General features: G+C 38.2%; 12 protein-coding genes, 1 long non-coding RNA gene and 1 other non-coding gene across 17 annotated transcripts; 9 read left to right on the top strand and 5 right to left on the bottom strand.

Annotated features, from left to right (window-relative positions):
* The first annotated feature begins 3,014 nt into the window (after positions 1-3,014).
* LOC117301250 (AP-4 complex subunit mu-1-like) lies at positions 3,015-12,564 on the top strand. Its single transcript, XM_033785124.1, has 13 exons — positions 3,015-3,106; positions 5,481-5,566; positions 6,930-7,036; positions 7,419-7,515; positions 7,687-7,809; positions 8,704-8,775; positions 8,947-9,018; positions 9,172-9,238; positions 10,202-10,362; positions 10,937-11,028; positions 11,192-11,290; positions 11,613-11,730; positions 12,266-12,564. Exons 1-13 carry the CDS (start codon positions 3,049-3,051, stop codon positions 12,461-12,463), a joined length of 1,350 nt encoding a protein of 449 aa, XP_033641015.1. The 5' UTR covers positions 3,015-3,048; the 3' UTR covers positions 12,464-12,564.
* A 1,219-nt stretch (positions 12,565-13,783) lies between these two features.
* Positions 13,784-17,563, bottom strand: LOC117301404 (cytochrome c oxidase assembly protein COX20, mitochondrial-like). The gene is made up of 4 exons (XM_033785372.1): positions 17,330-17,563; positions 16,522-16,636; positions 15,521-15,584; positions 13,784-15,023 (listed from the first exon to the last, which is right to left on the bottom strand). Exons 1-4 carry the CDS (start codon positions 17,351-17,353, stop codon positions 14,900-14,902), a joined length of 327 nt encoding a protein of 108 aa, XP_033641263.1. The 5' UTR covers positions 17,354-17,563; the 3' UTR covers positions 13,784-14,899.
* A 194-nt stretch (positions 17,564-17,757) lies between these two features.
* LOC117291883 (malate dehydrogenase, cytoplasmic-like) lies at positions 17,758-26,463 on the top strand. The gene is made up of 8 exons (XM_033773871.1): positions 17,758-17,832; positions 18,882-18,974; positions 19,973-20,069; positions 20,506-20,681; positions 21,100-21,222; positions 22,177-22,350; positions 22,910-23,023; positions 23,845-26,463. The coding sequence occupies exons 1-8, from the start codon at positions 17,830-17,832 to the stop codon at positions 24,052-24,054; spliced, it is 990 nt and encodes a 329-aa protein (XP_033629762.1). The 5' UTR covers positions 17,758-17,829; the 3' UTR covers positions 24,055-26,463.
* A 5,615-nt stretch (positions 26,464-32,078) lies between these two features.
* Positions 32,079-58,578, top strand: LOC117290106 (UTP--glucose-1-phosphate uridylyltransferase-like). Of its 2 annotated transcripts, none has more exons than XM_033771372.1 (15): positions 32,079-32,299; positions 37,215-37,337; positions 39,433-39,540; positions 39,712-39,894; positions 46,316-46,449; positions 47,480-47,554; positions 48,311-48,444; positions 49,996-50,075; positions 51,960-52,028; positions 53,046-53,077; positions 53,244-53,340; positions 53,900-53,978; positions 54,432-54,595; positions 55,307-55,411; positions 56,015-58,578. In XM_033771372.1, exons 1-15 carry the CDS (start codon positions 32,261-32,263, stop codon positions 56,120-56,122), a joined length of 1,530 nt encoding a protein of 509 aa, XP_033627263.1. In that variant the 5' UTR covers positions 32,079-32,260; the 3' UTR covers positions 56,123-58,578. The 2 variants fall into 2 exon arrangements, with proteins under 2 accessions (XP_033627263.1, XP_033627254.1); XM_033771363.1 differs by lacking the exon at positions 32,079-32,299 and adding an exon at positions 33,406-33,531.
* A 1,409-nt stretch (positions 58,579-59,987) lies between these two features.
* LOC117295803 (ATP synthase subunit s, mitochondrial-like) lies at positions 59,988-65,644 on the top strand. The gene is made up of 5 exons (XM_033778568.1): positions 59,988-60,040; positions 60,721-60,824; positions 61,893-62,101; positions 62,610-62,772; positions 63,589-65,644. Exons 2-5 carry the CDS (start codon positions 60,760-60,762, stop codon positions 63,752-63,754), a joined length of 603 nt encoding a protein of 200 aa, XP_033634459.1. The 5' UTR covers positions 59,988-60,040; positions 60,721-60,759; the 3' UTR covers positions 63,755-65,644.
* A 1,399-nt stretch (positions 65,645-67,043) lies between these two features.
* Positions 67,044-69,081, bottom strand: LOC117293609 (protein yippee-like 5). Its single transcript, XM_033775969.1, has 2 exons — positions 68,978-69,081; positions 67,044-68,061 (listed from the first exon to the last, which is right to left on the bottom strand). The coding sequence occupies exon 2, from the start codon at positions 68,023-68,025 to the stop codon at positions 67,660-67,662; it is 366 nt and encodes a 121-aa protein (XP_033631860.1). The 5' UTR covers positions 68,026-68,061; positions 68,978-69,081; the 3' UTR covers positions 67,044-67,659.
* Positions 69,082-70,113: 1,032 nt separating this feature from the next.
* LOC117292536 lies at positions 70,114-72,598 on the top strand. The gene is made up of 3 exons (XM_033774625.1): positions 70,114-70,269; positions 70,813-71,006; positions 71,695-72,598. Exons 2-3 carry the CDS (start codon positions 70,868-70,870, stop codon positions 72,060-72,062), a joined length of 507 nt encoding a protein of 168 aa, XP_033630516.1. The 5' UTR covers positions 70,114-70,269; positions 70,813-70,867; the 3' UTR covers positions 72,063-72,598.
* A 16,472-nt stretch (positions 72,599-89,070) lies between these two features.
* LOC117292543 lies at positions 89,071-101,623 on the top strand. Of its 2 annotated transcripts, XM_033774637.1 has the most exons (14): positions 89,071-89,227; positions 89,949-90,094; positions 90,396-90,664; positions 91,426-91,550; positions 93,021-93,093; positions 94,547-94,676; positions 95,307-95,445; positions 95,897-96,004; positions 96,449-96,544; positions 97,033-97,184; positions 97,569-97,694; positions 98,396-99,415; positions 100,406-100,417; positions 100,975-101,623. In XM_033774637.1, the coding sequence occupies exons 1-14, from the start codon at positions 89,084-89,086 to the stop codon at positions 101,102-101,104; spliced, it is 2,670 nt and encodes an 889-aa protein (XP_033630528.1). In that variant the 5' UTR covers positions 89,071-89,083; the 3' UTR covers positions 101,105-101,623. The 2 variants fall into 2 exon arrangements, with proteins under 2 accessions (XP_033630528.1, XP_033630537.1); XM_033774646.1 differs by lacking the exon at positions 100,406-100,417.
* Positions 101,624-102,610: 987 nt separating this feature from the next.
* Positions 102,611-114,123, bottom strand: LOC117293659 (serologically defined colon cancer antigen 8 homolog). 2 transcript variants are annotated; one of them, XM_033776061.1, is made up of 16 exons: positions 113,964-114,123; positions 112,716-113,008; positions 112,208-112,363; positions 111,580-111,696; positions 110,826-110,936; positions 110,282-110,346; positions 109,220-109,414; positions 108,289-108,427; positions 107,661-107,813; positions 107,335-107,469; positions 106,095-106,211; positions 105,545-105,673; positions 105,123-105,255; positions 104,433-104,550; positions 103,778-103,952; positions 102,611-103,164 (listed from the first exon to the last, which is right to left on the bottom strand). In XM_033776061.1, the coding sequence occupies exons 1-16, from the start codon at positions 114,028-114,030 to the stop codon at positions 102,970-102,972; spliced, it is 2,298 nt and encodes a 765-aa protein (XP_033631952.1). In that variant the 5' UTR covers positions 114,031-114,123; the 3' UTR covers positions 102,611-102,969. The 2 variants fall into 2 exon arrangements, with proteins under 2 accessions (XP_033631952.1, XP_033631944.1); XM_033776053.1 differs by having other exon boundaries at positions 112,208-112,366.
* A 112-nt stretch (positions 114,124-114,235) lies between these two features.
* On the top strand, positions 114,236-134,827 carry LOC117292980 (proto-oncogene c-Rel-like). The gene is made up of 11 exons (XM_033775171.1): positions 114,236-114,397; positions 120,577-120,735; positions 123,415-123,575; positions 124,759-124,910; positions 125,626-125,891; positions 126,593-126,688; positions 127,707-127,783; positions 128,793-128,931; positions 129,825-129,905; positions 131,048-131,206; positions 132,079-134,827. The coding sequence occupies exons 1-11, from the start codon at positions 114,382-114,384 to the stop codon at positions 132,690-132,692; spliced, it is 1,920 nt and encodes a 639-aa protein (XP_033631062.1). The 5' UTR covers positions 114,236-114,381; the 3' UTR covers positions 132,693-134,827.
* Trnac-aca lies at positions 123,843-123,915 on the bottom strand. The gene has a single exon. It is a non-coding gene; the product is annotated as a tRNA-Cys (tRNA).
* A 4,038-nt stretch (positions 134,828-138,865) lies between the features above and the next one.
* Positions 138,866-217,436, top strand: LOC117305674 (fermitin family homolog 2-like). Its single transcript, XM_033790859.1, has 12 exons — positions 138,866-139,185; positions 143,853-144,221; positions 166,184-166,423; positions 168,536-168,944; positions 194,251-194,461; positions 197,159-197,290; positions 197,582-197,631; positions 205,085-205,209; positions 206,117-206,223; positions 208,186-208,407; positions 210,253-210,399; positions 210,976-217,436. The coding sequence occupies exons 2-12, from the start codon at positions 144,065-144,067 to the stop codon at positions 211,264-211,266; spliced, it is 2,091 nt and encodes a 696-aa protein (XP_033646750.1). The 5' UTR covers positions 138,866-139,185; positions 143,853-144,064; the 3' UTR covers positions 211,267-217,436.
* LOC117306752 lies at positions 186,870-190,529 on the bottom strand. The gene is made up of 3 exons (XM_033791276.1): positions 190,445-190,529; positions 189,318-189,564; positions 186,870-187,945 (listed from the first exon to the last, which is right to left on the bottom strand). Exons 1-3 carry the CDS (start codon positions 190,460-190,462, stop codon positions 187,728-187,730), a joined length of 483 nt encoding a protein of 160 aa, XP_033647167.1. The 5' UTR covers positions 190,463-190,529; the 3' UTR covers positions 186,870-187,727.
* Positions 217,437-218,974: 1,538 nt separating the features above from the next.
* LOC117307098 lies at positions 218,975-222,580 on the top strand. The gene is made up of 3 exons (XR_004521027.1): positions 218,975-219,104; positions 220,160-220,262; positions 222,549-222,580. It is a non-coding gene; the product is annotated as an uncharacterized LOC117307098 (long non-coding RNA).
* Positions 222,581-229,468: the final 6,888 nt, after the last annotated feature.

A 229,468-nucleotide genomic window follows, 5' to 3' on the forward strand; every position in this document is an offset into this window, starting at 1 on the left:
TTGAGATCAGTGGTATTATATGCCCCTATTTACCGGTTTGTGATCTGTGATATCCCCTCAGCGTCACTGGACAAGATTTTACACGGGACACTAAATACAATTGTTGTCTTTTCACACGAGGTAGGTCTACAGTTCGTACAAATTTAAACAACCTTGCTACAATTTTAGCATTGGACCCTTGCTAAATTTATACTCTAGTGTGAAAGGGTTAGGCGTAGGGGTGGGGTGTAGAAATATTATTAATCTTACGGAGATGTTCTGCATCCGTGGCGTGGCAGTTCAACAGATGAGCCATCTCGTCCGCATCTTCGGTCATGACCAGCCTGTTGAAATATAACGGCCTGCTGTGACCGTTGTGCGGCCCAGCAGCGATCATATTGACACCCCCAAGTCGTATTTTTGTGCAGCTACACGGTTCGCTCTCCCTCAGGACAAATCTCATTCTTCCAGTCTGGTCTGGCTCGTTGCCTATTAAGCACACCTTGGCAACAACCTCACTACACATCCACAGCCCTGTGTGACAGAAACAGAGTGGCCCTTTCACGTTCTTTCCGAGTGGTGTCACTTTCACTCTTTTGAGATTGAAAGTTAATCTGTGTCACTATTTTTGTAAGTGAACTTCTCTCCAAATTGAGTTGAAAGTGGGCCTACCCGTCTTTCACTCTGTGCGTCATATGGCTCTTTGCAAAAGTGTTATGGTGGACAAAACTAGTGGTTTTCACTCTTTTTACAAGAGATTGACAGAGAAGTATTTAAATGTATACATTTGGTTTCTTATAGCCCCATAAGGGCCCAATTTCGCAGAAAATATTGCTTAAAAGTTTCGTGCTCAGCAAAAATAGTCAGGTCACCAGTCTCAAATAGTACATATGCCATAGTACTTTAGCTGGTAATCTTATTCTGGTAAGTATCACTTGGTATCGCTAAGGCTATTTTGCAGACCTAAAAAATTGTACATCTACTTTCTAGTGCTTCTCCCAAAGTCCCAAAATCGACTACATATCCATATGCGGTATATAGAAAGAAGTCTTCCGAAATCCGAAAAAGAAATAAAAAGCAAGAAAAGTTCTCCAAAGAACATAATCTACCCAGCAAGTAGATACACATAATGGTGACCGCTACGCCAAACAGATATTGATATCAACCTTCCGTGCAATGCATCAAATCCATAGGTCAAGATTTCAATATTGGTTTTGATTTTAGTCTTAGAATGTGCATTGAATTCCTTTTTTAAACACGAAAATGTATCAAAATAACTAAAATTGAAAGAAACTGGAACTACAGAAAGTCACATACCAATTGCAGTGAAATAAAGCACGATAAACTGTCCATGGCGTGTGTTGTTCAAGCTATTCGTCATGGTTCCATTGCAATCTCTCAGCATTATTCCTCCGTTATAAATGCCGTTCACAATAAATCAGTCATTAGGCGCGAAAAAACTTCAAATTTTGAGGTGAATCTTCGCATTGCAGACTCACTTCCAAACAGTGGTGAAAAAACCCTCTGCTTTCACAAACCAAGATAACTGTGCTGGTTTATTATTATGCGTTGTATGATTCTGATTGGAAGTACCTAGGCCGTTTATCATAAGTTGCCAAAACCACATCATTATTTTTTGGTATATAATGCGCATTTGAAATCGTCCAGGCGAACAGCTCACGCGTGTGAATTAATTTAGAAAGCAATACCAGGCGTTTTTTTTATTATTAAGCCATGCGAAATCAATAATTCAGTATTTAGCAAAGCATAGGGCCTACGCCATGCTTGACGTCACCATTCTAACCCAAAATAAAGCCATCGGCGCAGCCATTTTGTAGGAGGATCGAGTGGCTGGTAGCCCCCCCCCCCTTACTGGTGGTGGCGTGACGTGCGCCGATGGCCTCATTTTGGGTTAGAATGGTGACGTCATGCATGAAGGGAGCCGATTTGCCAAATATAATGTGAGTCTTTGACAGATTGGTCACTTTGGCGAACCAGCCACGGTATTTTGACCTGCCTTGATAACAATCTGCGTTTCGTCGCAGGCAATCAGCATCGGCCTCGAAGGAAAATTGTATACGCATGATGTTTTAACGAAGTGCACGTTACAGCAACACGACGAGGAAGAGGAGATTAGGGCTCAATATATAGACCTGTCGATCAAGGTATATTACCATGGCCAATTGATTTTACCAATAGCTCTGTGTCCGTGTGACCGTTTGACGATAGACCCTTTTTAATGCATCCAGGCCTACTTATAGTTCAGAGCAGCTTACTCGATTTTAATATAGGTCACTTTAAAAAATAGTGTTTATATTACTCGTATATCTAAGAAGCGCATCAGATTGGGAGGAGGGGGGGGGTCAGTATGGGTCACGGAATGAAACGCATAGACAATAATATTTATCAATGCATGACATCCACTTGCTGTTGGCAAATAATTTATTATACAAGCACTGTAGGCTACAGAGTAGATAAAAACACATGTGAAGAACGAACAATTTGGGTCGGAGTGCGTGACCATATATTCGAAATCGTAAGTTTGTTAGAGGAAAGTCTGTTCCATTTAGGCAGGGGGATTGGAAAATGGGTCTGATATGATGCCTGCCTCAAGCATACATTTTATAATGAGAGTCAGACTAAGTTCATCGACGTTAAGAAATGATGAACACAAAATATTGGATAAGAATAATTCAATCATTTCCCAGATCAAGCCTTTTGTATAGACGATTATAAAGGTCAACACACGGGGGAGTTATAAGCATCATCTTATAATGCGCGAATTTGGAAAATAGAGCAGATGGACCAATGAGAACCGATTGTGTTTAATCTTTTCAGATATAGATACTCATAACAAAACAGTAAGTTATTGAAAAAAAACAAATTGTATTTTTTTCTTCTTCTGGTAAGTGGATCAAAGCCATTAACTTTTGGCCAATGGGATCGAGTGTATGGAGTCCACAATCCTCACATAAAGCAATCGGGGTGAACACTTGAGGGCGCTGTGTTTAAAAACATTAAACCACTTTTGGGCAGCAGCCAACCGACCAAGACACACGGCACGAAATCATGTTGTCACAATTCTTCATTATTTCTTCAAGAGGCGATGTTCTTATCAACAAGGACTGTATCCTTTACTTGTCATCTAGACATAGTGCAGTGTATATCATATTTTAATTGAAGGGGGTACATATCAAAAGTTAGAACTGGTTCGGCTGTGACGTGATTTTGTTACATTAATTTTTTAATGTTGAGGCACACAACACACACGCAGCCTATGTGTTAGTTGCGATAATCGTAACCCTCCATCCTCCAGACGGTCGGAGACCGGAGGGTTACGACACAAGACTGATATTATCGGTGTAACTAGCAGTTTTGACCAGTTTTTGCCAGACTCGTGATCAGATTCGTCCTTTTTTTCCACTTTCCAAAATCATGACAGACATTGATCTTTATTGTATGACAACGTCATCTGGAACCCTTAAAACAACATCATGAAAATATTTGGCAGAAAAAACGACAAAAACTTACCAAAAGACTGACCGAATATATCCATATTCCATAGCGGGGCCAACTAGTGATTTTGAACGTCGCACTTGCTTGGCAACAACCAATCAGCGTGACCCAACCAAACACGCATCTGGACGAGCCATGGCTGTCGTATGCGTATCGGCCATTCCAGCTTGCAAACTCACCGCCTGTGTGTGTAAGCACCGATCCCCCGCACCGAGTGCGCAGCATGCAGGCATACATGTACATGTACATGTACTGTATGAACATCGTGCGTGCACAAACTATACAGCTCGTAAGTACCGTGTGCTGGTTGGGTCACGCTGATTTGTTGCCAAGCAAGTGCGACGTTCAAAATCACTAGTTGGCCCCGCTATGGATTATGGATATATTCGGTCAGTCTTTTGGTAAGTTTTTGTCGTTTTTTCTGCCAAATATTTTCATGATGTTGTTTTAAGGGTTCCAGATGACGTTGTCATACAATAAAGATCAACTCCATGTGTTGTTTAGAATGTCTGTCATGATTTTGGAAAGTGGAAAAAAAGGACGAATCTGATCACGAGTCTGGCAAAAACTGGTCAAAACTGCTAGTTACACCGATAATATCAGTCTTGTGTCGTAACCCTCCGGTCTCCGACCGTCGGGAGGATGGAGGGTTACGATTATCGCAACTACCTATGTGTAGTGAGTTCATGTTTTCAAATTGCCGGTCAATAACCGCGACCCTGGAATTTAGGGCTGACAAATTTATACTGAACTGAAAAGGGAAAAGGCCCAAATGAATAGTTTTGAATAATTTTCCGTATCCTGCCACCAATTGTTCACAAATGTTTACAAAAAGGGATTCTCATTTGTTTTTGAATGATTGAGTTGAGGTAAATTAGATTTGATATTATTTTGATACTGAATATGCTGAATGAAAAAGTGGTGACGTGATACAGAAACTTTTCCATAATTTCTGTAGCTTGTCACCACTTTTTCATTCAGTATCAAAATAATGAGTAGTCCTTTTCAGGGCTGTGTGCTTCGTTTTTGAAAGGGCAAGGGCACCAAGGCATTTTCTTCTTGGTGAAGGGCACCCTATGATGAAATTGCAAAATTGTACTTGAGCATTTCAAGGGCACCAAGGCAATGACCAGGGGACACGGAGGCAATCGCCTTCGTTGCCTCCATGAAGTATCAGGCCTGCCTTTTTTTGTGTAAAAATGTGTGCAAAATTGGTGGCAGGATACGGATATCTCTCCAGGCCTGACTATCGTGGGTGATGCCAGTGATTTAAACATCAAACCAGATTACCTTCTACTTTAATTGGTACTTGGCATAGTCCTTCAGTCAGGATGTAAACGCCAAGGACAGCTGCTTATGTGCGGTGCCAAGTGTTGCAGGTGCATTTTATTGGAATGTACAAGGTGCAAGTAAAAAGTTGGGAGGTTGATATTTGCTCCAACCGTCCCCGATGGATGGAGCTCGAGGATCTGGCTGGGGAGGGCAATCCACCTTAAGACTGGTTGTGGGAAAAATGATATATTTGTAGAGCTTGATACGTGCTGGGATGACTTGGTATTTACATTTGTGGTAGGATTGAGTACTGCTTGGAACCATGGGTACGAGGTATTGAGTTGGATTTATTGTTATAGCGGATCTTGTACATCAAGGAGAGACTAGCAGCCTGCCTGCGTTTTTCACTTACTGTGTAAAAATGGAATTACTTAAAAAATCTCAATGTTTAGTAAACATCTTATACTTAATTTGGTTGAGTATTGAAGCTTTTCTTAGTGCAAAAACTGAAACATTTTAATGGTATACACATTAAATTTTCTTGAAAGTTCTTCTGCATATTTAGATTAAAAATATTTGTAAAATATATTCCGGTCCAGTTATTTGAGCCACAAGCACTGTGATCTTGTGAATTGCCCCCCTAAAGTTTGAGTCCTGACAAGTACGGACAGGTTAATCATACTTTTGTGAGGCAAACTTTAACAACCGACCAGATCATGGGAACGGTGCTCCAAGTGCAGCAGAGATCTTCCTGAACAGACTCAAACAGAGCAAAGGAGAAGAGCTAGACCCAGCCATGGTATGTAGGCCCTAGTCCACCTTGATGGGCTGTTATGGATTTCTTTTAAAGGGAAGGTACACGTTTGGTAATTACTCAAAACAAATATTAACTTAAAAACTGACTTGGTAACGAGCGTTGGAGAGCTTCTTCTTCTTCTTCCGTGAAAGTACAGTCCACCATCTGGTGTATTGCGTACTGTTGGTAGTATAAACATTGTGGGAAACGACTCCATCTGAAGTAACGTAGTTTTTGAGAAAGAGGTAATTTCTCACTAAAATAATAAAAAACTTCTAGCTAGAAGTCTTTTATTCCTATCTGAAAGCACACAAGTTCATCCAACAAGGGTGTTTTTTCTTTCATCATTTTCTGGCAATTTCAATGACCAATTGAGCCCAAATTTGCACAGGCTTGTTATTTTATGCTTTTGTTAGGATACACCAAGTGGGGACACTGGTCTTTGACAATTACCAAACGTGTACAGTGCCTTTAACATCGGTCTAAATATCCTAGACCAATATTAAGAAGAGAGCCATAACAGCCCGACAAGGTGGGCCAGTTAGGTAAAATTTCCTTTAGAAATTCGGCATTTTATCTACAGTTTTGACTTACAAATGTATCTTAATTTCAATTTTGTTTCACTAGGTACACCCCGACTGGATTTATAAAAAAAAAAAATATGTAAATATGTGACAGTTTATCTACAGAAGACCCACCCCTTTCTCTACTTTCTGATCAATCAGTATCATCCACTGTTACTTTTGAAAGAAAGATAAACTATGCGAGCCTGCAATATGATATCATATGATATGTGGCAAGGCCTTGAACTGCTCCCAAAGGAGCACATCAATTTGCCTCTGGTAAGGGGCACTTCTGTATGGGGAAAATGTAAATTTGTATTGAAACCTTGCAAAAGGCACCACTGCAAAAGCACAGGGCACTGAAGGCAATTGCTGTGGGTGTCGTGGCTTAAAATCAAAGCCTGATGTGGTAATTGCATATATCAACAAAGTACCCAGACTTCCACAGCCATGTTTGTCATGCGGGTAAATCAAGGAGTTCTCTTTGTTTTCTCATTGTTTGGCCTTAATTTATTTCAGCAACATCCCTTATAGGTTTTGTCCACGGATGTCAGGATCCCTTTCCGTTACAAGTTATCATTTGCAATGGGCGTAGGTACTACTCCTTGAACTATGATGTTCATTCTGCTATTTATCCAGGTTCGCGGAGACGATAGCTAATTGAATCTAGTCATAGTTCAAAGAGCACATGTAGTTAGGTAGGGCTACTTCCTCCATCTCCAACATGTGCAGTTTGAAAAATTCAGTAAACTCAATGGGAAATGTTACAAATAATTGAAGACTTCTCTATTTATTTTCAATAGGAATTGGATGGCAGATATTTTCTTCATGTAAAACGCAACAGCCTATACTTTGTCTGCACAAGCTGTAAAGAACTGCCGCCATTTGCAACTATTGAATTACTTTCCAGGTAAGTTTCGTTTGTCACAAGAAAAGAAAACTCAAAGTTGGGTAACAAAAACCAACCATTCAGGTTTGAGACTTTTGTGTTAGCATAGCTTTGACTCTCACCCCAGGAGTGCTTAGTTGTTTATCTCTCATCTCCCTAGGGAGTATGGGACCCTGAGCTGCCATGGCGCTTCAAGGCTTTTTTGATAAAACACAATATCAACCTCTACCCTCACAAGTATCTTGCTCAAGGACACAAATGTCAAGATCTGGACTCAAATCCACATCCCGATGACTTAACCACAAGAACTTGAATTTGATGCTCTAAAACCGCTAGGCCATAACACTCTATCTCTTGAAGTGCTTCTTGATGATCCTGGTTTTGATTTGTTGCTTTTATCCAGAGTGAGTGGTTTGGTGAAGGACTACTGCGGTGTGTTGACAGAGGAGGGAATCCGACTCAATCTTGCCCTGGTCTATGAACTGTTAGATGAAGTCATTGTAAGTCATATCCAGACCTGTGTCATGGTCTCAACTATCTTGTTAATATAACTATCTTCTTAAACAGCTCTATGAAATTGGGCCCGGTATTTCTGCTGCTTCTAGCGTCTTAGAGAATCCAATTTGAAGATGTGAAAAAGTGTATTGATAAAGGTCTATATTTGCCTACAGGATTATGGCTATGTCCAGACGACGTCTACCAAGTCGCTCAAGCCATACATCCGCAGTGATACAGAGGCAGTGAAAACAGACCGCTTTGCTGATGTAGGATTCCTAACACTGGGACCCGGCCTGGTAAATATCCTTCAGACTAGCTTGATGCAGGTGTACCAGGGAAATCTGTCCCCATAGATTATGTCCACCATATGGGAAATTAACATGGGCTTGAGGGGGATGATTCAAAAGAGGGCGCTATTAGTAGAAGTTTGTACACAGTTTGTCGTACGGAGGGCAGAATCTCCTGTCACACAGGCTTGTGATTTTGTCAAGATTGTTTTTCCGGTTTTAGGATTTATTCGTAGATCATCCCTCTGCCTTAAGAAATTTCCTTCAAAGGTGTGACTCTATCCCTAAGATGAGAAACCCATTGGATCTTCTCTAGTTTGACATAAGTGGTGATGTAGAGGAAGGCACTAAATACCTACCCCTGTAGTGGTTCAGACATTCTCGAGTGGGCTCAGAACTTTTCAAGCACTTACATGTGGTTTGGCCCTACACTTGTGTATATACATAAGTAGAACTTTTCAGAACTGAGAGGTCTCCCGAACCTCCGATTATCTACTCCGCGGCAGTAGAATAAAGCAAGACAGTTCTCTAAGAACAAACTCTACCTGGCAAGTAGATACACACATGATGTTACCGCAAACCAAATATACATATATACATGTAAATACCATAGGCTCAGTGCTATGAGAAGTACTCAACAATCTGTGACTTTCAAGCTGCTGGACAAAAAGTGCATAGTGTAGGGCAAAACCAAATCATAGTACTCTTTATTTCTCTCCAATAACATAAATGAAATGAGCTGTACGTTGAGTTCAAATGACAGCAGAGAGTTTGTAATTCCACACTGACCCTTTAGTCTGCATGAATTCAGCTTGAACAACCTCTTCCTGCTGTCTTGACTGTTTTGTTCTGTGCTCTTTTTCTGAACTGTTTCCCTTTTTCTCCCCCTCTTTTTATTTGCAGTTTGGCACTGAATTCCGTTTTGCACCTAGCCACGCAGCAGACAAGCCAATCCCCATGAATCCATCCTCACAGGTACCTCGTAGTGAATAGAATAAAATAAAAATGATGTATAGAAAATCTTAGACACCAGTTTACAATTTGTTTACGCTTGCCCTAATTATTTTGTGCAGTAACTGTGCCATTGAACATAGGGTGAGCCTGTTAGCATTATTCACAACGGGACTATTGTGCGGTTCCTTGCAGGGGGGTAGTGGCTCAAGGAATGAAGTCTATGTTGATGTCATTGAGAGAATGACCGTTCTTCTGGCTGCAAATGTAAGTATTTTCACCTTTTACTAAATGCATAGTTGACTATGTTGAAGGAACCCTTTTTTCAAATGTTTTGAGACAAACATGTTGAGAGAGGACATATTAACAAAAAGTTCATAAAGTAACTGAAGAGGCAAATATTTCTTGTGTATGTGACAGGGTTCAGTGGTCAGGAGTGAAGTGAACGGAAGTCTACAAATGAAGAGTTTTGTGGTGGGCAACCCTGGTGAGTTATTACTTGATAAGATAAATATTTTTTACTCTTTATATATCAGTAAGTTTGTTGTAGTGTGTAGTGGCAGAATGGGACTGCATAAAAAGACTCAAGTCCTGGTGCCAAAGTCCTCAGTGTGTAGGTTCGAATCCAGGGCCCAATTTCATAGAGCTGCTAAGCACAAAAATTTGCTTAGCATGACATTTCTTCCTTGATAAAAACAGGTTTACGAACCAAATTTCCATGTGAATTTCAGGATAAGCAAACAAAAGCTGAATACAAGAAGCAAGCACTATGCAACAAATGGAAATTTGGCTGGTAATCCTGTTTTTATCGGGGAAGAAATTTCATGCTTAGCAAATGTGTGTGCTTAGCAACTCTATGAAATTGGGCCCTGGTTATGACACGTGTCTTTGACCTGTGTGCCTAACGTGCCTACTTGTTTACAGGTACTGCATACTCCTAAGGAGTTGAATTGTTTTGATGCAAACAGAATAACTACATGTTGGCCAGGTACTCGGCTTTAACCAGCTTTTTTTCCCAAGGGCTAAACATCATGCTTTAAAGACAGTGGACACTATTGGTAATTGTCAAAGACTAGCCTTCACAGTTGGTGTATCTCAACATATGCATAAAATAACAAATCTGTGAAAATTTGAGCTCAGTCAGTCATCGAACTTGTGAGATAAAAATGAAAGAAGAAAAAAACACCCTTGTCACACGAAGTTGTGTGCGTTTAGATGGTTGATTTCGAGACCTCAAGTTCTAAACCTGAGGTCTCGAAATCAAATTCGTGAAAAATTACTTCTTTTTCGAAAACTATGGCACTTCAGAGGGAGCCTTTTCTCACAATGTTTTATACCATCAACCTCTCCCCATAACTCGTCCCCAAGAAGGGTTTTATGCTAATAAATATTTTGAGTAGTTACCAATAGTGTCCACTGCCTTTAATTTGAGGAATGTTTACCATTTCAGAGCTGAAACTTGGGTTGAGTGAAGATCTTATAATTGGTAAGACCAGCGAGGTAGGCTACGGCACAGCAGTGCGGTTAGACCAAGCACAGTTCCATCCGAGCATAGACCTGTCTGACTTTGAACACAAGAGGGCAATGACCATCCATCCATCTGAAGGGGAGGTAAGTATTAGGACTATAAAATTCTTCCTACTTCTTGCCCTTAGAAAAATCAGGAAAATTGTGATTATATTAGTTGCTATAGACCCCTTGCATATGACTTCACCACTCTCGAAAAGTGCCATATCCCCGAGGCCAAAAGGAGGCAGATCATTGGACAATAGCTGTTCTATGTGCATAAAAACATGCATGTGACCTCAGCGTTCCTGTAGCATTTCACATTACGCAAGGGGGTCTATTTGGGACCTCTTGGACTCGAATCCTACTGGGGGCACTGCGGATTGGGTTTTCAGTCCCTACCTGACTGCATGGGTTTTCCCTAGAATGATTCTCTGGGGTTTTCCTCCCACATCTAACACTGAAACTTCCCTCCTTACTGTAGCTTCTCTCCATTGGGTTCTTGGCTAGTGCAATGATTAAGTTTTTTTCCCCTGAGAATTATTGGCTTCACAACCAGTAATAAAAAATAAATGTGCATTACTTGAAATTGAGCTAATAAGATTTGTCTTCTAAATCAGTTCTGTCAGGTTGGTAATAATGATCCTACTGGTTTTTTTTACTTCATTCATATCTTCAGTGCACAATCATGAGATACAGTATCACAGGAGAGCTTCCAAGTCGTCTACCATTCCAAATATCTGCTACTACTACAGAGTTAGAGGACAAGCAGTAAGTTGATTTTGTATACATCCTGTATCAAAGACTGCATTCTGTTCCTCGATTGTTTTTCACTAATTTTTTCCAGAACCAACACTATCTCAAAATGCACATGGTGCTACCGCAAACCTCACCTAATCTAATTGATAAGTTGATTATAATATTTCATTTTTAGATGTCTTGAGGTGTTTCTGGAGATCCAATGTGACCTTCCAGCATCTAGTCATGCCGTTGATGTAGAACTACACCTCCCAGTTCCCAAGGCGACCACAGAGTGAGTAGCTGAAGCAAGGACGATGAAATTAATTGAATACTTTTTACCATAGGTTGCAGCAGACATGCCTGCTAAGTTTTATTGTTTCTTTTAACTCTGGCCATGCAAACATTGGCTTAGTTTGTGACACCTTGGTTCTTTTTTGTTGTAATCTTGATTGTACTTTTGCGATTACATTTTCAAGTTAAGTGATTAGAATATTTATGTGACAAGGTCATTTCACCTTCCTTGCAGTTGAGAAATATGTAACTTAATTGAGTTTCTTTGTTCATTGTTGTACCCCATTTATACCCCCATTCTTTCATCCCATTGCCTCACCAAGTGTGATAGGGAGTCTCTGTGCAGTCGGACAGGCAGCTGAATACAAATCTGCAGAGAAACTATTCATATGGACAATCAAGAAGTTCCAAGGAGCTTCTCAGCTCAAGTCAAGAATCAGAGTGAGTCAATTTGGAAAGGCTATTGTGAAACTTGAGGGTTTGTTTTAAATTGAGTTGTTCAATGAGGGGAAAGGTTTTAGTCCGAGCCAGTAATCTCAAACCCCTTGCTTCTGATTGGTTAACAATCATGGGATATCCCATTTGGAAATCCGTAATTTGCACAGGGAGTCTCCCTTATCTATTAAACTGTTGATATATGATTCAAACTGCCTCTAGCTACCAGGCAACCTTGGTGGTCCAGTTGGTAAAACATCTTGTCTAGAATAGCAAATTTTATGTTGCAAAATCCTGGCTGGGTTAGTATAGACTTGGGAAAGTATGGAGTATACAGTGCTTTGCACACATTGGTGTAAGGGTAATAAAACCCCAAAATATTCACAGGTTTGTTATTTCATGTGCAATCACACATAACATGAACACTGTCTATTTTGTCAAATGTAGCCATGTGTACTACACACAGTTGACAGGGCAGCTTGATTTGAGACAAATAAAGAACTTTAACTCATTCATAGGTTGCCACTTTCTCTTTGAACAGATCCAACTTTCTCAGCTTCACCGTGCGACTGTCATGGAGCTTGGACCAGTCAGTCTACAATTTGAAATCAAGAACTTTGTCAGTTCACAGTTGCAAGTTAAATATCTCAAGTTGTTCGACCGTCAGCATTCGTATGTTCCGTATCGGTGGGTGCGCTATGTCACACTGAGTGATTCCTACACCATAAGACTAAGGTGACAACAGTCATTTCCATTCCAGTGTTTATATCTCTTAAAGGCAGTGGGCACTATTGGTAATTACTCAAAATATTTATTAGCATAAAACCTTTCTTGGTGACGAGTAATTGGGAGAGGTTGATGGTATAAAACATTGTGAGAAACGGCTCCCTCTGAAGTGCCATAGTTTTTCGAGAAAGAAGTAATTTTCCACGAATTTGATTTGGAGACCTCAGGTTTAGAACTTGAAGTCTCGAAATCAACCATCTAAACGAACACAACTTTGTGTGACAAGGGTGGTTTTTTCTGTCATTATTATCTCGCAAGTTCGATGACCGATTGAGCTCAAATTTTCACAGGTTTGTTATTTTATGCATTTGTTGAGATACACCGACTGTGAAAGCTAGTCTTTGACAATTACCAACAGTGTCCACTGCCTTTAAAGATGGGAGTGTGGTGGCCGAGCGATTAAGAGAGCAGATTTCAAGCTCTGGTATATCAGATCAGCAGAGTGTGGGTTCAAGTCTCAGTCGTGACACTTGTGTTCTTAAGAAGAACCATTGCTTCATCCTTTGGATGGGACGTAAATCTGTAGGTCCTGTGTGTTGTTATGCAAACTATCAACGCATGTAAAAGACCCCAGTACACACTCATCGCAAATAGAAGGTGGTTTGCACCCGTGTGTCTGGCAGTGCGTTTATCTTTAATCATGACCTGCTTCTACCCAACAGAAAAGGTCAAAGTAAAGGTCATGTTCTGAATCAACATTTTCCAATACTAATCATGGTTAGGTATTGCCCACTTTTCTAAATTTGAAACCATAAAAATTTTCCAGAAATTTTGACCGGAAATGTTGGCTAAAAAAAACCAAGTGGCCAAATGATAGTTTGATACATTAAATAGCGCCCCTCTCAAGTTATGTATTCTGCCTCCCCCTCATGTTAAAGAAAGTGTCTGGTTACGATAACGACACTGTTTGCAGTTGATATTGAGGACCAATACTTCATGCAGGCTACAGATTCAATTACTTCTATGTGTTGGTGCTTCTTGAATCCCCCACAGCTACCTTTACAAACAAGGTACCTAACCCCTAGAAGAAGGCCTGTCAATTGTCCGACAGGGGATTTCTGAAAATAATTTATATTGTGCAATGTTATCAATTCAAGTTTTTGTATTTCTTTTTTTTATATTATTAATGAATAGACGATGTGACCTCCGACGTCACACAAAAACCATAACATAATTTGCGTGCATACCGTTGGGCAAAACCTTTGTGTTTTGGCAGCCAGCTAGAAAGTGTATGCAATCTTACCATGACTACGTGTCGTTTTGCCTGGCGAAACATGACGTATACAGTGTTTTTCCAATAGAGGGCGGTTTAAATGTAAACACAGGTCACATCGTCTATATGTATGTCTGGTGAGCTTTCCATATGATATTTCAGGAGATAGAAGATCAAGACTTGTGGGGACCCCTTGCACAACGCGGAAGCACCTCCTAAGAATGTGCGTCTATCATTTCCATCATTTGTGCACAGTTTTAACTCTCAAATTAACTCCCACAATAGCGGACAGGATGGGCACATGTTAGTGCGCTAAGGGTTGTGCAAGGGTTCTATACCAAGTATTTATTCACTGTGGTTTGTAGTTAAAATACAAACTCGATAGATTTGTTAAGAAGCAATGTTGCTTCAAACTCAATTAATGAGTAGGTTTACAGGAAAATTCAGCAAAATAATGACAACATTAAGTTTTCTTTTCATAGACTGAAAAAAGCTTTACAATTATGTACATGTACTGCATTATTCATTGTTGATATGTTAACACCCATATAGGCCTAACTAGGAAACCATTGCTTTGGCTTGATTGTTTACAGTTTGTATGCTTATCCATAAGTCAATCAAACTTTATCACAGAAAGTTGACAAAAGATATTTCATTTGTTTTCACTTTCATTCAGCTTTAATAAATATTTTCTTTCATAAACTCTGCATAGTTTTAAAGTATAAACAAATGTATCTTAGATCTATACAACTACACAAGATGCAAACTTGGCAATCTTCATACAAATCCATGTGGAGTGAACACCAACTGTCGACGGTCATATAATTCCATGTACTTTGGGCGATTAACTTTCGTTTTGTATGGCAAAAAATCTAACAATGAAAAACTGTAGGCTGGGACTTGTATCATGTGACCTTCAATTAGAATTCCTCTTCTTTTCCTTGTGAGTAGGCCAACATATTTGTTGATTCCTTAATTGCTGTTAGCAAGAAAGTTTGTTACACAGACGTTATTTATCGCTGGTACAACCTAATGCCTACAGACATGTTTTATCGCTGGTTGAACCTATAGCCCACTAGACAGTTCAAACACAAACAACCAAGACTTCCTGCATCCGGGAACTTCAGTTAAGTCAAACACTATTCGTTTAATCACACTCGTCTGTGTCCATGATATTCACTTGAGGTCACCTGGCCCTCTATAAGACACCTCAGTCAAGTCAATGGGGTCTACTACATGGAGCTCTTCATAGCGTCTCTGTATCAAGCGCAACTTGGCTCTGTTGTATCGACAATAACCACTGAAAAGGAAAATAATATAATAACAGTAAATAAGAAAGAAATACAGTCTTTCTTAGAAATGTTGAGTTTTTTCCTCTTCAAACTTCACATGTTGAATTTGTCAATACCTTTTCAATCTTGCGATGGAATAACTTGGTTTCTCAGCAGACCTTTCCTGCAGTGTGTGTGTGCTGATACAGCAGTATTGAGACTCATAGTTTTAGCAAAACTTTGGTGAAAGGGTGTTCAAGATTGCTGGAAATTTAAAAACTGGGGGTCCAAATCGTTCACTTATTAAACCAAAATGGCAGATAAAACAAAGTGTCCAAATTCAAAACAGGGTATCCGAAGACCACCCAGACACCCCTCTGGCTAATACTATGCCGAGACTGAACAATCACTTCTTTGATGCTCAAGGCTTTGATTGAGACAACAAGAAGCTCAGAAAAGTTCGCTGAACAGTTTGTTGTGACATTAAAAGGCTTTCTCATACTAGCAAAGATGACATCAAACTTACAAAGTAACTAGTGTCGTTAGTGTGAATGCTGCCACTCCAATATCTGCCGACCTCTTCACACGACCTGCGAGTATACAGAAAAATTGAAACTGAATTATTAGATCGTTCTATATTTTTTTCCTAATTCTAAGGTTTATTTTGTTGACCAAAAAAAGAACAGGGCATGGAAACAAATAAGTTTTAAATGAGCAGAACAAACAGCAGAGTCATGGCTGACAAGTGATCCCAAACTAGGAACAGAATGTTAATAAGAGATACTATGGTGAAAGTTAAAGATTTCAAGGAAACAGTATCCGCAGGACTCGAAACGATGATCAACATGCAAGATTTCTACATAGCTCATTAAAATAACTCCTTTTTTCACAAGGTAGACATTTAAAAGTGTGAATTTACTAATACTAATTGTGGCTTCTTTATATAGCGCACATGTCCGTCACCCAGTGACGCTCCTGGCGCTGTAACATACAGTATTTCCTGCCAGATGTGGGACTACGTTTGAATTATGAGACCTAGTTCTGATAGCACCATGTAATGCTTTACAAGGTGCTGTGGCGCAATTTGCTGCCGATCGGACCAGGAACACTGGGGCGAAACCCTTCTCTTTTCGATAAGTGCACTGGGTTCTTTTACATGCATTACATATAAAACACATAAAAATGAAATTTCTCATACCGTATTTTGTTGTTGTCGAGTAGATTTACTTTCCTTTACTAGCACTTAAAACACAAATACAAATGGAAACTGATTCCCCAAGATGTTGAATGCCTAAGGGTACATCTTTATTGAAAACTTGGAAATTCACTGTTGTACCCGCCCCCTCAAGCCAACCTTGTTGGTCTCTCATATGGCTCTCTTTTAAAATCTGTCTTATCATTATCATAGTCATCCTAATAGTCGATGTTAGAGCCATGTTACGATAACAGCACTACATTGACAAGGTGGGTTACACTACAAGGGTCCAGTTTTTAATTCATTAGTCCTACAGTATATTATCCCCTTACTGGTGAGAAGAAAGTTTGTTAATCCCGCTCCAAAGCCGCCTAGGATGCCAAACATAAAAGCATTTCTTGAGCAGGGCACAGACTTGAACATTGATGATACTCTGGAGAACGAGGTCTGTAATAGAACAAAATCATTTAGTTGGTCAGAAAGGAACAACTCTCTGCATCTTTAAAGTAAGGTTTAAAGGTGTCCAGTGTAAAAGATTATTCAATGTCAATTGAGTTAGTTCCAAAAGCACTACATTCACTTCCCTGTCCGTGATGTGTACTTTAAACGTTAAGCCAAGGAAGTCCACATTTTTGTTCTTTTTAATATGACACAGAATAAATCTTCCATCTTGACTCTTCGTTATGATTATCGCAATACTCCCTTACACAAAATGAGGCTTTTCTCTCAGAAATATTTATGTATCGGTCATCACCTTCTGAATCTGACCTTTTCACTAAATGTTAACAAACAGACGAAATATCACATCTGAGTAAGTTAGAATGATACTATAGTAATTTATTTTATAACAAATGAAAAAGTGTTGGCAGGATACAGAAATGTCTCAAATATAATTATAATAATATTAATAACATCCAATTTTACAATGACATGAAGTAGTAATTGCTTTCCAGTGTTAAAAACCAAAACTCCATCTAAAAACTTGTTCTTCATAATTCTGATAGTGAGTGAAATTCAGACAATTTACAAAAATGTGGGGAAATAGTCTAAGTAAACAAATGGCAATGAAAATATCATATTCATCATATTAACATAAAACATTGTAAAACAAGTTGAGTTCAAAAATACAGATGTTCCAACCTTTTCGCTGTCATTTTCGTCCATTGTTCTGTTGATGTTCTTTGCATTTAACAATTTAATACTTCATGCATACAGGACAGGCCAACAACGATGTCACTGTCAGAGATTGTTGCTGATCATTTAATAATAAACAAGTCACACTTCAGCATTCTCCAGTAGTTAATAACAAAACAGTTATAAGCAAGATTTTTAAACAGTTATACACAAATTACACGAACTGCTCGATATAAATTCACGTTATGTAAACTCAATGAACACGTGGTTCATGGGTGCACAAAATAAATTTAGTCTGGTCCCTAGTAAGTACAACGTGACAACATAATCCGATGCGCTTGGATGTGATTTCGAAGTGTTGAACTTTGACCTCACATGATAAAAAACGTACGTGTGATATGTGCAACGGAGTGGAAAATTTGCCGGTACCATTGCATTCTTCTCAGATCATCAGGGAGGACTCTTGGAATCTTCAACTGCAGAATCTTCAGTATAAATAACGAAACATGGTTGGTATTTATACATTCATTTAATAAAAATAGAAAGTATGAACTCTTTGTTTTGTTTGTCTAAGTATCGCACCGAGTTCAAGTGAAAGCTGAAAACAACAAACGAAAAACAAAGCAGCCGCCTCATCCCATGAACTACAAAAATAATGCCGATTTTCTTTTTATAGTTTGTCGTTAGTGTAGTCATGCAGTTGATTGAAGAGACAAGTCGACCTTTAAAGAATACATTTTGGTTGTTGGAATTGCTCTGGAAACATGATATTTATTTCAGCAATTGAAGTATAATATATAAATAAAAATAAGAAGTGAAAAAAAGGCCTCAAAAGTAAAAACTTCTTTACTTTAAAATGAAATAATTTTTTTTTAAATAAAATTCAGTTCAAAATTCCAGATTAAAAAAAAAACCTGCTGGCACCCTGACCTTGACCACACATAGCGACCCCTATGGTTGATTGTGTATATACAAACTATTTGATACAGATGCAGTATTTATTTTTTTCAAAATAAGGAAAAGTTTCCCTATGGCGCCACCACTTTTTCATTCGAAATGAAATAATATTGTATCTAATTTACCTCAATGAGATATCCCTTTTATTTAGTAAAAATGAGTGAAAAAGTGGTGGCGCCATACGGAAAGTTATCCCAAAATAATAATAGTTTGAATATTCTAATTCATGTTCAACATTTCAACAGATCATATTCGTAGAAACAACCATCGCAATTTTGTTGTATATTTACAACAAAGCAATAGGATAATTTATGTAATTTGCTCCATGCTTTAATGCAGTTAAGGAGGTTGAGTTTGATTGCCAAAGTTCCATGTCGAGTACAATCAAAAGAAAATTAAACAAAAGTAAACTTGAAGAAAGTTTTGGAAATAAGAATAAAGTAAAGATGACGGACTAGTGAAATGGCAAGCTAACTGGCCCTGTTGGCTAGTCACAGGTAAAAACAAAAAAAATGTTATTGCCATTTATTCTTGAGATGCAATTCTTGCCTAAGTTTACCTGCCCACTTACTTCCATTGCTCTTTTTGTCTTTTCCCTCAGGCTCTTCGTGTGTGTGTTACTGGTGCTGCTGGTCAGATCGCCTATTCCCTGCTGTACTCCATCGCCAAAGGGGATGTGTTCGGAGCTGACCAGGTACAGCATTTTAGGTCTAATATCGAAATGCCTACATGAGGCTGACCACCTTGCTACTAATAAATGCATTTATAAGCCCTGGTCTGATAACTCACAGAAGCATTAAATGCAATTAATAATAATAAATAATAATAATAATAATAAGACTTGTAATGCGCACATATCCACCCTGCTGGGTGTTCAAGGCGCAGTAAAACCAAAAACAAAACAAAAACAAAACACAACACAAAGAAAAACAGACACAACAAAATTAGTCATTGAAAACCTGTGACATAAGATAAGTTTTGAGAAGAGACTTGAATTTTGCAGTACAAAGACAAGATCGAAGATTAAGTGGTAGAGAGTTCCAGATGCGTGGCACGGCTGAAGAAAAAGACCTGTCACCCCATGAGTGTCGAGACTTGGGTTCAATGAGGAGAAGCATAGAACTTGATCGAAGATTCCTTGATGGAGTGTAAACTTGAAGCAGTTCAGAAATATAGTGGGGAGCCTTGCCATTAAGAGCTTTGTCTCAATGTCCCTGGTCATGGATGGTCTTGGTGCTCCATTACAAATCTATCTTTTCCTCATTGAAGTGCCCTTTTACAAAGGAGAAATTGCCTCAAGTGCCCTTTGAATAGTAAGGCATCAGGCCTGCATGTATATTAAGGCAACGCCTCTATGGGCCTTTTCACACCAGGGAACTTTTTTTCATAACCAACTGCAGTACATGCTACAGGACCCACTTTGGTAGCACATGAGTAGTTTTTCAAACGAGGTCTTACGTTTCTCAAGAAAATTATGTGAACATTCAAATGTGAGTGGTGGTCTCTTCTTGGAGACTGCCTGGAACTGGATGCCTGTACATTGCCTTGTGTGTTATGTACCTAAGACTGATACAGTACTTCTACTCTTGCTTTTGACACCTTTGTGATGATTTTTAATAGTGGAATCAGTAGCATAGTTGACCTTGGACTGAGGACTGCAAGGATAATTGAATGTATTTTTTTATTCCTTAGCAACTGGAGCTTTTGCTGTTGGATATCCCTCCAATGATGGCAGTGGTTGAGGGCGTGAAGATGGAGCTCAGTGATTGCTCACTTCCACTCCTCAAAGGTAAGACAAAGTGTTGAAATCAGCCGTTAAGATGTTCATAGTTTGATCTTATCTTGAAGTTCATGTAGGTGGAGTAAGCTGCCCTAAAAAAAACTCAAAACTTTGCATAGTCCTTGTGTAGAAACTCCACCCCTTACAAGTTATCACATATACTCTGTTGTACCTGGTCCCAATTTTATAGAGCTACTTTAGAACAAAAAGAAGCTAAGCATGTACATATTACGGTTGCAAGAATACGGTTGTCGGCAAAAATACCACTTAGATGCACCATGTGTGACTGGTACCCTGCTCATAATATGCTTTGCAAAAAAAATTTCAGCAATATTTTCTGCTTTAATAAGCAGCTTTATGAAATTAGGCCCTGTAGAGTTTGTTGTTTTCATTTCCCATGGTTTGATGAATGTATAATAAACCAAACATGTTGCCTGTTTGACAGATGTTGTAGCAACTGCTGACTACAAGGAAGCTTTCCTAAATGCAGATGTGGCCATCTTGGTCGGTGCCATGCCAAGGAGGGAAGGGATGGAACGCAAAGACCTCCTTAAGGCCAATGCTAAGATCTTTGAGGGTCAAGGCAAGGCTATAAACGACTATGCCAAGAAAACCATCAAGGTATTGCACTCGCCACAAGTTGTCAAATTTTACCTATTAACCCTAAATTGGCCCACTAAATTTAGTTTTTTCCCGGATGCTTGGTGTAAGAAATTTGGTAACCAGGTGACAAGATGGTAACAAGGTACTGGCAAGGAATTAATTTGTTTCTGTAAAAAAAAGTTGTAGTGCTGAAAAGAACCAGTATTTTAGGTTTGTCTCGTTGCCGATCCTTTATCAAATTGACATTTTTAAAATTTTATTTTGTACACCTCATGTCTGCCATAATGATCAGTGCAAATAAATTCAAATGCCGCTTGTTCTGAAGTGCATGTTCTACAGTCTTATGCCATTCTTTAAAGATGGGTGACAAAATGTGGAAGTTTCCCATTAACATTCCTGTAAAACCAAAAGAATGACTCGTCATTTCTTCATTCAGGTCCTTGTTGTAGGCAACCCAGCCAACACTAACTGTCTGATCACCAAGACATGTGCACCATCAATCCCTGCCGCCAACTTCTCCTGCCTCACTCGCCTGGACCAAAACAGGGCTCAATATCAGGTAAGTTAGTTTACATGTTGCACAGGAGATGATGTTTAGTATGGTTTAGAGGGGTGTTTGTTTAACCCTTTAGACACTATGACCCTTTTCGAAACCACAGCTTCAGTTTTGGATTCGACTTCAGGATCCAACCTCTCGTCTGAAGCCCTGAGCACGTACGCAAAGCACACGCAGTTGTCAAAACGACCGCCTATAATGGCAGGAAATGGGTTGTACCAAAATGCCCATAGAAAAGTTGGGAAGGAAGTGCATTTTGCTCTACTAGCAAGGATGATAGTGGATGATATCCATACTTATACCCTTACAGACTGTTAAGTGGGTAACCCCGTTTCAGCCCCAGGAGTACTAGGCAACGTGCCCCTTTGGGCAGTTGGTTTGGTTTGATACAAAATCGGTTAGAAGTGTAGCCCTCACCATGATGTGGCTGTCTGGTCTTGTGATGTTAGATGATCTCTCAAAATAATTCTTTTTTTAAATGGCTGGAAGATTTGCGAAAGTAGTTTAGGGTATCATCGTAAGAACACGTGTGGGAAAAGTGGATGGAAAGAAAGATAACATCCTTTTATAAACCCTTACCCTCACAAATCCTACAACATACCTCTTTGCCAAAATGAAGGATTCAGAAGGACTTGGGGCTTTTTGCTTAAATAACAAATTTCTTATCACTGAGTTGGGCATTCCAATCTTATCCAAGTCCAAAATTTTTAGTGTTGTGACACGGAAGAGGAGAATTTTTGAGGACTTGGGTCGCCTGTAGGCAAGTGGGCATAGGGAGTTAGGGTTGATCTGCAATTACCAAAACTTTGGCTTTTTGCTGTTGGTAACTTTGTTCAATCATCTGGATTACTCTTTAAATGCCCTTTTCTATTGAAGGACATTGAACCAAAAACATTGCTTGTGTATTCGCCATGTCCATATGACAATTTAAACCTTTGTCGCTTTTTCCCCCTGAAGGTGGCCAACAGGGTTGGTGTTCCCTGTGACAAGGTGCGCAACGTCATCATCTGGGGTAACCACTCCGCTACGCAGTTCCCCGATGTCAGCCAAGCTGTAGTGGTCACCAACGAGCGAACACCAGTCTATGCTGCCGTTAAGGACGATGCCTGGCTCAAGGGAGACTTCATCTCTGTAAGTTCTTATCTAAAAAGCACAGACTACTTATCTGTAAAATTATTATGTGTACGCCCATTCTAAACAAATAAAATCAATTTAGTGGTACACATTATGTTGGAGAGTGAACCAATTTAGTTGTCACAGCAGAGGTGATAATGGAATATAAGTCTTCATTTCAACTATCATCCCTGCAACTTTAATGATGGACTTTTGGGATGCTAGGTGGCAGCAGACTTACCAAATCGATAGATGTTCGCAAATACTTAGTATGTGCACATTAGGCGTGTTATGAGGTGCATGCTGGTCTAGCAAGCGTTCAAGTTTTTATCTCTAGGTAGCTAGACCAGCATGCACCTCATTCAACAGTTAGCGCTTGCGCAATGGGTATTTGCGAAAAGGTATGTTCGAAAGTCTCCCATTGAGTTGAAATGCCTTCTTTTTTAAAACCTTGCTACATTTTCTCCCCAAGTTGCTGACAAAATTTTTTTCATTGACCAACGCATTTCTATTTGTCTGCTGAGGACAGCGTGCTTAAAACTGTTGCTATCATTATGTTGTTCATTTATTTCAACAGACCATACAAACTCGTGGTGCTGCTGTGATTGCTGCTAGGAAGCTGTCCAGTGCAATGTCCGCAGCCAAGGCCATCGGAGATCACATGCGCGATTGGTGGTTCGGCACCCAGCCGGTGAGTTCAATGGGTTCAACCAGAGGAGTGGGTGGACACCCCATATTGAATTTGTACACCCTTCTTTATCTCTCGTTAACTTGTCCAAGCAATGGACACCTTGCATTATGACATCACAAGCTCAAATGCAACCTCTTTCCCATTGATGTATGATCTTTTCATGCCTCCCCCAGCATAACTTTCTTTTTGATTATAATCCTCTGGGGTGGGTTTTTATGGTAGTTACCAATTTTTCCCCCGATTGAATTGGCCACTGTTTAATCACTGGCCACTGATCAAAACAAATATTGGGTACAGCTTTGAAAACGCACTCCTGAATTATTGCTAAATAAGCAAATAAATGGCGGTGTTGAACAAGGCCTTTGATAATTGATAGTTGTTGGCTATTATGCAAGATTCAAGCTCATTGGCATAAAACCAACAGTTGATATGTATAATTTGTGACTACTGGGTTCACTTGCTATTGTTATGCACATATTTTTGCTTTGGTCCCATAAGATTAAGGCAATGACTCCCTTCTTTTTGGATAGAAATTTCAAGACATATGGAACAATAATAAGTCCAATATTTTTTATTTGTTTTTACATTGTAGGATTTGAAATTTGATTAGTCTGCATTGTGTTGAACTAATTAGCGTTTTGAGGTATGGTGGGCACTATAGGAGTGCATTGTTTGGTTTGGATGTATACAGACAAATTTAACCAAACCACGTAGTGTCATTGTAAACTGTGTCCACCATATCTTAAAATGGCCTATAACGTGGTATGAAAAAACATGTATCGCCGTCCCTTTTATCATTGCACGATATTTGCCCATTACAGGATGAGTGGGTTTCAATGGGTGTATTCAGCGACGGCTCATACGGAATCCCAGAAGGTCTCATCTACAGCTACCCAGTCAAGATCAGCGGCAAAGAGTGGTCTATCGTCCAGGGTATGGAGATCAGCGACTTTGCCCGGGAGAAAATGGACGCCACGGCTAAGGAGCTGATGGAGGAGAAAGAGGCTGCATTGTCTTTCCTCGGCCAATGACTCCAACAATCACAACTGTGAAGAAAACACTGCGTACTACTTGTTTAATTCCCTATCCCTTCCCCCTCCCCCCTTCTCAGATGATTTGGAAATTGCGGTCTGCCTCCACATAAGCTGGAAAGAGCTAGATATATTTTCATTCTTTGATTGCAGAAACAACTCTTTCCTTCTGAAATTAGAAAAAAGCATAAAGAGGATTTCTCACTCTCATTTGTGGGGGCATCCTGCACTTTGATTGTAAATTTGAGGATAGATTACTTGTGTACTAAAGAAACATTTTGAATGATAAAATGATTGACAGTTTATAATCTAAAAGCATGATATTCTTCCTACTGTAGTCTGATTACCGATTTAGCTCAAATATAGCTGAACATAAATTGGCAATAACCATGATATAAACAAAGATTTAGTGGAAGATAAAGATAGTATTTTTTAGAGATAGTACTTGTTGATTCTGCTTGAAGTGGTGTTAGGTCAACTCTTGAGAGAAAATGTTTATTGCTTTTCATGGCCAGGCATTCAATCCAATTCAAAGTAGCATTTAGTTTCATGAAGAAGACACATTGTGTTTGATAATGCAGTTTAAAAAATCAGGGGTATGTTAAGAAGCAGCCTGTATACAGAACAACAAGAACTAACGACGAAAACCCAGCAAAACAAAGTTAACCAACCAAACTAAACTGACGCTGGGAATAACATAGTTCAGATACCTGCACAAAGAAAATCACTTCCCTCATAATCTGTGTGATGAGTGTAAACTATTGACACAAAAAATAAACTTGATATTTCCGTTCCGATGAAGGTGCTGGTATGCTTGTCTTCATAATATCAATTGATGTGTATTTTAATGTATATCAAATGACCTGGTTTATATTTTGCACAGAACCGGGAAATAATAGACCATGGAGAATGCTTGGTCCCATCAATAGCTGTGCACGTTCAGTGTATGCAAATATGAGGAAACTACAAATAAATATTTTGTATTTATCCACACCATGCAAAGCTTAAATCAATACTTATTTTGGCAAATTCAGTTCTCCCACCATGCAGACATGACCAACAAATGAGCTCTGCATTCTCTGTGTTTGATTTCTATGGTTCAAGACTTAATGTAATGCTAAAAGTATTATAATGTTCAAATCATCCTAAAGTTAAAAGTCAACCTCCCCCACCCCTCCCATGTGTTTTCTTACAGTTGTGAACACCATTTGCAGCTTCCTTCCCCACATATCAATGTTTTTTTCTTTTTCTCTTTTGGGTTATGTCAGTAATGGTGAACGTTTAACTCATCATAATGTCAAGAATGTGACATTTGAGACAACTCAAAAGAAGAAAAGAAAAAACTGATTTGTATTTTTTTTCTATTTCCTTTGTGGAAAAACTCATGAAAATGTCTCCGATCATCTGAGCAATAATATCCCTTATTAGCATAGGTCAGAAGTGACTTAAAATGATTTGGTTCCATGGTTGAGATATTAACATTCAAAGAATTATTTTAGTTTTGATTGATGACCATTTGATGTGTACTCTGCAAAGATTGATTTATTGATTTGTTAGCTCAGTGACTAATTGATTGGCTGATTATACTCTATTGCTAGGTGGTAGATTTTCAAAGTACCTGTTCTCTGTTGTGTGCTCAAACTCAACAAGTCAGGCTATGTATGACTTCATCACTGCGGATGTACCTCATCCATGATCTCTTGACAGTGCATCAACTGGGCCATCATCATATTCTCTCTTTAATCATCGTCAAGCTCTTTCAACATTAAGGGAAAGAATTATTGCACACACAACTCTCCCTGATTCTGCAGGAAGTTCATTGAAAATAAACCAATCTGTCCATGTTCTGAGGAACAGATTTGACGATCTCCCTGATTATGGAAATTGTGTCCATTTTATGTTGAATGTAATTCTAAATATCTACCTGATTGTTGTAAAAAGTCTCCCAGATTGCAAGATACTACGCTAGCTCTATGGTACTACTTGTAATGGCCTAACCCTCACCCATTCTTGTAAGGGCAATTCCTTTTGGTGAAGGGCACTCAACAAGGAAATTGACATTTGTACTGGAACATTTCATGGGGCACCAAGGGGGCATGGAGGCAGTTGGCAATGTAATTGTTCAATTTTCATACAATATAATTCAAGTACATAATTACATTGAAACATTGAGTTTTATATTTAACTTTTATTTAGAAGTTTTATTTAATTTGTTAAGGTCCTTGTTGTCGTATCTCAAGGCATTGAAAAAAAACCGATGTAACAATTTAGAGAGCAAAACAAAAAATAGCACTTCCTTAAGAGATGTAATCAATATATTTGTGAATTAATTTGTTTATAAAACTTAACTATGTCAATTGTGTGCAGTGAAAAGATGCTAATAAAAGTAATAAAATTACTTTAGAAGAATTTCATGTTTGTTGTGTCTTATTTATGTGTTTATGTAATTGGTTGTTCAAATTTTGAAATAATTCAAACAATATTTACAAGTCACTTGAAGTAGTGAAATGATGTGATCTGGGGAATTTGATAAATTCTACTCTTTTCTGCGAAAATATTGAACATTTCCACAGGGGAATGGTTTTGGGGATGGGGGATTCCCCATCCAGGTTTTTCTTGTTTAAAAAGTTTGTTTCTAGTTTGAAAAACACAATTTTTCATGTACCAGCGGTTTGATAATCTGACAGTACGATGGCATTGACTATTTCATTATGAACACAATTACCTTAAAAATGAAGCAATGTAGTGATATATGAACATTCTCTTATTTTAAAACAATTAATTTAGTGAAACAAAAAGTACGATTAATTGTTATGGCCTTTTATTTTATGAGAAAAGGCCATGTTAAATTAATCGTGTTCTATAGAAAAAATGCTTAATAATAACCGAATGCATTAGTAAAAATAAAATAATATATATTTGGGATTGAATATAATTATAACCGTACCAGTATATTTTGGTTTTCCAGCATTATTGTTGTCTTTTGGCAAAAGTGACGTAATCATAATTTTTGGACGAGCACAAGATGTATGGTACCTAGTATTCATTGGTGGTTTGAAACGACAGAATATTCAACGAAGTAATGGTACCATACTAAACAACATCAAAGGCGGGGGGTTGTCGAGTCGTGAACGTGTCAAAATATTGTTCCGAATCTACGCTGTTTACAACAAAAATAGTAAGTTAAATTTTAATTACTGTACTAATTCTAAGCCCTAACATTAAAACTGCTTAATTTCGCACTCAGTTGTTTCAGCGATTGAGCTACTAACTAATTTAACAATAAATGCATGCATGTAGCGCAAATGGGCAGTGTATGTAGTGAAAGTGTGATCACTCGCCGCACGTACACCACTACAGTACAAATTACAATAAATATCCTTTAGAAAGTGTCCGTTTCCTGCCACCTCGTTTTCATTCTTTATGAACAAAATTGTTATCTTTTTGTTCAAATGATATTTTATATTGTAACATTTCTTTAGTTTTATTTGTAAAAACATGGGTTGGAAATAAGAAGTAGTGTCAGAATGTGGAAATCTTTTCCTTTTTTTAAATTTTTTTAAATTTTTTAAATGGTGACAGGATATAGACCTTATGCACATGACGTCATTTCAGTATGGCGCCCCCGCATTGAGGTCAAAAGGAGGTTGTTCATTGGCCAATCTATGTGCGTTTCGATTATTTCGTCACCGTTTGACCTCAAAGATGGCGGCTGGATGACGTCAATGCATAAGGTCTATTGGAAGTTTTTTCGAAAAAGTTTCCGTATGGCGCCACCACTTTTTCATTTCATATGAAATAATATAGTATCTAATTTACCTCAATGAGATATCCCTTTTTGTAACAAAGAGTGAAAAAGTGGTGGCGCCATACGGAAAGTTATCCGTTTTTCCTAATATGTATTCTGAATCTGTATTATATAGTCGTCAAAGCATTCTATTATAATGGAGACATCACACTGAGTTTAGACATTTGACTCTTTGAGGAAAACCCATCATTCAATGTTCATGCCATGCAGTCAGGTAGGGACTGAAAAAAACCAATCGACATACAAAGTTCCGATCCAAGAATCAAACCAGGGTCTCAGAGGTGAAAGGCAGGGACAGACACCACTGAGCTGAGCAAACCATCAGAAGTCCTAATTGCAAAAACGTAACCCTCCTCCAGAGGGCGAAGCTGGAGGGTTACTAAGTATGGTTACGAGGTATTACGGGTGGTAAAAATTGAGCGAATCTGTTGACTAGCTGGCGAAATTGTACATGTTGGACCGAATTCCTGTTTTGCGGTCGAGCATACCTCGTCACCCTCCTGCTTCGATGTCGGGTTACGTTATCGCAACTATAGAAGTCCTAGCAAAATTCTAGTATATGAGAAAACACATCGGGTTTTCTGACAATAAATTCTCATTTTCGTGCATCAAAACAAAGCTAAAATTCCATGAAACTGTGCTCCTACACAGTAGGCCCCTACTTGTACTAACTGCAGACCACGCTGCCGATGTTCTTCACGTGCAGACAAGCGGCAACAATAATGTCATGTAGTATGGCCAATTGCAATTTGGAGGGAATAACTTTGTTCCTGCATGCCCAGACACGTCAAGCCTTTGGTCAATGCGCTTGTAACTGGCTTTGTATGCTATTGTGTAGGCCCTTCTCAATATTTCACCAATAGAGGGCGTTTACTCTAGCAAATTTTCATTGCTCTGAAATGCCCTCCAGCATTAAATGTTTCTGACATTTATTTAATAGAACAAAGACTACAAGTCTGTAAATTGGAGAACATAGTGGCCAGGTCTGTGTTTCGCTGCATTTTCCGCTACATTCGCGATCACAAAATTAGCTTCCACTAAATTCGGGCGAGTGATAGCCCTGTTGGTACACGATTATTATCCCTGTCACTGGTTCATCATCACAGTGTCTCAGCCCTCCTATCAGGTTCCCGTTTCTAATACTTCCTGGTGAAGAGAATCATTTATGGTAAAAGTGCCTTACTCAAGGACATGAGCTGGGACATGACAAGACAATAAAAAATATGATAATTAGCCATGCTAATTGTACAATTGTGCAAACAAAAATGTGTGTTCATGCTTTACTGTACATTTTGCTCCCAAGAAATTCTAAATGTTACTTAGATAGACCTTATTGGCCATCTTAGACGAAGAGCGGTGACGAAACAATTGAAACGCACAGATTTGTACGCGCGGCGCACAGTAATGGCCAGTGAACAACCTCCTTTTGACCTGTAGGTGAGGGCACCCTACTGAAATGACGACATTTGCATTAAGGTCTATTGTTGCATACCACACTAAATGAACTCCCATGTTGCAACCAACTCCTTCTAAATGGTACATTTTCAAAAATACCCAACAATTATTTAAAGCCTCTCAGCCTTTTGAAAACCAATCAAACTTATTTTCGGACAATTAAAATTGTTGGCAGGCTGTTGGGAATTTTGCTCAGTACCCTAGAAACCCCCCCCCCCCCCAAATTGGTTTTATTTTTTCCAAACCAATTTGCTGTCAGTTTCCATGAGGGAATTACCCACTTCCCAAGCCAAATTGGACCAATTTTAAAGCCTAATTTTATCCAGTCTCCTCAAAAGATGAAGCATAGAACTTAACTACTAGGTTCAGATAATTGTTATTTTAACACAAATGATCAATTGCATCATGACCCCAAAAAACATTATTAGGCCTTTTCATAGGATTTTAAAAACTGGTAATTATTCTGGTGCATAACTTTTGGTCTAAATTTGAGTGTGGCGCACCAAGATAAACATCCAAAGAAGCTAAATGCTGCCCTCTAAAGTTGAGTTGAGATTAATGAAAGATCTAGCAGTACAGTTTTATGTAGGTTTGAATGTTGACATGCCAGGCAAGTGACTCATTGTTATAGCTGTGTAAGATATGTGATAAACCTGATAGGGTTGTTTAAATCATACACACTTTGAAGGGGTGATGATAATCTGACAGTTTTGTAAAAAGAAGAAGACAGAATTCCTTAATCCTCCAAAAGGTCAGAGAAGCTTCCATCAATGATGAAATAGTAACATGCCTCTGAGATAAAACAGGGTTCTGTATAACCATGCATTTAAGCTAGCGTATTGGGCCGATACAAGTGAATTGTGGGCTTATTACTGATACTAAAAAAAATGTTTTTATCTTAGATCAGTTTTGTTTTTTTAATCTCACAGATAACCAATTAATATGCCCCTGGTTTCACAGTAGGGCTTTTAAAACTAAACATAAACACCTATTGAACATTCCGAGGACCTTTTTCATATTCAGAATGCTGAGAAAAATTTCTCTTGAAAAACCCTCTGGAGAACCCTGCTCATAGAGAATCCTGAAAAAATACGGAAATAAGTGATTGGCATCAACATATATAAATAAACCCAATGATTGATCATCATAATCATTAGCCAGGAATTCCTCTGATGCATTAAGCTAAGAAATTTTTACCAAGGAAATTACACTCTCCTAGGCATACTACTAGACACATCTTCTCATTATCATGCCAGACATGTCTCCAAGGCAACTGCCAATAATAAACCCTATGTCTGCAACTCTGCATATATGGAGGACTACTGTACATTTTCAAATCTCGCTTGTGCTGGATTTACACAAAACATTTTCAGAAGAAGCCCTTAACTTTTGTAGTGACCGGCCAGAGGGACCAGCCAGCTTGTGTATTTTACTAGTCTTGTCAGTTTTTTCCCAAGTCCATGCTATGTTAAATATGTGAAGGGATGATTTTTAACTTGGAACTAGCCAGCCAGAATACTCGGAGTGAAGTTTGATTAGGTTTGATCCGGGTGTTTAAGCTGGCATTTGGCCAGCAGTCAGCAGACCAGTGTTAAGGAGAGCTCTGCTGGAATATAAACTGTGACTCCCTAACAATAAGTAATGATTCAAACATTTGAGTTGACGTGTTTTAAAAAAGGGCTGTGTCAAAACACACCCAGCTTTTTGTATCCAGAACACACTTTCAGACCTAAAAAGGGCTTTCTTTGTGGAAGAGCTTTAAAACTGTCTTATAGCTTGTTAACAATGTTACGGTCAAATTTGAATTGTAAAAATTAAGCCATAATAATTTTTAACTGATTACCCCCCGAAAGAATTTGACTTGCTGTAAAGTTTCCAAAGCAACCAAGGTTGTGCTAGCCCGAGAATTTTCCCTGAAGTCAGTAATCAGTATTCTCATAAGACTTCTCTCATGTCTCCCATCAATTACAGCATGTGTCACATTTCACACTGTTTGATAATACAGTCTGGACGTGCAGCCAAATTTGTACACATGTTTCCTTGATGGCAAGACTAATGATTCGTAGTCTGGAGCCCTACTGATGGAGCACACAATCACTGTCCCACATTGTAGATTCCTTTAAGCATTTTATAGTACATTCTACCATAGAGGTCCTTGCTCTATGATTCTACAGTCTTGGAATGTGAATTTGCGATTGTTTTTCGATCGTCTTTTTTATTGTTCATGAATTAAGATGAATACCAGTAGATTCAGAGGTAGCTTTTGGCTACTTGTAAGCTTGCTTCTTCTGCATGGATTGTAACTTGTAATGTAGAAGATAACGCAGCACTTTGATTGCGGAGACACTAGTATTACTAGTCCCATTGGGCTATAAAATCATGATAAAAGTTACTCCCAAAAGCCAAAATTGACTTTACACCAGGGCAATGTACACTCACTGTACTTTAGAGTTCTTGTGTACACATTTACTTACCCTGGAAACAGGTGTGATTACTGCCTTGTAATTGTTATGACGGTATGTATTGGGATTATGCAGAGTGATACTACAGTACACAGTACAGGCAGCATGTTCAGTGGAGAGACTAGTGCATGATCTCTTCTTACCGTGCTCATTTGGGCTTAATAATAATCCACTGCCAACTTCCTCCCACTGCATGCTTGCTGTTCAATGAACACTTTTGAGAGTGAGGAGAGACACTTGTGTGATGATGTGGCGCTGTCGGTGCTGATGTGTCCACGTGTAGTACGTGTGTGTTTTGCCTGCTCTGACACTCGCCTCGCTATACAACAAGCTGTCAACCTAAGCTACACTGCATTGTGTTGAAACTGAGGAGCTTTTGTCTCTAGATGTGAAACAATTGAATGATTCTTATTGATTCATACACGTTGCATTTATGCATTGTTTGTGAAGTGAACAGTATTAAAACTCTGCTGAATACAAAATGCCTGTGATGAATGGATCAGATACTCATCCCTACCTGGTAAGTACTGAGTTAATGTACACCACCATTGGCAAATGCTTTCATTTCTTTTCAGTTAAAACAGGATTGTATGTGTTCACAGCATATCATCACTGAGAAAATGATGTAATTTCATAGGCATGTAATGGTTTGTACTTGTTTCATCATTCAAAACTTAAGTGGTGATTTATTTGAGTTGTTGTGTGGTTGTGCTGGTAGGAGGGTTGGTTAAATCTGGTTTTTGACTCATACACCGATGTGTGTTAGCACTGTATACTCAGTAGGGTCCTACTACTTGCCGTCAACTCGCCGTCAACTCACTTGCGCCGTCAACTCAGTACTTTCCCGAGTCCCATGCAAAAATGTCACAGGGATATTACTTGGGTGGGATTCAAACCCACGACCCTTGCAATTCTAGAGCATGGTTAAATATTGTAATTACCCTGCATGATGTATTTAAGTAACATTGAACCAGTACTAAATTCATAATTTGTCTCTTGTTTCAATGTTTGCTTCACTCGGATTATTGATGTGAACAAAACTGTAACTAAAACCTGTGCATAAACCACATCTTTCAGTGTATGTGTACATCTCCATGATTGAATCATGGGGGAAAGAAATTGAACTATTGTGAATTTCTGAAGAGGAACTACCCCTAAAAAAGTAGAGTAATGTAGAGTTGAATGAACTATTGGTGAACCTTGGTTGACCAGTCTGATTCCAATTCAAGCAATGTGAGACTTTAGAATGATAGGTGGCAGCAGAACAATTTCCAATATACTTCACGGACTGTTGCCCCGGTCTTGGCCATGAAAATGACCTTGTCTATGGTCCTGTGTAATACAAGCCTTCTACTATAAACATAACATAACAATTAAAATTTATGAGGGGCCATTCCGTAAAGATCATAATGCTCTAGAAAGCATGATATTAACATGGAAAAAGGTGAGTCTCTAGACGTTTTATGAAATAATTTTCAAAAACAGAGACGGGAAGTACGGTCTTGATGATGGTGCCAGCACTATTTTTAAAAAGATGTATGTCACTGTTCGTAAAAAGTTACTGGCAAACACGTGATTAGGGGGAATGACATTCAGACGTTTGTGAATCAATCTTTATTTATTGCAAGAAGTGGCAGACAGATTGGTTGTAATCAACCAGGGTGGGTAAAAATGCCGGTGTTTCACTTCGACAATGGCTGCTGCAAGCAGGAACAAGAAGAGGAAAATGCTTCCACCAATGGCGATACAAATGTAAAGTACTGTTTAATTTTTGCAGTTGACTTTTTGAGATTTTCACAGGCCTTTTCACGCATTTCTATTTTCTTTTGAATGGATGTGCCTAGTTGTCTCTCCTGAAGTGGCATTACTTGTTTTTCCATTGATGGAATTGAAGGAAAAATCACATTTGTCTTTGTAATTCCATTTGAATACAATGCCAGATTTGTTATCTGTTTGTTTTGCTGGTTTTGATTTGAACTAATTGTAAAAGGCAGTTAGGATTCATTTTTTTCTGAGTACCAAATAACATCCCAAAAGTTACAAAAAACTAGCATCAACGGGTCCAACCGACTCTGGAGCAGAACATGGCAGGAAATAGGAGCCAGCTCAATTTCAATCTGAAAAGCTCACTGATTATAAAGTTCTTAAAGTTCTTACCAGAACCAGTACCAATCCTCAGGAGACATTTTTCCGTCTGAAAAAATTCTGAAAAGATATGATTTGAAAATCACAAAAATCACTATTACTGGAAATGTTGTCCAAGCATTGGAAATGGCATCACAAAACACCAATAATAATAATGGAGTCTTATATAGCGCCGGTATCCGCCACAAAAGGCGCTCATGGCGCTCGCTCAAGATACAAAATAAACAGTTCAAAAGAAAGGAACAGAAAAAGTTTGTAGAGAGATGAGGTCATTGTTTAACTGCAAAGAGGTGGGTTTTGAGGACAGTTTTGAAAGAAGATGTTGTATTTGCAACACTAGTGCTTACAATGCATGTATGTTTACTGCCACAATGTTCAATTGAAAAATTTTCAAAAAACATTGACAATATAACGTCTTTTTTCTTTTTTTTCATTCAACATGACCACCTCATTTTCTTTTCTGGCTGAGTGTTGTGCTTCAATGATACTTTCCCCAATGGTTTTCTTTTCAGAAAATTCTGAAAATCAAAACTGTTATATCGCAATTTTAAACCCTGATAAAACCCCAAAAGCCCCCAAACTTCTTGTCCTGTAAGTTTTCCCGACAGTTCTTGAAAATTAGTGATTTGGTCAAGGATTATTTGCAATTGATTTTTTTAGCAGCATGCTTTTGTTGTTTTACTTTGTTGTTTTACTGTGTGAAATATTATATGCAAGAAAATCAGAGGCATGGCATGAATTCTCCCCTCCCCCCCCCCCCTAAATTTCACTTGACAATGCCCCTGAGGCCCACTCATGATCAAGCTGTGTTTATTTTAGGGGTGTAACCACAGTGAAATCCTCAGCTTGTAGTGCAGTCTCTCTCAATGTCTCTCTTCTCAGTGCAAAAAACCCCTTGAAATCTCCATAGTCAAACTCAGGTATTCATGGGGGGCAGTGCAGTGTGCCCCACCTGGGAAATACTCTTCCTGTTTACTGCTCAGATCAAACCAGGGAGTATTGTGTAGCTTAAAGACACTGGACACAATTGGTAATTATCAAAGACCAGTCTTCTCACTTGGTGTAACTCAACATATATGCACAAAATAACAAATTTGTGAAAATTTGAGCTCAATTGGTCGTCCAAGATAATAATGAAAGAAAAAAACAATCTTGTCACACGAAGGTGTGTGCTTTCAGATGCAAGTTGATTTCGAGACCTCATCTATTTCTGAGGTCTCGAAATCAAACTCATGGAAAATTACTTCTTTCTCGACTACTACTTTACTGCAGAGGGAGCCGTTTCTCACAATGTTTTATACTATCAACCTCTCCCCATTACTTGTTGCCAAGTAAGGTTTTATGCTAATAAATATTTTGAGTAATTACCAATAGTGTCCACTGCCTTTAAAGGTTCTGTATAAATTTTTGTTTTTTTGGATGTCAAATGTTTCAATCCTGTAATATAAATGTAGAATACAACGAAACTAACCTATGAAATTTTCGTTTCAAAAGGGTTGTGGCGTTTTTGAGATATCGGTGAAAAATCCTGACCGAATTTCCTCCCAGGAAGAAATGATCCCTGAAGGAATACACAATCTCTTATAAATTCAAATTTTGGGGGTCTGAACTTTTCAATAATCGTGCGCAGCTCTTCGAAGTTAAATGTCTCTCAAAATGCATAATCCAAAGCTGCTGGACTTCTTACCATGTAAGTTTTGATTGCCATTCATTTTCAGAGTCATTACCAAACACATACAGACCCTTTTTTAAGATGGGTAAAAGTATTGACTAGAATGAAAGGAATCTTTATAAAAATAGTGCCATAAACAGTAAAAACTTACGTAATGGATTGTCCTTGAGTTTTTGCAGGGGTTGAATTTATATACAGGTAATTATATATTTTTCCACTGTAGAATAAATTCTTGGTAAATTCCATGATTGACTTAAAAAAAAGACTGTTTTTATCAAGTGTGAATTTATTGATGCAGGGATTTGATAAAAGCCCTCCCCTTTGGCTCAGGCCTTTATCGCACGGCCACGACCCTGCCATGGCCTCCGTTGCCACTGGTCTTCGCCTTGGTGATTTTCTAATGGAAGTGCCCTTTGCAAAATGAAAATGGCCAAGTTGCCCTTTCAAAGATGAAACTCCAGGACCTGAAGCTTCAGCAGTTATGAATTCAAACCTGTTCCAATCTTCCAGAGAATGTAGAATGTAGTGTCAAAGTGTGGAAAATGGCCTTTGAAAACCCATCTTTTTCTTTTAAAATTTATTTGCCACTATCACTTCTTCGGTAACTTACAGCCATGTAATTTGCAGGTGCTTTCCCCAGAATGAAGCCTAATACTCATCTGTAGACAGCTAGGCACACCCCTGCTTTTTATTCTTTGGACTTCTTTTTATTCTGTGAACTGATCATTTAAGTATTGCACAGCTGTTTTAATTGCTCATTTAAAATATGTACTGGATTTTGTACTCATAACATGTGTAGGTTTTTAATATAAAACTTTGCCAAAGTTTCTGTACGTGACCATCCTGCAGTCTGTGAAGACAATTGGATTTCCTGCAGTCGCCGGCTGCTGCAGTCTCAGCTGCTAAATTTACTGGATGAGCAATAAAGACACTTCTGTCAATGCCTATAGACTTAAGTATATTTAATCCATCTGTTATCCTGTCTCTAGACAAAGTATTAAAATGCTTTTGAAAACCAATCAACAAGTGTGTTTCTCCATGCTAGATCCACCCCATGAACAGTCCTTGTTGTATTGTGACACTTTTCTCAACAATTAAGATTGATGCACAGTTAAGATGAATCTTAGCTCTTAGTAAAATTGGACCCCGAGGCCCTTTCACAGAGCTGCTTTTAAGCAGAGAAAATTGCTTTTTGACTGGTTATCCTATTCTGGAAATCAAAATTGTTTTGTGTTTAGTTACTTTTTGTGTTTGAGAGTTGCTTTAAAAAGCAAAAAAATAAGCTAAGCAAAATAACATTATGCTTGTACGAGAAAATGATTACCAATCAAAATACCATGTCACATGTAAAATTTGTGACTGGTATCCTGCTTATTATTGCTAAACAGGGATTTTTAAGCAGCTCTGTGAAATTGGGCCCTGGTCTGTCAGTCAGTCGATGACGGAGAAGGAGGACTGTGGACATTTTATTTTCCCTTCTACAATTTACAGCAAATGTCAACATTTTACTTCCAAATTTTGCCTAAGAGACCTCGGCAATACACAAAAACTGTGTTCCAAACTCCAACAATATTCAGTTCTCTCAATAAATTCCATTGTTGTTTATTTTTATTTACAGGGCGGTATGAGACGAAGCAACAGCCAGATCGCCTTCCACACACAGGGCAGGAAAGATGCCCAGCGAGCCGTCTGGCAAGAGGTGGACAAACTTGTCGAGATCGCCCCAGCATCTCAGAAAGAGGTCAGTGCAATATTTTTTTATTCTTTTAGTGTGTTGTGGCTGAGCGGTCCAGGTCACCAGACCCAAGCTCTGGTGTTGTCATCAGCAGAAGTGTGGGTTTTGAGTCCCGGCCATAACACTTGTGACTTTTAGCAAGGCACTTAAAATAACCATAATTGCTTCATAAAAAGTTGGGAAGGTAGTGCATTCTGTCCACCAACCAGGCTCCTATATTGGATACATACCCATGCCTACATCCTTACGGACTGTGAAGGTGTACCCTGTTTCAGGCCCAGGAGTAGGTGGAAACGGAAACGTGCGGCACGTTTCCACCTACTCCTGGGCCTGAAACAGGGTACGAAAGTTCAGTGTAGCCCTCACCTTGAAGTGGCCGAAGTAAGGTGATCTCTCCTGAAACAAAGAAGCCTCATTTCAACTCCCTAACTATAAAAAAATGTCAAGCTATTTTATAGCTTTACCTAAACAAATAATGGGGATATTGAAACGTGTATACGTACCCGCAAGTCAATAATAATAATAATAAAAGGGTATTTGTGTAATGCCTTATGCCAGGCCTCAAGGCGCTTAACATGAAACAAAACAACATTATTGTAAAAAGCAATATATATAGAAACAACAGTTTAGAAGCCACAAAGTCCAAGGAATACCAGTACATTTATATTGGTTTGTGCATACAATACAATACATATAAACCAATGTTTGTACAAGATTTCGAGATGGGCTAATGCCAGCTTGGTGTTTGTATCCCCTTGATGGAAAGATCTTCTAAACAAACAAACAAACAAACAAACAAACACACAAATACGCAAATAGCTCTATGGAGCTGGAAAATGTCTTTATGGAGCTTGTAAATAGGTGTATGGAGCTAGGTGTATGGAGCGAGTTGAAAGCCGGAATGTTCCATTCCATCTTTCAACTCATGAACATATTCGCACCATTGCACTCATAAACATTCACTATGTGTATACTATACAGCTACTAAATAGCTCTGTGGCTGGTAAAAAGCTATATGGAGCTACATGAAGTTAATAGCCCTTTGGAGCTGGTTAGTACATAGCTCTACAGCTACTAAATAGCTGTATGTAGCTGGTAAAAGGCTATATGGAGTTACGTGTAGCTTTGGAGCTAGAAAATGGCTACACGGAGCTGGTAAAAAGCTCTTTGGACTGGAGCTAGTAAATAGCTCTATGGAGCTTGTAAATAAGTCTTAGGAGGTAGTACATAGCTCTACAGCTACTAAATAGCTGTATGTAGCTGGTAAAAGGCTTAATGGAGTTACGTGTAGCTTTGGAGCTAGAAAATGGCTACACGGAGCTGGTAAAAAGCTCTTTGGACTGGAGCTAGTAAATAGCTCTATGGAGCTTGTAAATAAGTCTAAGGAGGTAGTACATAGCTCTACAGTTACTAAATAGCTGTATGTAGCTGGTAAAAGGCTACGTGTAGTTAATAGCTTTGGAGCTAGAAAATGGCTACACGGAGCTGGTAAAAAGCTCTTTGGACTGGAGCTAGTAAATAGCTCTATGGAGCTTGTAAATAAGTCTAAGGAGGTAGTACATAGCTCTACAGTTACTAAATAGCTGTATGTAGCTGGTAAAAGGCTACATGTAGTTAATAGCTTTGGAGCTAGAAAATGGCTACACGGAGCTGGTAAAAAGCTCTTTGGACTGGAGCTAGTAAATAGCTCTATGGAGCTTGTAAATAAGTCTAAGGAGGTAGTACATAGCTCTACAGCTAATAAATAGCTGTATGTAGCTGGTAAAAGGCTACGTGTAGTTAATAGCTTTGGAGCTAGAAAATGTGCCCTACATTGAGCTGGTAAAAAGCTGTATGGAGCTAGTAATAAGCTCTTTGGAGCATATAGTAAATGAGTCCAAGGAGGTAGTATTAGTTCAATTCAGCTACCGAGTAGCTCTTTGGAGCTGGTATGGCTCTATGGAGCTACTGAATAACTCTACGGAAGTAGTAAAAAGCTATGGAGCTAGTAAACAGCCATATGGAGGTTGCATGTAGTAAAAAGCTGTATGGAGCCATGTAGTAAATAACTCTATGGAAGTAGTTCAGGTTTTTTGTGTAACAATATGTCTTTTGCCTTCAGGCCTTTGCGAAGGAGTTCTCAGGATTTAAAGATCTGTTCTGGCGTTTTCTTGAGGAGACTGGGCCATCCGTTCGCTGGGAGGATATACAACCATTATCCAAGGATGCTGTGAGTATAACATTGTATGAAGTTAATCTACGGTTAATGTAAGTTTTTTGTAAATTGTGAGAAGTTGCCAGGAGCGTTTGGCCAAAGCTCAGTTTTAGAATTATGCAGTTGAATTTCCTGTAGTTTTATTAAAGTAATGCGGGCATTTCGTTAATCAATTGATGATCACAGGTTATCCCATACTCTTCACTGGACGAGTATAGTCAGGAGGCTACCAGGGAACTACTAGATAAACTTGTAGTGGTTAAGCTGAATGGGGGTCTGGGTACCAGTATGGGCTGCACCGGGCCAAAGAGCGTCATCAGTGTCCGCAACGATGTCACCTTTCTGGATCTTGCTGTGCAGCAAATTGAGGTACTGTATGGATGAGATGATCATAATTATTAACAAGAGTGCATACAATCACCGTGGTCCAGCGGCCAGACTTGATCATAATTATTAACAAGAGTGCATACAATCACCGTGGTCCAGCGGCCAGACTTGATCATAATTATTAACAAGAGTGCATACAATCACCGTGGTCCAGCGGCCAGACTTGATCATAATTATTAACAAGAGTGCATACAATCACCGTGGTCCAGCGGCCAGACTTGTGGGTTTGAATCCGCTAAGCTTGTCAGCTGATTTCACAATGACTAGAAATAAGTATTGTCATCTAGTTAACTGAATCACAAATTTTTGATTGTTGCAATTCATAATAATAGACGTTAAACAATGTTTGTATTGAGAGAGATTGGCTGTTGTCAACTTAGCATTTAAAATCCCCTTGTGGGAGTTAACCAAGTTCCCTTGATGGGAAGATCATCTAAACAAACAAACATTGAAATTTGTATTTGTCAAGGAGCTCTGTGTAGAGTGTTGGGTGTGGTAAAGTCTACCAAGTCTACAAAATCTTAATGTTTGAACCTGAAGGGACTCCATTCATCAAAATTATCTTTGCAAATATTTGCGATATTACTTTTGACATCACAAATATTTGGCCACTATCTCGGCAGATTGTCTATTGTAAAGTTTCTGGACATTAATGTTGTATATTTTCATAGTTCATAATTAACTAGATATAGTGTTTGTAGAAACAAACACTAGGTGTTCGGCTATTGTTGGGTCACTGTTTGAATCAATGAAAGAAAGTGTTGTTGATAGCTCGTCAAATTGCAAAGAAATCAAAACCAAACAGTTTTCTTGATGTGTAATAATTTTATGGTAAAGCATCAAAAAGTGTACATTTCAACCTAAAAGCCTTTAAATGCCCTTTCAAAGCATTTTACGTGCACTTCCGGTGTAAAAAGGTCAAAAGGTCAAGATAAGGTCACCAACATACCCATTTTTGTGAAGTACGTGAGGCCCTTTCATATGATGTATAGATTGTCAAAATAGCTTTTATGGTCGAGGAAATGTGAACTGATGAATAATGACGACTGGAGAAGAGACTAACTAACCGGAAAGGAAATGTTTGTTGAAAACGCCTTGAAAACAGACTACGTACGTAAAGCCCTTTCATATGATGTAGATTGTCAAAATAGCTTTTGTGGTTGGAGCCTTATGCATAATGACGACTGAAGAAGAGACTAACTAACCGGAAAATAAATGTTAGTTGAAAACGCCTTGAAAATAGACTAAAAACGAAGCTATTTATAGGAGAAGAAAAAAAAAAAATTAAATAGATATAGTGTTTGTAGAAACAAACACTAGGTGTTCGGCTATTGTTGGGTCAGTGTTTGAATAAATGAAACAAGTATTGTTAATAGCTCGTCAAATTACAAAGAAATCAAAACCAAACAGTTTTCTCGATGTGTAATAATTTTATAAAAAAAAGCATCAAAAAGTGTACATTTCAACCTAAAAGCCTTTAAATACTGCCTTTTCAAAGCATTTTACAGGCTCTTCCAGTTTAAAAAGGTCAAAAAGTCAAGAGAAGTTCACCAACATACCCATTTTTGTGGAATACGTGAGGCCCTTTCATATGATTCTAGCAATTTTCCAGGCCTTGTACAATAAAGTAAGCATTGAGAAGTGGTACGGTCCGTGCTTATCCCAGACGCTTCCAAAAAGTATGGGAAACGTTGGGCACATTTCCGAGCCGATGCCAAAAGATGAAAAATGATGGGTACAGATCAAAGCCGTTTTCATGCAGTGGTGCACAATTCAGGCCGTTTCGAGACTCCTTAACTTTTGAATTCGGTCGGTGTAATTACGCTTGTCGAAATGATCTTTGAACAAAATGTCAGGAAACGTAAGGAATAAAGAAATAGCTTAGCTCTTGGCCAATATCGTAAGAATTTGTTTTTACTAAACGCCTGACCTGACATTTAATGTATTCATGCTAAAAAAAATTAATGAAAATTATAATTAGGTCTCCGTTCTACAAACTAGAGTTAATTCGAATTTCATCTTGCACTGCTGTTTGGCATAATTATTCCACTTACTGCAAGTACTGATTTGTACTTTTCAGATTGATGTAATTGCGCAGATAATATTATTAAAATGTTCACCTTAGTTTGTATTTATAAATTACTCATGTTTGGAGCATTGTTAAGGTTCCAACAGCCGGTGTGGACGTTTTTTTATTGTCATTTATGAGCTAGCAACTATTAGCTCCCCACTTAACTGTTTACATCTGTTTTCATAAATATACAAGTCATTAAAACAAATATTAAGTTTTTATTGATGACTTGTGTATTTATGAAAACAGATGTAAACAGTTAAACGGGGAGCTAATATTATTTGTAATGTCAAAAGTTGCACTAATAGTTGCTAGCTCATAAATGACAATAAAAAACGCCCACACCGGCTGTTGGAACCCTTGATAATGCTCCAAACACGAATAATTAACAAATACAAACTAGGTGAAAATTTTAGCATGTGAACTTTTAGTGCACCCCAGTTAAAATCTAGGGACGAAGGCTTGAATCGTGTGGATTGATTGTTCAGACCCTACGTGATTGTTTGGGGTTTCCCTCTATAATGGTTGCCTACCACATCTAAAACTGACATTTCTTAACCACTACACGAGTATCTCCAGGTATATGGCTCTTTCGAAAAAGATGTATAAAGAAAAACTTTCCATGTAGTGGTTGTATATTTACAAACACTTGTTCGGTGTACATATCTATTTTTTTTAAATCAAAACTTAAACCCTTTAATCCTAACACAATGTGTTTTATAAAATTGGTGGGATTTGATCCTACAAGGTTTGCACTGCTGGAGCAGATCTCTTACCGCTGCTAGAGCAGGGCCCAACTTCATAGAGCTGCTTAACGGTCGATTTTGTGCTTACTGGGCGCACCTAGCAAATTGTTCATTTCATAGCCTTGCTTAAGACAAGTCAAAAGGTCAAGAGAAGGTCACCAACATCTCCATTTTTATGAAGTACGTAAAGCTCTTTCGTATGATGTAAAGATTGACAAAATAGCTTTTGTGGTTGAGGAAATATGAACTTATTAAATACTGACGACTGTGGAAGAGACTAACTTATTAAAAGAGGGAAATGTATTTATGAAAACGCCTTGAACGCGACTATACACAAGCATTAATGTGTACATTTCAGCCTAAAAGCCATTAGTTAACGCCTTTTTCAAAGCATTCAAAGCATTCTAAAGGCACTACATACGTACGTAAAGTCCTTTCATATGATGTAGATTGTCAAAATAGCTTTTGTGGAGAACTGGAGAAGAGACTAACTAACCGGAAAGGAAATGTTTGTTGAAAACGCCTTGAAAACAGACTACGTACGTAAAGCCCTTTCATTTGATGTAGATTGTCAAAATAGCTTTTGTGGTTGAGGGCATAAGCATAGGAACTTATGCATAATGACAACTGGAGAAGAGACTAACTAACCGGAGGAGAAATGTTTGTTGAAAACGACTTGAAAACAGACTAAAAACGAAGCTAATAGGAGAAGAAAAAATAAAATAAAAAAATAAATAATACAAAATTTGGTCGCCAATTGGTCTCCCATCAAAGTACTGACCAAGCCCGATTTTGCTTAACTTCAGTGATCGGACGGGAACCGGTCATATCAACGCAGTACGGTCGTAGATAATATACAATAAATTCGATTTGAACCAGAAGACAAGGTCAAAAAGTTAAACGCCTTGAACGAAGACTATTCTACATGAAGCTTTTTCGCGCTCTATGGATGATCACTGGAGCGTGACTCTCCCGCACAGCTAATACACTACACGTTGTGTGTATGCCTAAGTGTAATGTTTATGCACATACCAACGGGGGATTTACGTTGTTTTTCAGACGTGAATTTCGAATTTTTCAACCTCTCTTTTGAGCCGGAAGACAAAATCAAAATGTGGTCATGTCTGTGAGGCGTTTACGGAGTTTTTAATGCCCTTTCTGATGATGTATTGATTGTAAAAATCCGTCATGTAGATCAAAAGTTATGATTTTTTGAAATAATAAACTTTGAATTAGTGTATCCTGCAACTGATGACGTCATCGTGACGTAAGAACTTTTGCATCATCTACTGGTTATTGTCTACCTGTGTGCAAAGTTTCAACTTAATGCAAGCTTCGCATCTATGCTTTTTCTTGCGGACAATCGACAGCGAGAAGAATAAGAAAAAACCCCCCCCCCAAAAAAAAAAAAAAAAAACGAACAAAATCAATGAGTTGTTCGGGCTGTTGCCCGAACACCTAAAAAAAACGAACAAAAACAATGAGTTGTTCGGGCTGTTGCCCGAACACCTAAGAAGTAAAAAAAAAGTGTTTGTTTCCGAGACCTTCTTTCTATTCCAAAAACTCAGTGCAGACTTGGGTTCAAACATTTTGAAGATTTTTGAAGATGCACATCATGTAGGTTTGCTAGTCCTTACCTTGGGTAATTTTTCTCCTTCCTCCATGACGGTATGTGAATATGAATATTTATGGCCGAGGATCTTAAACCTAATATATATATATATATGTCAAGAGTACACAACCTGCTTGGGTGCAGCTGTTTGCTTTCGGTGATTATTGCAGTCAGTCATACAATTGGACAAATACTTAGCATGGACTCAAGGAATAAAGCTCAATGAACACTGAGATTACTGCAGACATTGGTACAAAAGCACCATCATCTTTAAGGATTACAGAATGCATTCGTGTACACCTGTGAAAGGAATTACAACAGAACTGTAAACATACATACCTATAGTTTATCTCAGGAACAAATATTTGTCAACTTTCTCTCTATGTTTAGACATTCCTCTCTTGGTCACCATGGCCCACCCCTTCAACTCAAAAGACTGGAATAGAAAATGACCCAGCCCAATTCACAAAACTGAAATCGAAATGCCTTTCCCTAACTAAGGCCATATGAAACAAAATACCAGTTGATCGGTCGGATTTTTTCAAGAAGAGGAGGATGAGGGCCTTTATCTATTTGTTGCATGAGGATCCGGGTTAACAGGATTGAATTACACTAGTAAAATTATTTGCTGGTAGGAATGAAACAGAAGGTTACACATGGTTAAAAAAAAAAAATTCTCAAAAAATCGATAATAAAAAATAGTTAAAGAAAAGGATGCGGCCCCCAAACAAGGATGCGGGCGGGGACGATCAACTGGTATTTTTTTTTTATTTGGCCTAAAACAACTGACATAGGAAAAGCCAACCTCAATTCACAAAACCGCATAGAAAAAAAATCTCACCTCAATCTACAAAGGGGAAATAGAAGAAAACCCCACCTCAGATCACAACTGAGTTATAAATACCTCCCAAAGCTTTAAAACTGAAGAAAAGAATGCCCCACCCTAATTCACATAACTTCTTTAGCAAATGCCCAACCTCAATTCACATAACTTCTTTAGCAAATGCCTCACCTCAATTCACATAACTTCTTTAGCAAATGCCCCACCTCAACTCACATAACTTCTTTAGCAAATGTCTCACCTCAATTCACATAACTTCTTTAGAAAATGCCCCACCCTAATTCACATAACTTATTTAGCAAATGCCCCACCCTAATTCACAAATTTCTTTAGCAAATGACCCACCCTAATTCACATAACTTCTTTAGCAAATGACCCACCCTAATTCACATAATTTCTTTAGCAAATGCCACACCCTAATTCACATAACTTCTTTAGCAAATGCCCCACTCTAATTCACATAACTTCTTTAGCAAATGCCCCACCCTAATTCACATAACTTCTTTAGCAAATGCCCCACCCTAATTCACATAATTACTTTAGCAAATGACCCACCCCAGTTCACATAACTTCTTTAGCAAATGCCCAACCCTAATTCACATAACTTCTTTAGCAAATGCCCAACCCTAATTCACATAACTTCTTTAGCAAATGCCCCACCCTAATTCACATAACTTCTTTAGCAAATGCCCAACCCTAATTCACATAACTTCTTTAGCAAATGCCCCACCCTAATTCACATAACTTCTTTAGCAAATGCCCCACCCTAATTCACATAACTTCTTTAGCAAATGCCCAACCCTAATTCACATAACTTCTTTAGCAAATGCCCCACCTCAATTCACAAAACTTAAATAGAACATGCCCCTCCTCAACTCAAAAAACTGAAATGGAAAAGCCCCAACTAACATTAAATTTTAACATCTGCTCTTCCCACCCCAACTTTCTATTGAAAGGGAAAAAGAAGAGAGACAAATCTTTAAAAAAATGAAATGCAAAGAAAAACATGCTACATATATAATTTGCCAAAATGTAAAGTGACCAACGCAAAACTAAATTAATCCTAAAGCCAACTTACATGTGACAAGGGTTTGTAAAATTGATTAATTCTCTGTTGTTGTAAATCTATGCAGCATTTGAATAAAACATACGGCAGCGACGTTCCCCTAGTACTGATGAACTCCTTCAATACAGACGAAGACACTAAGACCGTGCTCAGACGATATACTTCATGTCAAGTTAACATCCATACATTCATGCAGCAGAGGTGAGTTTCATTCTTGCACCAATCGTGCTCCAAGGGTTATGGGTTCGAATCCTACCAAGCTAACTGCTGATTTTACAATGGCTAGAATAAGTATTGTCGTCTAGTTTATACTGATTTGTGCAACTCATAATCAAAGATGTTAATTTTATGTTTGTATAAGAGAGATTGGCTGATGGCAACTTGGTGTTATATCCCCTTGTGGGGGTTTTTCGAGTTCCCTTGATTGGACGATCATACAAACAAACAAACAAACAAACAAACAAACAAACAAACAAACACCATCATCTTTAAGGATTACAGAATGCATTCGTGTACACCTGTGAAAGGAATTACAACAGAACTGTAAACATACATACCTATAGTTTATCTCAGGAACAAATATTTGTCAACTTTCTCTCTATGTTTAGACATTCCTCTCTTGGTCACCATGCCCCACCCCTTCAACTCAAAAGACTGGAATAGAAAATGCCCCAGCCCAATTCACAAAACTGAAATCGAAATGCCTTTCCCTAACTAAGGCCATATGAAACAAAATACCAGTTGATCGGTCGGATTTTTTCAAGAAGAGGAGGATGAGGGCCTTTATCTGTTTGTTGCATGAGGACCCGGGTTAACGGGATTGAATTACACTAGTAAAAATATTTGCTGGTAGGAATGAAACAGAAGGTTACACATGGTTATAAAAAAAAAAAATTCTAAAAAAATTGATAATAAAAAATAGTTAAAGAAAAGGATGCGGCCCCCAAACAAGGTGGTTGTGTTTTTGAGGTATCGCTAGCTGTGTCCACATTGTTGCCATAAAAACTTATTCTTTTTTCTATTACCATATTTTTTCAAAGTGAAATGTTTCTCAAAACGCTTTAATACTATCGAAAGCTGCTGTAGGCTTCTGACCAAAGGTTTTTTTATTGCCATTCATTTTTAAAGTGATTACCTAATGTACTCCTTCCCTTTATTTAAGAAAGACTTTGCTCGAGACCGAACAAATGGTCTTACTTGATTAAATTTGAACGTAACTTGTTTTTTGCAGATTTCCTCGCATTAATAAAGAAACACTGCTACCGACTGCCAAGAGCTGTGACATGACTGGACCCAATATGGAGCAGTAAGTACATGAACAAATCCCAGTCCTACCAGCACTAAACATAAGTAAACATGTACCGCCCATGGGAATCGTGTCTGTATTGTGTTTGGAATTTTATGATATGTTTGCTCATAAAAAGCCACGCTGGGTCATGGGTTATGAATATATCAAATAAGTAATGCTGCAATGACAAGAGATAAGACATATTTATTTGTATTTTCAAGGTTCAACTTTGGTTTTTTGTTTTCAAAAAGTGTTCATTGTGTACCGCAAACTTATCTACAATCTCAGCAAAAATGTTTGGGTAATAAACATACCCTCCCCCATTTCACCCCGCTCAATGCTGTGTACCCCAGCTATGAGCACAGACCGTGCATTGAGAGCCATCATAGAACAGAGGCTGGGACCCAACCAAATTGATGCACTTTATTGAAATTATCATCCTTTACAAACCTTATGAAGTATCATCTGATCGTCCACACATTCTCAAAAATGTATCCTTATGGATTGTTATTTTGTTCTTTCCTTTGTCCCTGCACCGAACGGTTTCACATAAACTTTGTACACATATTTTCTTGTGGAGCACCTCGGTCTTTCGAAATCCCCTACGGAGTAATTTTCTTGTTTTATCCTTGGTTTCGAAGAGGTCAAAAAAATGAGCACACCACAACTAATAGAGGGTGTTTTAACATTGGTGTCTTTGCAAATCACTCTAGATTACACTTCCACCATGCAAAGTTTTCAAACCTCACTTATTTGTGTATTGTTCTTCCACAGTTGGTACCCTCCAGGCCACGGTGATGTGTACCAGTCGTTCTATAACTCTGGGCTGCTAGATGCCTTTGTCAGGCAAGGCAAAGAGTTCATGTTCATCTCCAACATTGATAACCTGGGTGCTACAGTTGATCTGAGTATCCTTTTTCTAAAAATCTCATTTTGTGTTGAAGAATTTACTAAAGCGGGACATGAACCACTGTTATCCGGATTCATGTGTCAACGCTCTACCAACTAAGCTATCCAACCCTATGTTGGCAGTCTCCCTATTTTGTCAATATTTTAAAGGCACTGGGGTCGATTTCACAAAGAGTTAGGACTAGTCCTAACTTAGGACTAGTCCTAGGAGATATACAAATTGCATGGATAGTCCTAAGTTAGGACGAGTAACTGGTCCTAACTCAAGATAAGACTAGTCCTTACTCTTTGTGAAATCCACCCCTGGACATGTTTGGGTATTGTCAAAGACCAGTTTTCTCACTTGGTGTATCCCAACAAATGCATAAAATAACAAACCTGTGAAAGTTTGGGCTCAATTTGTCTTCGATTTTGCAAGAGAATAATGACAGAAAAACCACCCTTGTTGCAAAAAATGTGTGGCATTTATTAGGCATCTGAGTGAGAAACTACCTCTTTTTTAAAAACTATGTTACTTCAGAGGAAACCGATGCTCACAATTTTTTTATAGTATTAACAGCTCTTCATTGCTCAGTACCAAGTCAGTTTTTATGCTAACAATTATTTTGAGGTATTACCAATATTGTCCAGTGCTTTGTATTGGAATTTTGCAGAGGGCACCACAGTAAAAGCAGAGAGCACCATGACAATTGCTATTGGTGCTGTGGGTTATTTCAAGGCCTAGTGTTAAGCCATGAAACAACACAAGTCGGTTAATGTAAAAGCCAAACATAATGAACAATCAAGTTGAGATCTTTCAGTAAAGCGAGAAGGCAGCTGCCATTTTTTAATTACAAACTATCTCATCCCCTTTTGAACAATACAAAACACATGTTACCTGTCAGTGAGCAATTATGTTGTTTGTGTAACTTGTGTGTACCAAATGAAGGTAACGGCTTTTGTAAACATGAGCCTAGCTGAAGACAAGCAATGGATTATCCCCTTTTCCTTTCATTATGGTTTTTGTTTCAAACTAAATGGAACTCTCCAGTTGTTTTGGCCTTAGAGCCTGCACCATGTCCAAAATAAATCTACTAAATTGTATCTCAACCCCCAATACCCATATATTTGGATAAAATTACATGCCATAGTCCCTAAATTTGTGGCGTTGGGGTAAGGAAAAACATCAGATGGATTTGGGGGTTTACAACGGTGGCGCCAGACTCAACAGGACAGCCGAACATAAGATTTCCAAGTTTCCATAATGTTTACTGCAGGCAGGTTAAAATATGTTTGTCAGACAAAGGTTCGCTTCCTTATGAAATTATTGTTATCATAAGTTATACAAAATTATGATAAAATTATCTAAGTGGGTGTGTGTAAAACCAAAATTCAACCTATTTTGGGAGGGGGAGGGCGATTTGAAGACCTCTGGAAAAAAATTCAATGTTTTGAGGGGAAATGGACACCTGTGTTTTTTCCCTGTTGGAGTTTCACTTCTAAAATTGTGAAAGACTTATTTAAGTGATAGTTCTGATACAATAGTTCTTTCCTTAGTACTAGCTAACCAGAAATTATCAACCTGCTAATGCAGCAGAAGAATAGAGAATTTGTGATGGAAGTAACAGACAAGACGAGAGCAGATATAAAGGTAAGGTTTGAACTAGTCTAGGTTCAAATCTCACAGGACTCTGGAAAGGGTTTTACACACGTTGCTGTTATGGTGAAATCAAATATAATTTGTTATCCCTGTTGCAAATTTAACATCAGATAAAAAGTTTCCGTACCTGCTGCTTAATTAGAGGATTGGAACTGCCTCTAGCTACCAGGTAGTCTCAGTGGTCTAGTGGTAAGGCATCTGCCCTGGAGTGGGGAAGGGTGTGGGTTTGAATCCCACCGGAGTAAAATGCCTGTTTTTTTTTTTTTCACAGCACTCTGGGGGAAAACACTGAGTGCTTAGAGCCAGTATACACTTTCGGTAAACAGTATTGTCCAAGTCCCACACTTCGTGTATTACAACTTATATATATAATATTAAGCCTGTGAAAATTTAGGCTCAATCGTTCATCGGAGTCGGGAGAAAATAATGGGGAAAACCCACTCTTGTTTCCGCACGTTTCGCTGTGTCATGACATGTTTAAAAAAATCTGTAATTCTCGCTATCGAGAATTGATGTTGTTTTAATATTTTCTCAAAAAGTGAAGCATTTCATGGACTAATATTTCAGGAGAAGTCTTTCGATCTTACCTTCTGTAAACCCTGTAAATTATTTGTAAATCTGTGAACTTTTTTTTTATTTTCTGTACTGAAAGTGTATAAGGGCTTTAATACAACTAGGTGTTGGGCAAAACCAAATCATTGCTATTTGATCTGCTGTAGAATCTTGTGTTCTTAATTTCTGCCCTGAAAATCTTTCTTTTTAACTTGGACCTTGGTTGGTAAATCACCAGCTTTGTTTGATCAATTTAAACCTCTAGAGATAATTTGTGTTGATGTTTGTCTTCTGGTGAACCTTGTCCAGTTGTTGCAGTGAAGGGCAGTTTCTGGAATCCTAATTTGTTGTTAAGTGGTTCCATACGTTTACCATTTTAAAGTCATAGTGAAAGAAGTTTTTATTTACTTGTTAAAATAAAATTATAAACAATATTTTTTGGCGACCAGCCAACAAAAAAGCAGCAATCAACATTTTTGACTTTTTAGTTGTTATTCTGAGCTTTATAGAAACTTTGAACTTTGCTATTTGCATCGTATGATTTTATGTCATTTCTCAGAGTCCAGTGTCTAGAATTGGGTTGGTTTATTTACATGGCTTTAACGTCATGTCATATATAGTAGACATTATTGGTATCTGGGAGTAAATAATAAACACTGCCTTATCCTAACTCCAATTATCTCTTATCTCTCTGACCTACAAATTAGGGTGTATTTAACTTGGATGACATTTGTCAAACAATTTTTCAAGGCTGAAGTATTTTATTGGTTTATAAATAAGTTGTTGTACTTTGGTGAAGTGGGTGCAGGGACGGTAGTTGTTCAAACACTCTTAAAACTCAAAGCAGACAACAACAAAACGCATTCTGATTTAACATGTTAAAATTTGTATTTACAAGTGGAGTCTGAAGAATGTAACAATATTAGATTCCCAGCTAAAATTTAGTTTTCATTACAATCTTTGTTTTGTTTTTGTGACATTAATCCCCCCCCCCAAAAAAAAAAAAACCCACTACAAATATTTTTGAGAAAAACCTAGTTATGTTTTGCGAACTGTTTACCAACCAATAAGACTTTATGGCATAAATGCAAAAAAGTAGTTAATGGGCTAATGTTTCAACCTTAGCAGAGTCTTCCTAAAACGCTAAAATGCTCGGAGAAAGACTCTGCTACAGTCCACAGGCCATTAATTATTTTGTGTACAAATATTGTTTTCTTGGTCAGTTTCCTCTTTTGGGGTAACTACAAGTTGAATATCTGATTTGCAATTAAATAAAGATTTTCTAACATCGTGTTGTCTTTCCCTTTTCTTTTGCCATGACAGGGTGGTACTTTAATTCAGTATGAGAACAAGCTAAGGTTACTGGAGATTGCTCAGGTGCCAAAAGAACATGTAAGCTCTACCATAATCGTTCCTGGTTCAACGGCAGGATTTCTTTGATTTTGTTGGACTGAGTATTTTAACAGCCATCATGAATGTTCTACATAACATAATCATCTATTTTTTTGACTTAATTTAAGATATTGTTACTGGGTAGAACTGTACCAGACTGATCAAGCTTACAACGGGGCTGACCCTTAACACCCCAAATGCATTGGAACTCAACAGTTGGTAGTCCTTTTCACACTGAATCTCTAATCCCCTGGGAGGCCCCAGAGTTCTTTAACCCAACGATTACCCCAGTGCACTTTCACACTGTCCCCACCTGGGTCTCTAATCCACAGGGTTCTGGTTGCACGTTTCAAGAATACCTCGGGGGTTCACCGCTTACCTCTTCTCCAGAGCAGGGGTGGCTATTCTCCGGGGTATGCCCATTTGCCGGGGTATACCAGGGGTAAAGCGAGCCAAGTGTGAAAGGGCCGGCCAATTTTCCCCAGGGTTGCCCCCCTTGGAATAGAGTAGTATAAAGGGAGCTAGTTTGTCTTGAGTCAACAGGGGGCTTGGCTTGAGTCTGTTGGACTGAGTAGAGCAATGCCAATAGACCTTTATCACGGTGCAGCCATCTTGAATTTCTCTCATTGATATCAGTGTTACCAAACCGACGCTGGAAGAACAAAATAGTCTGGTTCCTATTTTCAAAATGATTTTTAGCATTCATTATATGTTCGATAAGAGGAACATGACCAAGGTGGAGGCAGTATGATAAAGGTCTATAATGGTCAAGTGTCTTGCTTTAGGGCACAAGTGTCAAGACTGGGACTCAAACCCACACTCTGTTGATATGAAACACCTGAGCTTGAATCCAAAGTTCTTATCCACTTGGTGGTATTAAACCTGGGTGATTTTCATTAACATTTGAATCCCCCCCTTAAATAAACTATGAGCGATTGGGCATTATTTACAGTTTTCACTGTTCATTAAAAAGATCAAGGAGGTGCAACTAATGATGTATTATTCTTTTCCTTGCAGGTCGACGAGTTCAAGTCTGTTTCCAAATTCAAGTAAGTATGTGTACTCGTAAGATGATGTTATAACAAAACATTTCCAATGACTCTATGTTGTCAAAGGTCTAAATCAGATTTGAAACGTGATACTTTTCTGTACTATCAGCTCCCGTATTATTGTAGTATATTATTCATTCATACATTGTATGTTGTGTCATTGTAGGATCTTTAACACGAATAACCTGTGGATTAAATTGTCGTCGATCAAGAGACTGGTAGAAGAGAGGTTACTGAACATGGAAGTCATTGTCAACAACAAGGTAAGCATGCATAGATTGTACATTCTACTAGTAATACAGGGGTGGATTTCACAGAGACTAAAGAGTTATCTAATCTAGTTACTCATCCTACTTTAGCACTAGCTTTTAGTTTTTAATTTTTTTTCATATATTTTTATAGGGAAGACCTAAAGTCTAACTGCCCTATATATAACTCACGGTATACTAGACGTTAAAGACACAAACCGTAAAAAAAAAGACGTAACTGTTCTGAGTGCGCATAGAGTGAGTATGACGACTTGTTATAAACAAGATCCAAACATTGAACATACTCGGCACGAAAGGAAAACAATAAAAAACTAGCTAGGACTAAAGTGAACCCCCTGGAATCTTATATAGCTCACGTGTCTACCTACAAGGGACTCAAGGCACTTGAACAAAGAGAACCATTTTTAAAGCAGGTTTTTTTTTATGTTTAAGTTGCCACCACAAGAAACAGCAAGTAACCCCTTCTGTGTGTAATAAGACACCATCCAGCATCAAGTGGTAAACAACGAGCTTATCCACTTATCTAATCCAATATTACTCTCTTTGTATACAGACTCTTGATAGTGGTTTGAATGTTATACAACTGGAGACGGCTGTCGGTGCAGCTATGAAGTTCTTTGATGGGGCCCTGGGTAAGTTGACTTTTGAAGTCTGTGTAAAACACAAAAAATTAATAACAAACCACTTGGGGGAACTGACTAAGAGCAGGATTTGAACCAAAGACCTCTAGATTAAAGTGCTGGTGATCTACCAACTGAGCTATCTAGCCCTATGCTGGTGATGGCCCTGTTTTAATGTTAATCCGGAGGTCGTTGGTTCAAGTCCTGCTCCAGTTAAATTGTCTTTGTTCAAACCCAAACCAAGAGTAGAAAGGTTAAAGAATGACATTGTGATCATAATTTTGGTTGTACCCATACACACCGATGTGTGTTAGCACTGTATACTCTGTACTTTATTAACGGGTGGGGTTCTAAACCCACTACCTTTGCAACTCTAGTGCAGTGTCTTACCAACATACCACTGAGATAGCCCGGTAGCTTGAGGCAGCTCATTTACATTTTGAATGTTATTCCTTTTTTTATCAGGCATCAACGTGCCAAGGAGACGTTTCCTTCCCGTCAAGAGGTCGTCAGATCTTCTACTGGTCATGTCAAACCTGTACTCTCTGAAAGCAGGCAGTCTAATCATGAGCCCCATGCGGCAGTTTGTTAGCACACCCATCATCAAGCTAGGAACGCACTTTGACAAGGTAAAGAATCAAAAGAATTAATTTTTAATCGCAATGTCTCAACAAACCGCTAGTTTGATATTGACAGCTCATCTTAAAGACACTGGACACTATTGGTAATTGTCAAAGCCCAGTCTTCTGACTTGGCGTATCTCAACATATGCATAAAATAACAAACCTGTGAAAATTTGAGCTCAATTGGTCGTCGAAGTTGCGAGATAATAATAAAAGAAAAAAACACCCTTGTCACACAAACTTGTGTGCTTTCAGATGCTTGATTACGAGACCTCAAATTCTAATTCTGAGGTCTCTAAATCAAATTCGTGGAAAATTACTTCTTTCTCGAAAATTGTTACTTCAGAGGGAGCCGTTTCTCACAATGTTGTATACTATCAACAGCTCCCAATAGGGTTTATCGCGAATAGCAAAATATCAAGAGAGGGCGCTGTTGAACCCACACAAAGGTATAGGCGTGGCGTGCGCGAGTCTTAGAAACTGCATAGAAACCGCCCCATATTCCTTCCCACAAAGCATTGCGGTTATGAATTGCGATAAACCTTTTTACTCGTTACCAAGTAAGGTTTTATGCTAATAATTATGATAAAATGAGTAATAACCAATTGTGTCCGAGCGGTGGGTTGTTGATATTTGGATAGCAGTTTTGGATCCTGTACAGAATTGTTTTTTCCTGAATTCTTTGATTGTTAAAATAGAAACTAATCTTGTTTGCAGGTGCGTAATTTCTTGAGGCGATTTGACGGCATCCCTGATATTCTAGAACTGGATCACCTGACTGTATCTGGTGACGTCACATTCGGCAAGGGAATTACCCTTAAGGTGTGTACGACTTGTTATTTTCATGAACGTCTATCAAAATCATTCTTAAAGGATGTGTGCCATACTGCATTGACCATTATGCCGTCTCAAAGTTGACTGATAAATCAACTTAAAATATACCTGTTGCAACCCCCCCTAAAGTTGGTAGATTGTTGAAAATTAACCCTTTTGTTTAGCTCAGTAGTCGATGGAGTGTTGAAATATTCAAGAATCCATCTCCAGCAATTGTAACTACCAAAATACAATATTTGAGTGTTGTAGGTTGACATTTGATGTCTTATAAATCATGCTTCTTAATGCTGCAAGTTATTTGGTTTCCACCATGGAGGACAGGTCTGCCTTCAGGGCCCAATTTCATAAAGCCTGTAAGCACAAAAACCTGCTAAGCACAGAATAGTATTGCTTGGCAGAATCAGGTCACCAGCCAAAATTTCATTAAGTTTGCATTGTTGTGGCTGGTGCCCGACTCAATTTTTGCTAAGTAAAGAAATTTGTCACGCAATATTTTCTGCTTTATAAAACAGCTTTATGAAACTGGGCCCTTGCCCTTTGGGTTGAGCGCAACTTTATACTATTTTCTGTTTTTGTCTTTCCTTTGTGCAGGGAACGGTTATCATCATCGCTAATCACGGTGATAGGATAGACATACCTCCAGGCGCCATATTAGAAAACAAAATTGTGTCTGGCAACCTGCGGATACTGGACCACTAGATGTGCAGTCGTTCTGTGTCATTAAATTGTCATCTAAGTGCAGGCCTGATGCTTCAGTCTTGAAATGGACAGGGCACCAGGGCGTTTTCTCTTTTGTAAAGGGCACCTCTATGAGGAAATTGTAAATTTGTATTAGAATGTTTCAAGGGGCACCAAGGCAATGACCAGGGGGCAATGGAGGTAATTGCTTCCGTTGCCCCCCTGAAGCAGCCTGGCCTGCATGTGCTAATAAAAGCAACCCATCTAATGTCGTTGGCTGCTGCATGTAATTTCATTCTGCCCTTGAATTACGATAAGCTATCACAGGTCGTCTTCTGTCATAAATTGCCGTCATGATAAATGCTGTTTAACGTCTGATGTGGTATGAAATATAATTTTGTCACCAACTGTCGCCAACTGTCACTTTGTGAGCTGCAGCAGAGTCAGCTGTCAGTGTCATTTGCCATTGAATTGTACCTTCTGAAAGTGCTTATTGGGTCGGCATCTGTATTATTTGCAAACAGTTGTCTTCATCTTTTGTTTAATGAACCATGGCAGTCATGAAAATAATCCACTTGTTGTGTGCCATAATGGTGAAATCCTTAAAATTATAATTTGCTGGAAAATTTCATTTCTGAAAAGTGTCAGAATCTTGTGTTGTTTTATTGTTATGTTTTATTCATTTAAAAAATAGAATCCAGCTTGGGGTTGGGGGATAGTGATGTGTTTGTTTTTACCTGAAGAAATTTTTGCAATAGAATGTTATTGCCAAAAGTGAGTTATTATGTATGGGTGCCTAACTTTAATGTTTTATAAGACTTGAAAGTGAATAAAGTCCCAAGTCTGTACTAAGAAAATTTGAGCCATTAAGGAAAGTTTTTTTTCAGGCAGCCGTTTACAGAATCATGCTTGAAGTAATTGGTTTTTTATTATATTATATCACTTCAAAAGGGAAGGTACATAAATTTTGGAACCGCATATATTTTAGTTTTTTTAATTGTGTTAAACTTGTCAGTTGGACAATACTAACTCTATTTCTCAGGGGGATTGCAACAATTTGTGAATCATTGAGACACAATTGTCATTTATGTACTGGGCCCAATTTCATAACGCTGCTTAGCGGGCGATTATGTGCTTACTGTGCGATTTTTTTTTTTATAGCGCTGCTAACCGTAAGCACACGAAAATGCATGCTAACCTTCCGGTGCTTACGACGCGAAAATAAATGACGACACAATGCAAATCATTCGTAATCGTGTAATATGGCCATCCAATTTTTCTGCTAACCCGTGACATATGCTTGCACCTTAGCACATTTTTCTGCTACAGTAAGCACGAAAATTTGCTTACTGTTAAGCAACACTATGAAATTGGGCCCTGGAGTCAGTTGAAAACATAATGTATATATGGCAGTTTTTGTTGTTTAATCATCAAAGAAGAATTTCAATACTCCACTCTGAAAAACTACAATCAACCAGACAACATTAACAAACACTTTTTAGGGTAATTGATGATGCGCCAACTGTTTACCAGTTGTGCGTTTGAATATTGTTTATTATTTTGTTTGTTGTTTGTTAAGATGATCTTCCTGTTAAGGGGACTCTGCAATCTCCCACAAGGGGAGATAAACAGTCAATTTCTTTCTCTCGTAAAATCAGCAGATAGCTTGTTGGATTCGAACCTACAACCTCGTGATTACAAGTCCTACGCTCTTAAACTTTTGACCATGGAGACAAAGTTTGAAATGTACGTCAGACAAAACATCAGCTGTGTGATTTCACTACACAAACCACAAAAGCTCACTCGAATGGAATAAATGAAAAGAACAAATTGTTGACGTGTTGCAGAAGGAATGTGTGTGAGCAACCAAAAAGTGTGATTTGGTTTATACTTTATAATGATGTTAAAAGATAAATTGGTACCAAAGGTTAGACATAAGAAATATTTTTATCATTTTCAAAATGACATTTGTACAACTTAAGAGAGTTTGGTTTGTGAGTGAAGTTAGCCGAAATAGTTGAAAATAATGAGATAGAATATGTTTTTGGCAGGCTTTGAAAGTAATAGATAAATGCTGCAAGTGTTGGTAGGAGTTTGATTGGTTATTTTTAACTGTAGCCCCTCTCAGCATTGGGGTATAAATGTACATGTACAAGTAAGCAATTAAATATTTCTTAAAGGGGAAGTACACACCATGTTACCTCTGTTTATAATTGTTTACAAAAAGAGCAACCTCATACTGATAATTGTTTTTGGGGTTTTTTTGTGTGTGTTTTTTTTTTATTTTTTTTTTTTTGGGGGGGGTTTAGGAGTATAATTATTGTGATTGTCGAGTTTTCTAAATGATACAAAAAAAAAAACTGACAATTTAATCAAATGAGGCGATGTATGTTTTCAAGAAAATGGCAGAGGTGTAAGAAGGGGAGGGGGGATTTTTCAGACACTACTTAACCTAACTTAATTTGACTCAGTGGTTTAGTAGTTTATATTATTACAAAGTTGTTGTTTTTAAAGACCCAGGAAAACACCCAATGCCAGTAAAAGGATTTCTTATCACCAGCATATTATTATATCTACTCATGGTGGAGTTGTAACTTTGTTGAACTAACCTTTCTTTGATTGTTTTTCTCAATGTCTCTTTTATGCTTCCATCTGACTAAATTATTTGACAAAACACTGAAGGGGTGTACCTTTTACTTTGAAATTTCTTGATTCAATCTTTTATTTTAAAAGATAAATTACATTCATGTTGTTAAACTATTATTTCTTTTCCCCAGAAATTATATGAACACTTATGTAGTTAAAGATGAAATGTATTAAATTATATTATCAGCATGGTGGTTAATTCTTGTACAGATTTCCATGAAATAATTTATTAAAAACTGAATTGTAGATTTTATCGGGAAAAACAACCAATGTGTTTTTTGTCTTTATTTCATCAGTTTTCATAGTGTGAACTTTTGACTCGTGCGCGTGCCCATTGGTGTTTTTTAATAACTTCAGCTATACTGGGCCCACATTCGTGGCTCTATTTTCTGTATAAGCAAATAATCAGTGCTCACGGAAACGGGGAATTGCAAGGAGCAAAGAAGGCCGCCCCTTTCCCCCGCCCATCCCCCAGCAGCTGTGTTGCCGCTGAAATTAATATAAATTAGTATGTATATATGTATTGTGGCAGTCAAAGTTACCATTATAATAAGCTTTGTCCATTCATTAGTTACCCCTAAAAAATACATTGATGTATTTTAAGTTGTACCATTACCAGGAATTAAGTGAACACCCCTCTGAGGCTGTACTATCGAAATGTCGAGCAGAAACCGGCGGCACCCCTCTTCTTCTTGTTGATTGTCCAGTAAACAAACTTTCGAGACTGCTCCATATTGGTGGAGGGGTACTTGTCAAAACAGGTTTTAATAACTAAAAAGAAAAACAAATATATAAGTAAAAACATAGCATATAAAGTGTACTTGACTACAATAATTGCCTGTCAAATACCTTTCTTTGAACGTATTGTTTAATTATTTAAGATTTAATAATATTTTGGTGTACAGTTCCAATAACTTTTCACCTGCATAATAATGGTTTAATCCAAACATGGCAGCCACCATTCTGGTAAGTACTGTGTCGAGTTGTCAGAAAATGAACACTATAATATCTTTTCATGGCCGACTTATTTCACTTGTTTGTACAATCGAAACAAACACCATACTTGCCAGCCCTTCTTACATGTCTTTTTTACAATTTCTGTTAAGTTTACAGCTCGTTTGAGCATGGTTTGCGTTGCTGGAAAATTAGAATTTAGAAATGTTTGCCCACCGGGCACCGCTCCGTATTTTATACCATGTCCATGGCCACTGCACTTTCTCTATTGTGCAGGAGCAGACGACATGCAACGTACGCAAACAATATGAAACGGAATCGTATGAAACATTTGGAAGGGTACACAAAATCTAAAAAGTTTCCGCATCAGGCCACGAGTTTTTCATTCAATATGAATAGTATCTCATTTACCTCAATGATGAGATATCCTTTTGTTTTTGTATTATTAAAAAAAGAGTGAGATTATCCAAATAATCCAAGCAAGAGTGGCTAGCAATATCGGACGTGACCACGTACACAAATCGGACGTAACCGGGTGCACAAATTTTTGAGAAAAGTGTTCTCCACAAATGAGCTACAATACAAGTGACAACTAGGGGGAAAATCTAGTCATAAAAACTTGGGTTTCCTGTTCAGAAAATGATTTCACCTGTTTTTGGAGAGACGTAGGGGTAGACCCAGTTACTGGGGCGCTGTACTCCTAATATTTGTTTACATGCAAAACTTTTGGAATTACGTTTGTAAAGAAAGGAGTACAGTGCCACAGTAGCTGGGTGTAGTTAACCCCATACATGTAGTGCTGATTGGACTCCCTCAATGATGATTGTACGGAGTATCGGCACTATTTATGGGGCTCTGATCCTGTATAAAGTGTTACCTTATTTCTGGCCTGACAGTCCAGAGGCTTGCCTCCGATGGGGAGGAGGGCTACAGTCGTCTTAACTCTATATGTCCATGTTTTGTTATGGTAGTGAACTTTTTATTGCATAAAAGTAATTGATATTGTTGTTTCATTACAGAAAAGATGTTTGGCCTGCAGTCAAACTAGAAGAAGAATAATGCAACATTGTGGGAGACAAGGTGTAAGGAATCTATGGGGAATGATCAATTTTGTATTCAATAAGTAAGTTAGTTGTACATTATTTGGGGTTTAACAAATACAAATTTACTAGAGCGGGATTATCTAGCAGTTGTTTGCAGTATCCCGTTTTATAGCTCGGACCAATCAAAACCCATATCCAAAATCATTGTATCCAATGAAATCACTGGTTCTGAAAAATCCTTGCAGATAAAGAGAGGGAACCAGCCGTCGATTTCACCAAACTCTTCCTAACTTAAGATTAATCTTAGGACTTAGGACAAGTCCCAGCCCTGCACTGTAGCATGCAGACATTAAGATTAATCCTAAGCCAGGACGGGTTACTCGTCCTAACTCGAGATAGGATTAATCCTAGCAATTCGTGAAATCGGCTGCAGTCTCCTTACCTACTAAAGTAGCAAAGCTCAACATTGCACTGGACTGGTCAAGTGAGGGCAGTATTTAAAACCTGTGACTGCAAGTCGTTCAAGTTAAACAATCCTGTAAAATGTAACTTTATGTTATTTCTATTATGTTAGTTCTTACATTGTAGCAGAATGAAGCTTCACCTATGACTTAAAGGCAGTGGACACTATTGGTAATTACTCAAAATAATTATTAGCATAAAACCTTACTTGGTAACAAGTGATGGGGAGAGGTTGATAGTATAAAACATTGTGAGAAACGGCTCCCTCTAAAGTAATGTAGTTTTCGAGAAAGAATTAATTTTCCACGAATTTGATTTTGAGACCTCAGATTTAGAATTTGAGGTCTCGAAATCAAGTATCTGAAAGCAAACAACTTCGCCATGACAAGGATGTTTTTTTCTTTCATTAAGTATCTCGCAACTTTGACGACCGATTGAGTTCAAATTTTCACAGGTTTGTTATTTTATGCATATGTTGAGATACACCAAGTGAGAAGACTGGTCTTTAACAACTACCAATAGTGTCCAGAATCTTTAAGCTCCAAGATTTACCAAGAATAGCCCTTGTCATACAAACTTGTGGCATCCCTGCTCTTATAACCAACCATGAATAAAAAAATTAACTATTAGATACCAAACAATCAAACCTTTGATTTTTCATGTTATTACTCTTTATCTCTCGTTAGGGTGGATTACTCGAGGATTAAAGAACTTGGGCCAGATCAGGCAGCAGCAGAATGGTTGGTACGCTGTGGGGCCGTCGTCAAATTCAAGAATATGGATAAATGGAGTACAGACTATAACTGCTTGCCCAGAGGCACTTCAGGGCAGTTCTTCATTGAAGAGGTCGATGCTACTGACTCGTCCATCATGCATGTTGGTTTTGATTACTTCAGTGAGTATTTCGCTACTAGGGACTGGACACATTTGGTAACTACTCAAAATATATTAGCATAAAAATTTACAAAAAATGTGCAAAAAACCATTGTGAGAAATGATTCCTGCTGAAGTAAGGTAGTTTTTGGTAAAGGTAATTTCTCATTAAAATGTGTGCATCTGAGAAAGACTTCAGGCCTGAAGCCTTTTTTAGGTATCCGACTGAAAGCACACAAGATTGTGCATCAAGGTTTTTTTCATTCATTGTTTTCTTGTATCTTCGATGACCAATCGAGCCTAAATGTTCACAGATTTGTTATTTTATGCATGTTGGGATACACCAGGTAAGAATACTGGTCTTTAACAATTACCAAACGTGCCCAGCGCCATTAACACTTTTTAGGTCCCGTCTTAGTCACAAAAATCATCACTCATCATTCAATGGCAGTGATGACGAGGAAATCAGGACTTAAGATTTAACATTTGAAATTATTTGCTCTTATCTATTAAACTAATGTTTTATACAGTTGGTGTAAACCATCTAAGATCATTGAAGTTACATCACTGCACCTACCTTAAGAACACTTGCCTGGGTCGTCTTGACATTCTCAAAGACTCCTTAGAAGAACTACAGTTGAGCAGCTGTGGTGATGTGACAGATGCTGGAGTGGTGTCCTTACACAAACTGATGTAAGTTTTCAAACAACCATTAAACCTGCCTTTTTTAGAGACAAACAGAAATTTGGGGATTATATTGGGCTTCTTATTGCTTGGTTAACCCTTTCTTGCCCCAAACAAAGATGGGCCTCCAGAATGTGACTGAACACAAAAGAATCAGAAAAGATCAATTTTAGGTCAAAGAGAGAACATTTCGGGCGGTAATGTCTGACTATTTTATCACCAGGATATACGATCAGATTACTGGAGACCATGCCAACAACTACAGCGTGCTAAATATGCCCTGTTATGTCACCCGGATAGTTGAGCACTCTCGAATTTCTGAGAATTTCGTCGACTACATTGTGCTGAAATGCTCAGTTGCATCACCTGAATAGTTTTGTACGCCCGGTAGCTGAGACCGTGACATCAGAGTCAAGCTCTGGTGTTTCAAGTCGTGGTTGTTGCTCTTTTGAGCAAGATGCTTAATTATAATTGCTTTGTCCTCCGGATGGAACATTAAGCCATACGTGTAATCCTGTATACTAGGATTGGTGGTGCACTTATCATGAAAGTTTCTGGTTCATATTGCAATCACCCGTGTTTACAAGTTTGCTTAGGCTTTCGAGTTCCAGTGATCAAGTTCAATTTTGAGACATCCTTGGTTTCATTAGCTGAAACAATAACTTTTAATGATATTGCTAAATTCAACATCTTCTCTGAACGGCTATATCTTCAGGCCTACGGGTCACAGTCCTAGTTGCTTTGGTTTGCTGGGGTCCTTTGATTCTATTACCAGAAAGCTGAAATAATAATTCAGGGGTGACAATTGGTTGTTTTTTTTGACAGAAACCTCAAGCATCTCTTCCTGTGTGACTTGCCTGGCATCAAAGACATGGACAGCATACTGAAAACCCTTGGGACCGCTCTGCCTCAGTGTGAGATCAGATATCTTTCCTTAGAGGGAAACATAGATCTTAAGAAACTGGGTATTGATAAGGAATCCTTCAGGTGAGAATAGTTTCTGATCTAATGTGTATACCTTATGCACATGATGTCATAAGAGTAGGGCGCCCTCACCTAGAGGTAAAAAAGTGGCCGTTTATTGGCCAAACCTGTGCGCAGCGAATACAAATCTGTGTTTTTTTTGTATTGTTTCGTCATCATTTTACCTCTAAGATGGCGGCTGGATGACAACAATGCATAATATATTATCTTCAATTAGGCGTGAATATTTGGTTTTGATTGGTCGATCCATAGCAACAAGGAGTTAATATAATATTCAAAGTGGCGTGTTTGCGTCACATGCTGATTGTCTCATGCATTTGCTTGAAGAATTCGTTATCACACGCGTGCTCGTGGAATACGGAAAAATACAGCAGTTCTGCTTCCCATATTTAGCTATAATATTGCACCATGTCGCAAAGGCGTTGTCTATGGATTTGTCTTGCCTGTCTTGTGCTACAATGGTAAACGAGGTACAAAGTGATGCAAATTGCCCATCTCTGCCCTGTCTGTTTTTCCCCCACTGGCTGTTTCTGGCAGGGTGTATTGTGGCAATCTGATGTTCCACTTATGAAAACCATGTTACAATTCAAGGGCAGATCCAGACCCAAATTTGTTTGGGGCAAAATCTGTCCTATGGAGTATGCAAGCGCTGAGTGCAAAGCCTTTTAGGCGTGGGGTTCGGGGGAGGGGGTCATATAGCCCCAGTTGGCCACCGCCTTGATCCGCCCTGGGTTATACTAAAGTAGACTTTTAGATATATATTGGTAAATGTTAAGTTGTTTTGTGTTATTATCATTAGAAGTATTTTGTGTTTGCTTGTTTATATGTTTGTTTGTTTGTTTGTTTGTTTGTTTGTTTGTTTGTTTGTTTGTTTGTTTTGAGGGGTTTTATGGAAAATTATCAATCGTGCTGCTGACTTGGTCATTTTCCATAATAATAATTTAGCTTCTATTTTCAATTCTATTGATATGAGAAAACCTGATGGTAATAATAAGAATTTTTTGATACAATATAGTCACCATTGTAGTCAAACAGCCCCCCCCCCTTTTAGATTAGATCAACGAAACATAAATGCCTTTTTAACAGTGTTTTGTTGGTGTTAATTCTACCAACCAGAGTTGTTTTTCTCCTTCTTGGTCTAAACCCTCCAAGTATCAGTTTATAACATTTGTCTTAGATTTATAGGTCTTGTCAACTACATTAAGAACACACTAGAACACATTGTGTACTTTATACTCTTTATTAGCAAAGCAAATGTACATGCCAAATTCCTCATCTTGCTAACTTATTTACAGCAGGACTAACTCTGTAAAATTAGATACTTGTATTTGCAAACAATGCTTAAAGGAAAAAACCCAGCAAACATCAACTTTGTTTCCAAATACTTGCATTTTCTTTTTGGAAGTTAACTTTTAAAAATTAAAGATTGACCAGTTGGTCTGATATCAGTGTATGGATTCCAAACATGTTGCTTACTTCTTTAAACAAAATTACATCAGCAGATGTTAAATCTACTTTTCGATCTGGAGAAACATTTTCAAGAAACTTTTCAAGGAGATTTGGACATCGTATGTTGAGAAGCTTGAACTCCTTTCAACTTTGCATATTTAAAATAGTTTAAGGCCATTTGCAAGCATACAAAACATAACAAGATGTTTTTAAACTTCAACCTGTTCAATATTTAACACAGAAAATATTTCAGACAAATCTTTACTAGGATAACTGAGTAAGCTTTCCGATAATATATAGTTGTCCAGCAGTTGTCAGTTATCCTACTTTGTAAAGTTGCAAACTCATCCAGATGCCTTCTCAGTTTTTCTTTACCTTTTTTTCTTTTCAACATTTTTATTGTTTTTGTGCATAAGCGGGAAATGTGGATGGATCCAATGAAGATAATCAAAACAGTTTATTTTTGCATTTTCTACTGCGTTGGTTCAATTGTCAGAGTGCGTTGTACAATTATCAGAGTACAATAGACCAGTTTTGATCTGGGGTTCATGTTTGTAAAGTCAACTCATTTACATATATGTACATACAGTAAATGCCAAACAATGTGCCATTAGTAAACTACATTTTAGTATGATCTTTTTTTATCAGTATATAACACAGGATGCCATTCCTGTATTGAGTTTGTGTGCATGTAACCAATATTTGGATATTGGTATGATGCCCATGTTTTCATTCAAGAAATAGTTACACTTACAAACTAAGCATGAAATAAGTATTTCATAGATCTTTATGAATAACATCACAATTAGATCCTAGTTTGAAAGTGAGGCATCATTTGTTTTTGTTTTTTTTACACAAAACTTAAACAAACATAAAACTATTCTTTTACTAAGCAAAGTAAATTCAATGTTTGAATCGTAAACTTGATATGACAATTAAATATATGCTCAAATAACAACTAAAGTTGTTATGATTTTGATTTCTTTAAAATATTATCTCTAATCCCGATAGAATTTAACATGAACAGAGTATTATTTACATTACAAGCCTACCACCACCTAACAAAATAGTAGCAATTCATTTGTATTTACAATCTGTATTTACACGACAATTGAAAACCCAACACTTGCGTAAAGTTTTGCTGCATAAGATCTGGGTCCAATTTCATGGCCTTTGATTACCGCAGAATTCTGCGCTTACGACTCACAAAATCCCAGTGTTTAAATGGCACTTTAAGTGACTGAATTCTGCGGGAAGCAGATCCATGGGTCCAGAACCTTTCACAGATTGACAAAGCAACTTTTATATGTGCCCAAACAGCAAACATTTAAATTTGAACTTGGCTCAATGCCAGGATAATGAACATCAACAAACTCTTGACAAATTTGTCTTTCAACCTTAAGAAGACAATTTTTTTGTGAGGAAAATTTCACTTAAAAAGAATGTTCTCTTCCTTCAGGCTAAATTTGAAACTCAACCATTATACTACTGTTTACAATCGGACTAAGAATCATATAAAGTCTGTAGGGTTTCCATCTTTCACTTGAAACATAAAAAAGTTGTGCAAAATAGGTCAATTGTAGAAATGATATCGATTTATTTTATTCACGATATATCGCCGACGCCGACAATATATCGCGATATTCGATATAATCGCGATTAATTAAATTTGACATCATCAGTCTTCAAACTCCAAGTGAAATTTGTAGAAGAGACAGTCATAGCACAAGAGAGGTGTTCTAATGACCTATTTGTCTGGTTTTACTCCAAACCTATGGGGTGCAAGATGTCTCAGCTAGCAAATACATCGCGATATTTATCAATTATCGATATTTCGATTAAAAACAAATCCATCCGATATCGAAATCGTTTCCAAATTAAATTAATATTCGATAATATCGTGATATCGCCCAAGCTTAATCATGATGCAATCAACTGGAGCAGCCAGTATTTCTGTATACAGTGCGTTTCACAAGTCAGTGTTGGTGTTAAATCAAAAAAATATTTTGTATCCCTAATGGATTTATTACATCACTTAAAACTTTTGCGGTATCAGCTGCTATAATTATACGAGTTGTACAAGCTTTGTGGGTAGAAAACTAACAAAAGCATCTTATGGATTGACTTGGAAAAGCATTTAAAATGCTTACAACCACACATCAGTGCAAGGGTGAAATCTAAATCCAAGATACACTTTAAACTGTACTAAATGTTTGCAGTACCCACTCTGCTAACTACAGGATTTGAACATGCCATTGATTAGAAGAAGCTTTATTAATTGCCCTTTCTTTTAAAACAAAATGTGGCAAAAAACACAAACCGTAACCAACCACCCCTGTCCCCATTCCCTGTCCCCATTCCCTGTGCTAGTTTGTCTTGAAAGCTTATAAAACTGTACTATACACCACTCGAGATCTCAAACTTAAGTTGACAACAATCCATCATGACCCAAGTTTGTCCGGCTTAATTATCAGTCCCAACGCCCCGCTCTTCGAATCCGTCACTCTCAATGATGAGCGCCCTCTCCAGAATAATACGTCCTTCCTTGTACCGCTGGTTGTCCTCCGTGGCAAACTCGTACATCCAACCAAGCTTGGTGTCACAGTTTTTACAGAAGACATCGCGGACCATGTGGCGTCCGGTGATCATCATGCGATCCTGGACATCGCTGTAGGACAGATTGACCACCTTGTTGAATAGGTACGCTCGCCCCGTTGATCCGGTGAACCTGGTGGAGATGAGCTCAGTCCTGTTGGTGAGGTTGCTATCGCAGTTGGCGCAGGAGAAGAGGCGTGAACCTCCCATGTGATCCAGAAAGATTCGCCCCATCTTGAATCGTCATGGGAGCGTCTTTGTATGTTGATGCTGCCGAGGTAAAGATACCAAATGTATGTGTGGTTATTTTACATTTTATACAATGACTCGTATTTATGTTTGAAAAATTTTTTAGCTGTTTATATTGTGGTGCTGTACTTAAAAAAAAAAAAACTTCTGTGGTTCGTAGGTGTCAACTTTTTAAAAGGAGTACAACCCCCAGTTACTGGGTTTAACTGCATTTACCATCATGAATGAGCAGACCAAAAGCTAGCTGTATTTGCAAGTAAAAAGGGGGTCCCTAATAAAGCAGGACACTTTAATAAAAGTAAACTTTTAATTAATGCTCCACTCTTTCGATAGCCAATCCTTTGGCCACAGGGCCAAGATGATGTATTAAAAAGCTAGTATATTATGCCATAATGTATGTTGTTATATGTATGTGTGTCATTCAATAAGCAGGGAAAGGTGTTAAAATACTGAAATAGCGATCTTTTATTATTTAATTTGAAAATAAGCTTAATGTTGATGAGTTTAAATAGTACCAAATCTGACACAGCAGGAGAAAGGATTAAAGATTGTGCTAAATTTTGGTTTGGTTATACTAACTAAGCAACATGCTAACCCTCTAAATTTTGGTTGGTTATACTAACTAAGCAACATGCTAACCCTATTAGGGTTAGCATGTTGCTTAGTTAGTATAACCAAACCAAAATTTAGCACAATCTTTAATCCTTTCTTTATTACAACAGCATTTTAACTTTTAAGCATAAACTTATTTTGGGTAACCCACGTACGTGGCCTTGTATTGGAAAGTAGCAATCGGTTTAGTGTCGTCGGTCAAGTCGCGTACCACCACATCACGCAGTGACTGTAGTGTTAACTAATTTTAAAAACAACCAAATACTCGCTCCGAATCTATCAAAGTTAACGGGACACTACACATGTTGAATACGAAACTGCCTACCTTTTTAGTATATTGATTATTGTATGACAATCAAACTTTATCTAGGAAATCGTCTGCTCCAAAAGGACTAAAAATCGTAAATGCGCGAAATCTCCCTCCACTATGTCTGGTACCTCAATGTTTTGTCAACGCAATACTACGTAGTTGAGCTTCGCGGGTTAGAACCAGACTATCAGAATCAAAACAATCGATGACGTCAGATTTAAAGGCCAGCATTTTACGCTGGTACGCTGCAGCTGATCGTATCAGTAATGCCGTGTTTTGCTTATCGTAGTACCATCGCGCTGCAGCGTAATCTTCCTTCGTTCGTCGTAGATGGCGCGCCAGGGGGGGGGGCGTGGCACTCAATCGTTCAGGGAAGGTCACAGTTACGCTACGATGAAGTCAACTTCGTGGTTTTAAAAGATATTTTAATGGCAAGTTCATTAAATTAATAATGAACTTGGAATCGAGGTGGTGGGCAAATGTTCGGGTTGTTGAAATATTTTGTAACTGCCGCCATGAGTGTAGATCTTGCTAAGGCCAGGCCAAATTGGTCATTTTATAAACTATGCCTTCATCCCGGCTGAAACAAAATTTTACAACTAAAACAATACAAACAAATAAACAGACAACCCTACTGATCCAATAAACTAACTTAATCAATCGCAAACGGCGAGACTGGAGTTCAAACCAGCTTAACCAGCCCCATTCCCCTCCCAGCCCCGCCCACCTCTCAAAATGAACTCGCACCTCAAAACAGGACCAAATTTCATAGAGAATAAAGGAGCTAAGCACAACAAAATTATGCTTACCAGAATAAGAATACTATGTCAAATGTACAGTCTGCGAGTGGTATCCTGTTTATGTTCGCTTAGAAAAAAATGTTTAAGCAACATTTTCTGCTTATAAGCAGCTTTATGGATTGGGCAAACCAAACAAAATACAGGGTATTTTTTAATCATTATTTTTAACGGTTTGTTGTTTTCAACTCCACAAATTTGTAGTCCCTGGTCGTGTCATAGTCAACCCCACCTTTGTATACCTTTGTATACCAGCACCACCAGAAACGGTTGGCTTTCCATTTGCATAAAATATACAAGGTCCCTGCCTCGTAGTTATTAATATCAGCATATGGCGAAGTATGTACCATCATTTACAATAAATTATGTCACTGCCCTGTCAGCGAGTGTTTAACGTACCAGGTGTAGCTTTCTGCGTGCCATCATGGTACAAACCCTTGACATAGAACACTAACTCAAAATGATTTCAGAATAAAAGAAACGCTGTATTTGGTGGAGCGGGGATTCAAGGTAAGTTGTTTAAACTTTTGAGCAAACAGTTGATCTCGTAAGCATTGATTGGTTTGATAACTTTTGAAACAATGCTTTCTGGTTATAATTTAATATTGAATATTTTGCATACCCTGGGATTAAATGTAACTTGATCAATTAAGGTGGTTTATTGAATCTGGTGTTGTTAGTTTGTATTGATAAATCATCATCCAACGAATTTGTCCTCTTTTTTTCAATGATGTCGAACCAGTTTCAATTAATAATACTCGTAAACTAATTATATGAAGATTTGTTTTCTTCATTTTTTTTTTCAATTACGGTCTTATCATTATTTTAAATTGTACCAAATTGGTATTAAAATTAAAATGGTAGGGTTGTCTGGTGAGTGGGTTGTTTTGACGGGTTGGTCTCGGGTGTATGTATAGCAGTCTGGGGGGAAAGACAATTTTATTATTAGGCCTACATTACAATACAATTTCAATTGTTAGAATCTGTTGCAATCAACTTTAACATAATACGGCTGCATTTATCGACTGATATCATTGATTGCTCCACACCCAGGAATGTTGCGCTGAGTTTGATTCAACCTGTCTACTAAACTCGAAAGTTCACCACAATGTGTCATTGCAAATGCTGTGACAGTTGGGCCCATTGCTGCAAGTATACATGCAGGCTGGTGGTGGCCATTTTATGCCTGCCATTCCTACTCGTCATCAGTTTGGTCGCCATTCTCGTGGCGATTATCATTTGCCCTTGTGAGTTTTGTTCGAAGCTTTTTGAATAACAAAATATTCCCTTTTGGTAATTTTGGTCGAGACTTTGTTTATAGAAAACCTGTTTTATTATTATTATTGAAAAAAGTGACCTTTGAGAGCCTATCAGAAAAGTGATCATTGACATGGATATTAAAAATTACAATATTTTGCTTTTAATAATAAAGTACCCGGTGTGTAGAACAGTGCATTCTTGAAAGCAGTTTCGTTTCGAAATCTACTCACGGGTGCCAAGTGGCGCATTAAACGATGTGGTCGTTTTAGGGTGGGGCCTATACCACAAGACAATTTCAACATACAGCGAAAAGATGACCATCCAGTGATATAATAAAGCTCAAAATAAGAGTCAGGCCAGAATAATTCCAAGTGCCTCAAGCTGCGCCCATTTTAAGCCACATCTTTTTTTAGGCTTTAAAATATAAGGCCCCAAATAAATATCATGCCGTTGGTAAGACTAGTCTTTCCAGTTGGTGTATTTCAAAAGATATCAATGAAAGAAAAAACACCCTTGTCGCGCCACCATGGTCACACGAAGTTGTGTGCTTTCAGATGCTTTATTTCGAGTTATTACCAATAGTGTCCACTGCCTTTAAAAGTTGTACACGTAAGCTAACTAGGACTTTGTACACCTATTAAAACTTGGTACTTGTGCTTTGTTGTCTGATTGCAGTGAAATGTTGTTGCCCGTGCTGTGCACCATGTCTCGACTGTATACTAAAAGGTGTGACATTCCTATTAAAGGCACCGTTTTTGTTTGTCATGTGGAGCGTCAAGATGGCAACGGGTGACGACGACGACGACGAAGAGAAACAACAACTCCCGAAACACGCGGCCGAGTATGGCACGAGCGACCCGCCGCAGACAACGGGGGGGACAGAAGAAGCAGAACTAACAGAATTTGACGAGCCCGCTAAAACAGAGGAGTCCACTGATAAAGCAGACGAGTCCACTAACAAAGCAGACGAGTCCACTAACAAAGCAGACGAGTCCACTGACAAAACAGAGGAGCCAACAAACAAAGCAGACGAGTCCATATAAAACAGTTGATCCCGTAATAGGGATTGTTATGGAACTTTGTGTTCGGCTAGAACTCAACTGGTGATGTTATTTTTATTGCTTGATTGAACTTTCTTGTACAGATGTTAAGAATATTATTATATTATTTATTTTAGCAGTTTTTCGATTTGGAAGTTGTAAAGTAAACTGGCTACACGGCTGTTCACAGTTGCATGGATTCTGACTAGCAATCCTACACAAAATATTGAAAATAAATAGAGCAGCCGCCAACATAGAAATAATATGATAGTTTAGTTGGTACATACAGCGGCGGCACGTTAAACTTCTCTGGTTCATATCACGCCTTGTCAATTTTTCATTGTTCAACCCAAAATATTTTGTCATTAGCTCCCTTTGGTTTTGTACACACTTTTGTATCCAAAGGATACGTACATTATACCCACCCTGTCCACTTGTCCTTTTATGATGTTATAATGTCACGGTTTGAAAGTGTTCCCGCACCCGATGGAGTGTAAACCGAGAGGAGGACAACCCCCCTTGGTTCTACCATTGTTTAATTTTTTTTTTAGCAGCATCCCCATAAATATTTGGTTTTGTACACAAAAGCGAAGCGAAGACTAACTCCCGTTGGCCTACGCCATTTCCCCGCCGGGCTCCTTGGTTTTGGTCCTCGGTGCATGTATTTTCTATTGCTGTCTATCCCCGCACAACGATTTAACCGAGGACAATCCTTTTGTTTTCCTAAGTTTTTGAATTTTGACTAGCAACATCCCTATTGGTTTTGCACAGCTCGAAGCGAGAGCACCTAATAGTAATATCAAATTTTCTCCCCCAGCTCTTTTGTTGCAGTCCTCGTTGACATGTGTTTCACACACACAAGTATCCCACCCAAGAAAAAGCCATAAGATTGACGTTTTCAACTTCGGCTTGACATTGATGAATGAATAGAAACCCAAGATGAATGTAACTTTCCCTTTTAATTTAATGCACACCGTCTGTTTTTGTTTATATGAACAAAATACTTGCTTGCATTGGTAACAGCTGGGACGGCATAACTTAAACACAAAACAACCTTCCACGAATATTTGCAATTATAATTTGATTCACGTGTACGTGGCTGTGTTTAATTGTTTGATCGATACAAAATTTTGTTGCTGTATAATGTCTGTATATTTAAAATATCGGCCCGTGGCAAATTGCGGTAACGAAGACATACGGTATACACTCGTCATTCACTAATTTTGCCATCTTCCTTGTCTTCTCGCATAAAATGATTAGTGAGTCGAATTATAACAGAAAATGGGACGGACTCTTATTTAGCCTTCGAGCCTCGGTTTGGTTACATCGATTTGATTGGTAGACAAATAAAAAATGATGCATGGTTTCAATATTTTGTCACATTGCAAGTAAATCGTCGTCTAGTGCTGATTTAAGTTGTGGACACATCTTGTATAACTTTTTTTATTACTTCTTTTATAATTTGTGCCACATTAAATCATGATGGAGCAAGACAATTAGTTAGGGTCTAGCTAGTTGTCAATATTGGCAGGAGACCCACTTATTGAACTTGTACTTGCACATGAATGATATCATAAGTCATGCGTGAGTCGTGAACAAAAATGTTTTTGTGCACCACCGCAAAATGTATTTGCCGCCCTCTGTTGGTTAAAAAGTGATAACAACTGAAAGTTGATTGGCCGAACTAATTTTCACTTCTTTTGCGAGGATCGTATGGCACGGATGCTGGGCCGGGTACGGACGTAAAAACAGACGACATTTTGGTCTATTTCAAAGTGAAAGGACAGACAACATTTGAGACTTGTAAGTTTTAACAAAATATCTATACGTTTGAAAGATAACTCGCAATAGTTTGTCTGTGGACTTACTTTTGAGAGACAAGGGTTTGCGGTTTTTATTATGTCTGCGTTATTGTATTATTGTTGTCGTCTGTGTTAAAAGGTACGAACATGAGTTATTGAGCCAGGTGTCGTCTGCCCGCCGGTCACGAGCCGGCCACCGACGCTTAATAATATTGCAATTTTTTAATTCTTAGCTTGTTCTTGCTTCTGCAATTTTGTGTTATTTCATTTATTGTCTCTTGGTGTTGATAGTTATCGAAACATAGTAATGAATGTCGCTTTTCTTCTGTTACTCTATGGTTGCGATAACGTAACCCTCCTGCCGACGGCAGAGCCTCCGGCTACGCCGTCGGCAGGAGGGTTACGTTATCGCAACTATCTGTGAGTGTGGTTGACTATATTTATTGTTCAAGTTGGGTGCAAAAAAAAATTCCCATCTCAAAGTTCCAATTGAAATGTACAATTTCCTCTTAGAAATTGCCTCTCAACAAGTGAAAATGCCTTAGTGCCCTTTCCCTTTCAAGAACAAAGATAATGGCTGGGACAAGTCGTGTTTTTCTCAGGAACAGCTTCCACGCAACTAAACTGTTCTTTGAGACTGTGGTCGTACCCCTGCGAGCAGGAGTATCCCTAGACCTACTCCTAGAACTATGATGAAGTTTCGTTCCGCTATGTCTCCCGTAACGGGACTCAAGACAACAGCAGAACGAAACCTCATAGTTTTAGGAGTACGCCAGACCCAGGGGATCGAGAAGTAGTATCACTAGCAGCCTCACTAGAGTACAGTCACATGAGTGCCAAACGATCACGCTATAATTTTGGGAAAAGTTTCCGTATGGCGCCACCACTTTTTCATTCGATATTAAAAAATACAGTATCTAATTAACCTCAATGAGATATCCCTTTTTGTAAAAATGAGTGAAAAGGTGGTGGCGCCATACGGAAAGTTATCCTTATTTTGATACCTCACTCAGCTGAAGTCTCGAAAATTCAATTCAAATATTTTAGTGAGAAACTACTTCTTTCTAAAAAACGACAATACTTTAGAGGGCAAAGTTTCTCACAATAATTTATATGTTAACAACTCACTTGTCCACAAGCCTAATACATGATTTTTAAGGAGATATGTATTTCTAAAATAATATTTTGGGCATACTGATGGCTATGATCTGCGGCGAATTTCTCAAAGCAGAAAATACTGCTTAAACATCCAATAAAGGATGATCTCAACTATATAGATATTACAGTATTCTAATAGCTGCAGTCCATAGGAAACATACAACAAATATAACAAGTCTCTTACCTCACGTTAAAACATGGTAAAAATGGGTTTTTCTCCAGAATGCTCCAAGCCAAATTTCTGAAAAACGCAGGGTCAAACAAACACGCCCGACAAAGGAATCGTGATGTCAGTGGCGGCTATTTGTTGTGGAAAATAGCGCCCTCAGTTTGCCAAAGCTGGAGAACTGCGTCAAGGGGTCATTATAATAGATAAGTCGTTTTTGACCGGTATCTACCAGTATCTACGATGTCTATTTGGCCATAAAAAGGTAATAGTTGAAATATTAAGATCATCCTTTATTGGCTGTTTAACAAGTTTCTTTGCTAAGCAAAAAATGAGTCATGGTAGCACCAGCCACAACAATGCAAACTTAATGTAATATTGGCTGGTAACCTGTTTCTGCCTAGCAATAATATTCTGTACTTAGCAATGTTTGTGCTTACAGGCTTTGTTATATTGGCCCCTGGTGGGAAACTAACCATCAATGATCTGTAGAAAGGACATCAGGTTATTGAACAGTAAATTGATGTCCTTGGATGATGTTACTATAAAACTACAGGTCATTCTTCAACCACACAAGAAACCTCAGTTTATGTAAGAAGACCTGTTGATTTTAAGAGTGGCCGCACAACAAATCAACAGGTCTTCTTACATAAACTGAGGTTTCTTGTGTCGTTGAAGAATGACCTGTAGTTTTATAGTAACATCATTCAAGGACATCAATTTATTGAACGAGTTATTAAACCAGAAAAAAAGAGCATCCAACTATAGCCACCACTCAACCTTGCGGCCATTGTTTTGTAATAGTATGGCCACTCTTTAATCAACAACTATTCTTACAGTAAACTGAAGGTGTTTGTGTTGTTGATGATACTCCATTGATCTATACGCGGATTATCAGCATTTTGTCAGTGTTGCCACAATGCTTCTTGCTTGTATTGATTTGGCTTTCCACTCCACTGGGTTTTTAATCCCAGATAATGAAATTAGTTTGGACAAGTTTGATGATTTTTGTTGTTGATGTTCTATTTTGTTTTGTTTGTGAAGCATCCTGCTTGACTTGCCAAAAATAATGCTGTGGAGAATTGAAAACTCATTCATTGATTTGAATGGATTTTTTAAACACAATTACAGGTTTGGAATGTGACCATTTCCTGGAGACAGTACAAAAAGTGATGGATTTTTCCTTTTTACCAACAAATAACTTGATAAAGTATACAAGTTTTGTTTCAATATTGATTCTGCTCTCAAATTTTTTGTGGCAAAAAAGGAAAGCTTCTATTATAACAGCCTTGCAATTTCTTAGGTGCTAGAATATGTGTGGAATGCTCGAGTGCTTTAAAAGTGTTTTTAAAAGGAAAATTGAGCGCTTTGCTCTTTTAAAATAACATTATCATAAATAATGATTTTAAGTTTGATCACTGTGAGCTTATTACTGTTTTTATTTTGATCAATACTTAACTGTTCTTTTGTAAAATTTGTTAAATAATATCATTGCCATTTCATCCATAAATATAATTTGCATACATTTGCGTCATCCCTTTAATATTTGCAATTAAATTAGTATCTGTTATTCACTGGTTGATATTTTCTTAACCTATAGTGCTATTTAGTGTTTTTTCATCTAGATTCGTTGTTTGAATTTTTGTATTGTCTACTCACAAAAAATAAGTGAATAATACACTTATGCATGGAATGTTTGGGGCATATTGTTTCAATTTTTATATTGCCGGGTCTTCATGGAAAATACTGTTACATAGTAGGCCTAACTAAATACTCAATAAAAAGTGCATGTATTGGTATGTAAGTAATAAAAATACGCAGCGTCATCAATTAATTGTTTTTCATTGAGGTACTTAATTGACTATTTGGCCACAAGATATACTGCCACGAAAAACATTAAGACCAAAAGCAGTAAAAACACAAGAAAGTTCCTCAAGTCCACTTGCTGACCGAAAACAGTTGGGGAAAAAAACCCCACAGAATTCTTTTCAATTCTTTTTAACATTCCCTTTTAAAAGCAGTGGACACTATTGGTAATTACTCAAAATAATATCAGCATAAAACCTCACTTTGTAACGAGTAATGGGTGCAGATTGATAGTATAAAACATTGTGAGAAATGTCTCCCTCTGAAGTGACGTAGTTTTCGAGAAAGAAGTAATTTTCCACGAATTTGTTTTTGAGACCTCAAGTTTAGAATTTGAGGTCTCGAAATCAAGCATCTGAAAGCACGCCTTTGTGTGTTACAAGGGTGTTTTTTTCTTTCAAAGTTATCTCGCATCTCAGACGACCAATCAAGCTAAACTTTTTACAGGTTTGTTATTGTATGCATATGTTGAGATACACCAAGTGAGAAGACTGGTCTTTGACAATTACCAATAGTGTCCAGTGTCTTTAAACTTTTTTAAAGTTTATTATCTTTTAAGTGTTTTGCTGAAAAATATCCCAAAGCTAAAAATAAAAGTTATTTATTTCTTCTTCAAGACTCTTTGATTGATTGGAGATAGCGCAGTGCACATGTTGTATTAAGATCAGTCTACAGAAACTGTAATTTCATTCATCTCTACATAGTCTTAATTTCTGATCACATCGGGCCATGGATTTCATTCTTGAAGGGGCAGGGGGGGGGGGGCACAGTATTTCTCCTGTGGTAAGGGTCACTTCTATGAGAAAATGTAGATTGGCAAAGGGCACCACAGCAAGGCACAGCAGGGCACCAAGGCACTGGCTGTAGGTGCCAAGGGTTCGTTTGAGGCCTGTTACATCAGTCACTTTTCTTCCACTCCCTTTACTTTTAACTGGTGTTCTTCCTTAATGAGTTTTCCAAGTAAGGTTTGAATGGTTGACTGGCTTAATTGTAGAGGTTATTCACTCTTCTATGGGAACGTTTAGAATATACTTATGGTATATAAATAGTTATTGATCAAACAGACAAAGTTTGTTTATCACATCTATGATCTGCCTTTAATCCTATAGATTTTCTTGGCTTACTCTCTTGTAGACAATTTTATGGGAGGAGACGAGGCTGGCTTGAGGTGGATCTAGTTTATTACTCCATGGGTGGATTTAGTAGATGAGCTTCAAACCAGAGCTGGAATTTCATCGTTGAATATGTTGAAAGTGCAAGTCCATTTTCATTTTGAAAAGGGCACTTACATTAGAAAATCATTAAAAAAGTCAATTGGATGCTTTTCAAGGGCACCAAGGCCAAGACCAGGCACAAAATATTGCATCCTCGGCCACATACCCGCAATCTGTTTTGGACTGCAAGAATGTTCCTGTAGACTTCATCATTGTGCTGAAGTATGAGAGTAATCCCAAACAATTAAATATGCACATTACTTACAATGTTAAACATTCCAAAGAAAAGTTCCAGCAGTCCAGCAGAAAGGGAATGGGATCATGTGTTCTTACTTTCGACTTTTGAGGCACTCTCTCTCTCTTACCTTTTTCTTTTCATTCATGTACCAATAATCCAAAGTTACCCCCCTTCTCATTTTCCCTCATAAATATTAAGGTTTGAGGACAGCGATTCTGTGTTTTTGTTTATGAAACTGCTTCCTGTCGTCATGCGTTGCGGTCCTGAACCCCATGAACTTAAGCCACATTTTATGATGAATGTTCTCTCTGTTGTTTACTCTAAAAGTTTCAATAGATTTTTGCTCCAAATAGAAAAGAATAAGGGAAAAAATGAACCAAACAGACCCCCCCCTCCCCAATAGTTTAATTAAAGGCCTGATACTTGGACCATAGCCAAGTCTTTCTCAACGACAGCTAAAGGACTGTTTACAATGTTTAGCCACTAACTAGAAATGACCAGGGGGCATGGAGGCAGTTGCCCCCCCCCCCTCCTGTGGAGCATCAGGCCTACAACGTCCATGCGATCAGTCATCTTTCTCTCAACTTTGATTTAAAAAAAACGTTGTGCAGAAAGTTTAACTCTGTTTGATTAAATTTCAACAAAAACTGAGGCTGTTCATGATTACCTAAGTTTTTTTGAAAATGTTGGTTTCCAAGAAGAAAGTTCGAATTCATGTAACAACAATGGAAGGAAACAGCAAAGGGATTGCTTTAAATGTTTGTTAAAAGATTTTGTTGTTTGGTATTATGTATTTGAATATTTCATTTTCCCTCTTTTGAAACCAAGTGCAGTTTTTTACAAATAAATAATCAAGAAATTGGTAAAGAAATTCTAACAGGTACTGCTCACAGTGCTATGTATTATTTTCAGTGAAATATTGATATTTCTGTCCCACCATCATAAAATTATAACATTTCTGTCCCACCATTACAAAATATTGATATTTCTGTCCCACCATCACAAAATATTGATATTTCTGTCCCACCATCACAAAATATTGATATTTCTGTCCCACCATCACAAAATACTTATCTACCATTAAACTTACATACTAAATTTAAGACAGCAATTAATTTTTTTTATTTTTTATTTTTTTTTACTGCCAGTGTCTTTTTAAAATATTGTTGAATAAATAAACCATTAATGTAAGTGATATAAGGGCCATGTCACACAGAGCAATTTACAAGCAACCACTTTTCAGGTAATCTAGCTTGAAGAAGATGGTGTTCACATTGGAATTGTCACATTTTTTTCTTGAGGATTGCAAGACATTGTTTGAAAAATTGCAAATAAATGCTGCCGAATTGCTTCTAAAGCCTGCTACTGCATTTGGTTGCCTCCAAGTTGCCTGCAAAAGTTGCCTCAAGCAATGAAGTAGAGTTTACCTCCATGCCTGGAGTGACAATGTCGTAAGTCCTAGGTGGCCAACACTACTGGCAACACAGGTTTCCACTGTGCTTTGACAACATTTCTGTTTGCCATACTGTAATGCACGCTTCATTAAGTGCTTCGCATTGAGCTGAGTTCACCTTGGGGAAAAAACTAACAATCTAATCTGTCATCGCAACAAGCGAATGGAGGTAATTTACAGGTACCTAGTGGCTTATAGGCAGCTCTAGTGTGGATCTCTTGTGCAAATAATAGAAAACGCTAACGACATTAGTTATATCAAAGCCGATTATACACACTTCTCAACAACCTATTGAGGTTTGATCCGTGCCTCTGCTGAGCCAACATAGTCAGAAATCATTAACAACTCACTGTTGTAGATTTCACCTTTTCATAATCTCTTTTTTTTTTATGGAGACTTGGTTAAGTAAGTTGGGAATGACATTTATTTGCAGAACGTGTCTTGCTCAAAGTAAGAGTAGGATATCAAAGTGTGAACATAAATTACTTTCAAGGCAACACTTGACTCAATCATGGAGGTAGATTCTGTCCACAGAAGATGTATATAAAAATAGAGTCTGATTGATCAGGGACATCTCCAGAGTTTATGAGGCAAAAACAATTTAAAGAAGCCAGTCTAATTAGAATTGGCTCATTCTTGAGCTATTTTTGTCTGTGCCATTATTCTACAGAAGTCTACAAGGATTTAGTATTAGAATAGAACAATTTGTCCTTTGCATATTTAGTTACAGCATATGAAGTGAAGGGAAGTTTCACACTTTCAATGAGACAACATTATTTGTGTTATACTCGTGCGTTAAGGACACTATTGGTAATTGCTCAAAATTATATTTAGCATGAAACCTTACTTGGAAACGAGTAATGGGGAGAGGTTGATTGTATAAACCACTGTGAGAAACGGCTGCCTCTGAAGTGGCATAGTTTTCAAGAAAAAAAGTATTTTTCCATGAATTTGATTTCGAGACCTCAGATTTAGAATTTGAGGTCTCGAAATCAAGCATCTGAAAGCACACAACTCTGGTGACAAGGGTGTTTTTTTCCCCATTAATATCTTGCAACTTCGACGACCAATTTAGCTCAAATTTTCACAAATTGTATACTCATGTTGAGATACACCAAGTGAGAAGACTGGTCTTTGACATCTACCAATAGTGTCCAGTGACTTCAAGCACTAAACTCGGTACTACTCCTGTGAAAAATCCACTGGCATATTACTTGGGTGAGATTTGAAACCAGGGAAAATGTGTTCGAGGAATAACAACAAAACATTTGAAGCTGAAATATCATATACAAATAAATAATTTACAAGTGGTTTCTTACTGTCAATGAGAACATTTTTAGTTGTGTTGATACCCATGCACTGATGTAAAGCACTCTACTGGGTACTACTCCCATGTAAACTAATCAACTGGCATATTACTTGGGTGAGATTTGAAACCAGGGGAAAATGTGTATGTTGAATAACAACAAAACATTTGTAGCTGAAATATCAATACAACCAAATCATTTGCAAATGTCCAGCTAAAAAAAGGCAACCAAACCCCCCTCCCTTGCCCGCCACCTTCCTACAAAAGTATTTTGACAAGTTGGTAATGAATTTTTTGTCTCTTTGTGCAGGAATCAAAATCGGCATCAACAATAGTTTCTCCGGGTTTTGGTCTGCACCTTCGTGACATCCATCAAAGAAAGAGCAAACAACTAATGTGCCTCCATTGAGTAAAACGTGATGAACACTATCGAATCTACGGTATTGGATAACAAAGTCGATATGGACTCTGAAAAGGGTAAGCCTTGAAGCATGCTATAAACATTGTTCAGTATTGATTTATGTAACTCCAGTATATTTTTACTATTTTGTGCAGTTTCGCCATAGAACTGCCTTTTCAATCTGTCACGTTTATAGCTAAGCGCAGTTTTAGGGTCTTAGTAACATACTTAAAAGGTACATAAGTAATTGACAGAAAATGTATAAGCAAATTTAACACAGCCACAATCTTTCAAAAATGGAAGCATTTTTTCTCATGTGAAATGTTTTGAGTCCAATATTGAAACTTAAACGATTTGACTGTCTATTTGAAAAACCTCAATGTAGATGGTTTGAATAACTACACTTTTCCCAAATCCAAAATGCTTAAACAATCCCTCAAATTTTTGTTAAGTGGACACTATTGGTAATTACTCCAAATAATTATTAGCATCAAATCTTACTTGGTAACGAGTAATGGGGAGCTTTCGAAAGTAAAAAAACCATGTGAGAAGCGGCTCCCTCTGAAGTGACATAGTTTTCAAGAAAGAAGTAATTTTCCCAGAGAATTAGGTTTTCATGTCTCGAAATCAAGCATCTGAAAGCACACAACTTCGTGTGACAAGGGTGTTTTTTCTTTCATTATTATCTCGCAACTTTGCGACCAATTGAGCTCAAATTTTCACAGGTTTGTTATTTTATGTCTAGGTTGAGATTATACCAAGTGAGAAGACTGGTCTTTGACAATTACCAATAGTGTCCAGTGTCTTTAATAGGAATGACATTAAAGTAATGAGGTGTCTTGTTCTCTTAAAGGGAAGGTACACCTTTGGTAATTACTCAAAACAAATATTAACTTAAAAACTGACTTGGTAACGAGCATTGGAGAGCTGTTGATAGTATAAAACATTGTGGGAAACGACTCTCGCTAAAGTAACATAGTTTTTGAGAAAGAGATAATTTCTCACTAAAATAATAAAAGACTTCTAGCTAGAAGTCTTTTATTCTTATCTGAAAGCACACAAATTCGTCCAACAAGGGTGTTTTTTTCTTTCATCATTTTCTTGTAACTTCGATGACCGATTGAGTCCAAATTTTCACAGGCTTGTTATTTTATGGTTATGATGGGATACACCAAGTGAGAAGACTGGTCTTTGACGATAACCAAATGTGTACCTTCCCTTTAATCTGTTATAGTGATTGTTTTCTTCTGTTTTGCTTTATTCAATAGATTCAGGAATTGAGCGGGGAGAGCTCTGTGAACAGATCAATCAGGTAAGAAATCAAGATACTTTGACTTTGTTTCAGTGCAGTACCAGAAGATTTTGTGTGAATTAGTATTGATTAAAAATGTCTCTAAACTTGTTCAGCTTTTAGCAGACACAAGACCGCTGTGACTTATGTGGTCATAAATTTACTGGCCTGATCCTAAAAGTTACTGGCCTCCAGCCTGTAGTCCAGTGTAAAAATTTAAGCCTTGCAACAGCCATTGCCTTAGCTGAAGTCATTGGCTCTGATATAGCATGACACAGAAGGAGACTTTCGGGACGCTTGGTGGCAGCAGACTTACCAGTAAAAATCCATTGTTCTCGGTAATATGCACATGCACGGAACTACGTAAACAATAGACCTTTTGGCAAATACCATTGCGCAAGCGCAGACTGTTGAATGAGGTGTATTGTGGGATAGATATGGATCCAAGCTTTATGCGCGTGCCCCAGTATTTGCGAAAAAGGTCTATGGACATTTACCTGGTAAGTCTGCTGCCACCTAGCGTTCCAAAGTCTCCTATTAAACTTTGCAAACAATGTGAATGACTAATATTACCCTGCTTCGGTGGGTGGATTGTATTTTTGTGTCACCTTCTCTCTCTACCTTACTCTATGAAGGACACTTGCATTCAATTGAATTGAATTGAATTTAATTTAATAGTGATTTGAAATGTTTATTGGAATAAACACCTTGGCCAAACTGAGTTTGATTAATTCGTACTACACTATAAAAGTTGTTAGCTATTGTGTAAAAGAAAAAAAACAAGGACACGTTTTTCAAAAAAGTTTGTTTGGCTTCGACCTTGTCTTTTCTAAAGGTAAATCTGTTCAAATCTTATCAAATTGACATTACAAATTCGCAACTCAAACAATTTAGAAGAGTTGTCCTGTAAAACTCAACTATTGCCAAACATTCGCAGCAAAAACAGAGCTGTGACTGTAAAAATTGTTTCACATGAAGCAATTGCAGGACGTATATGACCGGGGCTTCAGTTTACCTTTTTTAAAGTTACAGTGATTGAGGAACGAATTGAAAATTTCATATTTTATTCATAATGATGAAGGACCATTTCTCTTGAAAATATCATTATAATTGAATTGAAAAGAGGAAACAGTCTGATGAAACCCTGGGAGAAAACATTACAGCAAAAATCCTTCCAGCCATAATAACAATTTTTCTAATAAGAAAACATTGCCATGCCAAGTCATCACTTTATAAAAGCCCAAGATTTCAACTGTTTTTTTTTAAAGTGCGTGCTTGTGATCAACATGAATTGCATTCTGGGTTGTCGTTGTGGATTGTCTGAGTTTTCGTTTTTCTCTGATGGAAAGTGACAGTTAATCAAACAAACATACACAGTACTTTGTAACAGTCCATTACTGCACAACCTTAAGATGTTTTGTGAGAATAGATCACTGCATTGGATTACAACATGTGTATTTACAACTTGGCTTTTACCCTCAAGGCGAGACTTACACCCCATTAAGGGTCTGTACGCTTTTATACCGCATAATAATCTCTCTTAAGCTCTGTCAGTATTACTTTTACAAAGTGTCCTGAGATTTATGAAACCTTGGAAAATACTCTTGCAATCTTGGTACAAGATTGTAGATCACTTGCATACAGGAAACTATTTGATACAAAACCTGAGGAAATATTGACGACTTCTTTGGAGAGCTTGTACCGATTGAGATGGGCTGAATTTGGTTTAAAAAGGTTTCTATGCCCGTAAGCAGACATTTAGTTGGCTTCCTCATACACGCTAAGTGAATCCTCTGAAATGTATAAAGCCTGCTCATTAGTGTTAGGTACGCATGTATTGAGACGACCACAGTGTCCAGTTAGTATTTTCCCTACCGGCTTAGATTTCCTTAAATCCACCAACAAAAGGGTTGTTTGGATTGGATCTTAAGTCTTGTCTGTTATTTTACCACCCCCTTGTCCTTGCCTTTTGAAATACTTACACACGGAATTAGCCAATGTGCTTATCACACACAGCGGATATAGATTTTTTTAGTTGGTTGTAAGGATAGTCCGATACCGGCGTCACTGTTGGAGCTTTTACAATGTAGACAATGTTAACAATTTGTAGTTCTCTTTACTCGCATGTATTCGCTGTTTGTAAAAGAATGTTTGACTAGCTGTGTGAAACGGAGGGGGGCTTTGTATAGGAGAAAGTTGAAGCGTCCCATGTATTTGGGCCGATTTTACGGTGCTGTGAAGTGTTCCAAGCTAAGAAAACTGTCTTTTGTCAAATGTAAACTCTTGGAAGCAATGAGAAGTGAAACTAATTGAGAGATTCTGGAATCTTTTGGGCTGTCGTCTTGGCAGGGTTGGATCTTTCCTTGCCTTCCTACTCTAGGACCCCGGTCCAAATCCCACCAGGGGCACTATGTGGACTGGGTTTATTGCATGGGTTATGGCTGGAACAATTCTCTGGGGTTTTCTTCCCGCATCTAAAACTAAAGTTTCCTTCTTTTTCTTCTCTCAATTGAGTTCTTGGCTGGTATCGTGATTAGTTTTGCTCTTCTGAGAGTCATTGGCTTTACAAACAGAATGAAATGAATCACCATGTGTGCTTAATCCTTCACTGTTGTGGTAAAAACACCAACAAAAGGACTGCATAAGACTAAACAAAATTCATAAGATTTATAATTTTGAACCTGAATAATTGAGTCACTTTGTTACAATTTCCATAAATCTAAAATATGCCTACATACTTTTTATAATGCCCAATTTTATGTGGAAAAGGCTGGTATGGTTTGTGAAAATATCTGTTTCCCTGAATGTGCTCTCTACAGAAGTAATACTTCATGGTTTATCTTTTTGCCTAAGTATACTGTACTAACTACTATACTACAAAGGCATTTATAATAAAGCGCTCTTAAAAAAAAATATTGCAGTGCATTACTCAGAAAGAAAAATACAAAAACAAGACAAACATACATCAAGATTAAGAGTCGTATAAATAGGTTTTGAAAGCTTTTCTGTAGGCTGCTAATGAAGTATCTGGAGTTTAGTTTCTAATCAATAAAAAAACTCACCACATTGTGTTGCACAACCATTCCTTCATTATTATATAGAAATATACATTTTATTTTGAGCAGTTAATTTGTCCGAGTTGAAGCATACAAACTTAGGGGATGGGTCTATGAAGAGTGTAGCGGAAAATGCCATTAGAATTTCTGACACTCTGCAAAGTGGGCCCAGTATGCACCTTCAGAAAATCTACTAACTGTTTTAGAGGCGCAACAGAAATTACAAAAACCACACAAGGCTCTGCAAACTCTGTAAGTTTAAGGAGTGGCTTACTAATAGAGTGAGTAGTGTTTTTTAGTGGTTTATAAAAAGTTGGTAGGTATTGTTATTCTTTTTCATCAGTTTTATATCAATCCAATTGACTCATATAAATGAAAATATTTGGTGGAACTGCTACTCCCCCTCAAAAATGCCTTGATAAGGTTGAATGAAAGTGGAATTTTATGGGCTGTTAACAGACCCCATCATTATTTTATCACTTTGAGGCGGTGAATGCTTGGTTTGGAATAAGTCATGTGTAGGGCTATTATGTTCTTTACAAAATTCACCCAAGCTGACAGTGTCAAACTGCTCCCGAATTTGACACTGTTGGTACAGTTTCCATTTCAATGAAAACAACTCGTGGCCAGTGGACAAATGAAAAAAAGAGTATCCGATGATCCGATGTAATAAAATCAACCCACAAATGCCGTACTTGATTGTGTGTGGTTTCCTCCATGGTAAAACTAAGTTGCAGTTGAGTGAACTTGTTTGCAGAGAAAACAAATACCAAACAGTTATATTGAAATCAATGGCCCTTCATTGAATGGTGTCTGCTCATTATGTGTTGACCTGTGAAATTTTTTTCTTAAAACGCACTCCCCATTAAACTGAGTTGTAGAGCTACAAAATAGGTTAAATGATACCACAACCCACTTCAAAAAATTGTACTTTTGCTGGTGATCCCTCCAGCTAAATTTAAGAATATCTGACTAAAAAATTTGCTCTTAAAGGGATGCTGCAGTGAATTCAAATAAAACAGTTAATTTTGCTGTCATTTATTTCTGATATATGTATTGAACATCAATAAATGTGTTTTGTTTATTCGCGACATATCTGACTTGCGTAATTAGCGAATAAGTCATGCCCCCCTTTTGTGGATTGTTACCGCCCCCCCCCTACCATCGACGTCACGTCGGGAATTCAAATATATCGTCTGCAAAAAGAGTCTGGTTCCTAACTACACGTGCGTAGGTACCAGGCCACACAGTTCACACGTCTCGATATGCACACAGCCAGGGGGCCCGGCGGCTCGGGTTACCGACATGACGTCACGTTTATGCAAATGAAGGCTCCCTTTTAGGGGCGGGGTGGGTTCCCCTAATCTGTTGAAAACCATTTTTAAAATACTTGCGCATTTATAAAAAATATAAACAAATATTTCAGGTTTAAAAAGTACGCCCCATTAAACCATGGAGGTGTTAAACTACGGTGTTTAAACCATGGAGGTTTTAAACTGAGGTGTAGAGTTACCAAAGAAGTAAAATGATACAAAAACCCACTTCAAATATTTGACTGTTGGTAGTGATCATTCCCTCCAGCTGAGTTATCAGAATAATTGATGCTCCAATTAGAGGTCTGCGTGTCAGTGATTATTGCCTGCAAATGGATTTATCACCGGAGTTCTTTCTTGGATGGGGTTTAAGTTCAGACATTGTGAGAAGTAACATTCCTCTTTAGAAATGTCACTTATGTTTACTCTCCACTTAGTGAGTGATGACAAGCATTTCAATGATGAAAGCTTAAATATCAAAACAGTTGAGTTAAGGAGACTTGTCTTTTGCCTAAAGACGGTATGACCATTAGTGAAATAGATTTGGACAGGGAATCTAAATGCACTCTAAAGCCATCTGCACATCATGTATTAAGTACATGTACCTTGGCTGCAAATTGCTTTGTCAAAGTGAATCCCTATAATACTGACAGTTCCTTTGCATAGTTTTTGTCTGATTTTGGAGGGTTTTGTCCTAACGTTATCAGGGTTCAAACAGTCGTTATTTGGTGTCGAGTTATATCCTTGACTGGATGAATCGGGAGGGTCTTTAGCCAATTACGCTATGGGATGTTAGGGTTAAGTTTGATTTGAGTTACCCTAAACGGTTACTTATTAGTGCTTGATAGCAATGACCAGTGTTTAAACCCCTCACAAATAAAGGAAGGTTCTACTGAATACTGTATCCCAAGTAAGCCAACAAGATTGATTGGCAGGGGCGGAGGGGTTTTGGAAACATCAAAACCTAGCACAGGCCGTCAGCAAGACACTTGAAAGCATGCTACAAAGAACAGATGGCTCTACTTTATCAGAGGGTTAGGTTATGTCTGTATGTCAATTTTGTGCACTACATATATGGAAGAAAATATTGTTGAGCCCCTCAAAACAAAATCCCAAACGTAACAACAGCAACAACCTGTACAACTCTGGGACCTGACCGCCTCTTATAGATATGTGAAATGGTCCAGTCTATAGGATCTATACGTTGACTTTGTCGGACATTGCACTGTGGAGAAAAAAGTGACACAAATCAAATGTGCCATGACTTGGTGTCACCAGCGCTCACTTAAAGGGAAGGTACACAAATGTTAACTTAAAAACTGACTTGTTAACAAGCATTGGAGAGCTGTTGATAGTATAAAACATTGTGAGAAACTGCTCCCTCTGAAATAGCATAGATTTTGAAATAGAGGTAATTTCTCACTAAAATAATAAAAGACTTCTAGCTATGAAGTCTTTTATTCCTATCTGAAAGCACACAAATTCGTCCAACAAGGGTGTTTTTTCTTTTATCATTTTCTTCCCAACTTCGATGACCAATTGAGCCAAAATGTTGGGATGCACCAAGTGAGAACACTGGTCTTTGACAATTACCAATAGTGTACCTTCCCTTTAAGGGATTTAAATGATAAAATTCTTGCATCTGGAAATTTTTATTTGCTTTTATAACTTTTGGATATAGAGGTTATACTAAATTGTTATCACAAATTCTTTTTCATATCCTGTGTTTGTCTCGAACAGCTTCAAAATTTAGTTGAGCAGATGAAGGAGGGTTTTGTGCAAGCAATGCAGGAGCTGTCTCACATCCAAGATGGGGATAGGATCTTGCAGCAGAAAGTCAACAGCAATAAAGAGGAGACTGATGAGAAGATTGAGAAGCTGGCTGAGTCTCTTCACCAGATCAGGGTACAAACAAATTGATTATACAAGACCTGGGGTCGATTTCACTAAGCACTAAGATTCATCTTAAGATGAGTTGTCAGTATCACCATAGTGATTTGTATTGTGATATCACACTTTGCCTTGCAATTTAGACTGATTTGCAATGAAGATCAGTCTTAACTCTTTGTGAAATCAAGCCCAGAATCTAAACAAGAATGAACTTTCCAGAATGCTTAATAACATACTCTTCTATTTGAACAAAATCTATGAGAAGAGTTAACATTGTCTTAGTGTACCTTGAAACTCGACTAAATTAAAAGATACTTACCAGACTCAAAGTCAACATTTGAACATCATTTTTGTTTTTATTTTAAGATAGTTTTACAGATATAAGAGAGGAAATTATTCAATTGAAAAACACAAGACAGTTAGACTTGTCCGGTCCTTTAAAGTTTACTGGCCCAAAGCTGATGTCACTGGCCTCCAGCCTGTGGTCCAGTGTAAAACTCAAGCCCTGATTCACTCGATGTAAATCTTTAGTTTGTATTATTGCAGTTCTTACATAGTGCAAGAAAGACTCTGCTAGGGTCAAGAAAGATTCTGCTAGGGTTGAGAAAGTCTCTGTTAGGGTCGAGAAAGACTCTGCTATGGTCAATAAAGACTCTGCTAGTGTCGAGAAAGACTCTGATAGGGTCAAGAAAGCGTCAGGCCATTAACTATTTTTGCATTGTATCTTTGCCTATAGACTGATCTGAGCTCTGTCCTAGGTGAGGTGAAGAAGAATAACAAGGTGACTGAGAAACTCAGTAAGCAGATGGAGAATGTCAGGAAGGAACAGAGTCACATGCGCAAGAAGATTAGACAGAATGAGCAGAACCAAGAAAACCACAGGTAGGTAATAGAAAGATTGATTGATACATTTGGTAGTTTTCAAAAACCAGTATTCTCACTTGGTGTATCCCAACATATGTATACAATTTTGAAAAAAATAAGGAAAAAACACCCTTGTTGCATAATCTTGTCTGCTTTCAGATGCCTACCATCAATAGCCCTTTATTGCTCGTTATAAAGTAAAATTACCAAACGTGTCCAGTGCCTTTAAAATAAATACTTTTTGGAGTTTGGTAGTATGTGAACATTACGCAAGCTCACCCCAACTTGTTTATTTTAACAAACACATTAATTATTACAGGAAAGCCCATCAAGAGGAAACCATCACACCAGCCAACAAGTCGGATGAGGACAAAGACAACAACAACAATAACAACAAAACCAAGGAAGTCATGAGTGCAAAGAAAGTGGCTCGTCGTCAGAGTATGCCGTCTGTTTACACCAATATGAAGGATGTCAGAGACGGAGGCAGGGCTGCCAAGCAGTCCAGGCACCATACTAAGATGGCACCAATGATACAGCCTTTTATGGATTCTCTGCCGGACTCGTGTGATCCCTTAAACAATGATGGTGAGATTAATGTGTTGTTCAGCGCAAGTCATTGTGTTTTTTTCCCCCATTTTTATTTTTATTTTTTTTCTGATTTCAATATTAAAACTTATTTTCAGGGCTCAGTTTCAGAAAGCTGTTTAGCAGAAAATACTGCTTGACAAATTTCTCTGCTAGCACAAAATTTTTGGGGCACCAGTCGCAGGTAAACTTTACGGAGTATTGGCTGGTAACCTGTTTTTGCTGAGCAAGATTTCCTGTCCTTACCAGGTTTTGTGCTTGGCCGTGGTCTCGGGACTGAAATATATTACACCATATAGGTATACTGTACACATACTTCAGAAAATTTTATACCAAGTGTTTTACACCAACTGTGAAGGCTAGTCTTTGACAATTACCAATAGTGTCCACTGCTTTTAATAAAAGCACAGCTTTGCAACTGAATCATTCCTTGGCTTCACTTTTCTATTACTTCAATGTGATCTTCTTCTGGCGCTTGGTTTGTGCAGTTTGTATGGATTACATCAAATTGCTTTTGCGTTTTTTTTAGCTTGAGGTAGCTGGAGGTTATGGATCAAGAGTAGTCACCAAAGTAATTACTGGCAAAAAGAAATATTCGGTATCTAAGAATAACATTTGATTATGAGTTTTGGTACGTTTTTTCAACTTCTATATGCACTTTTCACTTAAGATTGGAGGAAAGGTCTGTTATTGATCTATTATGAAACTATTCAAATCAATTGTTAATAATCGTCACAAAATGATTTGTACCTGATATGAAGGATCTATGAATGAGCCATCTGAGGAGGTACCTGGCAGACAGTTTGACTCTTTACCATCAAGAAACGCAAGCGGCTCCTCGATGTCCAGTGACAAAGATCAGATCAACAAAGAACACATGACTAAGGTAAGCAAGCCCTTAAAGACCTACTATTAAAAAATGAATTAATGAGGATGTTTTCAAAAGTGACTTTATTCTTTGGGGAGAGTACATGTGTTTCAGCTTTTTAGTTTTCTAGAATTTCATAAAAGTAAGCTGTCTTTGTCATTGAGGCAATATTTCTGACGGGGGAAACAGTACTGTTATTGCACAACCAAACTAGCTGGATTTTTGACCGTATTTTTTTCATCTAGGCCCTAATTGCATAGAGCTGCTGAAGCAGATGTTTAAAATTTTTCTGCTTAGCAAAAATCAGCAGGATACCAGTTGTTGATGGACCAAATTTTTGGTTGGTTGTCTTTTTCTGGCAAGCATAATTTTGTTGCACTTAGCTGCTAATGAGCAGCTCTATAATGTTGGGCTCAGTGCCCAGTTCATAGAGCTGCTCAAGCTTAAAAAGTAGCTTAGCACAACAAAAGTATGCTTACCAGAACTTGGTTACCAGCCAAACTATAATGTAACATGTACAATTTGTGGTTGGTGTCCTGCTAATGTCTGCATATAGCACTGATCTCTGAGCCTATAGCAGACCATTGTTAAGCAATAGTTTCAGCTTAAGAAACTCTATGTAATTGGGCCCTGGCTATAGTTTGGACTCTGTGTTAAATTAGAATGGGAAGCAATTAGTTTTTGTCCAGTTCTCTGTGACACAGTTGTGCATAGCCACTGGGGTGTCCCTGTTATGAACAGCTGTTTGAAAACCACTGATGTAACAGTTAATCTCCACTTTCTTTGATGAATCAATTATCCAAGCGCTGTCTCAATAGAGAATAAAAAGTAGGGCAGACATAGCTTATCAAATAGACGATCTGGGAAGATCTATTGTCAGTTGTTACAAAACATTTGACCCATGAATGTGGCTGTTCATGAGTGCCTTAGAAGCCTACCACATCATTGGACATCATCTTAATTCTACTACAAACAACACTACAACCTGGTTGTATTTTTTTTTCTTCGAAAAAGTGTGTTGGAAACTTTAACTAACATAGACATCTAAAAGTTTCAGTCAATATATTTTTTTAAAATTTGTTTGAATGAGAGTAATTTAATAGGAGTTAATATGAAATTTTGCAAGAGCACTCAGGCCTTCTACTTCAGCTTTTTGTAACGCGTTTTTAATGCGCTAGCTTACTAGCGCGGGCTAGTAAACTGTGTTTTTTACTACTATTTAAAGCGTGTATTGTCAAATAACATTTATTAATGGTTGGGATCATAACTACTTTATTGGTCAATTGATATTACATGCACTCACTCAAAAATATATTTAAAAAAAAACGAAACAAATGATTCACATTTAAAAAGGGAGAAATATGAGCACTGTAGGTAAAGGTCAGTTCAGGGCAAATTGAGAAGGAGGTTTTACTTGACAAAGTACCCCAGGCTAGTCTTGCGGGCGAGCCTTGAAGGGTTTTGAATGTTTTTTCTCTTTCTATCCAGGGTTTTAATTCAGGCAGGAGAGTTTCCTTCAGTAACCTAAAACAGACACAGGATTCAAACCAACTCTATGAAGGTAAGGAATCATTGAAGGCAAAGTATTTGTTCTTCGAACCGTTTGATTGTTTGAATCCAATTCAAATGCAGATATAATACAACAAAACTAGCTGTGAAAATTTCATTTCAAAAGGTGTTAGTGTTTTTGAGATATTGCTGACAAGTTTTAACCAGTTGTACACGCGTAGAAAAGTCAGTTATTGGAATACAAACCTGAGAAACATTTCTCAGGATGAAATATTTTGGTATCCCTCTCCATAAAACTTCATTCCTTTCAAAGGAATTGTTTCTCAAAATATTATACATTATCAATAGTGCTACTTACCAAGTAAGTTTTTATGCTTACAGTTATTTTGAGTAATTTTATACCAATAGTGTCCAGAGCCCAAGTGCTACCCACTTTTGATTTTTTATCGAACCATTTATCATTCTAGAATCTTCATCCCACCGAATTCTCGGAAGACTCCACTAGAGGGGACCATTAGACCATTAAGTTGTTATTGATTGTCGGTCAGCTACACTAGATGTTCGATTGTCCAATGCTGTCCTTGCCATTGTAGCCGCCATTCTTCCCTTGTCTGTTTGATTTTGTAACATCCTTTGTCAACGATTCAAACAACCGTATCTGATCCTTTAATCCAGGCGGTGTTTTTCAAGAAGTCAGGAGTGCCTTTGTTGTGATGAACAAGTTAGCAGCCTGTAACGTATTTCTTGTTTGCGCTTTTGAAGGCCGTTAGTTTTAAAAGCGTTCTTGTTCTGATTCAGGAAGTTGTTATAGTAGCTTTGAAGTTTTGGAAAGTACGCCTTTTTTGCTACTGATTGTGAATCCTTGAAAAAAGAGATACATTTTGAAAAGTCGTGGCTCAGTTATGACGTAGGGTTGCATAGACAAATATTTATTCTGTGTTCTTATTTAATTTATTTTATCACTCGCAGATAAGATACATTATTAAGCCTTGTCTTGCACTTGAAGCTGATACCAATAAGCCAACTCAATATGTACTGTTGTAATTGTTTGTGTCCTCAGAGAATAAAAGTTGAATATGAAAGGAATGGTGTCATTTGCAAATTAGTGAACAAAAAGGTTGTTAATGCCTGTTAATTCCGTATTGTGCAGAACCTGAAAGCTTATAGCTTATTTGAATCAATACAAGTAAATATTTAAAATTTATATCTAAATGTTGGGGTTAAATCAGCAAAAAATCATACCAAGCATTTTTAATTGTGTTAAACTTGTAATGGTTTGTTTTTGGATAACGGAGGGTTGAAATGAACACCAATAAATAATTAAACTATTACTTATTGTTTTTTATTGATTTCTGAAAAGGAAAGTTACAGGTGGACAATAATATAGGAAATCAGAAAAATACATTAAAAAAACAAATACTTTTTCGTGATAACTTTTTTATGAATGAAATTACGAGTATAGTAAGAACTTCACTGATGCAATTCGATATCCCTTCCTACACCAGCTCAGAGAATACATCTTGCTCAGGAGCTTCTGACCTCGGAGAGAAAGTACGTTGGTCAGCTGAATTCCCTACGAGAGAACATCATGTTACCCCTGGTCACTGAGTCACTCATACATCCATCAGAAATCAAGTGAGTTTTCAGTCACATAATTAATACCACTGTCACCTTCACTGTTTAATGCTTTAGTCTCTGTTCAGCATTGATGAGATTTTAAAGGTTTCCTTTGAAGGGGAATGGAAAATTAAGGTTACGATGTGCAAAAAACCTATTGGCCTACATGTAGATGAGATATTATGTAAACTTTGGTATAACTTTGTATAACTTTGGTTTTTTGAACCGTTCAGTTGTTTTAACCTTGTATAAACATAGGTGTACACAATACAATTAACATCTTAAAGTTTCATTTCAAAAGGTTGTAATGGTTTTGATATATCGCCAAAAATTATTATTATTCATGGTTTATTAAAAAAACATTCAATTCAGTTGCCATAGGCAAAATTACATTGAATTTACAAAATATACATTTAAAACATTAAAATTACCGACAGAGCATATTCAACTTTTGGGGCATAAAAACCAAAAAATCTTTTTTCAAACCACATCGCATCGAAGTGAAATGTTTCTCAAAATGCTTGATACTTTTAAACGCTGCTGTAGGCTTCTTAACAAAGGTTTGTGTTGCCATTAATTTTAAAAGTTATTACCAAGGTGAAAGCTTGTATATGTATTAACTGGTTTTGTGTTTCCATTTCTTCGTAGTGTTATATTCCCACCTAGTCTTGCCAAGATGTTTGACAGACACTGCTGTCTGCTGTGTGCTCTGGAAACTCGCCTCGGTGATTCAAAGTGGCAGGGAATGCATGGCGACGTTGTAGCCAAATTTGCTGGAATGGAAAGCGTTAGTATTGATTCATTTGTTTTTCTTAACATTTGTTTTACTTAAAATCTTCTGAATTTACTTTTATTTTTTAACATATATTGTTCCTGTAATTACAAGGAAAATATTTTACTCATCTGTTACTGAAAGTGCTATACTCATGACTGTGCTTTGGTACAATGGAGCAAGAAAACAAGACTCTGGTAAAATGAAACAGGTTGTGAAACAAGCATCGAATGTTCTAGGGTTTGACATAGTCATGGATGAAACTTGCAGGAGGGTTTATCTAAAACGGAAGTGGTCAACAATTCACTGTAATAAGAGAGCCCTGTTTGATTTGGTCTCATTACCCAACAATAACTGAAAAAACTACCAACATGGATTGTGACTGCTATTCTGAATCAGATATAAAACAAACTTGTCTGAAGTTAAAATAAAAGATTATGACTATTATTTTTGCTTTGATTTTTAGGCCAATTTCCTGTCTCAATATGGCTTATACATCGAGATGTTCCCAGAGAGTGTCTCCCTACTCTCCCATCACACAAGAAAATCAGCCAAGCTCACAAGATTCCTAAAGGTAGGTCTGATCGGTTTTCTATTTTTGCATCGAGTTGTAAATGTGTCTTGACAGTTCCTACTGTTGAAGTAAATTTTTGGGTAACATCAGTGATATGTGTTTAAGCAAAGCCTCTTTTGGTTCAAAAATTGGGAACGTAGAAGCAGCTAGAGATTCAAGAAAATGAAACTGAGGAATAGGCTTTAAATGCACTGGACACTATTGGTTATTTCCTAAAATAATTGTTAGCATTAAAAGTTACTTGGTAGTGAGCAATGGAGAGCTGTTGATAGCTATAAAACAAATTGAGAAACGGCTCCCTCTGATGAAGAAAGTGGTCATTTCTCACTCAAATATTAAAAGACTTCAGTGAAAATCATTAACCTTGATAGTTGATTAATGTACATGATAAACTTTGCTGTACATTATACTGCCAAAACATTAATAAAATTATTGGAATTGCAGAAACAACTGGCGGATATTGAAGATGAGCAAGCAGATCTCCTTGGTTACCTCCTAGCTCCTATTCAGAGGATCCCAGCTTACGTTCTTCATCTCAAGGTCAGATCATTGTTGGACTTTCAAATTCTGTTTATTTCTTCACTTTTCACTAAAACAACAAACACTAGAAAACCTGTAATACAGTCATTCCCTAAATGTTTAGTAACAAGGAATATTCTCTTCCTTTTTGATATGTTTTCCCCTTCAGAAAAGTACTTGATTGTTATTAAAAAGCCTAGTCTGTAAAAGTCTATAAAATTCTGCAGAAATATTTTCTGGTCAGCCTTATAAAGTTTGTCATTACAAAGGTCTTCAGCCTTATAGTTTGTCATTACAAATAATATGTTAAAAAGTAAATAATCACTCCGTCGATTTCACAAAACTCTTCCTAACTTAAGACTTATCTTAGGACGAGTTCCAACCCTGCACTGTAGCATGCAGACCTTAAGATTAATCCTAAGGATGAGTTTAACCTCATCCTATTTCTTTGAGAAATTGACCCCTGCATTAACAAGCAAAACTTACACGTCTTAATGCATACCTTACAGACAGTCCTGGAGTTCACTGAGACGGACCATCCAGATTATTTCCATGTGGAGTCATGTTTGACATATTTTGGCAACTTCCTGGCATCGATGAATCCTGCCATTGAACAAGCAGTGGAAGCCGCTAGAACCTACAAACTCTTCCTCTCAGAAAGGTGAGGATTGTTCCAGTTAAGGTGGGGTGTTAATTGTGATGGATAAACTGCAGTTGTTGAGTCCTGGCTGAGCGGATAAGAAAGAGCACCACGCTCAAGCTCAGTTCAGCAGAGTGTGGGTTTGTTTTCCGGTTGTGAGTCTTGTGTCCTTAAGCAAGACAATTAACCAAAAGAGGGCTTATGATATAATTTGGGTGTGATAAAGTGCTATCTAAGAACCCAGCACTATTATTATTGTTTGGTGCATGCGTCAAAGTGTTTAAAATGTTTTCTCGTACTACATCCAGAAAATGAGAAATTAATATCATTGTCTAGAACAGCATTCTTGCTGGCATTTATGAGATTATATTTTTACGTTTTTCTTTTCTTCCCACAACCACACAGGAGAAGCAGCCGAGCCTCCAGCTACTCCCCTCATATGTTAACCACAAGCCAGTCATCATCCCTCACCAAGGACAGTGGAATGTACTCCAATGATGAGATGTCAGCATACAACAACTATAATCATTCGTGAGTTAAACATACCATCATTCGTTAAGATTTATAAACAGGGATGAGATTGTTCAGACCTTGTCTGAATTCAGACTTTTTATGTCGGCCTGGTGAAGAAAATCAGACAATATTTTTTTCCACAAATAATAAAATCCTGCTCATTGGTCTACTTCTTTAGTGCTTTGGAGACTGTTCCCAAAAGCTCCTTTGAATCTATAACCCCAGGGGTTACCAAACATTTCAACTTACCTTTGAATTTGTATCGAAGTTTCAGACTTGTTCGTTAGTTATGACTCTCACCTCTGTATAAAAGAATACTTAATGGCCTGACCCCAGCAGAGTCTTTCTCAGAGGATTACATTGTACATTTTGAAATGTTCTGAAAAGTCTCTGTTGAAGTTTTTTTAATTCACGCTTGATTGTCAATTAATCCTACTTTTGTAGTGCCACTAAAAGCTACCACTGTTTTGTGCGGAAAATGGGAAAATGACAACAAACCCAATTTCCCATTGTTTATGCATATGCAATGAACACTAGATTTACCTGGCATGTCTGATGCCGACTAGTGTCCACCGAAGTCCCAAATGCAACACATTTATAAAATAAATTAATGTGTGAAATATTTTGTTGTGCATTAGGAATATGAATTCTTTGAAACAAGGACATGAAATCATCCAATTAATTTAATGTTATTTTATGCTCGAACCCTTCATGTTTAGAATGGGTCCAGACGGTGATCCAGCAGAACTTAGGCGAGGTAGTGCTGGTAACTTTCTATCAACATGGAACGGCAGCCCAGTCAGGCTTAGGAATCCTCAGAAGCACGTCCTTTCAAATGGCCACAAGCAGGACAGAAGGGCCTCATTTCCCATGAATGCTAAAGGAATCTTAAGCCAAAGAGCAAATGTTTGGAAAAGTCCACATGTGTCAAAATCGTATCATGGACGGACGGGAAGGCGTGGAAGCCATGATCATGGGATGCTGAGTGAAGGCTACCAGGGAACGAGCGTCTCTGCTGCTATCCCGGGTATGACCTTCATCCCAGAGCAAGCCAGCGATGACACCGACTTCAGCCATGGAAAGCGTAGAAATTCCAGATCCCAGTCCAACCTACCGGAGCTTCCCACATACGGGATCTACGGCGAGGATGATACCGATGTAGAGGTCAGGTATGAACCATCCTCGCCTACCAGTGCCCTGCCAAGAACAAGACAGAAGGCTGTCAATCAGGTCTCTCAAGGACGTAAGACATATTTTGGTTCCTCAATGTCCAGCGGGTCATCCTCCAGGACGTCCACTCCAAGAGGTGACCACCACTTCAATGAACATGACATTGTCTACGATGACAACAATGAAGCTCATCAACGGAGAAAACACCACCGTAGACAATCCTTGAATGAGCAGAATCTTCAGAAACTGAACGATTTAAAGTCGGACGAGAGGGCAAGCAGTACGATGCACCTTCCAGAAACGACTCGGTCGGAGACTCGCAAGAGAGCGAACTCAATCTCTCATATAAACCGTGTACACACTCCAGAGACGGGTAAACCAGAAAAACTTAAAGTGGTGTGGAATGAGGACAATCAAGTGAACAGATCAATGGAAGGTACTTCATCACCGAGATCGAACCTGAAACCCACAATAAAGCAAAGTCCCAGGGAACGATCCGAGGCTGGCGGCAAATCCAACAAAAAATCTAACTTTTCTGCCTCCTTAAAGAATATTTTCTTTGGAAAAGGGTAAATATTTCGTCTTTTTTTTGCATTTAAAAGAATCCACTTTGCACATAATGTTATGAAGTGACTTACAAAAATATCAATTGTGTTTTTATATTAATAGTGGATGTACTCTTTGTTCTAATGTTTTATGCACAACTTTTGTTTTTGTTGTTTCATTTCATTTATCTTTAGTTTAAAATGTGTCTATAAATTAAATGAAATGTATTTCCACAGAAAACAGACATAATATTTTGGTTTAAGATGCACAATGTTACTCCCTGAAGCAGAAGTGTAAACAGTTTTGTTTTTACTGCTGCAAAGAAAATTTAGTAGGGTCGAAAGTTTTTTTTAGAGATAAAAACAAACTACAACAAATAAAACAAGATTTTACTATGGAAAGCTGGTTTCTTGTGTACCATAGAGTTTTCATACTTCATTATGGCAGCCAGTAAACTTTTCTTGAAATACAGTTTATTCACATACTTTATGTTGCTAAGTTGGATTTAAAATTATATCTTTTATGTGAAGTTGGAAATTTGGTTTTATTTAAAGGCAGTGGACACTATTGGTAATTACTCAAAATAGTTATTAGCATAAAACCTTACTTGGTAACTGATAGTATAAAACATTGTGAGAAATGTCTCCCTCTGAAGTAATTTAGTTTTCGAGTAAGAAGTAATTTTCCAAGAATTTGATTTTGAGACCTTAGAATTTGAGGTATCGAAATCAAGCATCTGAAAGCACACAACTTCATGTGAGAAGGGTGTTTTTTCTTTCTTAACTCGCCACTTTGACGACCAATTGAGCTCAATGAAGACTGGTCTTTGATAATTACCAATAGTGCCCAGTGTCTTTAAACAACTTTCACTTTAATATTGCTCCGTTGCAATTGGAATTTGTATTAATGGAATATCATCTTGTTCTCCTTTCTTTGCACCATGTTTGAATGCACTGTGTGGGTTTGATTTCCACTCTGGTATTTGGTTCTCTGCACACCTACTGTACATACAGTCCCAATTTCAAGTAAGTTTGCATGAGTGGCTTTCTTCATTCACAAATCCCATATCCTTTTTTACAGAACTGACTCCCAAATTGGCACAAAGAACAAATAAGCCATTTGTGGGTTAATTTTGTTTAAAAATTCTTGTACAATGACTTAGGCCCAATGAAGGCTTTGCTTACCGTAAGCACAGAATCGGCGCTTACGGAAGCAGGGAATTCTGTGCTTACAGCAAGCGTATTTCACGGGTTGGCGGCAAATTTTGGTGTGTACTTCACGTTACTAGGCATTCTACTTTGCGGCACAGGCTGTATACTCCCCAGGGAGCTGAGATGGTTTAATGAATGATTTAAGGCCCAATAACCAGGGGTAATAATGTTGAAGCGCCATGAGCGTCACTGCGTGACGGACCTGAGCGCTATATAAGAAGCCACTATTATTTTATTTATTATTATTAAGCCTTGTTTTATCATTGGAGGCTCCCATCAATGCCAAAACTTTTTGAAGAAAATTTTTATGAAACACAAGTAGTGGCCTTATATTTGGGGTTTGACAATTTTGCGTTGTTCTATTTTTGCAGCTGGAAACGAAACAGCCATGTGGTAAATCTGACTGAAGAAGCCAATGAGAAGACAGAAAAGAGCAAAACCTCCTCTCAGTCGTCCCCCACATACTGTGATGAAGATGGCCAGCCATGCAGCGATGTCTAGTGCAGGGTTTTATAACTACAGCAAATAGCCGTAGGAATAGAACCACCCCATACATAAACGGTGTCCAGTCTACCGATATTATGGATTACAACAGAAACAGCAGTATGGACTACTTGTTCTGGGTGCAAAGGAACGTTGACAATGAATGCATGCAGTCCAGTGTACTGCCATAATGTTCTGCTGGACTGCAGATCATTGTACTGAGCTACAGAACACTCCTCCATGAGAGAAAATGGGTGAACATTCCTATACATGTAGAATGCTCTGTGTGGTCAATGTGGCCGGTCCATGTGCTTAACTTATCCAATTAGAACATTCCCACCTGTCGGACCTTTGAGCTGCTCCCTCAAGAGCCCTTTAGCTCATTTAGACCTTCCCTCCTACCTATACAGCAGCAAGTGTCATTAGGAATCTGTGACATAGTGCTTTGAAATTAGTGCATTGTCACACGAGGAAACTTTTACAGGCAACTTGGGGGCAACCAACTGCAGTGCATGCTACAGGACCACTTTGGCAGCACACAAGTAGTTTTTTGAATATTTAAAAAATGGGTGAACATTGAAATGTGAATGGCTTTTCTTCTTGGAGATTGCCTGGAACAGGTTGACTCCTTATGTGACATGGCCCTGGGGGGGGGGGGGGGGGGGGCAATTTCAAGGATGCTAATTAACTGCTAAACACAGTGTCTAAACACCAGCATTATTTGATTGAATCAGGTATTCTTAAAACTGCGATTAAAATTCTGGTAGAAGTACCTATTTTTGTGCAATATTGACTGTCCTGAAAAATCTGTAATATAATTTTTAATAAGTTTACTGATAGGGCAGAAAATTATCGTAAATTTCAAGAGTTCATTTAACTAGATTGAACAATATTTTATTGTGCTTTCACTTTGTGTACAGTACAGCCTTTGGACTGTATTTGCTTTATTAATTGTTTTATCTACACACCGATGTGTATCAAGTAATTTTCCTGAGTCGTATAACAAAAAGCCACAGGCATAATACTCGTGTTGGATTAAAACTCACGACCTTTGCGATTCTAGAGCAGCTGTCTTACCACTGGACTATAGAGATTGCTCAGCAACTAGAGGCAGTTTGAAACAATTGAGTGATTTATTTTTCTTTTTTCCTCGGGTTTTGTTTTTAAACCGGCAGAAGTGATGATTGTTTGTGCATTTTTTCTTTCATTGGGAAAAATATAAAACGTAAAATTGTGATGGATATTTATGAGTTGAAATTTTTGAATATTTTATACTTTAAGAGTGTACTATGTATACTTAATTTATTAGTGTATATGTTTTTGTTGGGGAAATTGATGGACTCATATTGGTTTAATTTTTTGAAAATGATGCACATTTCAAGTCTGAAATAAAAAGTCTTACATAAACTTGACTCTTTTTTTCTATTGAAATTTTGGTTTAATATTATTTCATTTTATTTATAACAGTATTTAAAATACCATAACAAGAAATTTATGATACAATTTCAAAATACATCTGTCCAGTTTGAATTCTAAAATTATTTAAAACAAGAATAAATCCTTCCTGTAACACTGTACATACATTGTTTAAAAAGGTAAAAATTCATTAATAGATGTTAAATTTGCGTCGGGATTAAGATAATTAATTTTGGTTTTACCCCTACACTGACGTGTACTTCGATTTTTTTTCCGCAGAAGTCAGGAAAATAGTGAATATACAGTGATTACACACATCAATGGAACTGTGAGAGTAAAACCAAAATTAACAACAATTCTTTGACTTTGATTAGATTTTTTTAAAGAGATACATGTTCAAGTGTTCCTGCAAATTTTACATTTACCATGCACTATTTCAAATCATATTCATCTTGCATCACCTTGATTCAGCCATTGTAACTGTGGCTCTGGTTTTCAGTTCTTACATTCAAGTCAAGTTCAGGGGTCATGTCAAGGTCAACCGCAAACTTCCTGGACGAGGCCATTGCAGCAGTCTGCTGGGAACGTAGAAACTCCAGCTCCTTTGACATTAGCTGTCTGTCTTGCATCAGGGTTTCTTGCTGTTGGAGTAGCTCATAAACCTACAAAAACCAAGATAAATATTCACAGCTCAATCAGTATCGTTCAGGCCTCGCAATAACCCACAGCGAATGTCATGGTGCCCTGTGATTTTGCTGTGGTGCACTTTGTAAGAAAATTGCTGTACACTTTCAAGAGCAAAGTCCAAGGCCTGGTGGCGTGCCTTGGCCGAGCACTTGGGCCCCATGTAAATCTTCAAGTTAACACTGATTGCGTATTTTCATTTATCACAACTTCCTTGCTAATCTGGAAAACGGGCTTTACTCCAGTGTCTCATTGGTAACTCGGCAATATGTAATGGGTAAGAATACTACCATGACTAACTATAAACTGTTAAATATTGGTTCATAATGGTTTGCACTAAAATAGTTGTACAAGTTTTATACATAGTATGTTGTGGTTTAAGCTATTTGTGTACAAACTGTATGGGACTTGAGGCATTGCATGGTGAGGTACCAATGTATATTGTATTATGTTTGCAGCAACACTTTGTGTTTATCTTCTTGCTGGGTAGATTGTATTCTTTTGAGAACTTTTCCTTGCTATCTATTCTACTATAAACCATAACTCTCACTGTTTAGACCTCTGATTCAACAGCAACATATGTACTCTCACCTGTTGGGCGCTTTTTTGTGCATGATCCTCCATTGTCTGCAGTCTGCTGGTCATCTTACGGTGCATTTGCCCATGATCCATGCACTGGGTCTCCATCTCTGCATGTTGGCCAGCCAGTCTGTCTGTCCGGCTACTCAGCTCTGCATTACTCTGCTTCAACCGACGGATTTCAGTCCTGGAGGTGAATGACAATTTCAATGTTATTTGTTTTTATCCTTTTATCAATGCGTGTAAGCACTGAATACTCAGTACTTTCCCGAGTTCTCTGAAAAAAAGAAGGGCATTTTACTCAGGTGGGATTCAAACCACAACCACAAGCAGATGTCTTACCAACTAGACAACCAAGATTGCCCGGTAGCTGGAGGCAGTTTGAATCCTATGTTTTAGCAGCGGTTACCGCAACGACTTAATACATGTAGATGTTAAATTTTCATACCAAGGCTATTCAACTTTTTCTTCTTGCACAAATGGACTGATTTACACTAAGTCAATCCATTTGTAGATGCATCTACTGCCATTGCTTTCACATGTCTCTACATTTTGGTTTTTCTGATTCTGTCTTTTCAGTTGTGTCTCCCTGCTCCACATAAAAACCAATAGTCTCATCTTAAATCCTAGTCGGCACTACACAGTCGATAAAGGAGCCAATAGTTACCTGTACTTATTACTAATCTGATCAATCTGCTCAGTGAGAGTGCGTCCCTCCCCTCTCAGTTTGTTGATCAAGGAGCTCTGGTTAGAAATCATTTCTTCTAATTCCGTCACTGTCAGAGCTGGCGAAAAAGACCATGGATAAATTGGGTAATTTGTGAAATATTCATCCATATAATTTGTATGAGTACCTACTTTATATGTACCAAGTACCCTTTCAGATTAAAACATCTTTAGTTAATTGAGGGACTCTAGGTTTACCCCTTGCATTGGCCTCTCTCCGCATGACTCTTGGCCAATGATAGCTCTTGATTAACCTCAGTTATGGGACTTTTTGCGGCTTGTGGTGTCGTATGCAAGGGATCTAATTATAATGGGATTTGAGGAATTGCATAGCGAGGTATCGATGTATTTTATTTTGGTTTGTGGTAACGCCATGTGTGTATCTACTTGCTAGGTAGATTATGTTCTTTTGAAAACTTGTCTTGCTTTATATTCTACTACTGCAGAATAGATTTTCTGAATTTGAGTGGCTTCTCGGTTCTTGCTTTATTAAGTACTACCTGTGTCGAGGGTAGGAAACCAGCCAGGACTACTACTTTTGCTCAATGGATCGAGTGTACCTTTTGATAGGTCTAATCATCTTGATGGATCTCTGATACTCCCTTAAAACGCTGAAATAAAGAATGCTTACAGTATTTGGATTCCAGTTCATGCACTGTCTGCTGTAATTCCATCTGTTTGTTCTGCGACTGCCTCGTCACTCTCTTCACCTCATCCTGACTACTCCTCTCTAACGTGTCTCGGGATATCTTCATCTGGCTAGCCTAGAAGACACAAAACACGTACATTATGCATCTGAAAGCACATCAATTTGTCCAACAAGGGTTTTTTTTCTTTTAATATTCTCTTGCAACTTCGATGACCAATTTAGTCAACATTTTCACAGATTTGTTATTTTATGCATATGCTGGGATACACACAACGTGAGAATACTGGTCTTTGACAATTACCAAATGTGTCCAGTGCATTTAATAAAAGAGAGCAAACGTGTATTAGTTTATAGCAAACTGTAAGAGGAGTTATTCCTAATTTCAGACCCTCCAGGTTATGTACCTCTTTCTCCACAGTGTTGAGTTTCTCTGTTAGTTTGATGCACTCCTCTCTGCTGATAGTAGAATCTTTCTCTGCTGTCTCTAGCCGTCGTCTAACGTCACTTAACTCTTTTCTTAGGCGAACAATGTCCTGTGAAAATATAGTTTAAGAATCCAAATCACCCTTCTGATGTGCAAGCGGTTAAACGTGTTTAACAGACCTGGAAGCTGTTCACCTTGCGACTAGTTGACCAAAACACAGATTTGAAAATCCTACTTTCCCAAAAGTTTAAGCTGCTTGTTTTCTTTCAATTTTTTTCTTCTTTTTAAGTACTCTATAATTGAAATGGGTGGTTTATTTTTGTAGGTGTAGTTTTTTTCTTTTCAATTAGCCTTTCTAATGAAGTATTCTATTTAATGTTATTAATAGCCATACAAGTCTATAAAACCCTGTACCATGCGTACAAGTAGGTCAGCCCTTGTGGTACTCCATAACATTTTCACACTTTTTTTCAAGTACCATATATCATGCCTGTAGTACTCTCTTTACCTACATGTGCCTTACTACCTACCTGTTCTCTATCTCTGATTTCTCTCTCTGTAGAATGTCTCAATCTCTCTAGCTGTCTTAGAGCTTCATCTCTCTGTACCTTAGCAGTAGCTGTGGACAGGTGTATACCCTGAGATACCTACAAAGACAGTACATAAAACAACAGGTACTAATCACTTTAGTTCATTTCCTTTCTCAAGTTTCATGAATGGGGGCTTTTAAGCCGGACGTTAGGTGGAAGCAGACTTACCAGGTTAATCCATTCTTCTTGGTTATGTGCGCTTGCTCAGAACTGTGAAACCGTAATTGAAATTTTGCTGGTAAGTCTGCTGCCACCTAGCGGTCCTAAGTCTCCCGTTACATTTGTATATATACAAAGTCAAGGAATAGCAAAAATGTATACTTGTATTCACTACTATTTATTTGTATGAGGGCAGGATGATATACACATAATGAATGTTTATGAGTGCAATGGTGCAAATATGTTCATGAGTTGAAAGATGGAATGTTCTATTCAACGAGGCGGAGCCGAGTTGAATGGAACATTCCAGCTTTCAACGAATGAACATATTCGCACCATTGCACGAATGAAAAACATTCATTATTTGTTTTATATAACATCCAAGTAGATCTTTGTCATTTTGATTGAAAGATACAACTTTCAAAACAAACAAAGCGTAGGCCTCCAATTTTTAATTGTAGAAGACGAATGCTAGTAATTTTACTAATATGCCTTGCTGCGTTTTACCGAAGACAACGCGCACGCAGTGATGTTTTTACTCAGCTTTTTTGTTCCATCCGAAAAGTACCATTGCACGCTGGCAGCGTGCAATGGTACTTTTCGGATGGAAGAAAAAAGCACGGTGAGTGACTCGGCGTGCAATGGTACTTTTATTTGCTATCACGTGACGGACAATCCTCCAATCAAATGGCAAGGATCTGCTTGGGTGTTATATAATAATGTCTGTTCAATTATAGACCTCGTGCACATGGTGCATTTGAGTAGGGGGCCCTCGGCTAGTGCGCTACATGCACATAGATTTGCATGTCCATTGTTTCACGATCGTTTTATCTCTGAGATGTCAGCGAGATGGCATCAATGCATGATGTTCATTTCAAAGATTATCATTTGACTAGCATGTTTAAAGAACCCCTGGTGAAAATCCACTGTTGTCTCGGGCGAAATTCTAACCACTATCAATGTAAACACAACCCTTGATCATATAGTTTGTATGCATTTGATTTGGATCTGACTTGCTTACCTGACTGATCTCACTACTGTGTTGCATGATTTGGCTCTTGTATTGTTCCAGCTCGGACATGATGGCCACTTTCTCTCTGGTCACACGATCGACTTGGTTATTTGCTGAGCCGAGCTCTTCGGTCAGTTTAGCAACCTGTTATAAAGACAATACCAGAAAAGTTCCATGTGTAGAGTACTTACAACAACAAAAATAGGGAAATGAGGGATTTAATGTGAATTATAATAGTTGGGATTGTAGCAGAAAGCAACAACAATTCTTGAGCATGTGTCCAGTGCCTACAATATTTTATTTCAATAATAGGATTGTGGACTTATTGACTTTACCTTGTGGCTGAGTTGTTCTAGTTCATGCTTGCTTTCCTTTCTGGTAAATTCTCTCTCCTGGAGGAGTTTACGTTGATGGTCTAATATCATCTCCTCCATCCTCTGCTGAAGACGGAGCTGATCTTCCTTCACTTGCTCTCGTTGTACAAGAAGCTATAGAAGAAATCATGTCAGACAAAAAATGTAACTATGCATTTTCAGTGGGTTTGGTCATTTCAATAAAAACCAAAAGAATTAGTACTTAGACTTGTACATATCGACTAAATTTGAGCACAAGGCATCAGTTAAGTATGCAATCTGGTTTCCTTCGAATAAGGTTAGGGTATAGACCCAAGGTTAAAAGAAATAATAGAAATGGTGAATCCAGTAAAACTGGTAATGTAAAAAGAAGAAATTAACTTTTTAAATACTCCCCAAGTAATATTTACTAATGGAGTACAGTTTGTAAAATCAAAAAACTAGAATAAGAACAGAACTAGCATGATGGTCTCTTATAGGATTGGGAATTTAAAATGGAGCTTACAGTCGTGCAACTGTGTAGAACTGATGGCCATAAAATAATGCTCAATTATATTATTTTTGAATAGAATAAGTGATTGCAGTAGGATGATAAAAACATACAGCGTACCTCCGTTTTCTCCAGCTGTGCCTGTTCTACCATAGTGACACTCTGTTTGACCTGATGATATGCATTGGCTTCTCTTTCCTTCAAGTCATTCATTGATGCCTTCAATCTCCCCAATGTATCCATCAACTCATCTCTCTCACTGTATAAATATGAAACAAATCAATAGAATTAAATTTCGTCCGACAAGCAGAAAGAAAAGTAGGGTTTGAAACTTTGCACAGTGGCAATATGGGATAGAAAGGTTTGTGGTAACACCATGTAATGACCATCTCTAAATGAGTTGGGGTGCTTCTGAACAGAACCAATGGTTTCAACTTGACGTTTCGATCAGAAAGAAGGTCCTATTGCTGGGTTGTCTAGCATATTAGAGTTAGTCTCTGGTGTTGTTTTTGTGGTGTTCAGGTCTTGAATGTGACATTTGTGTCCTCGAACAAGAAACTTGACCATCCTGCTTGGTTGTTTGGATGCCACGTTTAGCTGTTTGTCATGTGTGTACACTTTAATGTATATTGGGCATTAAAGTACTTGGTACACTTGTCATCAAGAAAAGGGGCTGCCCTGTCATGTTTGACTGCAACTTCCGCCACAACACATTGTAACATGACTAACAAGATTGGTTTAACTCAATCAATCATTCATCAACTGTATATTTGGTTTGTGGTAACATCGTATGCACATGGTGCATACACATATGTATATATATATCTTGCTATACATTCTACTACCGCGGAGTAGATTTTGGAGATTTCTCTACTACCACTGAGTACATTTTTCAGAATGTTTGCGTCTTCTCAGTTCTGATGAGAACTTTCCTGCTTACTAATTCATCACCTGTTGTTGAACAATTGGAGCACTTCAAAATGCCCCATTTGCTTAGTATTGCTATCATTGAGCGCCTGTAACACTGGAATAGTACCGTAATGTCTCTTACCTTGTAACTCGTTCCATTGCTTTGACATGAGCGCTCCCATGCGTGGATGCAATCACAGATTCATGTTGTGCACATTTGATGCATAGACCCTTCTGTACTTCACTTTCATCTCTTCCCATCAGACTAACAGTCTCTGCCATGCGCAGCTTAGAGCGTAACTCATCACACTGTCTCTCGTATTTATCAAGCTCTGACCTGATACACAAAGAAACACAACCATCAGGGTTCAAAATTTACACTGGCCTGCAGGCCAGAGGTTGTAGTGTCAGGCCAGTAATAAATTTGTAATCTTCTTCCTCTCACCCATACACTCTTGATTTGTTTAGATGTAAAACAAAGAGTCATTCCAACAGCTTTATTCCACGTACTGCATCTCTTTGGAACTCCTTGCCTGGTGGATGTTTCCCTCCATCCTAGACAATCTGGAGTGTTTTAAGAGGAATATCAATTCCTGCCTCCAGCTCTCCTGAATTATTTTCATGTGTAATTGTTTTCTTCTTGTAGCCCCTTACCTAGAGTGGCTTTTAGCCTTGTTTGGGGCGAACTTGCGTAAACAAATATTTAAAAAAAAAACAGGTTCTTTGGTTTTGTGTTTTTAAATTCAACAACAATACCTCACTGTGTAGTATCTTGAAAAGAAACAAATTATGTTCAAATGTTGACTTGTGAGTAAAAAAAACTAAACCTGTCAATTCTATTAAAGTGTACCTAAAAGTCCACACAGACAGATGAGATAGTTATTCATTTACAGATGTCTTCGTTCATTTAAATGCATGTTGTCAGGACCAAGGATTGTTTTTTTTTCTCCCTTTTTATTATTATTTGGGTCTTGTACAAACATTTCTAGTCCAGTAAACATATTGAGCTATAAGCCCTGTGGTCTTGTGGACTTTCTTACAAATTCGAGCCCTGACAATCTAAATTTTCCTGGTAAATTATTTGTTTGTTGTTCCTTCCTTCACTATCATATTTTCGTTTTTACTACAAAAAGAAAGGAATTGTGCAATATTTTAGTAGGGTCTTTGGCTTTGGCATGCCTTGGTCTTTGGTTTCTTGTACTACCTTGTATACGATAGCTGTGCTTCCAGTCGGTTTGTTTTTGCTTCATGTAGAGACTTCATTTGTTCCTAGGAAACAATTAAATAACTACTTTTAGAACTTCAATAACAAGACATTGGCTTTGGACCCACTGCCTATAATAATGAATGATCATCATGTCGAGGGGTGGATTTACTTTGAAATTTGTGCTGTTTTAGAGAAATTCCTATTTGAAGTTTGTACATAACATGTACTACTAGATTAATTCCACCTGTTTGATTAGAGTCCTTCCCAGAATACATCCCTTGCCCTTGTAGATACTGCACCAGACTATTATTGACCTATGTCCCCTGACTTATGCTTTTAAAGTTTTCCTTTATGTCAGTTGGGTGTAGATAAAGTGGACACAGCTAGAGTGTTTCCGGTTTTCTTGTAGTTAGGTAAACACCACCTGTTTGATTGCTGTTTGGTTGGGCCTTGTGGTTGGATTGAGTGTTGCCTGCATTTTATCTGTATGTACTCTATACACTCCCACTAATGGGAAACATGGGCAGTGCCTGCTACTTACCAGCTCTTGTGCCCATCTACTGTAGGAATTCTTATCCATAGGAGTGTCTGGATTCATGTGAGATGGACCACCAGTAGACTGAGTTGTATCTTTCTTGTCATCTTTATCCCCCTGAAAAGACATAAAGAACAAAAATGTCTTAAATCATTCCTTAAAACATCTCAACTCCTCATTCAACTAAAATGGGTGCACAGGTTGCTTATCAAATACTGTTAGTGAAATGGCTTGCCCAAGGACATAAGAGACTTGGATTTATACTAACTCTCAGATGACTCGGACACTAGAACTTGAGGTTGGTCAGCTAGACAGCTCTTAACAAGTCAGAAGTTCAGAATGATGAATAATATCTCCTTAACAGTGTCCAGTCCTGGATGGCAAAGTTTGAGAATGTCCCTCCAACTTTCATTGGAATAGCTCCTACTGAAAACCTACCATACTCCCTGGCCCAGGAAGCACCATGGGCTCAAATGAAAACACTCAATCGCCTCAGAGCAAGAACTGGACAATCAAAAGATGCTTTGGTCAGATGGGGCTACAAGACTGGCTCAACAACCTGTCAATGTGGAGAAGTAGACCATACTATGGAAGTCTGCCTTTTCTATTGCTCTCTACTACATAATCCTTGCCGCTCAAAGACCTTGAAGTGTTAAACAAACCTGCAAAAAGGACTCAGTGTGTAAAGAAGCGGGAAACTGTCATTACTAAAACCATCACACTTAAGCGTAAATGAACAAGAAGAACAGTGTCATCTCACCTGATTCATACCCTGTCCAAGTGCAAGTTGAACCACTGATGTTTTCAGTTCCTCATGGAGCCGGATGTTATCATCTACAACACTCTGTATCTTGACCCTTAAAGAGGCAAGCTCATCCTGAAAAAAATGATTGAGAAAAAAATCAACAATTGATATTCCATGTCTTGAGATGCAAATATCGCAACCATCTCATGTGGATCTAACTATGTAAATAGTTTGTAGTTCCTGGTGTTGACTTTTCTTTTATGCAGTGCAACTTCTGTTTATAAGGTCAGTAATGTGAATCTTTTGTTGCAAGGATTTTGTTTTGCAGTTTACATTTTAAAGAATGGTATTTTTCTGTATTGAAATTGTCTTGCAGGCTCTTGACAGCTTTTATGCTATGGAAAGACAGTTGTTTTGTTGATTTCTTATTCTGGTTAGTGTCAGCAGTCCTTGAACTTCGCTCTTGAAGGGGTACAGCAATTTTTCCTTTGATAAAGGGCACTTCTGTGGAGAAAATGTGAGTTTGTATTGGAACCTTGCTGAGGGCACCACAGCAAAAGCACATGTAGTGCAACACAGCAATTGCTGTTTGGGCTGTGGGTTATTTATGCCTGTAGTGTTTGTTTGGAATAGCCAGCCTCACCTTACAGAAGACATTTTCTCCTTCCAGCTGCTGTATGTAAGCACTCTGGCTGCTCATAAACGGTAGAATATCTTCAAGTCTGGGTGCATCCTCTGCAGGATGTGAACCTCCTCCTCCAACACCAGCAGATACTGAGGGGCTTATACCTGCAGATCTCTTCTGACACACATCATTTGAAATATTAATCATCAAGTAATAGGCCACAAGGGAAACTGACAAGTCTACCAACGGAAACTGACAAGTCTACCTACGCTGCTACCAAAAATAAGCTACAAATTAAGTAAAACAAAATTATGCTAACAAGAATAAGTTTTACCGGCCAAAATACCATGTCACTTGTACAATTTGTGACTGGCATCCTGTTTTTTATTGCTAAAGCAGCGTTTTTTTTAAAGCAGCTTTTTTTTCTGCTTGGACAGCTTTTGAAATTGGGCTCTGATAATAACAATCCTTGCAACACACCTAACAAAAAGGCAAAAGGAAGTGCCCCCCCCCCCCAAGTATTTACCAAATCTAGTCTAGGTCCAGGTGCAGAAGAATACATGTGAGTCCTGGGCGTCTCATGGAGTTGTAAAGGTGTCATCATCGGCACCTGCTGTGGCTGCTGTTGTTGTAGCATCCCTTTGAGTCTCTGTACAGCACTGTTGTGATCTCTCCTTGTCTGCCTGAGTGATCCATGATCTAATCGGGGTGATGGATGGTACCGTGGGCTTGCCGACAGAGGTGGTTTGAGCGACCCTGGTCCTGGGAAGGGAGTGCTGAATGTGTGTTTAAGTTCCTGTAAAGAATCACTCGCACGCTCTACAAAAGAAAAGATCATAAGAATATGTCCTACGGTTAAATTTGATTCTGATTTTTTTTAAATCACACAGTTGTTGGCCCCTTGATTGAGTATAGTTTGATACTAATGATGTGAAGCACGATCACTTTTTGAGAAAGGGTGACATTACAGTCATCGCAATAATGCCCCTACTCCTAGATCAATGAGGTTCGTTCCACTATCGTCTTAGTGGAGACGATAGCGGAACGAACCTCATAGTTCTAGGAGTATAATGTCCCACATGCTACTACTACTACTACTAGCTGCGCTAATTTGGAATTACATGTATTATTACCGTCGATCCCAACGATGGTTATTCAATCAAAGGAGAAATTGGAAAGAAAAGTTAAGATATACATGTTGAAAACATAAATAAGATAGCAGATAACTGGAACAAGAAATTAAGAATCGCTGTGTAAATCAATATCTCATATTTTAATCATAGTTAAAATTTAATCAACAGATCAATGATGTTTGAATTTGGTAATATGGTAAATAAATATAAATAAAACGTAACTATTTTAATAGAGCACTCTCTATGTATGGATGGTTAAAAAGGAAAGTAATGGTTGGCCCTATAATACAGACTTGCATTTGCAATCCTTGCACAATAGTTTACACAAAATCCCTACCACAAAAGTTAAGTCAAATAGGCCTAGTCTCTCCTAGGCTATTTAGAAACTTTATGATTGATAAATACAATGCAGAGTTCATGAGATACGTTCATACGATCACAACAATTGCTAAAATGGGAATCATTTATCAGCACACACACAACTCTATTAGTAATTACTCTCCTCAGTCAGTATTTTTTTAGTTGACAGCGGCCCACTCCGCCACTGCACTGGGTCTACATTTCATCAACATCCTCACACAAACACGTACAAAAATACAACAATACATTGTAAATTTACTGAAATTAAACGCTTTGCCTACCTCGTACAGTCCCCTGGTAACTGTTGAAAGTACCCTCCGCTAGCTCAGAAAAGTCTAGAGGTTCCATTGTGGGTAAAGACAACAACAACGAGACAAATATCTCCTTAATTATCACGTAAGATAAAGAAAGCAGACGACGGGTTGAACACAAGTCAACAACATTTTTTGTTTTCAACAAGAGCAAGGAATTATTCTGTCCAATCAACGGACGGCAACAAAATATCAATAGAGGGCGCTGAAAAAGGTGTCAAAGGTCAAATTAAGAATGGGGAAGTACCGATGTTTTCCACGATTCGCTCATCACGATTGAGTAAAAAGACGTAAAAATAGAACGGCCGTTATTGAGTCACCTGTGTTATTCATCCAGTAACTTCTACTAACAGTACTCCAGTAGAATCCACTGTGCACCTCTCTCACAATGAGTGCTGGAAGAGGTAAGATAACGTTTTGTTTTCCGCTGCGTATGTCCTTTTTCTACGCATGATTTGTGTACGTGCACTATCACAGTATTGTTGATAAACGTCAGCTCGGGCCGGCCGCGCGTACCGTACACAAACAGACGTGACTGTGAGTAAAAAATAAGCACATGTGGGGCCTGCTACAGTGCTAGTGCTATTGTTTTGAGGGAAGGGTGCTGAAGCAACCTCCTGTATTTTCTTGTTTCACCAAATTGTTGGTTATCATCATTCAGAATAATTTAACTTAAAATTAATTAAAAGTAATTTGATAATTTTAACAATCCTGACAATGTTCTGTTCTATAAGATTAAAATTAGGCCTACTTTTAACTTAGTTAAAGTGTGATAATAATATAAATAATTAATTTGTAAATGTCTGCTACCAAACATTTTTCTGGAGTGTTAATTTATAGATAGCCTTTGTAGTAGGAAGTCACCGTCTACTTCTAGAAACTATATAAGGCTCCCCTGTGAGCCTTATAGGGGTCTCATATTTAGGGCCTCCTAAACGCTATACCTTTTTCAAATCAGCGTTGAAGTTTTACGACCGTTAGCCAGCCAGAACTGAGGTTTCCTGTGTACTGTACACCTAAAGCTTATAAACATTCATAATGCTTGTATTTCCTTTTTGTTGAGTGAAATTAAAAAAACATCGTCAAAAAATACAATTTTCTGCTTGGTACTCACTGTTGTTTTTCTGCCGCATCGCACGTCTTTTGCCTTCTCATTATGCAGCCTGCACATGGAGATCGACGAACTGCCGAGCCGCGGCCGGGTCGGACTAAACCATTCTGTGAGAGGGGTGTTAGAAGCCCGTGCGGCAGTGCGTGGGCGCTTTATGCGTGAACGGCGACTATTATTGTAAACAAACAGCGGGGTAATCTTCCGCACGTCGCCACCAATTTATCCGCCGTTAATTAACTCCAAAACCACTGAATTTTTTTCTTACCTGAGAAGAAGGGTTACCACATATATACATCCAGAAAAAAAAAAGTTTGTAAACAATGGTCAAAATTGGACCATTTGACTCCCAGTGACATTGAACTCTGCCATGTTTATGCTGTTTGTGTGTGTGAGTGTTGTTGTTCAACGCTTCGATAAGTCGGTCATCGTCCATGCGCAAAGGAAAAAATCGCTAGCCCAACCAATTGAAAACATCCTCAGGTGCAAAAAAAAAAATAAAAAAGGCCGGAAGTTGGTGGCGAGGTCGTAAATTTTTTCCAAACAGCGCACGCACTGCCACACGGGTTTGTAACACCCCTTTCACAGAATGGTTTAGTCCAACTCGGTTGGGCTTGGCAGTTCGGCGAGTAGGCTGGTGTACAGTGCTTGGTGGTCGAGTGACCAAAAGATAAAGCGTTGAGCATTATTGAGAAGTCAAAAAACGTGCGATGCAGCAGGAATAACAGTGAGTACCAAGCAGAAAAATTGTATTTTTTGACGATGTTTTTTAATTTCGCTCAACAAAAAGGAAATACAAGCACTATGAATGTATATTGAATAGGTTCATGAAAGCTTTAGGTGTACAGTACACAGGAAACTTCAGTTCTGGCTGGCTAACGGTCGTAAAACTTTTACCCATCAACGCTGATTTGAAAAACGTATAGCGTTAAGGAGGCCCTAAATATGAGACCCCTTTCCTAGAAGTAGTCACAGTCAGTGCCACTGGCTGCACTGTCACCTGTAGAACGTAGAACGTAGAACCAGTAACTGTCATAGTCAGTCGTGCCACGTATTACTATTAGTACGACTGATAATGACAAATCTTTGAAAAAAGAAGTACAGCGCCCCAGTTACAATGTAAACAAAATGTTCCTTACTAATTACATTTTGGATGAGTTCACAAGAGATAAATAATCCATGGATGAAATGATTTTCAAAAATAAGTCTGTGTACTGCACTGGCGATGTGTTCATCATGTACCAATTGATAGTGTGAGCTCATTTACGCTTGTCTTGGAGTATGGCGCAGCAATTGGCATTATGTTGGGCCCAAAAGTACCTTTTTTAATTTGCGTGCACGCTAAAAACAAAGCAAGAAGTAAACAAAGTTTGCCCCAGAAAAAAAATTCAGCTTGCGCAACGTCACAAAAAGGGCTGTTACAACTCCACCCACCACTAGAGGGTGTTAGTGATCAATGCAAGAAAGGGTTTTACAAGCAAGTCAATTCAGGACGTGTCAATCGGAGACGTCAATTTCAATTTTATTTTCACAAAATAATGTCATCAAGGATAAAAATCAAATTTTTAACTCACCCGTCAAATATAATAATAACAATAATTGTATTGTATTGTATTGTATTGTATTGTATTGTATTGTATTGTATTATATTTTGTTCCAAACTGGAACACACCCCATAACCCTGGGGAGGGTAACAATATGATAAAAAATAAAAGCTACAGTTAATGAATAAGTCCTACGGAAAGGAATTTAACTTAGAACAAAAACTGTAAACACATACATTGGAAAAGCATATTAAACGGCATTTTAGTATTACTAGTATTACTGTGTGTAAAAGTTCAGCTTCCTCAATTAGGTAAAAATATGAAAAAAATTAGGCTGTAAATTTGTTCTCAATGGTTTCTGGTATGGGACATTTATACCCTTGACTTGTCACAATCTGGGGTAGTGTTTAGACTGACCTACCACACCCAGTTACAGGCCTGATACTTCACGGAGGCAACGAAGGCGATTGCCTCCGTGTCCCCTGGTCTCTGCCTTGGTGCCCTTGAAATGCTCCAGTACAAATTTGCAATTTAATCATAGGGTGCCCTTTACCAAAAAACAAAAAGCCTTGGTGCCCTTGCCCTTTCAAAAACGAAGCATACAGCCCTGCAGTTAGTAACTGAGCACTGAACTCGCGTTAATGCATCAAACAAGTCAACGGCAAACCTGATATTTACAGCAGTTGTCCACATGTTGTGGACCAAATCTACTGCCATGTCCTGCATTTGCACAAGAATAAGGTCCTAAAAGGACACTTTCTCAATAAGGTTTTACATGTGATAGCTCACAGCGTAAGGTCACTATTAACCACTCACAATATCACTACTATTGAGTATCACTAGTATATAATCAGGCTCTCATTTCCAAAATAATTGAGATTGAAGTAACACAACCTGAAGGCATCTGGGAACTTCATACCTCATGGATCATTTTCTGTTTTTGATTTTCCCCTGGAAACTTACACTTTGTTTTAGCACACATTAAGTGCCTTTGTATCCACGTATATAAAAATGTGCAAAAGTTTACTTCTTTTTCCAAGTACAAATCTGCCATTTTTATTTTGGGGTGTTTTTGTAAAAATTAAACTCCACATAACGTGAAAGAGGATTGCTATTTTAAGGTTCAATACATTGAACCAGTGAAAACCTTGACTGGTTACACCACCTACATGTATTATGTACACAATTGCTTTGATTTCGCAAAGAAGGTACAGAAGGTGGAGTGGCTTTGGTTAAAAGCTGTGACAAAACACACATTATCTATGTCAGTCGTCATACAAGCGTGTACTATATACATTATGTTGTAGGTTTACTACACATGTGTAATGGTGCACAACAAGTTGTCATTCACATCCTGTGTTGAAATCACACAAAAATCAAACACTTTCCTTGTTGTTGGGAAATGTTTATTCCATTTTTTTTTCAAATTAATCAACCCTCCATATGAAGTTTCGTACTTGTTCAATGACCAGTGAAAGAATCTAGAAGATAAATGTTTCTACAGGTGATTTCACCAAGTATTGTCGTCAAAGTTACTGAATCACAATTTCTTGATTTGTTGCAATTCATAATCATGTCGACGTTGAACCAATGTTCGTACATAAGAGAGATTTGCTGTTGCCAGCTTGTGTCCATCCCCTTATGAGAGTTTGCTGAGTTCCCTTGACGGGAACAATCATACAGAAAAATGGAGAACAAAAAATGTGTAAATGCGCAAAACTTGCCTGAATCCTTATCTATTTTCAGTACATTTGGCTCAAAAAGAATAAACATGTAATTAGTGAACAGGTGCTATCCAAAACCTTGTTGTTTACACTAGTCTTGTAACATGTCTGGTGTGTAGTACTCTCATGCCACTCCCAATGCACATGGGTGCAGTGGTGCTCATTGTGTATTGTAAGTTTAGGTAGTGAATACACAAACTATTCAAAATTACTGGTTGGAGGAAAATGAATCATGGATGGTAAACATGTGTAAAGCTTCCTCGAAAATACTAACTTATGTGTTAAAGACACTAGACACCTTTGTTTTTTGTCAAAGACCAATCTTCTCGAGTCACTTGGTGTATCTCAACATGCACAAAAATAACAAACCTGTGAAAGTTTTAACTTGGGCCTAATTGGCCATCGAAGTTGCGAGATAATAATGGGAGAAAAAAAAAAAAATTTGTCACACAAAGTTATGTGCTTTCAGATGCGTTATTTTAGGACCTCAAAATCTAATTCTGAGGTCTCAAAATAAAATTCAAATATTTTAGTGGGATTACTTCTTTCTCGAAAACTACGTTACTTCAGAGGGAGCCATTTCTCACAATGTTTAATACTATCAACAGCTCTCCATTGCTTATAAATACCAAAAGTGTTGATGCTAACAATTATTTTGAGTAATTACCAATAGTGTCCATGCCTTTAAGAGTAACAATTGTGCAGAATGTGTAAGCAGGCATGGAATTTCACCCAGGCTACTAAGTAGGCTGGTTACATCTCTATGGTTACCCACAGATACACCCTTTGTTCTGTTACCCCCTGCAGCAGTACATTCCCAATCCTAACCTTTAACCTTTAACCCTGGCATATTAGAGGGGACCCATACAATGTTGGGCTATGTGTAGATCGGCCTCTTTTCGAGACTGGTCTCAGTATCAAGACTGTTCTTGAGACCAATTTTGTTGAGGTATCTGCTGATTTTAGGTCTCAATTTTACAGACTAAACGAAAATGTAGTTATTCGGTAAAAGGTACTATTAATTTTTTAAGTCCTGGGGTGGATTTCACAAAGAGTTAGGACTAGTCTTATCTCGAGTTAGGACGAGTAACTAGTCTTAACTTAGGACAAGCTGTACGTTTTTGATATCTCTTAGACCTAGTCCTAGGACTAGTCCTAAGTCTTTGTGAAATCGACTGCAGATACAGTGGGCCAAGAACCATTAGGGGCCATTCAGAATAATCAAAAAAGTTCTTGAAAATGGTGGGTTTGTCAAAAGAAATAACAAAAAATCATCATTCAGTTGTTATTTCGAGTCTGGGGTTGCATTGTCAGCAGTGTAAACATGAACCAATGCCGAAACCTATCATGTCTCCTTAAACTGCACTTGACATGATGTGAACGGGCCCATTTGTGTGTACAATCATGGTACAAATTGTTGTCATGAACATGTATCGTACATACTAATGTTGCTGCATTGTGCAATGTATGTCAGTACATCCATGTATGTTCCATACAAGTAGACGCCTCCATTGAGAACGATGTACCATATGTACTGTACATGTGTACATCCTACTGAGTGTGGGACTTGATCATGTGCTGTTAGTGCAGACATTTCATATGCTGTAATGTGCCGACTCAAGGCAATTTTCATGTGCAGATTGTAGGAACTGTTCATATGTATAACGTGAATGTGTGCAACTTTAGACTTTGTTCATCTGAAAAAAAGACCTTGAGTACATAAAGTTGTGTGCAAGTTGGAGGATGCACACTTGGTTGAATGTTATGGGATCATTAAGATTGCAATACAAAAATGTCAGAGTGTATTATAAATTAAATACAATCTGTTCAGAAAAAAATAGATTCATGTCAGAATGGTATGTGATATAGTAGAATGCGCAAAAACAAATGTGGAAAGTAGACTAATCAGTTGTCATACGCATATGGGAAAGACTGATTGCTGGACAGGAGGTTGTTGGGGATGGTTGTTGCATATCTTGCTTTGTGTACATTACACGTGTTACAACACAGCAATTACAACTAAGTAGGGCCTTTTATATGTTTGTTGTGTTGCCATTTTGCTTTCAAGAAAGGCTCTGCTAGGGCCGAAACGTCAGGCCAGTTACTGTCTTTTCTGCATTTAGCAATGTAAGACTACATGTTTGTTATCATTATAATTAAATTTTCGATGAATGATTAAATTTTCGATGAATGTTTTATCGATTTAGGACAAGACTTTCAGGATGACCCAATGAGGAGTATAGAGAGTTCAAACAGCTTCAGTCTTGATAACGTGGAGCCAGGCTTACTGGCACACCGGACTAACCTACCAAGCACCAGCATACGAGGAGCCACCAACGACCCTTCAGAAATGGACAGAGCACTGGGTAGGTTTAAAGTTTTTTAAAGTATTTTTTGTACGACACAAAACACAAACAGCCACAGATTGACATTAAACTAATACATGGTTTATGATAGAAAGCTTCCCTTCAAATATTACTTGACTGAGGTGCTGTAGTTTTTTAGAAATGAGTAAAAACAATTTCACAATATTTATTTTAGAATGCACAACGGATCTAAATGCAAGGTAATTCTAGTCTTAGTGCTTTAAATTCAAACAAATTCTGGTTCTAAAAAAAATCTGGTCCAATTAAAGTGTTGAGATAAAGGCCCAGCTGTCGATTTCACCAAACTCTTCCTGTTTTAGGATTTATCTTAGGACTTACATGTAGAATGAGTTAATTTCCATATCTGAAGACACAGGACGCATTGAACCCATCCTCAGTCAGGACGGGTTACTCTTTCTAACTCTGGATGGAATTAATCCTAGCGTTGCGTGAAATCAGGCCCAGTAACCAATGAGTTTGTCATGATATTTGATGGTCATGTTTTCTGACTGATACTTTACAGAGGCAACAATAGACCATGTGAACCTTGTTTACAATAAGTGTGACCTTGTACATTCTTTAAGTATTCTGGCAGGCACTGTACTACACTGGTCCTATGGGAAAGTTGACATTTTGTGTCATAATTTCCACCTAAAACCAAGAGTTATGAAAGTAAAAGCTGGACAAGTTTTGAGATGTGCCTCCTTTAATCATATCAAAAGTTGATAAGAATTAGACAGTGCAATCTCCATAAAATAAAAGATTTTATATTTTCTTCCATTGAGCTGTGTACAAATCATGCCTGCAGGAAGTCCAGGCTCTGTGGCTCTTTTGTAAACATGTGATGTCACAGGTCACATCGTCTATAGGCAATTGCCTCCATGACCCTGCATGCAGTTTATTACCTGGGGTCGATTTCACAAAGAGTAAGGACTAGTCCTCCTAGGAGAAATACAAATTGCATGGATATTCCTAAGTTTGGGCGAGTAACTAGTCCTAACTTGAGATAAGATTTAGGTGGAAGTGCATTGTAATCAAAATGATATAAAAAATAAGGGGGGGGTATTGACATGGGACATACATGTAGTACACTTACTTGATTATATTGTTTCTTTGGTCGAAGGATTTTTTAAAGTTTCGATGAATTGTTCCATTTGAAGTAATCAAGACTTGAACAGTTTAATTTGGACCATTATTCCGGAATTCATCGTTGTTAAACCATGTAAACCGTTTGTGATTTGTTCGAATCTGTTAATTCGTGCTGCACCATGCAATCTGATACATTGGATCAGGCATACACGTGTACATGTATCACCATTATCGGAGTTTAGCAGTTTGGGTGTTTAATTACCGTATAATGGTGTTGGGTCTTGGTAATAATAAAATAATAATAATGTAGTCTTATGTTGCACATTATCAACAAATAGGGTGCTCAAGCCACTTGAATAGGGAGACATCTTTTACGACAGTGCTTTTGTTTTTATGATTGATGAGAACGATTCATGTAGCATCTTAAGGGTAACAAGGTGCTGCGGTGCACTCGGCAGCCACTGCAAGAAACACTTGGGCAAACCCCTTAAAGATAAGTGTACATGGACTGGGTTTGTTTACGTGCATTACACAATGCACTGGCAGAGTGAGGGGGACGACCAGTCAGTTACCCTTGTGGATTTGAACTAGATGTTTGAAATGAAAAAAGTTGCATCCCCTTAAGGCGTTCTCAGGCTGATGCTTCCCAGGCTCTGTATTAGTTAACTGCCCCTTAATAAAAGAAAGTACAGAAATAGAAAAACCATTTTTCCCATTTTCAGTGCATGCTTGGCTTGAGAATGTCTGATTGTACCCAATATTCGTATAATTCTAAGGAAATATTCAATAAATAGGTTTGCTGGAGCTTCGACAATGCTGCATTGTTGTGGCGAGACAGCTTTATTGAAATTCTCAGAAACACCTGCCTGGGTTGAATTGTTATTGGATTCTGACCGTGTGGAAGTGTACTGCAGACTACCGGTTTGGTCTTGGGGACCATTTATCTCCTCATTGGGGTATGGGTTAAAGCATGCTGATTGGACTAGTGCGGGTCTTAACTACACCCAGATACAATGTACGTGTAACTTCACTAAACAGGCTACCACAGCAATTGCCGTAGTGCTCTGTGCTTTTGCTGTGGTGCCCTGACATTTCCCCATAGAAGAGCCCCTTACGAGAGGACAATTTCTGTGTCCCTTCAAGAGAGTTCAAGGCCTGATGTTGTACCATCGAATGATTTCCCTTGAGCAATACTATACCATTTTCTACTTTAAAATGACAAAGTGCTGCTCCATATTATTGGCATTTAGTGTGCACAAAATAAGTTCAGTCGAAATTTGTTGCTGCGCAAAATTGCTGGATGAAATCGTTTCCTGTGTATTACATACAAGTACATTCACTCGGTGGATGCACAGTACGTATTTTGGAGCAATTTCGTTCAAGGTAAGGGGAACCTCTCCCAGGAAAATTTAAATTTGTACTGAAACCATGCAAAGGGCACCACAGCAAAGGCACAGGGCACCACGACTGTTGGCTGTTGGTGCTGTGAGTTATTTTGAGGCTTGTGTGTACATGAACTATACAATGGGTACATGAAGTTCTGATTATACTAACAAATATAAGGCATCTATATTCACTCTATTTTAACAGAAGCGATGCTACTTAAAAACGACACCATAGAGCCATCGCTGGAGATAACTGAACAGCCCAAGCAGAGAGATTTGCGGTTCCGCTATGAGTGTGAGGGACGTTCAGCAGGCAGCTTACTGGCAGACAGGTCCAATGATAGGAAGATCTATCCCACCGTCAAGGTACACAATGTGTTTAAAAGTGAATCAGCCATTGGCTCGCTGCGTTTGGTCAATGTCTGGTTTCGACTTGTTTTGTTGTTAGCAAATGTATAGAATGATCACTGGTTCATCAATGTCTGGTTTGTTCAGTAAACGATATATCAGATCCTCAATATCAAGTATACTCAACATGAATTTTTTTTGTTTTTTGTACCCATACACTGATGAGTGTTAGCACTGTATACTCAGTACTTTCCTGAGTCCTGTGAACAAATATCACAGGCATTGTTACTCGGGTGGGATTCGAACCCACGACCGTTGCAATTGTAGAGCAGTGTCTTACCAACTAGACTACCGAGGTTGCCCGGTAGCTAGAGGCAGTTCGAATCCTATGTTTTTGGCAGCGGGTACCGCAACATTATTTTTTCACAGTACTCGGGGGAGAGTACTGAGTATACAGTGCTAACACACATCGATGTATGGGTAAAAACCAAAATTAATATTCTTTATCCCCGAAGCAAATTTAAGCGAAATATCAGATACTCAATATCAAGTATACTCAACATTAATTTGTAAAATTTTTTTGGGTACCCATACACTGATGAGTGTTAGCACTGTATACTCAGTACTTTCCCGAGTCCTGTGAACAAATATCACAGGCATTGTTACTCGGGTGGGATTCAAACCAATGACCCTTGCAATTCTAGAGCAGTGTCTTACCAGCTAGACTACCGAGGTTTCCCGGTAGCTAGAGGCAGTTCAAATCCTATACTCAACATATGAGTATAATAACTTCTTCTTCTTCTTCTTTGATCAATGTCAGGATTTGACTTTAAAATCAAATGTATTGTAAAGTCCATCGATGTTATATCACATTTGCTTTAAGTATGGCAACTTTTAGAAGAGTTTGATAAAAAAAGCAAAAATATTTTTCTTAATTGGTGATATTATGGAAAAGCATGGGGGTAATTTTTCATCGAAGTTCATACCAAGAAGAGGGTAGGGTTTAAAATCCCAGTTTAGGGGATCATTTGACAGAGAATGACCCTATTTATATACATGGGTAAACTGGTAAAGCAAACATAATATTGTACATTGATTGTGACCAAAGAGTTCATTGTGTATATATATATATACGCCAAACTTAATCAACATTTGTCATGCATGGCTAAACAAGCAACTTAATTTGTGTGTCTTCCAACAGGTACATGGGTACAAGGGGAGAGTCAAGCTTGTGGTATCACTAGTGACAAGAAACACTCCACACCAGCTTCATCCAAATGGTCTCGTTGGCAAACTCTGCGAGAACGGTTTGTGCTCCAAGATTGTGGAACCGAATGACAAGATGGCATTCAGGTGAGTGTGTAAAGTAGAATCAGGAATCATTTGGCAGTCAGGGGTGTGTTCCACTTGCACAAAGGAATCGCAACTGATTTATAAGATGTTAAATTTGCATCGGGGATAAAGAATATTAATTTTGTTTGAACATCTATTAAATCATTTGCAGTACCCGCTGCTAATACATAGGATTCAAACTGCCTCCAGCTACCGGGCAATCTCGGTGGTCTAGTTGGTATGACACTGCTCTAGAATTGCAAAGGTCGTGGGTTCGAATCCCACTCGAGTAAAATGCCTGTGATTTTTTTTCACAGGACTCGGGAAAGTACTGAGTATGCAGTGCTACATACATCGGTGTATATGGGTAAAAACCACAAATTTATAGAATTGCGAAGTAGCATCAGAAATCATTCGGCAGTCAGGAGAGACTCTTTTGCCTCTGTTGTTTTAGTGCCATAAAAAAATATAAATTACTATGCACATTTTTTATTTTATTTTTTCCCCGGGCAATTTTTCCTCTTTAAATTTAAAAAATATTTTTGAGCTGTACAATACAAATTGTACTAGAGCCGACTTAGAACCTGCGACCTTCAGATTAAAGTGCAGGTCTGGACTATCTAACCCTAATGTTTGCAGTCCCGTATATTGCATGTTTCACCAATCAAATGACAAAGTATCTATGTGTGAGTTATATAAAACAAATTATTGATTGTCATGTTCCCTTCTGTTGCAGTTTTCCAAATCTTGGAATACAGTGTGCTAAAAAGAAAGACATTCCCTCTGCCCTGGAGTCCAGGCAGATACTCGGCGTGGATCCCTTCGATCAGTTCAAAGCAATGCCAAGAGGTGGCAGCAGTCGGAGCACGACCGCCCGGGGGCAAGACTACGAGATGAACGTTGTGTGTCTGTGCTTCCAAGCATTCCTGCCTGATGCCCAACACCCAGGACAGTTTACAGTACCACTTTCACCGCAGGTCTCCCAACCAATATTTGATAAAAGTGAGTGGTGGTTATGTGTTAAATAGCTTTGTGGTTTGGTTATTCCTTAAAATCCTTAAAAAAAAAACTGTTTGTACTGTTTTCATGAAGTATGGAAATAAATAAATATAATTTGAATGACATAGTACCATTTACAAAAGTTGTACAAGAAATAAAACACAAAGGAAACTGATTTACTGAAACATTTATTGGGACATTTACTGGAACTGGATTTGAACCTTTGATCTTTTGAAAGAACACGCCGGCGCTCTTCCAGTTTAAGCTATCTAGCCGTGGTGTTGGCAGTCCCCTATCTTGTCAACACCTTCTTTTTTTGGGGGGGGGGGGGGGGGGGGGGGGGGGGGGGGGGGTCAGTTAGAAGCATTCAACCAGAGACTGCCATATAACCAGAGATCACAACCAAGCCAATGTTTCACCTTGGGAAGGGATGTATCAAGTTGATAAAGATGAAGGTTTACATTTAACTTTTTTTTAAATTTAGGCCTTTCAATCACTTCAAGTCATGTAGACTACTGGGAGATGATCTTGTACTTCTGTGTAGTTTTTTTGTATCGCTTTTCAATCACTTAAAGTCATGTAGAGTACTGGGAAACGATCTTGTTACTTCTGTGTCATTTTTTTTTTCCAGCCAATTCTATGTTTGAAGTCGATTGATTTTTCCCCTCTTCAAATTACCCTGTTTATTTATTTTATCTCTGCAGAGGGAGCATCGTTGAATATATCCCGAGTTGATCGGAACAACGGATCTGTCAAAGGCGGTGATGAGATTTTCATTCTGTGTGACAAAGTTCAAAAAGGTAGTCCCTACTTCATATCACATGTAAATAGGGATGCTTTTCAATACTGAAGTAGCCCGCCGGACTACGAGTGAAGTTCAAGTGGTCCTTTTGGCCATTGGACTAGTGTTAAGGGAGATTGCTTCCAATTGTCACCCCCCCCCCCTCCATCCCCAATTAAGCCCCGTTAGAACTTTCTGCAAATGCAAATGCGATACAAATGTTGACGTCACAAAATCGCAACAGATAATTCGCAGCAGTTGAGTTGTGCTCAACTCTCTTGCGAATATCGCAGCGAAAACAGAGTTTTGGCGCCAAATTCGCGTCAATTCGCATCGCTGTCGCATTCACAGGAAGTATGAACCAGTTTTTAGACATGTAGGTATACTGATAAAAAAGAAAACAAAATCAAAGGGTGGCTAATGCCATCTCAATCTTTACTGGTTGTTAAGGATAGGTGGGATAAGAACCTTTGAGTTGAGTGCGACTCGCCCAAACTGGAGAAGCACTCCAGTGGAACGAACATGTTGAGCTACACGCACATGTATCCAAGACTTGATGCATGTGATTAGTTTGAAACTTAAAGAAACACGTTGCCTTGGATCGGTCGAGTTGGTCTTTGAAAAGCGTTGTAACCGTTTTTTTATAAAATGCATTTGGGTAGAAAGATGTTGTAAAAGTAGAATACAATGATCCACACAAACATGCCTCGAAAATGCACGGTTTTCCTTCTACTTCGTTGACTAACACGGTCAGCCATTTATGGGAGTCAAATGGTCGACCGTGTTAGTTTGCAAAGTAAGGGGAAAACCATGCAATTTCGAGGCACATTTGTGTGGATCATTGTATACTACTTTTACAACATCTTTCCAACAAACGGTTACAAACGCTTTTTATAGACCAACTCGTCCGATCCAAGGCAACGTGTTCCTTTAACTTTCAGTATGGATTTGGTGTAACATTTGGAACAGTGTAGTGTAGTAACATTGTAGTTGAATGACTTCATCCTCATTTTTTTTTCTCCTGTCATCTGCTGCAGATGACATTCAGGTTGTCTTCTTTCACAATGATTGGGAGAGCAAGGCTATATTTGGACCCAGTGACATTCATAGACAGGTACAGTCGGGTTTTGTTCTGTTCTGTTCAAATGAATGAAAAACCAACCTAAGCCATGTAAGCTGTGGCTAAGAATGTTTTCTATGGCAGCCTATGCTTATGGATGTGTCTATCCAGGCAAATTAGTCTGGAACATGTGATGAGATTCCCTATTCATTATTGCTATGACACACAGGGAGCAAGACAAAGATGTCTGGCAATTTGTTGTTGTATCCCAATAGGCGTCTCCAAACATTTGCCTGTTGGGTTACCATGGAGTAATTGATGTGGGGAAAATTGCACTGGGGTGAGGGTTGTTATGATTTTACCCAAACACTGATTTGTTTACAGCACTGTTTCCTCAGTACTTTACCAACTGCTGAAAAAAAAAACCACAGGCATATTTCTCTGGTGGGATTTGAATCCTTGACCTTCGCCGCTAGTCCACCGAGATTGCTTGGTAACTGGAAGACAGTTGATATAGTTGTTGTTTAATATATTTGAGAAATCGGAATTAGCTGTTGCAAACTGCTTACCAACCAAAAAGACCTATGGTATAAATACAAAAAATAGTTAATGGCCTGACGTTTCAACCTTAGCAGAGTCTTCCTCTGCTTTCTTTAAATTGTTATGTAGCTTTCGAGAAAGACTCTGCAAGGGTTTCGAAACGTCAGGATGTTTAATGTGATTGTCATAATTATTCTTATAATAGATGTTAACTTCGCATCGGGGAAAAAGAATATAATTTTTTTTTTTTTTTTTTTTACCCATACACCAATGTGTGTTAGCACTGTATACTCAGCGGTACCCGCTGCCAAAACATAGGATTCGAACTGCCTCTAGCTACCGGGCAACCTCGGTAGTCTAGTTGGTAAGACACTGCCCTAGAATTGCTAGGGTCGTGGGTTCGAATCCCATGCGAGTAATATGCCTGTGATATATAGAGTATACAGTGCTAACACACATCGGTGTATGGGTAAAAAAATAATAAATAATAATTATTATTCTTCATTGCTGGTGTCACATGTAGGTTGCCATCGTCTGCCGAACACCTAAGTACAGAGACCAACAGATCCAACGCCCTGTCACAGTGCAATTTAAGCTGAAAAGAGTTAGCGATGGAGAAATGAGTGAGCCAATGGAGTTCATCTACAAACCAATCGATGAAGGTATGCCAATTGTAATGGATTAATGAATTAACCCTTTTAGTGACCATAGCAGCCTCAAACAGCTGGCCAGATTTGAAATAAAAGATCATGACCTGAATTGAATTCTGCCAATGTTCCCCATGGTAACATAGTTTACATGTTTCTAAAACTATACCAAGTTGCTTTTCTATGTTATTTTTTCCAAACAATTGTATACAAATTTTGTTTTTCAAAAAAATCAATACAACCATGTCTGGGTGTTTTGTGATAATTATACACAAATGAGTGGCCTCTTAAAGACAGTGGACATACATTGGTAATTGTCAAAGACCAGTCTTCTGACTTGGTGTATCTCAACATATGCACAAAATAACCAACCTGTGAAAATTTGAGCTCAATTAGTCGAAGTTGCGAGATAATAATGAAAGAAACAAATGCCCTTGTCACACGAAGTTGTGTGCTTTCAGATGCTTGATTTCGAGACCTCAAATTCTAAACTTGAGGTCTCGAAATCAAATTCGTGGAAAATTACTTCTTTCTCGAAAACTACAACACTTCAGAGGGAACCGTTTCTCACAATGTTTTATACCATCAAACTCGTTACCAAGTAAGGTTTTATGCTAATAATTATTTTGAGTAATTACCAATAGTGTTCACTGCCTTTAAGCACTTTTTATTTATCATTGGCACAGCGATTGTTACATGTAATTGCTATATAGCAATATATCAGTGGTTTTTAAACTGTTGTTAAACCCAGAACAGACTGGACAACGGCATTAAGCGGACATGATGATGTTTGTAAATTGGATCTGAAAATTGTTTGTGGCGTTGCACAATCAATGGCGAGAAGGAGGGTAAATTATAATTTCTGAACCTTATTTGTACAATCATTTCATTTTTGTGGGTATTCTTAGATGCTGACGGGGTGGAAGCTAAAAGAAGGAAAAAGTCGCCACATTTTACAAGATTCTTTGGAGAGCCTACACAAATAAAGCGTAAGTATGCTGACCATTTTTGTTATCACTCTCAGTGTTGGATTCACTGCAGTGGCCCAATTTGATGGTACCGCACAGTTTTTTGGCATTGGGCGGCACAAATATTTGCAGCATTATGAAGGTAGACCCTTATGCATTGTAAATGCAACAATGCACTATCTATATGGGCCATTGAGCAACCTTCTTTATACACTACATTTGATATACAAATATTATGCACATGCAGCAGCAGACAATCGAATGTTCAGTTTACTGCTGGTGTATGTATCTGACACACTACGCCACTTCAGAGCAGACCAATCATAACGCAGAAATTAAAAGCTTTATGTCACTGCAAGTTGTCGCACTGATAACATTGGGCATGTGAGACCATTACCTGTCTTTATCCTTGCGAATAAAGACAGAGACCAGTCTCCAATCTTTTGACTGCTTCTATTGACCTTTATCATGATGCCTCCATCTTGGTCATGTTCCTTGTATCAAATAACAATAATGAATGCTTAATAATCATCTTGCAATTAAGAACCATTCTAGTTTGTGACACTTGTGTCCTTGAGCAATATTCTTGCATTTAAACAAGTCTTTGATTTGGCCGGCAGTACGTCCGTTGTGTAGCAGTACGTCCGTAGTGCAGTACGTCTGTAGTGCAGTACGTCCGTAGTGCAGTACGTCCGTAGTGCAGTACGGACGTAGTGCATGCAGTGTGCTGTCTCTGTACATACAAGTGTACATGTCTGTACATGCATACAGTACTGTGTGTTTTGTGCATGGGGCAAGCTTTTATGAATATGGATATATCGGCAGCCAATCACAATGTGCTGTCTATTTGGACTTTGGACTCTGTACATGTATATGTATATGCATGAGATATACATGTATACAGGTGGTGGTTGTAGATGCCTATGCATTAGAGGGGGCTGTGCACTGTGTATGCAGCCACACGTGATAGTTGATACTCATGTCGGCTTGAAGCCTTTGCACACTGTATCTGCGGTCACCGCTTTCAACATCAAGCCTCAATTTCTAGAGCCGGTTCGTCGCAGGATCGGCTCCACTGAGTCTTTTATAATTCATAGCGAGGGTGAATAAATATGTGTTAAGATTGACATTTTTAAAACCCCATCTTGAAATTCCACCAATAGGAGAACCTGGTGATCAAGTTCCACTGCTTGGTGGGTGCTCCTTTACCACAACACAGCAGCAGACCATGCCTACAAGTATGTCTCCGGCTGTGCGTGGCATGGGTGAGCCGAATGTAAAACAGAAATTACGCACTAAGATAAACAACAAACAACCTACAGGTGAGTACAGCCGCTTTGAGTTTGCTGTTTTTTGTTGGTACTCTGTGATTGTCCAGTTAATATGACTGGCACCCTTTAACAATGATTTAGATTAATAGGGAGACCACCAACATAGGGCGGATAGTTCAGTTGGTAGAGTGCTTGTACATTAATCCGGAGGTCATGGATGCAAGTCCTGCTCGGGGTCATTAATTTAACTTTATTCAAATCCAAATTAAGTCAAGAAGTGTTAAATGCTCGCAATTGTTGCATGCTTGTTTTGTATTTCTTTGCCATCTGCCAGCTCCAAGGCTGGCATACACTGGTACGTAATGTATTGTAAATTGTCTTGTTTTTCCATACAAAGTTGAGTACAGAACCCCACAATTTCTTGCAAAAAAAAAACCCCCAAAACCACAAAACACAAAACAAAAGCTCAAGACATTTCCCACAGGTTTTCTGATATATCTTGAAGCAGAGGATGGAAGTATTTCAAACTTGACATCAGGGATGCGTTTTCGCAGTCGCAACCAATAACTGTTTTAGTCAATGGACAGTGCTCAACCAATGGCAAGTTCAACTAAAACAGTTATTGGTCATGACCATGTAAACGCACCATAGGATAGGGCTTGTGTCATGGTGCTACTATGCAAATATATTTGCGATGAAGAGGAAAAGTTTTACTCACTTGAAGAAACGGCTTACAATTTAAAAATTGCAGCCATGTACATTATACTTTCATTTACTTTTTCCCGATAATTTTGTGCTGAGCAATTATTTTTGTTGGGTCGTTGGGTTTGGTTTCCTAAGGTTGAAAACTTGTGGTCTCCAGTCATCACGTCTGATTAAATTTAATATTCTTTAACGCTGTTATTCTTGTTCTCTGGCTACAGATTCTCATGATATCAGACAACCACCACGGGAATTTGCACACGCAGGCAGAAGGGTCCAAGGGAATGAAGCAGGTACATCGTCATCGACAGTCTACAGTCACAGCTCCAATATGACCTTTGGCACAGTGACACAGCGTGAACCGGCAGCTACAGTCACAACTGGAGCACCTTTGACCTTCAGACTACCCACCATAACAGACACTAGCATGGCGTTGCCGTTTCCAAATACTCCTACGGCGATGCTGATCAACGAGGCAAGCCAGATGCAATTTCCCGCTGGTCCGATGGACGATAACGCGTCAAACATGCCAGTCAATTATACACACTTTACCGATCCTGAAGAGCCCATTGCGGAACAACTTCTGCATCTTCTCAGTGATGAGAATCTTGCCAATTTGGAGTCTTCAGGTGTTAGTGCGATGGAGCTTCTGACTAGCATGCAGGACTTTGACCCCGCCAGTTTAGAAATCCCAGAGGATGATCTGAACCAAGTGAATCCGTTTCCAGATATCAGGGAACCAGCGACAGACGAGCGCACGCTTGAGAATATTAACGACTCGTTGTCGATACCTTATAGTAACAGTGTGGAGTTGGATTATGACCCCTCCACGTGAAAGTAAGCATCTTTAGCTTGGGGTGGGGTAGCATGAACATCTAATGTCTAAGGATAATTCAAACCAGTATCGCCTCTATTCTTTATAAACTTTCAGATTAAAAAATTTGTTTTTCTGATTGTACGAAAGAAAGATTTTTGTAGTTTTAATTACCATGTATTTAACAGCACTATGTCAGCACCAAGGTCGGTTAAAAAATTTGTTTGAAAAATTTGCAAAAATGCTACATAACATAATGCATGATACAATGCCACTCTTTGGATGGTGACCACATTTTTCAAATTTGTCACAAAATTCAGGGAAGGACCCTTGGCTTCTGTGATCAATCTGTAAAGGAAAATATGCTGCTCAGAATTTATTATCAAAAGAAATGTCAGTTTGGTGGACATCTTTTTTTTCTGATGAGAAGTAATTGTTTGTGCATGGCAATTGATTAGGTTCAAAAAAATAAAAATTGTACAGTAGATCTCATTTCAGTTTTACTGAGATGGTACAAAGTATGTTGCATTTTACAAAAGTTATGGTTTGAATGTGATATTTATGAGACTTGTTCCCTATAAAGTTATTGACAGTGTCTCTTAGACATGTTTTCTTGGAGTATTGCAAATGTTTTTTAACAACGTTTGGTTGTTTCACATGGAGATGTATCATCAATTACCAAATAAATTGAACCAAACTAAAATAGTGGGAAGGGGGTAGCAACTGGTAACAAATATGTTTGGGTCATGCTACTGTCATTGGCTTTTGAGTGTTTAACCCTCAGTTGAACATTTTTAGTCTTAGCAGAGGTACTTAGCAGAGACAAAATAACCTTGGTACTTTTTTTGTAAGGGATGGCAATTTAATTGAGGTGCTTACATGTACAGTGTGTGAACAAAAAAAATTCATAGAGCTGTTTATATGTAAGCTCTGAAAGTAGCTTAGCACAACCAAGTTATGCTAAACAGAATACGAGTACCAGCCAAACTACCATGTCACATGTACAATCTGTGGCTTGTATCCTGCTCATATCTGCTAAGCAGAAATTTGTTAAGCAATAATTTGTGCTTATAAAGCAGCTCTATGAAATTGGGTTCTGTAGGCTAGGCATGTTTCTGTTGTTTTGTTATGTGAAGAGCCTGTCAATGATAATAGTTTAACAAGAAACAATGAGATTGTTAATTATGTAAATTGTGTATTGTGCATAACTGTAAATACAGTACCCTATTTTATATTGAAACATTGCCTTGTTGAAAAAAAATACTAAAATGTTAAACTATTAAGTTCGAGTCACACTGCAGCGATAACGATCACGTCGCAAAGAGAACGCATTCAATTGGTTGAATGAGCGTGTATGCATTCTGTGTGGAGCAATTCAATCAATAGAGTGCATTCTCTTTGCGTCGTGATCGTTATCGTATCGTTATCGCTGAAGTGTGACTCGGCCTTTACTTGTTGATTGATTTTAAAAGTCAATGATTGTTATTATTTTATTGATTATAAAAGTAAGTATGTAAGATAGTTTTCAACAGACGAAATGCTAGAAAATGACAAGTACAGTTATCACAGACAAATATTGGGCCACTCAAAGTGTGCATGTTCTGTGGAAATTCTGTATGAATGACTGTACTTTAAAAGTCAATACCAATTTCATAACCCTTTTATTTAGCGGAAAAATACAGGCTTTGAAAATCCTGCTGCTAAGCAGGAAACAGGGCACCAGGAATATACAATACAATACATTGTATTTTGGCTGGTAACCTGTTTTTGCTAAGCAAAGTTATTCAGTGCTAAGGATTTTTTTGTGAGCTTCAAACATCTTCGTGAAAAATTGGCCTGTAACACTGGAAAGGAGGCTCAGTTTCCTAAAACTGCTCAACAAAAAGTGAAATCACAGACAATAGCCATAAAATGGTCAATGTGTTTCAGCTGGTAACATTAAAAAAAAAATCTTACTACAAAATTGTTCTAACTGACACAGAGGTTTTATTCCTTTAGCAGCTCTATTAAATACGCTATTTGTGAGTTACATTTGAATACTGTATGTTACAATGATTTGCTTCAGCCCTGTTCGCATTTGACTTAATTTGGGTAAACTAACCAAGCCAATGGGTAACTTACCCGTTTTAAGTCTACTGCGAACAGCCCAGGAAGTTTTCCTCCCAGGTAACTTACCCGACCCGAACGGGTAGTTTAACCGAGCCAAAGGTGCCCAGGAAGATTGACCAGGTCAGTTTAACCCAGCCAGAAAGTTCAATGCGGACGCGATGACTCGGTTCAATCTCCCATCCGTCCGTGACCCGAAGAAGCTGACATGTTTTGTCCTGGAAGAATAAGATTTTCGAACTATTCAGTGTTACGCAGGGGGCCAGCTCGGTTAGTTTACCCACGGTCTCGGTGAGTTTACCCGAGGCAAATAAATCCAAGTGCAGACGGTGGGAAAATATTAACCAAGTGCGAACACGGCTTTAGTCACAAGTTATCGCTTAAATGTGAATTCCTCATCAGATTCGAGACATTTACTTTGATGCATGATTCAGGGCAAGCTTTTGGGTAGTTACATCAGAGACAGCGAACACCAACACAGAAGTTTGAATGAATGTGTATGGGACAATGGTACCAAGGTTTGCTCATCGGGAGGTTGCTTTACAAAAGTTTGCCCCGAACCATTTGACATATCAACTGTCTCTTTAGTCTGAGGAATCTCAATATATGCAGTAACTTGTAACTAAGCAGGGCCCAATTTCATGGCTCTGCTTACCGTAAGCACAAAATTGGTGCTTACGGAAGCAGGGAATTCTGTGCTTAAGGCAAGCTGATTTCACGGGTTAGCAGCAAATGTTGGCTTCTGCGCATGCGTACTCTACGTTACTAGGCATTCTACGCTTACAAGGCTAACGCAGAAATTCGGCGCTCGCACGTAAGCGGGGAATCGTGATTGTAAGCGCAGAATTTGGCGGTAAGCAGAGCCATGAAATTGGGCCCAGGTCATTGTACTAGACATTTATTCAACTAACTTGCAAATGGTTTATTGACCCTCTGTAAAGTGAAACATTCCAGTTTTTGGGGAATGTAAAAGTTGTATAAATTGTATAAAACTTATAAGAGCCAACATGAAAGTATACACTTATTATATACAAAGTGAAGTATTGCTGTGCAAACTTATTTTGTTTTTTATCTTTTTCCTTTTTTTCTGCTCTTTTGTTGTTGTTGAAAACTTTGTAGTTACGGGGTTTTATTGTACTATTTTATTTTAGAAATAATTTAGTACACATTTATTTCTTATCATGACTTTTAAATACCTGTATTGTCTTTTTGGGATTACACATGTAACCCATTGTGTAACATTTATTTAGAGTTACTGGATTTGTGAGAGTTTTTTTAAATTAGACATGGCACCAACTTTCTTCTTTTTGAAATTAAGCCTTTGTAAGTAGGATTTGAAACTTTGCATGGTGGAAATACGATATAGACAAGTTTGCAGTAACACCATGTAATGACTATCTCTAAATGAGTTGGGGTGGTTCTGAAAAGAACCTTTGGTTTCAACTCAGTATGTTTTCGATCAGTATGTTTGTAGTTGATTTCAAACTCAATTGAAGAGAGGGTACAATGTAAAATTTACATTGTAATTATTTCATGGACACCTGAACCAAACACCATAAACTGGTCTGTTTTCATTGAATACATATTTGTATTTCTTGTTTTATAGAGAGACGATTTGGGTATGCTTGTAAGGGATTACTTTTACGAACAGTACCATTTAAAACACTAATTATTTAATGAACGTTAGTTTTGCATTGAGGGTGATTAGTTAAGAATTTCATTTGTTTTCACCCTTCAAATCATTGCAGTACCCGCTGCTAACAGGATTCAACTACCTCTAGCCATAGACCTTATCGCAAATACCGGGGCGCGCGCGTAAAGCTTGGAATTAGGTGCATTGTGGTCTTGCTGGTATCCAAATTTGATCCTTATATATCCCACAATGCACCTCATTCAACAGTCTGCGCTTGCGCATTGGTATTTGCGATAAGGTCTATCTGTAGAGTTGTTATACCGCCCTCTATTGACTGACCATCGAGCTAGCTGGGCGCTCTAGTAGTAAGACATCTGCTCTAGAAATAATGAGTTGTGGGCTCGAATCCCACCCAAATGATTTGCCTTTAGATTTTGTGTGGAACTTGGGGAAAGTATGGAGTAAACAGTGCTTAGTACTCTTCAGTGTAGGGGTAAAAACAAGTTGTATAAAACAAATGTAACTGGAATCGTTTGTTTGAAGTGCATTTGTGTAAAAGAAGACAGTTTTGACAAGTTTTTTTGTTGTTTGTTTGTTGGGGTTTGTGTTTGTTTGTTTGTTTGATGTTTGTTTGTGTTTTATATTCAAAACAAGGTCACTAGTATGACATTAAATTGATTTCTTTTTAATAAGAGATGGAAGGAAGAAAAATAGATTTCTTATGATTGTTTCGTCGCACAGAAATGTGTATTTGAAATTTTGAAGTAAATTTTGCTGCATTATTTTTTTTTTAATCTTTCTGATATAATCAGCTAAAACAAAACATAAACTCAATGCAGCTGTTGGACTTTTTGCGAACATAAATAAATATTTTTTTAGCATTGAACGAACTGCTCCTGCCCTACCCTTATAATATGTGAACAAGACTCAATCTCATAAACACTGCTTGCCAAAGAATTCTGGGGTTTACAGTACCCCATACAGCACTTGAATCTATGGGCTGTTTGTGCAGAATTCCGCAGCAAGAAGTCTCATGAATTTGAGTCCAGAATATCAGATGTTTAATAATTTGTGTAAAAAAAAGTATTGAATAATTTTTTAATTTTTTTTTTAAATCTCTAATAAAAATCCCTGTTCTGATTTATTATTATGTGCAACATTGTGATATTTGTTTTGATGTATTATACATTTTTACCAAGCATGGTTACACAGAGAACGATTCATGGCAAATTGATTCGATCATAAGATCATGATTATTATGGAACATATCCTGAATGCTTTGGATGGATATGTAATATTCATTCATAAATACCTAAGACAGTTTATGGCATTCTGATTGGTCGAGAGGGCATCACGTAGGGTGTTTAAACGGATGATTTAACACCAGTAAAAAGTGTTTAAACATGGGCCAGACACGCAAGCTTGCACCTGTGCTCATAAGACAGTTTATTCATTGCTATTGGTCGAGAGCAATGGCTGGAACACCTGGGCCACATCACACGATACGCGCGACGCGCATGCCAATCTCCTTATAAGGAGTTTTCACCAGAGGGCCGTACCATTTCATAGCTGGAGGGTTGTTTTGTGGAAAGAAATCATTGAACAATTATAATTTTTGCGTTTTGTTTACTTTTGGACCAAAAAAGTTTTGATGTTTTTTTACCATAAAGGTATTTATGAATGGGAATAAAAATGTGCTTGGCTGGTATTTAACACTCTGTTTAAAACCGGTTGCAGTCTGGATGCTGATAATTCCCCTTGCCTCTGGCTCGGGTAATTATCACATCCAGACTGCAACTGGTATTAAACAGAGTGTTTACTACCGGCCAAGCACATATTTTGTCCCGTATTAATACCCTGGACAGTTTATCCATTCTAATTGGTTGAGAGGGCATATAGTGAGAGGTGTAAAGGTAGGCATGGTGCGAAGCTTACGCATAGATTAATTTAGGTGTAACACAAATACCGATTTATTAATGGGAACAAAAGAGTAGTCAATCAAGTTCATGTTAAAAGAAATGACAATGTCTAGAGTGCTAGCTAGAGGTAGAAAACTGCTGTTGAAATATTAAATAAACGCAAGTTCGCCCTCTTGTGACACACAGACCGTCTGCACTACTTTGTCAACAAGACTACGTTTTTAGGTGGGCGGGATCTGGACACGTTAGGGGGGATTGTTGTAAAATCAAGTCGTATTATATTTTGAATAGAATTGAAATTTGGAACTCATTCATCTTGGTGCGAACTAGCAAATGTACCAATTGCATGACTGTTGAGCAATTGCTTTTATCCCGTTCTTGCAAAGCGAATTTTAGATTAGAACTGATTTGAACAAAATTCTAATAAAAATTATTAGTATTTTTATTGAAATTGATAATGAAATACAAAACACACTATACTCGTCGGTATTAACACGAGATTCAGTAATCCCGATTTTTTTAAAATTCAATTATAATCCCGATTAGTTAAAAAATAAAATTACATTATTTTTAAATTGACTCATACAAAACTCCACCCGGCAAGTTGACATCAACTGCACGTTATCTGAAAATTACGGGCAATCGTCCGTGTGGAATTTCGGCAATTTTGCTCGCACAACGCTTATCGTGCAGATTGTGTTCAACTTCACTCTATCGTCGAAGTCGAACTATACTTCCGTAATGTTTGGAAATTCTGGATCATTATTTCACACTTTCTGAGGCAACATTTTGGAACATGAGCCCACTGACATAACCATACTGATGTTTCGTCTATTCTTGACCTGTATCATAGCGTGTAAGTATTGAATTATGGAGGGAAACGAAATGTGAAAACTTGGGGTAGTTTGGTTTTTAGACACGTATGACTGTGTGTGCGAACCGGCGGCCGTGCAGTCGTCCGTCGGTGCAACCACACGCCGCTGATTGATTGTACATGATTTTAGCTTTACCAGTTGCAGTATGGATAAGCTATTGCAGTAGGAGTTATTGCAGTAGTTAATTCGTAAAAACCATTAAATGTGTTACAATGTATTAATTTTTACTACGGACCTTTACTACTACCGGTTGTTCATATTTGTGTTCACCGGAATTTGTTTTTATTTTGATAATTGTTGTGGGCCCAACTCAACAAACCTGACGATTTAAAATTAACAAGCTATTTTTATATTATTATGAAGTCTGCAGTTTACTGATTTTTTGATGAAAAAATGAAAAGATTATTAATTAATGAATCATATTAATTTTCAATTTCCTTGAAATTCAATATTTCACTACAGTCTACCCTTTTCCTTTTGTGACGTTATAAAAATGTGTGAACAAAACATGTGAAGACTGAAGGTTTATAATTTATACTGCAAAACAAAGCTATTTGTAGTAGTTCTAGTAGTACTAACTTAAGTCTAGTACTCCTTAGTAGTAATATTAAATAGCCTAGCCCTATATGCCTTTTATTCGTCAAATTCTAACTTTTTGGGAACTGGATCTAAAAATGGGGAAATACAGTACGTTACCCTCTATCAAATTCAAAGTTTTAAAACATATCCTGGTGTCATGTGTTTTCAGTAGGATAACAGGAAAACTGTTCACAATCAAAAACTAAATTTTGTTTTTTTCAAATCATCTATCCAATTTTTTAACAATAACACTTACACTTCATGGTTTGTTGAAATTTTTTAAGTTTTGATTTTACGTTGCGAGAGACAGTCTGCCGTTAACAGTGCTTGTGCTTGCACGACGTTGGAGCAACGTCATATGTTTTCACACCTTTCATTGGTTGGTATTTTATTGAATATTCAGAAGCTAGTACGACGTGCAAAAGAAATCAAAAATATTATTCAATTACTACTTAACAAATTTAATTACATTTTTGTCCCAAGGCATTATGGCTACTATATTAGAATCCAGAGATATCATAAGGCATGAAAGCAAAACACCCCACACCCCCTTGAAGCACACACACTTCATAACAATCCGTTTTCCCCCATTTCAAACCAGTAATGTTTGGTTTCAGGAGATAAGAAACCAATCTATGATATTTTCTCTTTAGTGTAGACTTTTAAAATATTTATTACGCTTATCGGAATTTATTACAGTATGCAGTAAATAATAATAAAAACAATTTTTGTCAATCTAGCAGATAGTAATTTTGTTTTGAACTTTCGAGGTTGGATGATGTTTCTTTGACTCATTTGAATGTTGGCATAATAATGCACTAGTGATAAGTACCAAAAATCAATCATTTTATAAATGTGTTTGAGCATAACCAACGACAGGAAACTTTATTCTCAGCATAATTAAGCCTGATGAAAATACAGACCCTGAGTAAACTGCATAGCTTCTGTCACCGGTGCAGCTTGCACAATCTCGCAGTAAACGGGAATCAAAGTTGGGGACCGAAAACTTATGACGCTACGATAGTCTATCGTAGTATAGTAAGCTTTTTAAGTCTACCATTGGCGTTAGTCAAAAAGCTTTGTGTTGTTGTTATTTTGTTGTTGTTGTAATTTGTGATGATTTTATCCTTGAGAAACTGCTTATTCTTTTAGCTTTATGTAATAATATAGCTAGGTAGGAGCCAGGATTTGAAGTGTATTGTGTGTGCCCTGTGGTTAGTGTACGATGGAATGTGTTGTTCATGAAATGAACCAGTATCAAGGAAGTGAGCATTCGACCTCCTCGCTCGGTCGGAAGGAAATGACGTTTGAGTACGAGGGCGAATTGCATTCTTGTTAGGGCAAGGCGTTTTTCCCCTGCACGCCGCCTCCTAGGGATTTTAACTTTCCTACTGCATCAGTACAACTACAAAAGGCCACGGGGCAACAAGTCAATGGCTTTGGCTATGGAGGCAAATGCCTCTGAAGTGTAAATTTTTTAATTACACTTTGTCTAACACTTCAGCCGCCGATTTCACAAAACTCTTCCTAACTTAAGACTAATCTTAGGACTTGGGACGAGTCCCAACCATGCACTGTAGCATGTACACCTTAAGATTAATCCTAAGTTAGGACGGGTAACTCGTCATAACTCGAGATAGACGAGTCCTAACTCTTTGTGAAATCGACGGCAGTATTTTTAGAACTCACTGATAAAAAGTCAGCAGCTTCAAAGTTTTTTCCCTAAAAATATTGTATGCACTTGTACACAGTGTATATTAAGCCTTCAGGCACATTTTATTCCTGAAACTGAATACTTATAAATGTCAACTTCATACAACTCGGAAAATAAAAGAACTCAGTGAGTGGTGACATTCCTGGCAAATATTTTAAAGGTCACAGTCACAGAGCAACAAATTCCCAAGTGCATGCATTTAACTAGTCCTTATTTGTGGTATTTCATTCATTTCTATTCATACAAATTACAAATAATGGCCATTATTAACCACAGTCTCGGAATTAAATTGAAAAACACAGAAAGTTATTTAAGTTTGTTTTTTATGGATGTAATTGCCCTGAATAGAGGTTAAAATTCTGTGGCATGATGTAGCCGACACAGGTTTTGTCAAACAGACCGCACACCTTTTTGCAGGCATCTTTTTCATTCACCTAAATGTACACGTATACAAATTGTAAATAGTATAGGCTCATACTGTCATGTAAGCTGATTGTTGTTACTTTTTGTTTGTTTGTTGGTTGGTTGGTTGGTTAATTCAACATAGTTTGTTTGTGTTTTTGTTTGTTGATGTTGCTGTTTTGAGAACCGAATTAGCTGATGCGAAATAGAGAGAAAAATCCATACCTAATGAATCACATGTAAATATTTAGTTGTCGGAACAGATGGTACACTGCGGTCTATTGCATATTAAACTGGTTAACATCAAAGGTGGCGTTTAGTGCTCGCTGGACCTTGTCTGGCTTCTTCGATTGTTTAGTATTGACAACATGAATGTACATTATTGTATGTTGCACCAACCAACTACCATTGTCATGTGAAGGACGTTCATGTTCTGTGCATGGATTTTGTACAAGTTATGTTATACAATGCATTCAGTAGAGTATAATAGGCTGACAATTAACCAGATTGTCCAGTTGGTTTTAAATAAATTGAAATATTTGTTTATTTTGACCAGACCAAACTAACAGGTTTAAGTGGATCAATAACTCTTGTCAACATACAATGTACGAGTGTCAACTAGTATCAACTTTGTTATTGTTTGTTAAAACAAAACCAGCTTCATGTCTGCCTTTTTGGTTTTGCAAAAGTTACAACACATCGCGTACAATCTGCTTTTGTTATTGGTGGTTTATGTATGAGATCAGGTCTTACCTCTGAGCCAAAGCCTTCAACATGAACGAACACAAGCTAATGTAGGGTTCAGTACAGACTGTAATATGACCTTCTAATGTCTCTTTCCATTAGACCTTAAACTTCAAATTAAAATAAAACATTGATCTGTTTTGTAATTTGTACAATACTTGTGCTCTATCGGTCTCGTGCAAGGTATTTAGCCTTGGATGGAGTTTACCAGCGTGGGTGGGAAAGATAGGTCAGTTTTCAATTAACAAAATTTCCCCCCACATAATGTTTAATTTATAGCAGTTGATTAAACTAGGTCATGACATGTTGTCACAAATAAAGGGTTTAAATATTCCAAATTTATCATGTTGTAACATGTCATCAAATTTATCATGTTGTAACATGTCATTTAAGCTTTACTTTGTAACATTTTTTTCTCAACCACAAATTGTGATTAAATATAACTAACGTAGTGTGTGGTTTTAATGCAATTACAAATGTATGGGATGTACCCTTGACATCTTAAATTCTGGTAAGGATGTTGGTACAATGACATCTGGAAACCCTATCCAAACAGAGCGTGTTAATAATAAAAGCCATACACTTAACATGCACCTCCCTCAGTTTACCATTGTGTACAAATATTCCCTAAACTTCTTCAATAGTAAGTTTTTCTGTGCACTTAGATAATGAGGAATTTCTGAATGCAGATTGCAGACGCTTGGTCCAGTGCCTTGTCTGTATAAATGCATTTAGATCTCTGTACATGAGGAACTTGTTGGCCATCATTCAGATTTCAGAAGAGAAACTTTAAGAATACAAAACAAGTAAGTTTATGGCAAGCATACATTAGCAGGTGTTTATGACAGCCATGAGTGTTATTTGTGAACAGTGTTAATGCATCAGTCAAAGTGAAAAGTTTGAGAACAATAAGCTAAATCAAGTTTCTAAGTTAATCACTAAAATGGGTCAACAACAACCCAGGCATTTCCCCATTTTTTTTTGGGGGGGGGGGGGAGGGGACAGTTTATATTACATTTTCCCTGGCACGCATAGACATATGCGCTGAGCGTGTTTGCTCTGCGGTGAGATTACAAACCCAGGGCCTTTCAATTTCCGTCCAAGTCAAGTCACACATCCTTCCTGGAATGACAGATCCACAGCCTCAAAATAGCTCCCAACCCAAGTACTTAACTGTGACCCCCATTTTCAATCTCTTTCAATTGGCAGGAAGTTTGGAATCACAGAAGTAGAGCTTACAGGAGCACCCACCCACTGTACCGGCCAGAGACGAGTCAGGGAAGTGTCATTATATGGTTCGACTGTCAAACTTGACTAGTAGGAGTTACACAAACCTGATTCAGGGAGTACTGGATTTTTTCAGCTTCATTTAATAAAAGAGCAAAAATCTTCCTCAAAACGAGAAGAGGTAATTTTTAAAGATGGATCCACATATGTACAAGTTGCCAGACGGCAAGTACGCAGACGGCTCATGGGAGTTGAATATCTATGTGACGAACCTCCAGCAGGAGAAGCAGATTCGAGTGACTGGAGATCTACACATTGGCGGAGTCATGCTCAAACTTGTTGAATCCCTAGGTAAGATGAAAGTCCTTTTCCTGTGTTGTTAGTCAGTGGAGCACTGTTTACCCAGTGTTTCATGTGTTCAGTACTTTTTTGTCTGCAATCTTTCAAAAAGCCATAGGGTCTACATTTGTACATGTACAGTTGAGATTTTGTAACCGGACATCATTTATTGAAAGATACTAATCCACCAAAGTTTTGTTTTAATTATCATAAAATTGCTCAAAAAAGTGGGTGTGATTCTTGGTTCTTATTACTTTGAAATGAACAGAATTAAGCTTAATTGGGGACATAATGAATGTGTACACATGTATGTATACCAGTCCTTAAATTAATGTCTAGGTAGAGGTTAGTACAATCATGTGTATTTTGTGTATGGTACTGTTAATTACTAGTACTGACCATACTGTCGCACTCAAGTCTTCAGGAAAAACACATGTCATCTACATTACAACCAAACTGACCATTGGTGTTTACTACTCAACAGAGCCATTGCTCATTCCTTTCTCTATGCTCATTCATAACTTACCAAGAGATTGTACAGCATTTTCACTTTGTATCAAGAGATATTGCTTGCATGGTGCTACATCCAAACCTCCCTAGAAGGAGATAGTTTACATTTTCGTTGTGAAAGTAAAGAATGTGCACGCTTGTACCATAGAGTTTGGCAATATATTTGCCGACTTGAAAAGTGAAAAGTTTGTGCATCTGCTGGATTGAGCTGCACTTGGCTGGTATTCAAGGGCAGTTTTATATTTATACATGTATATGTACAGCGCAGGTACATCGTGTAAACTGTGTACTTTTGTCCATGGGGTCATGCAGCACAGCTGTCAAGTCATGCAAAACCACTTTTCCCAAATTGTATTATGTAACAACACAGGCGCTGGCAGGTTTGAAATTGAAGTCTGTGGGAATAAAAAGTAAAAATGTGTGTGCTCATGCTATTCATGTGCATGTAGAAAATACTGTGTATGAAGAATGTACTAAAGTAGCCTGTATTATTTTTATCTTCAAATTCAGGGTTTTGCCTGTATGGTTTTCTTGTTGTATTGCTAGTCTAAAGAGGCTACCGAACATGTACACTAACGTACACCTTTAATCTTTTATGATTTCTGAAAAAGCATATTCACTTAATTTATTCATGACAATCTTTGAAATTTCAAATGATACAACATTTTTGACATTCTTTACAAAGATTTGTTCTAATCTACCAATTTTTACAGCTCAGATGATTTCACCCCGACGTACATGTAACTCATAGGTGTAGCCTAATGTACATCTAGACGATATGCTTTGACAACATACAGACTTAGGCCCTATAGAAAAGAAAAGAAAAGTTCCTCCCAGAAACATTTTCCTGTTTGTCCGACAGGAAAATGTTTTCAGTCTTAGCAATCTGAAATTATTTATAGTCAGAGAGTCATGCCAAGGCGTGTTTTGGAAGTGACATCAAACACTCTTCTTGTGCACAGGGGATCTCCTCTGCAGACCATGCATGTCTGTTGCGTTGCACTCTCACTTTCTCTCTTAGTGCGGGATAGCCCCCTTACTGAGAGGATGCGTGGGCATGGACAGTCTGTTTATATTATTTCACTTTCATTTTAAAAAGCCATAGGCCTAGATTTTTACACATGTATGAATGCATTGGTTAAAAAAGGGTGTTTCTTCAAAATAAGGAAGAATTCTGTGCGATGAATATGAAGGTGCTGACAGTGATGTAATACTGCATTACAGTATGTATACACCCCTTTGGGAATGCGCTTTCAAATGTTAATGCATTAGGTTAACACTGTGGGATTTTTTTTTCACCCTACGCTTTTTCAGTTCCTAAGCAAGCCCCTCTAGTCAAGGACGTGCTCTGCCTTCAAAAGGAATGCAGCTTCTCTGCTGCACAAACTCCCTTGACTGAAAAACCCTTCAAGCCCTTGGGGGTATTACACTGTGGCCCATTCAATCACTGAACCATCCCCTGCCTATGGATTCACACAGGGATTTTGCTTTTTGAAAGGCTGCGGGATCCTATTGGGGTTCTCCACTACACGCATTTCAACTTTACGATAAAGATGGAACCTATTTTTGCAGAGATTAACCTGGTGCAAGCGCAGTACTGTAGTGTTGTTCTTATTGTTTGCAGTACAAATACTCAGTAGTCACTGCTGAGGCACCCCGTGTGTTGGTTGAAGCAAGCACTGAACAAAAGCTCTCACCTCCAACTTGACTTGTTGAATCTTTTTGAAAAAAGACAAGGAATTCCACTCATGGTGGCTGGTAGATGACCACCAGGTTGACAAAGAAAACAGAGAACACTAGCCCAGTTTATTATGTATTCAGTTCTGACTTTGGAGGTATTTCAAAAGAACACTGATTGACTTGCTGTGTTGTTGAGAGGTTGGTTCACTGAGTTGCTACATACATGGTGCACCATGAGTGGGTGATATGTAAAACCTGCAATTAACATTCTTTCCCTTTGTGGCTTAAGTTCAACACCTGCAAAGTTCTGAAACTCCTTGAAAATATACAGTTTGGAAGTACTGTGCGAAACAGACACTATACTTTCTTTTCTTTACATATTCTGTTTCATGTATGCATTTATTTCCTCTTTAAGTTCAATGGTTGGTACACAGGCAATGTAAAATTTGAATTCATTAGGTTTCCACCCAAAGGCTGTTCACAGAGGGTGGCTCATGGACATGTCCTTCCAGAACAATGCACCAACCCCAAAATATGGAAGTGGTGACCACAGAACTGAAACTATTGTGTCTCTGAGCTATGAATGGTGTGGAAAGTTAAATAATAACCATCCCGGAGTAATTGTCTCTCTAACCTGCCAGAAAAAGTTCCAAACCCTAACAATTAAGTGGTTGTTGGAGGCTGAATAACATTTGTCGTTAGTGGGCTGACTGGCAGGAAGAAGTTCCTGTTGTTTCGCATACTACTGCACATGGTACAGTGTAACACTGTAAAAACATATAAAGCGTGCAACCAAAGGAATTCTGTGGGTGTTAAAGGAAGTTCGTCGATACCTTGCCATTGACTTCTATGTACTTTTTGAAACCACAGGATGATTGGTGGGGCATATTGACGACCGCTGACCACAGGAAGGTGATTTTGTGGTAAAACTTGGGCTATTTTTTGACTGTTGTCAGGAAACCACACAAATTAGGAATCTGGAAACTAATAAAGAAGTGGTTGATAAACTGACGAAATTGTAGATGACGTATAGGAAGGATTTGTTCCTGGTTTGTTTTCTTATCCGTGATAGTATTCAAATGAGCAAATGTGACTTTCCTATGTGTACACATTGTACATTGTGTACGGGCTGAGTACAGAATAGGCTTATAGAAATAAGTAGAGAAATGTCCTTGCTTTTGTTCAGTGTACAACACAGTGCTGAATTCACTAATGCTATGCTTACACTCACCACATTGCAATCCAGTGTGTCATTGCCCCAATGCAGTTCACCCCCATTTTTTCAGTTTCACAACTTAGATTGATACAACTGCAATCAAACACCTTGACTGTTCACTGCAGAATGGCAGGAATTCTCCCCCTTTTAATTCTTCTCCATTGTGACCAAAGGGGGAGGCTATCCCGGGCTAGGGTAGAAACAATACAAGAGGAAATGGCGGTTTTTCAGCTGGCTCAATTTCCTACCCAGAGGCGAAATTTTTTCAAGGTTTTTCACCTCGATTGATAGGGGTACCCAGGAATGGCTTTTATTACAGCCACGCTCCACCAATAATGCTGCTGCATGAACAACTAGCCCGCTTTTCACAGAAGCCTAATTTCATAAGCTGATTAACAAAACCACAATGTTTGTGGCGGAAACTGTGCCAAATGTTCAAAAGCCTCACTGCACAAATCTGCAAAATTCCACATACCCTGTGTAACAAACTGCAGTCCAAAATGTTGGAAGACCATCCAATCTTGTACAGGTTTTCTTTTTGGGCATGGGTCCTTGACTTGGGAAAAGTCAAGAATATTAAACAGGTTTGTTATTGCCAAGCTGCAGGGTTACTGTTTTTGTGAAACTTCTGTACATTATGTATTAATACATAATGTACAGAATTAATTATATCATTCATTGTAAATTTACTGATAGCATTAAAGATTGGTATTACAATGCATCCTATTTACTGACACATTTGTCTGCAATAAAATGTTTCTATGTAAAGGGAATTAGTCTGTTCAGTACATAACTTTGTCAAGTACAACTTTGACTCAATCCCCGTTTCAAATGGTACATTTTGCAATGTTAGTTTAGATTCATATAGCTATTCATACATATGTAGACTTGATATTAATGTGTAGCAACTCGGTGATCACTAAAATGACACTAACTCAGGGAATACAAACAGCTCCACAACTTTGTAGTGCATATTGTACCATTGAGTTATCATGTTTGTACCAGGAGGATACACTGTTACACAGTTTCTTCGCATAGTTTTTGCGTACAGGTAGATTTTATTGAGGAGAAGCACCCAGGTTTGTTATCTCTTTCCTTTGTAATGGTTGGATCCTACTTTTGGGCTTTGGTTTTGTAATCCAGACAATGGATGTACAAATAAATAACTGGCCAGTATGTCAGGACACTTTTGTGGGTTCCATGTCTGAAGTGCGATGGAATTTAGGGGCGTGCTCAGATGAAAATAAAAAGGTGCCTGTTTAGATACTGTGAGAATACGAATTTGTGTAGATCCATATGGGGACATTACTTCCTCAATGGTTCAACTATTTAACTGAACCCTTTACAATGTACCCTTTTCAATGAATGTACATGTAGACCAGGCAGTGCATGTACAATAGTATCATGTATCTTAACTCAACGGACCATGTAACCTGTGACATCATATGTTTACACAAGATTCATAGATAGAGCCTGTGCACACTACTACAATTTTTGTAGTCCACTGGTAGAAGAAATACAGTCTGATTGTTGTCAATGGAAAATACACCATCTGATTTTTATCAACTCTTGATGAGACAGGGGGGAGGGGGGGGGGGCACATCTCAAAACTGACTGAGTGGAAATTATGATACATAAATACAAAATGTAAAATTTCCCATGACCTGTGTGTACACACTATGTACATGTATGTTGTATCTCACCAGCCAGACAGGTCCTGGAATGTGTACAAGGTCACTCTTTTTGTAAACAAAGGTTAGATTTGTCTTGTCCTTTCTCTGAGGTCTAAACATCTGAAGAAGAGCTAAAAGATTGTGAACAAATGTACTTTACACAGCTCGGGCGTGACGGGTGATTATCAAATTCAAAATTATTTAAATTTGCCTTTTTTCATGATTGGACAGTGGAAATGGACATTATGTGAGTGTTATTTTGCAAACAGTGCCAGAACACAATGTGTTCATAACTTCATGGCATACATACATGCACAAACTAAGTCATTCCTGACAAATCTGTACTTTATAGCAGAGCAAAAGTCAATACAAGATTGAGGTGAACCTTTTGATGCTCTGCAAATTGGGTCACGCTTGACAACAGGATACTCACTGGTAAATGAAGCCTGTCTGCATAATATAGGAAATAACTCGAGTGTAGTGTAAACATGACATCAACTCAACTGTGCACCTGTAAATAGATGCCTTCACAAGGGGCCAGTTTGTATATTTTGTAATAAAAAATAGTACTTTGGAATGTGGTTTAGTGAAGCTGTATAAATTCAACCACCAGTTGTGTAACTTTGAGCTTGTTTGGTAGTGGTATTGAATGATTCTAGCTCCATACACAATGCCATGTATGTGAAGGTCAGAGAGGGGAAAACACAATCAGGTTTTTTTTCACCTCTGCATTTTTCCCCTTCATATTATTGTATTGTAAATTATACAATATTTTGTTGCCTACAGTGGGTTATAAATTTTCCTTCTATCAGATGGTACAAAAGACACCCAGTACGATGTATATTCTTCAAAGGTTCACCCCTGAGGCTTCCATGGTAGTGCACAATGTAGGCCTACAACTTTGAACACATATGAAACTGTCAGGCAGAACATATTCCAACCCTGGACTCGGAGAAGCTGAACTCTCTTGTAAAGAGGAGTTTGTATCCATCATATTGTGATATTTCTGAACCCATAAATTGGACAGTAGCCAAAAAAATTTTTGAGTATGAAATATTCTGACAGCTGATGAGGCGTGTATCCTTGACTGCAAGAATTCACATGGACAACAATAACTTTTTTAGTTCCTATTCACTTGTCTGTGCACATTGCACCTGGAGCCTTTGCAATGTGTGTCCATCAATTATTCCAAATTCACACAAAAGTCGTAAATCACGTGCAGTCATTCAGTTCGTGAGAGCCCTCTGGGTTTTTCTTCCAATGTTATGAATGTATGATCCTGGTAGAATAACAGGTCTAATCTCCCTTAATCCTGCTGGCCTTTATTCCTGATTGCCACCCTTGGCTTCAAGGCCTGAAGACTTGGGGGATTATAAAAGTGCTTGAATTCCTGTATTGAATAAAACTGCACAAGATTTCAAAATATTGATGGTCAGTGGTCATACATAATGATAAAAAATAACACAGTATAGAAAAAGAATCACACTGAGTGACTTTTTAGTCATTGTAATCATTTGACCGCTTAAAACCAACAAACTTCTGTTTGCAGTGCACTTTGTATATTTGAGCTTTTTGATGAAATGAGCCTTCCTAATAATAATATGACGTTTGTTTTAATATTTACACAACTTTATAATAACAATTAGAAGTGCCATACAGTGTATTTCTGTTGGGAAATGTAGAAGTCAATGAACGAGTTGATGTGTCGGGTTTCTTTATTGTGCGTTTGTTGTGTGCTTGGTTAGCTACAAAGTTTTTCCGCCCGTGTCTGTGAACTTCTGCTGCAGGTAGTTTTTTCATTGTAAATTATTTTGAAATGTACTAATTGTACAGAATGCCTTTACAAAAATCTACTTTCATACAGTACAGCACAACAATTAATATAACTCCATGCTTTGTTTTTGTAAAACTGTTATTGTTGAACAATGTTCCTTAGTGCAGTGTTACTTTTCTGACTTTTTAGGAGCTGCTGGAGTAATTTTTGTTTAACCCTGTTGCTGGATTTCATTGACAAATATTAATTCTGATTTTTACAAATCAAAGTTAGATTTAAACAGCCTGGTCGATTTATTTTATTGGTTGACTTTGACCAATGGAACTGAAAGTTAAAGTCAGGCACAGTGCAATTAAGGAAGTATTTGATATAAAAACACATTACATGTACAATATTGTAACACTGTACTGCTGTACACCCCTGATTGTTGTATCAGAACATACTTAAATTGATAATCAAGTTTACAGACTCGGATTCTCCGTATCTACAGGATGAAACCATCAAACCTAACTAAAGCATCAGTTATTGTGCTGAGTACTCCATTGACCTCATTTGAAGTGGACTTCATGACAGCCCCCTGGGCCCTCTATGACCCCATGTTGACTTGAGTCTGCTGCTTGGCATGCCAACAATGCAAATGGCCTGAAGTAGGGGGTCATTCAAAAGGTCAGCTATTTGACCCGAGTTGACCCAGGTCAAAGGGGATCAGTGAAGGGGATTCAAGAGTTGTGTAGTGTCTTGCTCTATGCTTGTGCATACAGTGTACAATATTATATTCGCTTTAGAGGTTTGTGCATAAAATTGGAAGGCTCCACGGTTTGTTTCAAATACCATCCATGTGCTAAGATTTGATGTACCTCTTTTTTTTGCATGTATTAGATAAAAGTTACAAAAAAATTATCATCACATAAATGTACTGTGATGTTTTGATTGTGCTGTTATAAAGCTACACTCAAACAACGTGACCACACCCCTATGACAAACTGTGGTATCATACACGGATGTAGGATTTACAAAAATGTGTACATGGTGTATGCATGGTGTATTTAGGTCGACGAGCTGAATGATACATGCACGACAATGTTCAGTGTATACAGTCATCAGTTTACACAAGGTTTGCTTTTGAAACAAGTTTATACCCCCCTCCAAGAAAAAACCTGATCACAAAACTCGCCTTTGTCCAGGGCACTTTTCTTTACCTTGACTAACAATGTGCTGTATTTACTTTTATGTTCCGTCCAGAAACCTGGAACTTTGAACATATTCATCATCACCGCAGTACTGCAGAGTTATCATACTTCCGTGTAGTTAAATGTCAGTGTGGCGTATTGATTTGCCATTCTGATTCTCTACTATGTAATTTTGCAAAATCCAAAACATGTCTGAAGGTGGGCTGTCTGTAGAAGTTGTTAAATGTCTTTTGTTATCTAAAAATACCTTCCTTTTGTTCAGTGCTCGCATCAGTGAATATGTCAGACTGTGTATACACATGAACATGTGTGTACACTACGCTCCATTTCATAGAGAGAGAAACTTTGGGCAGAGTTCCCAGCCAGCGCCTACATATTTCGACTCATTGTACGTTGTGTTACTTTCAACACTTTCAGAAGTCCGAATACTTGACCCTGATGGGGGTGCCATTGAACTAAAGAGGCAGAAAGTGGTGAACCAGACTATCTAGGTCTTTCAAAATACATGTAGCCTATTAACTTTAGACTTCTCCCTGCTGGACAATCAAAACATTTGATTGACACGCGCTTAAGTAAAACACACTCAGAAGAATAATAATGTTTTTTTTTCTTGTGCCAATTTTTGTAAATTGACAAAATGGGTTAAGTACAGAAGAGTCATTCCTAACTCGTTTGTACACTACATGTAGCTTCAGGTCTTACAAAAAAGTATGCTGTACATTGCAGTTTACTTTCTTATAAATCTATTTTCCTTTTTGTCCTACTGTCATTGCTAATGGTTGTCAGACTTCCCCCTGACAAAATGACCCCAGCAGCCCCTTTCTGTTGGTTCACGATCCCACCCAGCAGCGCACCGCATTTTATGTATTCAAGGTTTGGTTGAGATATAAGGAAGGAAGATTCCATTGCCCTTCAGGAGGCATTGATTGACTAGGATCCCCTAACATCCAAGTTTCCAGTCAATATTCATCTTGTGAGATAGGTCCCTGGCGGCTATCACTCGTGAAAAGTAAAACACATCTTCCTTCTTGAAAAGAAGACAAGCGTTTTAGACATGGGGCATTGAACCCAAAGCATACATTACAATCTGTCTGGAGTTTTGTCATGACGAACAGCCAAATTTCAGTCTGCAAATTGTTTGCGTAAAAATTCATGAATGAAGTGAAATGCGTCCATTTTAAATTATAAAAAAGTGGTGAGATTTTGCTCTTTGTCACCCTCAGGTGATAATTAATTTGTCATTTCGGACCTTAGCTTTACCGATTGTATTATAATTATATTCAAATTATAATATTTGTCCCTTATCTCTCCCAAAAGTTCTCAGTTCAATGCATCAATCAAAAGGAATAAACTTGTCTGACTTAAAATGAAAGTACACATATTTTGTTAAGCATTCCACGTATACATAGCCAGAAGGTGCCATGTTCTACATTTATCCAGTGAATAATGTCCAAGAAAAGGGGACAAAAGAAGTATAGTAAATTCTTGATTCGTTTCGCTGATGGCAGAGTGCTTCTGATTACAGTCTTGTTTTTCACCGAAGAACTTTCGTGGAAAGTAAAATGAGCAAGATTTTGTTACTCGCACCCAGAAGCATTACAGCTGCACGTGGAATTATCTTAGACAGCAATCACAAAAAGGCAATCTGGGTGAGAAAAAAAAACAACCACAACAAGAAGAAATAAGAAGTTGAAAAAAAAAACATGTTTCAAGTGTGACTTGACTTTTCTGAGTGTCAGTGTGCTTTTGGTGGACTTTAAAACAAACAGATCACAGAAAAAAAAATAATGCATTATTCAGAAGGGTATATTATATTGAGCCTGGAATTTCATCTTCAAGAGGGCAAGGTCACTTTTATTTAAGTCTATAGAAACTTTTGAAGGGGCACCAGGCCAAGGCAATGGGCAACAGAGGCCATGACCTCTGTGGCCTTCGTGTAATTTGAGGCATTTTATAGGTATGAGCTGTAAATTGTGTTTATTTTTTCACCTTCTTATCTTTACAAATATTTATGAAAAACACAAATATTTATGATAACATTAGACAGAGAGTGCATGACTCATATTTGCTCCATTTGTGCGAATAGATTTCATAAAAGTAAAATTTATAGATCACCATCCTCACTCTCCATAAATCTGGTCATTACTGAGGAGTTTATCACCGCAATGTAAAAGTACAGGGTCACTCTTTATGGTTTCTCGAGTTACATGGCTTGTTTCTTATGTATTGTGTTAATGTTCCTGTAAGAATGAGTGGGCTCCTGATGCTGTGAACAGATTTATTGCAATTTTTTTATGCTAGCACTAATTCACTTTCCTGTGCTGGTTAAAGGTAGCTGGTATTGCAAACGAATGAAAGGACAGACCCCTCTTGAATGATTGTATACATGTACATCCAGAACAGGGTCATTCTTTATGGTTTCTCAAATTTCATGACTTGTTTCATTATATTTTGTATGTTCCTGTAAAAACGGGTTGGCTAAATTGTAATTTGTTTGTATACCAGCACTAATTCACTGGTCTGTACTGATTTTAAAGGTAGTAGAATCGCAACTGCAGTGAAGAGAACAACCCCTCATGCATGATTGTATTATGTCCAGTACTGAACGTAGTAAGCATACTGTCCACGGTCGTACGATGTACACACCAGCTACAAGCGTTAAGCATTCCTGCACGGTTTCCACATACCACTCACATACTCGGCATGACCAAAAATAGCCAGGTGGTGGGGACCTTGTAACCCACAATCTATTAGCTCGTTAAGCAGCACAGGAAGAGGAACGTGTGCGCTGGACAGGACACAAATATGCATTAAAGGCTTGGGAAATATGATATTGAGATTGCCGTTGATGAGAAATCAAGTGTGGTTTAGGGCCATGGTTTTTTAACTAATGTGGACATTTGTTTCTGTCTTTCGTTTGAGACACAAGCATTAGATAAAGGACATGGATTAAGTTACATGAACATAGAGGCTTACAGTATATGAAAGTATAGGACAATATACTTAAATATACGCAATGGACCTGCAGAATCCATGTTTGTATGGTACTTCATTAAAATTTGTTATCTTCAAGCAGTGCTTAAATTTTATACTGGACCACAGGCTCAAGGCCAGTTTTGGGCTGGTACAATCATAAATTACGGCAGTCTGGTGTTTTTAGGTTGAAAAATAAAACTCACTGTGTATTACCTTTTAAAATAAAACAAAAACAAGTTATGTTCAAATGTCAAATGTTGACTTTGGGTCTGTTGAACACCTTCAATTTGATTAGGAAATGAAGTATACACTGTAGGCTACATGTATAATGAACAATTTTTTAAGTCAAATGATATTAGTCTTCTCTTATAACATACGGTATGTCATTAGTTCTTTTTCCAATAAAAACAGTATGCATAATAAACTTTTCTGGTTTAGTTAGAACAATTCTGAGTGAATGCAAATTTTGAGCAACACGTCCTTTGGTCTTTGGGATTTCAACCCAAATCCGAGCCCCGTCAAGTAATAAAAAATTCAAAATGATAATCATAAAAATGCCCTTCCTGTAGATGCATTCAACAAGCTTGCTTTAATGTTGAAAATAATATAATACTTTATTTACATTTTTATTACATTACATTATGAAGGACAATTGAATAGTCACATTATTGTGACTGCAGATATTAGATATCTTCTTCTCTAAAGAAGGATTTTTTTTCTTACATTCAGAAAATCATAAACTGATGTCTGTCTTCAAGGTTACATGAGTAATCAAGGAGCTGCCTAGAATGTCCTTAATTTTGCACAAATCATCCCTTTTAAAACAACTAAGTTCAGTGAGTTCCAGTATAGGACAACTTCGTTCACAATTTACGTCCAACCCAAGCTGTGTAGAACCATTGAAGTATAGACCAATACAGCTCCCTCCTACCGGCCCTGAGGTTCACTGCTAAACAAGCACATTATCCAGCAGCCTTGCCATGGTAACCAGTCAGGCTTTACTACTCACAGCAGGCGGAGGCGCCAATTCCAAGATCATCTGATCAGGAAATAAGAGATGAGCTCATGGAGCATTGATGAATCTCTCCCTACCACCCACCGGGAGCTATTACTTTGCTCAGCTTACTGCCAAGCCCCAAAGAAACAAGCCAATACATAATGGTTAGGGCTTTTTATTTTCCTTTCATCTTCTCCTGGGTGGAAGGTACATGTAGGCTGATGAATTACGGGTTGGAAAATCTCTGCTTTCTGCAACTAGATACGTTCCTACGAGGCACTAGACGAGTTGTGTATTTCTTTTCTGTTGTTGATCAGAATTTCCCCGCATGTACAACTTGTACTTGCACACGTTGCGAGTGCTTAAATGTCCTTCGTGACATTCCTCGAGGTTGCATTTTTTAAAGGAATCAGCGGTTTTTATTGATGGCTTCTAAATGATGTTAAATGTCTGAACCTTTTTCTCTTATAAGCGTTGTCTGTGAGAGAAAGATGCATCATCTCTTCGGTATATATCGCATTGTGAATGTTTCTATAAATCAAAATCAAACACTTTCGATCTTGGCTGTGCTCCATGGTCATAATGGGTTGATGTGGCTGGCAGCTGAATGCGCCCTTGCATGCCTGCTTCTCGAACACGTTGTAGCCGCGTCCTTCGCAATTCAGCTCTTAGCTGCGAGTAAGGACGATTAGCCCCCCAAATTATTATTATTATTATTATAATTGACTAAGAACTGTAGTCATTGTGGTCAGTATGTTGCAAACAACTTGAGAGAAACGAAATATACACTGGTCTTATGTCATATTATATATTTTTTAAAGTATAATTTCATTAGAAAAAAGTGCAGTTTGTTTCCCTTTGAAAAAAAAAATAGATTGTTTCAACCGCTGGAGGAAAAGGAAATAAGATCATTCAAACAGTTGTTCAAGTTTGTGCCCGTTTAAAAAAAAAAAAAAATAGTTGATAGTGGGCAGGATTTTGGTGGTTTCCCCATTAATGTATGTTGTATGATGTAATTTCTTGGAGGATATGCTCTATAGATAACATATTTTTGTGTACTTGCTGTACTAGGTAAAACCTAAGTATTGTAGTTTGGCCCAACTGGACTTATATTTTTCGAGGACCTTGTGGTTACAAATAACATGAAACCTAAGTACATTAAAAACAAAAACTTCACATCATGAATCTTAAGTTTTCATGCTCTGTTTTTCTAGGATGTGTACCGTTTTAATTTACAGACCTCCCCAATAAAAAAAGTCAAATAGGGAAAATTATAAACTGAGGTCAGTTTCCATGATCAGAACTTAATTTAGAAAATATGTGCTGTTTACCTTCTTCGAAAATTGGATCTCCTTCAAGGTTTAATTCTCGCACAGATGCGCTTGATGTTCTTATCATGTGTCTGTGTACATGCAGTGTGCATCTCTCCCATCAGTTTAAGAAGTACACTGTGTACGCCTTTTAATTTTGGCCGTCCGTTTCAACGTCCACTTGGACAAGCAGCCAATAATTATTCCCTATCTCAAGTTTACCCAGCCCCTCAGGGCCTTCATCTAATGTCTAATTCAATTTGTAAATCCAGTCATAAATTGTCGATTTGTTATTGATCCGTTTGGAGTTGGCAGCGGTTGTGGGAATGCTTGTGAATTCAGCTGGAAAATGAAAATATGTTTCTCGGTGAAATCATGGTGAAACCAACTAACATGCACTCTGAGGTTTTTCATTCAAGGGTACAATGTACATGCAGTATGTTTCTCAGAGTTTTGGCTTCGGAGAAAAATAATTAATTTTAAAAACAAATTTTGGTTGGTCAGATGGTCAGATGGAGATTTCTGCAGCACAAACTTGTAAACACTTACAAATGTAACATCCACATATCTACTCACCAGCTGTGTACTGTTCTTAGAACTTCCTCTTGCTTTCCGCCTCTGCCCTCCATGGTTACTCACATAGCCCTTCACTGGGTCCTAGCTCTATTATACTGTAACTAATCTTGTAGACACACTACATTTTTGCCCAAAACCAAATTTAACCGTTGACTTTTGATCATGTCCTAGAAAACAAATAATACATCATATGGTAATGGTTTGTTTAGGATATACTTTACATCTAAAGTTTTTAGCCCCCCCCCCCCCAAATCCCAATCCCCTTACTTGTCTACCCAGTAAATTGAGGACTTCTCTTTCTTCTCCAATTGTTTGAAATTTAATGTTAGATTTATTTTTGGTTTTGTACATGATATTTAAAACCAAGATTGCACTTGGTATGTCATACCACACCTGGACCCTTCTTGTAGCATAATATTCCCATTGCTTGAGAATCCCATTAGTTAGTCAGTGCAAGCACATCCAGATTATTGCTCTATTATGTACAGTAATTCCAGCCCAGAACAGCACCACAAGGGTCATCCAGATCCCAGCTCATATTCCACTCATAAATCCATCTTACTCCAGATTCCACACCAATTAATAAATCCATACATGGATGACCACTCTGGTGGGTAATAAGAGCCATGGCTCAAGGCTGGACCTGGAGATTAGGGGCTGGCACCAAACCCTGGACCTCTGATATTAATTTCATTTCTTCCTTCAGGGGATTACTACAGTAGGTCGTACACTACAATGTAGCACTCTTTCCCTGGACAGTAATTGATTTTCTGTACAGGAGTAGTTTGTTTTTGAAGGTCTGTGTCTCTTAAAACAAACATCCTCAAGTCTGGAGTTTGTATGCAATGACAGATCCAGGGTTGAAACAATGAAGGAACCCCTCCTCCTTTAAAGGAACACGTTGCCTTGGATTGGTTGAGTTGGTCTTTGAAAAGCGTTTGTAACCGTTTGTTATAAAATGCATATATGATTAGAAAGGAATTTTAAAGGTAGAATATAACGATCCACACAAGTATCACTCAAAATTGCGTGGCTTTCCTTTTACCTTGTCGACTAACACGGTCGGCCATTTATGGGAGTCAAATCTAAATGGCCAACCGTGTTAGTTTGCAAAGTAAAAGGAAAACCACGCAATTTCAAGGCAAATTTGTGTGGATCATTGTATTCTACTTTTAAATCATCTTTCTAACCACATGCATTTTATAACAAACGATTACAAATGCTTTTCAAAGACCAACTCGACCAATCCAAGGCAACGTGTGCCTTTAAAGGGTCTGTATACATTTGGTTATGACTCTGAAAATTAATGTCAATGAAAACTTATGTGATACTGGTAAGAAGTGTACAGAGCTTTCGATGTTATATTGCATTTTGAGAAATATTTTATTTCAAAGTACTGCGATTATGGAAAACGTATCATTTTTTTTATCTCCCCAAGTTTGAATTTTAAGAAGCATTTAGGAAGCGTTAAAATGCCTCCCAGATTATTTGTAATGCTATTGGGGATTATTCTTCCTGCATGAACGTATTCACTCCAAAATTTTCGGCAATAAACGTGACCACCTTTAAGATTTATTGTATACATTTATAAGGGATTGAAACCTTTCGAAGGGTTCTAAAAACCAAATGTATACAGACCATTTAATCATTAAAGTGCTGTAAAACCAAGATTCAACATTAAAGTTTTATACTGCTGTTTGTAAAAAAATTAAAAAGGGGTGAACCTAACTGCACTAGTACCTATTGACAAATGAGTGACAGGCTTTTGACGTCCATAAGGTACAAGTACATGTACTATTAGTGGATATTTTGTAGTAAATGGTTCCTTTGGTGGTGAATATTATGACCTTCAATGACTATAAAAATAGAATTGTCATAAATGTCAAGCGTATCGTCGTTGTGTGTCCATGATGTACAAGTTCTGTATAAACAAGGTGTGTTTACATTACATGGTTTTCTTTTCATGGTTAACAGTTTAAGTAATGTGTAAAATGTACATTACTGAACAAGCATCTGACAAACAATGTGAATGTCGGGCAACTTAAAGGAAATATATCCATTTACCATTCTCTAGTTTTTAGTGAGGACACACTGTGCAGCCAAGCTGTGAAACTTTATCCAACATTATATTTTAAAAGTGAAAGAGTCCATAAAAACTGTTTATGTTTGAGGATATTTTGCCATTCATATTGAGCTTATGATTGCGGAAATTTAATTATGTAAACAACAGCATTTTGTTTAAATGTCATCGCAAGCCTGTTAGCCTACAAAGGCAATTGCCCCTGTTGCCCCTGGTCATTGCCTTGGTACCCCTTGAAGTTGAATGATTTCAAATTCAATAGAAATTCACATATTCCTCATAGAGGTGCCCTTTATCAAGAAGAAATCGCCCCAGGCCTTTAAAAATTAAGCATTTAAACTTGCTGTTGTGTGGACTTTGCCTTTGTTTAAAAAAATATTATAACAATTTTCTGGAGGCTCTGTACCGATAATTATGAACTTTATAAACAGTGAGATTTAAGATTAAATTCATCAGTTTTCGTTTTGATGTAGGCCTAATCACCAGTCTTGTACTTTGTCTTCAGATAATCTATGAAATGTACTAATATGTCATTTTTATCAGAGAGGCAGACAGACATTTATTTCATTGTTGTTTGTAGATTATCAATACCAGGTTGGCCTAGTGTGTAATGTAGAGTAAAAAAAAGGTACTATCTTCAACCTTGTAATAGTTGGATTGCAAATAATTGAAGAATACCAGGGACCAATTTCATAGAGCTGCTTGAGCTTATTGCTTTAAAGTTTCCTGCTAAGCAAATCATAGCAGGTTACTAGTCACATGGTAAGCATACATGTGAATTTGGCTTGAAACCTTATTCTGGTCAAGCATGTTGTGCTTGAGTTCAATTGGGCTTTTTAAGCAGCTCCATGAAATTGGACTGAAGCGCACATGGTTTCTTATTAGCACACAAACCATTGAGTAACGCCATAGCGAGAGGATGTAACACTAGCACTCTGGGGATATGACATCTTCGGCCGCGGATTATGAAATGAAAACAACCATATCAGAGTTTTTTATGTGGGAAGCGTGATGTCTGATTAAGATGTGCTCCAGTGGTGGCTTGGCAGAGAGCCAAGAAACGAGTCAGTTTTATTTTAAGAATGGTGTGCTCGTCAATCTACTGTCAATACATATTGTTTTTAGAGTCCAGTGATTTTTAAGTGAGCTAAGAGACTCGTGCTTTTATGTGTAATATTGTGGTTTTTTTTTTCAAGTTTTTAAAAATAGTTTTAGTACATAATTATGTTGTGTACTTGTACATTCACATTACATGGTTGATAGTCACACTCTGCCTCTCACATTGGAATGGGATCTTTAAACTAAGCCCTCACCGACAGAACTACAATTTACCTTTTGTTAGTTTGTTTAAGAGTATACTAATAAAAATCCTAGAATGTGTATGTTCATCTAGAATTGTGAAATTTGTTCTGTATAACATATTTGTGGTTTTCTTTTGGTGCTGATGCAATAATTGCAAAACGTACTTTAAGATGGTGTAGGCCTACACAAAAAGTACGTAATGCAGAAACTACAGGATTGCAGTTCAGGTTCATGATTTTCAACTAATTGTGAATAAATGCATCGCGTAAATTTGTGTTTTTCAGAACAATATCAAAACATACCGGGTACATACATGTTGTGTACAGTCTAGGTTGCATTTTGTACGAATGTACATGTACGTACGAATGTACATGTATGTACGTACGTACGAATGTACATGTATGTATGTACGAATGTACATGTACGTACATGTACATAGATTAGTAAATGTATGAATATGGATGTATGCAACCCTGTAGATCTGTGGTGGTGTAATGTACCATGTAGTGGTGTGTCACCTCTCCGTCCAGTCACACATAATTCATATATGATTCACACACAAGGACTTTCAATCAAATCTCGCTTCATCTTCTCCCCATGCAAACAACTCGGGCGGTCCTTTTGACCAGTATCAGCTTAGCTTGTGTCCCCACTCACTGCTTACAACCTTTCCCTAAATATTTATCCTGAAGATAATGCAGACAGTTTTCTGTCCGTTGTCTCTAATCCCTAGCTTAATCAGATTTGCTGCTCAAAGGGATGGTGTCAACAGAAAGGTCCACTAATCGGATTTCCGATTCCTAGTGCCAGAGTAGAGGCCTGTTGCCCCAGAGCGTCACACACACACTCTCTCTCTCTCTCTCTTGTTGTCAGGGTCCTGCGTGCGTTTTATGAGTCACAGGCCATAATCACTTTCTTAATTAAATATCGTTACAAATGAACATGTGTGTTAGAACGCCATCAACCCTGGGGATACTGCCACTTGGGTTGAGCGTGCCATTTGTCATCATCAAGAGGATTCGAGGAAAAAGATCAAATGGACCCCGGTTTTTATGAAATACATCTTGGAACTTGTGTTCGGGGAGTGTTGCTGTTGAGTATTTTGCAGTTGCCTTCAACAATTTCTGGAAGGTCAGAGACCTTTTTCTGTGTCACACCGTGGCATGATAAGGGGGATGAGAAATTTGAAACTCTTATTGCTGAACAGAACTCTGCATGGATGCTAAAAATAGGAGCTCAATGTGGTGACGTCACACAAGTAACTGGGTCTTAGACAATGTGTAAAATTTCACTGACATGCGTGCACATAAATGTCAAAGCCATTGTCAGTGTTTTATGTTTATTCCGAGTACTGCAGTCCTGTGTGCCAATGTAGTGAACATGTGAGTGGTGGAAAGTTTGTCTGACGCTTGAATATTTTTTAGCAAAAGTGACATCATTAAAAGTTGTGCAAAGTGCTGCCAAAGGCCTGAGATTTGTAGACTTTGACCTCAGTTGCCCTTGTCTTGCCTCATAAAAGAATCACAGATCTGTTACATAAGTTCTAACCTATTGCACACACATCACATAAGGGGATTTGGGGAATCAAAGGTTTATTTAAGCATGTAAACAGTGTGTCACCTAAAATTGACACTACATGTACACCAACACTGTATAAAACACATAGAGCCTGGACATTGACTCACAAAATGGTGCAAACAAGAATCTAATATGGTGGAACTTTGAAGTCACGCGTGAATTGGGTCAATAGGTCATACGAGAGAAAAAGTCTGCTGTTATACTGGTTGTGTACAATGTGTGATGGACAAATGTATCAGCTTTTGTAAACACGAATCATGCATTGTGAGCATGCATTATATTCCCAGAAAATTAGCTATAAAGCAAAATTATACCAACATTTTTAATCTTTTACACATACTGGTCTAAGACAACTGAAAATGTATTTTGTGATGGTGAAGGAAAACTATCGGTTGTACTTCCTATAAAACACACAAATTATTATGATGTGTAAAACTAACTTGTTTTTCTAAACAAACTCTAGAAGGATATTGAACTGACTCTGGTGATGTAAGATCAAATTTATTATTCTGATCTTGTTTTCATTTGTAAGGATACAGGACTTTGCTGTAGGCCTACATGATAAACAACCGGTACATATAATTTGATACCTGTAATTCAATACCTAAATGTGTTGTTCAATTACATGTACATGTATCAATTTATCCGGATTTGAGCGCTTATGGAGCCCTGCATTGTACACAATATCTAGGATGTACATTAGGTAAAATATTATTCTTAAAAGTATTCAAATGGTTTCCCTTTTCCTTGTTTTTCTCATGCCCGCTCGTCCAATGTCCAGCCTAGTGTTACTTTTTTCCCTCTGGATTTAAATGAAGGAAAAAACAGATGACTGAACCAACACATCATTGGTTCTTGGAAAAATTAATAACATTAATATCATCATATTTTATCAACATGGTCACTGCAAGTAAGATTTGAAGATTTGAAACTGTGAAGCAAAGAATTAGTTTTAGAAACAATGAGCGTGGGAAATTAATCAATTCTATTTTATTATGCCTGTTGTAGCAGCTGATACATGTAAATGAGAAGTTTGACAGCCTGACACGCGGCTTGAAATTTCTCTCTTAAAGTATGACGTTTTATCTCAGGAATGTCTCTGTCTCTTTCATTTGGAAGGTGGGGGGAGGGGGCACGAGATGGAGACAAAATATTTATTAGCATAGAAATATCTGCAGGGTTGCTCTGTAGTAGTTGTAAGATAAAGAAGAGGAGCCCATCAAGTGAGCTCTTCTAATACCTGGGCTTGAGACATTCCAGATGGTCGATGTCAAGGAGACAGATGGGCCTGGAAACAGATGGTGTCATTCTTGAGGCTTGAGCCAGAGACTACTTTATTATGATTTGTGGATTTGCGTTTTTGTAATCGCTTTATTTGGCCACTCTGTGATTTGGTGTTTTGTTCAGAGTAGTAAACATGCCTTGTTAAAATCTATGGTCACTTTCTTTTCAAGCTGTTGAAGAAGGGGAGATGTTTAAAGAGGGCAATTCCACGGTACATTGACCACAGGATGCAGGAATTTGGTGTTGTTATTGGTTTTTCTCTCGAGATGTGATGATGTGTAGTTGTTGGTCTTGAGATTCATTCAGACAACCAGATTTGTGATTCCTGAGGTCAGTGTACACATGAGTAAACCACAAAACTACATACGTGACAGGCATTATATATATTCATCCTACTTTAGCCTGATTTCTGATTTATTGTCCTTGGAAAAAAAAATCAGAAAATGGTGATTAAATAGCCTGAAAATCCTCCAAAGCCTTCACCATGTGTATGTTCAATGTAGGTCAGCGGTTGTACTCAATACATTGTTCCTACGTTTTTTTCCCAAGGACCAAAAAATCAAGCCTGAAGAGAAGACCTTCAGAACAAAATGCCTAGATAAGATTTATAAAATATGGGCAAGGCCAGATTTTCATTTGAATTCAATGGCAATTTCATTAGATAATCTAAACAGGACACTATTAAAAACACCAAGTTCAAAATCAAAGCAAAAAGTATACAAACAGGTAGATATACACCTACAATGTACATGTACGTGTATGTAATTGTAAGAGGGCAAGAGTATTTGGTTATAATGCTTCAACGGAGTAATCATTCTTGAAAGATCACCTATAAATATCAGCTGAATAAATTGCACAACCGAAAGTTGACAAGTTAACCATCTGTAAACACAGCTGTATGGTTACGGTTTGATTACCTTCATGATACTACAGTGCAATTGAACTCCAATGGAGAGGTTAACACTATAGCAGCCCACCATGCATGCACAGTGTCGTGCCTCGATCCTTCGCACAATTTGAATTCTCGAATACCTGTCACTGTCAGGGTTAGGGCCTTGTTTCACTTGTATGTATTTCTGTGGCAATGTTAGCAGAAGATCGTTAGCCCAAATGGGCACATGTTCATCATTGATAATTAATAAAAAAATTATTTTGAGCTGTACACTTGGTGGCATCAGAAAACGTGTTGTACTTATTTCATTTTAGAATTCAAACAAATTTCATATCACTCGAGTGAACAATTACCAGAAAATATTACAAGAGCAAATTTGTAACACATGCCCCCAGTCCTCCCCTACCCCACCCCAACAATAACAGACCAGTGCATTTTCTGTAATAAGTGGTGGATAATAAATTAGCATAATACTTTGTAAGGATAGTGTACTGTGTAACAATTTTACAGGGGTTGATTTCACGAAGAGTTAAGACTAGTCTTATCTCGATTTAGGACAATTTACTTGTCCTTTAGGACAATTTACTTGTCCTAACTTAGTACTAGCCTAACTTGAAGTTTTTAATGACTCCTAAAGAGTCCTAGGTCTAGTCCTAAGTTACATAGGACTATCTTTGGAAAATCGACCCGAGGTATTCTACCTGATTTCACATACACAGTTTAATTAGTTTAAAATTAACAGGTTAGACCTTCAAACAGACTGTTCAAAGACGCTGAGTCTTCTTGTAGAAGAAGGTGTGCAGTCATTACAAATACATGTACTGACCTTGTTTTTCAGATATTTTATGAATCCCATCAAAGATCTCACATTTAGTAAATTTCAAGTTGTTGTCATTTCATTCAATAAATTCAAGTGTTGGCTTTCCTGTGTTTCAGATCTGAAAGAGCAGAGAGATTGGTCAGATCACGCCATATGGTGGCCAGACAGGAACCAGTGGTTGAAACGGACTGGTTCCACACTGGACCAATGCCACGTCCAGGCTGATGCCAAGCTGCAGTTCACACCCATGCACAAGACGCTGCGAGTCCAGATGCCAGACATGCAGCTGATAGACATGCGGGTGGACTTTTCCTCTGATGTCTTATCGTCCGTGATCGAGCTATGTAAAGAAGTTGGTAAGGGCCGAATGATTGAAAACACTGTATAGTTCTAAGGTGTTAATTTTAAGGTGTTCTAAGGTAAAAGCTGTTTCATAGTTCATGCGAATGCCATTCAATACAAATTTTAACGTCACAAATTCGCAACAAATAATTTGGAAGACTCGAGTTGTGCTCAACTTGTGCGAAACATTTGCTGCGCAAAACAGCCATGTGACCTCGCATTCGCTTGGCATTGATACATGTACCTTCATATCCAAAGGTGGACTGCCATCATAATCGTTGCAAGCTGTACAGCTGTACATTGAAATAAACGTTAACCCAGTTACTGCACCTACTCGCATGCTGGGGGTGCTGTAATTTTTAAATTGTCATGAGACAGCAAGCACTGGCATGCTTACAGCATAGAGCAAGTACGTCCTACAATAACTGAGTTCAAGTTCATTATTCCATCAGGCCTGCTATGATTATGACAGCAGTCCAACTTTTAAGCACCTGGAGGCCATTAGAGTTGTCAGTATTTCCTGATATCAGGATTTGTTAAGCAGTGTTTTAGCAGTAAACAGTTCAAAGACATACTTGAGGGAGGGGTTATCTATTGTATTCCATTTTGAGAGCAAAAGGGGGGGCAAGGGTTCTGGCTCCCCCACTGTCCAAATGAATGTTCATCAAAATCTAGTGTTGTTTCCATCTCCATCTCACACAAATCTACATGTACCTTCTTCCTCCAATCTGGGCCCAATTTAATAAAGCTGCTAAGCACAAAATTTGCTTAGCATGAAATTTCTTCCTTGATGAAAACAGGATTACCAACCAAATTTCCATATGATTTCCAGGATAAACAAACAACAGCAGAATACCACTAATAGAACAATATGCAACAAATGGAAATTTGGTTGGTAATCCTGTTTTTATCAAGTAAAGAATTTAATGCTAAGCAAATTTTTGTGCTTAGCAGCTCTATGAAATTGGGGTCTGGATGGTACATGTTGTTGTTGAAATTCTTGACAGTCTTTGCCTCTGCCTTGGATCAGAACATTCCTTCAGTCTGACCATGGTCTGTCTTGTCTGACTAAGGGATGCTTTTGCAATCTTCTTGGAAATTTATGAAATTGTTTACAAGGAAACTGTGTCATGTCAGTCTCAAAACATCCACAACAAAGGGGGTTACTCTACTACGCAATCAACCTTAAAAAGTGATTGGTCTGGCAGGAGTGGAATTAAGGGATGGTCTGTTATACCATCCTCCATGGCTCTACCATCATGTACGTACAAGTAGACATTATTTTTTTTTTTTTGAGAACCTTGGGGTAGTGAAACACTTCTGGAATGTATGGTGTAATTTGAAATTCCTTGCTGTTTCTTACAGTTTACATCCATGCAGGCAATTAAAAATAACTTGTCTCAGAACATGGTCTTGGGCTCAAAAAAAGTGTCAGAATATCATACTTTAAATAGGTTCATTGAAAACTTAGGTTTCTCAAGACTATTTCTGGTTTGGGGGCTGTTCCAGTTATAACTTGACCCAGTTCCAGTTTGGAACCCAAACCTGGGTTAACACCTGCACCTTATGGTCCATTTCTGACCTGGTTCTTCTGTATGTTGAGATGATAAATCAAAGTCTGCATGTATAATTTTGTCTATATCATGTATGCACGGTTTGTCGTTAACTTTTTCAGTGACTAGCCAGCAGGACTAGTTAGCTTGTCTTTTCACTAGTGCACCAGCTTTTTCACTGGTCTATATTGAATATTCAAGTAGGCTAATGCTTTCCAAAACTGAACTAGCCAGCTGGACCACTGGGAGAGAATTTTGACTGGTCCTTGTGTGTTTTAAAGCATTTGGCCAGGGGACCTTTGGAATGTTAAGGGAGAATGCTGTAAAGCCAAGTTATAGACAAGGGTGTTTTTTCTTCCGTTATTATCTCGTAACTTCGACGACCAATTGAGTTCAAATTTTCAGGGTTTTGTTTGTATGCATATGTTGAGATGTACCAAGTGAGAAGACTGGTCTTTGACACGTACCAATAGTGCCCAGTGTCTTTAAGTACTTACAGAGATTTAGTCTCAATGAATTTCCAGTAACACCACAATATTTGGCTCAAGAAGTTACGTTGTCTTTCTGCTCCAGGTATACGTCACCCAGAAGAGCTCTCCTTCCTCAAGAAACCAGACGCAGGTGCCTTACATGTAAAACAGCGAAGTAACGGACGGAAGAAGAAGGACCGGGACCGCGATTCCATGGCATCCAGTAACAGCAACGAGGCGGCATCCACGGGCAGCCTGGATGGCATACCCCCACACACACCCACACGTAGACCCTCCCCTGGGTTCAACCGGATGACACCCAATTCAACGCCCGGCCACAACGGCAACACCACCCTCTACTCCGTACACAGTTCAGGCTCAGGGAACTTCAGCGATAGTATTGAGAACTTGAACATGTCGTTGATGAACAGCCCTCAGGTGCCGAGCAAGGAGGCACGAGAAGGTCTGGTAAAGCCCAACAACTTCCGAGAAAAGGCCCTCATCAATTGCGGGTAGGTAAACAAGTGCAGTAGATAAACCAACCCTAATCCCCTATAATCCATCGCCTGTATTTGCTGGAATTTGATGAATTTGATGAATTTGATGAATTTGATAAGACCACTATTCTTCACTATTTAGCGAACCAAGTCTTTTTATCAAGCTTTCAAAAATACGTGTTTCTGTTCGGTAGTAAAAAAAAAGGGGGGGAAAAAAGCAGAGTTATACATTTTAGTATTGTAGTTTTTTTGTTTTGAGGAATGGGGATTGAAGAACCAACAGTTTTTCCGAGGTACAAATTTGTACTATTGTAAAATGTAAGGTACAGTAGTTGAGCTGACAAGTAGAACAAAAAGATAGAGCTTGGGCCACAGGGGATTTGTCAGAAAATGAGGTTATGGTATGTATTTATGGCTATACCTAACACCTAAATCTGGACAGAATCACAGCTGAGTCCATCCACCAAATTGTCCATGACTTTTATGATGGTGAACTTCAAGGAATACTAGTTCATGTAGAGCTATATGTACAGTGACCCTTTATGGAATGTGCACAATTTTTTTCTTCAAAGGTCATCCTCAGTTTATGGGTCAGTTGAGGATTTGATTGAATCTGAGATCTCAAATTTCAAGGTCATTGGAATTACATCTTTCAGTATTTTGTTTCCCTTTCATTTAATAGCTGTTTCTGTGAAATATCTCAGACGTTACATGTTTTAGGCGGTAAACATGCAGATTGGTTTCACTGCTTTCTTTCTTGTGCAAATTTCCACTGTTGATGGGACACACAAAGGAAAATCCTGTCAAGTGCACATAATGAATAAAGGGGCAATTTTGTCCTCATCATTGTTTGTGAATTGGTATTGATCAACGTCAGCCTTCAGGCCTCTGTTTTCAAGGAGCCTATAAATCCAGCCCTGGATATTGAGTTTCACAATTACCTGTTACTTATGGACATAGACAAGGTTCTTGCCCTAGAACTGTGAGGCAAACGCCTGTCAAAGGGGTTCGTAATCATATCTCTGGTTTACAGCCCGGATCCACCGCTGGCACACAATCAGCACACTGCCCATTAGCCAAACAAAATAATAATTCCCAAAACGGACCCCAAATGGGATTTGGGCATCAGTTAATCCCCAGTAACCTGGCAACAGCACATCCAGGGAAATAAGAGATTGGCTTACGGGGGAGACCAAGGGTTGTGTTGGTTCCACTGAGGGGGCCGCTGTACTCTCCACGCGGAAGGGGGGGAAGAGGGTGGATAGCGAAGGGGGTTACGGAAGATACTGGTGTAGGATGTCTTAAATATAATCACCTTGAGGTTATTGTGTTTACAGTCAACAGGAACAGGAACACGGTAAAGCCATACCTCAAGCCTTGTATTTCACAAATATATACCCATATAACCATAGTGAAAAAAAATGCACAGAGGAAGGACGGTTGGTGTTTCCTCTGGTCTCTTTACTTGTGGATTGGTGTTTAATGTGGTGTTTTTCGACGGAAACTCAGTCTCAGTTATCGAAACAACCGAGAGGAAATCATTGGTAGGATCCGCAGACGCTTTGTTTTGATAAAGAAACTGAACCCATAGTTTGCTCTCCTCATAGTATTAGGGTCGCAACAACCATGTCACATTCGTATGGTCTGTGTATGACAGATGCTTGTGATAGTTCTGTCAGTTGCTTAACAGCATGAAAATATTGCTTGAGACATTCCTGCTAAGCAGAAATAAGCAGGATACCAGTCACAAATTGTATAACATGGTAGTTTGGTTGGTAACCATATTTTGATAAGCGTAATTTTGTTGTGCTTTGCTGCTTTTAATGCTTTATAAGCAGCTTTGTGAAATTGGGTCGTGGTTTCAAATAGCTGAGCAACAGACATGTATCTTACAAAATTGCTAGCGTTTTATATGTAGTACAGGCAAAGGTGGTTACCTACTGAAGGTCATGTTTGCTGCAGACATTCTTTGAATTGATACAGTTTCTGCAGTTTATGCTTTGCAAATCATTTTTAAACAAGGTGATAATTCATCCAAAGTGTTGCTGTATTTTAAAATGTGCGTTCAGTTTATTTAAACAAAAAAATGCAGCTTCTGTTTTGCAGAAAATTGTTCCGCCCTGCAATGTTCATCGAATCGTGATCTTCAACATGAGTGGCTTTGAGCTTGTCTATGAAATGAGAACTAATAACAACTATCTGTAACTGGAAAGGTCAATGAATATTGCGTTAAATTGAGTTAAGACCTTAACCATCCAAGCGGGAGAATCTCCTAACAAGCTTTACTCTCTGTCTTTAACTGTCATTTGTATTACGGAGGCTACTGTTGCCATGTACCACTTTAAGGTTAAAGATCTACAAAGAAGATGAAAAAATCAACAAAATGTTGGGGATAACTTCTAACAGAATTATATTCACACAGACCGCCCCCTTTGCTTGAGTCCAATACAACCAAAGTATTTGACGATGTTGTCATTCGTCACAAGTTCCACAGCTCTTTCTGATTTAGCTGTTGCCAGCTGGAGGGTATCAAATTGGGAGAAATGGTGTAGGAATTCATTATTGAATCACCCTGTCTTTCATCGACTCCAATTAAAATAACAATGTTGATGATATTTCTTTTAAGCACACACTAACCATCGTAAAATGGCATCTTAGTATTCAAAATGGCAACTTGAAGGTTAAACAGCTTTGATAGAAATTAAAATTGATTGAGTCTCCGTCATTATTCTTTCATTGACTCCAACAAAACCCTACAGTCCAAAAGTGTTTTCATTTCTGCAAGCTACGCAACACCACAACAGTTACTCTTTCTATTCAGGGAACATAATGGGGAACATTTCCTGAAGGTTCCTCGACAACGGTTCAAACGAAATTAATTTCTGTGTTAACTGTCACCTATGGGTGGCTAATGGCACGTACACTTTCTTGAATTGAAAAGAGATATCTTCTGGGTCAGTCATTTATGAAAGAAAATAAAGTAATCTCCCGCGAGATTTGTACGAAGGGGGGAAAAAACCTGCCCCTACAGTATTCATCGCAGCTGTTAACAGACCTGGCACAGACCGTTTCCCTGGCTGCAGCAGTGGAGTGTATTGTAATTTGTTAAGCCAGCGCTCAAGGGGCCTTATTGAGAAAGGTGGTTTAAAATGTCATTAGAAGAACTTATTATTACACCTACAGTTGCCAGGTTTCCACTCGATATACTAAATGCCACCCTGTACACCTGTGTGCTCTTTAGAAAGTGTGGTTGGAGTTAGCTTGTTACAAATTAGGGCTGATATCTGTAGGCTTTCGTGGAAACGTAAATCGGAATCAATTTCTGTGAGTTATTTGACTCCTCGTGAATGTTAGGATGTATGCATTTCAGATGGACAGAAATTTGTTTACCATATGCTTGACTGTAATCCGATATACGTCAAGATGGTTTTTGTATAGGCATTGCAATGTTGGCGCAGCTAAAATCTGTGAAATGTTCTTTTGCGTTAAGAGATGAAATCATGTCGCAAAACAAGCGAGGATTCAAAGACACACAAGTTGCAGAGAAATCTTTTCGAGCAAGAATGGTGTACAAACTGATCTAATGCCACTGAGGTCACACAGTGGCCATTGCCAAAGCTGCTTGTTGGCTGATTTCATAGAGCTCTCACATAATAAAGCAGTGAACAAATCTTGCTTAGAAGATATAAATACAGGTTACCAGCAAAAATGTATTGTACTGCGTGTTTGTTTGTGAGTGGTTCTCTCCTAATTTTGGCTTAGTAGATAAGTTTGATGACCTCTCATTTTCGCCAAGCAGGTCTTTGATATTGAGCTCCGGGTCTTAACTATTATGGCCCTTCGATTTGAAATAATCTTATTGCAATTGATAGGATTATGAAGAAAAACAGAACTGTCCCTTGGTAGAAAATTCCAGGCTAGCTACAAAGTGATACTTTAGACTTGACACTTTCTCTCTTGTTACTTTTCATGGGTTGTAAATGTGAACAATACCATCCCACTAAGGGGCGAGTGCTTAGAGTTGGACCAACAAAGCCCACAGCCCACCCCCCCCCCCTATAATGACAATTCTCCAAGCTACTGTGCTGTACCATTGAGGTAGTTTGGAAGTTTACTTTACTTCTGTATTAAATACTGCACAATGCTGCATGATAAGTGTAGCAAATTGAACAAATGGGTTTCTGCGTTGTTTTTTTAAAATAGAAATGACCTGTGGTAAACTTTTGGTTTGGTGGCGAAGGAACTGGAAGTCAAACATTTACCAACATTAAATGGGCCACAGCCACATTTTCCAACCTCAATGTAAACAACAACTTTGTCTGGGTTTTGTCTGTCTTTTTTTCGGCTTGAATGCTATTTAAATATGGTACCTCAGAAGTAGTAAGCACTCTCTCCAGCTTCAAAACTTGAATTATTCACTTGTTTAGTCGAATTGCTTCAAGTACCTTAGCAGAGTCCATTTTCTATGTGCCAGAAGTGTCTTTCTGACTGACAGGGTGCACTACAAATGTCCATTATTATTATTGCCATTATTGTTATTACCCATCATTTGGTATGTTTTTGCAGAAAACATAGGGCTTCATAGATTTTTTATTGCCGAGAGGTATTAATATTTCCCCAAACTTATCAAAATATCTGCTTACATTACAACCTGGCACTCCTACACTAGCCATACTGTCGTGTTTGATTGAAGTTGATGTATGTCCAGGTTCAATGACCTTTAAATACATCTTTAAAATTAAGAAAAAGCAACAAACCCTCCAGGTCTCTGTGGTCAGAGCATTGTCAGAGAGTGACCAGAATGTTTCCTTCCCCCCCCCCTCCCTTTCGGGTGAATTCCCACATGAATGGTGCATGGAATTCATCTGCTTCAAATTTGGCACACACCCAGAGGCGTTGAAGTGTTTAGCTTTGGCGGGAGAAAATTCAATTCGAGTACGGTTCATCAAATTACAGTAGATCTCCTACTTGAGTGTTTTCCCATAGAAAAGATGCCTAATTGTTATTGATAATTGCACAAGGTGTTTTATTTTGTCTTGTGAATTTTGCAGTTGGATTGGGGGACCATTCTTGGAAGACCATTTTTTCCAATAATGAGAATTTGAGTGGCTTAGAAAATTAATCTGTATGGACATACACTGTATTTGGGCTAGAAGAACAGGGCAGTGGACAATGACCTTCAGTGACACCTTCAGAAAGGGTGTTATTCAATATTGTGAAGTCAGTCATAAAATGCATGCTTATTATACATGCCTAACACCTACTGTACTGTACATAGACCTGTGTACATGATGACATTTTGTACATTGCTGTTAAATGGAATTCAATAAGTTGCAGTTTGTCTGTTTTATTCCTAAAAGGTGCAAACCTCATTGGTTTGATTATATTTGTTTGTTTTATCCTTCATATTTTAAAAAATTGTTTTTCTGTGTTATTGTTTATCATTATTCAATAATTGCACAGCAAACAGGTGTGGGCATACATGTTAAAGTACCTGATAATGAGATTGACTTGTTTCTTATTACTTCATGGCTCATTCTATTTAATTGCTTATTAGAAGTTTCTCAGAAACCATGGGACACAATCATGAGGACCTAATGCATGTACTACGTGAAGAGGCTGATTAGTGCCACTAAATCCATCAAGAATGCCGAGCCTTGCCGCGATAATTAGTGTGTATTTGTTTCTTGATAATGAGCAATTATTGCATTCTAAAGAATCGGCAATTGTCAAAGAGTAGTATCCACACTTCATGTAACCCAACATTTCATAACCCTCACTCTATGTCATAACAAACCTGTAAAAGATTAGGCTCATGCGGTCATTGGATTCACAAGGAAATAGTGGGGGAAAACCCTTAAATGTTTTCACTGTTTTTAGAACATTCAGTTTTGTTCTTGGATGATTAAACTTATTGTTTTACTCATTGCTAAAAGAAAACTAAAAACAACAACAATTTACACAAAAGTGTTATAATAATGGAATTTTCAGACAATCATCATTCTGATGTCAGAAGATAAATACAAAGTCTGTTTACTTTAACTTGCTTTGAAAAATGTCTTCTGTGTATTTTCAACACGTACAAATTAAATAACTTGTTAGAAATGTTAAAAGTGTGCATCGATTCTACATGTACATGTATAATGTGCATCAGGTATGCAGTGTGCCTTTTCCTGTGCGTGACATTCCCGCACCCATTACCCAAGTTAAATGAAAAAGTGTGTAATTTCAGTAGCACAGGATAATTCCGCAAACACTGCAACTTCCATTACCACCTGTAAAAAAATACTGATGTGTTTGGTTGGAATATTTCAATGTAAAGTAAGAGTGCATCGCATTATAAATCCAGGGATCTGTCAGTCTTGGTTTGAAGTTTGAAGGAACAGTACTTAGGCCTCTATTAATAATTTAAGAGCTCGGGTGGAAGGGTTCAATGGTTTCAGCTACAGACAACCTTGATCTCATCCTGACCTCCAGCCCCCCACACAAGTCACATGGGTCAACACAACTCTGGGAATGAGTCCAAGTTCTGGCGTGTAACAGTTTGCACATTGGTGTTGTTTGCGTGTCTGGTGGTGGATTCTGGTGTTGACGTTTTCTTGTTTAACAATGAGAGTAGGTCATGACCTACAAAGCATTAGGGGACATTTTGACATTGGTTTTCCCAGTGTAGGGTATTAATCTTGGGTCCAAAGGTTTGTGCTGAGTTTTTCAGCTGCAGTAGGTCTATAAAAATGTATGGAAGTGCTAGGTGACATGAACATGTTAATGTTAATTGGAATGAGTTGTACACAAATGCACACTTGCATGATCACACCATGGACCTCCATGATCACACAAACATACCATGTACAAGTACGTATTCATACATGGATGTAGCCCTGGCCGCCTTTCACTTTCGTATTATACTTTACTACAGTGAACAACTGTTACAGAGGAGGAGTCCTATTTAGGGGTAACACACATGCCAACTTGGTGTACATGCAAATGAATAAACGTAACCAAAATAATAGTGCCTTCTTTTCAGTGACGCTCATGGCACTCAACAATATGCAAGAGTAGAGAGCACAAAACGATAATGCAAGATCGATGAGCAGAAAACAAAACTAATTAATTTTGATTAGAGTGGGAACAAATAGGAGTAAGCCTAATTGGTTGAAAGAACTACGTAGCTGATGAGGCTTGACAAAGGGCAAGGTGGAAGACTGTTCCAGAGTAGGACCAGCATCTGGGGGAAACTGCGGCCACCCCCAATGTCGGGAACTGTGAACTTGAAGAAGGGAGGAGTCTGGAGGGTTGTATAATGCCTGGATTGAAATATGCATATTAATTTACATGCAGACTGGTGATGAGCCATGAATTGCATGGTAGGCCATGAGCAACAAAACAAACATTTCATTCTCCCTCCAATAACAACTTTTATGGCTTAATAAGTAACTGTGAGATTGGAGAGCCTGTGCTGGTACTTCATTCTGTTTGATTCGGTCTGAATGTGACTGGTAGTGAACATGTTGTCAATCGGATACAGGAAATACATATCAAACCTGCAGCTTCATTTCAAACATTAATGTAGTCAGTATAAAAAACAGCATTGATTTCCTCCTTCCTTGGTCCAACTTCATTTTCACAATTTCCTGGTCATCAACACCAGGGCCCATTTTTTTTTAAAGCTGTAAAGCAGAAAATAATGCTTAGCAAATTTCTTTGCTTAGCAAGAAAGGAGTTGCAACAATGTGCAGACTCTATGGAAATTTGGCTGGTAACCAGTTTCTGTTTTTTTATGCTTACATGCTTTATGAATTTGGGCCCAGTTTATGAAAGTCTATATCTTCATGTGCCTAATATTCCAGTGCAAAATACTGTGATAAGTCACATCAAATTTTTCTGGTGCTTTTTAATGGCCTTGTCAGACAGCTATCTCTCACTATCACAGTCCTAAGTTTGTCTTTTGATCGGTTGATTCATAAGCAACAGCTCTGTATTTGACATCAAACAACACAACGCTAGTTTTATTAGTTGTTGAATTCATTATGGGGACTGTCAAGTTGGAACACTGTTTTTCTAAGTACCCCAGGGTATATTTTGGCATCAAGAGTAAAACTGGTATACCAGCATAATAATCGTCTTATTGGGAATATAACGGTATGAGACAAATTACATAGTACGAAATGAAGAATCAAAAAGATATTTGGCTTGACTGATGAAGGGCTGCTGTGTAATCCCTTTATTGCATCTCGATCAAATAGGATGTTACAGCATGCCCGTCTTGTTTGTGTTTTTAATAGTAAAGGTTAACCTGTCATTCCGTGATAGGTCCATGAACTTCATCAAGGGTAGAACATCTACCTAGCGTCACAAAAGTAAACCTGTGGTAGACTACTACTGCGCCTTGAACACCCAGCAGGGTGGATACATTTATGTGCGCATTACAAGTCTTGTTATTATTATTAGAGTTGCTCTTAACTTTTTAATTGACTGGCCATAATATACTTATCATTTAAGTGACTATCGGCTTTTTCCATAATTCATTAGGGGTGCCGTTCAACATTGAATAAGCCAGCACTGGACCACTTGTAGAAAAAATTGAACTGATCTGATATTTGGCCAGAGGACCAACTGTTAAAGGAGAACATTGCTGCTGTATCAAAAATTAAAGTACAGTAGGGCAGTGTGCCATTCTAATTAAAAAATGAGCTCTTGTTGGTCAGTGTTTGCAATGCTCTCCTGTGTGTACACAGTATTTCTTAACTAGGCTCCTCTGAGGAGGGATTCCATGATGTTTGCGCATACCAGGGATGATGAACACCTGCATCATGTCAAGTATCACTGAGGGATGGTTGTACCCAAGAAGAACCTTGGGACACCCATTATGTTCCAGAGCCACTAGGGTCAGTAAAGTGTAGGGCGCTAGCTTTGACCTGAGGGGTACCCAGAAGATGCTCATGAACTGTTTCCATTAGTGAATTGTACCCTGCCTCAAATAAGCAGTCCCATGCCCATTCCAGAGGCACTTCTTGAGTGGTTAAACAGTCTAATTTGTTTACAAAAGCGTGGTGGCATAACTTGGAGAGGAGGAGGGAAGCACTTTGTAAAAAAGAGGATTGTGCAGAGTCAAGTGTTGTTCAATGAGGGGAGGGGCAGTGCTTGCTGGGTCCATGTGGAATGCTTTGGTATCATGAATCATAGAGCTAGAATGAACACTGCATAGGGAAACCACTGAAAAAAAGATAGAAAACACAGTACCCTTCGCATCATGTGGTCAGATATTGACAGGCCTGGAGTTTCAGTAAAGGGCAAGGCCATTTTTATTTTGCAAGGGGTACTTCCATTGGAAAATCTTAAAGTCTATGGGAATTTTTGAAGGGGCACCAAGGCTGAGACCAGGGGTGGATTTCACAAAGAGTTAGGACTAGTCCTAACTTATGACTTGTCCTAGGAGATACTAAAAACGCATGGCTAATCCTAAGTTAGGACGAGTAGCTCGTCCTAACTCGAGTTAAGACTAGTCTTAACTCTTTGTGAAATCCACCCCAGGGCAACAGAGTCCTCTGTGTAGTTCCAGGCCTGTATTGATAGAGTATATTTAAGTTTCGGGTACACAAGATAATAGGATCTTTGTCATACTTTAGGCACATCAGCATAATGTACAGACACAATTCAGGTGCAGTAGGAGTCATTTGTAATATTTGTGCACACATTCTCAATCCATCAATACTCTGAAAAGGAAATAATGGAGTGTTATTTTATACCAGTGGACAATATTATTACCACATGTAGTGAGGATTTCCTGTCAACATTACTGAAATAATGTAAGCAGTTGTTTTGTCCCGTGTGGAATTACAAAGAAATGTTCTCACATTTTGAAATTGCCCCCACTGCTGGTGTTTTTCCATCAAAAACACATCCAAGATAATTTATCACTTCCTTGGAGGAATTCCAGGACCTGTTATGTGGTATTATGTAGAAGTAGACATGGCCCACCTGGGATGAAATGCCACTTTAAGGTTAGATGGATTTATCTTGGGTATTGTAAGGAGAGGTTCAAGTGCAAAATCTGGTCTCCCTCAATTCTATTTCTAAAAACTTTACTCTACTGGGGTGGGTTGGGGGGGGGGGTAGACCATAGAGGTAGAAATTCTACCTCCTTGGCAGTCCCGCATCAATCAAAGGAGGCACAAGTACACTTTGGACTTGGGGTGGGTTGGGGTGATTGGTGGTAGCTGGTGCTTGGTTGGCAACTAACTGTAGGTTGGCTAAATAAGGAAGTTGACTGCTGGTTGAGGCAAAAGAACTGGAAATCAAAATATTCCTGGAAAGTGGGTATTTTAAGGAGAGGTTCAAGTGCACAATATGGCCTCCTTCAGTTTTATCTCTAAGAAATACATTACTGGGGTTGAGTGGGGGGGGGGGGGGGCTACTTCCATGGTAGTCCAACATCAATCAAAGAAATGGAGGTAGGCTACACTTTCGGTGGGTTGGGGTGAATGATGATAGCTGGTGCTTGGTGGTAGTTATCTGCTGCTGGGTGGCTCAAGAAGTTGACTGCTGTTTGAGGACAAAGAATTTGAGAGCACAATATTCCTGGAAAGTGGGTATTTTAAGGAGAGGTTCAAGTGCACTATATGGCCTCCTTCAGTTTTATCTCCAAGCAAAACATAGTCCAGCATCAATCAAAGAAACAGCTCTATAGGTACACTTTGGGTGGGTTGGGGGTGATTGCTGATAGCTGGTGCTTGGTGGCAGTTTATCTGCAGGTTGGCTCCAGAAGTTGACTGCTGGTTGACGCCACTAAACTTGAAGTTAAATTATTCCTGGTACGTGGCTAAGTGAAAAGTTCATTAATTGAAAAATATGAGTACGGTTTGACCACCAAGTCCAAGGTTTTCCCCCAAGGTTTATTTCTCTTTAACTTGATGTTGATGTTTGGTTGAAGGCAAACCACAATTTCATGTATGTGGATGGCAATTCAATAAAGCAAAAATTAGACTTTTTATTGATACTGTATGAAATAAATAAACAACTTATTCATAAAGCAAGACACAGTGAGAAGTTTTACACTAGTTTTATATAAAATGTAAATCCTAAAGAATTAACAAGGCAAGAATTTAAAAATGGGAAAGTACTGAGTGCACAGTGCTCATAGTCTTTATCCCTGATGCAAATTTAACATCCATTGGAACAAATGCCTGGAGATACAAATATTAATCTACTGCCATCAAAAACAAAACACCGTGGCAGAGTCTGGGTTTATCACGTTGATAAGATCTCGGTTTTGGATTGGGGGTTAAGTGACTGACCCCACAGTACCTTTTTGTTAAGATTTCAAATAAACAGTGTGTTGCTAAGGGTAACAATCAGATTCATGTAGGTGTTGAAGTATTTAGGCTGAAAAAATAATCAATAACTTCAACTAAAAAAAGCACAGATCTTACACATGTAAACTCCTCAGAAGTGTACACAAAGACCTTGCCGATTTTAAAAAGCTTTTGAGCCCAAAATATTGCGTTGAGTTTTCTTGCTACGACCAAATCAGTAGAAAAAAATCTTATACAACCAACAGTTTCATGTGATGTGAGATATTTCCTGTAAATTAGTATTCTGTTTTTGCGCAGCAAAAAATTGTAAACTCTGGATCCAATTAATTTGTAAAGCTGTTTAGAACAGGATTATCTTGCTTAGCAAAAACAGCCGGTACACCATGAAATGTATAATGATTTCTTATGACAAATTCCCTGCCTAGTTTTTGTTCAGCAAAAAATATGTCTAAGCACCATTTGCTACTAAACAGTTAATTGGGCCCTTGTCTTTGCTTGTCAATCTTAGCAAACTCGTCTGCTTAGGAATATCATTGAAGTAAGGGCGGAAGGAAGGGAAGCACTAGTAGATCGAAGAAGCAGGATAATACTCAAGAATGGACTTGAAAAGCAAAGAAACGGAATTGAACATCATTAAGAATATTAATCAACATATGCTGTCTTGACGCTCATGGTGTTTACCAGTCATCATTTGTGGATGATTGCTCAGCAACGGGCCTTGATTGTACCCTTTTTGAGGATTTCATTATAAAGTGTTAATGAACTGTCATCTATTAATGATGAGTATACACACAGGTGTGTTTAAAGTACTCTTCAAGTGGGTACGTTAAACGAACCTTGCATAACGTCTTATTTGCCGACTCACTTCATCTTTGGCGCCATCTCTGGTCACCTATCATTAAAGGTTCTTCCTCACACACATTGGACTATTAAATACACACAATTAATTTCCTTTGAGTGAAAAAAAAAAAAGAGACTAAGAACAAGATTACTGTCCACGTGCCGAGAATTCAGTCTCAGTGTCGCCAGTTGGCCGGAGAAGGAGAAAAATTCAAACAGTAAAAAAAAGTGAAGGTTATTTATTAACGAGATTAATTACGCCAGAGTTTAATGAGGTAGAGAGAGGTTAATCTGTGTGATGGTTCCTGTGGTCTTTTTTTTTTGCTGGCAATCTTCTGCAATCATTTGATGCGGTTTGATGTTAGCAGATTGATTTACTCTGCGAGTGAGATTTTCCTTCCTCCGTGGTATGATGAGTAAATACGTTACCCAGGGAGATCACAAGACTATTACGAGGTCCCTGGATGAGGCTTACTAGTAAGGTTGTGGTTTTAACTTTTACTGGAAGCGCTAGTTGTGTTTTGAGTTATTTCTGTGCACTCACTGTGTGTCTATGAAGAGTCTGTGATTCTGAAAGTGTGTGTAAAATTAGCAACATCAGGACTTGCATTAAACACTTTGTACTTGTAATTTTGTGGGCACAAGACTGAAGTGCTGTTTATTAGAGGAATTAAAGTACATAATGTATCAAATCACTGGTATCGCTCCCACCACAGCCTGTCCTTCCAATACTGCTCTATGCTCTGTGTGTACCCATGTACTTGGTTATGTCCCATGTTGATGGGATGGGTAGAGAATCTGTAGTGGACAAAAATGTGTATTGTCTCTGTCTCACTCATGGAGTTAAAATAAAAACTAGAATGCTAAACCAGATGACATGGCCGGAAGCGGTTATTAAAATAATAAAAAATGATGCTGATCCTACATGTAACACCGGTCACTCATCAGTTCACACAAACATAATTTTTGAAGTGGAAATTTGTACGCAATTACCTGCAGGTATCCATGGCGGGCAAGCGGGGTTACTTGTGTGACAATAGCCTCAACAAAAATCACACACTCTTTCCAAGATGTGTAATTGAGGCAGTTGATATCTTTAAGGTTTGAGTTGGTTCAAATAGGCGGTCCAGAAGTTCACCTACGTACATGTACAAGTTCACCTAGATGCCTTGGAGGTAATCACTCTACACAGTACAAGCTTGCCCTGATCTCAAGAAGTGCTGAAATTGCCTCCGGTTTTCATTATTGCCATAGTGGTTTTTTATAGTTGTCATCCCATTTTGTTTGGCAATTAAGTTTGATTCATGGGCTAACTCATCCTGAGATGATTTATTAGTGTTTTATCAAATTTGGTTGTGGTCTTTACTACATGCATGGCGTGTTAATGCAGGTGCCTATTGAAACATGCAAAACAGAAATGTACACCATACTCCCATAGGCATCCTTAAAATGAATGTTTCACCTCATTTGCACCCCACATCTATCGGGGAAAGTGCATGGGTTCATTTATAATGTTTCCCTCTTTGGCCAATTCACTTGCAATATACCACATAGTGTGCAGTAATCTCAGAATGTTATGGCTCAAGATGGATGGGCACTTTTGAGTTTTTCTAGTTTAATGCACACTTAGATCCCCTGAGGCAGAAAACAACAGTGTCTGCGACAGTGTTTGAGGGCCTTTCTCAAACCTCGGCTTGGGCTACGGCTCCAGGCTCGGTGTGATGTGCGAACCACCAGTGAGTGTAAAATGCACGCCGCTCCAAAAACGTATCGACCAGAAGGCTGTTTCAACTCTACTGCATTTCCACTTCATAAGCAGCGTGCAGAGACCAAGCCGGAGACTGAGCCCAAGCCAAGGTTTAAGAAAGGTCCATGGCCTCACCAATGTAGTTATCCTCCCTTACCACATGTAGGTCTCCTCCTCCCTGTGTCTTATTGGAACATAGTGTAACTAAACATGTTGGCCTTTTACTTTAGGCGCTCGCTACGGGAGCTAGCCTATAACACATAGCAGATCGTTGAAACGTCTTGTGGGTACAAAATTTACTAGCAAGTTGATCACCATGCAGAAGTTTCATGACAAAAGATTGCAAGGAAATTGGAACAATGACTTCAATTACCCAGGGTCGGCCGGGCGCATTCATGTAAGATACCGTTACAAGTGGCAGTCTAAACAGAGACAGCGGATTGGGTATGAATAGTTTCATAGTTTCAATCAAACGAGGGGGCCATTCACCAGTAGTGACCTGGTTAATGTCAGGTATTTGCCAATCTTGTATACAAAAATCAGCAATATGGTGGCTAGGCATGTGTGCATATATGCAAAATGTAACAGTAAGAAATAGTGCTCAGTTCTCTTTTTCAGGGGGTTAGCAAAGTAAAAAAAAAATTTTTTTAAGGAGAAGCAAAGAGAAACGCACCTTGAAAAATTGTTGATGTTGGGCTGTATCAAATATTACTTGGCATTCATGATTTGTCTTTTCTTAACTAAGTTTTGTTCTGTTCAGAAAAGCCTTAGAACCAATTACACTCGCAAAAAATGCCTGATAACGTAAAGAGTTGTTAAACAATCACAGAGCAACAGCAGAGATGCTCTTGTGGCTCCATTAAACAAAGCTGACACAACACTGGCGTATAATATTACAGCTTCTAACTACACCAATCCATACAAAACCTCCCTGAAAACCCCCAGTCTATAGTTTCACCATCCAATCCCCGCTGTGGAAGAAACACAATCCTCTTGTAAGGGAATCTGACTAAATTTGAAGATGCCGAGATTTGATTTGGTAGCGGAGAGTAGCAATGAGCGTTTAAAAAAATTAAATAACTGGTGCTCCTCCAGCGGTGTCTATCTCTTTTCTCCATCTATTACCGCCTGCCGTGTTGCTCGGGACGTCGTGGGAGTAACGTAACCACTAATAAAACATCGTTGAGGCACTCCACGTGAAATCGACTCCGACCATTTAGAGATTTAATGAAGAGCCGTGGCCAAGACATAGTAGAATAGATGGAGGTGCGGTGTGGTAGAAGAGATGATTTCAGAGGAGCACATTGTACGGGGAAAGGCCTTGATAAAGGGCATCCGCCAGGTTTAGTCATGGAAATGTTTTGAAGTAAAAACTGCATCCTCTGGGAGCCGGAGATGGGGGCCAAGGGTGAATTATGCCCATGAGGAGGGAGGGGGAGTAAACACAGCATTGGAGAGTTTGGGGATTTTTTTTTAACAAGGCAGCCATGTCCCCCCAGAGGCACTGAGATAAGGTGACAGTTACTTGATGTGCTTTTAAGCCTTGTGCCAACATCTTTCTTCTTGGAGGTGTTTAGTGTTTATCCCATTATGCCATGTGTGATATGATAAGGCTGAGCCTATGGAAACTTGAAGAGCTCTGTCTGTCTGTGTCTGTTTCCCCCCCCCCCCCCCCAACCCTCCCACTATGTTTCCCTGGGTGTGCCTGGAATGATGAAGTGTTGGCTTACTCGTTTGAGATTGTTGTCTTCACTGTAATTTCAAATAACCTCAAAGGACATGTTGTAATGATAGGCTGTTTTGCGTACATGTATCTGAGACAAGTTGGTACCGCACTGTTTGCGGCCACTTTTGTTTTGCTGTACCAGGAGATAATTTTATTCCACAATTTCCGCATTTTGATGGGTTAAAATACTTTATATGGGGCTGCCATCTGTAGTTGTTTTAACAAAACAGACAAATCACACTGAAATTGCTCAAATTGCTCACTGAAATTACTGTGTAAACTTTGGGAAAATGAAAAATGCTCCAAAAAGAACCATTAACGGCTTTACGTCCCATCCGAACGACGAAGCAATGGTTAAGTGTGTTTCTTAAGGACACAAGTGTCACGGCTGGGGTTTCGAACGCACACTCTGCTGATCAGAAACACCAGAGTTTGAATTCGGTGCTCTTAACCGCTTGGCCACGACACTTCTACCAATGAGCTTCCCCAGTCGCTTGAACAAACAGAGATTTTGAAACAAACATTCTGTGTAAGTTGAGGTTTCAAGTACACATTTGTATATAAGAGTCTGTTCTAAGTGTTTGCCAGACATGTCTGTATTTACCAGGATGTTGTCAAACTCTTCAACATCCAAGATACATGTATACAGAAAGAATCACAGAGAAATCCCGGAAGCTGACTGTTTTTTTGAAACCCGGAAAAATGTGTCAGAGCGAAAGCTACAGGGCAGACAGAAAGCATGTCTCGACCAAGATAAGTACTTCTGCACATGTTAACTGCAACATCATGTGACCTGATACAAAATTAACCTCCTTTTTTTAGTTCCCCAAATGAAAGCTGTTCAGGAAATAGCTCAATTTTTGCACTCTATTTTATTGAAAATGCAAATGGATGTCATTACATTTACAGGTATGGTCATAAATTGGTATTTGTCAGCGTAGTGGTGATTTATAGGCCAAATCGGCAATAAATATACAATATAAGTCACCTGTGAAAGTTTCAGCTTGTTGAGAAAACAGCCAACAGCTGTCACTGTATTTTCATCATGTAGAACACATCCACGTTTAGCAAAGTGGTGCAGGTACAAACCGCATCTCCTGCTGCCGCATTCACAAATTGGCACCAATTTGAACCTCAAAACAAAATCTTTTGAGGTTCAAATATTGTTGACATGATATTTACTTTAATTCAGGCGAGATATTTTTGCAGGATACTAACCACCACTGTCATCTTTATGACAACCTTTAACTGTTCAGTTGCCAGTTGTTCCAGTACTTGAAAACGAAAGTCTTATAATTTAAATAGTGACCTACATGTGGCTGTCGCAGACAAGGTTATCTGTGGAGCACTTTTTTTTTCTGTTTCCCCTTGAAAAACATTCCCTTGAGTTCTACAACTTGTTTCAGTTCCCACAGTGATGGCATATGGCATTTGAAAGTCCCCAGATCTGCAGGGAAAAAAATGGTGTACAAATACATGTATAGGTATTTTTAATGCAGCTCGGTGAGGACTGGGTGTGTCGAAGGTCACTGTAAGAACATTTTGTGTGTCAAGTGTTTTGGTCCCCCTACATTAATATTACACAGCCAGTAAAAAGTCTCCTACTAAAATGCATATTGTACAGAGCAACTACTGTAAATGCATTTGATACACTTTTAGTTTTTTTATGAAACATCTTCATGAGCAATGTACACCCGCCAGCTCTACAAATTTGATTAAATCAACTTAATTTGATTTATTTATGAGATATTCCTTAGACTGCTTCGGATACAGACATAACATAGCCAGAGCTGCGTGAATTGCAAATTGAATCGTCTGGCCGTAGCTCCACCATGCACAAACCTCTCACGGATTGCTTATCTTGGCACGTTTGCCCCAGTTCCTGAAATAAGTTTTCTTAATTTGCTTCCCAGGGATCGACTGGTGGGAGGGGAGAGGGGGGTTGGTGGGGGTTGGAATAAATTCCCTCCGTGTTGCGGCATAGCTAATCCTAATCTATTGGAGATCGTGTGTGGTGAGGTGGTTACTAATTGACTTGTCAAATCCCTCCGAGATAGAAATTGCGGTAAATGAGTTGGGTAAAAAACATATCATGCACGGATAATTACATCGTGCAACATTTTGCTGAATGTTGACAAAATAATAACTTGCCGTTTAGAAAATTAACTTGTTTACCATGTGATGCATATTTTAAACATTTTTAACTGTTTTTGTTTTACATGAGCAATGCATGAACTTGAAATAATAATGAGATTGTACATATTGTTATTATTTGGTTTATTGTTACCATTAATTAAAAGGAAAGTGCACCATGAAGCCTCGCCAATTGCAAATTGTGTTTTCTAGTCAGAGAATTAAAAGGAAAGTGCACCATGAAGCCTCGCCAATTGCAAATTGTATTTTCTAGTCAGAGAATTCTTTGAAACATTTTGTTTCATTGACATGTCAGGAATTCATTAACTCCATCCATCATCTTAAAAGATGTTTTGAAACGTAACTTTAGAAAATACTCTGTCCAATTGGAAATGATTAATCAATTAAGAGAGAGATCTTGTTTCATCAGATCGTCCACTCCAGCGGACAGTTTGTCGGTTTTTTGTCAAATTTTTTTCATATAGTACAAGTTCACGACTTTAAACTGTTGAATTGTTATTAGACTTTGATTGTCAAATCACGGATGGTGAATTGATGTAGAAATGAAGGTGTCGTGTTTTCATAAGGTTTTGGTTTCAGAGCTTGAAACTTAATTTTGTGAGGATAGTTTCAGGAAATTGTCTGTATGCTTGAACCGTGTAGGAAGACTTGTCTGCGCCCCGGGTGGCTTCAAAATGCAGTTCAAGTTAGCGCTCTAGTCAATATTTATAGCTCTATGGTTATAACACAGTAAACCTTATTAATATTTTTTAAGTTTCCATCTTGCAAGATATCTGTGAGGTAAAAAGTAATCCCATTTTAGTGATGGTTATAAAATACTTATGTAGAGTCAACCAAAAGATAATACATGTAATTATCATCAGGTGGAAAACATGTCATTTGAAGAATTTCACGATACATGTCAACACACCAGTAAATATTTATTAGAGATGATGGATTAAGGTTTGACTCCAAATGAACTTGATTATTTTTTATCTTGTCCAAATGTGAACTTTGAAAAGTGTCTTCTTCGGCTATCATCCAAACACAGCTGTGGTATTGATGCGTGTGAACCCATCCTCATCTCCACACATCGTCAACGGGTCAGAAGATATTTCTTTTTTGAGACTCATAAGGTTATCATAGTTCATCCCCGATATCCTTCTGCATTCACTCCCGTAGTAAGATGGCCGAGCCTTCACCATCTGTGAGTGTGAGTGAACGGACGAATCTTCAGAGCAGATTCTGTTCCAGCCTACCAAAGTAATTGGAAACAGGGACTTGTCATAGTCTAAATTCTCTGATTGTGTCCGCATCCATTTTAGGGCAAGCTCGTTGTTGGCTGGTATTCAGATGGGTCTTGTCGTATGATACCAGATGATAATCATCTTGTTTTGTATGGGACTCGTGATATGTCAATGGTTTCCTTTTTAAGGCACTTCACACACCCGGTACATGTATTAACACATTTAAACATGAGGGCTTCATTCTTATAAATCGGACCGACAGAAAGCAGTCAGGGACTACTTCTTCCAAATAGGAAGCTATAGCAGATACATTCTGCTTAGCAGAAATTAGCAGAAGAACACTTACATTCAATAAAAACTGCTGGTTGCCTTTTTTTTTTGCTCAGCAAGTTGCTGTGTGAAATTGTGCCCTGCACCCAAAATCATAGAGGTGTAGAGTGGACAATAAGGCTTAAGCCCGGTTCATACTTGCGAATACGAATGCGAATAAGAATGCGAAGCGAATGTTGACGTCACAAAGTTTGCGAATATCGCTACAAAAGGATAGTTGTGGCGTAAAATTCCCGTCAAATTCGCTTTGCCTTTCGCAGGAAGTATGAACTGGGCTTTAATGTATTTGTAAGCAAAAACTGGGTGGATAGGGGAGTTCACAAGCATTCCTTACTGCATAAATTTGGTCTAAAAATAGTATCAAGTAACTCAGTGACTTTCTGTGCTTAAACAAACTGTGTGCTTAAGACCTCATTGAAATTCTGCCCAGGGTCCATTTCATAAAGCTGTTGTCCCTTGAGAAAAAAAAGTTAATAAAAATGTCATCTAATTCTCTTTAGGTGGGACTGGTTACAAATGAAATTGTACTTTAGCATATGTTATTGATAGATCGGGGAATACTTGGTGTTTATAACTGCTTATGAATTGGTGTGTGTTAAATAATCGTAGTGCAACTTTTGTTATTCAAGATTGCTTTGAAATATAAATTAGTCAAGCTGGAGCTTAGAATGCATAGCTATATCAATTTCCATCATATGGAAACATCCACATTGAAGTTAAAGGTTAAAAAGTACAAATTGTCCTTCACTTTTTACTCCACCCCCCCCCCCACAAGAAATATAATAAATAGTTTAACATAGAAAAAGAGAGTGGAGAAACTAGGAGTTGATGTTTACTTGTACTTAAATCTACAAAAGAGGACACCCCCTCTGCCTTAAAAACATGATAACCATTTTTGCTCAAACATTTTTTTGCATGAACTCAAATGGACACAAACTGTACGTTCAACACAAAAAACACACTTTTTTTTCTGTCATGCGGACATAATATGACCATAGAAAGTAGTACATAATATTACGCCATGCTTTATAAAGACACATGATGATTTACCTTGACTGCGCCATGAGTAAGCCTGAGTCATCGATCGGACTGGGCATCTCTCATGGGGCAACCGGTCCCCTGCAGGGACACGGTCCGCTGCACAATCCCAGAAACCGCTCCAAGAATGCCATTCTTTCCCGTCGTTTGACGGGGATTGCTTTTGGAAATCTCGGAGAAGGCAAAGAAAGTGAACAATCGCCCAGTTTCCTTGGGATGTATTCATTTCCATTGGGTAGGATAAAAGGGTATTGGATTCCTGTGGTCAAATGAAAGTTAATTGATTAAAGGTGCAATGATACATGCAGATGAATGCCTCTTTTTGGAAGGAGTACAATCCTATCAATCACCTAATTGTTAATCAACCTCATGACCTGTGAAAAGTTCATCCTATTAAATGTATATGTAGCTGGGCATAGTTTTGAGAATCAATAAAACAGCAAGTAATATTATTATCTCAGTGGTTTTTGCATTTTGGCTTCTTTCAATTTCCAGGCTAATTGCAGTAAATTTCAGAGGGGTACGTTTCTGGACAAGTAAGCTCACATGTCACAAATCATGCATTTTGTTATCATAACTAATCATGTACGTACTTCAATTTCATGGAGACTGTTTACAAAATGTGAACAGGAAAGGAATGCTGTCATCGTCTGTAATAGAAATTATGTCAGTACTGGTGAAATTGTAGACTTGTGGAAAAATCGGTAAATGTCTGTCATGATGATTGTGTTCCGACTTGCTTTGCGACACTGGCGATATTCTCGTGAGACTGCTGGTCCAACGAGACTTCTGCTCTTGCAACTAGTAGCAGACAGGAGCCGGCAGCCTCTTGTAAGAGCAGTTTTAGATCGTGGAAAGCTACTGAGTGTATTATGCTATCGCTGTGATTCCACTATCACCGCGACACAAACATTAACAACTTGTCCGCAAGGCTAGTGAAATTTTAAAGTGTCTGAAGTGGAACTTTATAGCCAGTCTGCCTTTTTAACTCTTCCTTTTCATCCGTGCATTATTTTATACATACATAACTGGCACTATGTCTTGTAGGAAACTTGCCTAGCATTAAAGGAGCCACATTATTTTTATTAGATGCCCACAGTAAAGTTTAAGATTAGTGCGTTGCTGTTCATATCACTCACCCACTCAAGGGATGACATTCCCCTCAAGAAAATACCGCAAAGAAAATAGATGGAGAAAAATCCTTGTTAACCAGTTTGCCAATGCTCTTCCTGACATGGAGCATGGAGCCAGGGCAATGCTCCAGCAGTGTCTGTCTGTGTAATACAGAAGGTGTAAAGTTCAACCAGGCAGGGATTGTCAGTGCCCATGTAAATTCAGCCTGGACTAGTGATGGATTGTTTGGGGTACTACTCTCTGGATCTCGGGCTGGAATAGTCTGGTCTAGCATCTTAAAGGGAAGATGTATCTTTGGTTTTCGGAAACGTTTGATGGTTTTAAATTCTATATAAAAATGTAGATGGATACAAGAAAAGGTTTCAGCACAAATGTGCATGCAAGAAGAATAATCTGTAATTGAAGTGCAAAATAAGTACATGTAAAACGAACTGGTTTTTCCCATTATAACAAATAATTATTTGCCCATTGACACAAGAAAACAACATACAGGTACGCAAAATAAGATAAAACTGTGAGTGTCCTGCGAGAAAAAATGCCCATACACAATCTGAAAAACGTTATGTACAGAAAGGTTTCCTAGATTGACAATCTTTTGAAAACCTTTCTCTAAAACCCCATTCCTTGGATAGAAGGGAATCGTTTCTCAAAATGTTACACACTATCAACAGCTGCAGTGCTTCTTGCCAAGTTCTTCCAATTGTTTAGACTTGCCATTTTTTTTTTAAAGCAACATTCCCATTGGTTTTGTATACGAAACAAAAATGAGGATGTCCTCACACCTTGATAGGCCTGTAATTTCATCTTTGAGAGGGCAAGGTCATACGTTTTTTTTTTGCAAATGGCTTTTCCATTTGTAAATTGTATTGTCTATGGGAAACTTCAAGGGCAAGTCAAGTTATGGGCCTACCTGGATTCCCTTTTGTTAAAGTCCTCGTTCTCAATGGACATCCCCCATACCCCCCCCCCCTCCCAACGTGATGTGTACTCTGTATACGTGCGCAACCACACGCTCATGTACAATATAGATCCCACATCAAGTTGAATCACCTTGTATTGAATCATTTCATCCAATCTGGATTTTGTCTCAGGGACTTTCATTTCTTCATCTGCTAATTCCCCTGTTGCAAGGCTACTTTTTCAATTTTGTTGAGCATGCATTCCTCAATTGTGCAGGTTTTTTCCCTTTCTTCAAATGACTCATTTTAATCTTTTACCGTTCATCAACCTGGGGCTTTCTGAAACCCATTGGGTCAGCTGTGACTAAGCTGAAATAAGGGAGACAGTGAAGGGGGGGGGGGTGTTCTTTAGTAGGATCTATAAGATTTTTGAAGTCTTAAGTTTCAATGTCTTTTTCCTACTTAGAAAAAAGCCCAGGATTTTGCATTTGTTAAGAACAAACAGTTCTCCACGATTCACTTTTTTTAATTGTCCGTTTTCTCCAGGCAAAAGAATTTTTCTTTGACTTTTTGCTTAATGTTATACTTCAAGGTTTGAATTGGCACAGAGCCAGAGATTTTACAAACCTATCGCTAAGATCTCTGACTTCATCAATGCAAACATTTCTGTGAACGTGTTCTATGGAGGCTTGGGGTGTTCAGATCGGTGGGAAAAAATATTCTCTAAATAATTTTTTACATTTTTAATTAATTTGCGGAGACATTTAGCGGAAACGAGGTTGAAAACTGGGTCGATGTGCCCCAGTTTCTGACCAAGGGGTTATGGCATAAGCCCATGTCAAAAATACTATAATATTGCCTGATTTCAGCTTTTACGGTCCTCAATATTAGTGTACAATGGGAGCTGTCATTTCCGATATATGTTATTTGGTTAGCGGTAGCTGCAATGAGTGTTACTTGTGGGACTAGTAGGCTCGTTCTTTCAGGTCTTTGGCAGTCTCTGAATGCCTGACACTTTATGCCCTCAATTTATCAACCAGTGTATGTTTTACTTTATACCTATTATAACAAATTGCCTCACAACATTTACCAGTTGCTACTCAAAAATTATCCTATGCTAGCCACTCAATATAAGCATCCTGTGTTTACACAAAATTGCTGTACGAAATCATTCCCTTTCAACCATTTTATTTACGTACATCATTTAAAATGTACCAATCTTTCCCTGTGTGGCTGCTTAAGAATATATCATGAAGCTTTTTTGCTCATTTATAAAAGGAAGTGTGTATATTTTGATCGTACACTTTTGGCCTCATTTGTTTTTCGTGTGTGTGTGTGGACTCTGCTCAGGACAAACCAGACCCTTTTAATGCATTAGACTGTGTAAACCTGCAGTCAATTAATAACATTGTATTTTTACTGGACGGTGAGCTATTTACTCGTTTGGAATGCGAGACCTGGGAATCGGAGTAACGGGACGTATCGCTTGTTTATAACACACAGCAAGTCGGGTGAGATGTTAGAGAAGAGAATGATAGGGGGGATAGGGAGGGGAGGGGGTCCGTTTGTCTAAGATCTAATGAAACTGGATGAGTTAGGAGGGGATGTTGAGAAAGCCGAGTTTCAATATTTGATGAAGGGGCTTCATAATTAAATAACTTTCTGATAATATTAGAGAAGGAGGAATTGCGTCAGAGAGAGGTAAATTGCAATACTGTATTTGCTGACTCTACAGGCAGTTTGGGTTTGCTTTAATATCACTGGGCTTGTTCAGTTAATTTGCAGTGTTGACCTACATGGGTGGTCGGGTTGACTTAGTGGTCTCTTTCCTCCCCTTCCACATTTAGGACCCCGGTTCGAATCACGTCTGGGCACTGTGTGGATTGGGTTTTCAGTCCCAACCTTACTGTGTGGGTTTTCTGTGGAAAAAAAAATTCTGGGAATTCTTCGCACATCTAAAACTGAAACTTCTTTCCTTATCTTCTCTCCATTAGCTTCGTGTCTAGTACAGTGATAAAGTTTTAGGTAGTCCTTGCCTTTACCTCCATGAAGGTTCAGGTTTTAGTCTTAACCTTGTCATTTGTGGATTTGATCTTTCACATGGTTTTCAGAGCTTTACTCGTACGTATAGCAGTAGCTTTGACGGTTCAACCAACGTTTTTTCAACATGTAAAATTGATGCTTACAATTCAATTCAGCTTATGAATTGAAATCCCCAATTATAGAATTATGGCATTGACTGGTGAATAGGGATCAACAATTGAATTGAAATTCATGCCTAGAGGAAAAATAAAATCACCTTGGTGTTTGTGATCACACCTTGGTTTGGGTCATTCACAAGTTTGTGAAGCTATATAAATCCAATCTTAATGAAACACTGTGTGTATTCTGTGGGCTCTGCTGTGATAAGTGGTCAGGAAAGGGATTCAAATGGAATAATAACTTTTAGGTTGGTTGCAGCGACCCATGCAATCTTGCACTGATTGATATAGAAAATTGTAGTGTTAGGCCTAATAACTTGGTTTTTGCAGTCAAATTTTCCATCAAAATTATTGGACCTTATCATTCTCTCATAGAGTTTTAGACAACTATCTGTGTCCGATTTCCTTTGTACACAATGACAAAAATTATGTATATCTTTTAGACTCCCTTTCCTTTCAGTTCAAATTTGTTACATTGGATAGGAATCGGGACAAGTTCAATGCAATGTAGATCAGATGATCGTGCAGGAAATTTCTAATTTTCCTCATTTATTTTTATCTGAAAATGTATGCAAAGTGAACTTTAAGGTTAGATTTCAAACCCATCTGTACCTGGTCAATAATGTTTAGATTGTTTCCTATTATAAATCAATAAGTAATCAATAATTAACCAATAAGTAATCAATACACACTTTACTTCCATCCATCCAGGTGGCTAGACTCATCCAAGTCCCTGATGGAGCAAGGCACCCGAGAGAACGACACCCTGATGATGCGCTTCAAGTACTTTGCCTTCTACGACCTGGACCCCAAGCAAGACGCAGTCCGAATCAACCAGATCTTTGAGCAGGCCAAGTGGGGGCTGCTCAACGAGGAAATTGACTGCACAGACGAGGAAATGATCATGTTCGCAGCGTTACAGGTAATTGATTTTTTGTTGTTTTACGTACGTTCCCGTTCCCCCGATGATGAACTAGCCTTGGGTTGATTTTCCCATCCCCCCATCCCCTTTTTCCCACGACGGCAGATGTTAACACATTTCGTCGCTGAAACAACAGTGTCAGGGTTGTTGTGGTGGCTGGTAAAGTTAGCGTGCACACATGGCTAGCATTCAGATGATGTGGGTATACAGCTTGGGGGGCAGCATGTTTGCATACTAACACTTATTTATGCAGAACATGAAATGTTCACGCCAGGCCTGATGAGTACATTTGTTCGAAGCACATGAAAAGCAAACATTGCACATTGTTTAAACTGTCTTCAGCAGAGCAGGCCTTGAATGAGGGGCGGGGGGGGGGGGGGTCCGTAAGACTGCAGGGCTTGTAAACTTAGGACTAGAATTTATTGTATAAGACCTAAATCAAAGTGAGTTGAACCAACACTAGGAGAAGATCCATTTCATTTGTGTTTATGTGTAAGTGTACTTCCATATTCTTGAAATAGAATTGAAATATAATGATCACATTCACCGTCAAATACTCTTTTAGATTGTTGCGGTACCCGCTGCTAAAATATGGAATTAGAACTGCCTCTAGCTACCTGGCGATCAAGGTGGTCTAGTTGGTAAGACATCTGCTCTAGATTGGCAAAGGTCACGGGTTCGAATCCCACCAGGGTAATATGCCTAGTGATTTTTTTCCCCAGAGCTTGGGAAAAGAAATGAGCATACAGTACTTAATACACACATCAGTGTAAGGGTAAAGCAGTGCTTAATACACACATCAGTGTAAGGGTAAAACAGTGCTTAATACACACATCAGTGTAAGGGTAAAGCAGTGCTTAATACACACATCAGTGTAAGGGTAAAGCAGTGCTTAATACACACATCAGTGTAAGGGTTAAACAGTGCTTAATACACACATCAGTGTAAGGGTAAAGCAGTGCTTAATACACACATCAGTGTAAGGGTAAAGCAGTGCTTAATACACACATCAGTGTAAGGGTAAAGCAGTGCTTAATACACACATCAGTGTAAGGGTAAAACAGTGCTTAATACACACATCAGTGTAAGGGTAAAACAGTGCTTAATACACACATCAGTGTAAGGGTAAAACAGTGCTTAATACACACATCAGTGTAAGGGTAAAACAGTGCTTAATACACACATCAGTGTAAGGGTTAAACCGAACAATATAGATGAAAACACAAGACCACTGGGCTTGTCCCATTGTGAGTTTACTGACCTGACATTAAAATCACAAGCCTAGGGTCTATGGTACAGTGTCAATTTTGAGTCATACACTGCATAAACACTATGTATGTAATAGTTGAGAATCGACTCATGTAGACTGATCTTCACCTAATTCCTATGCACAAAGTTTAACACCTGTGTATTGATGTTATTTCAACACCAATCTGTTGATATAAAAAAGGTGTTAGTCTATCAAGAGTTCTGATGATAGTGTTTCTTAAGTCCATCCAAAACAAAGCTAAAACAACAGTGGACTAAATTCCTCAGGACTGTTGTATGGTAAATCAAGCAGGGGACTGAATACGCATAATTGCCTGTCTACTGTCATTTCTCATGCGGTGCTGTGAGCGAGTTCATTTTAAAGGTGTACTCGGAGCTGTTGAATGTTTATTTTGTGCTCTTAAAAATCGTGTGGAGATTGTTCAAACTAATTCTGCACCCAGGTGTAAAGAACAGAGCCAGCAGCGCTTTTTCCAAACTGTAATCCTTTACTCCACCTCACACCTTTTCCCACAGCAATGTTGTTCTTTTTCACCTGACCATCTGCATTCAAACTAATGTTCATGAACTTGGTTAGTTGCGGTCTGGTTCTCGCATAACGACATTCAGTTGGCATTGTGAGATGTAAGGTGTTGCGCACCCTTGGGGTACGTCACTCTTTATACTTTGCATGGTAATGGATGTGACACAGCACAAATTACATGCAATGAGGGCTAGTCAAGTGGAGACACCTGGCTGCTTGACATGAATTTCTTTTGATTTTTCTTTTTTCAAGGGAAGACAATTACGATGGATTTCCTTGATGCTTAATTAACTATTGATCCAAGCTTTCAAACTTTCAATCTATAAAATTGGCTGGACTTTGTATACGTATATTTATTTACAGGTGAGTGGTGGAAAATATGGGGTATTTTGTGAGGCCAAGGGGGGCTCTGGTACTTTGAATGATAGGATGGTAGGGACTATAAGCCGGGTTTAAAGAGAAGCAAATTTTCCTGTCATAATCAAGAAAAGGTGGTTATTGATTGCTTGCACAAAAACAAGAACTTGCTCTTGGCCGGGGCGTTATTGAAAGTGGAATACTGGGTCAGAGAGAAGGAAATTTTTCCCATCACAATTGAGGTGTGTATTGAAGGTTTGCATAAAAACAAGAACTTGCGATAGACCCTTTTGCAAATGCCCATTGCGCAAGCGCTTACTTTTGAACGAGATACATGTTGGCCTAGCTAGCGATCAAACTTGATCGCTAGCTAGAGCATCATGCACACCCCCCCCCCCCCCCCCCATTCCATGCCTAATGTGTGCATTACCGAGTATTTGCGATAAGGTCTATGGGCCAGGACGTTAGTTGAAAGTAGAATACTTAAACGTACCACTCCTTGAATTGAACAAGTGTGCAATGGATCCTTTTGTTGTCGTCATATGCAGATGCAAGTGAACCTCCAAGCTCAGATGCCACAACCCGATCCTGACGCGGTGCCAGAGGGACAAGATGACATCGACAAAGCCTTGACAAACCTACAGGTATCTCTAGAAGGAACATCGATCACAACTGGGCATGTAAGTACAAATACACCCCCCCCCCCTCTCTGTGGCTTATTTCTGCTGAAAACTCTGAGCCCAAGTTCAAGGCTCTGCTTACTGTAATCTTCACAGACACACCAAAATTACTCCTCTTAAAAAGGTATCAATAAATACTCTTGACTTCAGTGAACTTAGTTTCTCAGCATTTAAGTTATAAATCAATGTTGTGTGTGTGTGTGTTAAACATCTTGTGAACTTTGCATACGTTGCTGTTTTTGCCCAACCTCAAAGGAATAACAGAATTCTTGTGGTTGTGTTTTATTGCAGAGTGACATTACAACGGTACCTGAGCTGTGTGACAATTTAAGGTTTTTCAGGTGAGTTTTGAACATAAAGACACATGGCATAAACAAAAATTATAAGACAGGCATTTTACACCATTCATAAAGGAACAGGGCAACCTTTCTTTAGTGCAATTCTGTTTAATGTGGAGGAATATGTGTAAAGTGCGACAAAGTCTTAATTCAAACAAGGGCGTTCAGGTTTGCAAAGTGATATTTTGCCTCGCCTTCCACCTCTAGGAACCCTGGTTCAAATCCCACCAGAGTCACTTTGTGAATTGGGTTTTCAGTCCCTACTGCTTGGGTTTTCCTTGGAGTGTTTTCCTCCCACATGTTACAAGTAGACTAAAACTTCTTCATTGTCTTTTCTCCACGGGGGTTCTTTGCTTTTAAAGTGATTAAGTTCGCTTCTCTGGGAGTCCTTGGCTTCACAACCAGAGTTTATAATGGAATGGAATGAAATGAAAAACATACCAGGGCCAATGCGGCCTTCAAGCAATTCTGTTTCATTCTATGACATTTTTTTATGCCGCTGTCAAATTGAAACATGTTAATGAATTGAAAAGTAGCGTGGTAGCACTCATATGATTACTCGTTGATGGTACCCAGAGTCATGTTCTGAGTTATTTCATTACACATCCAATAACGCAATGAGCACCAGTAATTAGAATGAATAGGAATGTTTAGTTGTAGGTCTGGGAGCGGAAACCCATGCAATCCCAGGTAGTGAGTGAACCCCCAAGTCACATGCAAGGCTGTTGTCTGAGGTGGTATTTGTACTGTGTGGAAGACAGTTAAAGGCTGTGGACACTATTGGTAATTGTCAAAGACCAGTCTTTTCATTTTGTGTATCTCAACATATGCATTAAATAACAAACCTGTGAAAATTTGAGCTCAATCGGTCATCGAAGTTGCGAGATAATAATGAAAGAAAAAACACCCTTGTCACACGAAGTTGTGTGCGTTTAGATGGTTGATTTCGAGACCTCAAATTCTAAACCTGAGGTCTCGAAATCAAATTCGTGGAAAATTACTTCTTTCTCGAAAAATATGTCACTTCAGAGGGAGCCGTTTCTTGGTGACGAGTAATGGGGAGCAGTTGATGGTATAAAACATTGTGAGAAACGGCTCCCTCTGAAGTAACGTAGTTTTCAATAAAGAAGTAATTTTCCACGAATTTGATTTTGAGACCTCAAGTTAAGAATTTTAGGTCTCGAAATCAAGCATCTGAAAGCACACAACTTCGTGTGACAAGGGTGTTTTTTTTTCTTTCATTAATATCCCGCAACTTCGACGACCGATTGAGCTCAAATTTTCACAGGTTTGTTATTTTATGCATATGTTGAGATCCACCAACTGTGAAGACTAGTCTTTGACAATTACCAATAGTGTCCAGGGTCTTTAAGATCTGGATCCCAATTTTAAACTTTGTATGTCATTAGTGACTCTCATCTCTAAAATGAACCCTAAAGATGAAAAGGTAGAGCGAGAGGGTTTCCCCCAAAACAAGCATGTGTTTTCTAGAACTGTCACTGTTGACCAACACCTAGGAGTAGTAGGACAAGAAAGGCTTCATAGGAATGATGGCTTCCAATTAAGGTCAACCATCATGTCAGAAGAGGGCTTAGGATCCAGATAAGCTGGAATCAACCCTGACAGAACCAGTTTCCATTGAACAATAGAGATCTTGTTCAGGAGGGTGTTTTTGCAAATTGACGCACCTTATCACTTGACTTGTAGTTCAGGGAAAATAATCAACACAATTTGTGTTGGCTGTCTGGCAGCTCAGTGTAGAGGGCAAAGGTCTGATCTGATGCTCCCTCTAATTGGGACCCAACAACTATAAATATTACATGGCTCAACAAAACAGAGAGTGGTTTGGCATCAATCTTGCTTTCTTGGTTCTTTGCCCCTTCTTTTTTAATAACAATATCGTACAGAAATGTTTCGGGCATTTCACGCTGACCCCCTCCCCCCTGAACCTAACAACAACCAAATAATGTCAAACCTGTATAGAGATCAAAGAAATATTATACAGATTGACAGATGAATTTTTTTGTATGTTTGACCTCGGGGATGTCAGGAAACTATGTGCTGAAACCTGACTGTCAAAGTTCATTGGGTCTTGGTATTAAAATCTGTATACCAATAAAATACAATCTGTGTACAGACTGTCCAATGCCTTTGAAGGGTGGCATGTAATCCATCAATACGTGTAAACATATTAACAAAATGCAATGGAAAAGGTATTTCTGTTTAGTGGTGCATAAATGAGTTCAAGGTACAATCTTGGGCTTCTCTTGAAATCCTTTAAAGGGGGTTTACCTCTTTTGAACATGTAAAATGTCTTCTTATACTTTATATTGAACAGAGTTATGTCCAAATCTAAACTTGTCCTTGGATGATTGATTCTTATTAGGTCAATTTCATCCAGAGCTCAATTTCATAAAGCCTGTAAGCACAACAAATTGCTAAGCACAGACAAATATTGCTTAGCAGAAACTGGTCACCAGCCTAAAGTCCAGAATGTTTACATTGTTGTGACAGGTGACCAACCCACTTTTTGCTTAGCATAGCAATTTGCCAAGCAGTATTTTCAGCTTAAAAGCTTTATGTAATTGGGCCCAGATTATCAAATGTGTCTTGTATGCTTAAATTGTACCTTCCTTTAATGAAAAGACGTCGACTTTTATTGTCTTGGTGTGGGTTTTTTCCCTGCTGATGAAAGAGGATGCGTAAAATGATTACCAAGGATTCGCCAATGCAATCTTATACCCTCGGGCCAAATGTTATTAAAAACGCAGCTGGATCTCATGTTCTAGTTGAACATGGATTTGGGTTTTGAGCTGGGCAGCTGGCCATGGTCTCCTTGATACACAGCGCCAGGTGTGTGTGTGTGGCTAGTTGATCTGAAACCCATTACCGCGTGACTTGCAGAGTTGACATTGAATCTGTGGCTTGTTTGGGATTCCCATGAGTGTATTCAGTTAGGCCAGGACATTGGCCTGCCACCAGCAGGGCTTTATGTGTGAAGTTTGAACTGAAAATGCGAAAGTAAGAAGGTGAATGAACTTGTCCTTCGCGTGAAATTGAATCATCATAAATGCAAATTATGCCTTTGTTTCGGGAGCTTCCGCTGCAGTTTTGTTTCATCTGCCAAATGTGTTTATTTGTTTAAGAGGTGCTTGCAACCCATTGGTAAATTGCCAACTACTGGAGGAATGACGAATCAACATAAATATACATCCATGAATCCAAATAAAGATCAGATTAATTGGCAGGATTGGTTTTCCAGCTTGGAAAGTGCACACAAATACAGAGAAAGTATAACAAGAATTTGAAGGGTTTTTTTTCTCTCTTTCTGCAAAGAAAGCACACATGTTGCACTTTCTAACGTTGTTTAAGCTTCACCTGTTTCAGGCCTTTAACTTCACTCTTAAAGGGGCTTTGCACTTTGTTTTATAGTCAGTGGCACTTCTAGAGTTAAGTGTAAATTTGTATTGGAACTTTGCAAAGGGCACCACAGCAAAAGCACAGGGCACCACGTCAATCGCTGTGGGTGCTATGGGTTATTTCAAGGCCTGTAAATCAGTGATTGGAATGGTACCCCCTCGAGGAAATTGCATAGAATTGATGACATGCAATCACCAAAATGAGGTTCTTTGTGCATGTATTCAGATTGTGCGGTTGTATATGTCCAGGACTATGTTGTTGCGAGTACATCTGTTCGTCTATCCATAGAGATGGTCTATCCCCACAGGAAGCCGAGCTGCCAAGACGATGCTGGGTACACCCTGCTCTGCGTGATGTTATGTTGATATGCACATCCAGGGATGTGCCTGTGTGTCAGTTCAAGATCATCTTCAAGGAATGGTACATCAGCATCTTGATGGGTTGATTCTGTCTGACGAACTAGTCTAGTAGTCTTTAAGCAAATATCTGAAAGTTGTCTTAAAAATTTCATTTCAAATTTTTTGGGATACAATTTATACCTTTTTCCATAACCAGATTAATGTCAAAGTGAAATGATTCTCAAAATGCTTAGTACTCCCCAAAGCTTCTATGCGTCTAACCAAGTAAGTTTTCATTGCCGTTAATTTTAAGAGTGATAACCAAACAAATACCTTCCCCAGAGTTGCCAACTCTTCCTCAACATCACATTATTTCAAGGGTGATCAGCTAAAACATGTCTTTAAGTGTCGGCATACCAAGGTGTGTGTGCTGTCCCTTCACATATTGTCTGTTAGCTGGAGAGCATCAGTGGCCTCATCATTCCCTTGAAGTCATTACCCAAGGAATGTTCAGCGCTGAGACATACATACTGTGTTCATGAAACACTTCAATGTAATAAGGAGACATGGAATTGGACTGTCCCAAGCCACCAGGTTTTTGTATAACTTGGATGATGTGGGGCGTCATTGGTTTCATCTTACTGCATAAAGCTGGCATCCGAATATTTTTCTGTTGAAGCTCATATCTGCAATGTGCGTTTCTTCTTTGTTGTATACTGGGCCCATTTTCACAGAGCTGCTTAATGGCTGATTTTGTGCTCTCTGCGCGAGTTTCCATTTCATTGCGACGCTAACCATAAGCACACAAAAAGGCATGTTAACCTTCTGGTGCTTTCTGTATGAAAATGAATGTTGTAACAATGCAAATACATGGTGAACGCGCAAAGCTGGCCGCCTTATCTTCTTGCTAGCCTGTGAAATACGCTTAAGCAAATGTTTATGCTACAGTTAGCATAAATATTTGCTTACCGTTTAGCAGCGCATTGAAATTGGCCACTGGAGTTGTTCTGGGATTGGGTTTTAAACCAGGTGCCAGCTGATAATAAATTTAATGAGGTACAGCATGTAGGGTTCGCCCTAGTTTGTGCAATAATTTGATGGTCTCTGATACATGGTTTACTGGTATGAAGCTATCCCACCAGTCTCAGTACACTGCTGCTTTAACTTTCCTGATGGTAATTGGGGATGACAATGTCGGTCTAAGTCATTTGACATGTAATGGTGGAACACTTTATGTTTAATTGAGGGGAAGATATATGCTGTCAACATTAATGTCTGGTTTGGGATGGTATTCAGCCCACACGCATAAGATGATATAGTGGGAAACAGAAACATTTTACTGTTGCAAAGTAAGTACAAGTATACGTCCATTTTGTAGAAGTCATAACCTGCGTTTTTTCAGAGCCTTGTACCTTAGCATCAATTAGTTCAGCCATGGCATGGCGTCTTCCACTTCATCCAACTAATGGAAAGAAGTGCACTCAACGACGAGACTGAGATTAGTTCAGCACCATTAATTCAATATGGAAAACCTGGAGACTCGGTTCTGCAAAATCTGAGTTTCCACTCAAATTTAGTTCCTTGAAAAGCAAAATGGTGTGAAGCACTAAAACTATCTGTAAGGGGAGCTTATTGCAGATGTTGTGTCATGATGCATTCAACATGCATTGTGTATTGCTGCTGACTGTGTTAAACCATGGTTAAACAAAATTCCCAGACTTGTACTTGTACGTTTTAAAGTAAACTTGGGGAAGCAACTCTAAAAAGGAGGGTGAAATTCAAAAGAATGGGTTGAAAGTACTAGAAACATTGTTATTCTATTGAAACTTTCTCATGTTGTACATGCTCATGTTGACTTGTACAGTATCTGAGTTAATAGCAGAGAGGTGAGTATATGGTGTCTCTTTGGCGCTGTGGTCATGTTCGTAGCTTGCGCTTTGTAAAAGAGGTTGTAATTTATAAGATTAGGTTTACAATTCTAGAATACTAGGGACATTTCTGTTCTAGTGAAACTTTCCCATGTTGTACACGCCCATGTTGACTTGTACAGTATCTGAGTTAATAGCGTAGAGATGAACTGATTGGGTCACTTGAGTGTTGTGGTCAAGTTCTTAGCTTTCACTTTGTAAAAGTAGGTTGGAATTCGAAAGAATGAATTGAAAATACTAGAAATATTTTTATTCTCTTGAAACTTTCCCATGTTGCACATGCCCATGTTGACTTGTACAGTATCTGAGTTAATAGCAGAGAGGTGAATAGATGGTGTCACTTTAGTGTTGTGGTCATGTTCGTAGCTTTCACTTTGTAAAAAGAGATTGGAATTCGAAAGAATTTATTAAAAATACTAGAATACTAGGGAAATTTTTATTCTACTGAAACTTTCCCATGTTGTACACGCCAATGATGACTTTTACAATATCTGAGTTTATAGCCTAGAGATGAGCAGACGGTGTCACTTAAGCGTTATGGTCAACTTCTTAGCTTTCACTTTTTCACTTTGTAAAAGGAGGTTGGAATTCCAGAGAAGGAATTGAAAATACTAGAAAACTTGGGGACATTTCTATTCTACTAAAACTTCCCTATGTTGTACACGTCCATATTGTACTTGTACAGTATCTAAGTTCTTAGCATAGAGATGAACAGATGGTGTCACTTTAGCGCTGCGGTCAAGTTCTTAGCTTTCACTTTTGTATATTTTGGGAGGAGCCCCTAGAGCAGTTTCAATATGGAATGTGAATCCTCCTTAATCAATATATAGTGCCCACAAAAAAGTACCCAGCTTCAACACTGTTTGATGTATATATAATATGTGATTTGCAAACTTATGCCCTTGCTAAAGCAATAATTTCCCGTACAGATTGCACAACTCACATTGTGTAGGATGGTATACTACCAAAGTGTACAGCATGTGACTCATTGCCTCTACTACATCGCTATGGCATTCCTACTGAATGTATACAGTCACACCCTACTGATTTATATACACATTTTTACTAAGTCTGTCTTAAAAAAAAAAAAATGTTTGGAGTGCATGGTTTGGGTGATATGTGTTTTAATGTGTGCGTGTGATCTGTGACATTGCTGAGTGAATGTTCCCTGGTTCTTTATGAGGTTGTCAGGCAAAAATATCTGCCAATTTACTCAGCTTTTATGGCTCCATCTTAAGGGCACCAATGTAATGTATACAAGCAATAAGGAATGGATAAACAGACCTGTGTTTTTAAGTTAGTTACATGACACATTTATCATGGTTGTTATAGAAGTGCATTCATCCAATTGAATTTTAAGTGTACTGGAAACTTGACTGTAAAAAATGTGAGAATCTAGTGTTTGAAAGAATGCTTTGTATATACGGCGCATACATTCAATCAGGTTTCAGAATTCAGTGATAGATTATGGACCAATCCTTTAAGCCCGGTCTGCCTTAGCAACGTCTTAGCAACTGCAATCACCTTGGGATGGCCACATATACATCTCTGCTCCTCGAGCTAAGACATCCCACCACATACAAAATGTGCAGCTCAGCAATGCAAATGACGGAAGCTCTTTAAGTTTTGTTGAATTTCAATTTGTCTGACTTTAGGGAGGACAGCGGCAATTGTGACTGCATGATTTATAAAGTGATAGTCTGATTTGTGTGGATAAATGTTTTCTTATCTTGTTTCTTCTGCTGTCTGTTTCTTTTCTACAAATTACAGGCCAAAGAAACTAACATTGAAGAGTTACAAAAGAGGCTACTTTGTCTTCAGAGACACACATCTGACGCAATACAAGGCGCAGGAAGATAACCATGGGGCACCTGTACAGACCCTCAACCTCAATGGTAAAACATTCAACTTTGCCACTCTTCATTCAATACTTGTATATACTAGAGAAATCCAAATAAAAATAAAAGCATATTTTTGTTGTGCTTTGCCAGTTTTTTGTGCTTAAGCAGCTCTATGAAATTAGGCCCAGATGTGAACAGGCCTAATTTCATAGAGCTGCTAACCACAAAAATTTGTTTAGCATGAAATTTCTTCCTTGATAAAAACAGGATTTGCCAACCAAATTTCCACGTGATTTTCAGGATAATCAAACAACAGCTGAATACCAGTAAAAAGCAATATGCAACACGTGGAAATTTAGTTGGTAATCCTGATTTTATCAAGGAAGATATTGCATGCTAAATTTTTGTGCTTAGCAGCTCTATGAAATTGGGCCCAGATCTGATTAGATATCACTGTATACTATCCTGATTGGGATATACATACACTGCACTTACTACTTGGGCGTAATGGTTGGCCCAGTGGTTAAGAGCATCAAATTCAAGCTCTCTTGGTTAAGTCATTGGAGTGTTGGTTTGAATCCCGGTCATGACACTTGTGTCCTTGATCAAGATGCTTTACCATAAATGCTTCTCTCCACCCAGGGGTGTATGGGTACCTGGGAGGGTAAAGGCTGATATTGTGTTTGAAAAAGCCTTCTGAGTGCACGGCAGCTCGGACTGTATACTCCCCAGGGAGATAAGAAAGATTTAATTATTGTTATTGGCCCAATTACCAGGGCACAAATGTAAAGCGCATTGATACGGTTATTGTAAAATGCACTATATAAGACCTATGTTATTATTATGCCTTGAATGTAATCATCATCTCCCATGCAGGATATCACTGCCCTCAATCAGAGAAACCTTTGCATTCATGAAACATGTACATGTAGTAATGTGTAATGTGATTGTTCCTAAACAGGCTGTGAGGTGACACATGAAGTCAGCATACAACATGATAGGTATGGCATTAAGCTGTTGGCCAAGACACCAGAAGCACCTGTGGAGATGTGGCTGCGATGTGAATCGGTAAGTAACTCACACTAGGAGAGCAAAGATATTATAAAATTTACATATAGTAACCCATATTGAACATACTTTCTACTAACGTATGATCGTCATTAACCTTGGCCAACTTGATAGAGCAAATATTGCCTGACATTTCACTGCTAAGCAAGAATGAGCTGGATATCAAATACAGATGGTGCATGTAGAATGGTATTTTGGCTGGGTACCTTATTCCGGTGACTGCTAAAAAAAAACTACTGACCATAAAAACTTGCTAAGTGGTTTGGATAATTTTGTTTACCCCAAATCATTTAAGTTGGTGCCCATTCATGAATGCTGCAGCTAGAGATGCGGTTGGTACCCTACTGTCATTTTGCTAAGCCCAGTAGATTTGACATTCTTGTTTTCTCAGCAAGTAGACTCTGTATTCAGCGGGAACTTTCAAATCCCCAGCCATGACACTTGTGTCCTTAAGCAAGACACTTTAACCATTGCTTTGTCCTTCGGATGGGACGTAAAGCCGTTGGTCCCATGTGTTGTGTAACGCATGTAAAAGAACCCAGACCACATCAAAAAGAGAAGGGGTTCGCCCCAGTGTTCCTGGCTGTGGCTGCTAAATGCGCCATAGCACCTTGTAAACCCTTATAAGGTGCTACATATTTGGGTCTCAGAATTTGTAACTGTCAATAACCTCTCTATCTGTATGAGTATGTATACTAAGCGCCTTGAGTACCTTGGTGACAAGACTTCAAGATATATGTGAATTTGATTGCATCTTTCTTGATATTTTCGCCTGTAAATCATCATTTAGTTGACAGAAACCAATATATGACCCAACATTTATAGGATCACTATTACTTACATGAAGGGATATAAACAACCCATAGATAAAACCAAAAATTTTCTACATTTACAGCACCAAAGTAGCAAACACATTCACACACACCTGGACAAACATAATATGTCCAAGTGCACGTTTATGAAGGTAGAAAAAGAAGACGCAATTTTGTAGTCACTTATACATACGGAAATAGTTGTGAGGAATTCTCCATGAATTCCGGTCGGTTTGTTGTGTGTCGGGCAACAGCTGGCATCTATTACCATCTTACATAGTGGAGTAATTAATGACGGGCGCCTTTCCCTCTTTAGCTTTGTTTGATTAAGCTTAAAAACAAAACGTGAGAAGGAACTAATGACTGTCATCTGTAGTCACAGGGTGATGACAGACCTCGGAATATTTCAATTACCGGGGTGATGCTTTTTAAAGGCTCCCATTGTGTAATTGACCTACTCATAAAACTGGAGTAAAGTTGAATTTTTTTGTTTTCGGCTGGCCTTGCAAAGTCCAATTTTTGTACAGATGGATGTAGTGGAACGTGACCTTCAATATTTGTTAGTATTTGCATCCAAGAATTTGGGGCATTACAGGAAAGGTGTTCTCTTGCTGTATTCAAAACCTCTTTCTTAACTTTTGTTTAGGTGTGACAATGATACATGTGATCTTTTGTGAATTGTAGGGAAGTATTTTATTTTGAATTTGCTGGGAGATCTTTAGAAAATTTATAACCCTTTCAATTTTTGTTTGGTTTGAAATGGTTTATTGAATTTAAAGGCTGAATTGCAATCAAACAAGAAACACTTTCAGGGAAATATATACATGTAGCTGCCTCTCTTGGGAGTTTCCTAAATGGAGACAGCCCTGGGATTAACAAACCTCAGTATCTGTTTTTCCAGGGAAATTGTAGCAAATGTAAATAAACATGGGGTGGCGATGGGTGCAAACTAAAAAGTGTCATAGGGTGTGTTTTTGCAGTCGTACCCAAAAGCTGTTTCGATTGAACTTGCCTTTGGTTGATCACTGGCCATTGTCTGAAACAGTTAATGGTTACGACCGCGAAAAACGCACCCATAGAGTTAAGTGTTTTGGCTTTGTAATGTCAACATTGTTTGACCAAAGAACCATTGTTTCTACCCCCTGTCCAGGAGGAGCAATACGCCAAATGGATGGCGGCCTGTAGGTTAGCCTCCAAAGGCAAGACGATGGCGGACAGCAGCTACCAGTCAGAGGTACAAGGAATCCAAGCCTTCCTCGGCATGCAGAGGAGCAAGAAGAATCCCAACGTCACGGTCCACACGGAGAACATCAACATCCAAACGGAAGATTACGTGTCTCCGACGTTCCTCAAGAAACATAAATCAAAACAGGTTAGTTTCCTCCTAACTGTCTTAATATTTAAGAGCCGTTAAGCAGAGGATATTGTTTGATGAGAAATGTTAAGCAGGGAACCACTCAAAAGCAACTGACTTTTAAATGGTAACCCAGTTCCGATAACAAGTCCACGGTCACCTTTGTGAAACTCAACTAAAGGCCTAAATTTATACACAACTTGAAAGCAAATCAAAGTTTGTGTCTTTTTCTCAGAAATTCTCTTCAGTTTCTTGTGGTGTATGAGCCAGACTCACATAGGATAACAGATAATTACTTGTTCCTTTGTGGATTTTGTTCATTATCAGTAAAACATCTATAAATATATGCAGGGTTGTTCTGTTGATTTACATAGATTTTTCTGCTTTTTTAGAACCTTACAAAATGTTAGTAGTACAGTCCGAGTATAGAAATAAGTTTTTTGTTCATCATCTCAAAATGAACAATGTTTCCATGCAACAAGTTTTCATGTGAAAAACTGACAGCATTGGACCAGAAGTTGAGTGTTGAAATACTGTGTTGAGTGTTGAGCAATGTTTTTGTGGACATGTTTAGGCTTAGACATATTTTATTTGTAAACAACTCCCATACTCGGGCAGTTTATCCGGCTTACTTGTTTTCACGTGACAAAAACAATTCCGATGAACATTACAGACACTGTTAGCAGTTAGCCGGAACTTCATCATTTTAGAACCTATTAAATTTAAAAACAACATGTACAGTATGATACCAAAACAAAACGGAAAGGAAATGCTTTAGGAAATTGCACCAAATAACCCTTTGATTGTCAGCCAAGTTCAAGTTGGGATGCCATCTGACATGTGTTAGTTTGACATATGCCAAAGACATTGCGTTGAATTCCTGTTGGTTGTCACATGTTGCAAATAAGGAAATGAGATGCTCATTATGTTTGGTTTATTTGCTTGGAGGCTGTTTCCGTTTGAGCTTTGCTCTGTTCTGTTGTGGGTTTTTAGAAGAATTTATAAAAATTAAGATATCAAGGAACACCTGTCTTGATAACATAATTGGTTTTTTTTACTTGGGAGGATTATGTTTTTAATATAATATTGACATTGACAATGTTTTGCTTGCTTAACTGCACTGTTACTGTTGAAACAAGCTAACTTAGGTTAGAACTATTGGCTTTAGATGAAATGTGTTTTGCATTCTTTTCAATGCTAAGATATTACACATTTGAAAAGTCTTGAACTAGGATTTGGTTTTTTTGAAGGTGCCACTTGACTCTTTTGCGGGAAACAGGCAAGCTTCTAGGCCTACAAACTGTAGTTCCCTTGGGAAATCGTGCTGTTAGTGAAGCACTCAAAATCTGCAGAGTTTGATCAGTTTTTGTCTGTATGCCTGTCCTTATTCTAAACATTGTTGGTTTGCAGGATAGTGAAGCAACGTTATCTTTAGCCAGAGAAATTCAGATTTGAGAGTTAACACGTTGCAGAGCAAGCAAGCCACTGTACCAGTTATGAATAATAATAAAAAATAATGAAGTCTTATATAGCGCACTTATCTACCAAACAAGGTACTCAATTATGTAGCACCTTATAAGGGTGTACAAGGTGCTGCACTGGGTTCTTTTTGCATGCGTTACACAACACATGGGACCAAAGGCTTTACGTCCCATCCGAAGCAGTGGTTAAGTGTCTTGCTTAAGGACACAAGTGCCATGGCTTGGGATTCACTCTGCTGATCAGAAACACCAGAGTTTGAATTCGGTGCTCTTAACAGCTCGGCCACGACCCTTCCACGAATCATAATTATCACTAAAAAGGAACATACAAACTGACTGAATGTGGAGTCCTTTTTGAATAATGTATTTCTCCTGGTTTCAGGTTGCTTCTCGAATCCTGGATGCCCATACCAGTGTCAGGAACATGAAACTGATGGACGCAAAGTGTAATTACATCAAAGCATGGCAGGCCCTACCTGAGTATGGAGTCACATACTTTGTCGTCAAGTTCAGAAACAGCAAAAAAGAGGTATGATTAACCAACAAAATTGTAGAGGTTTTGATGTCACATACAAACTGGTCAAAGTAGATACACAAAGTCTTTAGAAGGTGATCCCTCTTCTGCCACTTCCCAGATTGTATTGTAAACTTGGATGTGATCCCTGGCTACACAGCAGTTACAGGTTTAATGGCTTCTGACTGGCACCCCTGAACAAAGATGTTAACAAAATAGGGAGACTTTTTTACATGGGGCTATATAGCTCAGTTGGTAGAGCACCAGCAAGTTAATCTGGAGGTCGCAAGTTCAAGTTTCACTCTGATCTATTTTTTTGTTCAACCCCAAATTCTACAGGTATTTTTTGTAGTTGTTATGTAATAATAATCAATAATATCTCCATTGCTAAACAAAAATCAATGTCTCGCTCACTTATCCCGAGAACCGTCGTGCTGGTCGTTGGGGGTACCATGATGGATGTCTCTGCTGTCACAGATCACCACCTCTCCCTTTGAATTCCATTCTGTGTTTTTCAAAGACTGTTTTTCTTCCTCATTCCATTTTTGTAAGGACTGTTTTTCAAAGACCTTTTTTTCGTCCTCATTCCAGGAGCTGATCGGAGTGGCCTACAACCGCCTGATCAAAATGGATATCAACTCGGGCGACTCGCAGAAGACGTGGCGCTACTCCACGATGACGGCGTGGCACGTCAACTGGGAGGTCAAGGAGGTCCTGGTCCAAATGGAGGACGAGAACATCCAATTCTCCTGCTCCTCGGCGGACTGCAAAGTCGTCCACGAGTTCATCGGCGGCTACATCTTCCTCTCTATGAGATCCCTAGACTCGAATCAGACCTTGAACAAAGAGATGTTCCACAAGCTCACCGGGGGATGGGTTTGAGATGCTGGCAGTTTGTAACCAATAGACTGATAAACAAGTTTAGCTTTTTTGAAAATTCATTTGGGGTTTTGCTTTTTTGTAACTTTTAGTGCATCAACAAGGTGATAGGAGGTTTTTTGAATATTGCCTGAGCTGTAAAGCTGGACATTCTGTACTTGAGATAATAGATCAAGAATTTGAGAACTAAAGTGGACTTAGATAAAGTTGATTCTACACAATCAATGTGTCTTCAAGTGAATCAACGAATAATTGCCTCCTTGAGGAAGTTCAGCCACTGGGACGGCCATGGATGATGTAAAATGGCTACCCTGACGCTAACAAAACTGCAAGGACCCATCAACACAGTTGCATGACAAGGTACAGATGACTACCACCTGATGGTTGTGGACTGAGAATTTTACCCAGTCATGAAAGAAGACGTTTCGTGGATGTCTTCCTGTTTTTGTTTTTTTATCTCTTAGAATTTTTTTAAATTATGCCTGGGGTAGCAAAGGGCTTTTTAGCTGCATTTGTTGCAAACAATGACAGGACAAAACAGCTTTGTATATAGTCTATAAATAATGTATCCTTTTAACAGTTTGAGCTAGTTTTTATGAATTTTAATTAATAAATGCATTTTAATGATAATGACATTATAGCATGGACAACAGAGAAAGACATTTGAGACAACTATGCTATTCAGTAATTGCGAGATCTAATACCATGGGGGAACACACCGCTGTATATATAGCCAACTCATACATTAAATGCTTTTAAAGTCAGTGTGCATGCCTGGTGACCTCATTAATAAACAGATTTATGTGCATATTTTTCCATATAATTACAGGCTTTTTTTTATGTTTTCAGGTCACTGAAAAAGCTTCAGTCCTCTTAATGTAGAATTTTCTCTGAATGTAATCCAGACATTATAGAGCATAATATTTTAGCAGAAATTGTTTAGCGAATCATTGAAATAATATTTTTAACCATTGTATAAATGTTTTAAAATACGTTTTATCAATTTTGAAATGTACACTTTTGAATAGATCGACTCTTTAAGTGTGTAACACGGTCTACACAATTCTGTTTGGATGATGGGGGTTTTCAGCAGGAACTCTCAAGGCTAAGTGCAAATATTGTCCGATTTCAGGAAAGGTTCACTTTTGAAGACGTGCTTTATTGAAGATTGCTTAAGAACAAACAAAATGCTTATAAAATATTTTACAGTGTCAGTCGTGCGACGAAGTAAACCTATCTGCTGCACATTTCACATACAAGAGAAAACCCACAATTTTTATGAAGATTTTTCAAGTAGTTACAAAATACAATGTGGACGCATTTTTTTAATAAAACTATTTTTAGTTGGTCTTCCAAAAGACTTCCTAAACATATATATAACAAAGCTATTAGTTGTTTCATTTTGTTTTCTGTTTTCAAAACTCCACTTTTATTTTTTGTGGAATTAATAACATGGGAAAATATGAAGATCTGTCATTTCACATGATGAAATCCCTCGGCCTTCAAGTTGTAGGTCTTGATGATATTGTCCACCCACGTATTAGGACTTTATGTTCTTGTACTTCTTATTTCATATCAAATTTCCTGTTTTTCTACCTTCCCACCACATAATGTTTTTTTTCCATTTGTGTAAACTTAAATACAGCCCCCACATTCAGCTTTAGGGAAACAACAAAGATGTTCTTAAAAACTTTCTGTTGTCCTCTATATGTAGAGAGTTGTTGTCAACATTGAATTGTGATCAATCTATAAATCCATTCTACTCAGTATGAATTTACAAATCTGGGCCCAATTACATGGCTCTGCTTATCTGAAGAAGAAACAAAAATCGGCACTTACAGAAGCAGGGAATTCCATGTTTACATCAAGCCTATTTCACTGGTTAGCAGGAAATGTTGGCTTGTGCGCGTGAACTCCCCATTACTATTCTTTGCGCAAACAGCGAGCGCAGAAATTCAGCACTTGCATAAGTGGAGAACGGTGATCGTAAGCACAGAATTCAGCAGTAAGTAGAGCTATGAATATGGGCCCAGATCAAGTCAAGCTTAACTTTACTAAAGTGGGACGCATCCATGCTTATTAAAGCACACTGTGTGTTGCCTGCTTGGTTTACATTGTATACCCAATATTGACCTTGTGACTCTGGTCGCCAAATGTGTCTATTCTGAAAAGTTTTGAAGTGACTATTTTGTGATATTCTTTAATGCAAAACGGTTGGTGTTTTGGCTTCATAACAACTTCACAACTACAACATTTTGTGAAGGAAATAGAACAGATTTTATAAGGAGTTTCATTGTCATTTGGCAAACCATAGTAACCAGATTCCATCAAAAAGGTACCACCATGCATCCACTGTTTACCATTTCCTTAAGGAAACAAACTTGTGTAGCTTTCTAAAAACGGAAAAATTTGCAATGATAACAATGTATTGTAATTATGCAGATGGGATGATTTCCTGTAGCAATTCAAGATAACATTGGGTCTTTCCCTTTCAATTGGCACAACACTTTCATGAATTAAGATATGGTCTATTTCCTTCATAAATTGCAATTGTCATGAAATTGTAGTGAAACAAATGCTGAGGGTTTTGTCTTAAAAAAAGAGAGGGAAAAATGCCACAAAACAGGTTACTCCGAAACTTTGCAGAAATCATGATTTTCCCTGAAGATATGAACCACGACCTAGAGATTTTCCAATTTGAGTAAGTACCATCCTGAGGACATGGAATTACCAAAAAAAAGGTAAAACTGTTTTTGAAAAATGCAATTCGGCACATTGCCTAGAGGTTTTTTTGGCAATGCCAATTGAAGGGAATTCACCAAAATTGTCCCAAACGCACCTTGAGGATTTTCCCAGAGTTATCTTCAATCTCTCTGGAAGTGAAAGTCCACCAGCTTCACTTTCACTTTCGTTTACAATATCTTGAGAAACTACTCGTAGACTGAAGTGATGATGGACAACGTAAGTGGTTTTAGGTTTGTTTACCAGACATGCATTTAACATCAGCTCCAACTGTTTCAGGTCAAAGGTCAAATACATGATGTTTGTTTTAGTAGTGGATCTTTAAAATAACCCAACATAGTGGCACAACTTCAAGCATGTCAATAGACTGATCCATTAGGCTCCAACCACAGCGCACGTGTGAGCAAGAACACGAAAGCCTCTCCAATGCCATTCTGCACAACTCTGCCGCGCGCGCCAAGCATACGTGCACGCATGTCGGACTATATTTGTCTGACTTTTGGTGGTGCAATGGGATGTGATTGGTCAAGACGCAATGGGGTGGAGCTTAAGGGATCAGTTTATTGTTTTTTAAACCTTTTACCTAGTCTAGTTATAGACCATGCAAGTCTCTCGCATATTCAAACATTTTCGAGACCACTTTGGTCCCACGTCGGTGCTCTTCTGCATAAAGGAAACAAACTCGCGCACTTTTATGGGTCGCAATGTTCAAATACGCGGGAGACTTGCACTGGCTATGAATGTTGCTAATGCTAGGCAACTTTCAAAGATGAGAACAAAATACGAGACTGATGTGATTATCCTACTGGTACCAACTGACCATTAATTTTGCATTCTTTTGATAAACTTTGAATTTGGTTTGTACTGAAGGCTTAACCATCTTTTTCATGAAATGTTCTCAAAAGATTAACATTTTAAGGATTTGTGGTCGCTATGACTCACTGGAAAGTTCATGGTACTGTCTGCACTTGAATTCCAAGAACAGGACAAAAATTAACTTGCAAACAAATAATCGGACAATCCTTGCCTCAAGGAAGGAAACTTGGCAACCAGACATTTAGAATAGGCCGATCCATTAGGCTCCGCCCACGATGCATGTGTGAGCAAGAACATGTGAGCCTTTCCAATGCCATTCTGCACAACTCTAATGTGTGTGTCAAGCATGATACGCGCACGCATGTCAGACTTTATAGTGTAGGACTTTTGGTGGTGCAATGGGTTCTGATTGGTCAATACTCAATGGGGCGGAGTTTAATGAATCGTTCCATTGTGGTAGGCTGCGATCTGTGTCACTTTACAGGGTTCTACAGGTGCAGTGCCAGTTGTTTGGTGTTACCATGTACTAAATACTAATGCATAATTATTTTAGACTAGGGCCAGTTTCATTTTGAGCTGATTAAGCAGAAATGGGCAGCAAAAATACCAGCTACAAATTGTACATGTGATATACTAGGTTGACCGGTTACCTTATTCCAGTAAGCGTAATTTGGTTGTGCTAATTGTGCTTAAGCAGCTCTATGAAATTGGGCCCAGAGTTCATTTTAGACAAATTTCCTGCCATTTGTGTTTGTTTGCGGAGTGGGTCATGGGGTTTGTTTTTTGTATATTTAAAATGACTTTATTCGTCAAAGATTGGTTGGCTTTCCAGCCAATTTATAATTCTTATCCCCTAATTATTTATATGCACTACTTGATAAGTTGATATTAACATGTTATGTAGAAGCTTTGGTCCCAGTAGACCTGTTTTATGTATCTAATAACTTCTTGTTTGTATTTTGTGAACACTTTGGGCAAAGCAAGTCTTCTAGCCAGCCTGCCACTGCCTTTAAATCAAAAACTTGTCGCATGACTTCTGGGTTTTTTAAAGACAATTTTCTATACTGTCTTCCTTTTTTAATCTTTTATTATCACACAATACTCTACTTGATCCCTCCTTTGAGCTGTTTTCCTAATTTCTATGCCAGTTGTATTGTTAAAACAAACAAATAACCAAATGTATTACTGGGAGGGCCTGTCTTTTTCTGAAACTAATCTTTGGCAGGAAAGACAACGTTTTCAGTTTCCCAAAGTTCCTCGGAAAACGAGCATAGTCATATTTTGTCATAGACCTAATCGCAAACTTGTGCTATGTGCACATTAGGAGTGGAATGAGGTGCATGCTGGTCTAGCTGATTGAGTTTGATCCCTAGCTAGACCAGCATGCACCTCATTCAACAGTTTGCGCAATGGGTGTTTGCGCAATGGGTGTTTGCGAAAAGGTCTGATCATTTCCTGAAATTTTTTCACATTTGTTTTGATGCAAAAACTGCTGAATCCATCTGCCAGTGTTTTGGTGAATGAATAGACCAGCATTGGATTCTTCTGCAAATGCCTGCGTTGTTATCCTGTTTTTAAGTGTGGTTAAACTCCCCTCTCTTGCTTCTCTTAACCTGTTTTTTTTCGGTGCTTTTAAATTTGGTTTTTGATCCCCAGCATACACTTATCGCAATAACACGATACGTGCGCGTCAGGCTTGGAATGAGGTGCATGCTGGTCTATCTAGCGATCAAGTTTGATGATCAAGTTTTATCGCTAGCTAGAGCAGCACGCACCTCATTTAACAGTTAGCACTTGTGCAATGGGTGTTTGCATAAAAGGTTTATGGCATCACTGTAGCGCCCTCTTGGGGTCAGTGTAATGGCTATTGGGAGCTCTTCATATCAGAGGCAGCATTGTATGCTCTTATGATTGAAATACATTTAAGTTTTTATCTTCTAAAGACTTGTACACATTTTAGGGTTAAATTAAGTGTTCTTGTTCTCGCATATTGAATCAATTCAGTTTGTCCTACCAGCCTCGAGTCCAAATCAAGAAAATGTCAATTTTGAAAGGGGGAACATTTTAGTTAGCAATCAATTTCTTCCATTCTTTGCAATGTATTTGTCGGTAACAATCATTGTTTCTGGTAGTCGTGGTCTATCCTCGAATGTTATGGTGTGTTGTTATGTACAAACAAATTTTCAACAAAAGTTAACTCTGTAACTTATTTCACCGCTTTTGCTTTTAAACGAAAAATGAATTATTTTTTAAAAAGTGTTTACTTCAGTAATCAGTTAAACTATATATCGCTGAATTTGTGTAGTATTTCATTTTATTTTTGTAAGAATTTAGTGAAATTATTAAGAAATGTTCAAAGCTGGAGAAATTAATGGGCATGACGTAAATAAGGGAAAGATGTGTTTGAAAATATGTATAGGTATTGGTATTTTTAAGACAACTTTATTTGGCATGCTTGGGTGCAATGCAATGTGAGCAGAAAAAGTCAAAGTGAAACTTAACCTAGAAATCTTTGAACCCTATGACCATCAATAAAATCATGTTTTTATACATAAATACGGTGTTGTGTTTATTGTAAAGCATAATGAATATAACTTGATTTGAAATCCATGTTATTTTTGAGTTTTGTTTGTTCTGGTCTTATTTAGCCCTATGCTTCAGTGTTGTTTTTTGTTTGTCGTTTTGTATTGGGTTTTTTTTTTTTGGGGGGGGGGGGGTTGTGTTAAGGATGATGCCTTATCAGTCGCCTGCTTTCCTGTTTTAAATTAAAACATTTGTAAATACGATTGAGTTTTTTACTAAAATTCTGCCAACCATGGCAACCAAGGCGGTTTGTTTATCAACAAAAGAAAGGTCTATTACTAGGGTCCCTTCTTAAAACTTGTGCAACCCCTACCAGCTGACCCCTACAAAAAAGTGGTGTGTGTCAACTTCACTTGGAGACGGGGGGGGGGGGGGGTATCTCGGCCAGGGGTTTCGTGGGGGCTGACGGGAGGCCGGGAGCTTAGTTACAGCGTCGGCTTTTACGCACGCTACTTTTTAGGCCAAATTTTGACTGGTTAGGCCAAACTTTGACTAGTTTCATTATAGCCTTGTAGATTTTAGGAAAAATTTTGACTAGTTTCATAGGCCTTGCAGATTTTAGGCCAAACTTTGACTAGTTGATGAGGCTAAAGCCTTGTTGATTTTAGGCAAAATTTTGACTAGTTTCATAAGATTTCCTTGTAGATTTTAGGCCAAATTTTGACTAGTTTCATGTAGATTTTTGGCAAAATTTGGACTAAAAATCTACAGGGCTATAGCCTCATGAAACTAGTCAAAATTTGGCCTAAAATCTACAAGGCTATGTAGCCTTATGAAACTAGTCAAAATCTAGCCTAAAATCTACCTGGCTATAGCCTTCATGAGGCCAGGTAGATTTTGGGCCAAATTGTGACTAGTTTCATAAGGCTATAGCCTTGTAGATTTTAGGCTAGATTTTGACTAGTTTCATGTAGATTTAGGCCAAAATTTTACTAGTTTCATAAGGCTATAGTCTTGTAAATTAAGGTCAAATCTTGACTGGTTTCATTAGGCTATATAGATTTTAGGCAACATTTTGAGTAGTTTCATAAGGCCTTGTAGATTTTAGGCCAAATTTAAAGAAAAAACCGAATGCATTTGAGGACACACATAAAAAGACAATTTAAACATAAAATAGCAGGGGGCAAAAACTATTTTCCAGCATTATCATGGTTAAAAAAAATCATGTAATAATATTATGTCTTTGTTGTTTTGCATCTTTGTGAGTGACAACTTTTGTAATGTTCTAGGGAGTTTTATTTAGTAGTGGGAAGGGATTTCTCTCTTAGATAGTGATGTGGTGTGGTTCATATTGGGGATAATGTTTGTTTTATTTCGTTGTTTATCCTGTTGCGCTTGGTATTTTTAACCAGAATTAATCAAAATCATACAGCAGGTGCATCAATTAGTACAACTCATTAACTTTGCGCGGGAGACTCTACAATCCGCCAACAGAGGGCGCGATTCCTATTTTAATACCTAGTCAGATACCCTAAACCAAATTCAACGCTGAATGTACGGATGAAGTCCAGCTTGATAAATCACGTGCGTCCCATTCAGAAACGCATGCGGGATCAGAATTTCTCTCAAACATGGACGGAGGGGAGTCATTTGCTTCTTCGAGAGAATTTTTCCCGCAATTTGGCTCCATTTTACCGCTGCCTGAAAAGGAACGGTAGTTATGAAATGCAAGACATGTCCTCACAAAGTAAATGCAAAAAGTAAGTTTGGAATATATGTATTTCTTGTGGAAACCGGAGCTTGTAAAGTTGTGTGTGATGGCCCCTTCTTGGACTTGTGCGTTATTTATAAAATGGGTAGGCGGGGTCTGGACGTGGCCAAGGAGGCGGTGGGGGAGGAGGCTGATGCAACATACTTTGAATATTATATTAAATACATTTATGCAAATTCAGCTCAATGACTGACATGTGACTGATAATTTGTAGTTTACAAAAAAAAAACATTTTTTTTAGTATAAAATAATTAAAAACAATTTATAAATAAACTAAGTTTTCAATATTAATTTTTTAATTTACATTATAATCCGCCTACTACTACTAGGCCTGTAGGATTAATAGATAACTTTCCGTATGGCGCCACCACTTTTTCACAAATTTTTACAAAAAGGGATATATCAATCAGGTAAATTAGATATTATATTATTTTATTTCAAATGAAAAAGTGTTGGCGCCATACGAAAACTTTTCCGGATTAATGATTGCCTTTTAATATCATCCTTTGTAATGATTGCATCCTGGTGACTCATCCGCTGTTGTTTGGTCATGTTATAATTTATAAAAGAATATATGTACAATATAAATACTACCATCTTTTTTAGTTGTGGTAAAAAAAACTAAAAGAAATACCCTTGGTACAACCACTTTTTCATTCGATATGAAATATTATACTTATAGTATCTAATTTACCTCACTGAGATATCCCTTTGTTTGTAAAAATGAGTGAAAAAGTGATGGCGCCATACGGAAAGTTATCCCCATTGACTGTCTGACTTGTCTTGTTTGGAAATGAATGTTTCAGATTTTCAAATCTTATGATGAGGCATGGTCTGTGCTGTGCAACCTGCCGGTGCCGGGCACTCATGATTTCAAAATCGACCAACACAAGTTAAAATTACATTCCTTTCATTCACAGATTTTCAACAAAATGTAACACTTGTGTAAAGTTGTGTTTATTAATATTATCAGTGAATTTTTTGTTCTTTGTATCACTTAGCGGTGACCGCATAAGTCACTTTTTGTCTTCCTTCTCATTACAGCTGTATTACATGGTGTGGTCTATCATTCATACCTGGGTCTCAACTCTCCCAAGAATGTTGAAGGTCGTCACGAGGTCGTCAGCCAGAAAACCTAGGACCACTGGTGAGTGAAACACTGGAGTTTTAGGCCTAGTAAAAAAAGAAACATGTTTTAAGCGTCCCCGCCCGCTTCCTTTTTAACAGCCGCCTCCTTTTTTTCATTTTTATTTTTTTTATTGCTTTTTTTATGCACATATAAAAAAGAAAAATTACGCACATTTTGTTTAAAGGGTATTTTTTAAACGTTCTCAGCTAAAACAATCTGAATGTCTTGGCCAAAACGTTTCATTAATGTATTGTGTGTTTGAGCAGTAGAAAAAACAATGCAGGCCTGATACTTCACGGAGGCAACGAAGGCAATTGCCTCCGTTGCCCCTTGCCATTGCCTTGGTGCCCTTGAAATGCTCCAATAGAAATTTACAATTTCCTCATAGGGTGCCCTTTGCCAAAGAGAAAATGCCTTGGTGCCCTTGACCTTTCAAAAATGAAGCATACAGCCCTGACAATGGATATTTGACATTTTAAAAAGAATGGTGGCCATCTTGAAATAAAATATAAAAAGCCCCTCCTTCCTTTTTTTGAGAAACCCGGACGCTAAACATGTTTCTTTTTTTACTCGGCCTTATCTTAGGAAATGTCCAAATTGGTTAGGTTTACAGTGTATATCTTGATGTTTACATACAGAAATGTTCGTACTTTATTGTTGTTTATTTGTCTTTACTATAACCACCAAAACATTTTGTGGGTATTTTTTTCTTTGAGAGGTTTCATTAATTATATTTAACTCTGAATTAATAAAAAAAGATGTACAATTAAAATCTGTGAAAAGGGTTCACCACCCACAGGGAAACCGGGCAGTTTTTAAAATTGGTTTATGAAAAAGATGCACAATAGATGAAATTTATTAGGTGATTTATTTCATATGGTTTCTTTTGAAGAATATAACCCCCAAAATGTTTAGGGTCACCGTTTTGTTTTATTTCAGGAAAGAAACAATAACAAATCAGTGTATAGGGTTTGCCACCTGTAGGGGAACCTCTGGTCAATTATGAAATTGTTTGAAAGATAAATGCACAATTTTGGTTTGGATAAAAGGTGGTTTATCATTTGGTAAATTTTGAAAAAAAGCAACCCCCAGATTTCTTTGTTTGTACTTGAGGTTTTATCCCTCAGCAAAAATCAGTGATAAAGGTTAGCCAACCATAGGGAAACCTCTGGCCAATGTTTTAACTCTGTTAATTGAAAAATGTACCAGCACTTCATTTTAAAAGGCCATTTTTTATAATTTGGTAATTTTTGAAAATGACCCTCCCCTCCCCAAATAGTTGGCTAGAAATAGTTTTGTTTTATTTCAGAGGTTTTATATTTAACTCTTAAGAGCAAAATTCAGTGATATGGGTTCGCCACCCGTAGGGAAACCTCTGGCAAATTTTTTAACTGTTGTTAATTGAAAAATTTGCCACTTCATATTTATTAGGTGGTTTATCATTTGGTAAGTTTTGAAAAACAAGCCCCCAAATGTTTGTTTTTTTTATATTTTTCAACTCTGAAAACGAGAGCAAAAATTCAGTGACAAAGGGTTCGCCACCCGTGGGGAAACCCCTGGCCAATTTTTAAACTGTGGTTGATTGAACATTGCGCCACTTAAAATTAAAAGTTGACATTTGGTAAATTTTGAAAAATAACGTAAGCCCCCCAAATATTGTGATATACTAATAGGTTTGTTTCATTTCAGAGGTTTTTATATTTTAACTGTGAAAAAAATCAGTGACAAAGGGTTCGCCACCCATAAGGAAACCCTTGGCCAATTTTTTTGAAATGTTTGGGAAAAAAAGCAAACGTTATTTTAAACGCATGTAAAAGAACCCAGTGCATGCACTTATCAAACAGAGAAGGTGTTCGCCGTAGCACCATGTAAACCATTACATGGTGTGCTAAGGATCAGGTCTCATCATTTCAAAATCTTCGTCCCACTCACCTTGCAGTAAAAATAATTGGCGCTTTGTATCCTTTGGAAAAGGCGGGTTAGAAATACGTTTATTATTATTATTATTATTATTATTATTATTATTATTATTAAAGCACAATATGGTTACAAGTGCAACAATCAGCAAAACAGAAACAAACAAAACATGCAATTGGATCTTGAAGGATATGCGGTGGAATTTACAAAGAGTTAAGACTAGTCTTATCTCAAGTTAGGACAAGTTACTCATCTAACTTAGGACTAGCCTTAAGTTTTCTCCTGGGACTAGTCCTAACTCTTGGTGAAATCAACCCCAGGATGGTTAGGGTAAAAGGTTCATTTTTTATGTATAAGTAATTTTTTATTTATTTATTTTATTTACAGGCATCAAGAGATTGAGTACTCCTGAAGAGAATCAACATCTTTGGATCGGTCTTCACTGAGAGGAACTCAAGGCAATAGCTCACTGGAACTAGGAGATGAAATCACCACCGACAACGACAATGAGGACCACCTGATGCCAGAGAGATGTCTTACTGATGAGGAGGATGATTTTTTAACTGTGGTTATTAATTGATAAATGCGCCACTTCATATAAGGTGATTTATCATTTGGTAAATTTTGAAAAACAAGCCCCCAAATATTTGGTTTTATATTTTTAACTCTGGAAAGAGAAGATCAAAAATTCAGTGACAAAGGGTTCGCCACCCGTAAGGAAACCCCTGGCCAATTTTTTAACCGTGTTTGATTAAAAATTGTTGCGCCATTTCAAATTGAAAGTTGACATTTGGTAAATTTGAAAAATAACGTAAACCCCTCCAAATGTTTTGATATACAAATTGGTTCGTTTTATTTCAGAGGTTTTATATTTTACCTGTCAAAACAGAGGGGCAAAAATCAGTGACGAAGGGTTCGCCACCCGTAAGGAAACCCCTGGCCAATTTTTTGTAAATATTTGGGGAAAAACCCAAACCTAATTGGTTGATGTATCGTCGAAATCTTTACCTTGGATGGATTCATCGCTACTGTGACAGGGTTTTGCTTCTTTCTGTTTTCTCAGCAAGTAGAACCAGTAGACTTTTTTTTTGCTGAAACTTTCACAGTTTTATTTCATCTTTTAATATTTTGTCCATTAATCATTGACAAAAAAACAAAGTTATGGCCCTACCTTTTAGGTGTATTATCACAATTTTTTTTTTTTCAGTGCTTGGTTATTTTTCATCACTTCTTAATTTCATTTTTGTATCTGGTCTGGTTTCAGATTGACAGGGCATGTGCCAAGTGCGGTCACGATGGACTTCATTTCCACACCAGGCAAACACAATCAGCTGATGAAGGACAAACCGTCTTCTATTTCTGCCCATCATGCAAGTAAGTTAATCACTACTTAAGCCTGGTTCATACTTCCTGCAAATGCAAAGTGAACTTTGGCGACACAGCCCTGTTTTCTTAGTGAATGTTTCGAAGGGCTTGTGACACAGTTCGACTGTTGCGAGTTATTCATTGCGAGTTCTTGACAACAAAATTTGCTACGCATTCGCAGGAAGTATGAACCAGGCTTTAGGCTTGTAGACCCTTTTAGGTTTATCATACAGTTTCCATAGATTGCACAGGGGTTAGTAGGTACCTGTGAGGGCAGAGTTGGTTTTTGTGATTTATTTAGCTGGTTCACTACATATTTGGCTGCACAGGCAGTTTATTCCCAAATGAGCTGAGTTGGTTTGATGAATAAAATAAATGGCCTAGTGATCAGGGGTAACACTGTTGAAGAACCACGAGCATCACTGAATTACAGATTTCAGTGCTACATGAGGATTAGTACAAGCAGAAATTCACTGTTTACATGACATGTGTGTAAAGCACAATATGGTTACAAGTTAGCATTCAGCAAAACAGAAACAAACAAAACATGCAATTGGATCTTGAAGGATCTGCGGTGGACTTCACAAAAAATTAAGACTAGTCTTATCTCGAGTTAGGACAAGATAGAGTTACTCATCTAACTTAGGACTAGCCTTAAGTGTTTAATATCTCCTGGGACTAGTCCTAAGTTAGGACCAGTCCTAACTCTTTGTGAAATTGACCCCAGGATGGATAGGGTCAAAGGTTTTTATTTTTTATTTTTATTTTATTTATTTTATATAAAGTAATTTATTTTTTATTTATTTTATTTACAGGCATCAAGAGATTGAGTACTCCTGAAGAGAATCAACATCTTTGGATTGGTCTACACCGAGTGGAACTCAAGACAATAGTTCACTGGAACAAGGGGATGAAATCGACGACGACAACAGAGATGACCACCTAATGCCAGAGAGATGTCTTACTGATGAGGAGGCCGATGTTTTTACTGTGTTTATTCATTGAAAAATGCGCCTCTTCATATTGGGTGATTTATCATTTGGTAAGTTTTGAACAAGCCCCCAAATATTTGGTTTTATATTTTTAACTCTGATAAGAGAAGAGTGAAAACTTCAGTGACAAAGGGTTCGCCACCCGTATGGAAACCCCTGGCCAATTTTTTAACTGTGTTTGATTGAAAATTGCGCCACTTCAAATTGAAAGTTGACATTTGGTAAATTTTGAAAAATAGCATACGCTCCCCAAATATTTTGATATACAAATAGGTTCGTTTTATTTTAGAGGCTTTATATTTTACCTGTGAAAACAGAGAAGCAAAAATCAGTGACAAAGGGTTCGCCACCCGTAAGGAAACCCCTGGCCATTTTTTTTTAAATGTTTGGAAAAACCCAGACATAACTTGTTGATGTATCAAAATCTTTACCTCCGATGGATTCATTGCTACTGTGACAGAATTTGCTTCTTTCTGTTTTCTCAGCAAGTAGAACCAGTAGACCTATTTTGCTGAAACTTTCACTTTTATTTCATCTTTCAAACTCTTTGTGAAATCGACCCCAGGATGGTTAGGGTCAAAGGTTCTATTTTAATGTAAGAGTAAATTTTGATTGATTTTTTGATTGACAGGAATCAAGAGATTGAGTACTCCTGAAGAGAATCAACATCTTTGGATCGGTCTACACTGAGAGGAACTCAAGGCAAGAGCTCACTGGAACAAGGAGATGAAATCACCACAGACGACGACGACAACGGCAACCACCTGATGCCAGAGAGATGTCTTACTGATGAGGAGGCCGAGCATCCATCCCAGTATGGGTATTTAAATAAGATCAGGATCCTTTATCAATGACAGTGCCATCAGGATTGTCTCAAGAAACAAAATGAGGCTTGACATCCAAATTTAGTCTGGTTCCTTTTTTCAAACTTTGAGAGTTTCGAGCGGGTTTTGATTGGTACACAGGAACCAGACAAAATGGCCGAACTGTGGTAAAGGTGTTTTTAAACTGTCAGTGTTTGCTTACATTAGTTTGTGCTATATAACACCCAAGCAGATCCTTGCCATTTGATTGGAGGAGTGTCCGTCATGTGTTGGAAAATAAAAGTACTATTGCACGTTAACGTCACTTAGCGTGCATTTTTCGTTCCATCCGAGAAGTACTATTGCACGCTGAGTTGCAAAAAACATCACCGCGTGTCTTTGGTAACGCAGCAGTGTTACTGCAAGGCACATTACTAGCATTCGGCTTCTGCGTGTCCCAATGCAGCTGTACAGAACGCATATTGTCAAACAGGTCGACTCAAAAGAAACGGGTGTAATTTTACAATTAGAAATTGTAGGCCTACGCTTTGTTTAGGAAAGTTGTATCTTCCAATCAAAATGACAAAGATCTACTTGGATAATATATAAAACAAATAATGAATGTTTTTCATTCGTGCAGGGGTGCAAATATGTTCATTCGTTGAAAGATGGAATGTTCCATTCAACCTGACTCCGCTTCGTTGAATAGAACATTCCATCTTTCAACTCATGAACATACTCGCACCATTGCACTCATAAACATTCATTATTTGTATAATAACTCATGCTGTATAGCTAGTTTCAAAAAACGAGTATCTAAAATTTAATTGTTTACCTTCATGAATTGTTGTTATTGATCCATCCTCCCCTTACCCCTGGGGTGGGTTGATCGATTGAAAGAACGAACGAGGCATAATATTTGTGTATTTTACATAAATTGTCTAAAAGGCAGTGGACACTTTTGGTAACTACTCAAAATTCATTATTATCATAAAACCTTTCTTGGTAATAACGAGTTATGGGGAGAGGTTGATAGTATAAAACATTTTGAGAAACAGCTCTCTCTGAAGTGACCAGTTTTCGAGAAAGCAGTAATTTTCCACGAATTTGATTTCGAGACCTCAGATTTAGAATTTGAGGTCTCGAAATCAAGCATCTGAAAGCACACAACTTCGTGTGACCATGGTGCGACAAGGGTGTTTTTTTTCTTTTATTAATATCTCACAATTTCCACAATCGATTGAGCTCAAATTTTCTCAGGTTTGTTATTTCATGCATATGTTGAGATACATCAACTGTGAAGACTAGTCTTTGACAGGAACCAATTGTGTCCAGTGTCTTTGATACATTTTATCGAGACATGTCCATGAAACGAGTTCACAATACTTTGTACAAAATGCATACATTTTTCATATAGAACGTTTGACTTTACTTTCCAAAATACGGAATAAAAATTTTTAAAAATCATAAACTCTCTTGGCAAATGTTTTTTTCCCTAAAACTTTGCTTGCTTTAAAAACTCTTCTTTTCTAGATTTTCCCAAAGTTGGAATATCTTAAATCGGTTTAGGAAAACAACAAATTCTGTAAAATTTGCTTGTGACTCAAATTGTGGGAGGGCTTCTGGTTCTATATATTGATACTTTGATGATTGTGAAGCCAAGTACAACTTGCACGCACTCAAGACAATTAATGCAACCAAAACACATCCTAAAGTTGTATTCTTCTTGGGACCAATCTTCATGACATACAAGTTTCATCAATTTAACCAAATTTATTCATTTTAGGCACAACATGTTTGGATAAGTGTGATGCACACCTGTCCAAACTCAAAATGAAATTGAATAAAAGTACAATATCTTTTACGAAACGGTCACAAACTTCATTTGAAAATGTTTTTTTTTCTTCTTTGCATTGCTGTGACAGTAATAATTATCAGTTCTAAATCTCATTGAGTTTTTTTGTGCATCAGCTGATGAAAAAAAAAATCTTATTTCAGAGATAACTTTTATTTGAACTCAAGGATGGTAAATGTTGTACTTGGCTGTTTTTATAATTTGAAAAATTATGTCTTAAATTATTTGGTTACAATTCATTAAATGCTGTAGAAAGCACCACTGAACTGTAGAAGCAGCAGAGTTGTACAAACGTGTGTGCCGGTTGGTGTGATCAACTACTATCTGGAATGTGTGGCGACCTAATGATCCAAGAGTTAATGGTTGGGTAAGCATTTTATTAAGTGAAATCTTGTTAATGTGGCGCTGGTAGTCTGTCTTACCGGTGTCCTACCTTACATGATTGACAAACTATTTCAACTTTCTCGATCTCCGACACAAAAAAAAAACCTAAGAAAGAAAGGATTTGGTTGCCTGTTGAAGTCTTTGGGGGCCTGTATCGAAAGTGTCAAGGACTGAGGACCATAGCACTTTTTTTCACATTTTTTACCTGATCATTTTGTTATCCTAAGTTGGTACCCGTCTCTCTATACTGTTCCTGTGTAAACAAGTCTACTTTTGATCAACCTTTTCTACAACTGGACATCCTCTTCTGATCTGAGGGAGACTCTGGACCCGACGGATGACGGAGACTTCTACCCAGATGTTGGTGCGAGGGTCGGAGAAACGAGATTCTGAACATGGCTATTCACATTTCAATCAGGTACTCAGGCTTTTACATTGGTTTCACTTGTGTTAAGAAGTTTTGACTGTATCAAAAGGAGATATCAAAGATGACATTGGGATTGTGTAGGAAGTAAACAGGGTGCTTTATTGTAGAAGAAACATCGTCGCTTTAGAAAGATGCTGTTGTGCATTATGTTATTGTGACCGGTTTAGTTCTCAGCCACAGTAGGTTTTACTTACACTCCTTCGTAAGTTAGATTAGTGTTAAGATTCCCGAGTTAGTTAAAACCCCTGTTGAACTGGTTGACGTTAGTTATTCAGTCTATGACGTTAACTATTGGTCTATTTCAGTGACCAATTAACTAGGTTGTTCATTGTAGGTTTTGAGTGGTCAGCTCTATGACAGATTCTACAGTAGGTATGTTAACGACAGTCAGTTGAGGAAATGATTTACAAATGATGTTGACAAATAGACATTGCTTTTTTAATACATTTTTCATAAACGTAGTAATTCAGCTGCAGTAGGTGTTTTCACTCCTTTAGGGTATTAATTATTGATAATTGTGAACAATTTTTACAACTAGTTAACCCTTTTCCAGCTGAACATGGTGACGACACTCCTTTTTACAAAAACTCACAAAATTTGTAAAGTTCAGCTGCAATGTTGGAATCTTGTTTCTCTGATCAGCACATCATCATCTGGGTTGAAGTCTTAGTTATTCAGGCTGTTAAAGTGACAAAGACACTTGGTCATTAATTATTTTGACAGGTTCTAAAAAGAGTAGGCAAATTTATAATAATTAACTTGTAGAACTGCTGGGAACAAATGCAAGCTACTAGTTTTTGTCAGTATAACAATTGTAATTTGTGTTTGTTAAGATCTCTTTGAAACAAAACAAATTGTGTGCGATGTCCATCAATTGTTTTAATTCTTTTATGGTAAACATGAGAATGTCTCAACATGTGCAACAGCAAAATGTACAATGGATCAAACTAGGTATTTATTAGCGTATTAGCAGTATTAGTGTAGACTTATTCAGTTAAATAACCTCAGTACAAACATAGTAATTTGTCACATGGCTAGGTAGTTTAAGGAAAAAGGAGCATACACACTAGTCTATTATTAGTGTAGAATTTTTAAACAAATAACTTCAAAACTATTAGTTACTCCTCAGTTCGCTTGTTAGATTGATTTTGTTATGAATATTATGCCAAAAAGAAACAGCAGGAATAGGTATTCTAAATAAGACGTCGCTTTGTTACTTTAGTCCTGCACTGTTTGCAGAATCACAGGTGTCTTTCTATATGGAAATTACACCAAGTGATTTTATCGTCACTGATAAAACCTTAATTTTCCGACATCGACGTCAGACTCATTTTTATGCAATAAATTGTAATTTATAATTGGTACGTAATCATTAGCATGCAGTGGTTGGTTTGCAGATTTACATGAAGTTTATCAGTAGGAGTAGTTGTTGATCCTAGATTTTCAATACTTAATTGGGACTTCATCAGCAATTTGTAGTT

This window comes from Asterias rubens, chromosome 1 (assembly GCF_902459465.1).
Source record: "Asterias rubens chromosome 1, eAstRub1.3, whole genome shotgun sequence".
Lineage (NCBI taxonomy): Eukaryota > Metazoa > Echinodermata > Asteroidea > Forcipulatida > Asteriidae > Asterias > Asterias rubens.

Coding starts and splice junctions, on each gene's coding strand:
- LOC117292980 (XM_033775171.1), top strand. Junction 123,576..124,758: donor AGATCTATCCCACCGTCAAG/GTACACAATGTG, acceptor GTCTTCCAACAG/GTACATGGGTACAAGGGGAG. Junction 127,784..128,792: donor CCAGTGACATTCATAGACAG/GTACAGTCGGGT, acceptor TGTCACATGTAG/GTTGCCATCGTCTGCCGAAC.
- LOC117301404 (XM_033785372.1), bottom strand. CDS start 17,353: ATGGACGAAAATGACAGCGAAAAG. Junction 16,637..17,329: donor ACGAAAATGACAGCGAAAAG/GTTGGAACATCT, acceptor GTTCTATTACAG/ACCTCGTTCTCCAGAGTATC. Junction 15,585..16,521: donor AACAAACTTTCTTCTCACCA/GTAAGGGGATAA, acceptor GTATACTCGCAG/GTCGTGTGAAGAGGTCGGCA.
- LOC117306752 (XM_033791276.1), bottom strand. Junction 187,946..189,317: donor TTACTCATGGCGCAGTCAAG/GTAAATCATCAT, acceptor TTACTTTGGTAG/GCTGGAACAGAATCTGCTCT.
- LOC117292543 (XM_033774637.1), top strand. CDS start 89,084: ATGAAGGAGGGTTTTGTGCAAGCAATGCAGGAGCTGTCTCACATCCAA. Junction 90,095..90,395: donor CAGAACCAAGAAAACCACAG/GTAGGTAATAGA, acceptor TAATTATTACAG/GAAAGCCCATCAAGAGGAAA. Junction 97,185..97,568: donor AAACTCTTCCTCTCAGAAAG/GTGAGGATTGTT, acceptor ACAACCACACAG/GAGAAGCAGCCGAGCCTCCA.
- LOC117290106 (XM_033771363.1), top strand. CDS start 33,451: ATGCCGGTGTTTCACTTCGACAATGGCTGCTGCAAGCAGGAACAAGAA. Junction 37,338..39,432: donor CCCCAGCATCTCAGAAAGAG/GTCAGTGCAATA, acceptor TTTTGCCTTCAG/GCCTTTGCGAAGGAGTTCTC. Junction 55,412..56,014: donor GCAAGGGAATTACCCTTAAG/GTGTGTACGACT, acceptor TCCTTTGTGCAG/GGAACGGTTATCATCATCGC.
- LOC117301250 (XM_033785124.1), top strand. CDS start 3,049: ATGTTGTCACAATTCTTCATTATTTCTTCAAGAGGCGATGTTCTTATC. Junction 7,037..7,418: donor ACTATTGAATTACTTTCCAG/GTAAGTTTCGTT, acceptor GCTTTTATCCAG/AGTGAGTGGTTTGGTGAAGG. Junction 7,516..7,686: donor AACTGTTAGATGAAGTCATT/GTAAGTCATATC, acceptor ATTTGCCTACAG/GATTATGGCTATGTCCAGAC.
- LOC117295803 (XM_033778568.1), top strand. CDS start 60,760: ATGCAACATTGTGGGAGACAAGGTGTAAGGAATCTATGGGGAATGATC. Junction 60,825..61,892: donor ATCAATTTTGTATTCAATAA/GTAAGTTAGTTG, acceptor ATCTCTCGTTAG/GGTGGATTACTCGAGGATTA. Junction 62,773..63,588: donor GTGTCCTTACACAAACTGAT/GTAAGTTTTCAA, acceptor TTTTTTTGACAG/AAACCTCAAGCATCTCTTCC.
- LOC117293609 (XM_033775969.1), bottom strand. CDS start 68,025: ATGGGGCGAATCTTTCTGGATCACATGGGAGGTTCACGCCTCTTCTCC.
- LOC117293659 (XM_033776053.1), bottom strand. CDS start 114,030: ATGGAACCTCTAGACTTTTCTGAGCTAGCGGAGGGTACTTTCAACAGT. Junction 110,347..110,825: donor GTAGATGGGCACAAGAGCTG/GTAAGTAGCAGG, acceptor ATTGTTTCCTAG/GAACAAATGAAGTCTCTACA. Junction 107,814..108,288: donor CACAGCTGGAGAAAACGGAG/GTACGCTGTATG, acceptor TTTCTTCTATAG/CTTCTTGTACAACGAGAGCA.
- LOC117292536 (XM_033774625.1), top strand. CDS start 70,868: ATGTGTCATTGCAAATGCTGTGACAGTTGGGCCCATTGCTGCAAGTAT. Junction 71,007..71,694: donor GGCGATTATCATTTGCCCTT/GTGAGTTTTGTT, acceptor GTCTGATTGCAG/TGAAATGTTGTTGCCCGTGC.
- LOC117305674 (XM_033790859.1), top strand. CDS start 144,065: ATGGATCCACATATGTACAAGTTGCCAGACGGCAAGTACGCAGACGGC. Junction 168,945..194,250: donor AAGGCCCTCATCAATTGCGG/GTAGGTAAACAA, acceptor CCATCCATCCAG/GTGGCTAGACTCATCCAAGT. Junction 205,210..206,116: donor ACAGACCCTCAACCTCAATG/GTAAAACATTCA, acceptor GTTCCTAAACAG/GCTGTGAGGTGACACATGAA.
- LOC117291883 (XM_033773871.1), top strand. Junction 21,223..22,176: donor AAAACAGGGCTCAATATCAG/GTAAGTTAGTTT, acceptor TTCCCCCTGAAG/GTGGCCAACAGGGTTGGTGT. Junction 23,024..23,844: donor GGTGGTTCGGCACCCAGCCG/GTGAGTTCAATG, acceptor TGCCCATTACAG/GATGAGTGGGTTTCAATGGG.